Source organism: Balaenoptera acutorostrata, unplaced genomic scaffold, assembly GCF_949987535.1.
Source record: "Balaenoptera acutorostrata unplaced genomic scaffold, mBalAcu1.1 scaffold_339, whole genome shotgun sequence".
Lineage (NCBI taxonomy): Eukaryota > Metazoa > Chordata > Mammalia > Artiodactyla > Balaenopteridae > Balaenoptera > Balaenoptera acutorostrata.
The window spans coordinates 21,240-309,597 of record NW_026645565.1 but is presented as its reverse complement, the minus strand read 5'-3'; the positions used below and the strand labels follow the sequence as shown (position 1 = coordinate 309,597).

Genomic DNA, 288,358 nt, shown 5'->3' with positions numbered 1-288,358 from the left:
CTCCATTTTAATTAATTCATGGAAATTGTGCCCAAAGCTAAATTAAAATTCTGCCTGAAACACGGGGCAGTATTTTCTTAAAGGAGACTAAGGCTCATTTTCAGGAGTGACTCATATAATATGGCATTAAATGAGCTGATACTAAATGATGACAACACAAACTTATCACAGCCTCGGGGCATGTATGGATGAATGCTGGAAGGGTAACTATTTGTACAAAATGCTTTTCACTTTAGCACAAACTTCCTGGTAAGGGCGGAGTTCCCCAGCCCACCCCACCCCCAGATAAAACTGGATACCCAGCAGCAAGGTCGGTTTCTAACATGCCTACTAGCACTTTCTTGAAATGCATAATAGCTTGCCTTACTCCCTACAACCTGATTTAAAAAAAATTCTTGAGGGGGATGGGGTGTGGATGTAGGACTAAGGGGGCTTTCTTCCAATCCCTCAAGGAAAGAAAAGCCCTATGATGGAGATTTCAATCTGAATAACACTTTGAAAACTTTTTCCGATTTCCAGATTAAAATGCCTTGAGGTCGGCTGAATCAATTTGGCTAGCATCTTTAGATCAGACTCGCATTGCCAGTCCAGAACTGAGAGGTTAATACATCTTCACTGAACCAACAAAATGAGAAACATAGCACATCACAATATACAAGCATGTGCACTTGCAAATGAACCTGAATGGCAGGTTATGTTTTTCCTTTAAGCAAAAGCCTTCTAATTCTGAGGGGTCTATCCTTCTCGTAATTCTGGGGACTAACCAGGTTTGCCGCCTGGGCTCTGCTGCGGAGCCTGCCCGCCGCTGCAGCGCCCGAGTTCTTGGTACCCGATTCCGCAGGGCGCCAACTGCAAACATCTACGCTAATGCAGGACCCGGCCAGGTCGGCCAACCATTTCCTTTCTGACATAAATCCTCCAAAATGTATTCATAGTAAAAAGAAAGAAATGACATATTGGCATGCTCTTCTCTCCTCACCTCCTGCTATCCTCTCTCTCTGGTCTCTCTCCGCCTCAATATTCTCATGCTAATTTTAGGTTTTACTAGAACTTGAGCTTTCTCAATGAATATTCAAAACAACAGCACACAGACAAAATTCAGCTCACAGACAAGTCAAAACAGGCTTTGTGTATTACAGACTTGACAAGTGGAAAAACCATTGTAAACCATCCTATCCAAGCGTTGGGACTTTGCGATGGTTTTTAAATGCCTCATTTTCAGAAGCAGACCAGTGATTCCATTTGTAAAATTCAATTAGTTTTTTTCAAAAACACGAATTCTCAGTTGACAGTATAAGTTTTAAAAGATTTGCTGTACTCACAAGTATTCCCTGCTGCTAATGTACTCCAGGGCTGGGCAGACAAAAGAAAGAGCATCCTGAGACAGGCTCCCGCGGCGGAGTCCGTGTTCACCGGACACCGGTGCTCCCCACCCCAAAACCCAAGGTGTCCAGACAGCTGCTCTGAGCCGGAGTCTGCAAGCTCCCTCCTGCTCGGGGTAGCTAGCGCTCCCTCCTCCGGGCTCGGCGAACCCGCGCAGCCGGCGGGGCGGGAGCCCCAACCTGCAGCCACACCCCCACCCCCACCCCCACCCCCACCCCCACCCGCTGCAAGCATCTGCACTTGCAAATGAACCTGAACCCACACACACACACACACACACACTTCCATTGCTCTATTGTTATGTCATTGACATAACTGATGAAAACTAGTTTCCTTCATGTCCATACACACATTGATAGGATTAGGTTCATTTTCCTTGTATTGTCATTACAATATGATGTTATTCCTCAGCTGGAACTAGATTAAAATTTTGCATTTGTATTTTTCATTTCCATGTGGAAAATGAAATCTTATTTTTGCCTGTCAGTCTAAAACCACTTTGAATCGTAAATTGGTCTCCTATGGTAAACCTTTAAGACCTCTTCTTCTTGTTGCTGTAACCTTTTCTACATGGTGGACTTTATTAGTTACATTAATTAAATAACAAATGCCCACCTTATTGAGCTGGGTATGCTTTAATCCACAGGCACAAATCAAAAGAAAGAAATGATTATACCATTAGAGTTAAAAAACAAAAAGCTTTGGTTGATTTGTTTGTAAAGAATGGTTTAAAAGGAACCTAAAGTCGTTTCTTTGTTTGAAGGCTTAAGTAATTGTACCTGCCAGGTAATTGACGAGAGGGAGGCCTCTCACTTACCACCCCCTTTTGTGTGTTTCAATTACTGGGAAGGTTAATGGTGCTGAACAGCTGAGGTATGAAGGCACCTTGCATTATCTTCCCCATCAGAAGTCCCCAGAGCCCGTTCACCTTCCCTCCTGTTTATGGGAAAAGACACAGTGTTCTCTCACAGCCCAGAGTACATGAGAACCAACTTCTCACAGCCTAGCAGATCTTTGCCAACATTTTCTGGAAAATAATTCTGCCCCTTTCAGAGCCAGCGTGCAATGTAATTTGAACTCAAATACCAACATCATTTAGAATGACTGAAATCATACCTTGATCTTGTGACTTGTATAGTCTCATTCTTCTAAATTTTAACTTTAATGATGCTTATTTATTAAGCAAGTACAGAGTATATGGGCAGAATTTTTCTTTGAATATTTTATATTGAATGAATTGAAATAATTGGGATGTTAAAGGACTAGGGAATGATAATGAACATGTATGCACTGAAGCATTTACTCTGTACTAGGTAGGTTCTCGTCTGTATCATATCCCTTTAAGACCCCTCCTCTCTGAATATCGTCCTCCATGTTGACTCCATCAGGATTCACTTACCTAGAAACAATAGGTAACCTGTGACCAGGGCAGATGTTCAGGGAAAGGAAAGGAAATTACGGCTCCACCAAACCTCTCTTGCACAAGTACAGATGTGTTTGTATTTAGCCTGAGACAAAAACTTTGTTCCTTTTCCTTCATTATTGTTCCTAACATGCAACAAAGGCAATCGTAGGAAAGGCAGTGTGGCCCTAAATTCCCCCTCAGCTGATCTTTAAGAACTTCAGACATTTTCCAAAGAAGATTTTGATCTAGGGAAGGACATCAAGCTCCAAATTAAGGTGGACTATGTGGGAAAAAGGTCACTGGGATAGGGTTGCCAGGTAAAATACACCATGCCCAGATAAATTTGAATTTCATATAAATATATAGTTTGGGAGACATACAATCAACAAACATAAATCTGGCAACCTAACATTGCACTGCACCGTATAGATGGCAGATGATTTTAAAAAGGAGGGTCATGGGGATATAAGAAAAGAATGTGAAACTCAAGAGTTTTTTCTAGGGTAAGGGTCAACAAATTGGCATGAGGTCCAAATCTGCTTTGTTCCTGTCTAAACAATGTTTCATTGAAACACTGCCACACCCATTCATTAAGTACAGTCCAAGGCTGCTTTCACTCTGCAGTGGCAGCGTTCAGTAGTTGCAGGCCCACAGAGCCTAAATATTTACTATCTGGCCCTTTAACCAAATAATAAAAAATAAAAAGTCCCAGTTAAACTGCTAAAATTACAATTGTCATTCTAAATACTCACTATTTCCCCTCTCTGAGGAAAGGCTTCTTTCCATAGGCATGCCTGATATTATAAAGCTGAAAATATGTAGGCTTTTAAATAAGTCATATTATTCTACTCAATGGATTTAAACATAAGGCAATATTGTCACTTCAAGAAAAATAAAAAGAGCTTTGAGAATTTTTTCCATATGTCCACATTTGTGTTTCACAACTCCAGACCACCTAATGCAAACTTTCATTTCTCAGCAAAATGAAGCGGAGAATATTACAAAAGACTCAGCGATGTCAAATCCAGCCACCAGTTAGATCTTCCAATTTTCAGTACAACATTTCCTGCCAGATGTGGCTCAATGTGCCTTAAAGAAGCAATTGTTTAATTCTCATGTGGAGAACTATTGTTCTGGAAGAATGAGGGCATTATAGGATTAATCTCCAAGTGGTAAGAAGAAAAGCTAGGTTTACAAACTCTGTATGACTCTGTATGTGCCAGTGAGTAGCTGGAAGTAAGCGTTCTACTGGAAGATAGGATTTCGTTCCTCAGGAAACCAACACACTCCTGGGACCCTGGGTTGAAGCCATTTGATGGGTGGATAGCATGAGAAAGGTCTGGCAACCAAAGTCACCCCATGCTGCTGATGCAGACACCTGGCAGAGACAAGATAAAGTTCACACAGTCACTTGAGGCTTTAAAACCTAGTATGCAAACGAAAAGTAGCGAAGAAAATTCTATTTCTAATCTACCAGTGAAAGATGTGCATTTCATTTTCAGATTATGAAAGTATCGAAGGAGAAAGGCTGTGCTGTCATGAGTGACAGTGCCTCGGCCGCCAGGACTCCAATCAGAGGCTCAGTGATAAGTGAGAGTGAGCCCAGACTACTGCCAACGCCATGGCCAAAGACCGAAGAACACACGGGAAGGGGTTTCCTAATTGTGTATGGTAAATAACCCTGCATACAAATCCTCCAAGCCACGATCTGGGTAGTGTATTAGAGCAAAGAAGTAACAAAGAAAACAGGCAGGTTGACATTGAGGAGAGAGGACCAAATCAGTTTCAATAGACTTGAGGCTCTGTGGGCCTAGGGAAGGAGAGGGTATTCTTTCCATTCTTCTACTCTTTTATTTCTTTATACATATCAAACAAATTTTATATCCTAAATCTATTTCAATATATACATTTATTTTGGTCTAATTCTGTAGTTTATTATTTCTGATGATTCTTCCTCTTGCATTTTATGTTTTTATTTTTATTGTGAGCATATGTTTCCTGGAAATGGATCTGTAAGAGCCTAGATGACTATGTTCAACAGGAAGACAAGACATGGAGAGAAAGTGCCAGAAGTAGAGGGAGGGGTAACTGAAAGTCCTGATGGAAGAATGCCAGTGTAGCTAGGTGGTGGTTGTAGTTTAGGGTCAGTTAAAGGAGGGACTAGGAACAGTAAGTGAAGGGAAGGGACCTTTCAAAGAATAAATGTATGCGCGTATGTGTGTGTGTGTGTGTGTGTGTGTGTGTGTGTGATGTGAGGGAAGATTCGAAAATCTTTACCCAGAAAAGCAAGATCATCAGGTAAGTGGTCTTTAGAAAGATTATTCTGGCAGCAGGATAGCAAATGGATCAGAAGGAGGTGAGGTAGAGACAGGAAAATCATGAAGACAACAATAGTAAATGCCAGAGATTTAGAGGGTTTGAATAAGTCAGTGATGGGATGACTGAAGAAAAGGGGACATGAGAAAATTCAAGAGATGGGGCTAAACCTAACCTTTCACAGTCAAACAGTAATGCTCTCTTTCCAAGGATCCACACCAAAGTTTTCATACCCATTCTAAGTGAGATGACATTCCAAAGCATACAAAACATGTTTGACTTGGACACTAACACTCATTTCACTATCATAAATGTCAAACAACCCCTACTGATGGTCAGATACTATATGTCTTAGAAGACTTCATAAAAAACAGCCAGATAACAAGCAGTGTATGTTTCAGGAGCATATTGTCTTGATCTGGGGAGTCCTTTTCAGCTAGTGGAAAAATATATAAAACCGAAAGAAGTCAAAGTTGCTAGTGACAATTTAATCCACATAGCTTAATCTGAAAAGCTTTATTGCTTAGAGAGATATAATATTACGGAAAGCTGAAACATATCAATGTACTGTTAGAGTTTCTAATTCTATGACATAAACTTATTTTTAAATAGTCTTCTTTTGTAATATTGTCTTAATCTTGCAGTATTAGTGATAATACTTTGAATAATGGAAATACCCAGTATAAATGCCTTTCCCTAAAATTCCTTATCTGATTATTCTACCCAAAGTCATGGACCAAAGTCACATTTCTGATTTTACACTTGAGATCAACAGGAGCAACACTAATGGCTAAAATTCACTGAGGACTTACTATGTTCCAGGCATTCTTTATATATATTAATTAATTTAATCTTCATAACAAGTCTATGAGATGGGTTATAATTATTACTTCTATTTTTGGAGACAAGGAAGCTGAGACACAGAAAGGATAAGCAAATCACCCAGGGTCACACAGCTGGCATTCATCAGTGGAAGCAGAAGCCTAATCCAAACATTCCTTTCATAACCACTCCACTCCACTGCCTATCTGAAAGTGTGACTCATTATGTTAGTACATCTTGTTGAATTTTATAGTTTTATGCTGTTTGAAGGAGTGCTGCTGGAATCATCTTCATTTCTACACCTCCACTGGGCCCTTCTATGTAATTCTGAAAATACGAACGATCTTTGTTTGAAAATAGAGGTAGTCTTGAAGTGATAGCATGTGCATTTTGTCATGCCTTTGAGCTAGCTAGTCATAAAACTTCTCAAAGATAGTAACAGGTTTTGTTGACAATAATGGCCAGCCATAAACAGACTCAGAAATTCCTCACCCTAGACCAGGGGGTCAAGTCTGCAAGCACAATGGGAGCTTCCACTTGATGTTGCAGGTTACTGGACACAGAGTCCGTGGTTCTCACTCCCAGAGGCAGCTGTGACCCAAATGAATTTAGCCTCATGGGTGTCAAGGAGACACCTGGGCACCTACACTGAAGTGCAATGGCCACCTGTGCACCTGCAGGCCCTCTGCCCTGATGTGCAGTGAGCCTTTCCCACCTGGATTAGATGCTGCTTCCAGTATCAGGTAGACACTGTGAACCAGGCTTGTGGAGAAGGCCAATTACACACTGCCCGCAGGCACCTCTGTTTCAGGCTCCTCCTGAATATGGAGCCTTGCTGAGATCAGACTTGATCAAGATCTCCCTAGATAACAGTCATCTTGCCTAATAATACCTGCCAGAAGGCCTCCTCTTTGCTGCTTGTTGGTCTTTGGTAGTTCCCCTGACACCTGGCCTTTTCAAGCTCTCCCTCAGGGCTTCCCAGCAACTTTTAGAACAGGCACCATGCTTTTTATCAAAGCCTTGGGTCAGAAGTTATGTCAGGCATTTTCCTACTGGAAGAAAACAAAACACTCAAAATCAGCCAATGGATCCTTCCATGAACAAATCAGTTGGCTAGTAGAGAGCTCAGGGATAGTCACATAAAAATGCATTTGTATTAGGCCACCTAAAAAATGATGATAAAATACACAGGGGGATTCTGCAGATAGTCTATATACTTTCAAGGTAGCATATTTAAAATATATTCATTTCTCCATTTCTTTGGTACTTACTGAGTACCATCAGCAAAGCACTGCAGGAACAAAGAAGCGTGATTCTGTTTTCAGGAAGTTTAAAATCTGATGAAGGAGGGAGACGTGTAACCAAGCATCTGTTCTATGAAGCCAGTAAGAGCCTGAAAGCTAGTGCTTTTCATAATAGATGTTAAACTAATTACCTAAATGGATTGTGCATTTTGCTTTCTTGTCAAAGTGATGCAGTCAAAGCACCTGGTCAAGGATCAAGTTGCAATCACTTCCTGGCTCCACCACTGGTCATGAGGGCCAACCTTTCCTGTCACAGTAGCTGGATAAGAGCAGTCACAACACAGACAAAACTGTGGAAGTCAGATCTGGGGATCTTGCTGGTTGTTTGGGGAAAGAGAATCATTCACCTTTTTACTTAGCCAACAAATATGTATTGAGAACCCACTGTCTTCCAGGACCATCCCTGGGCTCTGGGGATTAGGAAGTAGGAATAACAACAAAAAAGAAAGAGGAAGTCTCTGCTTTCTTGGAGCTTGAGTTGAGGGAATAAACAAATAAATACATGCTTAGTGCTTCAGGGTAATAAGGACCAAAGTCCAAATAGAGGAAAGCATTCTCTCTACCACTGTGATTAGGAAGGTCGACCTTGGACATGGAGCTACCAAGCAGATTCCTGCCTGAGCATCAAGCTGACACTGGGAAGACAGAGCGGAAACATGAAGACAGGCTGATCCTGATGGCACAGCCTCATCTGGATCTAACCTCGCCTGAAATGCAATGATGTGAACCAACAATTCCCCGTTGTGTTGAAGTCACTTGTCAATACCCCAGTCCTTCACACTCCCATTTCTTATTACTCCACATAGAATCAAACAACCATTGAGTCCTGAAAGTGTTCTTTGTGTGCAGTGTCACCTTTTCATTCTCACTGCCATCCTCCCACTTCAGTCCCTCTTACACCTGGGAAATGGAATAACAGTGGAAGACCTCAGGGGGATGGATCCCACAGGAAGTAGTGAAGGAGGAAGGACACCTCTTTGGCTGGCCAAATCCACGCAAGTCAACCCAGAAGTCATTCGGCATCACCTCCATCTAAGAAAATGGAAGAAGATGCTCATGAAGGCTCTGGGCATGCTGATGCTGGGGGTTGGGAAGGAGGCCTTGGGAGGGTGGGGAAGCCAGTCTCATCCCTAGGGAATTGGGATGGTGATTAAGATACAACATATGTCCTTTTCATGCTCAAATGCGCAATAGCCTGCAGGATGTATCTCCCCACTCCTGCTTCACCTTGCAGCAATATTCATGAGGAAAAGGAACTTTCCCTAGGCAAACATGCAGCCTATCTTCCAACGAATGAATCCTATCACTTAGAAGAAGAACAAGTGAAATCAGTCCATAGCGATGCAAGTCTCCCAAAGATCAGGTTGTCAGGTTTCTTAAACTAGATCAGTAGTTCATCATGACAAAAGAATAGTAAATAATTATGATCCAAAAGTTATTCTTCTAAACTGGAAAATCAATATTATGTTTGTTAACCTTGTACCATAGTTCAAAATAGGTCATTTGACTTACCTCTAATAGGGAATTGACTCTGAGATCTGTCAATTCTACTGTGTTCTATGCCAGAAAAAATATTTTTCAGAAATGTTCCTTGTCACTTTAAGAAAGCAAAGAGTAATTTGGCGTTTGCTCCCTTAAACTCTCTTATACATACCTTAACTAAACTCTAGTCAACATATCCTCTTTCAGTCCCCCAATTTTTTTAACCCCTCGCAATGACAGCATGGTTCACACCATAGAAAAGGATGTGCTCTGAAATGTCAAGGCTCACAGGTTTTCTTATCAGAACTTCCGTGAATCGAGACTTCCCTGGTGGAGTTGTGGTTAAGAGTCCGCCTGCCAATACAGGGAACACGGGTTCGATCCCTAGTCCAGGAAGATCCCACATGCCGCGGAGCAACTAAGCCCACGCACCGCAGCTACTGAAGCCCTTGCGCCTAGAGCCCATGCTCCGAAACAAGAGAAGGCACCTCAATGAGAAGTCCGCGCACCACAACAAAGAGTAACCCACGCTGGTCGCAACTAGAGAAAGCCCGTAGCCTCAGTGCCGCAATGAAGACCCAACACAGCCAAAAATTAATTAATTAAAAAAAGAAAACTTCCATGAGTTAACACAACGTTGCAGAGAAGCCTAAGAATCCCAGACACACAGCAGCTAGCCAGCTTGATGACATTACACAGCCATATTTTTCTTTTTTTTTATGTTGTATTATTATACTTTTAGTGTATAGCAATGTCCTTATTCTCAAGTTTCTAATCATCAAAGACACAGCAAACGTAAAGCTATATGACAAATCCTTAATTTTGATCATCTCCAAACATTTGAACAGATGTCTATAGAAACATATTATTGTTCTTACATCAGCCAAATCTGAGACATTAAAATACTTAACAGTTCTTAAAATATTTTCTTCCATAATAGAAGTTTATATTAAAATTACTTTCTTTGACCTGAATCAAATTACTGAATTATTTTCGCATGCTAATCAGATTCCCTTTATTATCTCTACTCGCCTTTAAATCAAAATCCTACCAGCCATTCCTTAGAACTGTATTAACAGGAACCAGGACCTGGGAAGGCCTCAGAGGCAGGTGAAGTGCTGCTGGTTCTAACGGTGGCTGCACAGCAATATCCTAGAACACAAAACACCTCCGACCCGTGAAGGCAATCGTTTCAACTGGGGTTCAACTGGGTCAGGGCAGATGGCTTTGTATTTCCTGATTGCTCACATGCTCAGAAATCCAAAGTGGAGAATATCCGTTCTGCATGGTAACAAGTAAGAAATAGCTCAACCCCACGTAACTGGATTGTCACCTAATCCAATCTGTGCCTCTCTTACAGCTATTGACAGTGGTTTTTAATTCCTTCCGCAGGTCTCTCTACCCAACCAGCCTCCCTTAAGACACACAAACATACGTACACACACATGGTTCATTCTGCCACTTCTCCCACCAATTCACCACTCCGAGGAAGAGTGTATGTAGCTTCACTTTAGCAAGCTCTTTGGCTGCCTGAGGATTTATAAATGTTAAAATAAAAACTAATTACAACCTTGACAACTGCAGGTGGCACCTGGTCTTATGTCTCAAGGCAGCAGGTCGCTCCTGCATCATCCAAGCAGCAATGTCACTGCTTGCTCCTAAGATCCAGAGAAACCCTCTGTTGGGTCTCGAACACCCCAAGTAATGAGATGCTACTGAAACGAGCATGTGGGGACCCTAGGTCTACGCCACAGCGTTAAGTGGCTTCTGAGGTTATCGAAACTGCCACTGATTCCAAACAAGGTTCACCAGCCCCTTCCTCCCACAGTGGTCCAGGGAACACGTGGCATACAAATTCCTTCTCCACAGGTGACAGCCACTAAGGCCAGAGATGGAACCACAGGTGATACAACTTAGGAACCCATCAATTTAAATATCTGATACACCATTTACCATAGCCCTAAAATGACTCTTCCGAAAGGATCATATTTGCCTGTTTAAAAAACAAACTTTTTTCAAGTTTCTCTCCATGAGTTAGCTATCACTAGCACATCCTCCATGAGTATCTTTTCCTGATGTACTACCGAGTAAAAACTTAATAAAAGCCATAGCCTAGATAAAATATATCATTTTTTCATTTGTGATTAACAGCCTTGGAGGGAGGTTTTTTTTTTTAAACTGGTCCATTAAACGGGCATATATTTAAATAAAAATTATACAGTTTCCAACTTTAAACTACTCAAAATTTCAAGTACTTTATGTTTCAATTCTATTTCAAATCAGTACACTGAAAATACCCATTACCTGGAAACTAAGGAGAATATTTTTATTTTTTATGGCGAGCCAGACTCCCTATATTATTATTGAAAAGTAAAGTTTCTAATGAACCAGAAAGGAAATTTATTGTAAAGCAACACTCAAACTAAGCACATGTATTATCACACAAGGTTATGTGTACACCTACCAGACATGTGCAATCTCTATGTCAGAGCATTATTTTCAAAAACTTAAAAACACAACACGTACAAATACAGAACAAATGCATGCCAAAGAATCATAAACTCATTAATGACTAATCCAGTAAAAGAGCATTTTGAGAAGCTAGGAATTTACAGGCATTTATAGAAGAACATTAGAATGAGATTGCTAGGTTACAAAAAAACTGATCAGTGTCCTACAGGGCAATACAACCTTTGTAGTTACCATATGTACCTGAAAAAAAAAAAAAAAAAGAAATCATCAATTTCAGCGTCTAAACTCCAGTCAAATGGTAAATGACCAAGTCAGACATGGGTGCATTCTTCTAGGTAAGTAAACAATCATGTGGGCCTATTAAACAATGTTCCTGCATAATGTCAAAAGGTCACTCTATCATACCCTCTCTTTTTTTAACTTTTTATTTTACATTGGAGTATAGTTGATTTACAATGTTGTGTTAGTTTTTACAGTATTTACAAGTTGTGTATAACTTTAATCAGCACACAGATTTTAACCTTATGCCATAGAACTCAAACTGGACAAAACAAGTATGATATTTGGAAGGAACGTATTACATATGGTTTCCTGCCTCTCAGAAATAGGTAGACATAAATAATTCAGTTTTTTAAAGTTATTCAATATGATGCAACAGAGCCTCTAGCAATCAGCACCGCAACGGGCCCCAGGTAGGCAGATTGAGTGGGGACACTTTGGAAGTTTCTCTGAAGAACTTTGTATGTTGAAGCCAAGCCTTTAAAGGCTCTGAAAAGTTAAGTGGGGAGAAGATCCAGAGGTTAATTTCATATTTGTTTTTCAGGATTAGAATTAGAATTGCAGGTAAACCCTGGATCTATTCATTCCAAACTGTCTGAACTCTTTTATACTTTTATAAGTATACTTTTATATTCAAATTCTGATTTTGATTTAAAGGGAAAAATTCAAATTCAAATTTGCTCAGTTAATTGAGATTTTTGTCAGTGAATATGTCCTTTATTTAGTACTCTTGAATGATTTGGGGTTTTTTTCCCAAATCAACTCAAAGGAGCAGACATTCTTGAGCTCCAGTCTTCTCCCCAGAACAGGCTTTCAGGCATGGGAGGGTCACTGATAATGTGTCTTTAGGGTCATTTTGTTTGTTTGTTTGCTTAAAGAGTCTCCCCCAGTTGCATAAGCTTCAGGACCCTCACAGCTCTAGCCTTGCCTGTCACTCTGGGTTGATAGTCACATGCACTTTGTAAGTTTTTTTGGAGAAAAAAATGTTGTTGTTTTCCCGAAGTTTTCAAAAATATTCTGACCTCAGTATTTCTGGGAAGTTTATTCAAATATGATTTTTTTTAAAAAAACGGTCCGTTTACCAATTTGTGGAAGACTCTTTCCAACAAGTCCAAGCTCCAGTGCTTACTAAATACCTCCCTCCATAGTCTATGCTCATTTTCCCCAACATGTTTCACCGAATCACGAATGGATTCCCCACTCACCTGCTCCCGGGGCACATCTCCTGATAGGCTCCCTCCCTACACCAAGGAACATAGTACATATGGTCTCATGCCTTTCAGAAATAGGTAGACATAAGTAATTCAATCTAAGTATCAACCAAAATACTGACATTTTCTTATTCAGATTATCTCTCTTCTTCCTCCCCAAAGATCTGAAAATTCATAAAGAAACAGTAGATTCACAGGGATAATCCTGATTAACTTGGGGGATTCGACTCACTCTAGAAAACCACTAAGCACACTATTGAGACAAAAAGAAGCCTGCACCAATTAAAACAGTAGCAGGATTTTAGTCCATATTACCCAAGGTCAAAACTTCTGTATGGACTGTATTGTCTTAGCACACATGGCATTACTTGAGATTGACTGTGCTCACATAGCAATAGAATATGTTGATGACACTTAGCAAATAATTACAAAGAATCTGTGCCCACTGAAATGACAGGAGTTCTGACAAACAATACCCTTGAGAAGAGACATTTGATAAACACACTATTAGACATTCACTTAAATCAATTCTAACGATTTTATACTTCTTAGCAGTTGTAGCATTATCTTCAGTTCCTCCAGTCTGCAATTCATGTATTTTTATACCAAATTCTTAAGGTTAATCATGTTATTGGGCTAGGATAATTTATACAACAAGTGTCTCACTATTATACTGTGTTATGTTATTTTTCTTTTAAAAGAATAATATTGTGTGATAATATCTATTAGAGGATCATATTAATAAACTTTCATGAAAGATGATACAATAACACTTCAGCACATAAGGAGCCATTGCTCCAGTGAAGAAAGGATTCAAATCTGATACAAATCTTCAAATTGAGGTGCTAATATATTTGCCTAGATCAAGCACTAGGTATTATTACATGAAGAGCACATGTTTGTCTCCCATGCTGGCCAACAAAATGGGCTTGATCTGCTCCCCCAACCAAGGGCAGAGACCTCTCATACATATGCAGGACATAACAGGGAGGAGACATTGTTGGATAAGAACAAATCCTGATTACCACTCCTAGAACAGTGATTCAAGTTGTGTGCCCCACCTGTAGTGGGCCAGAAATACATCTTTTATTCTCACAACAAGAAGGGCACTTTTGACAGGGGAAGGAAACAAAAGAAGACTTCTAGAGAAAATTACAAGTACTGAGATTTAACAAGGTGCGGATGAGTGAGTGTGTAACACTCACTAAATTGAACCCCTGGGTCTACAAATATCATCATTTACGTCAAATAATCACCATCAACAGCGGCTGAAATGTCTAACACTGGCTTCAGTCCTTTTCAGAGACTTCAGTCCTTTTTCTTTTCACTGGGGAGTAGAGTTAGGGAGGACAGCAGCTACTAGCTATAGCTGGTACTTTACTTATATGGGGAAAATAATTCAGCTGTAAATTAACTTCCAATTGTGTTGTTCCTTAATCGGGAAAGAGTGAACATTACTCCTCAAAGTGACATGCGATCCAGGAGACAGATTTACAATACTAAATATGCAATCAAAATACTGACATTTTCTTATTCAGATTATATCTCTTCTTCCTCCCCTCCCCCCCGCAAAAGATCTGAAAGTTCATAAACAAATAGTAGATGCACAGGGATAATCCTAAAACAGAGAGCTACTGCCCTCTTCCACTTGCGGCTCATGGTAGGAAGTGAGCAAACCAACCACTGTCTGCACAACAACTTCTGGAAAACAGGGCTCCAACTTGGAATCTATGTTCTAACTTTCCTCTTGCATTCCATTTAAGAGGATAACTCCATTAGAATAACACTTTCATCTTGACTAAATACAAAGAGTTCTAGAAGGCAGACCAAGTAGAGATGCACAATTTTTAAATATCTGGTCCTAGAGGATGCTGTCCATTCAACTTGTTTTATCTTCAAAAAGACAGAGAATAAGAGAAAAAAAAAAAAAAAAGCCCATGTTTTTGGCTATTTAGAAACATTACTCTCGCCCTGTGTAGACTCCTCCTGACTTAAAATTTCCCATTAATTATAAAGATTCATGTCAAAACATGGATAATTTCTGAGATGTCAAATGTTTCAACCAAGTCCTGTATGAGAGTATGTCTTATGCCAGAACCTCACCCAGGTTGACCCCCCCACCCCCACCGCGGTCTGACTAATTTACTACTGAGAACCAGTTGTAAATAGAGGAAAAATGTCACTGTATCCTTTTGGGGAGAAGATCTTTACCTTTTTAAAAATTTACATACAGTTCTCATTATTTTATCAGGGCTTAAGAATATTTCATTTTTGTTAGTTTTAAAGTCTTGTCTGAAAAGATTACTTGAGTTCTTAAAACACTTCTTAGGAATAAAAGGTTAGCGATCAAAAGACTTGAGCAAATGCTGGTGTTCGTGATTTCTTGTTGGTAGCCTAAATCCCATCCTGCTGGCAAACTCCTCTTTACAATTTCTCAAATGATGGGACAGGACTAAATGAACTCTCTACCTTGATTTATGTAGTAACAAATTTCAAATATGGGTTTGAAATACCTTGCTTGTATATACATCTACACATACAAACAAACACCTCCCAAATATTCGAGAGTTAAGGAAAAATCCAATTGGTCAAATTACCTAATCTAGACTATAATAAGATTCATTCACCATTACTTCTACTGCTACAAAGGATACTGTCAAATGAGATTAGCAAGCAATTATCAAACAGTTTGTGTACTCTCTATGAATCTTTAAGTCTGCAAAGACATTTAAATATATACTTGACACTTGAACAACTATAGTAGCCATCTTTGCGGTGATCAAGGACTCTATAGTATCTAAAATGTTCTTAGCCATGCATATTTACATAGGTACTTTTAACTTACTGAACTTTTCATCAGAGTACTAAACACATCTAAATAAAACAGAGGCTGAAAAGTGAAAACTAGCATTGACATTTGAAGAGTCAGCCAGAGACCCAGACGAACTGAGCTTAGAGATATATTCAATTCAGAAAAGGGTATCTGCCTGGATATTCAGACATGGAGCACCTCAGAGCATGTGACTCTTAAAAAAGATGCTCAGTATGAAGAACATGATACCTCTGTGGATTTCAGGGAATAAAATACAAACAGAAAATAAAGAAATATCAAAATAACTGATCTTGCAATATCCTGTAATCACAACTAAGGAGACAAGAAAGGCAGCACAGCACTCTGCTTCTCTTCTAAGGGAAGGATTTTTGAAGCCATGTTTCCTTTAAGTAAGAGTGACCTCTGGTGACTTTTTAATTGCACCTCAGTGTACTATGTTAAATTATTCTACAATTCTTGTATACTAGCAAATCATTTAGTACTACATTTTTAATTTCTTAGCAAAGTGATAAATGCTTTACTGCACGACCTAAGGATTTCATGTAAATGCCCCCATTGTCATTAATTCATGGAAATTGTGCCCAAAGCTAAATTAAAATTCTGTCTGAAACACGGGGCAGTATTTTCTTAAAGGAGACTAAGGCTCGTTTTCAGGAGTGGCTCATATAATATGGCATTAAATGAGGTGATACTAAATGATGACAACACAAACTTATCACAGCCTCGGGGCATATATGGATGAATGCTGGAAGGGTAACTATTTGTACAAAATGCTTTTCACTTTAGCACAAACTTCCTGGTAAGGGCGGAGTTCCCCAGCCCACCGCACCCCCAGATAAAACTGGATACCCAGCAGCAAGGTCGGTTTCTAACATGCCTACTAGCACTTTCTTGAAATGCATAATAGCTTGCCTTACTCCCTACAACCTGATTTTAAAAAAATTCTTGAGGGGGATGGGGTGTGGATGTAGGACTAAGGGGGCTTTCTTCCAATCCCTCAAGGAAAGAAAAGCCCTATGATGGAGATTTCAATCTGAATAACACTTTGAAAACTTTTTCCGATTTCCAGATTAAAATGCCTTGAGGTCGGCTGAATCAATTTGGCTAGCATCTTTAGATCAGACTCGCATTGCCAGTCCAGAACTGAGAGGTTAATACATCTTCACTGAACCAACAAAATGAGAAACACAGCACATCACAATATACAAGCATGTGCACTTGCAAATGAACCTGAATGGCAGGTTATGTTTTCCCTTTAAGCAAAAGCCTTCTAATTCTGAGGGGTCTATCCTTCTCGTAATTCTGGGGACTAACCAGGTTTGCCGCCTGGGCTCTGCTGCGGAGCCTGCCCGCCGCTGCAGCGCCCGAGTTCTTGGTACCCGATTCCGCAGGGCGCCAGCTGCAAACATCTACGCTAATGCAGGACCCGGCCAGGTCGGCCAACCATTTCCTTTCTGACATAAATCCTCCAAAATGTAGTCATAGTAAAAAGAAAGAAATGACATATTGGCATGCTCTTCTCTCCTCATCTCCTGCTATCCTCTATCTCTGGTCTCTCTCCGCCTCAATATTCTCATGCTAATTTTAGGTTTTACTAGAACTTGAGCTTTCTCAATGAATATTCAAAACAACAGCACACAGACAAAATTCAGCTCACAGACAAGTCAAAACAGGCTTTGTGTATTACAGACTTGACAAGTGGAAAAACCATTGTAAACCATCCTATCCAAGCGTGGGGACTTTGCGATGGTTTTTAAATGCCTCATTTTCAGAAGCAGACCAGTGATTCCATTTGTAAAATTCAATTAGTTTTTTTCAAAAACACGAATTCTCAGTTGACAGTATAAGTTTTAAAAGATTTGCTGTACTCACAAGTATTCCCTGCTGCTAATGTACTCCAGGGCTGGGCAGACAAAAGAAAGAGCATCCTGAGACAGGCTCCCGCGGCGGAGTCCGTGTTCACAGTCGCCGGCGCTCCCCACCCCAAAACCCAAGGTGTCCAGACAGCTGCTCTGAGCCGGAGTCTGCAAGCTCCCTCCCGCTCGGGGTAGCTAGCGCTCCCTCCTCCGGGCTCGGCGAACCCGCGCAGCCGGCGGGGCGGGAGCCCCAACCTGCAGCCACACCCCCACCCCCACCCCCACCCGCTGCAAGCATCTGCACTTGCAAATGAACCTGAACCCACCCACACACACACACTTCCATTGCTCTATTGTTATGTCATTGACATAACTGATGAAAACTAGTTTCCTTCATGTCCATACACACATTGATAGGATTAGGTTCATTTTCCTTGTATTGTCATTGCAATATGATGTTATTCCTCAGCTGGAACTAGATTAAAATTTTGCATTTGTATTTTTCATTTCCATGTGGAAAATGAAATCTTTTTTTTGCCTGTCAGTCTAAAACCACTTTGAATCGTAAATTGGTCTCCCATGGTAAACCTTTAAGACCTCTTTTTTTTGTTGCTGTAACCTTTTCTACATGGTGGACTTTATTAGTTACATTAATTAAATAACAAATGCCCACCTTATTGAGCTGGGTATGCTTTAATCCACAGGCACAAATCAAAAGAAAGAAATGATTATACCATTAGAGTTAAAAAACAAAAAGCTTTGGTTGATTTGTTTGTAAAGAATGGTTTAAAGGAACCTAAAGTCGTTCCTTTGTTTGAAGGCTTAAGTAATTGTACCTGCCAGGTAATTGACGAGAGGGAGGCCTCTCACTTACCACCCCCTTTTGTGTGTTTCAATTACTGGGAAGGTTAATGGTGCTGAACAGCTGAGGTATGAAGGCACCTTTCATTATCTTCCCCATCAGAAGTCCCCAGAGCCCGTTCACCTTCCCTCCTGTTTATGGGAAAAGACACAGTGTTCTCTCACAGCCCAGAGTACATGAGAACCAACTTCTCACAGCCTAGCAGATCTTTGCCAACATTTTCTGGAAAATAATTCTGCCCCTTTCAGAGCCAGCGTGCAATGTAATTTGAACTCAAATACCAACATCATTTAGAATGACTGAAATCATACCTTGATCTTGTGACTTGTATAGTCTCATTCTTCTAAATTTTAACTTTAATGATGCTTATTTATTAAGCAAGTACAGAGTATATGGGCAGAATTATTCTTTGAATATTTTATATTGAATGAATTGAAATAATTGGGATGTTAAAGGACTAGGGAATGATAATGAACATGTATGCACTGAAGCATTTACTCTGTACTAGGTAGGTTCTCTTCTGTATCATATCCCTTTAAGACCCCTCCTCTCTGAATATCGTCCTCCATGTTGACTCCATCAGGATTCACTTACCTAGAAACAATAGGTAACCTGTGACCAGGGCAGATGTTCAGGGAATGGAAAGGAAATTACGGCTCCACCAAACCTCTCTTGCACAAGTACAGATGTGCTTGTATTTAGCCTGAGACAAAAACTTTGTTCCTTTTCCTTCATTATTGTTCCTAACATGCAACAAAGGCAATCGTAGGAAAGGCAGTGTGGCCCTAAATTCCCCCTCAGCTGATCTTTAAGAACTTCAGACATTTTCCAAAGAAGATTTTGATCTAGGGAAGGACATCAAGCTCCAAATTAAGGTGGACTATGTGGGAAAAAGGTCACTGGGATAGGGTTGCCAGGTAAAATACACCATGCCCAGATAAATTTGAATTTCATATAAATATATAGTTTGGGAGACATACAATCAACAAACATAAATCTGGCAACCTAACATTGCACTGCACCGTATAGATAGATGGCAGATGATTTTAAAAAGGAGGGTCATGGGGATATAAGAAAAGAATGTGAAACTCAGAGTTTTTTCTAGGGTAAGGGTCAACAAATTGGCATGAGGTCCAAATCTGCTTTGTTCCTGTCTAAACAATGTTTCATTGAAACACTGCCACACCCATTCAATTAAGTACAGTCCAGGGCTGCTTTCACTCTGCAGTGGCAGCGTTCAGTAGTTCCAGGCCCACAGAGCCTAAATATTTACTATCTGGCCCTTTAACCAAATAATAAAAAACAAAAAGTCCCAGTTAAACTGCTAAAATTACAATTGTCATTCTAAATACTCACTATTTCCCCTCTCTGAGGAAAGGCTTCTTTCCATAGGCATGCCTGATATTATAAAGCTGAAAATATGTAGGCTTTTAAATAAGTAATATTATTCTACTCAATGGATTTAAACATAAGGCAATATTGTCACTTCAAGAAAATTAAAAAGAGCTTTGAGAATTTTTTCCATATGTCCACATTTGTGTTTCACAACTCCAGACCACCTAATGCAAACTTTCATTTCTCAGCAAAATGAAGCGGAGAATATTACAAAAGACTCAGCGATGTCAAATCCAGCCACCAGTTAGATCTTCCAATTTTCAGTACAACATTTCCTGCCAGATGTGGCTCAATGTGGCTTAAAGAAGCAATTGTTTAATTCTCAGGTGGAGAACTATTGTTCTGGAAGAATGAGGGCATTATAGGATTAATCTCCAAGTGGTAAGAAGAAAAGCTAGGTTTACAAACTCTGTATGACTCTGTATGTGCCAGTGAGTAGCTGGAAGTAAGCGTTCTACTGGAAGATAGGATTTTGTTCCTCAGGAAACCAACACACTCCTGGGACCCTGGGTGGAAGCCATTTGATGGGTGGACAGCATGAGAACGGTCTGGCAACCAAAGTCACCCCATGCTGCTGATGCAGACAGCTGGCAGAGACAAGATACAAGTTCACACAGTCACTTGAGGCTTTAAAACCTAGTCTGCCACCGAAAAGTAGAGAAGAAAATTCCATTTCTAATCTACCAGTGAAAGATGTGCATTTCATTTTCAGATTATGAAAGTATCAAAGGAGAAAGGCTGTGCTGTCATGAGTGACAGTGCCTTGGCCGCCAGGACTCCAATCAGAGGCTCAGTGATAAGTGAGAGTGAGCCCAGACTACTGCCAATGCCATGGCCAGAGACCGAAGAACACACGGGGAGGGGTTTCCTAATTGTGTATGGTAAATAACCCTGCATACAAATCCTCCAAGCCACGATCTGGGTAGTGTATTAGAGCAAAGAAGTAACAAAGAAAACAGGCAGGTTGACATTGAGGAGAGAGGACCAAATCAGTTTCAATTGACTTGAGGCTCTGTGGACCTAGGGAAGGAGAGGGTACAGAGCCCCAACAGGATAGGTGACAAGGAAGGCGTTGGAGCTCTGCTCCTCACCAGAGCTCTCTAAATCTCAGTATCCACATTTTTAAAAAAATTTATTTATGTTTATTTGTTTTATTTTTGGTTGCCTTGGGCTCGTGGGCTTTCTCTAGCTGCGGCAAGCGGGAGCTACCCTTTCTTGCGGTGCGCAGGCTTCTCATTGCGGTGGCTTCTCTTGTTGCAGAGCACGGGATCTAGGCGGGGCCTTCAGTAGTTGTAGCTTGCAGGCTTAGCTGCTCCGCAGCATGTGAGATCTTCCCAGACCAGGGCTCGAACCCGTGTCCCCTGCATTGGCAAGCGGATTCTTAACCACTGCGCCACCAGGGAAGCCCTCAGTATCCACAGTTTTAATATGAGAATAAAATCACGTGTATTTTATAAAAACACTTCCTAGAAAATGGTCACGGCTAGAAATATCATGAGACTTCAATAAATGGCTTATATTTATAATTACTAACAGAAATAAATACAAGAATCTAATAAGAATATGTTTTATAACCTAATGCATTTTGGATCACTCATTTCTATCCCAAAGATTTAATCTATACCATCGTGGTCTCTAAGCCGTAGTTTATATTATATTTGCCACGAGTTGCTGTGACCAAATGTTACTGTTTTTAGTCCTATAGTTCCTGTAGTTTCTTGTTGCAGTGTTACAAACTAATGTTTCCCAAAAGTAATTTTTGTATGAATAAATAAATAAAAGTGAGAAGCACTCCTATGAAGCCCTTATTAAATATTAAAGGATAAACAGTTCTAATTTAAAAATAAAAGAATTATAATTTTAAGTGCAAATTTGACTAATTGTGCTTTTCAAAACTACTGTCAAATATTTTTCACAACAGTAAGTCTTAAGTTATGATAAAAAAATTCCTTGTGAAATCACACCTGACAAAATGAACCCTAATAAAGTATAATATCTCCTATCTAAACACATTCTTAAATAATGATTTCAATTTAAAATAAAGAAATTATCAGATTGGGTTGGAATTTGTCAGTTGGTTCTCTCTCCATGAAGCACCGCTAAGTTTTTTAAACCTCCATCAGCGAGTGAGAACACCACCTTGGCAGAATCTTAGCAGTTATCAGAAGCAGGAGTTGTGGGAACATATTGACAAGATTAGGGGTCTGAACTCCAATGGTTTAAGGTGGATTTTCAAGATGGGAATCTGACTGGGTTTGAGCAAAACTCATGACATAATAGTTTTGCTTTTGTGCTACAAAGGCAACTCAGTAGAGAAAAGATCGTCTGTGCAACAAATAGTCCTGGAGCAATTTGATCCTTGTGTAAACAAAAAATCAATTTTCATTCATATCTCACACTTTATACAAAAGTTAGCTCAAAATGGATTGTAGACCTAATTGTAAAACCTAAAATTATACAACTTTTACAAGAAAACATAGGAGAAAATCTTTGTGACCTTGGGTTAGGCAAATATTTCTTTGATATGACACTAAAATCACAATACATAAAAGAAAAAAATCAATCAACTGGACTTCATCATGATAAAAATGTCTGCTCTTTGAAAAAAGCATTCACAGTGAAGAAAATCGAAATAGGAGCCATGGACTGGAGAAAATACTTGTAAGTAACATATTTGATAAAGAACTTGTATCTATAAAGAACATATAAAGAACTCTTAAAACCCAATAATAAGATTTGAACAAACCAAGAAGAGATTGAATTAGTGATCAAAAATATCCCAACAAAAGAGTCCAGAACCAGATGACTTCACTGGTAAATTCTACCAAACATTCAAAGAAGAATTAATACCAATCCTTTTCAAAATTTTCCAAAAAATGAAGTGGAAACACTTTGAAACTCAGTTGAGGAGGCCAGCATTACCCTGATACCAAAACCAGAAAAGGACGCCAAAAAAATAAAATCAATAAATGGCTCATATAATGACTAATAAAAATAAATACAAGAATCTAATAAGAACATGTTTTATAACCTAATCATTTTGGATCACCTATTTCTTTCCCAAAGATTTAATCCCTGATGAACAGTAAATATAGATGCAAAAATCCTCAACAAGACATTAGCAAACAAGATTCTACAGTAATTAATAGAATCACATACCTGAGCAACTGGGATTTATTCTAGGGATGCAAGGATTGTTCAATATCCACAAATCAATCAATGTGACACACTGCATTAACAAAATGAACAAAACATTCTAAAATTTGTATGGAATCACAAAAGACCCCAAATAGCCAAACCAGTCTTGAGATAGACGAACAAAGCTGGAGGCATCATGCTCCTTGATTTCAAATTATATTATAAAGCTATAGTAATCAAAACTATGATATACATTGGTATAAAAAAAAGATACATTGATTAATGGAACAAAATAGAGAGACCAGGAATAAACCCACATGTATATGGTAAATTAATTTGTAACAAAGGAGCCAAGAATATACAATGGGGAAAGGACAGTCTTTTTAATAAATGGTGCTGGGGAAACTGGACAACTACACGTAAAAGAATAAAACAAGACCAGTGTCTTCCGCCATACACAGAAATTAACACAAAATAGATGAAAGACTTGAATGGAAGCCCTGAAACCAGGTTTACATAAAACTCCCAGATGAAAACATAAAAAAAATCCTCCTTCACAAGGATCTTGGCAATGATTTTTTTGGATATGACACCTAAAGCACAAGCAACAAAATAAAAAACAAACAAGTGAGTCTATATCAAATTAAAAAGCTTCTGAGCACCAAAGGAAATAATAAACAAAATGAAAAGGCAACCTATGGAATGGGAAAAACTATTTGTGAACCACATATTTGATTAGGAGTTAATATCCAAAATTTGTAAGGAACTCATGCAACTGAATAGCAGAAAAGTCAAATAATCCAATTAAAAAATGAACAAAGAATCTGAAAAGACATTTTTCCAAAGAAGGTATTCAAATGGCCAACAGGTAGCACATAAAAGATGCTCAATATCACTAATTACTAGGAAATGGGAATCAAAACCACAAGGAGATATCACTTTACACCTGTTAGTATGGCTATCACCAAAAACAGAAGAGATAAGCATTGGCAAGAACGTGGAATAAAGGGAAACCCTCTGCACTCTTGGTGGGAAAGTAAATTGGTATAGCCATTGTGAAAAGCAGTATGAGGTTACTCAAAAAATTAAAACTGGAACTCTCATGGGATCCAGCAATTCCACTTCTGGGTTTTTAGACAAAGAAAATAAAAACAATAACTCGAAAAGATATATGCACCCCCATGTTCATTGCAGCATTATTTACTATAGCCAAGATATGGAAACAAAGTGTCCACTGATGAATGAATGTATATAAAAAAAGTATATATACACAATGAAATATTATTCAGTCATAAAAAAAGAAAGAAATCTTGACATTTGAGATAACATGGATGGACCTTGAGGGCATTATGTTAAGAAAAATATGTCGGATAGAGAAAGACAAATACCATATGATCTTACCTATATGTGGAATCTAAGGAAAACAGAAACAAACAAATAAACAAAACAATGTTATAGATTTAGAGAACAAATTCGTGGTTGCCAGAGGTGGGGGATGGTGGTATGCATGAAATAGGTAAAGGGGATCAAAAGGTACAAACTTGCAGTTATAAAATAAATAAGTCATTAGAATGTAAACTACAGCACTGAGACTATAGTTAATACTGTATAGCATATTTGAAAGTTGCTAAGAGTGTAAATCTTAAAAGTTGTCAATACAAGAAAAAACAATTTTGTAACTATGTATGGTGACGGGTGTTAACTAGAATTATTGCAATGATCATTTTGCAATATATACAAATTTTGAATCATTAGGTGTACACCTGAGACTAATATAATGTTGTGTGTCATTATACTTTAATTTTTTAAAATAATAATACAAATTTAAAAACCCACCTTTTGAAAAAGTGGCCAAAAATTTTGAATAGACACTTTACCAAAGATATATGTAACACAATTTAGCACATAAAAAGCTATTCTATAGGATAGTCATTAGGGAAATGCAAACAAAAGTCACAATGGTATTCTTCTACACACCTATTAGATGGCTAAAATTAAAAAGATTAATGACAGCAAATGTTTTATTTATAATGCCTAACCTGGAAACAACACAAATATTTATCAGTAAGGGAAAGGATAAACAAACTGTGGTAAATCCATATAGTAGAATAGTGGATAATAAAAATAAATACATTATAGATAAGTGCAAGAATGTGGATTAATTACATGATAATTATGCAGTGGAAGAAACCAGGTAAAAGACAATATATACTGTACGACTCTATTTATATAAAATTCTCTATGCAAATTAACCTGATGTCTAATGGCATCATGTCTAATGGTCAGTTGATGGGAAGAGCAAAGAGGGGTGGGAGGGCAAGTTTATAAAGGAACAATAAAAATCTTTGGGGAAGGCTTCCCTGGTGGTGCAGTGGTTGAGAATCTGCCTGCCAATGCAGGGAACATGGGTTCGAGCCCTGGTCTGGGAAGATCCCACATGCCGCGGAGCAACTGGGCCCGTGAGTCACAACTACTGAGCCTGCGCATCTGGAGCCTGTGCTCCGCAACAAGAGAGGCCACGATAATAAGAGGCCTGCGCACCGCGATGAAGAGTGGCCCCCACTTGCCGCAACTGGAGAAAGCCCTCGCACAGAAACGAAGACCCAACACAGCCAAAAATAAATAAATTTAAAAAAAAAATGCCACCTCAAAAAATGCCACTTTGGCATAAATATGGTTTTGAGCTGAAAGCAATTGAAAATCAGCAGATGCAGGAAGAAATCTTCCCTCCCCTTTTCTCCCTAAAAGCAGGGCATGAATTTTCCCTGAGACCGGGGCCCCCTCTCCCGAACCAGGAAGAAGAGAGTGACTCTTGTCACCAAAGGTGGAGAATGGGCACTGAGGTGAGTCTACATAAACAAACCTTATGAAAATACCGCTTATCTCCCATCAGTTTCCCCATTCATTTCCTACTCACTTTCCTCCAAACCCCCTTTCCTTTCTTAAAAATGGAATATAAGCTCCCAAGTCTAACTACTTCTTTGAGTTTCACTTCCTTCCTGTTGGACTCTTTCACACAGAAAATATTCATTAAAATAATTGATGTTTTTTCTTCCATTATTCTGTCGTTTGTCAGTTTACTTTGCAGGCCCCTACGAATAAACCTAAGAGGGTAGAGGAAAGAAATTTCCTCTCAGACATTAGCAATGAAGGGGAAAAAATGTTTTAGTGGTGACATGGGAATGAACTTTGGAGTTGGTCAAATCATCACAATGGTCACATCAGTCATCTATGCTGAGCAACCCTCCCTTGGCATTCTTGTCCTGCCTCTATTTCTCATGATATCTGGTAGCACTGCAGTGCCCAGGAATGTAATGAGCTCTCTCCAAGGTGCGGCCTATATGCAGATATTATTTTATAAACTATTTCCAGAATCTTGTTCAGGGTAAAACCATACAATTCATGTTCTAAGTTCGAAGGCAGCTCAGCTCACAGAGAAGACCTTTGAGAAAGCACAACATGCTTACGGGTCTCTGGCATGGTATCAATGTCAGCCTCTAGACTGTGTCAAAAGCAATTCTGCACTCCCTCGTATTGACCAAACATGGGTAAAATACCTCTTCTGGTGCTTCCTTCTCTCTGATGATATAGCTACCTGGGAGCCTGTAAGAACTCACTAATACTATGCTTTCTAAGAGCAGTTTCTGCTCTCACTCAAAATTGTATAGTTTTTCTTTAATCATGTGGATAGCTTCGAGATTAGTTTTTTGGTTTTTGGTATTTTTTACAATGGGATAACTTGATAATATATCTGAGAATACCCTTCCCAGTAATTCTAGTCTCCTTGACATCAGTAAGATACGGAAGAGAAAAACCTTTGTAAAATGGTGCTAAGGAAAAGGATCCAAAAGCCTGAAAAAAACTAAAGGGACTTTTGCCTGTTCTTTCTTAGTTATGCTAGGGTTTGATTATCAGGCCTGCCTGCGGATTATCTGAATCTCTAGGCATGTACCTTTGCATCTTTGTTTAACTTGTTATTCACTATTGGTAAAGGTATGGTGTAATTCTGAAGGGGTTGATGTTAATTGGTACCTTGATTTCTGTCAGATAGCAATACAAATAACGTCTGTTCAGTAGGGATGCAAATGATTCCTTTCTGATGGAAAATACAATTTCCAAAATTCAGAATGTTAGCTGATTTTCCCTACAGAACATTAGCTATTTTTTATCTAAAATCAGTAATCCTATTTAAGAATTCTTCCAGCTACTATAAAAGCTTCCACCCCATTTAGTTCTTTTGAATCAGCACTACCATCATGCCAGTTCTCTTATTAATGGGTTCATTAAATCTGTGCCATATACTCATTTTACATTTGCATGAGAGTCATGAGTTTAATTTATGAAAATGATACTTTGACACGGAGCAATTGTGAGTAGCACAATGTGCACCAGTCAACAAACCATGGGCACACAAAGTAAGGGCTACCTGCATGGACATACACACCAAAAAACCGGTCACTTTCAAACAGTATCTCTGCTATCTTTCCCCTGCTTTTATTTGGGTTCATAAGAGCTCAGATTTCCCAATATCTAGTAGATATGTTAAGTTTCTCTGTTAAAAATATGTAGGCTTATATTTGTTTTAAGCTCATATATTATTTTTAATCAAAATTTTGGACTCTGCCCTTTTCCATAGGATAGTTGGTGCCTAGTGATTTGAGGGTGGGTCTGATAACAGGCTCCTATCCAAAGCTGAGATTTATTCTGGAAAGTTTAAGCCTGCAGCTCCATACTGTAGGTGTCCGTACACCTACAACACTGAGGTGTCCTTACGCACCACCACCTCCCTGCCCTGCTTGTTCCCGCTGTCTGCCTGGAGAGAACCCTGGGGAGAACCTCCACCACTGCCCCACTCTTCCTTCTTTTTGGTCTTCCCCCTTACTTGGGGAGATTGCTTGTACACTTCTGCTTTTCCTTCTCCCTTCTCTTTGCCCCTCTTTTACCAAGTCTAATCATACTCCTTTGATGGGACTATTTCCCTTGCAATCAACTTCATTGCAATTGTTTTGATTAGTGGTTATTGGCACCATTCCCCTATCAAAAAGAACTAATCAAACACCTGACCTGGTGGGTGGGGATCAATTCCACTATGATGAGCAAAGGAGAGCTGAGCGGACACTGATTTCATAAATGGACTCGTGAATGTTTTAGTTATAGAGTTTTGTGTCCTTATACCATTTAGTAATTGTAGGCCTGTGAAACTGAATTTTAAATTAACAAAAACTCTGCATTGTTCAATTCAAAGGATATATTCTACTTACTATTTTGTACCAGAACAAATGTTGAACTGGCACCAAAGATGAATGACACATCCTACCAGCCCTCAACGAGGTCACAGTCCAATGGAGTTGATAGGCATGTACATATAACATGCAAGATTTCTTTTATAAATATTGCAGAGGTATAAACCTGGTGAAATTAAGGCATAATTAGGGAGAAACACATGATTTAAGAATCTAAAAAGGCTTACCGGGGGCATTACATTTTATTTTATTATTATTTTATTTTAATGAAGTCCTGTTGCATTTTATATTGAGTTCTATGATCCATTTAATGTGTATGAAAAGTGTAAGGTCTTTGTCTAGATTCTTTTTTTTTTTTTTTGCATGTAGCTGTCCAGTTGTTCCAGCACCAAAATGACACACGGAGAAACAGACAATCTCAATAGGCCTGTATCTATTAAAGGATTTGAAACTATAATTAATAACCTGCCAAAAAGAAAGCACTAGGGCCAGATTGGTTCACTGGTGAATTTTAACAAATATTTTAGGGAAAATGTATGCTTATTCTCTAAAAATGGAACTAGAATGAATACTTTCTAACTCATTCTATGAAACCAGCATTCTCCTAACACCAAAAGCATACAAAGCATTACAAAAAAAAGGGAAAAATTCAGACAAATGAATATAGTTGCAAAAATCCTGAACAAAATATTAGTCAATCAAATCCAACTATGTACGAACAGAATTATACACCATGGGCAAGTGGGATTTATTCCAGGTATACAAGGCTGGTTCAACATAAGAAAACCAACTAGTGTAATTCATCATATAAACAGGTTAAAGAAGAAAAACTATATGGTCCTATTAATAGATACAGAAAAAGCATTTGACAAATCCAGCATTCATTCATGACAAAAACGTTCAGTAAACTAGAAATAGAAGGGAACTATTGCAACTTAAGAATGAGAATTTACAAAACACCTACAGCTAATATAATATTTATTAGTGAGAAACTAGATGCTTTCTCACTAAGATTAAGAACAAGGCAAGGGGGCTTCCCTGGTGGCGCAGTGGTTGAGAATCTGCCTGCTAATGCAGGGGACACGGGCTCGAGCCCTGGTCTGGGAAGATCCCACATGCCGCGGAGCAGCCAGGCCCGTGAGCCACAACTACTGAGCCTGCGCGCCTGGAGCCTGTGCTCCACAACAAGAGAGGCAACGATAGCGAGGGGCCCACGCACCGCGATGAAGAGTGGCCCCCGCTTGCCGCAACTGGAGAAAGCCCTCGCACAGAAACGAAGACCCAACACAGCCAAAAATAAATAAATAAATAAATAAAAAAGAACAAGGCAAGGATATCGCCTCTTAACACATTTTTCAACATTGTCCTAGAATTCACAGCTAATATAATTAGACAAAAAAAGGAAATTAAAAGTATATAAATTGGAAAGGAAGAAACAAAACTGTTTTTGTAGATGACATGATCATCTATGTAGGAAATCTCACAGAATCAACAAAAAACTTTGAGAACTAATAAGCAATTATAGCAAGGTTGCAGGATACATTTTTCACATATACAAATTAATTGCTTCCCTGTACACCAGCAATGTACAACTGGGTTTTGAAATTAAAAACACAATATCATTTACATTAACACCCAAAAATGAAATACTTAGGTATAAGTCGAAGAAAATATGTGTAATATCTATATGAGGAAATACTACAAACCTGTGATGAAAGCAATCAAATAATTTAAATAAATGGAGAGATACTACATGTTCATGTATAGGATGATCAAAATTGTTAAGACGTCAGTTCTTCCCAACTTGATCTACAGATTTAATTAATCCCAATTAAAATCCCAAGTGATCTTGTGGATATTGACCAACTGATTCTAAAGTTTGTAAAAACCCAGAATGGCTGACACAGTATTGAAGGGAGAGAACGAAGTTGGAGGATTAACATTACCCAAAATCAAGACTTACTATAAAGTTAACAGTAATCAAGACAGTGTGGTATGGGCAAAAGAATAGACAAATAGATCAATGGAACTGAATAGAAAGCCCAGAAATAGACAAAGACATATACAGTCAACTGATTTTGACAAAGGAACAGAGGCAATATGATGAACAAAGATAGTCTTTTTAACAAACAATGTTGGAATAACTAGACATCCACATGCAAAAAAAAAAAAAAAAGTGAATTTAGAAACAAACCTTACACCTTTCACGAACATTAAGTGAAAATAGAGCACAGACCTAAATATAAAACACAAAGCTATAAAACTTCTGGAAGATAACATGGAAGAAAATCTTCCAACTCTACAACACTCTGGAAAAGGCAAAATTATGGAGACACTAAAAAGATTAGGGGTTGCCAGGAATTAGGGACAAGAGAGGAATGATGAACAGGTAGATTACAAGAATTTTTAGGGCAGTGAAACTATTATGTATGAGATTGTAATGGTCAATACATGTCATTATACATTTATCCAAACCTATAGAACGTACAACACAAATAGTGAACTCTAATGTAAAACTTAATTAACAACAATATATCAGTATTGGTTCATCAATTGTAAAAATGTACCACTAATGCAAGATGTTAATAATTGGGGAAAAGGGAATGGGGCGTTGGCAGAATAGAATAAATGGAATCTCTATATCTGCTTAATATTTCTGTAAACCTAACACTGCTCAAAAAAAAGTTTCTAATTAAAGAAATAGTGGCAGAGAGAGTTGTAGATTTGTAGCAAAGTGCTGATTCATGAAGGTTTTAGAGATTTAACAAAAATGCAGTAAGTGATTGCTTAGGGCTAGGAGGCTTGTGGGGATAGTAGGGTGATAGGTATGGGATTTCTTCTTGAGGTGACAAAACTGTTTTAAAATTAACCGTCGTGATCACTGCACATATCTGTGAATATACTAAACACGACTGAATTTTACACTCTAAATGGATGAGTTATAATCATATGTGAATTATATCTTAATAAATCTGGCTAAAAAATTAAATGGCCTAGATCTGTGTTATTAAATTAAATAAACAGCACTTAATAGTTTTTCTATAGCTGAAGTGTATGCTGTAAGGTTCTAACATATGACTTCTTCCCAGGAAGTCAATAATGTTTAAAAGTATACAATTTCAGAGTTAATATCAATGTTTTACAGATTTCAATGACAAGAGAATCACAGATGCAAGGGCCAAGAGCCATTAAAATAGTTTCCTTCCAGATCACAGACTAATGAATAAGATTTCCAAATGTCAATATTGATGACATGGAAAAGTATACACTATTAATTTGGAGTGAAGCTGTCAGCATTTATTTTTGAATGAAAACGATTACAAAACCCTCTTCCCCAAACACACACATACAAATGCCGAAGAGTGCATCCTCCTTCGTGAAGCTACCAACTCAGCAGCCTTCAATGAAGGGCATACAAAAGATGGAGCGCACTACAAATTTCCATTGTTGCCACCACCTCAATAACAGAGGAGTGGCTTTATCATCGGAAGTAATCGAAAGAAAGAAAGAAAAGATGGACGTCTGGTTTATGGGGACTCACGCAGTAAGCGTCACCCGAGGTGGAGGGCTTGCCACGAATAGAAATTAGGTGTTAGAAAGAGGGAACATGAGCGCAACAGAGAGGAAGACGGTTTGGAGAAGGGATGCTCAATTATTTTATTCGGTTGTTTTATTTTGTGATATATGTCTGACAAACTGATTGCACAGAATCTCATTCTCTTACTGAGTGAAACTAATTAGTGTAATTATTTTAAATTGAGGCTATCTTATAAAAAAGCTGAAGAACTCGGGGGTTTCCCTGGTGGCACAGTGGTTGACACTCTGCCTGCTAATGCAGGGGACACGGGTTCGAGCCCTGGTCTGGGAAGATCCCACATGCCGCGGAGCAACTAGGCCTGTGAGCCACAATTACTGAGCCTGCGCGTCTGGAGCCTGTGCTCCGCAACAAGAGAGGCCACGATAATGAGAGGCCCGCGCACCGCGATGAAGAGGGGCCCCCGCTCGCAGCAACTAGAGTAAGCCCTCGCACAGAAACGAAGACCCAACACAGCCAAAAATAAATAAATAAATAAAGTAAACAATGCGTTAAAAAAAAAAAAACTGTAAATGAAGTTCCATTAAATACATTCATTATATAAAAAAAAAAAAAAAAAAACACGTGGATGATTTTGGACTCTAAGCTTGGAGCATCCACCAATTATGTTTGAATTCACGAGACTGAAATAGCTATTGGCAATAGTGTAACCAAGAGAGGAGATCCCTTCTTACACCTCACACATGTACATTTCACATGAGTGCCTTTACTGTAGCTTTATGACAAAGATGTTTAACCACCTGGCAATTAAAAAAAAAAAAACACTTTGGTGCTCTAAATTCTTGTCATATTCTTCAAACTTATTGTCCTAAAAATATTTGTATAAACAACTGAATTTCAAAGGCATATTTTTAAAAGCTTTCTTATTATATATGCATATAGATCAACTTCTTAAACACTGTAAGCTGTAAGATGGAAGAATTTCTGCATCTAAGTGCATGCTTCTTTTCTTAGACATATTTGCACAATCATTGCAGGCTAAAATTGATGGTGCTCCTGAATGCAAGTTCCCTATAAGGTAAAATTCAGTTTCCTGTACTTCATTCCTATAATCTATAAATATTGAAATGAGGTAACTAGAAGGTAAGTTCATTTAAAAATTTAACTAAATTATTTTGTAGCACATTGAATATTGTTTATTAGCATATATATTTTAAGGCACTGACTTACATAGGAATGATTCCCAAGGTGAAAACATGTATGTGATGTTTTAGAGAACAAAACAAAATTATTTTTATAACATATATATATATATATAAATGCATATATTAGCCAATATCCATTTGTAAACCTTTATTCTATTCAAACTTAATACTCCACTTCCAAAAAGATATGTCCATGTAAAGTTGATAAAGTTCACCTCTTAAAATATGTCTATGTTTAAAAGAAATAAAGGTGCACTATACACCAAATTCTGTTATTTAAATTTGTATTTCATATATAAATTGGACTACACTGCATTATGTAATACTCCATAGGTACTGAATAAGTAATAAAAACTAAAAATAGTATTTATCTAGATGATATGATTGACCAGAAGGTATGTCCTGGATTATTATAAATATTTCAAGAGGAGGAGGATTATCCATAAAACCTTTTACATCTGAAGTCCTGGGTCTTATTAATGTTTTGACAACCTTTAAGTACAGAAACGCCTACAGAATCAACTGGTGAGTAAGTTCTGTCAAATGGTGAGAACAGACTATATATATATATGCTACAAAAACCTGCCTTCTAAGTATGGAACCGTAAATCTCTCCACACTGGAATCCCAGAATGGCCAAGAACAGATAGAAAACTAAGAACCACCTCCCAGGGTCTTGGGGCATGCACAGATAAACTTGAGAATGAGAAGGAATGTCCTGCCCTGGCAACATTCTAACCCCTCTTCTTGGCTGCTTCATCTGGAACCCTGATCAGAGAAAGGGAAATAATGAGGGGGAATAAACGCTAGTGGATCTGGTGACTGATGGTCAGCCATAGCAGCAGGTCCCCACTTGGCAAACGGGGGTGTCAATGGAATGCCCTGCCATCAGCAATGCACTTAGACAAATACCCAAAGTGAGTAGGGGGCGCCCGGCTTGGCCAAAGCCGGGCTGATGCCACCGAGGAGGGCCACCTAGAAGAAGGAAGCTCAGCGTGGGCGCCTTGACCCCGCTCGGGGCTCCGCGTCTCGCTCCCGCCCCCTCAGGCCCCCGCGCCTCGCTCCCGCCCCCTCAGACCCCCGAGGCTCGCTCCCGCCCCCTCAGGCCCCCGCCCCTCGCTCCCGCCCCCTCAGGCCCCCGCGCCTCGCTCCCGCCCCCTCAGGCCCCCGCGCCTCGCTCCCGCCCCCTCAGGCCCCCGAGGCTCGCTCCCGCCCCCTCAGGCCCCCGCGCCTCGCTCCCGCCCCCTCAGGCCCGCGCGCCTCGCTCCCGCCCTCTCAGGCCCCCGAGGCTCGCTCCCGCCCCCTCAGGCCCCCGCGCCTCGCTCCCGCCCCCTCAGGCCCCCGAGGCTCGCTCCGGCCCCCTCAGGCTCCCGAGGCTCGCTCCCGCCCCCTCAGGCCCCCGCGCCTCGCTCCCGCCCCCTCAGGCCCCCGTGCAACGCCGGCGCGAGCCGGCCCGGCCAGACCCCGGGGGGCAGCCTCAGAGGCGGCTGAGGGCTCGGCGGGCGTACCGCGGTGCAGGGCGCGGCGAGGCGAGTACCTTGGTGCGCTGGTAGAAGTCGTCCACGGACCGCGAGCCCATGAAGGGGAACTGCGTGTGCGTGTCGATGCCGCCGGGCAAGACCAGCTTGCCGGCGGCGTCTAGGACCCGCAGCCCGGCCGGCGCGTCCCCGGGCGGCAGCAGGTCGCGCCCCAGCGCCCGCACCACGCCGTCCTCCACCAGCACGTCGGCCACCTGCGAGGAGTCGTCGTTGACCACGCGCCCACCGCGTATCAGGAACCGCGACGGCGCCGCCATGGCGAGGGGCGCACACGCTGCGGAGCCGCCCTCCTTCCGGCGGCACGGGGCGGGCGCGCTGGCCCGGCTCCAGGTTTATCAAGGACCCGCTGCGAGGGGGTGGGGGAGGAGCGGCTCCACCCCCGGGGGGCTGGGCCTGCGCGAAAGGCTGGGGCGGGCGCAGAGGTCAGCGGGGTTCTGACCTGAAAGTTCCACCGACCTGAATCCAGGTGTACGTCCAGACCCTGGATGTACACCGAGATTTTTTCCCTTCCAGTCATTGGAAGGGAAAAATCTTGGAGGCACTTTTAAAGACGAGGGACGTTTGTTTTCCTTTCTAAGAAAAGGCACTTTGGGGAAAGAAATCCACCTCATTTCTTCCCTTTATGAAGAGTGTGTCTGTACCAAAACGCAGAGAGACAGGCAGAGAGAGAGAGGAAGGGAGGGAGACAGACAGACACCACCAGCAGCAATGAAAATACCCACGCCCCGAAGAACCACTTGATCTGGATTTCCTTTTAAATATTCTTAACTATGTGAGGAACAAAGATAAATGACATTCTCGTCGTCAAGGAGCTAAGAGCCAACAGTGACACACATACATATTTCAATGGATAACAATAAAGAAACCAGAAAATTCTACCTTCGAGAGAGGCTAAAGATACGAGTTGAGAGGAAAGGGGGAGTTTATTTCTGCCTTGAAGGAAATTAGCTATGGAAGATTCACAAAGAGGTATCTGAAGCAGGACGCAGAGGACGTGGACATGGAGAGAGGAGGGGTGGGAAGAGGGACGATGCTCTGGGTGAGGGAACAGCTGGATAAAGGCGCCAAGAAGGTGATGGCAAGTTGAGTGTGACCTCCACGTGGTCAAGCTGAGGGGATAGGGTTGGACAGCTGTGGACCACCCCCTTCCTCCCAGGTGAGAAGGATGAAGAGAAGGCAGAGGAGGAGCCGTGAGAGAGAAGGGAGCTCGGGGAGCCCTGCGTGGGGGAAGACGGCAATGCGGGATTTCAAGAGCACCGAGATCGAATGCCGCAGGAAGCGTGGGGAGCGTGGTGGACGCATGCTGCTGCATCGTCTATTCTCTTCCTCGTTCTGCCAACAGTCACTGGAGTTTCTTTAGCAGGAAATCCTCCCCGTGCATTCTCAGAACACTCGCCTGGGTGGAACTGATGGGACCTCCGGCTCTGGGACTGATCTGCTTCTCTAAGCACTTCCAATCACAGCAGGAAGTCCTCACGGCCACGGTGATGCGTTCGGGGATGACACGGGTCCCAAGAAGACTAACTGTGCTCAGTGAGAGCTGATCCTAACTTGTGTTAGGTTGAGCAGATGAGGGGCTTTCTCTTTGCTGCTGGACTTGAATCCTGGAGGGAGTAAAAGACAACAAGGGAATAGTCCTGTGAACAGAGCCAACACAGAGAACAGGAAGGAGAGATGGAGAGGAACTGGGTTCTCATGACACCGTTGGTGCTCCTGGAACCAGCCATGCCTGATGTCCCCTCTTTCAGACTCTCCAGTGTTTGCTTCAGCTGGTTTACTTTGGTTCTTTTGTCCTTTTCAACCATCAACTGACAGAGGATGGGAAGGTACTTCGAGTTTGGGGACTAGGTGGTCGGTCACATGTGACCTCGGAGATGGCATTTTTAATAGTGGAATGCAAGGTGTTATTAGTATCAAATTTCCTCAAGTCTCAGATCACACAAACCTCAAAATGATTAAAAATTAGGAAACATCAATAAAGTGCCATAGATTTGGCTGTCAAGCCAGGAATAAGAAGCCCAAGAAGGTTATGCAATTATTGTCAAAAGACCATTGTGTAAAGATGAAAAGAAGAATAATAAATATGCAACTCTGCCAAGCTACACACATAACAGCACTCTAGGAAAGTAAGATTGGGTGTCAGGGTGGTTGTGACATCCTTTCTGAAGCTCAGATGATGATTTCAAAGGTTTCTTTATCTCAGACACTTTATATCACAAAATGCCCTGTAACACAATGCAGCATAAACTCTCCACATTTAATTAACTCAAACTTGATCAGAAAAGGGGATTTGTAGAATGTCACTGAAGCAGGAGGAAATAGCTCATTGAGATTCACTGACCGCACAGAAGAGAGTGTTGGGTAAGTTTAAGGAGAAAAGCCAGCTCGCAGAAAGAAGGTGTCTTCCCCCTTTCTGGCCACCACTGTCCAGACGCTGGGCATGTCTAGATGCCGGATGTCGTCCACCAGCTTGCCAGGTGGGAGGCGAGCAAACGTGCTCAGAGGGGAAGCTTGTCCTCAGAAACCCCTCACCTCCCTTTTCTCTGCCCTACTCAGCCACCTCTGCACCCAGACACACGGGCCCTCAGTGGGCATAACAAGTAATCCCAGACACGATGATCTTGGCACTGGAGGAAGGCAGGAAGCAAGACTCCTGCTGTTTTGCCTTCTTCTTGCTGGAGAAAGAATCAGTTTGATTAACTAACATACCAAAGTGTGTCTGAGGACCCATTACTCCTTAGAGGACTCATTTTAAAGGAGGGTTACAAAGGTTGTGAAAGCTTAACCCACAGAAACATATCTACTTTGAAGTGTAGGTGAGAGCAATTCAAAAGGAAGGCCTTCCCAGCCCTGACTGATGGTCTAAAGGGACAGAAAGGCAGAGCAGAAAAGGGTGACTTCCTTCACTGAGCAGCTCAGGGTTTTGGGGAAACAAAGCCACCAGGCCCAGGTGTATTTCAGTCCTCTGAAGCCCTGGAGTCACTGAGTTTGCTTTCCCTACTCTCCTAACCCACCCCCACTCCTACTCCAGGCCCCTGTGGCTCTGAGGGGATTTCAGGGTATTGTTTCCTCTGGAGGAAAAGCTGTCCGTGGGGCAGAAAGAGCAGACAACGAGGGTGTGTGAGCCAGAGTGAGCAAGGAGAGAGGGGGCAGAGCCGGGCGTCTCCAGTGCGCCCCAGCTGGGGGCTCTGGGCAGCCCCAGTCCCCTGACCCTCGCTGGGATCAAAGTCCCTGGCAGGGTGATGAGGTTCTACCTGAATCAGCGATAGGAGAGGCAGGTAGGCAGCATGGATGGGAATTAGGCGTCTAATCCTGGCTCTGATGCAAGCTTCTGGTGTGAGTCTGGGCAACCCACTTACTCTTAGGGCCTCTCTCTCCTCAACTGAAAAATGAGGAGCTAAGTTTCAAGAGCTCGTAAGACCCAGCCTTTGCACTTTCAAAAGTCTTGTGATTCTGTGAACAGGGACAAGACGCCCATCCACGGAGTGCCTGGCATAGTCCTAGAGCTAAACTCTTCTCAGGTCTAGATAAGTGAAATGGAGACCAAGAAGGACTTGCCTTCTAGATTTGGGGCTCTTTTATTTCTGGTCCCTCCACTGAGGCAGAGGGGATGTGCTAGGAAAGGGTGCCAAGCACAGAGTGTAAATCCAGATGTAGGTCATGGGGGGACGATGCTTGGTGGGACCTTTCGGTCATGAGCAGGGACAACATCTTTCTCTCTGGCAGCCGGCAGTGGTCTCTGTAGGACCAGAGAGAGAAAGCTGGCCACTGCACAACTCCAGAGGGCACTCTTCCCTGAACCTCCCAGGCAGAAAGACGAAATAATAGCCCTGAATAACAATACCAGCATCGGGAGCTAAGGTTTATTGAGTACTTGAATCAAGTCAGTACTGGGCCAAATGCTTCACATGCCTTATTTTACTTCGTCCTCCGCAACACCTCTTTGAGCTAAATACTATTTCCCTGTTTAACAGATGAGCCTTTTGAGGTAAAATGACCTGCTCAAGGTCACCTAACAGTAAATGCTGGAGGTAAGCCTTTCATTCCGGAACCTGTAATTTACTCATTATGTGAGTCCAAACTCTAAAGCCAGGTTCAAATCCTGGCTGCATTTGGGCCTCAGGTTACGTAAATGGATGAGCGTAATCCCGGAATGAACTCCTACATCCATCACTCTTTATACCTCGAGCACTTCTGACATGGGGCTGCAAAGCTGCTTCAGATTGTTATCTAAATATTGGGGAGCTGGTCTATGTTTTTGCTCAGATAACTAATGTCATGAGGGTTTAAAAAAAGTGCTCCATCCTGTAACAAACAAATTTAGTGAGTCCAGATCTAATATACCAATACTGACCTGCCTTGGGGGAAAACTTTCAGGACATGCCACCTAGATAATCCAGGATGATCTCTTCATTTCAATAAATCCTTAAGTTTGCCACATCTGCAAAGTCCCTTTTGCCATGTAAGGTAACTTTCCCAGGTTCCAGGGACTAGAAAGATATCTGGGTATCTTCGCACCCCGTAATTCAGCCTATGACAGTGCCTCTCAGTGTCCCCCCTTGAACAAAAAGACGCTGCTTTCTCAAGGGATGGCCTAGGAGCACCAAGCTCGGCTCAAAGGTTTCTTCTGCCCTTTCTGCCAGCAGCACTAATGTATGCTTCCAGAAACTCTCTTGCCCCTTGACCTCATGCGTACTGTGCCACGGTTTCCAAGTTATTTTGAGCTTTCCTAGCAAACTATATTTCAGCAGTGAAATAATACTCAAGGAAATAGAGGAAGCGCCCCCTTGATTAGAAAAAATGTAATAAAGTAAAATTAAAAAGCTTGTACTTTGGAGCCAAATTGATCTAGATTTGAGTTCTGGTTTTATCACCTATCATCTGTGGATTCTTTGGGGGTTTTTTTTGGCTGTGTTGGGTCTTCGCTGCTGCGCACAGGCTTTCTCTAGTTGCGGCGAGTCGAGGCTACTCTTCGTTGCAGTGCACGGGCTTCTCATTGCAGTGGCTTCTCTTGTTGTGGAGCACGGGCTCTAGGTGCGTGGGCTTCAGTAGTTGCAGCATGCAGGCTCAGAAGTTGCGGCACGCAGGCCCTAGAGCACGCAGGCTTCAGTAGTTGTGGTGCGCGGGCTCAGCAGTTGTGGCTTGTGGGCTTAGTTGCTCTGCAGCATGTGGGATCTTCCTGGTCCAGGGATTGAACCCATGTCCCCTGCATTGGCAGGCGGATTCTTAATCACTGCACCACCAGGGAAGTCCACATCTGTGGATTCTTGGTTAAGTTTCTTAATGGTCCTAAGCCTCTTGGTTTTTTGTGTTTTTTTGGGGGGTTTGTTGTTTTCTTTTGTCTGTTTGTTTTGTTCGTTTTTTGAATAGTGGTAGCAACCCATTAAGGGCTGTACACTTTAAATGAGATAATTCATGTAAAGCCCATAGCATAGTGCTTGTTAGATATTATTTTTAGCAAAACCAACTGTTTCATTTCTCTATTCTAGCATTTTCTTCTTATTAATAGTTTCACTTTTTAAAATGTGAGATCCACAAGCTTATGAAATTATTTTACTGATCTTGAGAAGAACTTTTTCCAGCTTTATGGAGATGTAATTGACATATAACACTGTGTAAGTGTAAAGGGTACATGTAATAATTTGATATATGCATATATTGTGAAACGTTTACCACAATAAGGTGAGTTAACACATCCATCACCTCACATAGTTACAACTTTGTGTACGTGTGTGTGGTGAGAATATTTAAAATTTACTCTTCCAGCAACTTTCAAGTACGCAACACAGTATTGTTAACTCTAGTCACCAAGCTGTATATTAAGTCCCCAGAACTTATTCATCTTATAATTGGAAGTTTGCACCTTTTGACCACCTTCACTCATTTACAGCCCTGCCCATGACAATCACTAATCTGTTCTCTGTTTCTATGAGTCTGGTTTTGTTAGATTCCACATATGAGTGAGATCATATGTGATCATATGTGGTATTTGTCTTTCTCTGATCTATTTCACTATGAGCATAATATCCTCACCGTCCATCCACGTTGTTGCAAATGGCAGGATTTCCTTCTTTTTTTTCTGAATAATATTCCATTTGTTGACCTGAAACAAATAGACTGCCAGATATTTCTCCAGCAAAGATGGGTTTATTTGGGATCAGCAAAGCATTGCAGTTTGGGGTCTCCAGCCATGGCAAGCCACTGGGCAAAGGAAGGAACAGGCTTTAAGAGAGGGAAACAGAAGCAGGGAGGGCTACAGTAAACAAAGAGTCCATGGCTTTTCATTGGCTGAGTCCTTGCCAGGAATGAGGAGGAGTCATTATTCCTGCGGGGCTCTGCTATAGGTGCAGGAGGTGAGAGCCCCCCCTCTGGTCTCCCAGCTGTATTTGATTGAGGTTTCTGTGTATTAATTTTACACACACACACAATATATATATATATATATATATATATATATATATATATATATATATATATGCGCCACATTTTTATCCATTCATCTGTTAATGGACACTTTTATGTTTTGGCTATTGGAAACAATGCTGCAATGAACATGAGAGTGCAGAAACCACCATGTCTGAGATTTCATTTTGAGAAAGTTTTATTTTTTTAAGAGTCAAGAGTAAATCATTAAAAAAATTACTTGGACTTTGCTACACAGACCAAAGAGGGTTTGAATAAGCATTTTATATATTTAATTTCTTGACAAAAATTAAAGTAAAGCACATAGAGCAAAATCCATCTTTTCAAGTGTACAGTACTATGAATTTTGACAGAAACACGCTGTCATGTAACCACCACCACAATCAAGATAGAAGATATTTCCATCACTCAGAAAAGTTTCCGGGTGCCCCTTTGCAGTCAATCCTCTTCCCCCAGTCCTGGCCCCTGGCAACCACTGATCTACTTTCAGTCTTTTGTATTTTGTTGACTTGAGACATGGAAACAAAGTAAGTTGCTGGGTATCTTCTGGAGAGTTCCACTTCGGTTCTGCCACTTAGTAAAACTCTTCCTATGCCCTGCTGTTGATGCTGTCAAGGTCTAAAGCTGAAAAGATTCAGAGGCGGACCTTACTAGGATTTACCTCAACTTTTCCAGGAATCCTGGGAGGTCCTGAGCGTGACCACAGTTGGGGCTGAAGCAGGGACAGCAGGTGCCGTTCTGGAGCCCTCATGACACTGTTTACAGTTATGTAGACAGGACAGTGTCGAGACTGATGCCCCAGATGTTGGAGGCATCAGTGTAAAAGGAAGACCATAAGATAGAGAGAGACAGTAGTCAAGGTGCTGCCCCTTTTACCTGCACTTGTCCCACCGGGGCCCACACCCTCTGAATTAGAACCTTTCTGTCTCTGCACTGTCTGTGCCATCTCATTTTATACTTCATTTCTCTAATGTAACTGGAAGGGACTAGATTTGTATATCTTCCTTCTTTATTAAAACTTTTGTTCATCTTAAACAAATACGTCTTGGGAGAAACTTACTGTTCTGCTTGCTGTGAGAGGTCTTTAGTATTAGACAAGGCAAGCACAGTGAAAATGTGATTTCAGGTCAAGGATAATACCAACTACCCGTCTGTTGTGTAACTGTACTTAAGGGCACTAATCTGTGAGCTTCTGGAAAATGAAAACTGCATGGTATTTATTTTTGTATTCAAAAACCTATCACAGACCATGGTGACGTCTAAGAAGAGTTCACTGTGTACCTGATGTACTTCATTTCTAATCCTCAGAACAAATCTGTGGGGTAGGTCTTATCCTCTCAAACATCAGCAGAAGCTTCAGGAAGTGCCTTTCTCATTGGGATTGGAAGCAATATGACTCTTTGCTGTATTATATTTTCACATTGCAAGGATGTGGAGAAATTGAAACCCTCATACATTGCTGGTAGGAATGAAATGTACAGTTACAGTGGGAAGTGGTTTGGCAGTGCCTCAAAAGTTAAATAGAGTTACCCTATGACCCAGAAATTCTACTCCTAGGTATATACCCAAAAACTTGTACATGAATGTTTATAGTAGCATTATTCTTAATAGTCAGAAAGGAGAAATAACTCAAAAAAACATCATTTGATAAATGGGTAAACAAAGTGTGATATATCTAGTACTGTGGTTGGTTCTCAGGAAGTACTCTAAACATGGATGCTTATTTTCATTCCAAATCTAGGAAACGGTTACGAAGAATTGCTTTGTGCACTTGGCTAACATCTCTAATGGCAACTCATGAGCTAGAGAAATGGAAATTATGTTGTATGGTGAAATCTCCATCGAAAACAGCAATAATGTAAGTTCCAACCCAAGGAAAGTAATAAGAACCCAGTGAAGTTGAAATTTACACAATGCACAATAACAAAGTCTATATTTAAGGTAAGTAAAAACTAAATCTAAAAGCCAAATTATATAAGGAATTTCTATGCTCCTTGAAATCAGAGCTCAGCAGATGAGAGAAGTATAAATATTCAAGTGAAATTTGATACTGTAGTGAAATTGAGAAAAGTGTTTTTAATATTGTTTGTTACTATAATGTTTTAATAGAAATCACTTCTCTGTATGTCTTTTATTTATACTCGCTCAACGTATGTTACGAAGTCCATAGGTTGTAGCCACATCTTTCTTGGTCTGGGGCTCTATGGAAGTCCACCATTTTGGCCTTTTTATAATAAAATAAAGACGTCTGTGCCAAGATGCCACTCTGCCTTTGTTTAGTGAATCTACTTTTCATTGAGATACAGCCATAAGTTGCCCTGTAATCAAGAAAACAGGAGAATGATTACTGTAAGAAATATGCTCTTAAAGAAAGCTCTACTAATATACAAAATGCATAACACTCAGTGGAGGGGAGCTCGAAAAAAAGGTCATTTTTCTTTGAAAATGAGTCTGTAATAATCACAATTAAAATTTATTTCAACCTCTTATTTCTTTCTTTAGTTTAATCCTTACAGTAACCCTCAAGCCTGGATGTTAGCCCATTTTTCAGATGACACAACAAGGCTTACTGAGATCAAGTGATTTATTCAGTTATAAAACTCCTAAAGTAGCAGAGCCAGGAGTCAAACTGTTATGTGTCTGACTTCAGAGTCCATGCTTTCCCACCACACTCTATTATTTCTCCTTAGTAAAGCTTACATATCCCTTTTTTGGAGGATCTTAAGCTTCCTTGGGCTTTAGCCTCCCTCCAGCACGTGGGAAAATCCACTCCAATTGACATCTCAGTATCGTTACTTGAAATCACTCTGTAAATTCTTTTCAAGGCACTTCATGATCAGTAAACCATATGTGCCCTAGATTAGCATACGGCAACTTAGTCTTGTCATGTTCTAGCACTGGTTTCTAAATTTTATTAACTCTCAAAACCCTTTGTTCAAATGAAATCTTATAGGAAAGCCCAAGACATAAACAGAGTTGCTGCTGGAAGAGAGCAGGGTGAGCAGTGCATTGATAACCTGACCATCATCAACTGTAGCCACATTGATCGTTTACCGAGCACTCACCTGACACTATTTTAACTCACTAATCCTCATTAACTCTCATTTAATCCCCCCAACCACTGCTGTTATTCCCAGCTTAAGAACCCGCCCATGAGCTAGGCGTGTCTTGCTCCGCGGGGGACGGAGAAGCCTACCCCCCTTGCTGCATGGAACCGGGAAGCTGAGGGAGCCAGGCCAAGGCTGTGCAGTTGCTCAGAGACATCAGGCTTCTTTTATCCTTTCCCCAAACCCTTAAAATGAGGCTTCTCTCCCTCTGGATGTGGAGGATGCACATTTGCTACAATGGAAGAACTAAGTGGTCTAAAAATTACCAGGTTCTAGGAGACCTGTGAAGACTTTTCTCCAGATTCAGTCACTGTGGTAATTTCCTCAGGCCCCAAGCGCAGCACGATCCTGTTTCCTGGGTCTTGGAGCTCCCTTCAACTCATCACAAGCGGGCTGCTACTGCTTTCTTCCCCCCCTTTTCTTGCTCCCCTTTTGACTTTGAGCTGCTGGTTCACTTCCACGATGATCCCAGGGGAAGCGGCTGCATTCAGAAGCACCTGGGAAGCACATCTTCACGACCTTTGGAAACCATGAATCATTTCGGACTTTTCACATACAAGATCTGATTTAATTCAAGCTTCAGAGATGTTCTCTGTTTAACATTCAGACAATGACAATAGTAGCAAAGATGTAGTCCTTACAATGAGCCAGGCACTGCTCCAAGAGCTTTACATACATTAATTTAATCTTCCAACAGCCCTGTTATCCCCATTTACAGATGAAGAACTTAAGTACAGAGCGATGAAGGGACTTGCTGCAGATTGCACGATAGGAAGGAGCGGGACAGGCAATGTGGCGCCATTGTTTTCATCCACGATGTTGCCTCTAATAAATTTAAAAATATTTTACAGGTTATGATAACATGTTGAAATAAACTTAGCTGAAAAATAACTAATTGTTAACATTCATCAAATGCCTAAACATGCTTATCTAAATTTGCATCAATGCTATGATTTCTCATTCGAATATGCTAAAGCAAATTGTTACACTACTGTATTTCTAATCAACTAAGATATGCACAATTCATGTACGTGACGTGACAGAGGAGCTAATTTGATAACCTTTTGGCAAATGAGCTTCTTACTGGGACTGTAGCACTCTTTTTCTGCTTAAAATATGAATTCTGGCAACTTGGTGTTTCTTACGTATCAGGCACTGTCCTGGGGTCGATTACAGACGTCACAAATTCTTTGTTACATCTGCTATGGAGAGTGGAGTCTCTCTTTCTATGGAACCTGGGTTGGCCTTAGTGATTCGTTTGACCAACAGAATGTGGCGTAAGTGACATTTTGGGCCTTCGGGGACTAGCTCATAAGAAGTTTCTGCAGAGATGTCTATCAATTTTTAAACAAGGGCCCACTTGAGTAAAATGAGTCCGATCAAGTTGCTGTCATCTTCTGCCTGGAATTCAGCAGGGTGAGAGGGAATGGCCAAGCAGCTTGAATGGAGAGCAGCAGCAGGCAGGTCACCGCTGTCAGCATTACTGGGTCTGTGGTAGGGACTCGACAAACACCTTGTGGAGTCAATCTGCTCGTTCTTCCTTTATTCTTTTAACCTGTCGTATGCATTTATTTCCAGCTTAACGGTGGATGCCGGTGGTAAGCAGTAGTAGCAGCCAAACCCCCAACAGCTTGTTGGAAGACTGCCCTCATCAAGTGCTTATATTCTCAGTCCTAGTAAGTGACATGACCTGAGGCGGGGATCTTGCCCCGGGAGCTCGTCTGACACAGCCCCTTGGTTCCCCCTCTCTTCCTTTATACCAACACTGGAGCTCTGACAGACAGATGGATAAGACAAGACAAAGTACAGGAGGGAAGATCTAACTGATACATGATAAACCTGAGTAATATCTATTAAAATCTATATCCTGTAAACCGAGAATATACTTTTTTAAAGTGATCCTGGAATATTTTAAAATTAAGAAAAGACAATAAACTCTCCACAGTAAATATAATACCCATAACATTCTCTGATCCTGATGCCAAAACATGACAACTAATAAAAGAGTCAGAAAACAAAACCACTACCCACACCAAACTGCCATTATCTGGGGGAAAAAAAACAGCAAAGAAAAAGGGAAAAAGCCTTCTTTTATACAACTTGTCGGTTAAGGAGGAAATAAAAACTGAAACTTCAGAACACCTAGAATATAATAGTAATGACAACACTAGTTCACCTAAGTGATTCAGCTTAAGCAGTACTCAAGTCCACACCTTAAATCTCATATTAATAATTAAGAAAAAATAAAAACGATTAAACTGAATGCTAACGCAAGGAGTTAGAAAAACAAACAACAAAATAAACTAAGGAAAGCAAAAAGTAGGACATTTAAGGAAATCAATTAATTGGAAAACAGAAAAATAACAGAAGAGACGTTCAAAGCATACCACTTGGGGGAAACAAGCAAACAAAAACAACAACAAAATAGGTCAACCATTAGCCATCTTAATTAAGAAAACAAGGGAGCAAGCATAATACATAGTAAGGGGGAAAGAGCCATATGCAGAAAAGAGGAGGGTAACTTTGCTCACCTCTAGGCAAATGAACTTGAAAACATGGACAAAATGGATGGTTGATGATCCTAGCTAAGATATAAAAACTACACAGACCAATTACTGTAACAGATACTAAAAGAGCTGTCAAAGAGCTATTGCCGAACATCCACCAGCACCAGATAAATTCACTGAAATTTTAAGGAAGAGAAAATTCCAATGCTGTGCAAACTGTTCCAGAACTCAGGAAAAGGAAAAACATTTCCAATTTACCAGCATAAAATTAATAACAAAACTTATTAAAGATAGCATGCAACACACACACACACACACACACACACACACACACACTCACAGGACTAACTGCACTGATGAATACAGATGCAAATACATTAAATAAAATATGAAACATAATCTGCAAATATATTAAAAGAATAATACATATGGTCAAGTAGTTTATTTCAGGAACGCAAGGATGGTTCAAAATGACAAAATATATTAAAAGGTCAAAGGAGAAAAATCGTATGATCATCTCCATAGAAAATGAAAAGGCATGTGATAAAATTCAACATGCATTCTTGACTAATTTAGTTTAAAATAGGGATCAACGGATACTCCTTAACATGATTAAATGTATATATCTCAACCCAGTTCATTATAGCCAATATATTTTAACATTATTCTAGAAGTACTAGACAATGCAATCAAGACATAAAGAGGTAGGCAAACTGGAAGACATGACTGTATAACTGGAAAACACAAAAGAATTAACTGAAGTACTATTACAAACCATAAGAAAATGAGAGTCTGGTAGCTGGGCAGAAAATTAACATAAATAAGTCATTAGCTTTCATATATACTAAAATCAGACTAAATTATAAACAGAAAGGACTTCCTTAATAATGGTAACAAAAATAATAAAATTTCTAAGAACTCTTGAAAAACATGTACAAGATCTCTGTAAAGTAAAATGCGAAGCATCTGTGAAGGAAACAACAAAAAAGACTTGAACAAATTGGGAACCATTTTTGGATAGGGCACCACGGTTTAGGTAGAAGCTTTAACATGATAATGATGTCAAATTTCCCCAAGTTGACCTATAAAAGTAAAACTGTCCAAAAAAATAAATGTACAATGGATTTGTTTTGTGGAACACAAAGGGTTGATTCTAAAGTTCAAATGGAGAAATAAGCAAGAATATTTGAACATTTAAAAATTACTGTTATTAAAACAGTGTAGGACTGGTACAAAAAAAAAAGGCAAGTCAATTGAAGAGAATGGAATTAGAGTCTAGAAATACATCCACATAATATGAGAATCTGCAATATGATAAAAGGGCCATTTCCAACAGCAAGGAAAGGACAGATTTAATAAACAGCCTTGCAGTAACTAGGTAGTTACCTAGGAAGAAAAACTGGAGCCTTAAATTCAGGATAGATCAAATTTTTAAATGTGAAAAGTCAAATAACAGAAATACCCAACTGTACTTTTAACATTCAACCAGTAGCAGATACACTTTTTCCCTTGAAAAAAGGTGCAGAAAAAGAATGCATAGTATGTTACAATTTGTATTCCATCATATAGCATTTATACATATAGATACATTTATGTATCTATATGGTATTTCTGGAGGGTATACAAGAATTTGGTCTTGGTACCTATTTCTTTGAAAGGGAACTAGAAGATGGCTGTCAGGGATAGGAGAGAGACTTAATTTTTTTACTGTTTGAATCAAGAAGATGTATTAGTTAATTAAACAAAGAAATTAAAATATATGTCAGAAAACAAAAACAAAAAACCTATACATAATAGTATATAATTAGTAGGACCTAAACAAGGTTAATTTGGTAACCCAAATTCTGCCAGTAAAATATTGTATAGGGGTCTAAAATGTATCTGAAAATAATATAAAAAGAGAACTGATATAGTTACTGACTCTTATAAGACACATCAATTAAAGGCAAAATAATGTCCAGGTCCTTAGGGATTTTTTTACCCTTGAGAACTGGTGTAAGCTCTACTTTACTATAAGGGAGTTAAGAAAGACATCCCCTCTTTAATTTTTCTTCTAGACACACTGCATATTTCATGGCCTGAAATTGTATATGCACCAAATGAACAAAAATAAATAGAAACTTTGATTTAAAAAGTACCTCAAGGCAATACAAAAAAAAGAAGTCATTTTAATTTTTGATACATATTAAAACATTTCAGTCAGTTCTTCCTGACAGCATAACACGACAAATACACAAGACCTCAAACATGCTTTAAAATGACATTCAGCAAAGTATTTAAAATTTAATAAATAGCAATAATCATACACAAATACATTTTTCATACTCAAACATTAAGCTACTAAAACAGACAGCTAAAGAATAAATAAATGGGAATTGACAATAAAAAAATATGCGGGGTTTTGCAATTCATTTTACTTAAAAAAGGGAGGTGATCTGAATGATTTCTTAATTTGCTTTTCAACATGTAGCATGATCCTCCCCTTATGAATCAAATATATTGAAAAAATCACTTTCTTACTATAATGCAGTTTTTAAATACAACAAATAAATATGAAACTAGCAAAGCAACCTCAAGTTGTAATAAAAATGCCCCCTCACGCCCCCCCCATAAGCTATGGAAATATATAGTCATTATGATAGCAAATAATAGTATTTAAAGTCATAGTGCTTCTGCACGAAACTCATCTGAGACCTTGATATGATTTTAGTGCAAATCCCTAGGGTCCAATACAAGCATAACCCTGTATCAGGGAAAGACCTTACCAGTTGGAACTTATCTTGTACAATTTTTGTACATATTTTATAAAGTTCAAGATTTAATGCATAGTAGAATATCTTCATCCGCTTAATTCTGTCCTTAAATAGAGATAAAAAAAGAAATGATTTGGGCTTTTTACCATTTGGTTTGTACCATATTAGAGTATTAAAGTCAACATTAGAAAATTTATAAAAGAGTTTTGTTTTTGCCATTAATTTATCTAACTCTATCTAAATTTCACATCATTGCATGTTAAACATGAGAAAAAATTTTAGACAGTTTTTTTCCCTTTGACAAGCTCACATTATGAAATCTAATAATGTTTAGACAGATGTTATACAAATAAAAACAGGTGAGAATAAGGACTTTTTCTCTTTTTATATTAACAACCTTAACATCTAGTATATTAAGTTACAAGATGTATTGGCAAAAGCATAAAGGGTTCAATTAAAAGAAGGTATTATTTTGAACAAAGAAACGTTTTAACATAGGATAGATAGAAACTGACAGTCAAATGAGTTTCTGCAGCCATATCTCTACTGCGAACTACAGTACCAGGATGAAAACAATTAGAAACAAATGGAAGAACATTATTGAACAATCTGAATACATAATGTATTTTTAGCTGCTAAAATAGTAAACTCTAAAGTTTATAGAGTTACAGGTGTTTAATTTAAGCATGCAGGCTAACATATGATAGTAAGAAATCACCCTGCATCTTTTTTCTTTTTAAATTAAAACTAGTTTAATTGTAAAGTTCCAAAACAATGAATGGATATTGCTCCAACTTGTATCCAATCTCCCTGACGGGATTCTTGTACCTAACAAAGTAACAAAGCTTCATCATCACTCGTTTCATTTTTCAGCATTGCTTCTAAGCAAGAGTCTGGTATCTGGGCAGTGTGGACAATACCGCAGCGCTCACAGGGGCCATCGCGATTACTTGGTCTTACTCCAGGGTCTGCTGCACTATATGGTTGTCTGAACCTTTGCCCTTGATCGGAGGCAAGATCAAGAAGAGGTCTGGAACAGTCATTCGCGTCAAAGTCTGAAGCTCCTTCAGAAAATGGAATCAGCATTTCGACATCATCATCTTCTTCTCTTCCATTTACCCCATTATCAAGTTGTCTCAAAGGGCTCTGGTTCTGACTTACGGAGCTTGATCGCCCTAATGTAAAACGTACCCAACGTAGCCCCTGAGTCATACGACTTAGCGCACTTGTGAGCTGGTGACGCGCCGGACTCACACTTGGGGGTTCCGCACTTGTCACATCCCGTCCGGTTTCTGTGTGACCACCTCGGGTATTCTGAGTGGAGGAACTTCCACTTGCTCCCATTGTTGCTTCTACCGCTGTTGTGGGAGGGATTTTTTGAGGCAAAGGAGCTGCAACCCCGCCAGATGCTCCTACCGTATCTCTTCTCTCATTTTCTGTGTCTGTGTCGTCAGATTCCACAGAAAACAAACTTCTGTGAGTATGATTTCTTTCAGGTTCTCTGTTGGTACTCTGACTAGGGGCAACCTCATCCCCATCTGCTGAGACCAGAGCCAATGACCCTGAATGGCGTGATCTTGCAAAATTAAAAATACGATTCCAGATGTTGCTGGATCTGCCTGCCATAGGAAGTCTGATTGAAGTAAATCCAAGCTGAGACCGTACAGCTAGCCTCAGGTTTTCCAAAACAGAAGCCTGCGGAAAAAACAAAGAAAGAAAGAAAGAAAGAAAGAAAGAAAGAAAGAAAGAAAGAAAGAAAGAAAGAAAGAAAGAAAAGATCTTAAAACAGCTAACAACGAGGTATTAAGATGGAAAACACCCTTCTATTCAGCATGTGTTGTGGATGAAAGTTCTATTACTCATTTTACGGTCTATGGAGGATGAATTAAATTCTCTCATCGATACAGGTTCACCTCACTCCAGAATCTAACCTATAACTTGAACCACTGTTCACTGTGTTTAAGATTTTCTCGATACTTCATTTTATATATGAACTTTAAAATGATGTTTAATGCCAATTACAACAGCAATTTTATTTCAAAACTTCACATAGTAATCCAATCCTAGAAATGCACCAAAGATGGAAAATAAAAGTATTTGATACTTCTTTAGCTACGAAGATAGAAGAATCTCTACAATAATTCTCTAAATGACCTAAAGGAGTGTGAAAACTAGGCTGTTTGTTTTTTTGTTTTAACACAGCACAAGTTAGACTTGATTTACAAGGATGAAACCTTCCAAAACCTGTAAAAATTATATCTCACAGTTGGTTCTCAAGGATTTGTTGAATGGGTGGCTATTGAGGATATCCATAAATTGAGGATATCCATAAATATTTATTATAAATAAATACAAATTTATTTATATTGTCATAAACAAAGGAATTACTGTATTTGTAATGCAGCACAGGAAACAAAAAGCCAAAGAAATTAACTTGTTTATAGCCCTATTCAATGGTGTCTGAGACATTTGGGTTCCTTCTCAATCTTAACGATTTAAGTCTTGGGCTTCCCTGGTGGCGCAGTGGTTGAGAATCTGCCTGCTAATGCAGGGCACACGGGTTCGAGCCCTGGTTTGGGAAGATCCCACATGCCAAGGAGCAACTGGGCCCGTGAGCCACAACTACTGAGCCTGCGCATCTGGAGCTTGTGCTCCGCAACAAGAGAGGCCGCGATAGTGAGAGGCCCGCGCACCGCGATGAAGAGTGGCCCCCGCTTGCCGCAACTAGAGAAAGCCCTTGCACAGAAACGAAGACCCAACACAGCCAAAAATAAATAAATAAATAAATAAATAAATAATAAAAATAAAGGAATTCCTTTAAAAAAAAGTCTTTAAAAAAAAAGATTTATGTCTTATTTTCTACAGCTTCATGTTAAACATAAATTATAACCTTATTCTTTGAAAATTGGTGATTTTTAATTAGTGCATATGGGAGGTGACCATATTGCCCAACTGAAAGAAAAATCATCTAGATTTTCTTTTTTCTAGATGAATGACTATCGGAATTAAAAAAAAAAAAAAAAAAAAAACTACAGTATTTACAAAAACAGTCTTTAAGCTCCATCTAGTGGTTACAAAAAGGAGTAATCAAACTTGGAACAAACACAGCTTTCATCAATCTGGCATTTAGTATTTAAAATACAGTATTTCCAAGAAACAATGGTGAATTGATATACTCCCTTTCAAAAGGTGATACAGTTTCCCTCCGCCAAAATGAATGGCTCTTGCCTATCCCCCCACAGAAAAAAGGAAGGGAAGAGAATAAGAAGATGTGATAACATGTTTTCCATCTCTGTTTGTGACTGGTATTGAAGTAAATCCAAGCTGATACCGTACAGCTAGCCTCAGGTTTTCCATATAGATTTGTGATTTCCATATACACCCTTTGAACATAATCCCTGGAATATAATTCACAGAAAGCTAAGAAGCTACTATCACAGGAATATTTCATAGTCTAGCCTTAGTAAATAACAGATTGCCAATAAGAAATCTGAATATCAGCACATAAAATTTACTATATAAATGAGTAAGAGTTTTCACCAATTGGGAATGTAACTATAAACTAACTGAAACAAACAAAAAAAAGTGGCTTACATCCCTATGAACTCCATAGAGTTGGTCCTCCTCATTTGGCATTCACGTTCTAAGGCTTTGTGTGAGCACTGTCATTAAATCCAGCAATGAATACAAGGCTCTTCAGATATCCTCCACTTTTATGCAGCTGCCACCCACAATGCCTTCAGCACACTTCAAAGCCAACTTTAACAGTATAGTCTGTCAGTGAGATGAAGCTCTCTACTGGCTTCAAAGTCTGTTTAATTAAATGATTGCCAATTTAACATTAGATTCTACAAGGGGATCTCATGATTGTTTTAGGAATAATTTTATATACTTCTTCCATTTATGAAGCAGAAGAAAAGGATTCTTCAGAAAGGATCGCTATTTTGAATGAGTTGGTAATCAGAAGATTATTTTTCTTTTTAAAAACAAATAAGGAGGGCTTCCCTGGTGGCGCAGTGGTTGAGAATCTGCCTGCCAATGCAGGGGACACGGGTTCGAGCCCTGGTCTGGGAGGATCCCACATGCCGCGGAGCAACTAGGCCCGTGAGCCACAATTACTGAGCCTGCGCGTCTGGAGCCTGTGCTCCGCAACAAGAGAGGCCACGATAGTGAGAGGCCCACGCACCGCGATGAAGAGTGGCCCCCGCTTGCCACAACTAGAGAAAGCCCTCGCGCAGAAATGAAGACCCAACACAGTCATAAATAAATAAATAAACAAATACTTTAAATATTCTGAGTAACTATAACAAAGGCTGACAATTTGACTGCTTCCAGTTTTTCACTATTATGAACAATGCTGGAATCCTTATACATGTTCTCGCCACACACACATAAGCAAGTATTTCTCTAGGACAAATTTTTCTAGAAGTAGAATTGCTAGGTCAAAAGACACAATTCCACTTTAAATTTGATAGCAACACTGAGAAAAATGTTTATACCAACTCACAATTCCACCAAGTGCGTATGAAAAAGCACCTTATACCCCACAACTCTGGCAAAATGCAACATTTTATTTCTAAAGATTTGTTGCCAGTTAGGTGGATAAAAGAGATTTATCATTGTTCTAGTTTGCATTTCCTTATTTACTGAAATTGAAACACTTTTTCCTATGTTTATTAGCTATTTCTATTTCTTTTTCTGTGAATCACCTTGTTATATCCTTCGTACCTTACAATTTGTTCTTATTTAAGAGCTCTTTATATAGTATAAACGTGTATCTATTTGGGGCATGTATGTTATGCGAGATATATGTAGATCCACTCAAACCCTCATTCTCTCCAATAGTTGGTGCTGTCAGTCTTTCTTAATGGTATCTTTTACTGAGAAGTTTTTTTTTTTTTTTTAAGTATAGTTGACTTACAATAGTATATTAGTTTCAGGTGTACAACACACTGATTCGATGTTTTTACAGCTTATACACCATATAAAGTTATTATTGCATATTGGCTATATTCCCCTGTGCTGCACATTACATCCTTGTAACTTATTTATTTTATACATAGTAGTCTGTACCTCTTAATACCCCTCACCTATCTTGTCCCTCTCCTTGATCTCTGTATCTGTGAGTCTGTTTCTGTTTTGTTATATTCGTTAATGTGTTTTATTTTTCAGATTCCATATAAACTGAAAACATACAGTATTTGTCTTTCTCTGTCTGACTTATTTCACGAAGCGTAATACCCTGTAGGGCCATCCATGTTGTTGCAAATGGCAAAATTTCACTTTTTTTATAGCTGAGAAATATTCCATTATATCACATCTTCTTTATCCACTTATCTGTTGATGGATACTTAGGTTGCTTCCATGTCTTGGCTACTATAAGTAATGCTGCTATGAACACTGGGATGCATATACCTTTTCAAATTTCTTTTTTCATTTTCTTTGGATATGAAGAGTGGAACTGCTGGATCGTCTGGTAATTCTATTTTTAATTTTTTGAGGAACCTGCGTACTGCTTTCCATAGTGGCTGTGCTGAATGGGAGAAGATATTTACAAATGATATGTCCAATAAGGGGTTAATAATCCAAAATATACAAAGAACTCATACAACTCAATATTAAAAAAAACAAACATCCCAATTAAAATATGCAGAGGATCTGAACACACATTTTTCCAAAGAAGACACACAGATGCCAATAGGCACATGAAAAGATGCTCAACATTGCTAATCATCAGGGAAATACAACTCAAAACCACAATGAGATATCACCTCACATCTGTCAGAATGGTTACTATCAAAGCCATGTTGGCAAGGATGTGGAGAAAAGGGAACCTTTGTGCACTGTTGGTGGAGACGTAAACTGGTGTAGCCACTATGGAAAACAGTACAGAGATTCCTCAAAAAATGAAAAATAGAACTACCATATGATCCAGCAATTCCACACCTAGGTATTTACTGGAAGAAAAAAACACTAATTAGAAAACATATATGCACCCCAATTTTCATTGCAGCATTATTTACAACAGACAAAATATGGAAGTAATCAAAGTGTCCTTTAATATACTTTTTTTTTCACACACACACACTGTATTTTATTTTTACAAGAGATAAATAGACTGACACCAAGCATTGTACATGGATGACCACAACAAAAGCAACAATGATTGCAATTACCAAACATGAAACACACTCATACTATGTCATAATATTGACATTCAGTCCAGTAATCCTCCACTGTAACAGCTCCTTTACTTTGCAGTGAAAATTGATTTGTATATTCTTTGCCTCTGAGTCCTTGTGGGATTTTTTTTTTTTTAATTCAGACAGAAAGTCACAAAAATTATACTCATCCTCATCAGTTCACTCAGTCCCATGTAATTAATTTTTTTTCATCTTGATCTTTTGTTAGCACTTTTATGAGTTCATCAGTTTTTCATTAGAGTTCTGAAAATGCTTATTCATTCAGTTCAGCAGTACAGTCAGTTACCAGAAACCTGTACTTGTCAGTCTTTTCCATGAATTTCTTGAAGATGAAACCCTTTTATAGGAACATATTTGCAAAATCATCAGAGTACACCCAGAACTGTCTGTAAATGACAAAAGACTTAAAAATGACCACGGTTAAAGATTTGATGAAAGTTCATAATAATGCAGTTGACAAGAAAATTAGTTATTTCTGAGATATACATTTTAAAGTAATAACTAGGATTATTACTTATAACATTATACCAGAACATATAAGATTTTTAGAAATTTCATGTAATGTCTGAAACATTTATATTAACATATTTCCATACATATTTCCATACAAATACAAGATTTTTAGAAATTTCATGTAATGTCTGAAACATTTATATTAACATATTTCCATACAAATAACCCAATGAAAGTTTAGTATTAGTTGTTTTGTTTTTGTTTTTATACTGCACGTTATTAGGCATCAATTTTATACACATCAGTGTATACATGTCAATCCCAATCGCCCAATTCAGCACACCACCATCCCTACCTCACCGCAGTTTCCCCCCCTTGGTGTCCATATGTCCATTCTCTACATCTGTGTCTCAACTTCTGCCCTGCAAACTGGCTCATCTGTACCATTTTTCTAGGTTCCACATACATGCATTAATATACGATATTTGTTTTTCTCTTTCTGACTTACTTCACTCTGTATGACAGTCTCTAGATCCATCCACGTCTCAACAAATGACTCAATTTCGTTCCTTTTTATGGCTGAGTAATATTCCATTGTATATATGTACCACAACTTCTTTATCCATTTGTCTCTTGATGGGCATTTAGGTTGCTTCCATGACCTGGCTATTGTAAATAGTGCTGCAATGAACATTCGGGTGCATGTGTCTTTTTTTTTTTTTTTTTTTTAATTTACTTATTTATTTATTTTTGGATGTGTTGGGTCTTAGTTTCTGTGCAAGGGCTTTCTCCAGTTGTGGCGAGTGGGGGCCACTCTTCATCGTGGTGCGCGGGCCTCTCACTGTCGCGGCCTCTTCCAGTGCGGAGCACAGGCTCCAGATGCGCAGGCTCAGTAGCTGTGGCTCACGGGCCTAGCCGCTCCGCAGCACGTGGGATCCTCCCGGACCGGGGCACAAACCCGTGTCCCCTGCATTGGCAGGCAGACTCCCAACCACTGCGCCACCAGGGAAGCCCTCATGTGTCTTTTTGAATTACGGTTTTCTCTGGGTATATGCCCAGTAGTGGGATTGCTGGGTCATATGGTAATTCTATTTTTAGCTTTTTAAGGAACCTCCATATTGTTCTCCATAGTGGCTGTATCAATTTACATTCCCACCAACAGTGCAAGAGGGTTCCCTTTTCTCCACACCCTCTCCAGCATTTGTTGTTTGTAGATTTTCTGATGATGCCCATTCTAACAGGAGTGAGGTGATACCTCATTGTAGTTTTGATTTGCATTTCTCTAATAATTAGTGATGTTGAGCATCTTTTCATGTGCTTCGTGGCCGTCTGTATGTCTTCTTTGGAGAAATGTCTATTTAGGTCTTCTGCCCATTTTTGGATTGGGGTGTTTGTTTCTTTGATATTGAGCTGAATGAGCTGTTTATATATTTTGGAGATTAATCCTTTGTCCGTTGATTCGTTTGCAAATATTTTCTCCCATTCTGAGGGTTGTCTTTTCGTCTTGTTTATGGTTTCCTTTGCTGTGCAAAAGCTTTGAAGTTTCATTAGGTCCCACTTGTTTATTTTTGTTTTTATTTCCAATACTCTAGGAGGTGGATCAAAAAAGATCTTGCTGTGATTTATGTCAAAGAGTGTTCTTCCTATGTTTTCCTCTAAGAGTTTTATAGTGTCCAGTCTTATATTTAGGTCTCTAATCCATTTTGAGTTTATTTTTGTGTATGGTGTTAGGGAGTGTTCTAATTTCATTCTTTTACATGTAGCTGTCCAGTTTTCCCAGCACCACTTTTTTTTTTTTTTTTTAAAACATTTTTTTTTCTAAATGGTTAAGATGGTAAATTTATTTTTTATTTTTTATTTATTTATTTATTTATTTTTTTTAATAGCTACTTTATTTATTTATTTATTTATTTTTGGCTGTGTTGGGTCTTCGGTTCGTGCGAGGGCTTTCTCCGGCTACGGCAAGTGGGGGCCACTCTTCATCGCGGTGCGGGGACCGCTCTTCATCGCGGTGCAGGGACCGCTCTTCATCGCGGTGCGCGGGCCTTTCACTATCGCGGCCCCTCCCGTTGCGGGGCACAGGCTCCAGACGCGCAGGCTCAGTAGTTGTGGCTCACGGGCCCAGCTGCTCCGCGGCATGTGGGATCTTCCCAGACCAGGGCTCGAACTCGTGTCCCCTGCATTAGCAGGCAGACTCTCAACCACTGCGCCACCAGGGAAGCCCCCAGCACCACTTATTGAAGAGACTGTCTTTTCTCCATTGTCTATCTTTGCCTCCTTTGTCATAGATTAGTTGACCATAGGTGCGTGGGTTAATCTCTGGGCTTTCTATCTTGTTCCATTAATCTATGTTTCTGTTTTTGTGCCAGTACCATATTGTCTTGATTACTGTAGCTTTGTAGTATAGTCTGAAGTCAGGGAGTCTGATTCCTCCAGCTCCATTTTTTTGCCTCAAGACTGCTTTGGCTATTCGGGGTCTTTTATGTCTCCATACAAATTTTAAGATGATTTGTTCTAGCTCCGTAAAAAATGCCATTGGTAATTTGATAGGGATTGCATTGAATCTGTAGATTGCTTTGGGTAGTATACTCATTTTCACAATGTTGATTCTTCCAATCCAAGAACATGGTATATCTCTCCATCTGTTGGTATCATCTTTAATTTCTTTCATCAGTGTCTTATAGTTTTCTGCATACAGGTCTTTTGTCTCCCTAGGTAGGTTTATTCCTAGGTATTTTATTCTTTTTGTTGCAATGGTAAATGGGAGTGTTTCCATAATTTCTCTTTCAGATTTTTCATCATTAGTGTATAGGAATGCAAGAGATTTCTGTGCATTCATTTTGTAGCCTGCAACTTTACCATATTCATTAATTAGCTCTAGCAGTTTTCTGGTGGCAGTTTTAGGATTCTCTATGTATAGTATCATGTCATCCGCAAACAGTGACAGCTTTACTTCTTCTTTTCCAATTTGTATTCCTTTTATTTCTTTTTCTTCTCTGATTGCTGTGGCTAGGACTTCCAGAACTATGTTGAATAATAGTGGTGAGAGTGGACATCCTTGTCTCGTTCCTGATCTTAGAGGAAATGCTTTCAGTTTTTCACCATTGAGAATGATGTTTGCTGTGGGTTTGTCATATATGGCCTTTATTATGTTGAGGTAGGTTCCCTCTATGCCCACTTTCTGGAGAGTTTTTATCAGAAATGGGTGTTGAATTTTGTCAAAAGCTTTTTCTGCATCTATTGAGATGATCATATGGTTTTTCTTCTTCAATTTGTTAATATGGTGTATCACATTGATTGATTTGCGTATATTGAAGAATCCTTGCATCCCTGGGATAAATCCCACTTGATCGTGGTGTATGATCCTTTTAATGTGTTGTTGGATTCTGTTTGCTAGTATTTTGTTGAGGATTTTTGCATCTATATTCATCAGTGATATTGGTCTGTAATTTTCTTTTTTTGTAGTGTCTTTGTCTGGTTTTGGTATCAGGGTGCTGGTGGCCTCATAGAACGAGTTTGGGAGTGTTCCTTCCTCTGCAATTTTTTGGAAGAGTTTGAGAAGGATGGGTGTTAGCTCTTCTCTAAATGTTTGATAGAATTCACCTGTGAAGCCATCTGGTCCTGGACTTTTGTTTGTTGGAAGATTTTTAATCACAGTTTCAATTTCATTACTTGTGATTGGTCTGTTCATATTTTCTGTTTCTTCCTGGTTCAGTCTTGGAAGGTTATACCTTTCTAAAAATGTGTCCATTTCTTCCAGGTTGTCCATTTTATTGGCATAAAGTTGCTTGTAGTAGTCTCTTAGGATGCTTTGTATTTCTGCGGTGTCTGTTGTAACCTCTCCTTTTTCATTTCTGATTTTATTGATTTGAGTCCTCTCCCTCTTTTTCTTGATGAGTCTGGCTAATGGCTTATCAATTTTGTTTATCTTCTCAAAGAACCAACTTTTAGTTTTATTGATCTTTGCTATTGTTTTCTTTGTTTCTATTTCATTTATTTCTGCTCTGATCTTTATGTTTTCTTTCCTTCTGCTAACTTTGGGTTTTGTTTGTTCTTCTTTCTCTAGTTTCTTTAGGTGTAAGGTTAGATTGCTTACTTGAGATTTTCCTTCTTTCTTTAGGTAGGCTTGTATAGCTATAAACTTCCCTCTTAGAACTGCTTTTGCTGCATCCCATAGGTTTTGGGTCGTCGTGTTTTCATTGTCATTTGTCTCTAGGTATTTTTTTATTTCCTCTCTGATTTCTTCAGTAATCTCTTGGTTATTTAGTAACGTATTGTTTAGCCTCCATGGGTTTGTCTGTTTTTCGTTTTTTTCCCTGTAATTCATTTCTAATCTCATAGCGTTGTGATCTGAAAAGATGCTTGATATGATTTCAATTTTCTTAAATTTACTGAGGCTTGATTTGTGACCCAAGATGTGATCTATCCTGGAGAATGTTCCGTGCGCACTTGAGAAGAACGTGTAATCTGCTGTTTTTGGATGGAATGTCCTATATATATCAATTAAATCTAACTGGTCTATTGTGTCATTTAAAGCTTCTGTTTCCTTATTCATTTTCATTTTGGATGATCTGTCCATTGGTGTAAGTGAGGTGTTAAAGTCCCCCACTATTATTGTGTTACTGTCGATTTCCTCTTTTATAGCTGTTAGCAGTTGCCTTATGTATTGAGGTGTTCCTATGTTGGGTGCATATATATTTATAATTTTTATATCTTCTTCTTGGATTGATCCCTGGATCATTATGTAGTGTCCTTCCTTGTCTCTTGTAACATTCTTTATTTTAAAGTCTATTTTATCTGATATGAGTATAGCTACTCCAGCTTTCTTTTGATTTCCATTTGCATGGAATATCTTTTTCCATCCCCTCACTTTCAGTCTGTATGTGTCCCTAAGTCTAAAGTGGGTCTCTTGTAGACAGCATATATATGGGTCTTGTTTTTGTATCCATTCAGCCAGTCTATGTCTTTTGGTTGGGGCATTTAATCCATTCACGTTTAAGGTAATTATCGATATGTATGTTCCTATGACCATTTTCTTAATTGTTTTGGGTTTGTTTTTGTAGGTCCTTTTCTTCTCTTGTGTTTCCCACTTAGAGAAGTTCCTTTAGCATTTGTTGTAGAGCTGGTTTGGTGGGGCTGAATTCTCGTAGCTTTTGCTTGTCTGTAAAGCTTTTGATTTCTCCATCAAATCTAAGTGAGACCCTTGCCGGGTAGAGTAATCTTGGTTGTAGGTTCTTCCCTTTCATCACTTTAAGTATATCATGCCACTCCCTTCTGGCTTGTAGAGTTTCTGCTGAGAAATCAGCTGTTAACCTTATGGGAGTTCCCTTGTATGTTATTTGTTGTTTTTCCCTTGCTGCTTTCAATAATTTTTCTCTGTCTTTAATTTTTGCCACTTTGATTACTATGTGTCTCGGTGTGTTTCTCCTTGGGTTTATCCTGTATGGGACTCTCTGCGTTTCCTGGACTTGGGTGGCTATTTCCTTTCCCATGTTAGGGAAGTTTTCGACTATAATCTCTTCAAATATTTTCTCTGGTCCTTTCTCTCTCTCTTCTCCTTCTGGGACCCCTATAATGCGAATGTTGTTGCGTTTAATGTTGTCCCAGAGGACTCTTAGGCTGTCTTCATTTCTTTTCATTCTTTTTTCTTTATTCTGTTCCGCAGCAGTGAATTCCACCATTCTGTCTTCCAGGTCACTTATCCGTTCTTCTGCCTCAGTTATTCTGCTATTGATTCCTTCTAGTGTAGTTTTCATTTCAGTTATTGTATTGGTCATCTCTGTTTGTTTGTTCTTTAATTCTTCTAGGTCTTTGTTAATCATTTCTTGCATCTTCTCAATCTTTGCTTCCATTCTTATTCCGAGGTCCTGGATCATCTTCACTATCATTATTCTGAATTCTTTTTCTGGAAGGTTGCCTATCTCCACTTCATTTAGTTGTTTTTCTGGGGTTTTTTCTTGTTCCTTCATCTGGTACATAGCCCTCTGCCTTTTCATCTTGTCTATCTTTCTGTAACTGTGGTTTTTGGTCCACAGGCTGCAGGATTGTAGTTTTTCTTGCTTCTGCTGTCTGCCCTCTGGTGGTTGAGCCCCAATTCCTCTCTCTTTAAACATAAAGTGATTGGACTTAAAGCAGTGCTTAAAGTTTACTGGTACTATAATCCTTGTTCAAAATTGCTCTGTGGCATAAGCCACAATGCAGTGAATTGTTGACACCTCCAAATCCCAGGGAGGCCCCAGAGTGCTCTCTCAGGAGGAAATTGAGGTCAGGTGTATCCGATGGCCTGTGTGCTTTCTGTGCTCCTGGTGATATGTGGGGGCTTTCAGGTGAGTGCAGTGGGTAGACTCATGGACTCTTAGTCTTGGCTGGGGGAGACAGCACTGTCGGGTTTATGTTTCCACATTTGCCTCCTTTTGTGTTGCCTTTCTCCCAGGTGCATTTAGCCTGATGAGAGGGAAGGAGGAGATGTCGGTAGCTGGGCAGGTGGTTCTCCAGGAGCAAATGTCAGGGACGGTTGTGTGGGCAAGATCCCTAGGCCCCGTCCTGGCAATCTTGCTGTGCACTGAGCAGTCCAGATGAATCGGGTCCTTGAACAGAAGTCCATGAAACTTTTGGCAATCTGGGCAAAATTTGGGATCTGAGGATGGGCTCAGAAATTTCAGCAAGGATTTGGCGGTATCTTACCCTCGGGCTGTTTAAGAGCCCCTGGTTTTGAATGGCATGAAGCACCAGAGAGCCTTTGATCACATTCTATACAGCTGTCCTGTGTGTGGCCCTCCAGCAGCAAACCTTCTCTGCTGTGACCTCAGGGCAGGCCCCATTCCCCCCCGCCCCGAGGCTCCTGCCCTGTGAAACATGAGGGTGTAACGCAGGCTGCTTGTCAGTGCTTGCCTCCTGGCTTGCCTGACGCAAAGTATGGAGCATCTGTTCACCTTGTGCTGGTGCCCTTCCCAGAATCAATGGGCTCACAGCCCAGACATTTATGCTGAGTCTGGGGGCAGCTGTGCCCTGAGAAGCCATGTCTTGTCACGTGGCCCAGGGAGCACCTCCTCAACGGACCACACTTATCATATGGGCCTCCTGCTCTTGTGCCCTCTTGTTTTGTTCTGAGGCAGGTCGTTGTGATGGCCAGTACTGTGGGGTCTTGTGATCTCAGAGCAGACACTGGAGGCTGACTGACCCCACAGAGGTGGACAAGGATGTGGGCTCAGGTGATGGGTCCTTTCTTGGGTTTCTGCCTCTCCTCCCTGACTCCTGACCCTTGCTCTCAAAAGCTCACCTTTCTGTTGTAGTTGCCTCACCAGGGGTCAGTGATGGGCTTTGCCCTGCTGAACTATCCCTCGGGGTAGGTGGCCACAGCCTGGCTTGTCACACACTGGGGAAATCCTACACTGGGGAAGTCAGGATTGTGCCTTGCTGGGCTTGGAACCCAGGTAGAAAGGTAGATGGTGTGGGGCTGAGGGACTGATGCCCCAGCCCCAGGGCAGGTGACTTCTCCTGGGAGAGGCTGCCCATGGCCCCCTTTGGCCCCTCGACCCTGCAGAGGTGCTGATACACGCCCCCTGCAGGCCACAGCCTCTGTGCATAGGATCTGCCCCAGTATCACATGAGAAGCCGGGCCCAGGAGCCTCGCTCTCTCTGAGAGCAGCTGCTCATCCCACACTGAGGGGCGTCTTCTCGGACACAGGGCACATAGCTGACCTGCAACTGACATATGGACTCTTCCCTGGGCTTTACCCCTGAATTTACCTCCATTCTTGTCTCCTGTCTCACGGCCCCTGCCTTTTCCCCCAGACACCAGAGATCTCCAGGCTTGGGTGGAGTATGGCATGTTGTCAAGCTCAGTGGTGTCCACCTCACCAGCCCACTGGAATCAAGCCCCAGGGAGCCTCTGAGAGAGCAAGACCAAGGACTTTAAGAAGACTACGGTTAATGTTAAGGAGCATAGATTGTAAGATGAGGAATTTCACTAGTGTTTTTCAATCCGTAAGAAGAAGGAAATAGAAATTGCAGAATTGAAACTTGCACAGACATCAAGAAATAATAGTTTACAGGCCTCAAGAAATAATAGTTTAACAAATGCCCCAGTCACCGAATCAAGGAACTGAGCACCATCCACAGGGTGTGCAAAGGAGGTGCCTGATCCCAGGAGCAGCATGGCCACGGCTCGGCTGAGAGCGAGGCATGTGCTGGGCAAGCTTTTGTATGTAATGTTCACCAAAGGGAACCTTGGCCAGTGATACCAGGGAAAGGCTATCATGGTGAAGGCCCACTCATGTCCACCACCCTCAACTTGAATCAAAGTATTGGCTGAAGAAACAGACTTGACAGAGACTTTGGCCACCTGGCCTGGGTTCTCCCTACAAAATGTCATGTTCCTCCAAGAACAGGGCAAGGAGTCACAATTGTCCGAATCACAGACGGCATATCTTAACGGTACAGCTATTACAAATTTGCACCTTTGTTTGAAGGGAATTGTTAAGTGGTGGGTAGGGAGTGATGTGTTCCAGGGAGGATTTGGGCCCTCTGGCTTGCAGGTGACCCTCTTATCAGACAGGGCAATTCTGCCAATAACTCATCACTGCCTTCATTCCTCAGGTGGTAGGGATACAAAGGGATTAAAAGGGGTGCGGGCAGAGGACAGCCCTCACTGACAGCACAGAGCCATCACCTACTGTCTCCGCAACTCCTCTGCCCATATAGCCACCGAGGGTGCCAGCTGCTTGCGTTCACAGCAGCTGTTGATAGCACACCATCATCCGAGGAGTTCTTGAGCACCAACTTTGCACTACTCAGCAGCATAATGGAGAAATCAAGGATGGTCCATGGAAATAGCTAAGGGTCTTGTTTTAGGGCAAACGAGCTTATTCTGCAATATGTGCTTCTTAGTTAATTGGGGTTCGAATGTCCTTTCTTGTATGAAATGATGTTGATAATGTTTGAAAAATAAAAGGTTGGCCACCCCATGAGAAACTATGCTTGTATCTGAGTGGGGTTGGGGAGCAAGAGGGAGTAATGAAAATTTTGGTTGTTGAAGTAGTGACAGGGCAGGGCTAACTTGTTCAAGACTGCCTCCCTGCAGGAGGAAGGCCGGCCTTCCTCAAGACTTCATGGACACTACCCATAGCCAGGGCTTACGGCTGTCATAGCTGGTGACTCAGCCATGGGCCTACTGAGCAATACAACTGCAACCGCAGCTTGGCTCAGCCCTGACCAGCAGGAGAGAGGCTGGGCCTCCCTCAGCCTGACTGCTCGTTCCATGGAGAGGAACTGGACCTGGGTCCTGTGTGTCCCAGTGCTGGTCCTAGTTCCTGCCCACACGGGACCTGGGCTTCCCTGATTCTGCAATATAAACACCAGAGCCCAAAGTTTGGGTCCCTCTCCTGGACCCTGGATCCCTACTGGATCCCTGTGTGCTGGCCCAGAACAAAGTGTGCAGTGGTGAACCACAAACTCCCCACTATTCCTGTGACTGTGAACTGCCCCTGATAAACATGGCTCCAGCAGCCAGGGTTACATATTTTTAGGGAACTCTCTTATGGTTACAAGTGCAAAAGACTGAGAACTACTATGTAAAACTAATATTTGAAAACTTCCCTCCAGTGATATTTGAAGAACCTCTATAAAATAACTAAACAAACATAATCGCATTTTATTCCACTGTGTCCAAAGTCTAAGCTTTAAATTGTATAAAAATGAGAACGAGAAGTAGAATGCCTCCAAACATTTGGAAATTAAGATGCACACTTCTGAATAATCCATGGTTAAAGAGGAATTTCAAGGAAAAATTTTAAGATAAATAGAACTGAGTGAAAATGAAAATACAACACATAAAATGTGGAAGGGTCCAGATAAAACATTATTAAGAGGGAAACGAATGGCACTAAATGCTTATAATAGAAAAGAGGGAAGGTCTCAGATCAATAATCTAAGCTTTCACACACGGAAACGGGAAAAGAATTGCACAATAAAATCAACACATGAAGAAGGAAGCAAATAACAATACACTCTGATCAACTGGAGTCTATTCTCGGAACACAAGCTTGGTTTACTATTCAAAAATCATCAGCGTAATTTGCCATATTAATAGATTGAAGAAGAAACTCTACATGGCCACCTCAATTAATGAAGAAAAAGCATTTGATGAACTTCAACACACATTCATGTCAGAAACTCTCAGGAATAGAAGGGCTCTACTTCAACCCAGTAAAGAATATCTACAAAAAACCGACAGTGAACATCATACTTAATGGTGAGAGAATGAATGTTTTCCTCCTAAATTCAAAAGAAGGCCAGAATGTCCTCTTTCATCTCTCCTTTTCAACTTAGTACTGTAGGTACTAGCCAGTGCAGCATGGCAAGAAAAAGAAAGAAAGACACACAGATTAGAAAGGAAGAAATATTACTGTCCATACTCATGGATAGCATGACTGTCTGCATAGAAAATCCCAAGAAACTTCTAAGAAGCAATTAATAAGTGGCAATTACTTTAACAAAGTCTCAGGATACAAGATCAACACAAAAACATTAGTCATATTTCCAAATATTAACAATGAACAACTGGAAACCAAAACTAAAAACACAATGCCGGGGCTTCCCTGGTGGGACAGTGGTTGAGAATCTGCCTGCCAATGCAGGGGACACGGGTTTGAGCCCTGGTCTGGGAAGATCCCACATGCCGTGGAGCAACTAGGCCCGTGAGCCACAACTACTGAGCCTGTGCGTCTGGAGCCTGTGCTCTGCAACAAGAGACGCCGCGACAGTGAGAGGCCCGCGCACCGCGATGAAGAGTGGCCCCCACTCGCCACAACTAGAGAAAGCCCTCACACAGAAACGAAGACCCAACACAGACAAAAAGAAAAAAAGAAAAAAAAAAAAAAAACAACAACACAATGTCATACACAATGCTTCCAAAACATGAAATATTTGATTATAAATATTTTAATAGAGGATCTATATGATACAACCAAACAAGACCTAAATCAATGGAGAGACATATCGCATTCATGGATTGGAAGACTCAACATAATAAAAGGTCAACTTCCAACAGAATTTTTTTGTCAACATGGACAAGCTCATTCTAAAATGTATGAAAAGGGGAAATCGACAGCAACACAATCATAGTAGGGGACTTTAACACCCCACTTTCACCAATGGACAGATCATCCAAAATGAAAATAAATAAGGAAACACAAGCTTTAAATGATACATTAAACAATATGGACTTAATTGATATTTATAGGACATTCCACCCCAAAACAACAGAATACACATTTTTCTCAAGTGCTCATGGAACATTCTCCAGGATAGATCATATCTTGGGTCACAAATCAAGCCTTGGTAAATTTAAGAAAATTGAAATCGTATCAAGTATCTTTTCCGACCACAACGCTATGAGACTAGATATCAATTACAGGAAAAGATCTGTAAAAAATACAAACACATGGAGGCTACACAATACATTACTTAATAACGAAGTGATTACTGAAGAAATCAAAGGGGAAATCAAAAAATACCTAGAAACAAATGACAATGGAGACACGACGACCCAAAACCTATGGGACGCAGCAAAAGCAGTGCTAAGAGGGAAGTTAATAGCAATACAAGCCTACCTCAAGAAACAGGAAACATCTCGAATAAACAACCAAACCTTGCACCTAAAGCAATTAGAGAAAGAAGAACAAAAAAACCCCAAAGCCAGCAGAAGGAAAGAAATTATAAAGATCAGGTCAGAAATAAATGAAAAAGAAATGAAGGAAACAATAGCAAAAATCAATGAAACTAAAAGCTGGTTCTTTGAGAAGATAAACAAAATTGATAAACCATTAGCCAGACTCATCAAGAAAAAAAGGGAGAAGACTCAGATCAATAGAATTAGAAATGAAAAAGGAGAAGTAACCACTGACACTGCAGAAATACAAAAGATCATGAGAGATTACTACAAGCAACTCTATGCCAATAAAATGGACAACCTGGAAGAAATGGACAGATTCTTAGAAATGCACAAACTGCCGAGACTGAACCAGGAAGAAATAGAAAATATGAACAGACCAATCACAAGCACTGAAATTGAAACTGTGATTAAACACCTTCCAACAAACAAAAGCCCAGGACCAGATGGCTTCACAGGGGAATTCTATCAAACATTTAGAGAAGAGCTAACACCTATCCTTCTCAAACTCTTCCAAAATATTGCAGAGGGAGGAACACTCCCAAACTCATTCTATGAGGCCACCATCACCCTGATACCAAAACCAGACAAAGATGTCACAAAGAAAGAAAACTACAGGCCAATATCACTGATGAACATAGATGCAAAAATCCTCAACAAAATACTAGCAAACAGAATCCAACAGCACATTAAAAGGATCATACACCATGATCAAGTGGGGTTTATCCCAGGAATGCAAGGATTCTTCAATATACGCAAATCAATCAATGTGATACACCATATTAACAAATTGAAGGAGAAAAATCATATGATCATCTCAATAGATGCAGAGAAAGCTTACGACAAAATTCAACACCCATTTATGATAAAAGCCCTGCAGAAAGTAGGCATAGAGGGAACTTTCCTCAACATAATAAAGGCCATATATGACAAACCCACAGCCAACATTGTCCTCAATGGTGAAAAACTGAAACCATTTCCACTAAGATCAGGAACAAGACAAGGTTGCCCACTCTCACCACTATTATTCAACATAGTTTTGGAAGTGTTAGCCACAGCAATCAGAGAAGACAAAGAAATAAAAGGAATACAAATCGGAAAAGAAGAAGTAAAGCTGTCACTATTTGCAGATGACATGATACTATACATAGAGAATCCTAAAGATGCAACCAGAAAACTCCTAGAGCTAATCAATGAATTTGGTAAAGTAGCAGGATACAAAATTAATGCACAGAAATCTCTTGCATTTCTATACACTAATGACGAAAAATCTGAAAGTGAAATTAAGAAAACACTCCCATTTACCATTGCAACAAAAAGAATAAAATATCTAGGAATAAACCTACCTAAGGAGACAAAAGACCTGTATGCAGAAAATTATAAGACACTGATGAAAGAAATTAAAGATGATACAAATAGATGGAGAGATATACCATGTTCCTGGATTGGAAGAATCAACATTGTGAAAATGACTCTACTACCCAAAGCAATCTACAGATTCAATGCTATCCCTATCAAACTACCACTGGCATTTTTCACAGAACTAGAACAAAAAATTTCACAATTTGTATGGAAACACAAAAGACCCCGAATAGCCAAAGCAATCTTGAGAACGAAAAATGGAGCTGGGGGAATCAGGCTCCCTGACTTCAGACTATATTACAAAGCTTCAGTAATCAAAACAGTTTGGTACTGGCACAAAAACAGAAATATAGATCAATGGAACAGGATAGAAAGCCCAGAGATAAACCCACACACATATGGTCAACTTATCTTTGATAAAGGAGGCAAGCATATACAGTGGAGAAAAGACAGCCTCTTCAATAAGTGGTGCTGGGAAAATTGGACAGGAACATGTAAAAGTATGAAATTAGAACACTCCCTGACACCATGCACAAAAATAAACTCAAAATGGATTAAAGACCTAAGTGTAAGGGTAGACACTATCAAACTCTTAGAGGAAAACATAGGCAGAACACTCTATGACATACATCACAGCAAGATTCTTTTTGACCCAGCTCGCAGAGAAATGGAAATAAGAACACAAATAAAGAAATGGGACCTAATGAAACTTAAAAGCTTTTGCACAGCAAAGGAAACCATAAACAAGACCAAAAGACAACCCTCAGAATGGGAGAAAATATTTGCAAATGAAGCAACTGACAGAGGATTAATCTCCAAGATTTACAAGCAGCTCATGCAGCTCAATAACAAAAAAACGAACAACCCAATCCAAAAATGGGCAGAAGATCTAAATAGACATTTCTCCAAAGAAGATATACAGATGGCCTACAGACACATGAAAGAATGCTCAACATCATTAATCATTAGAGAAATGCAAATCAAAACTACAATGAGATATCATCTCACACTGGTCAGAATGGCCATCATCAAAAAATCTAGAAACAATAAATGCTGGAGAGGGTGTGGAGGAAAGGGAACACTCTTGCACTGTTGGTGGGAATGTAAATTGATACAGCCACTATGGAGAACAGTATGGAGGTTCCTTAAAAAACTACAAATAGAACTATCATACGACCCAGCAATCCCACTACTGGGCATATACCCTGAGAAAACCATAGGTCAAAAAGAGTCATGTACCAAAATGTTCATTGCAGCTCTATTTACAATAGCCAGGACATGGAAGCAACCTAAATGTCCATCGACAGATGAATGGATAAAGAAGATGTGGCACATATATACAATGGAATATTACTCAGCCATAAAAAGAAATGAAATGGAGGTATTTGTAATGAGGTGGATGGAGTTAGAGTCTGTCATACAGAGTGAAGTAAGTCAGAAAGAGAAAAACAAATACAGTATGCTAACACATATATACGGAATCTAAGGGAAAAAAAAAAAAAAAAAGGCCATGAAGAACCTAGTGGCAAGACGGGAATAAAGACACAGACCTACTAGAGAATGGACTTGAGGATATGAGGAGGGGGTGGGGTGAGATGTGACAGGGTAAGAGAGTGTCATGGACATATATACACTACCAAATGTAAAATAGATAACTAGTGGGAAGCAGCTGCATAGCACAGGTAGATCAGCTCGGTGCTTTGTGACCACCTAGAGGGGTGGGATGGGGAGGGTGGGAGGGAGGGAGATGCAAGAGGGAAGAGAAATGGGAACATATTGTATATGTATAACTGATTCACTTTGTTATAAAGCAGAAGCTAACACACCATTGTAAGGCAATTATACTTCAATAAAGATGTTTAAAAAAATAAAAAATAAAAAAAAATAAAATGTATGAACAAAAGGTAAAGGCAAAGGAACCAGAATAAGTAAAACAATTTTGAGAAAGCAGAATATAGTTAGAGGATATTAAGACCTACTGTAAAGCTATAAGTAAGACAGTGTGGTATTGGTGGAAGGATAGATACATAGTTCAATGAATAGGATAGAGAATACAGAAATAGACACATGCCAATACAACAAACTGTTTTTTTTTTTACATAAGTTAAAAAGCGATATAAAAAGCAAAATCTCTAGTCCTTATAATAACCCGAAAAGGAACACAAATCTCTTAAATGACTAAGCAAGACCATACAGTTAGTGGCAGCACCAGAATCAGAACACAGGTCTACCTACTCTTGCTATGACTGAGCCTCTTCCTCTCCATCTCCTAAATGTCACTCTGAGTTGAAGAGGGGAAAGAAATGGGAGGCCACCGTGATGCCACATCCCTGTGCTTTAACCAGTATGTTTCCTTTATATACTGGACCATCTAGTTCAGATTTTATTTGAAGCAAGTTTTGGCTTGCTTCAGTATGTATTTCATTTTCTATTTATCACCCTCTTTCATTCATGGCAGACAGGCTCTAGAGGTCCTGAGAATGTCTGAAACAAAGAATGCTATAAAACACCTTAGTAACTCTCGAAAATGCTAAGTGGACCCTGAATCAAAACTTCAAGTTTCAGAGAACTTACAGCCACTAACGATCTGCAAAACAAACAAACAACGCCACACCCTAGCAACTCTCAACCTTGGATCAAACTACAATATGTTGGAAGAGGTATTACTGAAAAGAGCTTGAAAGGGCAGCCTAAAAGGCAGAGGGTACAGAACATGGGCCATGTCCCTGTAAAGGGGACATGGTTCATAATATTGTGAATCAAGGGGCTGGTTCACAATACTGGTTATGATGTTCAAAACTGTCACTCAAAGAGAGGTGCATTATTATATATTTGCTTGTTGCTATTGCTTTTCTGATTAGAAGATACAGAGTCACTTTAGGTAACTTCCATTTAATTTAATATTTATTTTCATTTTATATCCAGGTCACATTTTCTACATTAAAATATAATCATGCTGACTCCCCCCACTCCCTCTACCCTCAGAGAAAAAAAGTGAAGAACTTTACACAACTTGAAAGAAAGATGGAATGCACAGAGAAGTTGCTACTGCACCCAAGTAACAAAGAACACAGAGAGATCAAACAGTAGACATGTCAGAAGTGCACAGAAGACAGCTCAGGGCTCGCAGCAGGAAGGAGGAGGAATTAAAAGACTAAAGCTTTTAAATGCTATCACTTGTGCCACAAGATTACCCTGAAAAGGCAGATAGGTCAGAAAGCAGGACCAAATAGGGGATTTTCCAAAGGCTGCTATCTAACAGAGTTTAAAATATCCATAGATTATATATATATATAAAAGATTCCATACACAGAAGAGCTTTCTCTTCCCCACCTTGCCTTTAGCATCCGGTCAACACTTTAGAAACTTAAAACCACTGTTAGCATGTCCGAATGTAGAACCGATATAGGTTTTTTCTTTCTTCAAAAATTGTATCCCAACTCTTGCCAACCAACAATTCTATTAATTATTTTCATTATGATTCCTCTGCATGGAAACCCAGTAAGGGATCATCAAGACAGGGCATCTCACTACTATCAGATCAATGCCAGTTGGGCAAAAGCTGCATGATTCTGTGTTACTCAGAGGGAGGGAGAACAGTAAGACACAGGAGTTGAAACTTATCCGCACCAAAGAGGAAAAGGAAACTCCTTTTCTAACCTATTCATTCAATAGGAAACAGCAGGTGGACAGGAAAAGTCATCTGCTTAGAGCAGACCCAGAGGCACACCATAATCTAAAAACAAGCGCTCAGGAAAGCGTCTCGGCTCGGAGAGGAAGCGTCTTTCAGACCCTATCTTGTCCCTAGTTTGGAGATCAAAGCATTGTAACTTCAGATAGTGATACTCTGGAGGGGGTGGACAGGGAAGGTCTGAGAGACCCAAATAATGAGGACACTAGGCAGCTAACTACACCACTACGTACGAATACACACATCAGTAAGAAAACTTCACCTCCAACCCTCAGCTACTTTAAACAAAGCACTGCAGTTCCAGGTTTTCGGAACAGGGGATATTTTAAAGTCTGTTAGCAGTTTAAAACATTGCAACACTGGCACAATATGTTACCTATTCTTTGTTTTTAATTACAGGGTAACACAGTAAACTCCAACACAAAGGTGGGGATGGGGGACTGCAAAAGGAATAAAGAAAACAGAACCAGTATTTCACAAGAGCATCGAGCCAGCGGTAAGTAGCAGCTAATGCTTTGCAGAGTCTCGAGGGTAGAATTCGCTCAAGGTGCTCTAAGGGATTCTCTTCAGCATTTCTTTGGGGAAGATTCGGAGCAGTTGCCAGCCAATGTCCAAAGTCTCATAGACAGTGCGGTTTTCGTAAGGACCTTACAAAAAATTGAGATTAGATGAATAAAGGCCAAGTACTTCCAACTTATCAGCGTTATTCAAAATTTATTGTTATGGGTCTAGCACTGTGAGCATGAAGTATAAAAAAGAAACACAAAGCAGTCAGGTCTCCCAGGACTGGATGTGACCAAATGTGGAAATGAGGGTCTAGACAGTAAGTACCCCTGGGAATCAGAGAAAAGGGAGAAAGCCCGCAGGCGAGACGTTGGGCGCCTGCGTGCGTGCGTGCGTGTGTGTGTGTGTTTAACAACGGGTGGGATCTAAAAACACTCCACGGAATAATGGAAACTAGACCCAGAGTTTTGTCCAGACAGTAGTGAGAAAAGCAGTTTCCAGCAACACAGGCTGACCTGAAGGAGGCTAGCACAGATACTTAGAAGGCCTTAAATGCCAATGAAGCACCTGAATAGGTCCACGTGAAAGTTTTCAAACTTGCTATTGCTATTATTATTTTTAATAGCAGCATCATTCTTATCCTGCAAATAAATCTCATTTTTTAACTAAGGAGTTAGAGTGGCTAGAGTTCTGCATTCTTTTCTCTACCAGAATAATTTTTATTTTTTTAAGATATTAAGGTTCTGCATAAATTTTTTTTTTTTTTTAGAAAACCCAACAATCATATGTTCTGGGGATTTTAATGGTACTTAAAAAATGTATCACACAAATAGAAAAGTGCACAAATCCTAAGTGTGTAGCTGATGCATTATTCCAAAATAAACACATCGTTTGTAAGTATCACTGAGGTCAAAAATAGAGTTTACCAGCATTACCAGGGGTGGCAGGGAAGAGACCAAACAAAACAGCTTGCAAGCCCTACACATGCTATGTAATAAAAACCATTATAGACTTTTTAACAGAAGGACAATCAATAAAATTAATACTAAATTTACCCCGGCAATGGCACATAGAGAGTCAGGGAGACTGGTGAAGATGCTGGCACTAACGGCCAAGGATGATGGGACAAAGGTCTGGACTAGGTCTTGGGACACAAAGAGTGGTCAGAGATCAGCAGCTTCAACATCGCCCAGGAACTTGTCAAAATACAGGCTCTCTGGCCCCACCCACACCTACCGAATCACAATCTGCACTTCAACAAGATCCCTGGTAGATTCAAAAGCATATTCAACTTTTGAGAAACACTGGCCTAAGTTTTTTTCATAGGAATGAAAAGAGAACAGGATAAGATGTTTCAAAGGAGAACAATGCAAATTAGCAAATATTTGATGACTGGAGAATAAATGAAGAGGCTTAAGAATGCCCAATTCCTGAGCTTGGGCTAACTAGGGTAATGGTCATGCCAGAGGTAGACAGAAATTGAAAAGGGAATTGCTAGGCAGGTGGTCAGTTGGGAAAAGACTTTGGTTCTCACCACGCTGAGCCAGAGAGGATGGCGGCATAAACACAGGCTTCCTAGCTGGAGATGTGGGATTAGAGCTTCCGAAAGAGGGTAAAGGCTCATACATAGCATGTTAGTCATCAGCATAGGGGGAAAAAAGCACAGAAAGAACAGGTAATTAAGCCTTTGGGAACATTAACAATTAAGAAGCAGGAAGATAAGAAATCAGGAGGATGAAAACAGAGGGACTGGGAAAGTCCTAAACCCCCAAAGCCAGAGGAGAGCATTGCAGAGAGGTTAAGAGGGAGGAGAAGTGGCAATGGAGGTAGGAGAGCAGAAGGCCGGTTGTAAGGAAGATAAAAAATAAGACAGGAGCTAAATAAATGGATAAAGAAATTGAAGGTAGAGGGGAAGGAACCAGAGGGCTAAGAACAAAGACATGGCAGGCGGCTGGAAGAACCTCTTCTCTAATCAGAAGGAAAATTGTATGGAGACCAATGTAAATTCTCTCAGACTAGGAAAGAAGTCCTCAAAACTACATATGATGCTGTTTCTATTCATAGGAAAATAGTAATCTTACCCTGAGCAATGAAGTTCCTCTCAAACTTCTGCAGAAATTCCAAGTAAAGCACATCATCTGAGGTAACGGCTTCTTCTCCAACTACGGCTTTCATGGCCTGCGCATCCTTACCAATAGCATAGCATGCATACTAAAGAGAAAAAAAGGTTTACATGAACCTTTATAAATGGTAACGGTACTCTGGGCTATATAAGTGTATTGCTGTAGCTATCTTCACAGTATTTCACATTATTTCCAAACATAATTCACATATGCAAGTATTGGAAAGACTTTATTATACAGCAGTCTCACTAAGGAAGGAGTCTTCAGGCATGCAATACATAGACATTACTAACACTCTACAAAAAATACACTCCCTCAATATATGAATGAGCTTCCATTTTGCAGAGCCTTTAAAAATCACAACTTACACAATAGGAGAAATCCATCTCTAAATTCTATTCAAAAAAAAAGATCTGGGTTATCAGTAGGTTTATTTATCATTTCTACTTTAAGGTCAAATGTATTTTTCTTTAATTATGCTTGGTATACAATCTCAGGACTATAGAAACCAAGGATTTCATAGAATATACACAGCTGTATCCCTTAGCGTTCTGGTGATTGCCTAATATGTTAAACAAAAAATTAGTTAGAATAGTCTTTCAGAAATACTCTATAATAAAGGTTACTAATAAAAACTTAATCGTCTTATGCCTTTTTTATTTAAAAACTACCTCATACAGCATTAGAGGTGGGTTTCAAGCATGTGATCTTTAATCTTTGTCATGAGCAGTTATCCTTATGAAAAAGACTCTTTGGCTCTAATGAATGTTTCTGTATTCCAGTATTCTATATTCTATATTCTATATTAAAATTCTACTTTGATGGGGGGAGAAGAAAAGTGATATGGAAGAAAGACAAGAGGTATAAGACAGCAGCATGAACTGAGAAAGTATTCATTTCTTTAAACACAATCCTGGAGAAAACATACGTACCAGCTGGTTAGATACATCGGCGTGATCCTTTCTGGTCATACCTTCTCCAGTAGCAGACTTCATTCACCGAGACAACGAGGGCAGCACATTAATAGGCGGGTAAATCTTGGGTAAAAGGGGAAGGGGGAAAATATTATATTTAAGTACAAAATTCAAGCTTTACTGGTAGTAAAGGAGGATTTTGAAACTCATTTTTATTGCTTAAATTGCATAAAACTGCTACATGTGTTTCCTAGATGATTCCTAATATCTCTTCTGGTAAGAAAAGGAAGTAAGAAACATTTTACAGGTTAAGATTTCTTTTTGAGAATCAAATCCAAAAAGTAAAATCTACAAAACAGTACAAGATTCTATTAAAAAACTGAATTTTCAACATCTGCCTACAACATCAAATCCAAATGGTCTTCTGAACTCTGACTCATAAAATCACACATAAAAAGATTAACAATAATTTCACCTAAAAGCTGATATCAGAAGCTGGCATCTACTAAAGAACCAATAAAAAATCTGTTTTTGATTATGCAGTCATAAAAAAGAATGAAATCTTGCTGTTTGCAACATCATGGATGGACCTTTAGGGCACTATGCTAAGTGAAATAAGCCAGACAGAAAAAGATAAATACCGTATCATCTCACATATATGGGACCTTAAAAAACAAACAAAAAAATGTCAAGCTCACAGATAGAGAACAAACTGGTGGCTGCCTGAGGCAGGGGATGAGTGAGCCAAATGGGTGAGGGAGGTTAAAAGGTACAAACTTCCAGTTATAAAATGAGTAAGTCATGGGGATGGGACTTTCACAGCATGGTGACTATGTACGTTAATAATACTGTATTGCATATTTAAAGGTAGCTAGAAGAGTGGCTCTTCAAAATTCTCATCACAAGAAAAAAAGTGTTGTAACTATGTGAGGTGGTGGATGTTAAGTGGACTTATTGTGGTGATCACCCTGCAACATATACAAACATCAAATCATGACATTGTACACCTGCGACCAATGTAATGTTACGTCAATTATACCTCAATTAAAAAAATTTTAACAATAAAAGACAAAGAAAAAACTCTGAAAAATCTGTTCTTGTATTAATAACAAAAGTGTGTGTGTTTAACAACGGGTGGGATCTAAAAACACTCCACGGAATAATGGAAACTAGACCCAGAGTTTTGTCCAGAGAGTAGTGAGAAAAGCAGTTTCCCAGCAACACAGGCTGACCTGAAGGAGGCTAGTACAGATACTTAGAAGGCCTTAAATGCCAATGAAGCACCTGAATAGGTCCACGTGAAAGTTTTCAAACTTGCTATTGGTATTATTATTTTTAATAGCAGCATCATTCTTATCCTGAAAATAAATCTCATTTTTTAACTAAGGAGTTAGAGTGGCTAGAGTTCTGCATTCTTTTCTCTACCAGAATTATTTTTATTATTATATATATTATTATTATATGTGACCTGGAGGGAGTCACTCACTCTTTCAGACCTTGTTACAGGGAAGAACCAAATCTGACTACACGGTGGATCTGTTTCTTTGACTTTAATCTTTGCCTTCCGCTGCTTTTGTTCACTAAAAGGATACTGTCTGTACATAATGACCTGCCTCGCGGGAACCCTGTTCCTCTGCCTGAATGTTAAACCAAAGTGCCTTTGTTCAGGGAAACATACGGACTCTGTCCACCTGTGGATGGCTGCAATTAAAAAGAAATTAACACATCCCCTCCCTGAGGCTGGCCATTCCAGGGGATATTCGCAAAACTAATGGCCCTTTTACTTTATCTCCTCATCTCCTCCCCATCTCTGTGCTATAAAAGAAACTGGCATCCAAACCCCGATAAGATGGTTATTTTGAGACTTTAGTCTGCCATCTTCTCGGTCTGCTGGCTTTCCGAATAAAGTCGTATTCTTCCCTCAATGCGTCATGTCTGATTTATTGGCCTGTCGTGCGGCAAGCACAGCAAGCTTGGACTCGGTAACAACCTTAGTTTATCCGGATGCGGGTGCTTTGTACCAGGTGAACTCTAAAGTTTTCCCTTCTCTAGGTAAGTTTACCTCAACACGTTCCAGAAGGTAAAAGAATAATCTCTCCTTCTGCTTGATTAAAGTAAGCAAACATCTACCTAAAGTGCACTTAAAATATTTGCTTTCCAGACATTTATGTAATATATTCCACCATGAAAATCTCAAGTTGTGGTCAATGTGTTGGAAAAAGTATGCACTTAATCAGTATTTCCAGTTTGGGTTTATGGCCTCTTGGTGGAAGCAAGTCAGGAGAGTCAAAAGCAGAAAGAGATAACCATCTCCGTGTGTCCCACCACCTTCTCCTACAGCAAGAGGGAACCCACCTGCCCCATGGCTGAGCACAACTACACCACACAGGAACTCACAGCGCCTGGCCCTGAAATCATCCGAAACCCAGGGCCAATGCAGATCTGTGAAACTGGGTCCTAAATGCTGCTTTTAATTGACATGCTTTTTTTATCTGTATTGTTTAGACAGCTGCAACGTAAGCATGATAGAAACATTGTTGAAATCAAGTATTTTTCAAACACATTGCTAAAGTTATAGGCTTTTACTTTTTTTTTCCCTCCTGCTTGAAATATTATTAATCTAGGATGGAACACAGCTCACCCTTCCTGTGCAGCAAAAGTACAGCTCAAGTTTCTCAATACTCTTTCTTTCCCAATCTTTCTAAATGATCAGGAAGAAAACATTTTACAAGACATCTGGGAACGTATCTTTTGCTGGCAAAGATGTTGAAAACAGAGAAAAAGTCAGAAAAAAATTACTTCCGATGACATCAAGACCGTATTTTGAAATTGTTACCGACCAGGGTTCTTGGCGTCCTTAAACAATAAAAATTGATCAAAGGCCAGACAAGAAATTCAGGCAAGGCTTTATTGGGGCCCCTGCTGCAGCAGGGGGGAGCGAGAACAAACAACAGGCTCCTTTGCTTGCGTGCTCCCTAAGCGGGGGCGAGCTTGCTGCTTATATGGCAGTGGTCCCCAAACCTTTTTGGCACCAGGGGCCGGTTTCATGGAAGACCATTTTTCCACGGACCGGCAGGGGGTGGGGTGGGGGGATGTTTCAGGCAGTAATGTGAGCGATGGGGAGCAGGAGATGAAGCTTTACTCGCTCCCCTGCCACTCACCTCCTGCTGTGCAGCCTGATTCCTACCAGGCTGCGGCCTGGGGGTTGGGGACCCCTGTTATATGGCGTGAGGGCAGGGGTGTGTCCAGGGGTCGGGCCAGAAGGGTGGCTTAGGTGGTTTGCCCACCGCTTAGGTGGTGTTGTGTGCAGGGGGCAAGTGCAGTACCCTGCTTTTGCTCTGGGATCTTCAAAAGTGGCAGTTGGGTTTTTTGGTCTCTTTGTATCTTTTGTCCAGAATTTGCCCCAACTGGGCGTGCACGTCGTTATTTTTAGTCCCATACAGTTTGTTATTTTGTTGCTCGAGGAGAGGTGTGTCGAGGTGCAAGCACTGCAACACTGCAGCAAAGGGCCCCAGGTCCCAGCAAAGGGTCCCAGGTCCCAGCCTGTCTCAAAATCAATATATGGCTGTTGAAAACAATACTAGAACACTGCAAATAAAAGGATGTTATTTGATACATGGCACAAATTTAGTTCTGACAAATGAATTGGCTTCTAAACTTCAAGAGTAACACAAAAGAAGAAAATGAAGTATGGTTAGTGTTATTAAGGAATGCCTCAAAGGAGTGCTGGGTAGTGGGCATATTCTATTAGCAGCTTCAAGGAATTAAAGTAATGAAATTAAAGGAATTAAAGTATTTAACTGTGAGTCTAGACTGTTTTAGGACTACTGGGAGAATAGCACTAACCCAGTGGCCTCCTGTATATGTTGAAAATAGTAATATGCAAATTGGGTCATTTGTACAAAATTTAGGAAGATTTCTCATTAAGAAGTTCCATTGACTTAAAGTGATACCAATATGTGTTTAGTTCAACATTAAACTACTTCAAATGGTAGGGAATTCCTTTAACCTACTGTTATGTTGAAGCCCTAACCCCCAGGACCTCAGAATGTGACTGTATTTGGAGAAAGGGTCTTTAAAGAGGTGATTAAGGTAAAAGGAGGCCATTAGGGTGGGTCCTAATCCAATCTGACTGGTGTCCTTACTAGAAGAGGACATTTGGACACAGAGAAGCACCAGGGAAGTGTGCACACGGAGGAAAGACCATGTGAGGACACAGCAAGAAGACAGTCATTTGTCAGCCAGGGAGAGAGGCCTCAGAAGAAACCAACCCTGGCAACACCTCGATCTGGGACTTCTAGCTACCAGAACTGTGAGAAAATAAATTTCTGTTGTTTAACCGTCTGAATGTGGCATTTTGTTACTGCAGCCCGAGGAAAATAATACTCTTAGCTTCTGGATTGGCCTGTGGTGGCCTTGCTGAGTGACTTGGATCGGTGAGTCCCTTACGGCTCAGCCACAAGCCGTTATACTCATGACCCTCAGGGTCTCACAAGGTTTGTATGCTGGGTGGGTGCCGTGTTCGCTACCACTCTCTAAGTCTGCCTTATTTCCAAAGGAGTTTAAGTTTCTCCTCAGACCATCACGGACCAGTCTAGTTCTGGCAAGCAGAAGGCACTCGGTGGCACTGTTGAAATTCAGGAAGTTTTCACGTTTAATTGTGTCTGCCAGTTGAATTCCCGGAAGAGTATGTGTCTGAGAAGGACCGCGATGGTACCTCCTGGCTAACTCAGACCATCCTTAACCACATTCCACACCGTCCGTGCCTAACAGACACTTGTTCACTGACTCAATTTTCAGGGCCAATTGGTCATTTCTAGGCCTTTCCATTCTTTCTAGCACAGGCTCCTTGTTTTCTCCTATAGAGAGGGCCAGTTCAGAGGCGTCCTCTATGAGTCATCGCTCTTAAGGACTCAGGGAAATTACCCTGAGTCCTTATTTTTGAAATGTGGCATCACTTATTTTTGAAATGTGACAGATTAAGCGCCTTACTAGGGAATGACCATTTCTTAGTTAATGAATGAAGGGCCTTGGTCGTGCCCTCCTCGGGAGCAGAGCCTCCAGAGCTTCAGAAGGACTTGGTGTGTTCTGTCCACCTTAGCGCAGGACCATGCTGGTATTTTCATGTAAGAAACTAAGGGTGTTAAATCAGATCATCTTATTAAAATAATAGAATATAAGATTGAAGGTAAGAAAGACTGAAGGAAAGGAAGAAAAAAAAATCAGAACCAAAAGAGATAACAGTGATAACATCGCAGGCCTGAGTCACCATCCTGAGAAAGGCTTGCTGGTGTCTAGGCACCTGAATTTTGGGAGGGCTTTCACCACTCCCAGAATTGAGAAGAGTGGCTCACTGCTGCCTAAGATGTTTATGCAAACAATGTGGTTGGTGCTGAACACTTGCTTTCCTTCTGGAATCTGGGATTTCGATATGTACCAGGGAGAGGGTGCCTACATGACCATCCCCCATAAAAGCCTGGGCTCCTAGGCTGAGGCTAAGCTCCCCTGGTTGGCAACATTTCACACATGTTGTCCTCATGGCTGGAGGACTTACGCGTGTCCTGTGTGGTTCCACTGGCAGAGGACTCGAGGGAGCTTGCCTCTGGTTCCCTCCAGACTTTGGTCCACTTGCCTTTTCCTTGTTGACTGTACTTTGTGTCCTGCTGCTGTAAGAAATCACAGCTGTGAATATAACCCTAGGCTGATTCCTATGAGTCCTTCCAGTGAATCATGGAGCCTGGGAGTGGCGTGGGGGACCCCAATACAGGAGTGATCACGGAGAACTGCCAGAGGCAAAGAACCCAGAGTGGAATGCAGCCTGGAGACATTCCCCATAGGACACAAGTCACCTCCATGAGAACTGCACAGAACAAGCTCTTAACATAGAGTCCTCCTTTCCACCTGTCACAGATGGGCCTTTCATAATAACAGGAGATCTGTTCTGCATTTCCACACTTTCAAGTAACAATCACAGGTCACAGGAAGACGCGTGACACAACATACTTATCTATTCCAAGCGCTTTATCTAGTAACAGGGCAACTCTACGAGGCTTTCTCAAGATTTGGGTCTTTCGGTGATTTCATTGCTTCTGAGAATGAGATTATTATCTTGTGCTCAATAAAACATACAAACAGATAAATGTGTTAATGTCTTTACTAACTGTTAGATTTGGGTAGACTAGTATAGGCTATGTGTGGTAGGATTAATTCTTAGATTTGCCAAAGTCCAAAAGAAGAGAACCAGGTAAGCATCAAACTTCACACTTGTCATCACAAGAAAAAGAATGTGTAACAATGTGAAGTGATGTTTGTTAACTAAACTTATTGTGGTAATCCTTTCACAATAGATACATACATCAGATCATTATGTTGTACACTTTAAACTTACACAATGTCATGTGTCAATTACGTCTCAATAAAACTGGAAAATAAATTTCACGCTAATGGTAGACATCTTGAACAAAAATTCCATTTTTAAATAATTTGTGAGGAAGAGTGAAAGCCACTGAACAACTAAACCCTTCTGAGACATTCCGTATGGATTTTTAACCTCTTTCAAGAGGCTAACTGTCCATTTTAATATTAGGGAAAAGTAGACAATCCTGCAACAGTGGAATGAAAAATTCCTCCATTCAAAATTTTCTTCTCAAATCAGAATATTTAGATTTATCCTACACTATGTTTGTAAGGGAAACATACTACCACAAGATTTTGCTCTCATTTATGCAAAAAATAGTAGCTCTCTTACAGTGTTTGTCACAATTCTGATTTCAGAGGAAGTGTTAACTTAAATAGGATTTAGCCAAATATGTTTAAAAATATGTCAAGATCGGGACTTCCCCGGTGGTCCAGTGATTAAGACTTTGCCTTCCAAAAGGGGGTGCAGGTTCAATCCCTGGTCAGGGAGCTAAGACCCCACATGCCTCAGGGCCAGAAAAGCAAAACATAAAACAGAAGCAATATTGTAACAAGTTCAATAAAGACTTTAAAAATGGTCCACATCAAAAAACTCTTTAAAAAAAATATGTCAAGATCAAACAGCTGTTTTTAAACTAATTGTGTATTTAAAGCTGTTTTGGTAGTTTTAGTGACAAAATAGAGATGCTTTTTTCTCAGCATTTTAAATTTGAGTTAGCAATACTGTTAAACCAAAATGATTAGGGTCATACGGTTCACACTGTAATTTCAAAATTAACTCTTACACAAGAGAAGTTAATCTTAGAATAGGACAAAGAAATATATACTTGAAAACTAAGTTTAAGTAAATGTGAAATAAGTCCTTTGCAACATATAATTGCCATTTCCTAAGAAAAGTAAAAGGCTGTGTGTTAGAGCAGAGGTAAGACAATTCTCCATGGGTTTCTCACATTTCTGCACATCTTACAAACAGAAGCACTGACAGCCCTTTATTCTCAGCTATCTTGCCAAGGATGTTTAGATAGAAAACAGCCTTGTAAGATAATGTCTTCTTCCAGAGGTAAGGGCAAGCATGCTTACCTCCCAAAAGATTCTGGTTCCCTGAACTCTTGTCTTATAACCCACTGTGCGTGCAGGCATCCATCTGTGCCTATCCACACAGCCCCTGCGTGACTCAGGGTCAAGGAGAACCAAGGCAAATATTCGGATGCCCATGCTGGCTGCAGTGGTTTATGAGTAACCAAGTAAGTAATAGAGTCCTTTGTTTCTGACCCATAAGTCTTCTGTCTTCTACCTGCATCCATGGAAAACAGCAGCTTAACTTGTTGCAAATAGGGCAAAATCTCAGATACTCCAAAGTTCTGCATGGAAAGATTACAGTTCATCTCTCAGAAGACTTACTATAGAATGCATATGAAAAGGTCTATGACTAAATAATCTATTTATTTCAGGTCACTATGCAAACATTTATATATTTTAACATATTGATCTGCTCAATATGTTAAAATATATATGTATGTTTGTGCTCTTTTGTTTTTTATTGATGCACGATTAGAAATTCTTCTTTGTTTCCTTTTTAAAAATGCTATGTATTGCATTGTTTTTTCATAGAAAATAACAATGAAAAAAAATGTAGTCTGTGGTCTCACTAGTCAGAAAATCCCTGGTGACATAAAAAATAAATAATAGACATAGGCACACTTGGCTAGAAAATTCAAATAGTACAGAAAAGCTTAAAGAACACAGAAGCCACTCTTTCCCCCAGCACCAACTTAACCATTTTTATGGTTTATTAAAATTGTCTGGGCTTCCCTGGTGGCGCAGTGGTTGAGAGTCTGCCTGCCGATGCAGGGGACACGGGTTCCAGCCCTGGTCTGGGAAGATCCCACATGCCGCGGAGCAACTAGGCCCGTGAGCCACAACTACTGAGCCTGCACGTCTCGAACCTGTGCTCGGCAACAAGAGAGGCCGCGATAGTGACAGGCCCGCGCACCGCGATGAAGAGTGGCCCCCGCTCGCCGCAACTGGAGAAAGCCCTCGCACAGAAACGAAGACCCAACACAGCCATAAATAAATAAATAAATAAATAAATAAATAAATTAATTAATAAAAATGAATATCTGCTTTAAAAAAAATTGTCTTTTACTTCTGCATTTACTGCTTCCCATAAATCCTTTCTTTTCAGATTTTCTGGTAGGAAACTCCACAATCTAAGACAGGGAAGGCATCAGGTTCCTGGTTTAGGCATGGCGGCCACCATCCATCTGCCATGGGATCCTTCTCATCATTAACAATGTTCTAGGGAAGCTGCAGCTTAGGTTCCAGGCACTGGGGGAAATATAAGCAAATACTTCCTCCTTCCTCTTCCCAACAGGGAAGTGTGCTGGGCCCACAAGACTCCAGTCCCTGTCACCTGGGGACACCCTCCCCTTTTCTCTTCCAAAAGGGAAAGAGAAAAAGATCTACCATGGCCATAGTTCATCTTCTGAAGAGCAGATCAGGAGCTTATTTTTGCTTTAACCATTTAGAAGCAGGATCAACTGAAGTCACTATTGTGAACTGATTACCATTCATTTTTAATTAAAATGTGATGTAATAAAAAGCATGCATCTTGTTAACTATATGTCACATTTGCTCAGCTCTAAATTTTGCTACACCATATTCTATTCATGTAATTTCAGTCTTTGAGTTTGTTTCTGCAGTAAAATTTCCACCTACATAAAATTTTACAGAATTGAAGAAACATGTTATGTGTACAGCCAGATCTTTATCATTTCGAAATGTTTATATCCATACTTCAGTATGCTTTGATGATCTTATTTTTAACCTCAGAGTACAGGTTGGACTCTTTAGATATGCAGATTAATCTATGATCTTGTGACTTCAGAGTCACAGGCAATGACGGTATCATTCACCAACCAATTGCTACTGTCAGGAAGCAGACTTTTCTTCTGCCCTATTAGGTTTAGTAATTAGGGGCCTGCAAATTAAAATGACAAAAGATAGTTTAACAGGAGAAGAAGTTTATTCATATATATGGGAGCTAACAAGAGAAGTAACTATCTCACTAAATGTTTAAAGTTAGAGGTTTATATATCTAACTTAGCAGAGAAAAGGAAAGTGGAAGAAAGGACTTCTATTCTTTTAGAAGAATAAATGAAAGATAAGTAATTTTGTGATTATTTTGTGTCTGCACGTTCAAGGGGTCTTTCCTTCTTCTATGCGAATCTCCCCAGAGAGGGGATTTGTGGTAGGTTTACTCTTGATTTCTCTCCTGGGAGTAGACCTGTCTTGAAGAGGGAATCATAGAGGCCTCATTTCTCAGAAATGTCTGCTTTTAGTCAAATAAGGAAAGCTCTTTCTGCATCTGTTGATTCCCAAATGTTTTGAGCTTAAAATAATCTCCATACCAACTCTGAGGGTCCAACTGGGTCTTTAGGCATTCCTCCCTATATGTCCTCACTTGTAATGCTGTGAGGCAGTGCCTACTCTACCTTGTACAGATAAGGAAACTGGCTCAGAAGGACTCAGTTACCTGCCCCCCGTGAACAACTAGCCAGTTTCAGAGCTGGATTATTACAAGGGACATCTGAATCCATAGCCCAGCCTCTTAGCCCTTTGAGACATGATCACTCAAGAGATCTTAGAGGGCTTCCCTGGTGGTGCAGTGGTTAAGAATCCACCTGTCAAGGCAGGGGACACGGGTTCGAGCCCTGGTCCGGGAAGATCCCACATGCCGCAGAGCAACTAAGCCCGTGGGCCACAGCTACTGAGCCTGTGGGCCACAACTACTGAAGCCCACATGCCTAGAGCCCGTGCTCCGCAACAAGAGAAGCCACTGCAATGAGAAGCCCGTGCATTGCAACGAGGAGTAGTCCCCGCTGGGTGCAACTAAAGAAAGCCCATGAGTGGCAACAAAGACCCAACACAGCCAAAAATACAATAGAACAACAACAACAAACGTTTAAAAAAAATAAGAGAGATCTTAGAGCTCATGTGATCCAACCCTCTTTATGCTATTGAATAAATTTGTTTACCTCACTGTCAATCACTAAATGGGGGGTCTTGGACAATTTTCTCAGCCCATTTGTGTCCTGGTTTTTCCATCTGTAAAATGATTACAGTATTCACTTCAGAAGCATGCTTTGAGGAACAGTGCCAGGCACATAGTAAGTGCAAAGTATCTGCTCTTATTATTATTTACTTTATAGACATCAACACATACTTATAAAATATTCCAAGACTAAGTGTACAGAGTAAAACATGTAAATCATCTCTTACCCACCTGCCCACCCTCTTCCCAGGGGTCACCATCAGTGGATGTGTTTCTAGTCCTTTACCATCATAGTCATACATATTTTTAATCTGAGCACTCATGAGCTGTCTTCATGCATTTTAACAGAAATGGAATCATATTTTGCAAATTATTCTCCAACCTCCTGTTTCCATTTAAACCACTCAAGTCTTATAGATCTTTCCATGTCAGAACATCTCAGTGTTGCTCATTCTTTTTTAACAGCTGCATGGTGTTATACTGAATGGACTTAAAATGATGTACCCTTCTGATACTGATAAGCTTCTAGGCAGTTGTGGGGCTTTTGGTTTTGTTTTTCTCATGTAGCTAGACAAGCTCTTAGTGATTAGACATGTGGAAAAGCTAAAGAGAGCATGTTGTTCCAGAAAAGTTCACATTAATATACAGCAGAGACTCTTCTCTCATGATCGGCTTCGTGTCTCTCCAGCTCTGATAGATAATATCATCTAAACAAACATTTGGGTTTTTTTTTTACCCATTTCTAGTGGGGCTGCACTTTTGGTTCCCTAACAACTTGCAGCTTCTGATCTGGGCAGAGTGAAGAACAAAAATAAAGGTGATGGTGGAGCTTGTGCCTAGGATGACACCCACTGGACTGAGATAATGAAACAGCCACTGAATGAGGCACGTTTGACCCTGGGGATGTCAGAGGTTTCTAAGGGAGCTTTTAATGGGCTAGTATCACAGGGTCACTTTTTAAAAACAGGTTCTACTTAAGTTGGACTGCATCTTTCTGCATATTTCTTTCTACCATCCTAGTTTCCTTCCAAACCAACGGGATGACAAACCATGCTACAGTAACATGAACATGTCGGTTTACATGAGGGAGTAGGGAGTTGACCCTTATCTGGGGAATTCTGAAATAGAGACTCCTGGAGGCACTATTTCTACCTGAATGTTTTGCACACTGCTAACTAATCACTTCTTAACTGCATGAGAGAGGAGTTTTTCTATGTACCATTTCAAATCAGAATCCGATGGTATTTTACCATTAGGCAACAAAAGATCATCAGTTTCCAAAATTTAGTGAAATTTACAATAATTGAAAAAAAAATTTGTGCTAGCAAAAGTATCCAAGAGAGAAGAATCCAAGCCAGGAGCAAATATACTATCAAATTATTCATGAAATAATAATGATAATGATGTTGTGTGTTTGTGGAGAGCTTCCCATAAATGACGCCCTGAGCCAAGCACTTGGCTTAGATCACCTCACTTAATTGTCTCGACAGCGTAATCACTCTCACCTAAATATGAATTCAATCAGTCTGACTGGTTGAAATGCAAGGAAGAGTTCACTGATGTTCCCTGGTTTATAAAGAAAACTGCTTGTTATTACTTCTCTTCTGGATTATTTCACAGACATTAGATCGAAGTTTCAGAAGAAAATTCCCCATTTTAGTTTAGCAGATCTTCCCATGTTTTTATCATGTCTTAGCTATAAAAATTTCAGAAATGCAAATATATAATGTAATATACTCTTTACAAATAAGTAAAAGCAAAGATTTATCTCATTCACAAAAATGCTAAAAAAGCAAGATAGCAGAATTAATGCTTTAAACTTAACACCTGACTACTACAGGCTACTACAGATGAATAAACGTCTATAGAAGACAAACTACAGGGACTCCCCTGGTGGCGCAGTGGTTAGGAGTCCGCCTGCCAATGCAGGGGACACGGGTTTGAGCCCTGATCCACGAAGATCCCATGTGCTGCAGAGCAACTAAGCCCGTGCACCACAACTACTGAGCCTGTGCTCTAGAGCCCGCAAGCTCTGCAACATGAGAAAGCCACCGCAATGAGAAGCCCGCGCACTGCAACGAAGAGTAGCCCCCGCTCGCCTCACTATAAAGAAGGACTATATGATGAACAGCATCAAATTTATAATCACTGGGCAAACCATGAGGTACGATTTGAAATATACTAGAAATGGTCAGTGTCTTTCAAAATATCCCGTCTAGTCTTCCCCATAGTGTCTAAGGGGCCACCATGGCATTGAAATATTGATTTACTGTGAATCTCAAAGACTTTTCAATCTTAAGAAGTGTCTTTCTGAAATGGAACTACCCTTTGTGGCATTCTTTTTTTAAAAAAATTAATTAATTAATTATTTTCTAAAATAGATCTTTATTGGAGTATAATTGCTTCACAATACTGTGTTAGTTTCTGTTGTACAACAAAGTGACTCTTTTAAGTCAGGGTCTCTCATCAGTTTATTCATCCAACAATATTACTTGAACCACAATTGCCAGCAGGTGCTGTGTAAGGCTCTGAAGAGGATGGGAGACAGAGGCAGAGCTTTCCTAGGAAAGCTCACATTTTCACCTCCTTTATTCTCACCTGAGAGCAGCTGACACAGAAAGAGCAGGAGAAAATGTTGATGTCTGAGTAGGTAAGAGAGAAAGGACAGAACACTCTCTTTGACCGCCTTACTATGAGCTGCCATGGGCTGGCTCTGTGGACAGAACATAAAACATGTGGCAAGATTGTGCTGGGGTAAGTGGTTTCTACATGGACTATTTCTAAGACACTGTTATGCTCTTACAATTTCTCACTTTCATTGTATAACTGTCTCTGCTCTGAGTACATTTCAGAGAAAAATCTTAGGTGAGCATTCAAGTAAAGCAATGAAAATGTACTGCAGTGTGATCAAGCGGGTATTTTAGCGATTTATAATTATGCCTCTAGCATATAAAATGCTCTACACTTCACAAGTTGGACTTGTTAGGAGGCAGATAAATTCATGAATGTGTGCAGTCTCTATTATATTTCTATCCTGGACTATTTTTCTTAAAGATTTTTATAGCTGCATAGGAGGTGATTTTAAGAAAAATACTTTGACTACTTTTTTCATGTTAAATACTCACTACAAATATTGTAGGAATATTCAAACATAGAATTCTCCTGTTCACCTCCTGTCTTGAAGAAGCTTTTACTTTGTGTTTTTGAGTGACATAAAGTCTCTTTGACTTTGTGTTTGAAAGTGACATAAGTGTGGTAGGTGTCCTGATACAAGGATGGCATTTTCGGTTCCGTGCCTGTCTCTCAAAGGTTCAATGAAGCACAGAGGAGCAGGTGACTTCCTTACTGTTTCTGTGTGGGCTCTGCCTGTCCCATCACTGAGTCTGCCTGTCATCCTCGTGCAGATGGGCAGGCAGTTTACAGGCCCCATGGGGTCTGTGTCCTGGCTTCAATGTTGGACCCATTAGGAGAGCCCTGGGGGACCACATGAGTTGCCCGCAGGGTCCTACCTGAGCTCAGGGGAGCAAAGGGGGAGATTGAGGGCAGTGAGAGCTCTCAGCACCGCTGCCCCTGGGCTCCCTCCCTGGAGGTAGTGATGAATGCCCAGACCTAAGAGCCTTCTGTCCATGTTTGCTGCACATATAAACTTAGTGAGGCAGTGATGAATTTGTGGAGAAAACAATACTTTTTTAAGTCCAAAGAACTAAATTAGAGTTCCTGACCTGTTGTGATTCCAACTTTGTATACATCTCTTAATCTCCATGAACCTCCATTTCTCTGTGCAAAAGAGAGGTAACAGTGATTGCCCTGACTACCTCCACGATGGAAGATGTATTGGTGTTTTACGTACAATGAAAAACTATACAGGAGTTCCATGGCCGATGGTTTGTAGAATGAGGCAAGCTAGAATAAAAACAGTGACAGAAGGAACAAAAACAGAAAGACGGGGTGTTCTTTTCTTTTAAACAATAATGAATTCACTGAGGAGTCTGAAAAGTTCCAGGAGCTGGGTGCTGCAGAGCCCAGCGGACACCATGGAAACCTCAGCAGGATGTCCAGTGTTTCAGTGTTGCATCACCGTTAACTAATAGGAAGCCAGTTTCCTCTCCCTAACTTTCGGAGAACTAAGGATTGTATATTTTGGAAAATAAGGTTGAAAATGAGAATAAAGAGTGAAGATGATTGGATTGTAAATTTTTTTTTTAATTTCCTAATTTCCTGCTGCCTCAACACCCAGGGGACCAGGTGCGTGGGGGTGCCCAGGCTGGTTCCTGCCGCAAGATTCCCTTTTTGCCCTCCCCGACTGTGACTTAGACATTCCAAGAGACAATGAAATCTCCTCAAGCCTTGTTTCTGCTCCACCCAGACTTGCCCAAGGTCCTCACTCTCTCTCGACTCCCCACCTGCTAGGTGGCTGCTGAATGCTGAGGTGCGCCCTGTCTTCTCCTCTAGGACCTGTGAGTATAATAAACCCTGTAATTTCTTCTGCAGAAATATTGCAGTGGCCCTTAAAGACCCTACAAGGGGGACTTACTCCCCCATTTACAATGATACTGGCAGCAAATGGAATTTTAATTCCAAATGTATGTAGTTTGGGAAAGCTAGATGATTTCCTATACAGACTATCTAGAAGGTTCTGTTGGCTCCTAGACACCCAATAAGCTATTAGAGAGTCTGCTTCCTGGACCTTGGCTCACAATAGCTCAGTTTCTCAGGCCCCATCTTTATTTTCATTCTCCCCATTTACACTGGCGCTTATGACTGTCAGCCATGGTTTATGACTAATAAAACCCTATTGTGTAAAATGCACTAGAGTGAGGACCTTGCACAACAGGTGATTTAGGCATAAGAAGCTATCCTTCTGCTATATTCTTTTAAAATACTGAATCATTTTTTAAAACATGAATTACAAGCTGTCAGGGATGTCAGTCATGTACACGCAGATATGCAACTAAAACTGTGCAGGTGTATCCCTCAGATTGTTTAGTGCTTACAATTTATTTTTGAAAGACATTTTGTGCTAAGTGAATGTAATCTAACATATAATTTTGGTATGTTTTACGAAAGGGACAATCATACTTCTCATTATTATCATTTAATACGAAAAGAGTTAGTTTGGCTTTTGCTCAATTTTGAATGTGATTTTTAAATCTCATTTTATTAATTTAGATGAACTATAGAACTATGGGGGCTTCCCTGGTGGCGCAGTGGTTGAGAATCTGCCTGCCAATGCAGGGGACACGGGTTCGAGCCCTGGTCCGGGAAGATCCCACATGCCGCGGAGCAACTGAGCCCGTGAGCCACAACTACTGAGCCTGCGCGTCTGGAGCCTGTGCTCCGCAACAAGAGAGGCCGTGATAGTGAGAGGCCCACGCACCGTGATGAAGAGTGGCCCCCGCTTGCCGCAACTAGAGAAAGCCCTTGCACAGAAATGAAGACCCAACACAGCCATAAATAAATAAATAAATAATAAATAAATAAATAAATAAAATTAAAAAAAAAAAGAACTATGGTATATCATAGTATCAGAAATTCAGAAATCCTCAATGCAGTTTAACTTTCAACCTGTTCCAAGAGGATTTAAGGGCATCATAATGTCCCAGGGCTGTAAAAATTTGCTTGTGGATGTAGTAACCATACGCTTATCTCACATACAACTTTTCAGTCTTAGAATTAATGGTTTTTGTGAATTAAAAATTATTCTGCAAAAATTAGCATAACTGTCCTTGCCTTTAAGCATCACTCTGGTGAGCTGGTATTAGGAATAATGAGAAGAAACTTGTATCAACCCTGCCCCCCACCACTGGTTAAACTACAATATGCTCTATACACCGTGAATCACTTCTTTTAAGAAAGTTATCTTATGAGATGGCAGCTGCTTATACCTGGAAATGTAGAAAATACTTCACTCACAACGTTTACGGAGACTAACTGATGAGGAAACACCCAAGGCAGAGACAAATGAGACGGAGCTGTGTGCTCAGGGATGCACGGGCTGGGATGCAGGAACCGAAACTAGCACCAAGTGGCCCCTGACCTGACGTGATTCTGCAGGGAATTGCAGCAGATACGTTTGCTGGGAAATCAGGCAACGCTCAAGGAGGAGGAGGCTGCAGATTTGTAATTTAATAACGAGGAATTTAAACTGTTGCCACAAGAGGAGGGGCATTTCTGGTAGAGCAAACCTCCATGCAGAGGCCTGGACTTGGAAGAAGGCGGCACACTCTCCGGACAAGCAGGATGCTGGGCGGAACTTGGCTGAAGTTTAGGAAACAGGATGGTGAGAAGAGTCTGGGGAGTCAGGTCAGGGCCGCTCTGTGAGGGGCCCTGAGTGTGAGAGTAAGGAAGGGAGACCGCAGTCTCCAGGCAAGGGTGTGCCCAGGGAGGCACGGGGGAGAGGGGGGAATATGCCCACCTTCTCTGGGGGAAGATGCCTCCCCCCTCCCCAGGCCACACAGGGGTGGGAGGCGAGGCTGGGGGATTTGCTTCAGAACACAGACGGGAATCTATTGTTATAGACTGTATCTGAAATGAAGAAAATTAGGAATCAGTAAGGAGTTAAAATAGAGATCATTTCATTTGGAATTAGACAAATCCTTAAAAGGTGCTACATACACATGGAAGTTCATTTATCTTCTGGTGCAGAGTCAGGTTTTGGTTTTAGTTTTGTTTGTTTTCCCTTTTTTCTAACCAGCCGCAATGAAATCAGGGCTGGGGTAGAGTTCTCAGTAGCAGTGACTGCATTCCGGAGGGAGGGGCAGTGAGCAGGGTCTCACCTCCTCGCCTGGATGCAGCTCACCGAGCTCTCAGGGAGGAGGGCGAGCTCCCTGCCGTCTTCCGCGGTCCCGAGCCCTCGTCCTTCTCCAGCCCGAGGTCAGAGAGGTGAGCGGTCCCTCCTTCCTCAAGGGCACAGCCCTGCCTTCCCCTCCTCAGGAGTGTCTCCTGGGATGAGCCCTGGGTGTGGGGCCCTGAGAGGCTGCCCCCGGCAGCTCCCTGCAGTACTAAGGGCTCCTCCCAGCGTTTGCCAGCAGCTTCCGTGCTGCTGCTTGTTAGGGCCGCTGGGCTGGGAGGACGTGACCCACAGAAATGTGTCATTTAGTGAATCCACAAAGTGGTATCACTCAGCCTGGGTTGTTAGGATCACATCCAGATGGCCCTCAGGAAACATCTGATAGAAATTGGGAAGTGTAGGTCACCTGAAATGCACCTAGAGAGAGGAGATCCTGGGGCAGGGAAGGGCTTAGGGGACGGCAGAGCCAATGATAGCCAGACACAGGATAAAATAAGGCCTGGGTGGGTCAACAGGGAGACATTAGATGAAGTCATTAAGGGAGCTCAGGGTCAGGTCTGGTTTCTAACTGTGATACTAATTTTTTATCAAATCAAATCCTGGCCATGTACTTCCTATGTGGAGTGAAGGCTGCCTTAGAAACTGGCATGTTTTTATATCTACAGTACTTCTCTCACTTCCTGAACAAGTATTGGCCTGGGAGCACGTCAGTACCCTTTATTTTTGTGGGGTGTCCAGGCATGCAGTGTTCCATTTCCAGCAGCATCGGGAGAGACTGACACCACCCTCAGCAGAGGGAGCAGAGCTGTGTTTGAGGGGAAGCATCTCCAGTTATACAAGGTCAATTGGTTCTCTGTAAAAAGTGACAGTGTCCACGTGCAGTCCTAAGGGCCCTTTTATCCATCACACGTGACAGGTTGGCAGAGTAAAGACTCTTTTCTTCCAGCAGTGACGAGAATATGTTCCTGTTTTGATTTAAGTACATAACCAGAAACAGACTAAAAAGGCATTATAGAAACTATAGAAATGAGTCAAAGATCTACAACAACCAAGCGAACGCACCATCAAAAAATGTCACATTTAAAAGGGTAGGAAACCTGTGGCATTTTTTAGTCACTTTTTAGTGCAGCTTGAGGAAAGTGGCAGCCAGATCCCCAGCCCCCTTTTGCAAACCTGAGAGAGAGCAGACTGATCTGCAATGTTCTAACCTGTCTGTGGGCTGCCTAAGGATTGGTCTTTTGACACCTAACTCAGAGTTCAGACAAACAAAAATGGCTCAGATCTCAGAATAAGGGAGCCATGGGAAGCAGCGGGTATGATTTGTAAAAACGGTTGCAAAGGTAACTATAGACTCACAGACACCAAGGACAAGAGATTACTGATTGAGGAGTACAATAGGACAGCTAAGGCCCCAAGAGTAAAGCAAGAGTGAGACTCTTAGAAAAGCAAGACATTTAAAAGCAGATGTATAAATAGGAGAACTGGGGGGAAAAAAACACACGCACTGGTCCAGAGACAACACAGGTCTGAAAAGACCCTAAGACATCACATTAGGCTGATTACAAAGGTCTTCCCCTGTGTAGAGCAAGTATAAGAAGACTGGGAGAGGTGGCTGTTTTTTAAAATGCCCAGTTTTCAACAAAAGATCACCAGGCATACAAAGAAACAGTAAAACTAGGCTCATTCAAAGGAACAAAATAAATATCCAGACACCATACCTCAAGAAACAGGTTTTGGACTTACTGGAAAAAGATTTTAGAACAACTATCTCATGTATGCTCAAAACGTTAAAGGAATACACCAACAAAGAACTAAAGGAAATCAAGAAAACAATGAAATGAAAATGAAAATGAAAGCACAACTTACCAAAACTCATGGGATGCAGGGAAAGCAGTACTTAGAGGAAAATATAATGTAAAAGCTTACATTGAAAAAGAAGAAATATATCACAAGCAGCCACCTAAACTTACACCTTAAGGGACTAGAAAAAGAAGAACAAATTAAATTGAAAGCTCAAAGAAGGAAGGAAATAATAAAGATTAGAGCAGAGATAAACAAAGAGAGACTAGAAAAACAATAGAAAAAATCCATGAAACCAAGAGTCGGTTCTCTGAAAATCAACAAAATTGACAAATCTTTAGCTAGATTGACTAAGGAAAATAAAAAAAAGAAGACTCAAATAATTGAAATCAGAAATAAAGACAAAGACATGGCTACATATTTAACAGAAATAAAAGGATTATAAGAGATTACTATGAACTGTACACTAAAAAACTGGATAATCCAGGTGAAATGGATGAATTCCTAGAAACACATAACTTACCAAAACTAAATCAAAAAGAAACAGAAAATTTGAATAGACCTAGTAAGGAGGTTTAATTGGTAACCAAAAGTTTCCTGGCAAAGAAAAGCCTTGGACCAGATGACTTCATGGATGAATTCTACCAAATATTTAGAAGACCTAAGAGGAACCAACACCAATCCTCTCAAACTCTTACAAAACTTAAAGGAGAAGGAACACTCTCTAACTCATTCTGAGGCCAGCATTTCTCTGATACCAAAGCCACATAGACACTACAAGAAAAGACAACTGTAGACCAACATGCCTTATAAACAATGATGCAAAAATCCTCAACAAAATACTGGTAAATCAAATTTAGCAGCATATTAAAAGGATTATGCACCATGACCAAGTGGGATTTATTTCTGGAATGCAAGGGTGGTTCAATATATAGAAAACCAGCAATGTCATATACAGTATTCATGAAATGAAGAGGAAAAGCACAGGATCATCTCAACTGATACAGAAAGAGCACTTGACAAAAGTCAGCACACTTACATGATAAAAGCACTCAAGAGACTAAGAATAGAAGAAACTACCTCCACATAATAAAAAGCCATATATGAAAAACCCACACTGAACATCATAATTTTTGGTGAAGGTTGAAAGCTTTTCCTCTAAGATCAGGAACAAGACAAGGATGCTAGATTTTGTCACTTCTGTTCAACATAATACTGGAAGTCCTAGCCAGAGAAATTAGGCATGAAAGACCTCCAAATTGTAAAGTAAGAAGTAAAATTATCTCTGCAGACAACATGATTTTATATGTAGAAAACCCTAAAGATCCACCCCCCCCCAAAATTGTTAGAACTAATCAGGGAACAATGTTTCAGGATACAAAATCAATACACAAATATCAGTTGCAATTCAATACACTAGTAAGGAACAATCTAAAAATAAAATTAAGAAAGCAATTCCATTTACAACATTATCAAAAAGAATAAAATACTTTGGAATAAGCTTAGGCAAGGAGGCAAAAGACTTGTACTCTGAAAACTACAAAACATTGCTAAAAGAAATTAAGGACACAAATAAATGGAAAACCATTCTGTGTTCATGGATTAGAAAACTTAATATTTTTAAGATGTCAATGTTTCACAAAGTGATCTACAAATCATTTTCAACAAGGGTACCATGTATTCAGAAAGGACAGTCTTTTCAACAATTGGTGCTGGGAAAATTGGATATTCACATGTAAAGGAATAAAATTGGACCCTTACCTTACACCATATACAAAAATGAACTCAAAATGGACCAAAGTCCTAAACATAAGACCTAAAACTATAAAACACTTAGAAGAAAACATAGTATAAAAATTTCATCACATTGGATTTGGCAATGATTTCTTGGATATGAAACCGAAAGTACAGACAACATAAGCCAAAATAGATAACAATATAACATATAGCTATAAATGCTTACATTGAAAAAGAAGAAATATCAAAACATAAGAACAGAATTTAAAACTTGGATACATCAAAGAACATTATCAACAGAGTGAAAAAGGCAACCAATGGAACAACAGAAAATATTTGCAAATCATATATATGATAAGGGGTTCATATCCAGAATATATAAAGAACTTTGTACATCTCAACAACAAAAAAATCAATCTGATTTTAAAATGCACAAAGTACTGCAATGAACATTTATCTAAAGAAGATACACAAATGCCCAATAAGCACAGAAAAAGATGTTTGTTAGGGAAATACAAATCAAAACCATAGTAAGATACTACTTCACTCCCTTTAGATTGGCTATTTTTTTTTTTTTAATGGAAAATAAGATGTGTCGGCAAGGATATATAGGAAACTTCGTGCACTGCTGGTAGGAATGTAAAACAGTGCAGCCACTTGCAAGACCGTTATGGCAGTTCTTCAAAAAATTAAAAATAGAATTACCATATGATCCAGCAATTTCACTTCTGGGTATATATCCAAAAAAGTTGAAAGAAGGGTCTCAAGGAGATATCTGTACACTCATGTTCACAGCAACATTATCCACCATAGCCAAAAGGTGGAAACAATCCAAATATCTACCAACAGATGAATGGATTAAAAAAATCTGGGATATACATACAGTGGCATATTATTCAGCCTTAAAATGAAGGAAATTCTGACACATGCCACAGAATGGATGACCCTTGAAAACATTAAGTGAAATAAGCTAGTTACAAAAGAACGAAAATTATATGATTCCACTTATATGAGGTATCTATTCAAATTTATAAAGCCAGTAAAATGGTGATTGCCAGCGCCTGGAGAAAGAAAGGAAATGGGGAGTTAGTTTTTAATGGGTAGCAAGTTTCAGTTTGGGACGATGAAAGAAGTTCTGATGGATGCACTTGGAGGGCATTGTGCTGAATGAAAGAAGTCAGACAGAGAAAGACAAACACTGTATGATATTACTTACACGTGGAATCGAAAACCTATAACAAACTAGTGAATATAACAAAAAAGAAGCAGACTCACAGATATAGAGAACAAACTAGTGGTTACCGGGGGGAGGGGGGCAAAAAAAGGGTGGGGAGTGGGAGGTACAAGCTATTGGGTGTAAGAGAGGCTGCAAGGATGCATTGTACGACACGAAGAATATAGCCAATATTTTGTAATCACTGAAAATGGAGTGTAACCTTTAACAATTGTATAAAAAATATACACAGTAAATATTAGTTGTTTTACCTCTCAAAAAAATTCTGAAGATGAGTAGTGGGGTGATAGTGACACAACAATGTGAGTGTACTTAATGCCACTTAAAATACTTAAAAGGGTAAATTATATGTTATGTATATTTTACCACAAGAAAAATTTAAACAAAGTAAAAGTGCATTTTCATTTAGGTGAAATGTTAGCAATGAGACCCAGACTGATACAATGAGAAACAGAAAGTTTCCTGCCTATGAACTCCCTGTGGTAATGGGAAACTCTACTCGTCCCAGCCACTGCTGCAGATTTCCTGGGCACTCTGGGTGGGTGCCACCACGCCCACCCTCAATTTCATGTCAGTGACACAAAGCCCATTGCGACTGTACCTTGTTTGGTGTCACGCAGTGGCAGGACAGGACAGAATTTCTCAGTTCTTACCAGGGAATATAGTCATCATCAACTTCACACAGTGAGAGTCTCAAATTGCCCACAATCTTATCTAGCTCTTGCCAGCAGGAACACCTTTTTTATCTTAAGGTAATGAACTCTGAATCATTAATACAAATCAAGAGCTGAACGAAGGAAAGTTACACACCCATGATTCAATCAAGATAAACGCCGAGAGGCCACGTGCTCCCACCCCCTGTGATTTGGATGCTTATATTACCCAGCTATGACGAGCAAGCCAGTTCTGACTGAAACTGCTTCCCACTGAAAACGGGTAGCGGAAAGTCTCCCAGGAGATTGTCTGTTAGGCAGCTTCCCCACTGTTTCTTGGGGAACACAGTGCAGTAAACAGATCATCTCAGGGGGCTGTCAAATAGACAAAACAGGAGTGAAGGTAACAAAATCAGCCCTTAGCTAACAACGTAAACTGGCATTAAGAAGAAGAAAATGGTGATTGAAAGAAAAGTGTTACTTGAAAGTAATAAAGCCAAAACCAGGAGAAAAAAGCAGAAACCAAAACCATAGTAAGTGTTAATGAGAAAATAAATTAAAATGAAATTTGAAAATGACCTAACAACTTTCTAATAGAGAGAAGTGAATCCAGTCAAGCTCTTCAGGCTCCAACCTGGAGGCAGGTAAAGTGAGGTGTGAACAATCAAGGCCACTTGCTTCTGTTCTGCAGGTGACAGCTGAGCTAAGACCCTTACCTGTGCACCTCTCCCCTACATCCTCCTTTCATCCTTCCTCCCCTTCCCTGGTTGATTCTTGGCCTAAGGTAGTTCTTGAGGACCAGGCATTGGGTTCAGATCGATTTAGGGAATAATATACATCTTGATGCATCTTGAGGGCTTCCTATGACTGAGGAAAGGACCAGTAAAGGACAAAGACTCAGGAAAAACTGATGCTCAGAGAGGTTGTGTCCAGATAAGAGGGCAGAAAAGCAAAGTCTGGCCTGGAACTGCTCTGTCTCTCATTTCCCTGAACCAAGACGCCCCAGGTCCTGAGCTGAGCAAGTCCACACCCCTTTATGAAGCAGGGAATGTGTTTTGTCCAACGCTGAACTCCTCATCGCTGGCTTCCAAACCTGGCAGGAACATCTGTGTCTATTGTACATCTCACTCCCAGTAGGGAGACAGAATTCACAAAGGCACCAAACAATCCAGCATCTTTGTTTCTATGTGGAACCTTGAGCAAAGATGGCAGATGCCTAAGAACAGAGCCACAGCCTGGGCTGGGACAACAGCAAAACCACAGCACATAGGTGTCCATTCAGGATCCTGAGGTCAGCAGTTCTCCAGGTCATTTCTGACCACTGCCCTTGGGTGCACCCTCACCTCCTAAACCCAGCCCTAAGGTGACCCAGACTTGCCTCTGCCCCACCAAGAACACGATTGCGTTGTAAAGTCTTCCTCCCTCTCATCCTCTCTTTCTTCTGTTTGCTCTGGGAATCTATCTCACTGCACGTAATTAATAATAATAATAATAATAATAATAATAATAATAATAATAATAATAAAAAAAACAGGAAAATAAAGGGCTACTTCAATCATACCTTAGAATATTCCAGAGTAACACAGAAATTGACCATTGTGTAACTCTGAGCCTCAGTTTCTTCGTCTGTAAAATGAAGACACTCATGGAGAAAGATTAAATGATATGATGCACCTGAAATGCTTAAAACCATGCCTGGCTCACAAAAAACACTCAGTAAATGTCAGACACCAACCACGGTTCTTCACCTTGACACAAAGTCCAGCCTCCCTTTCTAGATGCCACTCCTTGTAGTACTCAGGGGTGTTGTTTGCTCATTTTCTCACATTCCATTTGCCTTGGTGTCCAGAGCATTTCTTATCAATTTCTCATCAATTCCAGATTAATCTTCTTCCCTTACAAAAAGTGGGCACAACAAACAAAATGAGAAAGTGCCTCTTTTCCTTTACGATAAGCATCGTTTGACTATAGCCACCTCTGTCCTTCCAGGCCACTGTCATGTTCACGTTGAGATATACTGGAGTTCTTACTCCGGAACCTGTGAATGTGAACTTATTTGGAAATCTGGTCTTTGCAGAAGTCATCAAGTTAAGATGAGGTCATGACAGTGGACCCTAATCCAATATGACCTGGGTCCTTACAAGAAGAGAAGAGACATGCACAGAGGGAAGATGAAATAAAGACACAGAGGGAGAACACCCCATGACAGTGGAGGCAGAGATTGGAGTGATGATCTACAAGCCAAAGAACTCCAAGAATTCCTGACAACATCATAAACTAAGAGAATGACCTGGAAGAGATTCTCCCGAGACCCTTGCCCTGACCATGCCCTGCCAAGACACTGATTTTGGACTTCCAGCCTCCAGAATTATGAGAGAATAAATTTCTGTTGTTTTAAGCCCCTCATTTTCCAGTACTTTGTTACAGCAGCCCTAGGAAACTAATACAGGGAGAGATTTAATTCCTTTCAGTTTAAAGGTGCCCTGTACTGTTTGACAGGGGAGGGTTTTCAAAAGACCCTAGATATCACAGTCAGGTTCCTTTAATAAGTGATTCATGTATTTATTATTTATTTAATCTAAGGATAGAAAACTTATTGGCGATGTAATTCACTGACCATTTCACTTATTATTACTTGGGTATATATGGATGAAAAAGTGTTGCCACAGTCATTTTGCATTCCATTCTGACGATATTTTTTGGTAACTCTCAAATTTTCTTCCAATATGTAGGAGCTTTTCCTATGTCTGAATTTTCCATCAGTGGGAACTTTAGCTAATAAAGCATTTGCTGCAGCATACACAAGAGCTCCCCAGGGATCTCTTTCCACTGCTCAAGTGATTTTTCTCTTCTCTCTCTTCTAAAAAAGAAGGATACTGAATCATTAAAATGTTCAAAGCTCTGAGAGGAAGATAAGTCATTCAGGTTGAATGATTAAGAACGTTAAAAAACACAAAAGAGAAGACAGGAGTTCAAATCCAAATAAACTTCATTTGCCTAATGCACATCAAACATTATTTATTTTGAACTTCGCTCCCTTGGCCATAGCTGTAGTGTGAGGCTAAGTTCTGGTATTTCCACCACCTGTCCTTCTTCTTTCTTATGCACAGCTCCTTCTAGAAAAATGCCCTGACCTTCGACTCTTCTTCAAAACTGCTCTTCCTTAGCTCTTAACTGATCCCTCCTCAAGGACAAAGTGAAAGGTAGAGTATGCCAATAAAATAAGCAGAGGTTTTCAAGCATACCACAGGGTAATTGGGAAAATGACTGGAAGATGAGTCATGTGCTTCACGTCCGGAGCTCACCCTATAGGTATTTAGGGTGCATGGCAGACAGATGCACTCCTGTCCATGCATCCAAACCAATGTAATAAAATCTCAGAGACAGCTTATCCTTTTATTTTTATTTTATTTTATTTTTTTTTAAATTGAACTGATTGATTTTATCCTTTTTTTAAAAAAATAAATTTATCTATTTATTTTTGGCTGTGTTGGGTCTTCGTTTCTGTGCGATGGCTCTCTCCAGTTGCGGTGAGCTGGGGCCACTCTTCATCGCGGTGCGTGGGCCTTTCACCATCGCGGAGCACAGGCTCCAGACGCACAGGCTCAGTAGTTGTGGCTCACGGGCCCAGTTGCTCCGCAGCATGTGGGATCCTCCCAGACCAGGGCTCGAACCCGTGTCCCCTGCATTGGCAGGCAGATTCTCAACCACTGCGCCACCAGGGAAGCCCTAGCTTACCCTTATATATGCCAGAAGAAAGCCACCTCACCATAAAACTCTTAGAAGAGAACATAGGCAAAACAATCTCTGACGTAAATAGTACCAATGTTTTCTTAGGTCAGTGTCCCAAGGCAATAGAAATAAAAGCAAAAATAAACAAATGGGACCTAATCAAACACACAAGCTTTTGTACAGTAAAGGAAACTATAAACAAAATGAAAAGACAACATACGGACTAGGACAAAATATTTGCAAATGATGCAACCAACAAGGGCTTGATTTCCAAAATATACAAACAGCTCATACAACTCAATAACAACAACAACAACAAAACCCAATTGAAAAATGGGCAGAAAACCTAAATAGACATTTCTCCAAAGAAGACAAACAAATGGCCAACATGCACATGAAAAGATGTTCAACACTGCTAATTGTTAGAGAAATGCAAATCAAAACTACAATGAGGTACCACCTCACACCAGTCAGAATGGCCATCCTTAAAAAGTCTACAAATAACAAATTCTGGAGAGGGTATGGAGAAAAGGGAACCCTCCTACACTGTTGCTGGGAATGTAAACTGGTGCAGCCACTCTGGAAAACAGTATGGAGGTTCCTCAAAAAACTAAAAATAGAGTTGCCATATGATCCTGCAATCCCCCTCCTGGGCATATATCAAGAGAAAACTATAATTAGAAAAGACACATGCACCCCAATGTTCATTACAGCACTATTTACAATAGTCAAGACATGGAAACAACCTAAATGTCTATCGACAGATGAATGGATAAAGAAGACGTGGTACACATATGCAATGGAATACTACTCAGCCATAAAAAGCATGAAATAATGCCATTTGCAGCAACACAGATGGACCTAGAGATTATCATATTAAGTGAAGTCAGATAGAGAAAAAGAAATATCAGATGCTATCACTTCTATGTGGAATCTAAAATACAACACAAATGAATTTATCTAGGAAACAGAAACAGACTCACAGACATAGAGAACAGACTTGAAGTTGCCAAGAGTGAGGAGGGCTGGGGGAGAGATGGATTGGGAGTTTGGGATTAGCAGATGCAAACTGTTATATATAGAATGGATAGACAACAAGGTCCTACTGTATAGCACAGGGAACTATATTCAATATCCTGTGATAAAACATAATGGAAAAGAATATGAAAAAGAATGTGTATATATACATAACTGAATCACTTTGCTGCATGGCAGAAATGAACACAACATTGTAAATCAACTCTATTTCAATAAAATTAATTTTTAAAAAAGAAGAAAGTCACCCAAAAAGGTTTTTCTTAAGTTGAAATAGTACTTACTCTTATCTATATCATCTAAAAGCCTGTATTAGGAATATATTCACTGTGGAAATGACTTAGAATCTACTTACATGAAGGAAACTTAAGTCTAAATCCCAATTTGAGCTGAAAATCTCAAGTAAGTAATGAGCATATTTTTATATTTTTTATGTTTCATAAAAAGGCCATATAAATGGTTGGACTTCTAACAGTTAGTACACAGATCTTATATTTGACATAATTTAGGTCGAGTGTATAATCTGGGAAACAAGATCAGCACAAAAGCACCATGAAAGAGAAAAGACGATAACTGAAAGCATTCCAAACACCAGCACAGAGAGACTGAGCGTCGTAGAGTTCATGGTCATCCAGAAAGACACCTGAGAAATGGCACCATTTTGGAAGCTGTTCACATGGCAGAGACACGGCTTAGTGAACACTGCCTCGGTTTCCCATGAACCTCCCTATGCGCTACAGGTAATGCAAAGGGTCCAGGACGGATGATGCTGCAGGCAGTGGGCTGCCTTAGAGGATCAAGCACCACGCTCGGGGGATTCACTGCTCTTGTAATGAGATGATGCAGACCTGCTCCTTGCCTGGGGGAGGCTGGCCTCTCATCTCTCAGGACTGCTGTTTCTCTAGCACACCCTGAGAATGGCCCGGATAAAATGCAGCTAGAGCCTTCACTCTTAGCCTATCTAGAAAGAGCACACAAGCACTCAGGGTCCATGTGGATTGCACCTCCCCACATATCTTGAGGCTATTTCAGTGGGTAAGGGAACCAAATAAAAACACTATTTAGGGGAGGATGCAGAGAAATTGGAACCCTTGTGGAAATGCAAAATGGTGCAGCCACTATAAAAAACAATATGAAGGTTCCTCAAAAAAAGTAAAAATAGAATTAGCATAATAAGCTCCAGCAATTCCTCTGACGGGTATATGTCCAAAACAACTGAAATCTGGATCTTGAAGGGATATTTGTATACCCATGTTTATCACAGCATTATTCGCAATAGCCAACAGGTGCAAACAACCCAATTGCCCGTAGATGGATGAATAGATTTCTTAGTCCATTCAAGTTGATATAAAAAAATACCACAGACTGGGTGGTTTACAAACAATAGAAATTTATTGCTCACAGTTCTAGAGGCTGACAGTCTGAGGTCAGGGTGCCAGTAAGTTTGGGTGAGGGCCCTCTTCTGGGTCTCAGACTTTTTTTTTTTTTTTAAATTTAATTTAATTAATTTATTTATTTATGGCTGTGTTGGGTCTTCGTTTCTGTGCGAGGGCTTTCTCTAGTTGCGGCAATTGGGGCCACTCTTCATCACGGTGCGCGGGCCTCTCACTATCGCGGCCTGTCTTGTTGCGGAGCACAGGCTCCAGACGCGCAGGCTCAGCAATTGTGGCTTACGGGCCTAGTCGCTCCGCGGCATGTGGGATCTTCCCAGAAGGGCTCGAACCCGTGTCTCCTGCATTGGCAGGCAGACTCTCATCCACTGCGCCACCAGGGGAGCCCTGGGTCTCAGACTTTTGTTGCATTCTCTCATGTTGGAATCAGGTAGGGATCTCTCTGGAGCCTCTTTATGAGTCACTAAGCCCTTTCTTAGTGGAAGACTTAGTCACTTCCCAAAACCCCCTACCTACTAATACTATCACCTTAAGGGGTTAGGATTTCAACGTATGAATTCTGGTGGGATACAAACATTCAGACCATAGCAATTGATAAACAAAATCTGGGATATACATACAATAGAATATTATGCAGCCCTAAAAAGAAGGAAATTCTGTCCTGTGCTATAATATGGATACTCAAGGACATTATGCTACTTGAAATAAACCATCACGAAAGGACAAATACTGTATGATTTCACTAATATGAAGTATCTGAGGTAGTCAAAATCATTAAAACAGATAGTAGAGAGACGGTTGCCAAGGGCTGAGGGGATGGGGAGGGAAATTTGTGTTTAGTGGGTTTAAGTTTGCTTTACAAGATGAGAAAGATCTAGAGATCTATTCCACAACAATGTGAATATACTTAACACCACTGAACCGTACACTTAAAAATGATAAGGATGGTAAATTTAATGTTATGTTTTTTTTACCACAATTAAAAAACTATTTTGTATTTCCTTTGCTTTTTTTCCTCTAATCCTTTCAAAACCTGGTATTGAATTGAACAGCAATATACGCATGTAGTTTAAAAATACCATTCATCGTGTACTCATGGCATATCTTTACCCAGAATGAGAAATGCTATTAATAATTTATCTTGTATGCTTCCAGAAATAGTCTAATTATATTTACATGCACATATACGTATATGTTCATCTTGGAAATTTCTAATGGAAGCACAATAAATACATCCCTTTTCCTAGCTGTAAAAAAAAAATGTTTCTTAAATCTCATTATGAATAAATGCATTTGATAATCTTGTACACATGAAACTTATATAATGTTTTAAACCAACGTTACCTCAAATAAATAAACAGATCAATTAATTAAATAACCTCATTGTTTTCAAAGGAATGAATTCCATATAATACTATATTATTCCATAAAATGGAGTATCGTAATTTCTTTGTGTTCACCTATTGACAGAAAACTGGATCTTGACTGTAAACAATGCACTTAGTTTTCTTACAGGCACTTTCTGTGCACCTCTGAGTGTTCCTGTGGGACTAACTCCTAGAAGTGGAATTGTTACTTGGTGTAGACGATATATTGACAGGACTTAAAAGCATTACTCCTTTTGGGCTGTCATCTTCAGCGCTCTAAATAGCGGGTGCTTTTGAGCACTTAAGTTGATAGAAATTGTCCTCCAAGGACGTGCATAATGCTGTGATGAACATGGGTGTACAAACATCTCTTCAAGATCCCGCTTTGGGTATATGCTTTGGGCATATCCCCATCTTATGCCATTTTATGCTCCTACCAGCACTGTCTGAGAGTGCTTACTTCCCATGCCCTGAGGAAGAGGATCCCCATCCTGTATCATCACTTTATTCACCTCCAACATTAATCCTCTGTACTGTGGTAAGGTGGTTTGAGTGTGGGCCCTGCAGCCAGACAGCTAGGGTTCAAATCCTTGTTCCATCACTAACTAGTTCTGTGATTTGAGGAAAGTGAACTTGAACTTTTCATGCCTCAGTGTCCTTTTCTGTAAACTGGGCATAAGAGGGCTGTTGTGAGGATGTGTTTAATAAATATGTATAAAGCACATGAAGCAGTGTCAGGCACTCACTAAGTACTCAGTATAACACTTCTTATTGGTTTAATAGTTTTCTTTAAATTGATTCTCTTTTTAACCTTAGTTTTATGCTAAATGCTATGTAATAATATCATAGATCAGATGTATACTATCGATATCTTATTCTGAAAGACATCAAATTACATGCATACATTTAAAATGAAAAGAAAGTTTTTCTAGGACACAGTTTGAAAAGGACTGTCCTAAGCGAGAGTATTAGCAAAGGTTTTGTGGAGTTCAAGTGTGAGAGGTTACATTGTGTCACACTGATGTTGTAATTTTCATTTCTTCATACTGAATCCATACATCATACCTTAAATAGATACAAAGTGGACTAGACCAGGGGTAGGCAACCTAAACCCAGAACCAGCTGGCTGTGTGGCTTTTTAAATAAAGTTTTGTTGGAACACTGCCACACTCATTCATTTACATATTGCTTCTGGCTACTTTCACACAACAGCAGAGTTGAGCAGTCACAACAGAGACTGCATGGTCTACAAAACCAAAAATATTTATTATCTGTCCCTTTATAGAGAAAGTTGGCTGGCCCCTGGTCTAAACCAATATTTCTCTCTGTCTGAGACCCTTAAACATGCTTGAACAGCATCCAGCTTCTCAACTGCTGCCCGAGTCTTAGCCACTCTGAAAGTTTGAGGTTTGCTGATCGGAAATTCTCAACATCTCAGAGTTTTGAGACTGTGATATTAATATTAAAAAAAGTACTCAAAGCCTGTCTTCCTGTTTTGCAAAATTTTAAAATTTCATCATTGCTTTTGTCTATACAAATATATAAAATGTGGTCTGCATCAAAGGCAGAAAAGTGTTCTAACTGTTAAGTGGCATAGGACTGCAGAGTGCAGAAACCATAGGAGTTATCAAGGGCTGTGAACACAGCAGTGCTCTAAACACTCCACCTCTGCTGTGGGCCATTTTCTCAAGATCCCAATTAGTGTGGTACCAAACCACTTGAGTCTTTTATGTCAAAACAACAGACCCAGGAAATCACCCATGAATAGCCTGAAGTACATACCATATCTGTGCCTTCTGTACATTTACATTATGTGTGCAAATTGCAGAATTTGTAGACTTTGACTGTCGTTCCCTATGAGACCCACTATTAGTACAACATCCTATGAAGCTAAGCTGCCAGAACTGCAGTCACGAGGAAGAATTTCCATGAAACCCTGGTGAGATGCTCCCTGGGCTGTCCTGCCTTCCACCTTCCCAAAACTTGGCTCTGCAGCACTTCCTTTCAATGAGTCTGTTGCCGGAGCACCTTTTTTGGTAAAAATTCACTTTTTCCATCATTTACTTTTCTTGATCAAAAACAATACTTTTGCCATCTCCCAAATGAATAAAAAAGTCTACTTCTAAAGCTATTTCCCCCACAACTCTGCCATACTCTGTTCATATTACTGTTTAAGATTTACCTTTTTCATAAAATATATCCTAATTTCCATATATCTCTAATAACACCACTTCTGGAACTACTTCATTCCAGGAAAAGTAAAACTGTCATTTGTAAGATGTCTCAGGAGTTGCTATTTATCCTGCTGCATATTTAAAATTCTACTCACCACCACACCCCTCCCTCCCAACCTGATAACACCTGGCAATTCAAATGAGCAAAATCGTTACTTTTGCAAAGCAATAAAGTAGGTACAAAGGATATCGGAATAAACAAGCTGGAGTCCCTGATGCCAGAATTGATGTGAAATAAGCACGAGGTGAATAAATATGGCAAAAGAAAAGTAATACTTGAGAAATAAAAATGAAAAATCCTAGGAGTAGAAAAAGAAGGGCGTGTCGACACAATTTTAGTACAGAGTAAAAGGGATTTGAGTGAAGGTTTTCAAGTTGGGAAGGATTGTAATCGACAAATGGAAGGAAGGGCGCTCCACACCCACCGAATGCAGCTGGCCCTGGCAAGAGGCAGTTGTTACTGGATCCTGGGTTTCCAGGGACCCATCGGCTACTTTGTGGTAGCAGCTCAGGTGTCTCATTCACTTCTCTGCCTCAACCTTTTCAGCTGCTCTGAGAGTTGTCGACAGACCAAATCCAGCTTTTATCTCTATTGTCACTGAGACCTGCGATGAAGGGCAAATGCAACCACCTCTCTCTCAGGTCCAGTAGGGCATCGTCCTTGTACAACTTTGTGGGGAAGAAGTGTTAAGCCTCTTGTTACACTCAGGCTTGGCACTGAAAGCCTCCCATCACACAAGCAGCATCACACAGTTGGCTAAGTTTTAACTTAACTAACCATCTGGGTTGAGGTCTGTTTGAGAACAGCAACTTTTCCTTAACTCAATCTAACAACTCCTTATTGAGAATCTGTAATAGCCCTGGCCCTCTGAGGAGATTAATCCCTGACCTAACGGCTCTCACAGCCCAGAAGGGGGAGACATGTACAGAAAATTCAACTGTGGTCCACAATGGTAAGTGCAATCAACAAGACTGTCCATGGTACAAAGTCACTGCCTCGGGGATCAATGCGCTTGACGTAATGAGGTGAATGGTTAGGAAGGAGAGGGCCGTGTCCCTGACAAGGCCAAGTACATGGAAGAGATCGATACAGAATCATTGAAATGCTGCTCCTATTCTGCCCAAAACCACCCAGTCTCAGAGCCAAACTTGAAATCGGCAAGCCTGGAGCTGGCACAAGCCTCAGACAGCCAAGGCACACTCTGCAGACCCTTCTTTGCAACCTCTTACCTGATGTGGTAGGATGGACCCTTCTTTGCAACCTCCTCCCTGATGTGGGGCTTGGCTCTGTTGAGTCATCAACTCATTAGCAATAAATGTATTAACCTAGACCTGAAATAAACCAACATATATTTAAATGACTGAATTAGCAGGAATCTCTGTCAAGAGAATTTCTGCTCCTTCTACCAATAGAGCTTCAAACTTAGCAGAGTGTCTGCTTCCTTACATACAAACCCTCCTTATCTCTGAGTCCAGTTTTTCTTATTATGATTTGACACTGTTCTTATCCCTCTTTATTCTGAAACTACACAGTCATATGATCTTTCTATTTATACCGAGTAAACGTAATTCTTTTAAACCTGAATCCAATATTCTTTATTAATTTGATTATGCAATATTTCAAACATCCCCCCAAAACAGATATGCATGTACTGATAATCTAGATTTATTTTAACAAGGTAAATATTTTGCCATATGTGCATCAGCTCTTTCTCTTAAATAAATGAAGTGGTGCAGGTATAACAAACAGTCACCTTTCCAACCCCCATGCTTCCAGTATTTCCGTGTCTTTTTTCTGCCCTGCAAATTTGGGGTCACCCTTGTTGCTCTCTTAGAGCACTGTGAGATTGTTGTGAATCTTTCAATACAATATTAATTAGCCTTATTAATTAGTCTACTTGGTGTTCTAGGTTGGAAATGATCTAGAGAAGAACAAAGCTTCAAACGATTTGCTATGTCTATTTTATATTCATTTAAGGACCTACTGCTACCTATTTTTTCAAGGCGAAAGAAATCTATTAAATAGAATTATTTATACTAGAATTTATGTTTATTTCAAGTCATTTCTTTTCTTATTTTTCTCAAATATATTTTGCCAGTCCTTTCCTAGAAGAATGCCTTTTTCACACAAAGGGCCTGCATAGGAAGAAAAATGCACTTAAATTCTAAGTTTAATTCAATGCATTTTGAATAACAATTTCCATCTTAAATTCATAAAGGATATAACTTCTGAATTAGAGTTCTGATGAGTTTTTAATATGAAGAATAAACTCCTAATGAATGCAGAGTATAGCGATTCAGGAAATATTATAGTTCTCAAAGATAGGACTAACTTTAACCACTTGATTGTTATTCACTGATAACAATGAGAAAATACCTGGGCTCCGCCCCCCTAGGTTGGTGACTATCAGGGAGAAAGAGGGTGTCTTGCAGTCAGAGGGCACTGGAGCAAGCTTCCTGAGGCCCTGTTACAGAGAGCATCACCTGTTCAGGCTAACACGTGCGTGGGATAAGCTGCATCCTAGAGCAGGCGGCACAGTCTCCTCTGATCCAGGCAGCTGGAGGATAGTTAAGGGGCAAAACAATTTCCCCCACAGATGGGACTTGGTTCATCCCAGTCAGTGCTTCTCACAATCTAGCTTGTACTGGAATCCCCTGCTCATCTTGTTAAAATGAAGATTCTATTCAATAGGTTGGGGTGGGGGCTGAGATTCCATATTTGTATCAAGATCCCGGGTGATGCTGCTGGTCCGTAGGTTACATGTTGAGTAGCAGGACTCATAGCAATCTAGGTCCTTTAATTCATAGAGAAAAAAGGAAGGCGAGGAGTAGAAAGATAAGATGTATAAGAAGAGGAAAGCAGAGAAATAGAAAAGAAAGCAAAAGGTCATGGAGAGAGAGACAAAGAACAGGAAATTTGATAATATGGCCCTCCCAGCATCCCTCCCTTCTAAGTGCCCCCATTAGGGTGGACATCAAGTCTTTACATGGCCCCACCCCCCAATCCAGGGGCTTCGGTGCTAAGTGTAGGGTGGCCTGGGAGCCGTCCTGATCAGATCAGCTCTTCACAGGTGGTGAGATCTGAGACTCCCCTCAGCCAGAGCCAAGTAAGTCCGAGCATGTCCTCAGATTTTTGAACCAATATAGGAAAATGAATGCCAGAAGCTAATCCACAGAAGGCACAGGGCAGGGCTGCCTCTTAGTTACAGCCATTCCAGAGACCCAGCTAAATCCTCCCCTTCTCCGTGTGGTCGGATTCCCAAATTACCTAGACTGATTCAAGTTGATTTTCTAGAATTTGTAACAATACAGATAGAAGAGGGATATAGGGGAAAATGGAGAGAGAAGAGAGAAATAAGGAGAAAAGTATTTAATGAAAGGTGAAAAAATACATAAGGAAAGAATAGAAGGATAGAGGAGAAGAGGGAGAAATAGTAAGGAGATGAGAATGAAGACAAAGTATTGATAAAATAGAAGAAAAAACACCCAGGAATTGCAGGAGGAAAGGTCCCCATGGCCAATAGGGACCCAGTGGTCCCTGGGCCAGATAAGCCTCAACAGAGGACACCATTGCAGTGGACACCATTAGGCACGGTCTCCCGAGAGGAGAGGTGGGTATTGGCCTGGCTCTCATTGAGTCAGCCCATTGTTCCCAAACAACTGGAACGGGGAGGGAGAAGAGACAGAGTCAGGGCAGGCAGGTGGTCTGGAAAGGACAAGGCTTGCTAGAGGGTCCCAAGAAGACCAAATAGGTGCCCAGGAGGGTGGTGATGGAGCTGCCCCAACAGCCCTCTAGAATACTGCCAGCGCTCTAGGCTGCCCACTCACAGACCTCTCCTGCCCCCCAGGGATGCTCACAGACCCAGACTCAGAGCAGGACAGTGGTTGGCGCCCACACCTCTCCCCAGCCTGGTCCAGAGGCCCCCAGGGAGCTCAGAGCTCACATTAGCTTGCAGGTAAGAATCCTGGTTCGCAAGGGCTGCCCCACAAAATTCTTGTAATGAATCTAAGAGTCACAGTAGATTGATGTAAGTGTTGGCTGACATATTCTCAGGGAAACAGTAGAAAATAAACATTAGTGAGCTCTGTCAGTGATCACTGATCTGCTGCACTGCTCACTGCAATGCTGTTCTATGATCCTCAGCGTCCTAAGACTCTGGCCACTTCCTGATTTAGTTGGGCTGAAGTTGCAAACTCATCTTCTAAGTCCTATGGACGTTTAGCACCGAGTTAGGTCAAGCCACCTGGTTTACTAAATGACCGATATAAACCATGATTGTTCACATCGTATAGGAAATGCACCCCTTCTAAACTTGTTCAAACAGTGATACTTCTTCCACTACATTTCAAGTGAGGACATTTACTCTGCACATCAAAAGAGTTTGTATGTCCTGAGATGTAGTGCATCCCTTGGTGAGAGATGGTGATGCCTTTTCTGTCATGTAAGACACATGCCTATATTTCCATTTAAATAAAACCCTTTTGGAATGTATTTCACAGATCTGAGTATTTGTTTAATTTTTTGGGTTATTTTCACATAGAAATCCAGTTCAGCCATGGAAGCAGTCACTCATTAAGAAAAAATATTAAAGTGGAACATATCACCAGTGAAGAACATAATTTCTTTTTTTAAGAAAGTCAATTTGGATAACTAGCCTTCAGTAACTGGACCTGCAGTCCTCAAATCCTTTAGTCAAAGACTTTGTGGCCAGCCGTGTCTCAATTTTATAATTTTGAGAATTTAGAGAGGTATACATTGCATTTCACATATTAATTAATATTCCATGGCAGACATGTGGCAAAGCATATGGACAACTTGCCCAAAGTAACGTAAGTAAAGACTTTTTGTCTTATTCTCATCTCATGTCCATTTTCAGTAAGGAGTTAGGATAGACCTTTTTCTCAGAGTTTTTGGAATTTGGAAAGACTTAACATGTATTAGTGGACAAAGTTAGCACAGACAGCAGATAGACCCAGAAGAACAAGAAAAGTCACTTAAAATAATTAGGACAGGGAGAACATCCACAAAACTTTTAAGGCCAGAGAAGGAGTGCTTGATTTGGACTTTCTTATAAAAGTAGAAGGAGGCTTCCTGAGAAGAAAGCCAATACACAGTCTTTCTTGCTGGGGGTCAAGGTTACATCAGCGAGACCACAAGCTGGGGACACTGCTGTGGGTGAGAGCTACACTAGTGATGGCGGGGCAGCAGCCTCTCAGGGGGGACACCTGTGACACACCAACTGCGAGCAGGTGCTCAGATACCCCTGCAACATGACTTCATATGACTCTGGAAAACATCTTCAGATCCAATGAGAAATGTGTTTGCTAGGAAAGGATACCAAATGCAGAAAGAAAAAAAAATCAGAGATGTATAAATACACTGGGGTGGGCAGAAAGGTCTCAAAGATGTCCAGGCCCTAAAGAAAGGAACTGTGAATATGTTACTTTGCATGGCAAAAGGGACTCTGCAGATGGGATTATGGTTAGGAAGACTGTCCTGGATTACCCAAGTCGATCCAGTCTAACCACATGTGCCCTTAAAGTAGAGGACTTTCTCCAGCTAGAAGAAGAGGAAATCAGAGAGGTGCAGCAGAAGGAGAACAAGAACAAAGAGCGATTTAAAGATGAAAGGGACTTGACCCGCTGCTGCAAGAACAGGCCACACAGAAAGCATAAGGGATGTGGGAAACCTCTAGGAGCAAAGACCAGCCCCCAGCTGGCAACCTACAGGAGATCAGAGTCTCAGTCCTACACCCACAAGGAAGTGAGTGAGTGTGTATGCAGAAGCATCAGGAGGGCAGTCCTGACTGCTGCCCTCGGAAAGGCCTGCTTGCAAGGCTGGCCCATTCCCAAGACTCTAATGATAAAGGTGGCTTACTGTGCCTAATGTTTGTTCAGACACTGTGGTTCATACTCAATACCTGCCTTCCTTCTGGGAGTCTGGGATTTTGTTACATGCAAGGCAGAGGGTGCCTACATGACCAGCCCCCAGTACATGAGCTCACCTGGTTGGTAATATTCCATGTGGGTTTCTATAACTCACTGCTGGGGGATTAAGCTAGTCCCGTATGACTTCCCTGGGAGAGGACTGTAGAAACCTGGGCCTGATTTCCTCTGGGCTTCACCCCAAGCACCCTCTTCCTTTGCTCATTTTGCTCTGTGTCCTTTCACTGTGCTAAATCATAGCTGTATGACTACACTCTGGTCCTGTGAATCCTCCCAGCAAATCATGGAACCTGGGGAAGGTTCTGGGAATCTCCAGACACCTTGAAGGACAAGTCTTCCCCAGAGCCTCCAGGAAAAATGCCTTAAGCAGAGAACCCAGCCAGGTCTACTGTACTTTAGACCTACAGAACTATGACATAATAACTCTGTCTTGTATTAGGTCACTAAATCCATGAAAATGTGTTACAGCAGCGATAGGAAACTAAGTAAATGGCACCACGAATAAACATATTACTGTCACTAATGAAGAGTATAATATCTCAAGGACATTTTTTAAAATCTTAAATTCATTCTCAAGTTAACATCAGCAATTCATATCTAAAACAACCACGTGAAGAAGGGGTAGAACCTCTGGTAAGGTGTATGGTTGATTTTTAAGAGCAGCTGACATTTTGTGAGAGGTCTGGAAAGCAGCCAAACCAGCCCAATTTTTAAAGAAACTGTGAGTATAATGTCAGAATCATCAACTAGTGTCAATGCCAGTTGTGTATAGTTGGGCCCAGATTAGGAGATGAATTCACTTAACCCATGGTGGTGCACGCAGAAGATGTGAGGATGAGCCCTTTTCCTAAAGGAGCTCAAAATGTAAGAGAGGAGAAACACCTCCACTGGAGCTTCAAGGATCACTAAGTTGAGACTAAGGGCTACAGAGAAGCACAGAGCAGGGAGCTAAGGAAGGCATCCTGCCAGAACGTAGATTCCACTCATTCGTTTTAATTCAGCAAACATTTACCAACGTGCTCGGCCCCAGGCACCATGAAGTGCTGGGGACACAGGGAGGGATGCAAGCTCAGCAGGAGTGTAAGGCAGGCCACTTTACCCATGTTTATTGTGTGATAGGATGGATAGGATTGAGGGGTCCACTTCTGTCCTCACCTGCATGATCTAGGATTAATAATGCCACTATATTCTTGACCCTACTTCCCCAAGGGTGCCTGACCTTTAAAGAAATCAGCAGAGGGTGATGCTTACATATGATTCCTCTCCAACCTGCTTAACTAAAAACAAGAATTGTTAGAGTTGCTCAATCAAATGGGATTGGAGCGGGGCGAAAATATGAACCTTAATTAATACAATGAAGAATAAGTAGGCATTAACTATTAGTTAACTAATTTTGAAAAATAATATTTAAGTTTGAACAAAAGTTCTCTATGTAAGTAGATGTTTCATTAAGCTTTAACTTACTTAAGCAATATTGACCTTAACCCTGCTTTGGACTTGGTGTTCTTAGAATAAGCACAACATTAATATCTGCTTCGGATCATACACATGGCAATTACTTGTTTGGAAACCTTAGGTCAGCCAGCCCTAAAAACACTCACATAGCCCTTCCCACTTTGTTCTTTTATCTAGTATTAGACAACTAACTAGTTTTTCTTGATTCAATTTGCATCAACATTTATTGACTAACTAATAAAAGCTCCAGGGATAAGAAATTAAGTAGACCACAATCTATTAAGTTATAATAAGTTACAGAGTTCTAAGGAAATTTAAATGAGGGCAGTTTGTTACACAACGAATAGTATCATTTTGTTGCCTGTTACTTTTATAGATAAGCTATGTGCTAAGACATAACGGCTTACTTTTATAGATAAGCTATGTGCTAAGACATAACGGCTTTTTAGCTGACAATTTTCTTCTTACTCTGACAATTAAGAAAAAAAATTTTTTAAGTTATACAACATTCTTAGCCTAAATTAAATGGAAGATACACTGTGTATTTTTTATTGTGGTAAGATATACATAACAAAAAGTTTAGCATTTTAGCCACTTTTAAGTGTACAGTTCTGGACATTAACATTCACATTGTTGTGCAAACACCACCACCTTCCATCTCAAGAACTTTTTCATCTTCTCAAACTGAAACTTTGTCTCCATTAAAACACTTACAGTCCATTACTCCCTTCCCCTGGCTCTTGGCAACCATCTAAATTATATTTTTAATAAGAAGAAAAAAGTAATTTCTTCTCCACCTGATGAATCTTCAGGCCACACCCCATCAGCCAATTGCAAACCTGCTGCAGACCTTTACAACACTCTACTTTTAGAGCTTCTCATTCAGAGCAGACTGTGATTTAAAGATATGAAATGCTAAATAAAGAATAAATTACATAAATTTTAATATTCAAGAAGTTAAGCAAACAAAATTTAATTCTTCTAAAAGAAGCATGGATATGTAATCAGAAGTAGGAACTATGTCACTGATGTAAAATAGTTATGATTCCAAAGAATCCTAGGGATCTATTGTCCATAAATTACAAGGGGCCACATGGTGCCCAAGTTCCTGTTGGAGCAGGAACTCAACATATCCCTCAACAAGTCCTCCACAGAGAGACTCTCCATTACATCTATTTTTACATGTTCAGGGTCTTTCAGAAATTTCAGTTTATCAGAGGGCACAGAGAAAATGAATTTGCTTTATTTAAAAATGCTGAGGCAATATAAACTATTGTGTTTGTTATAAAACAAAAATAAAATCAGTTGTATGTGACTTATTTATTCCTTAGACTTCACACTATTTAAAGGAATAATGGGAAGACATTTTCAATATTTCCCTACATTATAAAATTGTTTTACTTATTTCATAAATTAGCCATGGACGGTGTATTCTGGAACGTCACATGTGGCTTACATTCAGTGGAAACATTTTCAAGTAACTTAGGAGGCTCTGTTTCTATACTTGATCTCACAGATGGGCAGCAACATGCAGTAACTGGCATAATTCATACTCCGACAGACTGCTTTTCAATAAAGCACATACCCAGATGCTTTCCTCTCGTCGATATTGCTTCCAGTTCCTTCCGCCATCGCTGAACATCAGGAGGTAGCTGGTCACCCAGTCGGAGCTCCCGTATCCTCCCTGGGTGGCCACAGCTGTGACCTCCATTCTTTCTCCAAGGTCAATCTGCAGCCACTGGTATTTATTTGACACAAGGGGAGACCAGCCACCAGCTCCTTTTTGTGGGAATAAAAAGAAGAAAATCAGTAAAGACAGAGAAATCTTTGAAATCTATATTAACCTGTAAGAATGGGGTCATAAATAAGATTTATGAAAATCATAGTTTCAAATTCTGCATTATGTAATGCCTCAGAATTATACAAACACACTCACATACACACACACAAACACAAAATAAAAATACAGGTTAAATGTAAATGGATGAAGCCTATATTAATTGTTTTGTTTCTTAGTTCATAACCCCTGACTCTCTGGTATTGGGGTGTCCCGCTAAGTGAAATTGCTTAATGTAATAGGTGGACAACTAAACACCATGCCATTACATCAGTGCTTGGAACTAGTGTCTTTATTGGCTTCAACGCATGACTTGTCCTTTGTTGGACATAAACAAAGGGCAAACTTTCCTTTGTTGGAAAATAACAAACTTTCCTTTGTTGGAAAATAAAGCTAGAAAACCTTAATTCTGGATTCCCAGCATGAGGAAGTACAATGTTGAATGTTGGGATAACAAAGATGGCTATGGCATAGCCCTACATTCATGGTGCTTACAGACTCATAGGAGAAGCAGACATTTCAAAGAACAATTTGAAATGCAATATGGGAGGGGTGGAGGTGAAAGTGATTTCTGTGCAGGGAGGGAGAGTTCTAAAAAGGCAGCAAGGAGGGTGAGCGAGAACCCAGAGGAAGTGAATGGGGAGGAGTTTCTCAGGTATTCAAGACAATAGACGCAGAGTGGAAATTACTGTGCTTTGTTTTCTCCAGTGCCTGTGAGACACCGAAGAATTAGGGATACCTGTGAATGTATTATTGATATATTTTGTTCTTCTAGTTTAACAGAAACATGAGTTTTGAATTTGGATTTAGATGTCATATTAAATTTTCTGAATTTAAATTATTATGCAATATAAAAATTGGGAAACAGGTTTGAAATGCATTCTGGAACTGATATTTTGCTAATTATCCATGTCTAGAAAACACAGTGTCATGTAAACAGTCCTTAACACGAAAAAACTAGCTTTAAAAAAAATTTTCCCCATTGTCCTGACATCTAATTTGAGGCTCTCATAATAAGGTCTGACACTTTAGACAATAGACAACATTTATTATCTTTTTTATTAGGGGCTATTATTAACATCCATGTCCTGTTTACAAAAGCTGTTACGACCAAGTACACGTCAGGAGGTGTGTGACATGGTTACAAGACAGCTCAAAGGAAAATGGAAGTGGAGCGCTTACCTCAGGGTGTGGAGGTGAAACTAGCAAGTGGGCACATCTGTTGCTCCACTATGTCCTCCGCTAACGGCACTACGTGTATAACCCTTAGCAAAATTTAAAGCTTACAAATTCTTTAAAACTCAAATTCTTTCTAAGATTTCCTCATTTCCTGCAATCTTTATTCCAAAATTCCAAAATGTCCTCTCAACCACAAGCACAATGTCTTTTCCTTTGATCCACATCTTAAACATGCCACAACTCTGGCTGTTCTGTAATGCATTATTAAACTTTTTATTTTGAAATAATTTCAGATTTACAAACGAGTTGCAAAGATGGGATAGGGAGTTCCTGTCTACTTTTTACTCAGTGTGTCCTAATGTTAATATCTGACATCACCATGGTATTTTGATCAAAACTAAGCTATTAACACTGGTACAATGGTAACAAAACGACAAACTTTGTTTTGATGTCTCCAGTTTTTCCACTAACTCCCTTTTTCTGTTCCAGGATCCCACATTGCATTTAGTCACCTTGTCTCCTTAGTGTCTTCCAACCTGTGATAGTTTTCAGTCTTTCTTTGTCTTTAATAACAAGATTGATCACCACCCAACACTCCCTGCTACTTCTACTGATTTGTGCAAAGGTCCCATCTAACGTTTGATGAATGATAAGTCCTTCTGGGTTCTAGCTGAGGGTTAACTAACAGTCCCAAGTAACATTACTCTGCAACTGCCTGTAATTTTATAATAATTGCCAAAAGAAGTCAGAAATTAGGTGTTGGCATTTAGCTGATCACTTTAACTTAAAGGTTCTACATTTGAAGTTTTATATGAATCAGTTTCAATCTCTGAGAAACTGATACATGTCCTGTATTCTTAGTATCAAGGTTGTAAAGAATGTACTGAAGATACTTCTTCTTTTTGCATTTCACAATCTTTCTCTGTCATCTTTAATCTCTCTTGAAGCGGGAAGTATCATCAACACGGGTACCACATGTACAGAAATGCAACAGAGTAAAAAGCGTCAGCATGCTTCCAGCATCTGCCCTGGGACCAGCCTCTCCCACAGATGCAGCCACGTCTCTGTCAACCACTCTTCACCATCTGCAGGTAATCAACCTTGAACATTTCACATTCCTTACCTGTGGTGAGAAGGTGCTACTGGTATGCAAATTAAGCTATCTGATTAAGTAGGTACTCTGATAAAGTAATGAAACTGCAGAATTCCCTGTGCTGCAAAGCAATTCATTTCAGCTGGGTAACACAGCCACGGTGTAATCCCCAGACCCCTGTAGGGTGATGATGCTGAATTACTGTGCATTTGCCCATGCACGCAGTCCACTGGGGTAGATGCCCTTTTTTCTAATGACTGGAAAAAGTGGGAAATGCACAAATGTAACCTGAGGACTGTTAGGGAGCCCCGAACAGTTTTACTGACGGGTAAGGGAGATACTGTTCTGTAATGGAAAACAAAACAAAATACACTGAAACAACATTAAAGTGGGTACGCTTGAGCACAGCCGCCCCACCAGCTCTTAGCTGCAGAGCAGTGGTTCTGAAACTGATCAGCCTGCATTATTCAATGTTGCAAATCTTCAGTAAATTCCCCCTGGGAACCAACACCCCCTGAAACAGAGCCCAGGGATTTGCAATGACTGTTTTGGAGTCACCAGTGCTGAACCCACAAGAAAGGCACTTGCCCTCCCACCCAGCTCTTCCCCTGACCACACCACAGACTGTCTTTTTCCATTGTCACCGTCCTGTCTCCTGCCTCAGCCCCTTAGTTGAATAAAGTGTCACAATTCATACAAAGGAAAACATGTCCAGAGGGTCTGACTTGCACAGAACAAGGTTCCACAGCTTAGGACACTGAACACAAAACATCCCTCCCAGCAAAGTGTGATAGGTATGCTTTAGGGCTGCAATGAGAATTCAACAAGAAGCTGTGTTAGAGCATCTAGCACAATACTTTCTCTCCCATACACGATCGCAAGACGGGAGACAGTCATGGTGAAAGAGGGGTGACATCCAGAGTGTGGGGCATTGCAGTCTTTTCATTACTGAATGGCCCGTTACCTGCCACTTTATACTAGATAAAGGAGAGAAAATGAGGAAAGCCAAAACTTGTCACAAGCATGTGATGTGTTCAGGACCCTCCCAGATGCTCTAAGTGCTACCTCACAACTCCTCCATGCACCCGGCAAGTGGGACGGGTGTTAACAGTCTCTGCTTTGCAGACAAGCAAAAAACAATCATTTTAGCTTCGGGTGAGGGTATTTTATTAAAGCTTAGCTCCCTTTTCATTCTCTACCCCTTCTAAGAACATATCCCTGCGATTTGTCAGTTATTCAGTATTGTTTGCTTATCAATACCAGACTGTCTTTTATAGTGATATACTGGCAGATATATTGGAAGGTTTCTGTCTCTAGTTATCCCTGTGTGATTGTTTCCCCCACCTTTCGTTGGCTCAGACACAGGCAGTGACTTGTGTCTTTGGGGAGAGGAAAGGCTGAACAGGAAACTCTCAGCGAGGGCCTTAATTATTCTGGTCACTGATCAAGATGAAAATGACCCCTGCCCCTGGTGGCCATGGGGCATGCACTGTCATAATGAGTGTCAGCCTTGTGCAGAGGGGGAAATTACCCAGAGGTGGAAATTACCCAGAGGTGAAAAGGAGAATAGCTCATGCCTTCTTCAAGTTGGAACAAGGTCCAGAGCAGAAAGATACCGAAGGGAGCAAAGTCAAGTGGGATCATCTGAAGTGAACAGACTAACCTATCTCCAGGGCATCTAAATGTCAAGCAAGTAAATGGCTAAATTGAAATTGTAACCAAGGGAAGTTTCCCTCCAAGATCTTCATTACATTGTCTCAAATGGGAGCTCATCAAGCTCTGTGTATTTCTTTCCTCACTTAATGCATCTTAATTCACAGAAAACTCATTCCAGATTCCAGGCGGGGCTGGGTGAGTGGGGAGAGGGTGAGATAAGCAGGAGTAACAGATATTCCCAGGAAAAAGGGGCCATAGGGCGGCAGGCCCTGGGGATGCTCCCTGACCATCCCACTCAGAGATCTCTGGGATTTATATATTGGTGTTTTTGTCACAACCCTGCCTACATTGCTGAGGGAAATTTAAGCATTTGCTCCAGCTCTGATTTCTTAAGGAGCAATTCCAACTATCTACATATACCATTTCTGGCTATCAGGATGTAAAAAATGCAGAAATCCTCCCTCTGGACCTGTCTAGGTAACCTCTGATTCCTTTTCTGCTGTGCTTCCTGCAGTCTGCTAGCAGCCTGAGCAGGAGACAACAGGTAGTTTTCCAAAAAGTGCATCCATAATGAAAAAAAATCACACAGAGCTGCCTAATTGTAAAACAGATTCCTGTACTAAATGCAGACATACCCTATAATGGTTTTGTAAACAGACAATTTAAAATTAAATAAAAAATAAGTGTATACTTGTTAATTTGTGATTCAAATTAAATGCCAGTGATATTAAAGAAAAAAAGCACAGTGTGACTGTTCACATGTGACTCCCTTAAGTTCTGTGTGCAGTGTCCTGAGGGACAACTTTCAATGCCCTTGGCAATTAACATTCATCACTGCAGCTCTTTCTGCATAAAATAAACAAAAATCCATTGCTACTGTGTGTTTTGTTTTGCTTCTCTCATAGACACTCCTGACCAAGTTTTAAAGAAACACACAGTAGAGAGGCATTCAGATCTGAACTGACCTCAGGCTCTGCAGTTCTTATGTGTTTGAAGTTCTGTATTGACAAGACTATAAGATGATTTTGCTAATTTCTCACCTTAGAAATAAAATACGAATTGCCCAGCAAGCCTATAAACCATCCGAACATGTACTAAATACCTCATGCATGACAATAAAATGTATGACCAAGTTTATTCATGCATCTCCCGTGAAATCTTCATGTTTATGAGAGATGCAGCTCTGAGATCTGGTCTAATTCTATAAAAGCATCATTGTGCATCTTTCAGAGGCCCCCTGAGTTATTCAGAACAGATATGATTCCAGATCATTCTTGAGGCCACTCAGAATAGCTGCATCTCCCTCTGATATGTAGAGAACAGTGGGGAATCCAGGATGCCCAGAAGGTCAGGAGGCCAGGCGTTCTGCTCCAAGGCCCCCACCACTTCCCAGGGACACACCGTTAACTCTTCTTAAGGCAAGAGCTCCGTTTTCTTTTTAATTAAATTCAGTGTAGGATCATGTCAGGAAATGCAAGGGTGAGATGCTTAGAAATAAAACCATGAGTACTAAACTATCCATCCATACTTGACTGCTCAGTTAGCCAGAAGCCTTTGGAAAAAAAGTCCATTGATGGTAAAACTTACATTTTCTTTAGTGATGTTATGTAGCTGACTTCATTACAATTTGTAAGCACACTATGGAAGCCTTGGATAAAAAGAGATATGTACAGACGAGCTGCTATACAAAATAGAGTAGTAAAATGAGAATGCAAAAAGGATGAGGTCTAAGCATCACAAAATGTAAATACTACTGACAAAGGTGCATTTTTTTGGGGTGTAGGCATTCATCCCCAGCAAAGTATGGCATTATTTTGTGTCGGAGAAAAGCCTGCTCCACTGGATTTCCTTGGAGGAAACGTGGCAACAAGGGAAGAGTCTACTGCAAGGATCACAGGACAGAGAGAACAGGGAACCCCTGAAATACCATCTTCCAGTCAGCCCCTAGTCCAGAAGCTCCTCATTAATGTTCAGAGCAAAGGTGGGAGTAGCTGACCACAGGGTCCCCTGAGATATTCCATTAGCCTTTGTCACTGGCTGTGGTCTTCCTGGACCAGTCTCTGTGCCACAAGTTAAACCAGAAGTTCAAGACTCCTGTGTGCTTTGATTTAACATAGGATCCATGTATCATCAGTGATCCCAGATGCCTCCTGAAAGGTTGCTAATTGAACCTCACCCCTTTGGCAGGATTGAAGGTCACCTCACTTGGTACGTCTTTCATCAGTGACTCCAAACAAAAAAAAAGGGAATATCCCTACAAGAGGTAATGCAATTGCATTGGATGAGTAAAGCAATATGTGATGGGACAAAATATATCTCCATAGGGATGCCAATAATATTTGTTAAAAGTGGAGTAAACAAAGACATCATGGTGTATGTCAAGGATACATACTGTTAAATAAATAACTTTCATGAACATTTCTGTATATTATACATGATATAAAAGTGAATTACTTTGGAAAAGAACAGAGTAGAATTTGCTAGACAACTATTTTTGAATTTGGATAGTGCTCAGAAGGGCTTCCACATACCTTTTGGGAAGTTGCCACGTACGTCATAGGCAGTACTTACTCTTGGAAAAATACTATGGCAAAATTGTGGCCACCATAAGATACTTACTGGGCAGATTATAAACACAGACATAATTTTGCAAGGATAAACTGTTGTGTTTTTCATTCCTCTCCGGTAAATCCTGTTAGCCAGTGATCATTATCCCTTGAAGCCCTAGGGAAGCCAGGGAGGGCAAAGACCAACTAAGAAAATAGGAAACAGGATGTGTGATGTCTCCCTCTTTGGCAGGAAGAAGAGATGGGAACCCAGACGATCGTGGGAAAGAGAGGAAATGGAGGAAGGGTAAAAGGTGGTGGGAGGGTGATTCAGACACCTTGCTCAGGAACGAAGTCCCAGGGGGATCAGAAAAGTGAGAGGAATAAGCAAGCTGTGGAAGGGCTTTGTCTTGGCTTCCATTTGGAATTTTGGGAGATCACCTTGTAGGGAGCTGTGCAGTCATCACTAATGGTTGCCAACTATTTCCCTTCTTCTACCTTCCAGGCACTTGGAGGATTGCGATTTCCACACCCCCTGGTGGTTGGGTGGGGCTATGTGACCAGCTCTGGCCAACAAGCTCTGAGTGGAAGTGATAGGTTACTTCTGGACTAAACTGCCAGGACAAAACCATTTGACGAACTTTTTCCCCTTGGCATGGTGAACCAGACTGCCCACAGGCCATCAAAAGGGGGCACAGAAGTGAGATGAGAGTCTGACTGGATCTGAACAGAAGGTCAACTTGGCAAAGGCAAATTAAACCTGTAACCAAGGCTGCTCAGGCTGGAAACCAAATGAGACTCATGGTCAGGCTTCAGGGAGGCAAGAAGTGACATCGCAAAGATCCCGGAAGGAACAATGACCTGTTCCCTGGGAACACGGTCTTACCAAGAGGTAAATCCGCCACAGGCTTCAGGAGCAGGTGCCAAGTAACCCTCAGCGTTAAAAGCAGACAAACTCCCTTCAGCAGACAGCAAGGAGCTGAGCCCCAACGTGAGAAGCCCCACCATCCAGCTCCATGAGGGCACCAGCCCTTCTGTAACCCAAACACTGTCTTGGAAAGAAGCAGGAACAAAGAAATCTGAGCATCCCTGGAAGATGCTCACCCATTCAAAAGAGTCCACTGAATTCAAAAGAGACTGAGGATTGCCTTATTCTGGGGGTAGTGCTATAATTTGGGCTACTTGGTAGAGAGAAATGACAACATTGCCTCCCTGAAGGTTGTTGACAACGCTGAAAAACACGTTTGGTTTGTTCTGGTTTGCCTCATCTAGCATCTTCGGTTCTATGGAGGTAACCTGGAGACTCCAGACCTTGAAAAGGACCATGGGAAAACCTGAGCAGATGAGTTCTGTGTGACAACTGTACGGCAGGGTCTGCACGAACCCTGGGATTTGGGGGCTTCTCCTCTCACATGCTACCATCATGCCGTGATTTAATAAAGTTGCATGGTCACCAAGACAGTGCTCTGTGCTTTAGTACATGGGTGTATTTTACATGGATGCTATTACATTTGGCCTGTCCACTGCACTCAATACCCACAGTTGCATCTGCAGGATCATTTGTTAAGAAAAATTGGAAAAAGAATGTGTCTTGGCCCTAATAGGTCTAAAAACTTTTAGGAAGCACAGATAAACAGAATGAAAAATCTGACATCCAGAGGCAAAAAGTCCCCAGTACATTCATATGCCTTTATAAAAATCTGGTTTGCAAGCCCTTTTATTGCCATCTGAATTGCTCGGACTAGTATTTGGGAATACTGACCAGTTCTACCAGGCACCTAGCCTGTGAATAAAAGATAGAAATACTGGAGAACTACGATTTTATGAAAAAATATGAGGGACAAGTTTATTATTATAAGATTTGCATCAAACATTTTTGATGTATTCAGTAATATTCTGATTTATATCAGGAGTTGATATACGTCTAGATATTTTAAATTATTATTCACTCTTTCCATTTTCTAACATTTCTTTGTAAAAAACAGTGAATTTTACATCATAGCTTATTTGGGATATTGCAGAGTCCAAATAATCAGACGTTCCAGGTTATAAGAAAATATTTAGTGTCTGATGCCCAGGCCTAAGCATTTTCTGCTAATCGAATCATGTGTATTTATTTCCTGCTAAAACCTGGAGTATTAACTTGTACTAGTAAATGTACTTCCTAAAGTGAGAAATAAATATCTTAACGCTGAGAATTGTTGCTAATATGCTCAGCCATCAATTGTATTGGGAGCATTAGACAAAATCTTTCCTGGCTCCACCAACACATAAGTCTGTTGTGAGGAAATATGATCAATATCTCGGTACGGGAAAGGTGAAGAATTACAAAGAGAAAAGAAAACATCCAGTCAGTTCAGCTTGTCTCCATCTACTTTCTGTTTGCAATACACAATATAGTAATCTGATATGCCATTTTTGATCAAGTTAAATTTAAAGCAGTCTCATTTGCACTGTCAGTGATGAGTGGCTTGCCGCATTAGAGGGCGTGATTTTCAGCATCTGGGCCATGAATGGAGTTGTCCCTCTTTCTGGGGATGATTGTTTATGCAAGCACTTTGGGGGAACAAAAAAGGAGAACAAAATGTGTGTACACTTCCTCCTAATCAATCTCAATCAGCTCTGGCCAGACCACTCATCTCACCACCATGCCTGCGGTGACTAAAGAGGACACGTCACGTGGCTAAAAAGAACATGTTATCCGGAGTTGGAAAGCAGCATCTGAAATGCTAAAGCCAGTTTCATGAAGGGTCACCTACAGTAACAATAATTGTAAAAACAAAAGGTTATTTTCACATGCAAGATCTAGAATGAAAGTCCAGCGTGGTTTACTCTAAGGTAGTTTTTTTACTTTTGGTTTTGGTTTTTTAACTTTTGTTTTGAATAAACTTGGGTAAACTGCATAAAGTTCCTTTAGGAGATTTTTGAGAAGAAAAAAATGAAGTCAATATTATAGCATGTTCTTATTTAGAATACACAGATTTCAGCAATCTTGATTTTATATGAGAAATATTAGGTCACTTGTAATTCTAGGAAATATCAATTTAATATTGATGGAAACAAATTCAGCTAATATGAATAGTCAAACCCAATTTGACTGTAAAGATGTAAAGCTTCAAGAACTTTACATTTTTATCTAATGGCATCAATTTTCTTGAATAGGTATATGAATACATGTACGTGTCTGTGGTTTACCCCTTAAAAAAAATCCATCAGTTCTGAAAAATTATACATTCAGGCATTTCCAGTCATTTGTGTTTCTCTGTATAAAAAGGTAAGGTGTATGACCTCAGAGGGGATACTTTGTTAAATGTATTATCTGGAACCCAATCCCAGACTTCAAAATGGGAATGCTACAGGAACCAGACTAGAAATTTCAAAAGTAAACTCCAGGAGCACTTAGTCCAATGTTGAGTGATGATACTAGCCCATTACTATCTCTACAATAACCAACACTTCCATTAGGGAGCTCACAGAAAACACTGGCAAACAGGTGGTAACATGCTCAGGAATCATGGTTTTCAAAGATGCAAAGTCTGCATCTCTCTGCTTTGGCCCACCTGTCCCTAGAAACGCCTGGATCCCTCCTAACTTCTCTGCTCATTCCTCTTCATATCCTTCATAGACTTCTTTCTTCTATTTATTGCAAAGTCTTTTCTAAGAAATATTTTACTACTTTTCATAAATTAATAGAAAACAAAATAAATACATAAACTGCATAAGTAAAAAATATGTAAAAGAGAAAACATGAAATGTGCAATAAGTTCTAGTCAATTAATTAACATTTGTTATGTGTTGAATCAGTGAAGTACTTTAAAATCATAAAATGCCTTAAAGTTTGAATTATTTGGCTTTGGGGGGTTATACAGTGGGTCAAATTTATATATATGCACACACATACAATCAAAAATTATGTATAGACTATTCTCTTACTACCTTTATGTATCAGGTAGATGAATTGATCAGCTGCTGTGTATAAAGTTCTTGGTGGAAGCTGTGATATTTGAGACATTTCTAATTCTTAATGAACATTCTAGAAGCGCAATGACTTATGGGCAAAATAAGAAACTAGGGGTGTAAGACAGACCACCTTCTTTACAACTTCCAAATACCACAACACAGACCAAGGAAATTTTAACCATACAATCAGGGAGTCTAACATGATTTTCCTCACTAGATCATACACAAAATATTCCAAAAAGCTAAAACTACTATATATGAAGAATCATCGCCCTCATTATATTCATCCACTTTTCATACTATCCACATTTTACATCATAATCATCTAAACTAAAGTGAACTAATATGTTCTCCAGCATTTACCAAGGCAAAGGAAATGTCAATAAAGACTCTGGGATGCTGGCTTTTAACAGAAAACACATATAGATAATCCTTCAGAAGGAATATTGATAAATTGTGCTGTCTAAAGCATGCTTTAGAAATGGGTCTGAAATCAGGTGGTAATATCTAGGGATATTTAGTGAAATGTACACTATATGCAATCAGAGTAGCAACAACCATTAAAAAGAAACCCTCATCAGTTGATTGCCACTCTTAAAATAATTAATTTAAATTTGCAAAGAGAGTAGTTTAAATATAAAAGATAAGCTTTGTACTTACCATTTTATAATGATGGCTTATAATATTCTGAGTTATTAGTTTTTTAATTAAATATAATGGAAATAAGTTCATCTTAAGCTTCAGGATTTTCCCTTCTAATGTTTATAAACTTCCCAGTGCCACCATATTGATAGCACTGGAGGCCTGAATCATAAAGATACTCTACACATGCAAATTAGAAACACAATACACAAGCCCCTCGGGCCTCTTTAAACTAATTAAATATGGCTTATTTAGTTTTTACAATGTTAGGGAAACCACTGGAATGTTTAGATGTTAAGCTGATATTAGAATAACCACCAGACCGAAAATGGGTAATTTGATAACTGATCTCATTGAAATCTGGTTTCAATGAGAATATATTTTTACTGGGGTGCTAAAAATGATTATGAATGATGCTTTGAGGAGTAAATATCTGGCCACAAAATGCTTTTTCCTGGGAAAAGGCCATGAAGGTGGACAATTAATGGACATGCCTTCCCATCCTGAGCTCATTGAATTTCTTCACCTGTGTTCTTACTCTTCCCTGCCAATCTATTTGATCACTTAGTAGGTTCCCAAATTTGATCCTTAAGGACACAGTAAAGTTCAAGCTAGACTTTAACTCTGATCTTAGAAATGTCAAAGAAAGGGAGGAAAACACTCAATTCCTTAGTAGTATCTCCAGAATTTACAGCAGTGCATTTACATGGGACACAGTTAATTTTAACTTTCACTTTCTGAATTCATCTTTCATTTAAAAAATCTATCCCTTAAAACAGTAGCAAAACAAAAGCAGAAATAGAGACACAGACGTAGAGAACAAATGTATGGATACCAAGGGGGAAAGGGGTGGGGTGGGAGGAATTAGGAGACTGGGATTGACATATATACATTATTGATACTATGTATAAAATAGACAACTGATGGGAACATACTGTATAGCACAGGGAGCTCTACCTAATGCACTGTGGTGACCTAAGTGGGAGGGAAGTCCAAAAGGGAGGGGATATCTGTATGGGTATGGCTGATTCATTTTGTTGTGCAGTGGAGGCTAACACAACATTGTCAAGCAACCATACTCCAATAAAAGTTAATCAAAAAAAGTAGCAAAGCATTTGAATTTGAAGTGTATGTATTCACTTATTTAATCCACTGAATTAGTATTTGTGCAATAGAAGAGGTAATTCACTCGACAACATTCAAGTAGCAAAAATGGACCTTTCCAAAAAGTAAGTCATTAACTCCCTTCCCACTAATAGGAAGGGAATCTTTATTTTCAGTAGCAGCCTTCACCCGGTCTCCTCCCAGGCCAAGTCCTGGGAATGGAGTCATTTTCCCATGACATCCTTTGGCAGCTTCACATCTTGCAAACATCAGGCTTCCCCAGTGGCTGCAGCACTGGCTCCTTCTTGTGTTGTTGTAGTTATTCATGACCAGCGCACTTGACTAGTCACCCTTCTGTCGCCGGTCCTAAAACTAAACAGGGATGATAACCCTGGAAAAAATCTAGACTCCAATAATTCCCTTCTCATAAATCTTATTGATGATCATTTGCTGGCAATCAATAGGGAAGGAAGATATCAAAACAAACCAAAAAATGGATCATAAGCAAGAAGAAAGCTAGCAGAGGAATACTAGCAGATATGATGAACCTGCTGCTTTCTTCAGCTTCATTAAACTCAATATAATTAAGTTTTGACCAATAAGAAGGAATATGAACTAAAAATGAAAATAATTCTCTCTGGGAAAGAATCAGCGTGGATTGACAAGAAGACAGCTGCAGACTCACCGTCTCTGCGATTAAGGCTTGCAAAGCCAGGGCCGTGGCTGCTGGACCGCTCTGAGGAGCTGCTGAAGGAAGCCCGGGGCAGGGCAGACGCCAGAGGAGCTTCACAGCTATCTGGGGGGAAACACCACGTGCGGGTTAGTACACTGATTAAAGCTTTCCTGTCCTCTCTTCCTCTCTTCTTCCTTCCCTTTTACTTTCCTTTCCTTCCTATTTCCCTGCCACCCTCCCTTCTCTTCTTCCTTAATTTCCTTTCTTTTTAGTTAACAGACTAGGAAAATGCTAGAGCCTGTGGCAAACACGGTACTCGTACCATGGCCAATTCAAAGCTATCAACGTGATGTCACTGACCAGGAAGTTGGAAAAAGAATCATTATATAGTATTTTCACCACGCAGACACAAGGTATGTAAATAACCTCAAGAGCACTGATAACAGCAAGATGACATAAAATAAAGTAGGAAGTGGTGAGTTTTCAGAATGTATTACTTTTGTTTTAATATGATTTAATTAATTATGTTTATGTAATTTAATTTTTAATAATGATTGTATTTTCATGCAAAATTCATGAAAAGTTAATGATTGGCTCTTGCTAGCTGCTAAAAATTGGTTCCAGCACATCACTCCTAAATGGGAAAATATTAAAAGTATTTTCTTGAAAATCAGATAGAACACTTTCACAGACACCACCGTTTCTATTGAACATTGCACTGAAAGTCCTATCAGTACGTAAGAGAAAATTTAAAAATTAAAAGCACAAAATTGGATAAAAAAGAGCAACCGTTATCGTTTCCAGATGATATGATATGGAGGTAGAAATTCTGAAAGTCATTGGCTAGCTTAACAATTCATTATACAAAAGCTGATAGTATTTCTAAACTTATCCATAGTTAGAAATTAAATTAAATAGAATAGCAAATACTAACAAAACATATAAAGTATCTAAGAATGAATCTTAACAGAATTTGCAGGACATTTATGGAGATTATTATAAAAATTGTATTGAAAGACATTAAAGAAAAACTACATAAATTCAGACGACAATGATTGCAAATAGGAAGACTACTTTTAATGTACTGGTTTTCCCTAGCTTGATCTAAAGATTCATTAGAAGTTCAATCAAAGCTCAGGAGGGTTTTTCACAGAACTTGAAGCAGTGAACCACACAGCCCAGGGGTTCTTAACGTGTGGTACAAATATGATATAGGGGGTCTGTTGAGATGAATAGAAAAAAATTACATCTTTATTTTCACTAACCTCTAGCTAAAATTTAGCATATTCTTCAGTCACAAATGTAGACAAACCAGACTATATTCACCAGTGCCCGTGCATATGTTACCAACATAAGTTACAGATATTTTAATAGCAATCGTTGTCACAGACATCTAGAAATATTGTTTATGGTCCCCTTTACTTCAAAATAACAGTATTTATTAAAGTCACCACTAGATCTTGTTTTTGAATGCGCTAATAACTAAGAAGACACTATGTTACAATTTCTAGTACATTGATATCAGCATTTCAATATAACTATTTACTTTGTAACCCTATGTATACATTTTATGCATTTACAAGCATTGCTGTGAGAAGGGGTCAGGCTTCAGCAAAGTGCCCGAAGGGTCCTTGGCACAAAGAAGAGCAAAGAAACATCCGTTGTGAGTGTGTGCACTGCAAGTACAAAGCTGTTGAGACATTACTGGGGCATTATTAGCCATTCAGAAAATTCCAGAAGATTGGGATCATCCACAATCCACAGTCAGCTGTGCTAACTCGAATGTTAACGTGACAATTTCTCAGGGGACAATTTCTCTGTCTGTTGAGCAGACCAGGCCTGCATCATTCCCCCTTTAGGTAAAGGGGTCCCAGGGATCTAAGTAACCTGCTCAAAGTCACAGAGCTGGTTGAGGGTAAGTGAAGATTATCTCCATCAACTGTTTAGCTTGGGAAGCCTGCTCCTGTCCCAGCCTCCCCCACCCCCCCCAGCACGGCTTCCTTTCTGAGTCTCCCCAGACGCTCCCCACTCAGTCCCCTCTGCTCACATCTTTCTCATCTCACCGTATTGGGGTCTCTCCTTTCTGGGTTGGAAACAGTGAGGACCAAGCGTAGATTCTGGAGCCAGACAGGGTGTGGGCATGACATTTACCAAGCTGCCTACTCTTGGGAAGTCACTGGCCCTCCCTAAGCCTCAGTTACCTCATCTGTACAATGCAGGTGTCACACAACTGAATCACACAACTGGACAAAGGGGAATCACACAATTCATAGGGTTTCTATGAGGATTAATAGTGTTTGCTTTTATTATTTTCAGTATGGTAAGACAAGTCATCACATAAGCTTCTTCAAAATATTCTATAAGGACGTTTTCCCTATAGAGAGATATAGAAGGCAGCATTCAACATTCCAAGCCATATTCTCATTTTTTATTCTTTCCTCAAAAGAAGGCATATGAATCTTAGTCTTTAAAAAAAAAAAAAAAAGAGTAAGATGTACTCGCTCTTATGAAGTCATCTTTGCCTTTGAGAAACAATTTTAAAAGTGATCATTTTCTTTATAACCCTAATTGGTTGTTCCAATTCACTTCCACACAGTCAAATTTGAGAATGCACGTGATCAAAAAACGTGACCATGTCCAATAAGGTACTTGGAAAAGAACAGCTCTGTGTTTGGACAGTGTTTTCTGTACATTCACTGTGTTTTTAACTAAATTACATTCAAGTTAGGTGAAGTCTCAGATGCCACCCAAAAATCTCCTTAACCATTGTTTTCAATCTGAAATGTCTATATTTTATCCTACGATTCCTGGAGCCAAAATTAAGACACAACTTAATTTTTTTTTTCTGGAATCATTAAAAAATATTTGATTTCCACTGAATATTATTCTTATCAATAGTCTGATACATACTATTTCTATCCAAAAAAAAAAAAAGATGAATCCTGAAATGCTTCAAAGCTACAACAATTATTCATAAATAATTGTTTTTAACAAACGAGATGGCAAAACAACTGAAAAATACAACTATTTACCACTTGGGGGAAAATGAGGTGAGTACAAGTAATAATCTTGTAAGAATTAACAAATGAAAATAGACAGATAATATTACAGTTAAATAGGCTAAAGCAAGTTTATTTCTCTTCATAATAACCCTCATATTAATAAGAAATTATTCTATGAAATAATCTCAGTTTTGAAATGCACTTATTCCTTCAAAAGTTCAAATGTACTCAGAAGCTCAAATGTTCTCAGAAAAGCTTAGGAACTCTAAAGGTAAACTGATGATCCATTGTAACGTGTCTTATAGAAAATACAAACACACCGTAATTGTTCATGATTTATGTATGATTCAGATCAGAGTGCTCGGAACATCCTTGTGTGCATGCTTCTACAATAAGTTCTTATGTATTAAATGAGCAAACATTGTCTCAGTAGTTGTACCTATTGTAACATCATTTTAATCAATAGCCTATTGTTTGTCCTGCCAACAGAACAGCTTTATACTGAAATTATTAAACAATATTTCAGCTTCTGTTTTTAAAAATTATATATATATTCTTTTCTCCAGGTAAAATCTTAGAAATTTGGAACTTCCCATAGCTGGGGAAAACATAGTTGCCTAATCCTCTCAATCGAAGTGACACTATCTGAGTGTTTTCCAGACCCTTGACCTCCTCCTAAAATTACTTAAATCTACCCCCTCCATAAATAAAAAACAGACCCAGAAAAACCTCTTTGGATTACTACAGCTCCTTGGTGATGCATGCTCTTAGTTTCTTCAGAACTTTCAAATCCAGTTTATACACAACTGTATATAAATGGCATCTTTTCAATATGCATTATGTTCTAAAGTAGACTAAAAATTCCTCAGCAAAGAAAATGTCCCTTTACTGAATTCATTGATGAGCTCTAGTAGTTATCTGGTAGCACCTTTAGGATTTTCTATGTCTAATATCATATCATCTGCAAACAGTGACAGTTTTACTTCTTTCTTTTCCAATTTAGATTCCTTTTCTTTTTCTTCTCTGTTTGCCACAGCTAGGACTTCCAAAACTATGTTGAATAAAAGTGGTGAGAGTGGACATCCTTGTCTTGCTCCTGATCTTAGAGGACATGCTTTTAGATTTTCACTGTTGAGTATGATGTTAGCTGTAGGTTAGTTGTATATGGTCTATATTATTTTGAAATATGTTCCCTCTAGGACCCTTTCTGGAGAGTCTTTAATCATAAATAGGTGTTGAATTTTGTCAAAAGTTTTTTCTGCATCTATTGAGATGATCATATGGTTTTTATTCTTTAACTTGTGGTGGTGTATCACAGCCACTGATTTGCAGATACTGAAAAATTCTTGCATCCCTTGATCATAGTGTATGATCCTTTTAATGTATTGTTGGATTTGGATTGCTAGTATTTTGTTGAGGACAGATGAATGGATAAAGAAGATGTGCTACATATATACAATGGGATATTACTCAGCCATTAAAAAGAATGAAATAATGCCATTTGCAGCACCACGGATGGACCTGGAGATTATCATACTAAGTGAAATAAGTCAGACGGAGAAAGACAAATATCTATTAAAAAATTTAAAACAATAATTCAAATAATTATTTTAATAATATAATAATAACCTTCCAAAACAGAAAGCACGAAGTCCAGAGGGCTTCCCTGGTGAATTCTACCAAACATTTAAGGAAGAAATCATGCCATGTCTCCATAATCCCTTTTAGAAGCTAGAAACAGAGGAATACTTTTTAACTTATTCTATGAGGCTAATAGTACCATAATACCAAAACCAATCACAGATATTACAAGAAATGAAACCTACAGACCAATATTTCTCATGAACACAGATGCAAAATCCTCAACAAAATATTAGCCATCAAATCCAACAATGTATAAGAAGAATTACAGGGAATTCCCTGGCAGTCCAGTGGTTAGGACTCCATGCTTCCACTGCAGGGGGCCCGGGTTCAATCCCTGGTGAGGGAACTAGGATCCCACAAGCCACACGGTGTGGCCAAAAACAAAATAATAAAGTAAAATAAAATAAAAATTTTAACAGATTTTTAAAAAATAGAAGAAGAATTACATACTGAAACAAGTGGAATTTGTCCAGGTATTCAGGGCTGGTTCAACATTCAAAAATCAGTTTATGTAATCCATCACATCCACAAGCTAACAAAGAAAAATCACATGGTGCTATCGATAGATGAAGAAAAGCATCTGACAAAATCCAACACCCATCCATGGTAAAAACTCCTGGTAAACTAGGGATAGAGTTGAACTGTCACAAATTGATAAAGAATATCTACCGAAAACTTACAGCTAACACCACACTTAATGGTGAGAAACTGGAAACTTTCCCCACTAAGATCAAGACTAGGCAAAGATTTTCCCTCTCACCACTCCTTTTCCACATCCTACTAGAAGTCTTAGTTAATGCAATTAGACAAGAAAAGGAAATAGAAGGGATACAGATTAGGAAAGAAATGTCTTTGTTATGGATGACAAGATCATCTATGCAAAAACTCCTGGAACTAATAAGTGGTTATAGCAAGGTCACAGGATACAAGGTTAAAATACAAAAGTCAATTGTTTTTCTATATACCAGCAATGATCAAGTGGAATTAGGAATCTGAAACACTATGCTATTTACATTAGCACCTAAAAAATATAAAATACTTAGGTATAAATCTAACAAAATATGCATGAGATCTATATGAGGAAAACTACAAAACTCTGAGGAATTAATCGAGGAAGAACTAAATAAATGGAGAGATACTCCATGTTCATGGACAATACTCAATATTGTCAAGATTTCAGTTTTTCCCAATTTGATCTATAGATTCAAGGCAACCTCATTCAAAATTCAAGCAAGTTATTTTGTGGATATCAACAAACTGATTCTAAAGTTTAACAAACTGATTCTAAAGTTTATGTGGTAAAGCAAAAGACCCAGAATGGCCAAAACAATATTGAAGAAGAACAGAGTGGTAGGAATGACACTACCTGATTTCAAGACTTACCATAAAGGTACAGTAATTAAGACAGTGTATTGGCAAAAGAACTAGCAAATAGATCAGTGAAACAGAACAGAGAGCCCTGAAGTAGACCTACACAAATATAATCAATTGACCTTTGACAAAGTAGCGAAGGCAATACAATAGAGCAAAGATAGTCTTTTCAATAAGTGGTAATGGAACAAATGGACTTCCATAAGCAAGAACATGAATCTAGACACAGACTTTTTACCCTTCACAGAAATTAATTCAAAATGGTTCACAGATCTAACTGTAAAGCACAAAACTATAAAACTCCTTGAAGATAACATAGGAGAAAATCTAGATGAACTTGTGTTCTGCAAAGACTTTGTAGATACAAAGCCACGATCCATGAAGAAAAGAACTGATAAGATGGACTTTATTAAAATTAAAAATTTCTGCCCTGCAAAAGACAGTCAAGAGAATGAAAACACAAGCCATAGGATGGGAGAAAATATTTGCAAAATACACATCGAACAAATGACTTTTATCCAAAATATGCATAGAACTCAAACTTACCAATAAGAAAACAAACAACTCCAATTAAAAAATGGTCCTCGTCGCAACTCTCGCTGGCCGACAGCACCAAGGCGCTGAGCGACGCCTTCAAGCTGTTCATGCCCCGCAGCACGGAGTTCATGAGCTCGGATGCGGAGCTCTGGAGCTTCCTCTGCAGCCTCAAGCACCAGTTCTCCCCGCATATCCTGCGCAGCAAGGACGTCTACGGCTACTCTTCCTGCCGGGCCCTGGTCCCCGACCTTCCGGGACCCCCTGCCGCCCGCGGCCCGACGCGCAGGCCGACCTTGAGCGCGGCGTTCAGGAGGAGGCGCCGCGGAGCCCGGGCGCCCGCCGCCCGCCGGAGGAAGCCCCCGCCGCCGCCGCCGTTGCCGCCGGCCCCCGGGGAGAGCCGCCCCGCCAAGCCCGCGGCGCCTGGGCCCTGCTTCGGGGGCCGCACCCTGGAGGAGATCTGGAGGGCGGCCACCCCGACGCTGACCACCTTCCCCACCATCCGCGTCGGCGGCGACGTGTGGGGCGAGCGCAGCCTGGCGGCGGCGCGGCGTACGGCGCATCGAATCCTGCGAGTGAACCTGGAACCCGTGGTGAGGCTCCGCCGCTTCCCGGTGCCCCGGGCGTGAGACGCGGCCCGCGTCGCCCTCCCAGCCGGCGACGGAGCTTCCGCCCGGAGGGATGGACAAGTGTCAGTCGAGTGTTTACAGATCCGGCCTGGACCCTGTCCCCTCGTGCACTTTACGGGCGAAGAAGTCACCGGCTGGCGTTCCCGGCCCCGCGCCCCGGGCTCGCGGCGGCGCCGCCGTCTGGGACTCCGGGGCAGGTGCGCCCTCCGCCGCTCCCCGGCTCGGGGCTGCGGAGGAGGAGACCGCCGGACCCGTGGGGGAGGGCCCTTTGCTTCCGTACCCCGGACTGAGACGTCTCCAGGACTGGAGGGGCAGATCCGTTTTCTCCCTTTGGACTCTACCTCACTGGTCTGGAAGTCCTCCGAAGAAGTCGTTGTTTTTTCCAAAGGAATTTGGTTTCGTGCTTGTGTAATAACGCCAGAATCTACTTGCTTTTCACCCCGCTCCTCTACCCCTACCCCCGTTTTTCTTTTCGACTGCCACCCCTCTTTCTGGACGAAAGATCGAAGCTGTTTTGTGCTGTTGCACCCGTTTGTGCTCAGGGTATTCTGAATCCCACTCGTTTCCTAATTTTAATCGGATTCCAAAGCTTTGACCAAGGATATTTTTCTAAGAGATTCAAGCTTATTATGACTGTTAATAGTGCAAGGATTTGTATGCTGTGAATTCCATGGGCTCAGTGATTGCAAACAAAGAGATGCAAACTACAACTGTTTAAACATTTTTGAGGTGTTTCTGAAGATTTTATATTGAGATTTAATGTTTATATTTGCTGAGCTCCTAAAGAAAATGGTTGAAACTCATATAAATTTCTGTTTAGGAAAAGTTGAGTTGTTAAAATTCTTTTTGATTAAATAAAAATTAAAGTGCATTGAAACCACATGGCTTGTGATAAAGAAAACGAGTTATAAAGAACTGGTGTTGGTTAAAGAGATGGATGGAATCCTATTGGAAATGATTTGGTCTCCTTGTACTGGTCTAACATACAAATCCAGGTATAGTTCAAGGATAACCTATTTTAAATTGGGAATCACATAGGAGAAATAAATGTGTGTAAACCTTGTGATTAAAATGATAAACAGAATACCCATTAGAATTCTCAGAACTATCAGTGATTTCGAGGGGATGGGGACATTTCTTGGTATCAAATAACTGGTTGAAGTTACTTTGGGCAAAATAGGTCTTTCTTTACTTTTTGTTGTTGGATAGCAAGAAATGTCCAAACTAATATCCATCACTTTTATAGACATCATGACAATTAGTTGTCTTTTTTGCTCCACGAGTTTCCTTTTTTATCTTAATTCCATTCATAATTTGTTTGCAGTTACCGGGTCTTTGTTGACAGCTGAAGACCACAGGAATCGAACAGGCGAGTCACATAGAGTACTGACCCTTCTTTTACACTTTTATGATAGCATTTATATCATACGGCCCAATGTGGAATTCTTGATTATCCAAGTGCCTTTGGTCATTGGTGGCAGCAAGACTTAATGGTTTTTAGCCGGTGGTGCCGCAGCCAGATTTTACTGCAATATCTAAAGGGTCAAGTGGTGTTTTTGTTCCACTCTTTTTCAAATTTAAGTATTCTGCTATGGAACGATTCATACTGGCTGGAACTCGACATATGAAATCCCCAATATTAAGGTTTATCTCTGCTTGGCAGCTTCGTAGGAGAATAATAAGAGTTGAAGTTTTGACTCTTGTGTTCTTAGAATTCAAATGGCATAGCTTTCTGGATTGAGTTTTTCAAGTTTAATAGTCCGTAAGTAGGAGTTTTGTGACTTTAATTCCAGTGTTCTTGTTTTGTAGAAAGAAGAAAATTATATATATATTATCTACGACTTGATGCCAGTTTCCCATTATGCCTCATATTCTTTTATTCACTACTTAATAATAACGCGTTGTTACACCTGTCACGTGAGTAAATAAAAGTGAATCATTACTTAGTTGATGGAGAGTGTTAAATTTTATTTGTGTGATAGGAAGCTTATATATATTCTTTTGGTTATTAGCTTATTGCCAGTTGTATTTCAGATACATAGGGTTTCCCCCCCCACCCCCAAATTGTTAAAATTTTTTAGCTGACTAGCCCCTGAGGAAAAAATATGTATTGGTACCACTCAATATTGTACATAGTTTTATAATAATTAAAAAATAAATTCAGTGGCCATATTAGAATGTAAGTTTAACATACAGCTTATCTAGATCGTTTCCCAGAGGATTTTGAAATTGGACTTAGCTGGGAAAGATACCTCTCCTCAGATCAAAACTGAAACAACCATTGACACTATGCATTTATTTTAACTGAGATTCTTAACATTTTTTCCTCATGCCTTGTTACTTTAGTGCACTTGAACTAGCATAAATGCTTCTTTGGATTATCTGGGCTGTCTGATTTCAGTTTGGATCTGGTTGCCCATCTTGAATTCAATATGTTATTTATCTGGTCTATTTAAAAATCATGCCATTTCTAGTTTGTGAAATAAGATGTCAAAAAATCTTTATTTCTGCCAACTGTTCTTTAGCAAAGCCTATGTTACAGCTTCTGAAACGTGAAGAATCAACTAATATAGTTGGTTAGTATATTAACAGGAAAGTGAAAGTATTTTATGGGTACATTGGGCAGAATGTGAAGAGGAACTTGGCAAGGTAGCCTTTATGATGAGGCATGCATTTCTTATTCTCTAAGTCTGTAGCTTAGCTTGTATATAGTTTTTTAAAAGAAATCTCATGATTTTATTCATTCTCTTATAAGATTATCTTATATCTCATACGGTGCAAGTAGAGGGGGAAGCTAGGAGGAAGTTGATCACCTTGCTGTGCTTTTATTTCATTTTTAACTTTTGAGTGCCTAAACGTGGTGACTGGCATCTCCGCTAACCTTTGGGGATTCCTGATGTCATTTTTTATCCTCCTTCCTGTCAACCAGCAACTTATTTTTCCTTCCAGAAACCAGGAATGTCATGATCGTTGAGGGCAAGCTCTGTTGTTGATAGTGCAAAGTGTTGCTGTTGTGGTGTGTATTTATTTTGTTGAAGTTCGAGTACCCTGTTGGACACGTGTAAGGAAGCTGGTGGCGGACACCTATTGATTTGCTACGTGCAAGTGATAGTACTATTTTTCTGAAAACTTCAATAAAGAAACATTAAAAATATTTGAATACAAATAAATCAGCAATTTTGAACTGAAAGCTTTTTGTTTTAAGGGTTGCCACAGCACTCTTTAAATTGGTGGTTTTTAGTGGACGTATATACATAATATTTACTTTATTATAATACTTTATTGGTGTGTTTGAAATATTTTCTGATAGGCTGTTATGTCTTAAGTGCAGTAGAAGGCAATTGTTTGTAATGGAACCGAATTGTTTCCTTGGACAGTTTGATGTGCATATGATTAAGATTTACAATCTGGTTGTACTTTGCTTTTTAACTTATTAACTATAAATAAATTTTAGAGAATAAAAAAAAAAAAAAAAATGGTCCTAAGCTGACTTTAACAGACACTTCACCGAAGAAGATACACAGATGAGAAAGAAGCATATGAAAAGATGCTCCACATCATCTGTCTTCAGAGAAATGCACATTAAAACAACAATGAGATACCACTACACTCCTATGAAAATGGTCAAAATCTGGAACACTAATGACACCAAATGCTGGCAAGGATGTAGAGCTCTCATTGGTGGTGGGAATGCAAAATGGTGCAGCCTTTTTGGAAGACTGTTTGGCCGGTTCTTACAAAATTAACATATTCCTACATGCAATCCAAAATCTGTTCCTTGGTATTTACCCAAAGGGGTTGAAAACTTATGTCTACACAAAAACAGGCACAAAAATGTTTATAGCAGCTTTAGTCATTAAACGCCAACACTTGGAAGCAACCAAGACACCTTTAGTAGGGAATGGGTAAACAAACTGTGGTACATCCATATAGTGGAACATTAGTAATAAAAAGAAACGATCCATCAAGCCATGAAAAGACCCAGAAGAAACCCAAATGCATATTACTAAGTGAAAGAAGCCAGTCTTTAAAGGCTACATACCATACGATTCTAGCTATATGATATTCTGGAAAAAACAGAAGTGTGAAGCCAGTAAAATGATCAGTGGTTGCCAGTGTTTAGATGGGAGAGAGGAATGAATAAGAGGAACACAAGGGATTTTAAGAGCAGTGAAACTATTCTGTATAATAATATAATGCTGGATACATGTCATTATACATTTGTCCAAACCCACAGAATGTACAACACCGAGAGTGAAACATCAACTATGGACTTGGGGTGACTATCATGTGTCAGCACAGGTTCACCAATTGTAAACTAAAAAAAGTATCAACACCACTCTGGAGAAGGATGCTGGTAATGGCAGAGGCTAAGCATGTGTGAGGGAAGGGGGTATATGGGAAATCTCTGTACTTTCTGCTCAATTTTACATAAACCTAAAACTGCTCAAAAAATAAAGTTTATTTTTAAAAAAGGGCAGGGGGGCTTTCTCTTTATCAACTACCCTGAGTATTCACTTAAAAAGAAGTGCTATGATTTAAATAACTTACTGAGAAAGAAGAGAAAGTTTCAGGGTTTTTTTTTTCCCCCAGTTATACATCCTGGAGCCCATTTATAAAACTTAGTTCTATCCCTTCATGGTTTTAAAATTGTGCAAGGGTGTGTGACTCTACCAGCCTTCAGAGGAATCAAATATCTGGAGGGAGAATGGTTGTAGTTTTTCATGGATTGCCCTGCTTCAGCACCCTAAGCAGACAAGGATTAGATCTGTTTTAAAGGTCAATTTTAATTATCCCAATTAGTATTCACTCATGACTGCTGAAAAATTATATTCGACAAAAGGAACAGATTCCCAGTGGTGGGAGTGTTTCTAAAATTATAACTTGTGCCAGTTTAATGAATCATACTGCTTCTCATACAGGAACAGCACTTTTTTTTTTTTAAAGAACCACTATTTATCTTTATTTCTTCAGCTTCTATCACAGTGCCTGGCACATGGTAAGCATTTGATAAATGTTTGCTGAATTAAATTGATCACAAGTCCGAGAGCAACTTTCTTAAATCTCCATATCTAAGTTGTATTTCAACCCTGACATATATTGAGCTTAAAACATTGAAACAGCCAAGTTCATCCTAACAGAAAAATCATGCGGTCTTAATTTCCAGGCTGGGTGTGGGGTAGGTATGTGATAGTGGGACCCAGGAAAATATAGATAGAGAAGAGGGGTTCTCACTAATAGGAAGGGACTGCCAATGAAGTATTCATTTCAGAAGGCATTCTCATTCCTGCTTAAACAGGGCATATCAGTAAAATTCAGCAATCCAACACACTCAGATATTTTTCAAAAATAATTCACAAATGGAAAGATGAGAACATGTCTGTGTTAGAAGTAACATCTCTAGATTTATCAAGATTGTATAATTTTGTGCAATGAAATTCAGGGGAGAAATAGACACAGCAGTTTTTCAGACACTGATACCCAAGGGGCAATTCCCCATCCCTGCCCCTGAAATTCTAATTTAGTGAGAGGATTTATTTGTGTACTTAAGGCAGACACATTCTGTTCTTCAGGGAAGGAAATGTACAACACTCGGGACAGGAGCTGAGAGATCTCTGCAGTGGATGAAAACCTCAACTGTGCCAGGAGAGACCCTCAACGTGGCCACCAGGAGTGTGCACTAAATTGCAGTTTTCATATGAGTAGCCCTGGTATCTGTATTATGTTCTGTGGTTATTAAACCAGAATTGGAGAGTTGGGCAGTGTAAAAGACATACTTTCAAAAATCTGAAGCCCTATCACGCTAGTGCCCAGAAAGATGCACTTGGGAAACTCAGCTGTTGACTCATATTAGTATTGATATTACTTTAAATATTTAGTTTAAAAAGACTTTCACTATCCATAGCTCATTAACTGGAAAACTTCCTTGCTTGTATATAAATCTAAAATATCCATTTAAGGGGCAAAGTCTAATATTCCACACAACTTACTCAAATTGTTGAAATAGTCACAGAGCAATGAAATATGCAGTTTTGGGGTGACGTCAGTATCATGATAGTGTGAATCGTTCCTTTTTTCTCTCTCTCCTTTGATTTACAACTATTAGGACGTCCATAACCAGAAAAAAAAAAAAAAAAAAAAGCACCTATCCACAGCATACAACGACATCCAAGAGATCCATCCACCTGTGCATCCAAAGTGGGTGGACTGGACCATGGAGTAGGTAGCAGGGATTGAGGTAAGTGGCTGCAGAGCTGGTGGCAGGAGGCTGTGACAGCACAGAAGGCGGCTGCTGTTCTGGCAGCGAGCCAGCACCACCTTTCTGGCAGAGGAGCTGGAGGATGAAGGCAGTGACTGGAAGTCTGCCCATCCACGTGTGTTACAGCTGGCAGAACCAGTTGCTCTCTCTGAGGAGAGACTGCAGTGAATGGGCAGAGGGAAAGGAAAGGTAAGTAGACAGACAAAGAGAACTGAAGTAAAATGTCTCCTGCTGTCTGCCCCTGGAGGCAAGGGGACCGACCACCCAAGGACCCCTGGGACACCGCCCCCATCCCAACTTGAGGATACCTCTACCAGGCCATGGACACCCACAAAGCCCCAAGTGCTAAGTAAGTACACACACCTCCCCCCTGCGCCCACATTCTCCCACCACGCGTTGTTTTTGTTGTTGTTGTTTTTGTTGTTGTTGTTGTTGTTTTGTTTTGTTTTAACAGTGTGGGTTCCCAATCTTAGAAGCCACTAGTTAACGCTGGTAAGAGAAACCAAAAACTTGTGCCATAGCGCCACCTTCTGGAAAGGAAGGCTCCTAACTGCCAACCTGTTGCATTCTTAGGATCAAAGTAAACAAAGTCTTACCTAAATAAAAATGGTGTTCCATTTTTTATTTAGGGAATCATGGTAATAGGGTATCGCAAAAAAAAGCAAGACAATTTTCCAGTAGCCAAACCCAAAGGTATGGAATATTGTGATCTAACTGATAAAGAGTTTTAAATAGCTGTTATGAAGAAATTCAATAGAAAACTCATAAAGGCAATGCAATGATATTAGGAATGAAAATAACAAGCAGAAGGAATACTTTACCAAAGAGATTAAAATTCTAAAAAAGAATCAGACAGATTTCTGGAGCTGAAGAACTCAATAAATGAGATAAAGAATGCATTACAATGCACTGGAAATAGAGCAAATCAAGTAGAAGAGGAATTAGCAAGCTCAAGGATAGAAATATAAAAATAATTCAGGTGGAAGAAAAGAGAGAGCTAAGATTTTTAAAAAGTGAAGCCTATGAGAAATATCTGATTCTATTGGAAAGGGAAACGTAAGAATAATGGGCATCCCAGAAGGAGAAGAGAGTGGGAAGCGGACAGAGTTTATTTAAAGAAATAATAGCTGAGAAATTCCCAAATCTGGGGAAGGGATGAATATACAAATCCACGAAGCTAACAGAATATCTTGTTATCTCATCACAGAAAGACCTCCAAAACACATTTTAATGAAGCTGTCAAAATTCAATTACAAAGAAGCAATTTTAAAGGCAGCCAGGGGGGAAAAAAAAAAAAAAAAAAAGACAGCAACCTACAGAGGTACCCCCATTAGGCTACAGTAGATTTCTCAGCAGAAACTTTGAAGGTCAGGAGAGAGATAGTGGAATGACATATTCAAAATATTGAAAGACAAAAATTTCCATCTAAGAATATGTGGCAGTTATCCTTCAGATATAAAGGAGAATTAAAGCCTTTCCCAGACAAACTAAAGCTGAGGGAGTTTACCACCACTAGACCTGCCTTATGAGAAATGTTGAAAGGAGCTCTTCAAGCTGAAACAAAAAGACAAAAGTACACAAAACTCTGATTAAGATGATAAATACTCATAATTAGAATACTGTAAATCTTTTCTAGAACAGTATATTAAATTCTTAACTATAATATAATGGTTAAAGGAAAAGAGCATTAAAAATAGCTATAGATACTACAACTTGGTAATGAAATCACAGCATAGAGATCATTGCTAACATTAAAAATATAAAAGGGGAAGAGTAAGCAGATGAAACCTTTATAGGTGAATGAAGATAAACTGGCATCAGCAGGAAAGGGGCTATTTTACCTGTAGGATGTTTTATGTAAACTTCATGGTAACCACAAGCAAAAATCTAGAGCAGAAACATAAACATAAAAAAGGGGAGAGTGAGCAAATCACCATGGAAAACCACCAACTTATAAGGGCAGACAGAAAGAGAAGAAAAAAGGAACAACAGAGAGACAAAATAAGCAGAAGGCAAAAGATAAAATGGCAATAGTAAATTCTTACATATCAATAATCACCCCTAAATGTAAGCAGATTGAACTCACCGACCAAAAGGCACATAGAGGGTGGATGGCTGAAAAAACAAGGTCCAACTCTATGCTCTCTACAGAAGACTCATTTCAGCTCTAAAGGCACATAGGCTCAAAGTGAAAGGATGGAAGATGATATTCCAAGCAAATAGAAATGAAAAGAAGGTGGATATAGCCATCCTTGTATCAGACAAAACACACTTCAAGCCAAAAAAGGTAAGAAGAGACAAAGAAGGTCAGTAAAGGGGTCACTACGTCAAGAAGATATAACAATAATAAATATGTACGTTCCCAAAACCTGATCACTGAAATATACAAGTATGTAATAATAGATATTAAGGAACAAATAGACAACAATGCAGTAACTGCAGGAATTTCAATACCCCACTATCAGCAATGGGTAGATTGTCTTGACAGAAAATCAACAAAGAAACGTTGGACTTGAACCACACCTTAGAACAAATGGATTTAATAGACACATATAGAATATTCCATCCAACAGTAGCAGAACACACATTCTTCTCAAGTGCACATAGAACATTCAGGCTGGATCATATGATAGGTCACAAAACAAATCTTAGCAAACTTAAGAAGACTGAAATCATATCAGCTATCTTCTGTGACCACAATTGGTATGAAACTAGAAGTCCACAACAAGAGGAAGATGAGAAGATCTACACACATGTGGAAAGTAAACACACGTCTAAACAACCATTGTGTCAAAGAAGAAATCAAAAAGGAAATAAAAAATATCTCAAAACAAATGAAAATGAAAACACAACATATCAAATATCATGGCATGCAGCAAAAGCAGATCTGGGTGGAAAGTTTATAGCAATAAATACATTAAGATGTTAGAAAAATCTCAAGTAAACAACCTAACTTTATACCTCAAGGAACTAGAAAAAGAAGAAAAAATTAAGCCCAAAGTTAGCAGAACTAAGGAAACAGTAAGTATCAGAATGCAAATAAATGAAATAGAAACCAGAAAAACAATAGAAAGGATCAAGGAAACTACAAAATGTTTCTTCAAAAAGATAAACAACATTGACAAACCTTTAGTTAGACTCAGGAAGAAAAAGAAGAGTCAAATAAATAAAATTAGAAATGAAAAGAGAAGACATTACAACTGATACTACAGAAATACATAGAATCATAAGAGACTACTCTGAACAATTATATGCCAATGGATTATACAACCTAAAAGAAATGGATACATTTCTAGAAACACACAACCTACCATGACTGAATCAGGAAGAAATAGAAAGTAGGAACAGACCAATAATGAGTAAAGACACTGTATCAGTAATTTAAAAATTCCCAACACAGAAAACTCCAGGACCAGAAAACTCCCCTGGATAATTCTATCAAACATTGAAAGAAGTAACACCAATCCTCCTCAAACTCTTTCAAAATATTGAGGGGGAGAAAACACTTCCAAACTTGTTCTATGAGGCCAGCATTACCTTGATACCAAAGCCAGATAAGGATACCACAAGAAAAGCAAACTATAGACCAATATCCCTGATGAACATAGGTGCAAAAATTCTCAACAAAATATTAGCAAACCAAATTCAAGAACACATTAATAGAATTATATACGATGACCAAGCAGAATTTATGCCTAGGATGAAAGGATGGGTCAACATATGCAAATCAATAAATCCAACACATCACATCAATAAAAGAAAAAATAAAAATCACATGATCTTTTCAATAGAGAAAGAAAAAGCATTTGACATAAAACAACATCCTTTCATAATAAAAACCCTTAACAGACTGGGTATAGAAGGAACATACTTCAACATAAAGGCCATGTATAACAAACACCAGGGTAACATTATACCTGATGGAGAGAAATGGGAAGTGTTTCCTCTGAGACCAGGAACAAGGCAAGGATGCCCAGTCTCACTATTCTTATTCAATAGAGTACTGGAAGTCCTAGCTAGAGCAATTATGCAAGACAAAGAAATAAAATATATCCAAATCAGAAATGAAAAAGTAAAACTGTCATTATTTGCTGATGATATGATTGAATATATAGAAAATCCCAAAGAATCAGCCAAAAAACTATTGAAATTAATCAACAATTTCAGTAAATTGGCAGGATACAAAGTCAACGTACAGAACTCAATTTCATTCCTCTACACTAATGATAAAGCATCTGAGAAAGAAATAAAGAAAACCATCCCTTTCACAATAGCATCAAAAACAATAAAATACTTAGGAATAAATTTAACCAAGGAAGTGGAAGATCTGTACAATTAGAACTGCAAAACTGCTGAAAGAAATCAAGGACACCAACAAATGGAAAGACACAAACAAAATCAAAGAAATTGAAGACACAAACAAATGTTCATGGATCCAAAGAGTTAATATTGTTAAAATATCAATAGTTCTAAAGCCATCAACAAATTGAACATAGTCCTCACCAAAATACCAAAGGCATTCTTCACAGAAATAGAAGAAACAATCCTAAAATGTGTGTGGAACCACAAAAGACCTCAAACAGCCAAAGCAATCTGGAGAGAAAAGAGCAAAGCCAGAGATACCACACTTCTGGATTTCAAGTTATACCACAAAACCATAGTAGAAAAACAGTATTGTACTTGGGGGGAAAAAAGACAAATTGACCAACGGAACAGAATAGAGAGCCCAGAATTAAACCCTGGCATATACGGTCAACTAGTGTTCAACAAGGAAGCCAAGAATACCCGGTGGAGAAAGGATAGCCTCTTCAACCAATGGTGCTGGAAAAATTGGAGAAGCATATGCAGAACACTGAAAGTAGACCCCTATCTCACACCACTCACAATAATTAACTCAAAATGGGTCAAAGACTTAAACATAAGACCTGATGCCATAAGAATCCTAAAAGAAAATGTTAGGGGAGACGTTTATTGATATTGGTCTTGGCAATAATTTGGTGGGCATGATGCCAAAATAACAAACAATAAAAGAAAATAATCAAAACATGGGACTACATCAAACTCAAGAGCTTCTGCACATCAAAAGAATAAATTAATTAACAAAATGAAAAGACACCCTACAGAATGGGAGAAAAATTTTGCAAACCATTTATCGAATAAGTGATTAATATCCAAAATATATAAGGAACTCAGTCAACTCAATAACAAAAAACAAACAATCTGGTTAAAAGATGGGAAGAAGAAGTAAATAGTCATTTCTCCGAAAAGGACATCAAAATGGCCAAGAGGCACATGAAAAGATGCTCAACATCACTAATCCTAAGTGGACTGCAAATCAAAATCACAGTGAAACATTACCTCACACCTGTGAGAATGGCTATCACCAAGAAGACAAGGACCAACAGATGCTGGTGAGGATGTGGGAATGTAAATTAGTCTAACAACTATAGAAAGCAAGATGGAAGCTCCTCAAAAAATTAAAAGTAGATCTATCATATACTCCAGGTATTCCACTTCTGGGTATACAACCAAAGAAAATGAAGATAGGATTTTGACAAGATATACGCACTCCCATGTTTATCACAGCATTACTCACAATAGCCAAGATACGGAAACAACCCAAAAGACCATCAGTGGATGAATGGGTAAAAAAATATGTGGTATACATACACCGTGGAATGTTATTCAGCCATGAGAAAGGAAGAGATCCTCCCATTTGCTACAACATTATGCTAAGAGAGTAAGTCAGATAGAGAAAGACAAGTACTGTATGATGTCACTTACATGTGAAATCTAAAAGTTAAACCTGTGAAAAACAGAATAAAACGGTGGTTACCAGGGACAGGGACAAGAGCGATGGTCTTTAAGGGTACAAACTTGTAAGAATTGGTAAATGAGCCATGAAGATCTAATGAACAGTATAATAAATAGACAGTAATACTGTACTATAATTATATAACGTGATCATGTATATTATAATTATATAATGTGATATTACTTCAGCAATCACATTAACAATATATAAATGTATCAAAGTAACATACTGTATACCTTAAACATATGCAATGTTACAAGTCAAATTTACTCAATAAAAAAGTGTGCAATTTTATATTTTTCTGTTCATACATTGTTCACGTGAATTACCAAATTACTGTAATTGCCAAAATCACATAATTTCCTTCTACAAATGTTGCTGCTATATAAGTTGCTTCATGGAGCAAGGACCTAATAAATTTTTATTTTTTTAAATTTATTTTTGGCTGTGTTGGGTCTTCGTTTCCATGCGAGGGCTTTCTCTAGTTGCGGCAAGCGGGGGCCACTCTTCATCACGGTGCACAGGCCTCTCACTATCGTGGCCTCTCTTGTTGCGGAGCACAGGCTCCAGACGCGCAGGCTCAGTAGTTGTGGCTCACAGGCTTTGTTGCTCCATGGCATGTGGGATCCTCCCAGACCAGGGCTCGAACCCGTGTCCCCTGCATTGGCAGGCAGATTCTCAACCACTGCGCCACCAGGGAAGCCCCCTAATAAATATTTTTTGAGTGAATAATTTATTTTGAAACTTTAGAGATTTTTTTTATCCTTCAATTTTCTCCACTAAAAATTGGAGGCAAAATTATGTATTTCTTTCTGTATTATATGATTGTAGAAGAGTTAAAAACTGCTGCACAAATTTTTTAAAAACCTGTGATGAACATGAAAGGGTTAGATGTTCCTTTATATTTACAGGAGTGCTTCTTCTAAAAGTCCATGTAACTTTAAAAACTTACAAAATTTAACAAAAAAATAACACCTATAGTATAATATTTGATCCATAAATACTATAACAATTGTTAAAATTTTAGGACAAGATTTAAGTTACACAAGAAATTTTTACACTATGTCTGGTAGTTTGGGCATTTTCATTGGAAAAAATTTAAAATAAAATAACCAACATATTCCAAAGATAAAGATTCACTGCTTTGTGGTAGAATGAGAAAAGAGAATACACATCATTGCAAAGAAATGTGTATTTGGTGCTTTAAATAATCAACTGGGAGTTTCAAAAAGCTTGTCTAACTAGGATAAAACGCCATTCATACGCTGTCTTGCAATTTGGAAATACTTTCCTTTTGTCCATCCATCTCTCCTCCTCCCACCCTCTCCTTCTTCCTTGTCTTCCTCCTTTCCTCTCTTCCTTCTTTTCTCCAAGATATTCAACAGGGGACAGTTGTCAAAAAGATGTTCATAGCTAAAGCCAGCAAGTACAATCAATCCATTCAAAGCACAAGTACCTGTTAATGATCCCTCCATAAAATACCGCTTTTCTCATTTTGCCGGAGGGGAAAAAAAACAAGACAGTAACTTCTTTGTAGAGTTCCAAGAATATACACAAAATATATAGGGGAACAAGGAAAATTTTATATTTTAGAATTTGGATCCAAATGACACCTAAAGTTTTAAAACAATTAATTCCTGGTAAATATTTTCAGGTTTAATCTACTGAGGTACACTATTATAATATAGCATTGCTGTTTAATGTAATGTTTACCTAAAAATTATTTAATTATTAATAGCAACAGTTCACTGAAAACTTGGGTCTCTGACCAAAAAGGTTCCATAATACAATCATTATGTTTAATTGTTCATGTTTATTCAAAAATACAGGCCACTGCTGTTACAAGAGTAGAAAACCCAATCATTTTAGGAAGTGTGTGTGTGTGTGTGCGCATGCACACACATGCGTGCACGCACATATTTAACAAGTAAATAAAAAATTAGATTACTATTGAATAAAGCAGTGCATTCTCAGGTATCTCATTAGATACATATATAAAGATAAAATAACTATTTGGACATGAAAACAAAGACTATTACAAGAGACAAAGAAGGACACTACATAATGATCAAGGAATCAATCCAAGAAGAAGATATAAAAATTGTAAATATTTATGCACCCAACATAGGAGCACCTCAATACATAAGGCAAATGCTAACAGCCATAAAAGGGGAAATCAACAGTAACACAATCATAGTAGGGGACTTTAACACCCCTCTTTCACCAATGGACAGACCATCCAAAATGAAAATAAATAAGGAAACACAAGCTTTAAATGATACACTAAACAAGATGGACTTAATTGATATTTATAGGACATTCCATCCAAAAACAACAGAATACACTTTCTTCTCAAGTGCTCATGGAACATTCTCCAGGATAGATCATATCTTGGGTTACAAATCAAGCCTCGGTAAATTTAGAGAAAATTGAAATCATATCAAGTATCTTTTCCGACCACAACGCTATGAGACTAGATATCAATTACAGGAAAAAATCTGTAAGAAATACAAACACATGGAAGCTAAACAATACACTACTTAATAACCAAGAGATCACTGAAGAAATCAAAAAATACCTAGAAACAAATGACAATGAAAACACGATCACCAAAAATCTATGGGATGCAGCAAAAGCAGTCCTAGAGGGAAGTTTATAGCAATACAATGCTACCTCAAGAAACAAGAAACACCTCAATAAAAAACCTAACCTTACATCTAAAGCAATTACAGAAAGAAAAACAAAAAAACCCCCAAAGTTAGCAGAAGGAAAGAAATCATAAAGATCAGATCAGAAATAAATGAAAAAGAAAGGAAGGAAACAATAGCAAAGATCAATAAAGCTAAAAGCTGGCTCTTTGAGAAGATAAACAAAATTGATAAACCATTAGCCAGACTCATCAAGAAAAAAAGGGAGAAGACTCAAACCAACAGAATTAGAAATGAAAAAGGAGAAGTAACAACTGACAAGGCAGAAATACAAAGGATCATGAGAGATTACTGCAAGCAACTCTATGCCAATAAAATGGACAACCTGGAAGAAATGGACAAACTCTTATTAAAGCACAACCTTCCAAGGCTGAACCAGGAAGAAATAGAAAATATAAACAAACCAAACACGAGCATTGAAATTGACACTGTGATTAAAAATCTTCCAACAAACAAAAGCCCAGGACCAGATGGCTTCACAGGGGAATTCCATCAAACATTTAGAGAAGAGCTAACACCTATCCTTCTAAAACTCTTCCAAAATATAGCAGAGGGAGGAACACTCCCAAACTCATTCTACGAGGCCACCATCATCCTGATACCAAAACCAGACAAAGATGTCACAAAGAAAGAAAACTACAGGCCAATATCACTGATGAACATAGATGCAAAAATCCTCAACAAAATACTAGCAAACAGAATCCAACAGCACATTAAAAGGATCATAAACCACGATCAAGTGAGGTTAATCCCAAGAATGAAAGGATTCTTCAATATACGCAAATCAAACAATGTGATACACCATACTAACAAATTGAAGGATAAAAACCATATAATCATCTCAATAGATGCAGAAAAAGCTTTCAACAAAATTCAACACCCATTAATGATAAAAACCCTGCAGAAAGCGGGCATAGAGGGAACCTACCTCAACATAATAAAGGTCATATATGACAAACCCACAGCCAACATCTTTCTCAATGATGAAAAACTGAAACCATTTCCACTAAGATCAGGAACAAGACAAGTTTGCCCACTCTCACCACTATTATTCAACATAGCTTTGGAAGTTACAGCCACAGCAATCAGAGAAGAAAAAGAAATAAAATGAATCCGAATCGGAAAAGAATAAGTAAAGCTGTCCCTGTTTGCAAGTAACATGATACTATACATAGAGAATCCTAAAGATGCTCCCAGAAAACTACTAGAGCTATTCAATGAATTTGGTCAAGTAACACAATACAAAATTAACGCACAGAAATCTCTGGCATTCCTATACACTAATGATGAAAAATCTGAAAGAGAAATTAAGGAAACACTCCCATTTACCATTGCAACAAAAAGAATAAAATACCTAGCAATAAACCTACCCAGGGAGACAAAAGACTTATATGCAGAAAACTATAAGACACTGTTGAAAGAAATTAAAGATGATACAAATAGATGGAGAGATATACTATGTTCTTCGATTGGAAGAATCAACATTGTGAAAATGACTATACTACCCAAAGCAGTCTACAGATTCAATGCAATCCCTATCAAACTACCACTGGCATTTTTCACAGATGTAGAACAAAAATTTTCACAATTTGTATGGAAACACAAAAGACCCCAAATAGCCAAAGCAATCTTGAGAAAGAAAAACGGAGGTGGAGGAATCAGGCTCCCTGACTTCAGACTATACTACAAAGCTACAGTAATCAAGACAGTATGGTACTGGCACAAAAACAAAAATATAGATCAATGGAACAGGATAGAAAGCCTAGAGATAAACCCAAGCACATACGGTCACCTTATTTTTGATAAAGGTGGCAAGAATATACAATGGAGAAAAGACAGCCTCTTCAATACGTGGTGCCGGGAAAACTGGACAGCTACGTGGAAAAGAATGAAATTAGAACACTCCCTAACACCATACACAAAAATAAACTCAAAATGGATTAAAGACCTAAATGTAAGGCCAGACACTATCAAACTCTTAGAGGAAAACATAGGCAGAACACTCTATGGCATAAATCACAGCAAGATCCTTTTTGACCCACCTCCTAGAAAAATGGAAATAAAACAAAAATAAACAAGTGGGACCTAATGAAACATAAAAGCTTTTGCACAGCAAAAGAAACCATAAGCAAGACGAAAAGACAACCCTCAGAATGGGAGAAAGTATTTGCAAATGAAGCAACTGACAAAGGATTAATCTCCACAATTTACAAGCAGCTCATGCAGCTCAATATCAAAAAAACAAACAACCCAATCCAAAAATCGGCAGAAGACCTAAACAGACATTTCTCCAAAGAAGATATACAGATGGCCAACAAACACATGAAAGAATGCTCAACATCATTAATCATTAGAGAAATGCAAATCAAAACTACAATGAGATATCATCTCACACCAGTCAGAATGGCCATCATAAAAAAATCTACAAACAAATTCTGGAGAGGGTGTGGAGAAAAGGGAACACTCTTGCAATGTAAATTGATACAGCCACTATGGAGAACAGTATGGAGGTTCCTTAAAAAACTAAAAACAGATCTACCATATGACCCAACAATCCCACTACTGGACATATACCCTGAGAAAACCATAATTCAAAAAGAGTCATGTACCACAATGTTCATTGCAGCTCTATTTACAATAGCCAGGACATGGAAGCAACCAAAGTGTCCATCGACAGATGAATGGATAAAGAAGATGTGGCACATATATACAATGGAATATTATTCAGCCTAAAAAAGAAACGAAATTGAGGTATTTGTAGTGAGGTGGATGGACCTAGAGTCTGTCATAGAGAGTGAAGTAAGTCAGAAAAAGAAAAACAAATACCGTATGCTAACACATTTATATGGAACCTAAAAAAAAAAAAAAAAAAAGAATGGTCATGAAGAACCTAGGGGCAAGACGGGGAAAAAAGACACAGACCTACTAGAGAATGGACTTGAGGATACGGGGAGGGGGAAGGGTAAGCTGGGACAATGTGAGAGAGTGGCGTGGACATATATACACTACCAAATGTAAAACCGATAGCTGGTGGGAAGCAGCCGCATAGCACAGGGAGATCAGCTCAGTGCTTTGTGACCACCTAGAGGAGTAGGATAGGGAGGGTGGGAGGGAGGGAGACGCAAGAGGGAAGAGATATGGGGGATATGGGGATATGGGGATATATGTATACGTATAGCTGATTCACTTTGTTATAAAGCAGAAGCTAACACACCATTGTAAAGCAATTATACTCCAAAAAAGATGATAAAAAAAATGTCCATATTTGCAAAAAAAAAAAAAAAAGATAAAATAGCTATTTGGTATTATTTTCACAAGGTACAACTAAACATTTCTTTAAAAATTTTTCTGAAGAGGGTGTTTTTTTCTCTTTCTGTACAAAACTTCCAAACTGTGCTGGTGTACAGCACTCATGTCAAATAGAAGGTGAAACATTTTAATTCCGCAGCAAGTGGAAATTAAAAATTCACAGAATTTGTTGAATTATACCAGGTATGGAAATGGCCTTCTCTTTCGTAAACCTGACTATATGTATATTATACATAAGACTACATATAAGCATTATATAAGATTATAGAACTTAAAATTAGTTTAGAAAAGATACAAATCTGTTAACCTAAAAGGAACTCCAGATTTTTATAGAAAATTCATAAGATCCAATTTCATTCTATTTAAAAATCTGAGAAATCGACAAATATTTTAATCACTTACAGGAAAATGTTTCAGTTATTTATCAGCAACAATAATTGGTGAAAGTTTCTATGTATAATAATAGTTAAGATGTTAAGGACATGAATTATATTGTGTCACCCAAATCCACCTAGTGCTGCTACTCATCATGCTTAACAGTTTTCACAGGTCTGCTTCCGCAAGCCAACAGTAGTCTATAAAAAAAATAGATTGGGTAAAAAAATCCACATGCTTAAACAGCCTCATACCCCTATTCTAAAGTACAAACAAACTTTCACTGTTTAACCAAGAATATTCTCACTATCAGATGAAAGAACAATGAATGAAAAAACATGCAATCATATTAAAACATGAAACAGAAAACAGGACTTTTTCTGAGGAGGAAAATCAGTTTCATGATTTTGAAAAGCACACAAAATATCACATTTAATTTATTTTCTACTGATTATCCTTCTATTTATAACGCAATACTTTATCTCAATTTTTAAACAATGTCCATGGTTAAATTCTACTTATGTCTCAAAGAACATTAGCAAGATTTTAGTCTCCCTCTTCATCCTCTCCACTCATGTTTTACGATGGTTTAAATAATAGTTTCTAGTAAAAAAGTTACTTTCCTTCAGAACTTATACTTGTTTCTATATTTCTTTTTGCTTCTTGTATTACAGCTCTGCTGAAGTTAAACTAGCTCTCATTCCATTATAGCAAATAAGTTTATATCATTATTTTTGGTGGTTTAAAATGTGACCATGTTTCTAGGTATTTTTTTTTTAATTATTGTTTTCCATTCATCTAACTCAGCACAATATGAGCTTTTATAAGTGAGATACATTATTGCTTTTCAGTTTTAAGAAATTTTATTTTTATGTTACTAATTCTTTTAAATGTATTGAAACTGGTTTTATGGTTAAGTAAAAATGTAAATATTCCACATGTAATTGAAAAGCCTGCATAATATTTTCTAACTGTTATATATATATCCTTAAAATCAAAGTTGGAAATAATTTATTCAAATCTCTATATCCTTATCACTTCATTTTATTCTATTTTATGCTTATTTGTCTCTTTTTCTCAGTTACTTTCTCCTCCCCTCTCTTCTTGCTTTCTGTTGAACAGACTGAAATCTACCCCCATCCCATTCCATTTTTCCTACTGGTTTGAAATGTATATGTCTTATTACTCTTCTTTAAGTGGTCATCCTTAAAATTTTACACTGCATTGTGCTTAACAATTTAACAAAGCCTAAAATTAAACAAAATAATGCAGGGACCTTAGAATGCTTTAAGTCTGGTAAGCCTTTTCCAACTATATTTTCAATTGTTCACTTAGATTTATCTTGTCTTCTTCCTTTGAATTCCATCAGCTTCATAAAGATGTTGTTGTACAAACAGCTTTATTACTGTTCAAATATGTGATTCTACCTGAGGACCTGCCATTTGTTTCTAGCTACTAGATTATAAGTACTCATAACTGCCCTCTGTAATAATTTTCTTTCTTGCTAAATATATCCATTAACACTTCTTTAGTGAAGGTTAATTGGCCTTAAATGCTCTTTGATTTTATATTTCTGTGAATGGCTTTATTTTACCTTCATTCTTCAAAGAGAAAGAGAAAGTCAATGAGTCTACAATTCTTGGTTGGTAATTATTCCCTCTCAGAACTTTAACAGTTCTTGTCTCTGATTTTGTTTGTTTATTTGTTATACTTATCTTTTATCTGCTTTTAACATCTCTTGATTCTGGTGTTCTACAGTTCCAATATAAAGTGTTGTTTTGGGTGGGAATTTATTTTCCTTTGTATCACTAGGGATTTGAGAGGTTTCGTGAATCTAAATATTGGTGACTCTCTTCAATTCTGGGCAATTCCCATAGATTATCTCTTAAGTATTTCTTTTTCCCACGTGCTCTTTCTTCTAGAACTCAGATCAGATACAAAAATCAATCGGTTTACCCTGTCCCCTAACCTGGCTTTCATATTTTCCATCTCTTCATCTCTCTGTGGTGCATGCTGCTTATTTATTTCAAATGTGTCTTCTAATTTGTTGAGCCTCTCTTCACCTGTGTCTAATCTGCTGTTTCAGCATTCACTAAATTCTTTATTTCAGTGATTACATTTTTCATTTCTCAATACTACTCTTTTTCAATTCTACTTGATCATTTTGATAGTCTCTTATTCTTTCCATTCTTCTACTCTTTTATTTCTTTATACATATGAAACAAATTTTATATCCTAAATCTCTTTCAATATATACATTTATTTTGGTCTAATTCTGTAGTTTATTATTTCTGATGATTCTTCCTCTTGCATTTTATGTTTTTATTTTTATTGTGAGCATATGTTTCCTGGAAATGGATCTGTAAGAGCCTAGATGACTATATTCAACAGGAAGACAAGACATGGAGAGAAAGTGCCAGAAGTAGAGGGAGGGGTAACTGAAAGTCCTGATGGAAGAATGCCAGTGTAGCTAGGTGGTGGTTGTAGTTTAGGGTCAGTTAAAGGAGGGACTAGGAACAGTAAGTGAAGGGAAGGGACCTTTCAAGGAATAAATGTATGCGTGTGTGTGTGTGTGTGTGTGTGTGTGTGTGTGTGTGTGATGTGAGGGAAGATTCGAAAATCTTTACCCAGAAAAGCAAGATCATCAGGTAAGTGGTCTTTAGAAAGATTATTCTGGCAGCAGGATAGCAAATGGATCAGAAGGAGGTGAGGTAGAGACAGGAAAATCATGAAGACAACAATAGTAAATGCCAGAGATTTAGAGGGTTTGAATAAGTCAGTGATGGGATGACTGAAGAAAAGGGGACATGAGAAAATTCAAGAGATGGGGCTAAACCTAACCTTTCACAATCAAACAGTAATGCTCTCTTTCCAAGGATCCACACCAAAGTTTTCATACCCATTCTAAGTGAGAGGGCATTCCAAAGCATACAAAACATGTTTGACTTGGACACTAACACTCATTTCACTATCATAAATGTCAAACAACCCATACTGATGGTCAGATACTATATGTCTTAGAAGACTTCATAAAAAACAGCCAGATAACAAGCAGTGTATGTTTCAGGAGCATATTGTCTTGATCTGGGGAGTCCTTTTCAGCTAGTGGAAAAATATATAAAACCGAAAGAAGTCAAAGTTGCTAGTGACAATTTAATCCAAATAGCTTAATCTGAAAAGCTTTATTGCTTAGAGAGATATAATATTACGGAAAGCTGAAACATATCAATGTACTGTTAGAGTTTCTAATTCTATGACATAAACTTATTTTTAAATATTCTTCTTTTGTAATATTGTCTTAATCTTGCAGTATTAGTGATAATACTTTGAATAATGGAAATACCCAGTATAAATGCCTTTCCCTAAAATTCCTTATCTGATTATTCTACCCAAAGTCATGGACCAAAGTCACATTTCTGATTTTACACTTGAGATCAACAGGAGCAATAGTAATGGCTAAAATTCACTGAGGACTTACTATGTTCCAGGCATTCTTTATATATATTAATTAATTTAATCTTCATAACAAGTCTATGAGATGGGTTATAATTATTACTTCTATTTTTGGAGACAAGGAAGCTGAGACACAGAAAGGATAAGCAAATGACCCAGGGTCACACAGCTGGCATTCATCAGTGGAAGCAGAAGCCTAATCCAAACATTCCTTTCATAACCACTCCACTCCACTGCCTATCTGAAAGTGTGACTCATTATGTTAGTACATCTTGTTGAATTTTATAGTTTTATGCTGTTTGAAGGAGTGCTGCTGGAATCATCTTCATTTCTACACCTCCACTGGGCCCTTCTATGTAATTCTGAAAATACGAACGATCTTTGTTTGAAAATAGAGGTAGTCTTGAAGTGATAGCATGTGCATTTTGTCATGCCTTTGAGCTAGCTAGTCATAAAACTTCTCAAAGATAGTAACAGGTTTTGTTGACAATAATGGCCAGCCATAAACAGACTCAGAAATTCCTCACCCTAGACCAGGGGGTCAAGTCTGCAAGCACAATGGGAGCTTCCACTTGATGTTGCAGGTTACTGGACACAGAGTCCATGGTTCTCACTCCCAGAGGCAGCTGTGACCCAAATGAATTTAGCCTCATGGGTGTCAAGGAGACACCTGGACACCTACACTGAAGTGCAATGGCCACCTGTGCACCTGCAGGCCCTCTGCCCTGATGTGCAGTGAGCCTTTCCCACCTGGATTAGATGCTGCTTCCAGTATCAGGTAGACACTGTGAACCAGGCTTGTGGAGAAGGCCAATTACACACTGCCCCCAGGCACCTCTGTTTCAGGCTCCTCCTGAATATGGAGCCTTGCTGAGATCAGACTTGATCAAGATCTCCCTAGATAACAGTCATCTTGCCTAATAATACCTGCCAGAAGGTCTCCTCTTTGCTGCTTGTTGGTCTTTGGTAGTTCCCCTGACACCTGGCCTTTTCAAGCTCTCCCTCAGGGCTTCCCAGCAACTTCTAGAACAGGCACCATGCTTTTTATCAAAGCCTTGGGTCAGAAGTTATGTCAGGCATTTTCCTACTGGAAGAAAACAAAACACTCAAAATCAGCCAATGGATCCTTCCATGAACAAATCAGTTGGCTAGTAGAGAGCTCAGGGATAGTCACATAAAAATGCATTTTTATTAGGCCACCTAAAAAATGATGATAAAATACACAGGGGGATTCTGCAGATAGTCTACATACTTTCAAGGTAGCATATTTAAAATATATTCATTTCTCCATTTCTTTGGTACTTACTGAGTACCATCAGCAAAGCACTGCAGGAACAAAGAAGCGTGATTCTGTTTTCAGGAAGTTTAAAATCTGATGAAGGAGGGAGACGTGTAACCAAGCATCTGTTCTATGAAGCCAGTAAGAGCCTGAAAGCTAGTGCTTTTCATAATAGATGTTAAACTAATTACCTAAATGTGGATTGTGCATTTTGCTTTCTTGTCAAAGTGATGCAGTCAAAGCACCTGGTCAAGGATCAAGTTGCAATCACTTCCTGGCTCCACCACTGGTCATGAGGGCCAACCTTTCCTGTCACAGTAGCTGGATAAGAGCAGTCACAACACAGACAAAACAGTGGAAGTCAGATCTGGGGATCTTGCTGGTTGTTTGGGGAAAGAGAATCATTCACCTTTTTACTTATCCAACAAATATGTATTGAGAACCCACTGTCTTCCAGGACCATCCCTGGGCTCTGGGGATTAGGAAGTAGGAATAACAACAAAAAAGAAAGAGGAAGTCTCTGCTTTCTTGGAGCTTGAGTTGAGGGAATAAACAAATAAATACATGCTTAGTGCTTCAGGGTAATAAGGACCAAAGTCCAAATAGAGGAAAGCATTCTCTCTACCACTGTGATTAGGAAGGTCGACCTTGGACATGGAGCTACCAAGCAGATTCCTGCCTGAGCATCAAGCTGACACTGGGAAGACAGAGCGGAAACATGAAGAGAGGCTGATCCTGATGGCACAGCCTCATCTGGATCTAACCTCGCCTGAAATGCAATGATGTGAACCAACAATTCCCCGTTGTGTTGAAGTCACTTGCCAATACCCCAGTCCTTCACACTCCCATTTCTTATTACCCCACATAGAATCAAACAACCATTAAGTCCTGAAAGTGTTCTTTGTGTGCAGTGTCACTTTTTCATTCTCACTGCCATCCTCCCACTTCAGTCCCTCTTACACCTGGGAAATGGAATAACAGTGGAAGACCTCAGGGGGATGGATCCCACAGGAAGTAGTGAAGGAGGAAGGACACCTCTTTGGCTGGCCAAATCCACGCAAGTCAACCCAGGAAGTCATTCGGCATCACCTCCATCTAAGAAAATGGAAGAAGATGCTCATGAAGGCTCTGGGCATGCTGATGCTGGGGGTTGGGAAGGAGGCCTTGGGAGGGTGGGGAAGCCAGTCTCATCCCTAGGGAATTGGGATGGTGATTAAGATACAACATATGTCCTTTTCATGCTCAAATGCGCAATAGCCTGCAGGATGTATCTCCCCACTCCTGCTTCACCTTGCAGCAATATTCATGAGGAAAAGGAACTCTCCCTAGGCAAACATGCAGCCTATCTTCCAACAAATGAATCCTATCACTTAGAAGAAGAACAAGTGAAATCAGTCCATAGCGATGCAAGTCTCCCAAAGATCAGGTTGTCAGGTTTCTTAAAATAGATCAGTAGTTCATCATGACAAAAGAATAGTAAATAATTATGATCCAAAATTTATTCTTCTAAACTGGAAAATCAATATTATGTTTGTTAACCTTGTACCATAGTTCAAAATAGGTCATTTGACTTACCTCTAATAGGTAATTGACTCTGAGATCTGTCAATTCTACTGTGTTCTATGCCAGAAAAAATATTTTTCAGAAATGTTCCTTGTCACTTTAAGAAAGCAAAGAGTAATTTGGCGTTTGCTCCCTTAAACTCTCTTATACATACCTTAACTAAACTCTAGTCAACATATCCTCTTTCAGTCCCCCAATTTTTTTAACCCCTCGCAATGACAGCATGGTTCACACCATAGAAAAGGATGTGCTCTGAAATGTCAAGGCTCACAGGTTTTCTTATCAGAACTTCCGTGAATCGAGACTTCCCTGGTGGAGTTGTGGTTAAGAGTCCGCCTGCCAATACAGGGAACACGGGTTCGATCCCTAGTCCAGGAAGATCCCACACGCCGCGGAGCAACTAAGCCCACGCACCGCAACTACTGAAGCCCTTGCGCCTAGAGCCCATGCTCCGAAACAAGAGAAGGCACCTCAATGAGAAGTCCGCGCACCACAACAAAGAGTAACCCACGCTGGTCGCAACTAGAGAAAGCCCGTAGCCTCAGTGCCGCAATGAAGACCCAACACAGCCAAAAATTAATTAATTAAAAAAAGAAAACTTCCATGAGTTAACACAACGTTGCAGAGAAGCCTAAGAATCCCAGACACACAGCAGCTAGCCAGCTTGATGACATTACACAGCCATATTTTTCTTTTTTTTTATGTTGTATTATTATACTTTTAGTGTATAGCAATGTCCTTATTCTCAAGTTTCTAATCATCAAAGACACAGCAAACGTAAAGCTATATGACAAATCCTTAATTTTGATCATCTCCAAACATTTGAACAGATGTCTATAGAAACATATTATTGTTCTTACATCAGCCAAATCTGAGACATTAAAATACTTAACAGTTCTTAAAATATTTTCTTCCATAATAGAAGTTTATATTAAAATTACTTTCTTTGACCTGAATCAAATTACTGAATTATTTTCGCATGCTAATCAGATTCCCTTTATTATATCTACTCGCCTTTAAATCAAAATCCTACCAGCCATTCCTTAGAACTGTATTAACAGGAACCAGGACCTGGCAAGGCCTCAGAGGCAGGTGAAGTGCTGCTGGTTCTAACGGTGGCTGCATAGCAATATCCTAGAACACAAAACACCTCCGACACGTGAAGGCAATCGTTTCAACTGGGGTTCAACTGGGTCAGGGCAGATGGCTTTGTATTTCCTGATTGCTCACATGCTCAGAAATCCAAAGTGGAGAATATCCGTTCTGCATGGTAACAAGTAAGAAATAGCTCAATCCCACGTAACTGGATCGTCACCTAATCCAATCTGTGCCTCTCTTACAGCTATTGACAGTGGTTTTTAATTCCTTCGGCAGGTCTCTCTACCCAACCAGCCTCCCTTAAGACACACAAACATACGTACACACACACGGTTCATTCTGCCACTTCTCCCACCAATTCACCACTCCGAGGAAGAGTGTATTTAGCTTCACTTTAGCAAGCTCTTTGGCTGCCTGAGGATTTATAAATGTTAAAATAAAAACTAATTACAACCTTGACAACTGCAGGTGGCACCTGGTCTTATGTCTCAAGGCAGCAGGTCGCTCCTGCATCATCCAAGCAGCAATGTCACTGCTTGCTCCTAAGCTCCAGAGAAACCCTCTGTTGGGTCTCGAACACCCCAAGTAATGAGATGCTACTGAAACGAGCATGTGGGGACCCTAGGTCTACGCCACAGCGTTAAGTGGCTTCTGAGGTTATCGAAACTGCCACTGATTCCAAACAAGGTTCACCAGCCCCTTCCTCCCACAGTGGTCCAGGGAACACGTGGCATACAAATTCCTTCTCCACAGGTGACAGCCACTAAGGCCAGAGATGGAACCACAGGTGATACAACTTAGGAACACATACATTTAAATATCTGATACACCATTTACCATAGCCCTAAAATGACTCATCCGAAAGGATCATATTTGCCAGTTTAAAAAACAAACTTTTTTCAAGTTTCTCTCCATGAGTTAGCTATAACTAGCACATCCTCCATGAGTATCTTTTCCTGATGTACTACCGAGTAAAAACTTAATAAAAGCCATAGCCTAGATAAAATATATCATTTTTTCATTTGTGATTAACAGCCTTGGAGGGAGGGTTTTTTTTTAAACTGATCCATTAAACGGGCATATATTTAAATAAAAAATTATACAGTTTCCAACTTTAAACTACTCAAAATTTCAAGTACTTTATGTTTCAATTCTATTTCAAATCACTACACTGAAAATACCCATTACCTGGAAACTAAGGAGAATATTTTTATTTTTTATGGCGAGCCAGACTCCCTATATTATTACTGAAAAGTAAAGTTTCTAATGAACCAGAAAGGAAATTTATTGTAAAGCAACACTCAAACTAAGCACATGTATTATCACACAAGGTTATGTGTACACCTACCAGACATGTGCAATCTCTATGTCAAAGCATTATTTTCAAAAAGTTAAAAACACAACACGTACAAATACAGAACAAATGCATGCCAAAGAATCATAAACTCATTAATGACTAATCCAGTAAAAGAGCATTTTGAGAAACTAGGAATTTACAGGCATTTACAGAAGAACATTAGAATGAGATTGCTAGGTTACAAAAAAACTGATCAGTGTCCTACAGGGCAATAAAACCTTTGTAGTTACCATATGTACCTGAAAAAAAAAAAAAAAAAGAAATCATCAATTTCAGCGTCTAAACTCCAATCAAATGGTAAATGACCAAGTCAGACGTGGGTGCATTCTTCTAGGTAATTAAACAGTCATGTGGGCCTATTAAACAATGTTCCTGCATAATGTCAAAAGGTCACTCTATCATACCCTCTCTTTTTTTAACTTTTTATTTTACATTGGAGTCTAGGTGATTTACAATGTTGTGTTAGTTTTTACAGTATTTACAAGTTGTGTATAACTTTAATTAGCACACAGATTTTAACCTTATGCCATAGAACTCAAACTGGACAAAACAAGTATGATATTTTGAAGGAACGTATTACATATGGTTTCCTGCCTCTCAGAAATAGGTAGACATAAATAATTCAGTTTTTTAAAGTTATTCAATATGATGCAACAGAGCCTCTAGCAATCAGCACCGCAACGGGCCCCAGGTAGGCAGATTGAGTGGGGACACTTTGGAAGTTTCTCTGAAGAACTTTGTATGTTGAAGCCAAGCCTTTAAAGGCTCTGAAAAGTTAAGTGGGGAGAAGATCCAGAGGTTAATTTCCTATTTGTTTTTCAGGATTAGAATTAGAATTGCAGGTAAACCCTGGATCTAGTCATTCCAAATTGTTTGAACTCTTTTATACTTTTATAAGTATACTTTTATATTCAAATTCTGATTTTGATTTAAAGGGAAAAATTCAAATTCAAATTTGCTCAGTTAATTGAGATTTTTGTCAGTGAATATGTCCTTTATTTAGTACTCTTGAATGATTTGGGGTTTTTTTTCCAAATCAACTCAAAGGAGCAGACATTCTTGAGCTCCAGTCTTCTCCCCAGAACAGGCTTTCAGGCATGGGAGGGTCACTGATAATGTGTCTTTAGGGTCGTTTTGTTTGTTTGTTTGCTTAAAGAGTCTCCCCCAGTTGCATAAGCTTCAGGACCCTCACAGCTCTAGCCTTGCCTGTCACTCTGTGTTGATAGTCACATGGACTTTGTAAGTTTTTTTGGAGAAAAAAATGTTGTTGTTTTCCCGAAGTTTTCAAAAATATTCTGACCTCAGTATTTCTGGGAAGTTTATTCAAATATGATTTTTTTAAAAAAAACGGTCCGTTTACCAGTTTGTTGAAGACTCTTTCCAACAAGTCCAAGCTCCAGTGCTTACTAAATACCTCCCTCCATAGTCTATGCTCATTTTCCCCAACATGTTTCACCGAATCACGAATGGATCCCCCACTCACCTGCTCCCGGGGCACATCTCCTGATAGGCTCCCTCCCTACACCAAGAAACATAGTACATATGGTCTCATGCCTTTCAGAAACAGGTAGACGTAAGTAATTCAATCTAAATATCAACCAAAATACTGACATTTTCTTATTCAGATTATCTCTCTTCTTCCTCCCCAAAGATCTGAAAATTCATAAAGAAACAGTAGATTCACAGGGATAATCCTGATTAACTTGGGGGATTCGACTCACTCTAGAAAACCACTAAGCACACTATTGAGACAAAAAGAAGCCTGCACCAATTAAAACAGTAGCAGGATTTTAGTCTATATTACCCAAGGTGAAAACTTCTTTATGGACTGTATTGTCTTAGCACACATGGCATTACTTGAGATTGACTGTGCTCACATAGCAATAGAATATGTTGATGACACTTAGCAAATAATTACAAAGAATCTGTGCCCACTGAAATGACAGGAGTTCTGACAAACAATACCCTTGAGAAGAGACATTTGAAAAACACACTAGTAGACATTCACTTAAATCAATTCTCACGATTTTATACTTCTTAGCAGTTGTAGCATTATGTTCAGTTCCTCCAGTCTGCAATTCATGTATTTTTATACCAAATTCTTAAGGTTAATCATGTTATTGGGTTAGGATAATTTATACAACAAGTGTCTCACTATTATACTGTTATGTTATTTTTCTTTTAAAAGAATAATATTGTGTGATAATATCTATTAGAGGATCATATTAATAAACTTTCATGAAAGATGATACAGTAACACTTTAGCACATAAGGAGCCATTGCTCCAGTGAAGAAAGGATTCAAATCTGATACAAATCTTCAAATTGAGGTGCTAATATATTTGCCTAGATCAAGCACTAGGTATTATTACATGAAGAGCACATGTTTGTCTCCCATGCTGGCCAACAAAATGGGCTTGATCTGCTCCCCCAACCAAGGGCAGAGACCTCTCATACATATGCAGGACATAACAGGGAGGAGACATTGTTGGATAAGAACAAATCCTGATTACCACTCCTAGAACAGTGATTCAAGTTGTGTGCCCCACCTGTAGTGGGCCAGAAATACATCTTTTATTCTCACAACAAGAAGGGCACTTTTGACAGGGGAAGGAAACAAAAGAAGACTTCTAGAGAAAATTACAAGTACTGAGATTTAACAAGGTGCGGATGAGTGAGTGTGTAACACTCACTAAATTGAACCCCTGGGTCTACAAATATCATTATTTACGTCAAATAATCACCATCAACAGCGGCTGAAATGTCTAACACTGGCTTCAGTCCTTTTCAGAGACTTCAGTCCTTTTTCTTTTCACTGGGGAGTAGAGTTAGGGAGGACAGCAGCTACTAGCTATAGCTGGTACTTTACTTATATGGGGAAAATAATTCAGCTGTAAATTAACTTCCAATTGTGTTGTTCCTTAGTCGGGAAAGAGTGAACATTACTCCTCAAAGTGACATGCGATCCAGGAGACAGATTTACAATACTAAATATGCAATCAAAATACTGACATTTTCTTATTCAGATTATATCTCTGCTTCCTCCCCGCCCCCCCAAAGATCTGAAAGTTCATAAACAAATAGTAGATGCACAGGGATAATCCTAAAACAGAGAGCTACTGCCCTCTTCCACTTGCGGCTCATGGTAGGAAGGGAGCAAACCAACCACTGTCTGCACAACAACTTCTGGAAAACAGGGCTCTAACTTGGAATCTATATTCTAACTTTCCTCTTGCATTCCATTTAAGAGGATAACTCCATTAGAATAACACTTTCATCTTGACTAAATACAAAGAGTTCTAGAAGGCAGACCAAGTAGAGATGCACAATTTTTAAATATCAGGTCCTAGAGGATGCTGTCCATTCAACTTGTTTTATCTGCAAAAAGACAGAGAATAAGAGAGAGAAAAAAAAAAAAAGCCCATGTTTTTGGCTATTTAGAAACATTACTCTCGCCCTGTGTAGACTCCTCCTGACTTAAAATTTCCCATTAATTATAAAGATTCATGTCAAAACATGGATAATTTCTGAGATGTCAAATGTTTCAACCAAGTCCTGTATGAGAGTATGTCTTATGCCAGAACCTCACCCAGGTTGACCCCCCCACCCCCACCCCGGTCTGACTAATTTACTACTGAGAACCAGTTGTAAATAGAGGAAAAATGTCACTGTATCCTTTTGGGGAGAAGATCTTTACCTTTTTAAAAATTTACATACAGTTCTCATTATTTTATCAGGGCTTAAGAATATTTCATTTTTGTTAGTTTTAAAGTCTTGTCTGAAAAGATTACTTAAGTAATCTTAAAACACTTCTTAGGAATAAAAGGTTAGCGATCAAAAGACTTGAGCAAATGCTGGTGTTCGTGATTTCTTGTTGGTAGCCTAAATCCCATCCTGCTGGCAAACTCCTCTTTAGAATTTCTCAAATGATGGGACAGGACGAAAAGAACCCTCTACCTTGATTTATGTAGTAACAAATTTCAAATATGGGTTTGAAATACCTTCCTTGTATATACATCTACACATACAAACAAACACCTCCCAAATATTCGACACTTAAGGAAAAATCCAATTGGTCAAATTACCTAATCTAGACTATAATAAGATTCATTCACCATTACTTCTACTGCTCCAAAGGATACTGTCAAATGAGATTAGCAAGCAATTATCAAACACAGTTTGTGTACCCTCTATGAATCTTTAAGTCTGCAAAGACCTTTAAATATATACTTGACACTTGAACAACTATAGTAGCCATCTTTGCGGTGATCAAGGACTCTATAGTATCTAAAGTGTTCTTAGCCATGCAAATTTACATAGGTACTTTTAACTTACTGAACTTTTAATCAGAGTACTGAACACATCTAAATAAAACAGAGGCTGAAAAGTGAAAACTAGCATTGACATTTGAAGAGTCAGCCAGAGACCCAGACGAACTGAGCTTAGAGATATATTCAATTCAGAAAGGGCTATCTGCCTGGATATTCAGACATGGAGCACCTCAGAGCATGTGACTCTTAAAAAAGATGCTCAGTATGAAGAACATGATACCTCTGTGGATTTCAGGGAATAAAATACAAACAGAAAATAAAGAAATATCAAAATAACTGATCTTGCAATATCCTGTAATCACAACTAAGGAGACAAGAAAGGCAGCACAGCACTCTGCTTCTCTTCTAAGGGAAGGATTTTTGAAGCCATGTTTCCTTTAAGTAAGAGTGACCTCTGGTGACTTTTTAATTGCACCTCAGTGTACTGTGTTAAATTATTCTACAATTCTTTTATACTAGCAAATCATTTAGTACTACATTTTTAATTTCTTAGCAAAGTGATAAATGCTTTACTGCACGACCTAAGGATTTCATGTAAATGCCCCCTTTGTAATTAATTCATGGAAATTGTGCCCAAAGCTAAATTAAAGTTCTGTCTGAAACACGAGGCAGTATTTTCTTAAAGGAGACTAAGGCTCATTTTCAGGAGTGGCTCATATAATATGGCATTAAATGAGCTGATACTAAATGATGACAACACAAACTTATCACAGCCTCGGGGCATATATGGATGAATGCTGGAAGGGTAACTATTTGTACAAAATGCTTTTCACTTTAGCACAAACTTCCTGGTAAGGGCGGAGTTCCCCAGCCCACCCCACCCCCAGATAAAACTGGATACCCAGCAGCAAGGTCGGTTTCTAACATGCCTACTAGCACTTTCTTGAAATGCATAATAGCTTGCCTTACTCCCTACCACCTGATTTAAAAAAAATTCTTGAGGGGGATGGGGTGTGGATGTAGGACTAAGGGGGCTTTCTTCCAATCCCTCAAGGAAAGAAAAGCCCTATGATGGAGATTTCAATCTGAATAACACTTTGAAAACTTTTTCCGATTTCCAGATTAAAATGCCTTGAGGTCGGCTGAATCAATTTGGCTAGCATCTTTAGATCAGATTCGCATTGCCAGTCCAGAACTGAGAGGTTAATACATCTTCACTGAACCAACAAAATGAGAAACACAGCACATCACAATATACAAGCATGTGTGTGCACTTGCAAATGAACCTGAATGGCAGGTTATGTTTTTCCTTTAAGTAAAAGCCTTCTAATTCTGAGGGGTCTATCCTTCTCGTAATTCTGGGGACTAACCAGGTTTGCCGCCTGGGCTCTGCTGCGGAGCCTGTCCGCCGCTGCAGCGCCCGAGTTCTTGGTACCCGATTCCGCAGGGCGCCAACTGCAAACATCTACGCTAATGCAGGACCCGGCCAGGTCGGCCAACGATTTCCTTTCTGACATAAATCCTCCAAAATGTATTCATAGTAAAAAGAAAGAAATGACATATTGGCATGCTCTTCTCTCCTCATCTCCTGCTATTCTCTCTCTCTGGTCTCTCTCCGCCTCAATATTCTCATGCTAATTTTAGGTTTTACTAGAACTTGAGCTTTCTCAATGAATATTCAAAACAACAGCACACAGACAAAATTCAGCTCACAGACAAGTCAAAACAGGCTTTGTGTATTACAGACTTGACAAGTGGAAAAACCATTGTAAACCATCCTATCCAAGCGTGGGGACTTTGCGATGGTTTTTAAATGCCTCATTTTCAGAAGCAGACCAGTGATTCCATTTGTAAAATTCAATTAGTTTTTTTCAAAAACACGAATTCTCAGTTGACAGTATAAGTTTTAAAAGATTTGCTGTACTCACAAGTATTCCCTGCTGCTAATGTACTCCAGGGCTGGGCAGACAAAAGAAAGAGCATCCTGAGACAGGCTCCCGCGGCGGAGTCCGTGTTCACAGTCGCCGGCGCTCCCCACCCCAAAACCCAAGGTGTCCAGACAGCTGCTCTGAGCCGGAGTCTGCAAGCTCCCTCCCGCTCGGGGTAGCTAGCGCTCCCTCCTCCGGGCTCGGCGAACCCGCGCAGCCGGCGGGGCGGGAGCCCCAACCTGCAGCCACACCCCCACCCCCACCCCCACCCCCACCCGCTGCAAGCATCTGCAATTGCAAATGAACCTGAACCCACACACACACACACACACACACACACACATCCATTGCTCTATTGTTATGTCATTGACATAACTGATGAAAACTAGTTTCCTTCATGTCCATACACACATTGATAGGATTAGGTTCATTTTCCTTGTATTGTCATTACAATATGATGTTATTCCTCAGCTGGAACTAGATTAAAATTTTGCATTTGTATTTTTCATTTCCATGTGGAAAATGAAATCTTATTTTTGCCTGTCAGTCTAAAACCACTTTGAATCGTAAATTGGTCTCCCATGGTAAACCTTTAAGACCTCTTTTTTTTGTTGCTGTAACCTTTTCTACATGGTGGACTTTATTAGTTACATTAATTAAATAACAAATGCCCACCTTATTGAGCTGGGTATGCTTTAATCCACAGGCACAAATCAAAAGAAAGAAATGATTATACCATTAGAGTTAAAAAACAAAAAGCTTTGGTTGATTTGTTTGTAAAGAATGGTTGAAAAGGAACCTAAAGTCGTTCCTTTGTTTGAAGGCTTAAGTAATTGTACCTGCCAGGTAATTGACGAGAGGGAGGCCTCTCACTTACCACCCCCTTTTGTGTGTTTCAATTACTGGGAAGGTTAATGGTGCTGAACAGCTGAGGTATGAAGGCACCTTGCATTATCTTCCCCATCAGAAGTCCCCAGAGCCCGTTCACCTTCCCTCCTGTTTATGGGAAAAGACACAGTGTTCTCTCACAGCCCAGAGTACATGAGAACCAACTTCTCACAGCCTAGCAGATCTTTGCCAACATTTTCTGGAAAATAATTCTGCCCCTTTCAGAGCCAGCGTGCAATGTAATTTGAACTCAAATACCAACATCATTTAGAATGACTGAAATCATACCTTGATCTTGTGACTTGTATAGTCTCATTCTTCTAAATTTTAACTTTAATGATGCTTATTTATTAAGCAAGTACAGAGTATATGGGCAGAATTTTTCTTTGAATATTTTATATTGAATGAATTGAAATAATTGGGATGTTAAAGGACTAGGGAATGATAATGAACATGTATGCACTGAAGCATTTACTCTGTACTAGGTAGGTTCTCTTCTGTATCATATCCCTTTAAGACCCCTCCTCTCTGAATATCGTCCTCCATGTTGACTCCATCAGGATTCACTTACCTAGAAACAATAGGTAACCTGTGACCAGGGCAGATGTTCAGGGAAAGGAAAGGAAATTACGGCTCCACCAAACCTCTCTTGCACAAGTACAGATGTGTTTGTATTTAGCCTGAGACAAAAACTTTGTTCCTTTTCCTTCATTATTGTTCCTAACATGCAACAAAGGCAATCGTAGGAAAGGCAGTGTGGCCCTAAATTCCCCCTCAGCTGATCTTTAAGAACTTCAGACATTTTCCAAAGAAGATTTTGATCTAGGGAAGGACATCAAGCTCCAAATTAAGGTGGACTATGTGGGAAAAAGGTCACTGGGATAGGGTTGCCAGGTAAAATACACCATGCCCAGATAAATTTGAATTTCATATAAATATATAGTTTGGGAGACATACAATCAACAAACATAAATCTGGCAACCTAACATTGCACTGCACCGTATAGATAGATGGCAGATGATTTTAAAAAGGAGGGTCATGGGGATATAAGAAAAGAATGTGAAACTCAGAGTTTTTTCTAGGGTAAGGGTCAACAAATTGGCATGAGGTCCAAATCTGCTTTGTTCCTGTCTAAACAATGTTTCATTGAAACACTGCCACACCCATTCATTAAGTACAGTCCAAGGCTGCTTTCACTCTGCAGTGGCAGCGTTCAGTAGTTGCAGGCCCACAGAGCCTAAATATTTACTATCCGGCCCTTTAACCAAATAATAAAAAATAAAAAGTCCCAGTTAAACTGCTAAAATTATAATTGTCATTCTAAATACTCACTATTTCCCCTCTCTGAGGAAAGGCTTCTTTCCATAGGCATGCCTGATATTATAAAGCTGAAAATATGTAGGCTTTTAAATAAGTCATATTATTCTACTCAATGGATTTAAACATAAGGCAATATTGTCACTTCAAGAAAAATAAAAAGAGCTTTGAGAATTTTTTCCATATGTCCACATTTGTGTTTCACAACTCCAGACCACCTAATGCAAACTTTCATTTCTCAGCAAAATGAAGCGGAGAATATTACAAAAGACTCAGCGATGTCAAATCCAGCCACCAGTTAGATCTTCCAATTTTCAGTACAACATTTCCTGCCAGATGTGGCTCAATGTGGCTTAAAGAAGCAATTGTTTAATTCTCATGTGGAGAACTATTGTTCTGGAAGAATGAGGGCATTATAGAGTTAATCTCCAAGTGGTAAGAAGAAAAGCTAGGTTTACAAACTCTGTATGACTCTGTATGTGCCAGTGAGTAGCTGGAAGTAAGCGTTCTACTGGAAGATAGGATTTTGTTCCTCAGGAAACCAACACACTCCTGGGACCCTGGGTGGAAGCCATTTGATGGGTGGATAGCATGAGAAAGGTCTGGCAACCAAAGTCACCCCATGCTGCTGATGCAGACAGCTGGCAGAGGCAAGATACAAGTTCACACAGTCACTTGAGGCTTTAAAACCTAGTCTGCAAACGAAAAGTAGAGAAGAAAATTCTGTTTCTAATCTACCAGTGAAAGATGTGCATTTCATTTTTCAGATTATGAAAGTATCGAAGGAGAAAGGCTGTGCTGTCATGAGTGACAGTGCCTCGGCCGCCAGGACTCCAATCAGAGGCTCAGTGATAAGTGAGAGTGAGCCCAGACTACTGCCAATGCCATGGCCAGAGACCGAAGAACACACGGGGAGGGGTTTCCTAATTGTGTATGGTAAATAACCCTGCATACAAATCCTCCAAGCCACGATCTGGGTAGTGTATTAGAGCAAAGAAGTAACAAAGAAAACAGGCAGGTTGACATTGAGCAGAGAGGACCAAATCAGTTTCAATAGACTTGAGGCTCTGTGGACCTAGGGAAGGAGAGGGTACAGAGCCCAACCGGATAGGAGACAAGGAAGGCGTTGGAGCTCTGCTCCTCACCAGAGCTCTCTAAATCTCAGTATCCCCATTTTTAAAAAAATTTATTTATGTTTATTTATTTTATTTTTGGTTGCCTTGGGCTCGTGGGCTTTCTCTAGCTGCGGCAAGCGGGAGCTACTCTTTCTTGCGGTGCGCAGGCTTCTCATTGCGGTGGCTTCTCTTGTTGCAGAGCACGGGATCTAGGCGAGGGCTTCAGTAGTTGTAGCTTGCAGGCTTAGCTGCTCCGCAGCATGTGAGGTCTTCCCAGACCAGGGCTCGAACCCGTGTCCCCTGCATTGGCAAGCAGATTCTTAACCACTGCGCCACCAGGGAAGCCCTCAGTATCCACAGTTTTAATATGAGAATAAAATCACGTGTATTTTATAAAAACACTTCCTGGAAAATGGTCACGGCTAGAAATATCATGAGACTTCAATAAATGGCTTATATTTATAATTACTAACAGAAATAAATACAAGAATCTAATAAGAATATGTTTTATAACCTAATGCATTTTGGATCACTCATTTCTATCCCAAAGATTTAATCTATACCATCGTGGTCTCTAAGCCGTAGTTTATATTATGTTTGCCACGAGTTGCTGTGACCAAATGTTACTGTTTTTAGTCCTATAGTTCCTGTAGTTTCTTGTTGCAGTGTTACAAACTAATGTTTCCCAAAAGTAATTTTTGTATGAATAAACAAATAAAAGTGAGAAGCACTCCTATGAAGCCCTTATTAAATATTAAAGGATAAACAGTTCTAATTTAAAAATAAAAGAATTATAATTTTAAGTGCAAATTTGACTAATTGTGCTTTTCAAAAGCTACTGTCAAATATTTTTCACAACAGGAAGTCTTAATTTATGATAAAAAAATTCCTTGTGAAATCACACCTGACAAAATGAACCCTAATTATGTATAATATCTCCTATCTAAACACATTCTTAAATAATTACTTCAATTTAAAATAAAGAAATGATCAAATTGGATTGGAATTTGTCAGTTGGTTATCTCTCCATGAAGCACCGCTAAGTTTTTTAAACCTCCATCAGCGAGTGAGAACACCACCTTGGCAGAATCTTAGCAGTTATCAGAAGCAGGAGTTGTGGGAACATACTGACAAGATTAGGGGTCTGAACTCCAATGGTTTAAGGTGGATTTTCAAGATGGGAATCTGACTGGGTTTGGGCAAAACTCATGACATAATAGTTTGGATTTTGTGCTACAAAGGCAACTCAGTAGAGAAAAGATCGTCTGTGCAACAAATAGTCCTGGAGCAATTTGATCCTTGTGTAAACAAAAAATAAATTTTCATTCATATCTCACACTTTATACAAAAGTTAGCTCAAAATGGATTGTAGACCTAATTGTAAAACCTAAAATTATACAACTTTTACAAGAAAACATAGGAGAAAATCTTTGTGACCTTGGGTTAGGCAAATATTTCTTTGATATGACACTAAAATCACAATACATAAAAGAAAAAAATCAATCAACTGGACTTCATCATGATAAAAATGTCTGCTCTTTGAAAAAAGCATTCACAGTTAAGAAAATCGAAATAGGAGCCATGGACTGGAGAAAATACTTGTAAGTAACATATTTGATAAAGAACTTTTATCTATAAAGAACATATAAAGAACTCTTAAAACCCAATAATAAGATTTGAACAAACCAAGAAGAGATTGAATTAGTGATCAAATATATCCCAACAAAAGAGTCCAGAACCAGATGACTTCACTGGTAAATTCTACCAAACATTCAAAGAAGAATTAATACCAATCCTTTTCAAAATTTTCCAAAAAATGAAGTGGAAACACTTTGAAACTCAGTTGAGGAGGCCAGAATTACCCTGATACCAAAACCAGAAAAGGATGCCAAAAAAATAAAATCAATAAATGGCTCATAGAATGACTAATAAAAATAAATACAAGAATCTAATAAGAACATGTTTTATAACCTAATCATTTTGGATCACCTATTTCTTTCCCAAAGATTTAATCCCTGATGAACAGTAAATATAGATGCAAAAATACTCAACAAGACATTAGATTCTTCCAAACAAGATTCTACAGTAATTAATAGAATCACATACCTGAGCAACTGGGATTTATTCTAGGGATGCAAGGATTGTTCAATAGCCACAAATCAATCAATGTGACACACTGCATTAACAAAATGAAGGATAAAAATCATATGACCATCTCAATAGACGCAGAAAAAAAGCACTTGACACAATTCAACATTCATTTAAGAAAAACTCTCAACAAAATGGGCATCGAGGGACCATACCTCAACACAATAAAGGGCTTATATAACAAGTCCACAGCTAACATCATACACCATGGTGGAAAGCTGAAAGAGTTTCCTTTGAGATCAGGATCAAGACAAGGATGCCCACACTTTTATTAACCAAGGAGGTGAAAGACCTGTACACTGAAAACTATGACATTAATGAAAGAAGTTGAAGAGGAAACAAAGAAAAAGATATTTTGTGCTCATGGGTTGGGAAAATTAATATTGTTAAAATGTCCATACTACTCAAAGCAATCTACAGGTTCAGTGCAATCCTCATCAAAATTTCAATGGTATTTTTCACATACATAGAACAAAAAATTCTAAAATTTGTATGGAATCACAAAAGACCCCAAATAGCCAAACCAGTCTTAAGATAGAAGAACAAAGCTGGAGGCATCATGCTCCCTGATTTCAAATTATATTACAAAGCTATAGTACCCAAAACTATGATATATATTGGTATAAAAAAAAGATACATTGATTAATGGAACAAAATAGAGAGACCAGGAATAAACCCACATGTATATGGTAAATTAATTTGTAACAAAGGAGCCAAGAATATACAATGGGGAAAGGACAGTCCTTTTAATAAATGGTGCTGGGGAAACTGGACAACCACACGTAAAAGAATAAAACAAGACCAGTGTCTTCCACCATACACAGAAATTAACACAAAATAGATGAAAGACTTGAATGTAAGCCCTGAAACCAGGCTTACATAAAACTCCCAGATGAAAACATAAAAAAAATCCTTTTCACAAGGATCTTGGCAATGATTTTTTTGGATATGACACCTAAAGCACAAGCAACAAAATAAAAAACAAACAAGTGAGTCTATATCAAATTAAAAAGCTTCTGAGCACCAAAGGAAATAATAAACAAAATGAAAAGGCAACCTATGGAATGGGAAAAACTATTTGTGAACCACACATTTGATTAGGAGTTAATATCCAAAATATGTAAGGAACTCATGCAACTGAATAGCAGAAAAGTCAAATAATCCAATTAAAAAATGAACAAAGAATCTGAAAAGACATTTTTCCAAAGAAGGTATTCAAATGGCCAACAGGTAGCACATAAAAGATGCTCAATATCACTAATTACTGGGAAATGGGAATCAAAACCACAAGGAGATATCACTTTACACCTGTTAGTATGGCTATCACCAAAAACATAAGAGATAAGCATTGGCAAGAATGTGGAATAAAGGGAACCCCTCTGCACTCTTGGTGGGAAAGTAAATTGGTATAGCCATTGTGAAAAGCAGTATGAGGTTACCCAAAAAATTAAAACTGGAACTCCCATGGGATCCAGCAATTCCACTTCTGGGTTTTTAGACAAAGAAAATAAAAACAATAACTCGAAAAGATAGATGCACCCCCATGTTCATTGCAGCATTATTTACTATAGCCAAGATATGGAAACAAAGTGTCCACTGATGAATGAATGTATAAAAAAAAAGTATATATACACAATGAAATATTATTCAGTCGTAAAAAAAGAAAGAAATCTTGACATTTGAGATAACATGGATGGACCTTGAGGGCATTATGTTAAGAAAAATATGTCAGATAGAGAAAGACAAATACCATATGATCTTACCTATATGTGGAATCTAAGGAAAACAGAAACAAACAAATAAACAAAACAATGTTATAGAGTTAGAGAACAAATTCGTGGTTGCCAGAGGTGGGGGATGGTGGTATGCATGAAATAGGTAAAGGGGATCAAAAGGTACAAACTTGCAGTTATAAGATAAATAAGTCATTAGAATGTAAACTACAGCACTGAGACTATAGTTAATAATACTGTATAGCATATTTGAAAGTTGCTAAGAGTGTAAATCTTAAAAGTTGTCAATACAAGAAAAAACAATTTTGTAACTATGTATGGTGACGGATGTTAACTAGAATTATTGCAATGATCATTTTGCAATATATACAAATTTTGAATCATTATGTGTACACCTGAGACTAATATAATGTTGTGTGTCATTATACTTTAATTTTTTAAAATAAAAATACAGATTAAAAAACCCACCTTTTGAAAAAGTGGCCAAAAATTTTGAATAGACACTTTACCAAAGATATATGTAACGCAATTTAGCACATAAAAAGCTATTCTATATGATAGTCATTAGGGAAATGCAAACAAAAGTGACAATGGTATTCTTCTACACACCTGTTAGATGGCTAAAATTAAAAAGATTAATGACAGCAAATATTTTATTTATAATGCCTAACCTGGAAACAACACAAATATTTATCAGTAAGGGAAAGGATAAACAAATTGTGGTAAATCCATATAGTAGAATAGTCGATAATAAAAATAAATACATTATAGATAAGTGCAAGAATGTGGATTAATTACATGATAATTATGCAGTGGAAGAAACCAGGCAAAAAACAATATATACTGTACGACTCTATTTATATAAAATTCTCTATGCAAATTAACCTGATGTCTAATGGCATCATGTCTAATGGTCAGTTGATGGGAAGAGCAAAGAGGGGTGTGGGAGGGCAAGTTTATAAAGGAACAATAAAAAAAATCTTTGGGGAGGGCTTCCCTGGTGGTGCAGTGGTTGAGAATCTGCCTGCCAATGCAGGGAACATGGGTTGGCAAATATCCTTGTTCACAATCAGTTATTCCTCGGCGCTGAGGTCAGAACTTTCCAACATTCCCATTATATCCTGTGTAAAGAGAAGGGTAAGTAATCCTTATTGTAGCTCACAACGTTCCAGGCACCATGCCTGCTGCTCTACATGTAATGCCTCATTTCATCTTCACCCTGTGGCCTAGCTTTTATTCACCACGTTTTTTTAGGTGTGAAAACTCAAAAATCATGGGTAGAAGAATCAGGATTTGAATCCCAGGCAGTCTGACTTCAAAGGCCAATTTCCTTTCAAAAAAGTGGCTATACTGGACTTCCCTGGCAGTCCAGTGGTTAGGACTCCACACTTCCACTGCAGGAGGCCCAGGTTTGATCACTGGTTGGGGAACTAAGATTCCCACATGCCATGCGGCGCAGCCAGAAAAAAATAAAAAAAATAAATAAAAGGCTATACTTCCCAACATATATATTTATTTGCAGAAAAGTTTAATCTGGGTGGTCTCGAACTACATACCCCAATTCTCAAACTGGGACAAGAGATCAACCTTTGAACCCAAAGTGAACTAAGTTTTGAAAGAAAAATAAAAATTTTTTAAATAAACATTTATTGCATAGCTACTGTACGTACCATACATGCCTTCTATCACCTTCTCACTACCTTCTTATTTGCAGAAAATATCAAACGCTTTCCACATCCCTACATAGCACAGTCGCCCGCTCTCCAGCAATGCCTTTATCTATGTTTAAATACATATATTTAAACACATGCAGAAGGAGCTTGGGATGTAGGTGTACCCCTAAAACAGCAGGCATCTAACATGTGCTAAAATATGGATAAAGAAGATGTAGCACATATATATAACGGAATATTACTCAGCCATAAAAAGAAATGAAATTGAGTTATTTGTAGTGAGGTGGATGGACCTCGAGTCTATCATACAGAGTGAAGTAAGTCAGAAAGAGAAAAACAAATACCGTATACTAACACATATATATGGAATCCAGGGGAAAAAAAAAAAAAAGCTTCTGAAGAACCTAGGGGCAGGACAGGAATAAAGACGCAGACGTAGAGAATGGACTTGAGGACACGGGGTGGGGGAAGGGTAAGCTGGGACGAAGTGAGAGAGTGGCATGGACATATATACGCTGCCAAATGTAAAATAGATAGCTAGTGGGAAGCAGCTGCATAGCACAGGCAGATCAGCTCGGTGCTTTGTGACCACCTAGAGGGTTGGGATAGGGAGGGTGGGAGGGAGACGCAAGAGGGAGAGGATATGGGGATACATGTATATGTATAGCTGATTCACTTTGTTATACAGCAGAAACTAACACACCATTGTAAAGCAATTATAGTCCAATAAAGATGTTTAAAAAAATAAAATAAAACACCCTGACTGTAAGCAGACAGGGCTCCAGTTGACACTTTCTTCCAAAACCAACAAACCAACCCCGTCACATTATGGAGCACCGTGACTGCCAACACTGCCTGGGAACCTCTGTCCAAAATGGAATTCGAGTGGCAATCACCACGTGCTGGGTGCTGATTCAAAACACTGCTTCCCACAGCAGCACCTGATCGCCTTCTGCAATTTCTCTTCGGGAAGAAGTTCTTTTGTGGCACAGGTTTTTAACGAGGGGGCTGGTTTTGCTGGTGCTTTGAGTTGCTCTGTGACAAGTCATCAAAACCGTGAAAGCACCAGCACCCCTACTTTAAACAAGAAGTGATTAGACTTGCCAACTTGGAAGTTAGGCTGAGTCAGCTCTACAAGAGCATCTCTGCAGCCACGCTCCTCGGGAAGCATTCCCCCTGGGGGTGCACCCCAGGAACACAGACCCCCTCCCCAATCCACCCCCCCCCCGCCCCGCCTGCTCCAGAACTGGAAGCACCTGTTGCAGTCACGTGACTGAGTCAGCTCTCCACAGGAGCTGGGTCTGGTCCAAGTTTCGCAGACAAGGCTACTCCAGTCTGCAGGGGAGGATTTAACAGCTACAGCCCTAGAAGACTGAGAGACTTACGTAAGGTCAACTATACCCAGCAGAGTGGACAGAAGTCAAAATGGCAAGATGTCGGGAATAGCAAGAAGGCCCCCCACCACCCAATGTTCCCTCTAGTTAAATGTTTCAAATTGCACAGCTGTCATTCCTTGGTACTTATTAAAGGTAACTTTCCTAGGAAAAGTGGCTCTTTACACCATCCATCTCTCACACATTGGTGGGAAGGGAATTTTCTGTTCTTCTCCCAGACAGCTCTTAAACAAGAGGAAAGGCACCCTCCAAACAGACAGTTCAGGGGAAAGCTCACAGCAAGAGGCAGGTGCCCCAGAGGCAGAATTTCCCCTGCTCCATAAGCAGTATCCATAACACCAGTTGACTCTTGATTACCCAGCAGTTAATGATCCAAACAGGTTGCTCTAGGCCCCTGGCCTTTTCCTGTTCCCATTGCTTGCCCATGGCAATGTCCACCATATAATCCAAATTATAAATATATAAAAAGTTGAATTTTAAAGTAATTTTTTGTCTCTTGTTTTTTTTTTGTTTTTTTTTTAAATTTATTTATTTTTGGCTGTGTTGGGTCTTTGTTTCTGTGTGAGGGCTTTCCCCAGTTGCGGCAAGCGGGGGCCACTCTTCATCGCGATGTGCGGGCCTCTCGCTATCGCGGCCTCCCTTGTTGCGGAGCACAGGCTCCAGACGCACAGGCTCCAGACGCGCAGGCTCAGTAATTGTGGCTCACGGGCCTAGTTGCTCCGCGGCATGTGGGATCATCCCAGACCAGGGCTCGAACCCGTGTCCCCTGCATTGGCAGGCAGATTCTCAACCACTGCGCCACCAGGGAAGCCCTGTCTCTTGTTTTTAAACCCCTATATAAGAGGAATAATGAGTAAGAATTTTAAAATTCTTAATTAAAATAACATTTGGAGATTATCTATAGATTTCCTGTCTACCTTCACTGGTTTCCAATTAAGACTGGTAATTAGCAGTTGGTCATATATGGAATGTGAGGTTATATGAAGAATAACAAACGTAAGTATGAAATATTAAAAATAAGTATATAAAGAGGCAAGGTAGTTCTCAGGTTAAGAGCAGTCTCCCAAGTCACACAGACTAGGGCTAAGTCCCAGCCCACCACTCTTGCCAGCTATACGATTATAGGCAAGATACCTTACCTCTCAAAACCCAGCCCCTTCACTTTGTAAAATCAGGATAAAAATGGTACTGACTATATAAAATTGTTGGGAGGAAGAAAGTACAGGCTAATGCATGTACTTAGCTATATGATTTTGTATATTTTAAGGGCTCAATCAATATTAACTTTTATTGTAATGGTATTCATAGTACCATATTCATGAAAGCAAGAGCATCTACCTTTCAAAATATTCTAAGCAAATCAAGTTTATCTTTGTTAGCATGATAATGATCAAGTAGTTCTGTAACAATGCGGTTTTCTAGAGATATATATCAAAGTAGTAGGGGCAAAATGGTATGATGTCATTTTGGATTTACTTTCAAATACTATAGCAAAAAGGGGGACTAGTAAAGCAAGTGTGGCAAACTATGACTGTTGAATCTACGGGATAGGTATATGGTTCATTACCGCAATCTCTCCATCTCTGTGAATGTTTGAAAACCTTCATAATAAAAACGTAAAAAACAATCAATTGGTCTGTCAACAGATATTTATTAAGAACACTACAGGAGCCCAACATAGAACTGGTGCCATGAGATAAACTATTGTTTTTAAAAAAAAATCAGGCAAGCAGCAACTGTACCTTTCTGGCATGTCACCAAGAAGCACAAGCTAAGTAAAGAGAAGGGCTCTGATCTGTGAATAGAGATTTCACAGCATCACAGATGGCATTTATGCACCCGACTCACTGGAGAGCCTTAGCCTTTCTTAACCACAGTTCCTCATCTGAACCAGAGAACAAATAATAAATGTGAATGACTACTTTCTCATTCCTCCCAGGAGAAAACTAGTACCCTTCCAAATGCATCAGAGAGAAACTGTTTCATTATACATGATGGATGCCTTAGGGCATTAAGGCTTAATTCTCTTGCAGACCCCAACTGGGGAAGGCTGCTGGAACCTCCACTCAGAACCCTCTTGCTCTTAGTTTTCTCACAATTCTAGAAACCTCGATGCTCTTGTTTCTCGCCTAGTGCATGTTCAAAACAGCAAATCAGAAGGTGGAGATCTCCACAGCAGAAGAGTGACATCCTGATCACACGAGAGGAATCAAACACTTTATTAAAAATACACTCAGTGAACCAAAAAAGTAGAGCAGCCCAGGCACTTTAGAGAAAAGTGGCTCTAAAAGCCTCAGGAGTCCATTTATACCTTTTATTTCTAAAAGTTAATATTTACTGAGTACTTACGATACAGAGTACTTACAAGGACTTACATGCTTGTAATGATGATCCTCCAAGTCGCCAAAAAACAATTAAATTTTACCCAGTGCACTCTACTTCACACAGAGACTAAACCTTCAGAGTTCTGCTTCTCCACAGTATGATAGTGGGCAAGTTTAATTTCATTCTATTTATACATTTTTTTAAATTTCTATGATGACTATATACTACCTATTAGGCAAAAACATCTTTTAAAGATACTTAAGTTAAGGAAAATTTCATCCTAAATGGTATTAATTTTAAACATTTTTCATTCATACTTTGAAAGAGTAAAACCTCCACACTGATTCATTTTCCAAAGTTTTCAGATAGGTATGCCTCTTATGTAGGAGTTATCATCTTTGGTGTTAAGGAACAGGTAATCAATATGGTGAGAAGCAAAGTTACAGAGAAAAAAAAAATCAAAATAATTTAAAAGACATCTACTAAACAAGAAGAATAAGAAAAGGTTTCAGGAGAGTGGAGGGATTTAAGCTTGACCTCCAAGGGGGAAGGTGTGGGTAACAGGAACAGGCCAAATGATCCAGGATCCTCAAAGAGAGAGAGCAAAATGTCTGGGCTTCGCACAACAGGCATTGTAAGTTGCTAGAAAAGGCACTAATGCTTCTTTATTCATTCACTTAACAAACACTAATAAAAACAATTACAGGCACCATGAAAACTACTGTTCTATGTAATATGAGGGACACAGAGACCCAACAAACACAGATGCTACCCTCAAGCAGCTTATTATATAAAGCATCACTACAACATGCAAACACAGGACAGAAGTCAGTAGGTGCCATAAGACAAGGCAAAGGACCTCAGGAGATGAGTGGTGAACAGCAGAGGAAATGAAGCAAGCCTTTAACAGAGGAGGTGAAATAATGAAAGCTGTATTTTCGGAAGATTACTGGAATAATGGCTACCATTGATTGGTCACTCATCAAGTTAAGCGTGATGTAACTATATTTCTCATTGAATATTCACACTAATTCTGCCACGAAGACAACAGGTCCATTCTATAGATGAGGAAACTGAACCTCAGAGATTAAAGTACTTATCCAAGGTCACACAGCACATGTCAGGGCTAAGATTCAAACAGGTCTCTATGATTCCAAACTCAAGCTATTTCTACGATGCCGTATATAAATCTTTAGCGTGAAAAGCATATTTACTTAATTCAACTATTTGACATGCAACTTTAACAGATTGTAACAGACATTTCCACTTCCAGTCTTGTAAGAATTCCTATGTGGCTAAACGCATTCATCACCTCCTGACAGCACTATTTCTTTTTTTTAATATATGGTTCAGTTACTTAAAAGGATTCATTCTTTTTTTTTTAACTTTTTATTTTATATTGGAGTATAGTTGATTAACAATGTTGTGTTAGTTTCAGGTGTACAGCAAAGTGATTCAGTTATACATATACATGTATCTATTCTTTTTCAAATTCTTTTCCCATTTAGATTGTTACATAATATTGAGCAGAGTTCCCTGAGCCATACAGTAGGTGACAGCACTCTTTGATTGTCCCCCCAATTCAATTACGCCTTTCTACTAAAGACCGCAATTACATTAATTTGACTAAGTCAGATTTTTTATTTTTCATGAAACGGAAATACATCCTAAAGGAGCCAAATAATCAAAATAGCAAATATGAGAAGATAAGCGTAATTTGTTCTACTTGAACAAACAGCTATAAGGAAAAGTTTAATCAAATATGGATTTTCCTGGGGCAGATGAGAAAGACCACTGTCATGACTTAGCTTTGTGATAGAATGAGCAAAGTGTAGGAATAGAAGAAAAGAGGAAGAGGTGAATCTACAAGGTACTTTTTATGAATGAAACACTAAGACTGAACAATACTCTGCCATGCAGAGGAATGAATACAAAATAAAAGGCTCTGCTTGCATGAAAGACTTGTGAAGTCCAGATGTACATTCATGAAACATCTAGAGAGAAAGAAAATACATAATAGTGTATTTCACTATGTCCAATCATCACGGAATGGGGGGGATAAAAACTGACCACTGGAACTTAGAGCCTTGAAAGCCCGGGAGGACTGTGATGACCGGAGAAGGAGGGAAAGGTATGAATTCCAAGCACAGAGACCATCGCAGACCTACAGCTCCACAGAATGGGAACTCTAAGTAATGACCAGAAGACTCAAAGAACTTCAGAACCAGAAGGACTCTCAGAGATCATGTGTCTGTGTTTTGTTTTGTTTTCTCAATAGACTTCACTCTTTAGAGAAGTCTGAGGTTCCCAGCAAAACTGAGTGGAAGGTACAGAGACTTCCCATTTACCCCCCGCCCCACACAGGCATACCCTCCCCATTATCCACGTCCCCCACCAGAGTGGCACATTTGTTACAACAGATCAACGAACATTGTCATATGTCTGTTGCACCGATTTGGAAAGCACAAGCCAAGGCACTGGAGTCCCCTACCCAAGGTCACATGGCCAGATGCTGTCAGAGAAAGGACCAAAATGCCTGGGTCCCAATCCTGTATCCTTTCCTGATAAACCACAATGCACTGGGTGAAGCATACATGGCCAAGTACAGATCCCCCGACATTCACTCCACAGGATGCCTGATTTCACTTGACCTGTAAATGTACTATTGTCGGCACCAAAACAATTTAACTCTCTTTCAGAAGCAGAGAGAAGTCTGCTTTTTCTCTGAGGCATCTTCTGTATTATTAGCACCAATGCCCATTGTCTAGACTCTACATGCTAATCACTAAGTCCCACAGCTTCTCTATTTTATGTAATTACTGGCATAATATTACAACCAGCCAAACAATACTCATCTGCAGAATGAAACTGTGATTTTTTTCTTCCTGGAGCCAGATCCATGAGGTGTTTTCACTGATAAAACCCATATGAGATCTCTGCCTCACGCCAAGAGATTCCCCACAGTATTTTTAAATGTTAGTAATAAATATCAATACAATGTTGATGGGTTCATTGTTTGAAACAGGGCAACTGCATATCCCAAGGATGAGCAAAGTCTGCCTTCCTTGGCAAGAGTAAAGCTCTGTGCTTTCCCAGTGACACTTCAAAGTTTGATGAAGAGAAGTTTCTCAAGGCCGGGGCCTCCCAACTTCTATGGCCCTCGTCTCTTTCACAAAGATGTGGATAGTGCTGAGTGTGCACTAGGTACTCTACATATACGTGCTGGATGGAAGGGTTTGAGAGTATAGTAATAATTACCTCCTGAAGAATCAAAACTTTTTGAAAAAGGAAAATAAACTCTGCTTATAAAGATACAAGACTAAAATACATTTCTTGTTTCTTTGGAAAATTATCAGAAGCATTTCAGTTTCTCCCTAAATACTGAAGAAAAAAAAAAAAATCTCCCCTCAAAACGCCAAAATAGACAGAGCTGGAGCTACTTTGTCAAATACAAATATATAGAGGATTGTCCCCTTCCTCCCTGAGTCCACAACACAAACTTAATAATCTCCAAGGAAATATGAATATGTTCTTTCTCCTACCAGAAAATTAACTAAATTACTCTTTCTGGTAGACAATATCACATCTGCGGGTATTGGGATCTTTAGGGTCTTCCCCCTCCAGTCTCTGAGACCATGGAGAAGATACTCTTGGATAAGTTTCCAAAATCATCATCAGGACCACTGTTTGACTATATTTTTCCATTTAGCCACTGGCATTATTTGAATAAAATATGCTCCATTTCAGATACAATGCACTTTTCAGATATATACACCTATTTAACTGCCTTACACTCCTGATTTTTCCAATATGCCTTCACAATATGCTTTGCACGTTTGGTGAGATATTTCAACTAGAAAATAAAAGGCTAACTTCTCCCCAAATTTGCTTACAGAAGCTTTGGTAACCAAATACAAAAAACTATGACATATAAAAGATATTAAAGTAAAGGTAAAAGTGACAGAGAAAGGATTTCTCAAAAAAGTAATACAGTCGTCCCTCGGTATCCACAGGATTCGTCCCGGGAGTCCCATGGATACCAAAATCTATGGATGCTCAAATATCTTACAGAAAATGGCACAGTACAATCAGCCCTTCAGGGATGCGGAACCCGCGGATACAAGCCAACTGAATATAGTAACGGAAGATTCCCTGCAACTCTAATTGATGTGGGTCACTCTGGCTTACTGCAGGGTTCTAAATCTGCAGTGTTCATGAGAACCATCTGGGGAGCTTGTGAAAATGTAGATTCCTGGGCTCCTCCTCTCATATGGGTAACGAAAGCTATTGTGGAGCTCAGGAATCTGCATTTTTAACAAGCATCTCAGGTGATCCTGACTCAGGGCCAGAGCCCAGCCGAGCTCCTACAAAGCTAACGGTAAATGGAGGTAACGCAATCTATTGGAATAAATCAGCAAAGACAGAGCCTGAGTCTCAAGTCCAGTACTGCCTCTAACCAGCCCTGTGACCATAGCTTTACCTTCCTTAGGTCTCCAATTACTCGTCTGTAATACAAGGTGCTATCTGTGAGACTGATACCTAAGATGCCTTCCTGCTGTGAAACTGTGACATGTTTAAAAAAATAAAAGAGGTAGCTTTATAAATGCGGACACTATTTATTTCCCTAGGAAACAGTGTTTGACATATTCCTAAGTAATGTTTATACAAGGATCTCTACATCAGAGGTAATAGTCTGCAGACCTTAAACATGCCAGACACCTAGTTCAATGCCAAATGTTAGACATTGAATGAAATCACACACTTACACACCCACAAACACACCCCTGGCCTTGTGGCCATGGGGCAGGAGTTGTGTCCACTAGGTGTTCAGTTGCAAAGCTTACCTGAATCTGAATTACAAGAGCAGTTAATTTGGATATTTTTACCAGACATTAAACACCACAATCTTGACATTATTAACCACATTCCAGGAGAACCAAAGCACCACTTAAGCGGCACCTTTTTAGGAAGTAATGACCAGAGGCTGCTCTTATCTCAGACTTTGCTTTAGGGGAAGTAGGCCTGACTCTACAAAGACAGAAGTTGCAGCCCAGGAGAGTCTCAACACTTAAAAATCTGTATAGTTTGTTGGAGCAGAGATGAAACATTTATCCTTCTCGTGCGACCACTTTGGTTTCCAGGGAAATGACTGTTAATGGCTGAGGCAGGCAGAGGAGAGGTACATTCACAGGTGCACACACACCACACACCAAAGTTAACTGAAAAATTTCAAAGTGCCTTTTTATGCCTTTAACTCAAAGATGAACACATTTCAAGGTGACCCAATCCTCCAGTGACAGGCAGCGTTTTAAAAGGGCCAGCGCTCTCCACTTAAACAATTTCTAGTGACACGTCTAAATCGCATCCTCCAGGGCTCTCTCCACTGTCTCGTTGACTAGTCTTTCTTTCCCAGCAGAGGTATCCCATTTCAAATGAGCGCTTGAAGTTCGCCTTCCCTCCTAACAATTAAAATCCACAGAGCTCAGATGCTTTAAAAAAAAAAAGTTTTTTTTTTAATTAGCAGGCACCATGGAAAACTTTTAATTATTTAATTATACAACAAACCCACATGATTATAGTTCTTTCTGGTTACCAAAACAGTATCAGAACAATAAAACACAGCCTCACCATTCATGTTTATAAGCAAATGGTAAAAGACTTCTAAGGTAAAATCAAAGTTCGAGTTCAGAAAAGGATGCCCAATTTAAAACCTAAAAGCGTACATGATCATTATATTGACTCTGTGGATGAATTTCATACGTAGAATACGAAGGGTTTTTTTTCCTTCTTTCTTCACTAAAATATTACTGTTAGCCATTACAGAATGAGAAGATTACACTAGAAATCTGAAAATTGGGTTCCTATAGTTAATGAAACATGCCAGGCTGTTCTGGGTAAGTTCCTTTGCAGAAACTACTCCCTGTCACAGCCATCCTTTCCAAAAACCTCCCCTGGACTATCTGTAAATTCCTCCATCACTTTCCGATCTGATTCCTTCTATATGGTCACCTGCATCCTCCTGTGATGACATACACGACAGTGTCCCTTCGTTGACTGTGAGCTTCAGGAAAGCAGAGACCAGGCTATGGTCACTCTGGTATCCCAGCCATTACCATGAGCAACAAGTAACCAGTGCCAGGAACAGCAGGAACTCTACTTTGTTTTTTTGGGGGTTTTTTTTTTTAAATGTGTATAAGTTTATAATACATAAGAATAAATTTTTTAAATGTATTCTGGTCCCCTCCCCCTCCTAAACAATTGTCCTAACCCCCCACCCTGGGAGGGTGGGAGTCATTTGAGCCAGGTCAGGAGGGGGACTCACTATGGCCCAGAGTGGGCTATGGGAGCCCAACAAGCTAGGGGGGCACTTAAGCACGGGGGGGTAGGCCAGAGTCCAATCGCAACACAGAGGGTGTCTGCACGAAGGGACGGGGTAGCCAGACGTGGGAGTCGAGACAAGCAGGAAAAGGAGGCTATCTACATGGATGGGCAGCCTGATCCAGAGAGCAATAGATAGACCTGCTGGGGGGTATCAATGTGGGCAGCAGCCTGATGCAGGCAGGCGGAGCCCAGGCTGGATGAAGGTACCCAGCTCAGAGTGTCAGAACCTGAGTAAGTCAAGAAGAATGTCTACTGGCCGTGGAGTATGTAAAGCCCAGCATGTGAAGGGTTTCAAATATGCAAAGAGAGAAAAATGGAACAAATCCGTGGCACTGTACTGGAATTGGAGGAATCAGTCTGAACTCATGGTTTTCACTATATAGAGAGATATAGATAGATGATAAGTAGACAGTTAACAGAAGTAAATGTGTGGGTGTATGTGTGTACATATTCTCTAGCTCTACCAAGTAAGGGGCTTAGGAGCAGAGACATTCCAGTCACCATGAGCATACCTACCGCCCAGATCCTGGCATCTAAATACGATTATCCACTGAAAGAAACGCTCCTTGGAGAAAGAGCTGACTCTAGTGCTGGGGCAGGGAAAGTATAAGATAAGCCTGGGACACCTTGTTAAGCCAAAAAAGAATGAAGTACTTCAAAAATAATCGTATACATTAAAAAAATAATAATAATAATGGTACACGTCAAAAAGAGAGAGAAACTAGGATGAAGGGGCTCCCCTTAGCAAAATCTAAACAATTTGAGTATTAAATAATAATAGTAACAATTACAACCCATTTGGAAAAAATAGGAAACCTCAAATATATACTAATATAAACAAACATAAATAAATTGAAAATCTGCAGAGAAACAGGGTACTTAAATAGTTTCAGAGTACCACCACATAAAATACACATGAATTACAAAGGTTAAAAAGTAAAAAAAAAAAAAAAAAAGTAACTTTACAGTGGTAAAGCCCAGGAGACAGCACCTTAATCGAATAATCAAAATGAACACCATCAATAATGAGACAAATCAATATCATGTGCTACCTAACAGGATGCAATGAGAAGAACACAGCATCATTTCTGTGAAATTCCTGCCAGAGATGAATAATCTGTATCTAACCACGAAAAAAACACTGCAAACAGAAACGGAGGAACATCCTATAAAGTAACTGGCCCGTATGCTGCAAAAGTCAATGAAACACTGAGCAATCATTTCAGCCTGAAGACTAAAAAGACACAACAGTTAAAGGCAACATATGATTGTGAAATGGATCTTTTTAAATAAAAAACATTGTTTGGACAACTGGCCAAACGTGAATGAAGTTGGTGGATTGGATGGTAATAATGTATCCATGTTAAAGGTCTCACTTTGAGGACTGCAGGGTTGTTGCAGCCTTTGAGGAAACTGCCCTTACCCACAGGAAATACTCAAGTATCCAGGGGTGGTGAGGCATCATGTCAGTCAACCGTGTTCCTCAGGTGGTTCAAAGGAAAAAGTTCTTTCTACTGCACTTACAACTTTCCTAAAAGTTTGACATTGCTTTAAAGTTAAAAAAAAAAAAAAAGTACAGCAAAAAACTTTTGTTATTCTGGTTTATAATCAATACAGGTTTCCCCTACTATCTGAAAGTAGAGGGCTTCTAGGAAACCTTTGGTAAGCCGAACTGGCACAAAGTGAAAAGTATCACCCACTTTCCGAAAGTTCTCATTATGCCATTTTGCTTTTATGGAAGACCTATGTTAGTAGGTCTAATAACTTTCTGTAAAAGCAAAAATTCTTTTGAATTTCTTTCCGTTAGTGAAAACAGGTACTAACGCAGGCATTTCAGAAGTGAAGTGGCGTAAGGTAACCAAGTGCAGTGGGATACCTGTACTCAGTGGAAGATAATAAATTCATCATGTGTAAGATCAGAATTACATAAAAATAATTATTTTCATATTATCTTTCTTCCCTAGTACCTAGAATATTACATATACACACAGAGGCAGCTATGGTGTAAAGCAAAGAATAAAGAACTTGTACTCAGATGTTCTGGATTTGAATCATTACCTATGAAGTGAAAATAACAACTCACCCCAAAGGATTACTGGGAGAATTAAAAGAGGTAACGTTTGCAAAAGTATCACATTAAACCTAAAGAAATATACATATACTAAGTATTAAAAAGAAAAAATATTGGATTCAGATATAAAATCCACACTAATTTAAAATACGGCACAAATCAATTTTACAGTTAAGAAGTCTCCAGTTAACTCCACTTGGGAAATCCCCTGCAGAAATCTAAAAAATTTTTAATTCTATTTTTACCTAATCTTCAATGCCCTTCTGTCTCACAAAAAATAAACAACAAAAGGGATTCTGGAAAGGTAATTCACGTTGTTTCTCACCTGAAATCTATAGACTCCTTAAACTGCCTTGTTTATAACTAAAGAGATTCCAGTTCTCAGGAAACTATAAAAAGAGGTCCCAAAATTAGAAATCCAAAAAAACACACCGAAAAAAGACAAAAAACAAAGACAAAAAAGTCTCCTCAAATCAACAAAACATAATTATCAAAATTTTTCTCGATCTTCCTTTCTTTCTTTCTCTCTCTCTATCTCTTTCTTTCTTTTTCTTTCTACACCTAAAGATCACATCAAGAGACACGATTGGTTTTTAAACCCAGGAAGCCAAAGTTAGCTCAAAGACTACAGTATGAGAGCTGGGGTTTTCAAAAATACAAAGAGACAAGAAAAAGAAAACCAACCAACCAACAAAAAAACACCCTGACCACTTGGAGCTCACGCGCAGGTCCCCACCCCATGACGCTCTAAGGCACGTCAGCACACCTACCTGAAGAAATCCCAGAGGAAGGCTGGCTTTAAGATGCCACCCCAGAAAGTTTCTTATTCAGTTACATCTAAGCCTAGTCTCATAATCCACCAAAGTTTGGATATTTCCATTCTCCCTCAGGATAAACTTCATCTTCCCCCAGACAAACTGCAATGGTTAAGATGTGGGTTATGCAACAAGACCTACTGTATAGCACAGGGAACTCTACTCAATATTATGTAACAACCTAAATGGGAAAAGAATTTGAAAAAGAATAGATACATGTATATATATATATATATATATATATATATATATATATATATATACACACACACACACATATATATATATAACTGAATCACTTTGCTGTACACCTGAAACTAACACAACATTGTTAACCAACTATACTCCAATATAAAATAAAAGTTAAAAAAAAAAAGATATAGGTTATGGTAATAAAACAAAAATCTTTCACATAGACACAGGCAAATCAAAGCTAAGAAAGTCACAGTAAAATTATTCACTAGCTATCGACTTGCCTTCTCTTACATCACAGATCGAGTGCCCCAGGCAGCACCAATAGACCAACTGCAGTGGGGAAGCACGTAGTGTTAGCACCAAACCATCTAGGTGTGAATTCTGGCTCTGCCACATTAGCTCTGCCTAACTGGCTTTTGGCAAGTTACTTCAAACTCTCTATACCTCAGTTTGCACATCTGTAGAACAGAGATCATAATAAAATCTTCACAGGGCTGTTGTGAAGACTAAATGAGATAATGCAAAAAGCACTCAGTATAGTACCTGGCGCAGAACTAAAGCTCTATGGTAACCACCATCATTATACCCAGCACCTAGGCATAGTGTCTAGTGTTAAATAAAGAATTATCGTGCAAGCAACCCATGCTTTGCCTAACTTTAAAGTTAAAGATTCCAGTCAAAAAAAATTTTTTTAAACTTTTCTAAGATAACTTTGCAGTGGAAAAATCACCACCACCAAAATCAGAAGCATTCTACACCAAAGTTATGCCTTAGCACAAGTGGCAGAAATGAGCTCCTTACATTTTGATTCTTATCTAAGTTCTTAAAGGGAAAATAAAAGTTACAATGCCAAGAGGGCCAGAACTCTGTTATGGCAACTCATTTAAGGTACAGTTTAGGCACAACTATCTAATTTCTTAAATAGACAAAAATAAATGGAAAGTAACTGCATATCACATTTGCACTTATTTTAATTGTAGTTTTGGCTCGATGCCCAGCTAGGGATCGGACATAGCTCTGTGAAAGCAGGGACTACCCTTGTCCGTCTTGTATCCCCAGAGCCCAGGGTAATACTACCCAGTTCACAGTCGGTACTCAATAACTATTTTTTAGATGAATAACAGTGCTTCGTAAAATACAAAATCCCATCTTGCTTCTTGGTTTGGCAACTAATCCAAAACTGATCTCGTTTATCTGTATTTTAAGCAAATAAACTGCCCTTTCTGTTTGTTCTGACTTGGATTACAAAAAATGCCCCTACGGAGCAAAACATTCCTCAGTAATCATGGTCCCTGATCATTCCAATTGTGGATATATGCCTAAAACAATCTCTTTTTACTGCAACACAGGAAATTCGTACAATTGTCCCCATCCCGTCCCACTTAAAAATCAGTTTTCAATTAGTTTTTTTCTGTTTTTCAGATATCTTTGAAAATTTCCTTTCTGTACACAAGACCTTACAGATATAAAGACAGATACAGAGCAGAGACCCTTAGAAGTCACCTAATACAACACCCCCATTTTCCAGATGCCTCCAAAGAAAATCACATTTGAAAGGAAGCCACACTGCCAACATCCTTCGTAAGCCTCTTGAGGTCTCTTTAAAGACAGAAGTAACAAAATTGAATTGTAACGTTATTCAGAAAAGAGGGAGAAGATAGAGACTGAACAGCACCTGTCCACACACAAGGGCCCAGGTGGACACCCCAGTGCTCCCAAGCAAGGAGTAGTTCTAAATCCACTCCTTCATTCAGCAGGCATGTTTGTGGGCCTTCCGTGTGCCAGACACTATCCTAACTGCCTGGGATACATCAATGAAGAAAAGAAAGATCACTGCCCCTGCTTCACCTACATTTTAGGCAAAATTTAACAGGCATCTAGCAGAATAAAGAAAAGAACATCATCGGTCCATTTTAATAGAATGCAAAGGGCCAGAAGCACTCCATAGAGCCATAAAGATCTTTAAGCCAGTGGTTCTCAAATCTGAGTGCATTTCAGAACCACTTCAAAACCACCCAGAATGCCAGGCCTCACCCCCAGAGTTTCTGACTCATTAAGAGATCAATGTGGCCTGAGAATTTGCATTTCTAATGAGCTGTCACCTAATGTTAATGCTGTAGGTCCCAGAACCACACTCTGAGAACCGCTGATCTGTTCAAATAAAGCAAGTAGCCTGGCCAAAGCCACAGGCTGGAGCTAGACCAGATTTAGTGTTCTTCTTCCTTCTGATTCCAAACTGGTCAAGCCTTCTCCATAGGAGGACACAGCTGTCACCTACCCACTTAACGGCAAACACTGCCCAAAGAAAAAGAGGTTTTTAGCTTTATGTATAAGTTGGAGAAAATCAGAAATTAATGTTTTAAGTAGAAAATATCTTAAACAGATAGGATTGATCACTAAACACTGACATAAAAATGAACATTAGAGAGTCTGTTCTTTCTTTCTCATGTCCAATGGGTCCATAAAAGAATGTTTTCCTTGAAGGTTTTATCATGAGGGTCAGATTCAGTCTCAAATGAACCTATTTATTAAAAAAAAAAAAGTCTATTAACTAGAAGTATATACATGCACTACAATATAAATTAGTGACTGTATCAGTAATAATTTTAGTTTTGTTCTAATTGTATTTTCTAAAATTTTTACAATAAACATGAATTCCTTCGTAATAAGGGAATAAAAGTTTATTTCTTTAAGAAAGTGTTTATTTTAAAAGACTTTTAATTAGAAAACTCTATAAAAGGCATCAACTAATAAACTGCATAAATTAATACTGAATGATTTTTTTTCCTAGTACATAAATATTTCAAATAATTTATTTTAGCATTTTAGGCCAAATCTCTGTCTGGATTAATGATTAATACCAATGAAGGAAAAACACCCTTGAAATATATCTGATGTTATTTAAACAAAGAGAATAAAACAAAACTATGATCATTTAAATAGCTGCATAAAAATCACATTTACTATTATTCTACATAGCAATTGATTTTCGTCTATACTGTTACTTTTCAACAAATGAATGGATGTAATTCTAATTCTTGCAAATAAAGTAAAAAAAGTTCTATGTCAACTATACCTCAATAAGAAAAAGAAAGAAAAAGGTTTGTGTTTCTTGAAAGAAAAATAAACTGCTAAGTTTTGGGGAAATAACAGTGCATCAAATGGCGAACAAAGTCACACAGCCGTACCCTGAAGATACCAAGGTGACTAAGAACTACAGCCCAACCCTATCCCCCGCCCATCATCTTTCTGGATCTTCCAATCTAGGGAACTCCTTTATTACTATACTAAAGTCCACATTCCAAAGATAGAACTAGAGTTTAAAATATAACCTGCTAAAAGGGCAGTGAGTAAAGGAGAATCAGTTTGGTGAGGAAATCACTTGCCTTTATAAAGACAAGCTCTTACCATTCGACAAAAGTTCTGGACCATCTCATGAAGCCTAGACTCCAATTAAAACAGTCACTTTTAAAGAAAAAAGTGTACCCGTATGACTTACATACAATTTATAGCTAATTTTCTCAAAACTGGCCCCTAAAAACAGAACTCTCCTTTTAATACTATTACTGTACATACTTACTTGGTACATTGTGAGTACCTAGTAAACTATTATATACTTACTACATATATATAAAATACTATTATATACTTACTACGTACTCACAATGTGCCAAACAACATCTTCTCATTTAATCTCCAAACCACTTTATGAGGTAAGTGCTACTATTAGAATCATTTTACAGATTAAGAAATTTAAGCACAGAGTGATTATTTGTCCAAAGTCACAGAGCTAAACTGAAGATCCAGGATACCGACATGCAAGCTATAATACTTAAACTGAGATCCTTAACCTTTGGCTCCATCATGGTTTTGCTATGTTTGAATTACAAATTTTTCACATTTTGGGAAATCAAAACTAAGTTTTCTTGCCAGAAATATTTTAGAACACCAATGAAATGAAATAAATGGCGAAATAATCCAAGCACTTTTAGAAGTCGCTGTACTTCTAAAAATCATACAATTTACATTAAGTTATATAGTCCAGAGACAACTTTTCCAACAGCACGATCACTCTGGGGATACGGCTGTGTTAACAATTACCTATGGAAACCCGGCATTAAACCGCACAAGATAATTCTATTAGGAGCGTGGAAGGGAGGTTTTCATCTGGTTTGTTTGGGGGTCTTTGCGGGGTTTTTGTTGTTGCTGTTCTTCGCAACCAGGTGAGCTAATGAGCTGGAAGATCAAAGTCTAATCCTTTCCTATTCCTTCAGCTTATAAATATAAGGCTTGGGAGTCAAGGCTTGCGGGGTCCACGTGCGCAAGGGCTGTGTCTCCCAGGTGCGGCCCCCCGAGCCTGCGCCTCCCGCCCTGGGGAGCACGCGCCACGGGGACCCCTGGCCAGGGTACCGGGCGGCGCGAGGCTCGAAGAGACAGGGGACTGGGAGCAACGGAGAGGGGAGGGAGCGACCGCGGACCCTTACCGAGCTCCGTGCCCCGCTGGTGCGCCGACATGGCTGGACCACCACTGCACCGCCGGCTCCCACGCGCCCGCCCGCCTTAGCTCTGCCCTTCCTGCTTCCGCGCGCGCGCCCCGCACACCCCGCCCTCTCCGCTCTAGGGGCGGAGCCACCGGCCGGGACGCGGAGGCGGGATCCCGGGTTCTTTTCTCTGCCGGGAAAATCCGCTGCGCGCGTTCCTCGGTTTTCTCCACCGGGTGCGGAACTCGCGTATTAACTCCCGCAAAACATGCTGCCAGAACTCGTGGTGAAACCCTTAAGTTGCTGACTGTACTGAATAAAAGCATTTGGAGACTTTTCACAGTAGGATTACAGAACAAGAAGGGAGAGGATCCTTCCAATTACTGCCTGAGACCAGAGCTCGAGGACCCCACACCTGAAACGGGAGCGGTGATCCCTTAGACTGGTAAGGGCGGCCAACCAGCAAACTGGGGCCCGGTGCCCTGTGACTTCTACGCTTGGCTTCCTGAAGAGAAGCAACTCTGTGGCCTGAAAAACCAGGGGGCCTAGGAGTGGGAACAACTGGGGTCTCAGCTTTGCTCTGGCAGCGATTAAGTGTGACACTGGGCCATCAACTGCCTTTCTAAGCTTCAGTGTCCTTATCTGTAAGAAAGCACCTTGACAACATCTTTTTTTATTATTATTTATTTATTTATTTTTGGCTGCATTGGGTCTTCGTTGCTGCGTGCAGGCTTTCTCTAGTTGCGGCAAGCGGGGGCTGCTGTTCGTTGCGGTGCGCTGGCTTCTCACTGCGGTGGCTTCTCTTGTTGTGGAGCACGGGCTCTAGGCGCACGGGCTTCAGTAGTTGTGGCACGTGGGCTCAGTAGTTGTGGCTCATGGGCTCTAGAGCGCAGGCTCAGTAGTTATGGCGCACGGGCTTAGTTGCTCCGCGACATGTGGGATCTTCCCTGACCAGGGCTCGAACCTGTGTACCCTGCGTTGGCAGGCGGATTCTTAACCACTGCACCACCGGGGAAGTCCCTTGACAACATCTTGGAGCTCTAAAATTCTGATTCTGTGATACTAAGAATTTTTTCAGCCTGACTTTTTTTGTGAGCAGGAGGTTAAAGTCATCTGGAGTCACTCAACACAGGCTACTAATCAACTCTGTACTCACGGTCAGAGACAGCTCCACTCTGCTTAAAGAAGGAAATCTCTTAGTTATGGCTTGTTTACCATGAGCCAGTTAATATGCTAGGTACTTTCAGAGAGATGATAGCATTCGAATCCCAGAACAATCCTGCCAAGTATGTACTGTATGTCCATTGCTCTACCTACAGACACCAAAGTTATGAACAGAGGCATCCTGGTGTAATGGAGCAGACTCCAAACGGGTCCAACTCAATACACCAGCAATTCCACCTAATGACTAGCTGGTTCCAGGAACGTTACTGCCTGTAAAATGGGGATGTTCAAAATAGATTTGAGTTGCAAAGGTGTTGTACATGTGTAAAGCATCTAGTACAACACACATCATGGCACATAGTAGGTGCTCAACAAATGGAAGCTACGAATGTTACTGTCAGCTTCACACAGCAATTATAGGCTACATAGGAAAGGTAATCCCAGTCTTTTCCCCCACACACATAGCTGCCTCTCAGCCTTGTCAGCACAAAGTTATTGTCAAACATTTTGAAAGTGTCTGCATCCCATTCATTTATATAATAGCATTTTACCTATTTCTGTCTTCACCCTGAAAGCCCCGAGCTGGCCTAGCATTCACAGCTAGACCACCGTGTTCCCCAGTAGAACATAAAACAGTTTCACAGAACACCAACATCAGGCAAGGCCATTGTGCCCCTGATAAATCAACAGAAGCAAGACCCCTTGTAATCACGTCTGAACACAAAAAATGAACATTGTCCAAACCACAGAAATGACCAAACAACCCCCTAATCCTGGCTGTTATAAGTGACTGTCGCTTCTTTACTTGTCAGTTTTAGCCTCACCCCATTCTTCTTGTATTTTAGATAAGAATTAAAATGCCCTGTCGGGGGCTTCCCTGGTGGCGCAGTGATTGAGAGTCCGCCTGCCAATGCAGGGGACACGGGTTCGAGCTCTGGTCTGGGAGGATTCCACATGCCACGGAGCAACTAGGCCCGTGAGCCACAATTACTGAGCCTGCGCATCTGGAGCCTGTGCTCCGCAACAAGAGAGGCCACGATAGTGAGAGGCCCGCGCACCGCGATGAAGAGTGGCCCCCGCTTGCCACAACTAGAGAAAGCCCTCGCACAGAAAAACGAAGACCCAACACAGCCATAAATAAATAAATAAATAAATATTTAAAAAAAAAAAAAAAAAAATGCCCTGTCGGAATTATCACCCCTTCCTGCCAACATCAATGCAGAGCAATGGCCCACTTCCTTGAACTTTCCCCAAATCACCAAACACAAGCCCAAATCCTATGTCATTTCTGACACCCTCTAACTGAGACACCTCACAGTTCCCCTGGTGAGTATTCTCCCTTATTGCAGCAAGTCAGTAAACCCAAATTTATACCTGGTGATCTTTGGCTGGAGAGGCCTGAAATCCCTAAAAGATACAAAGACAATAAATGGAATTCTATTTTTTAGAGGCAGATAACAACTCTAAGCCAGATTCCAAGCCATTCATTATGCATTCATGGATAATGTAAATGTATTAAAACAAACCCAAAAAAGCTGTGAGATCCTTAGTTGGAAAACCAGAATCAGGACAGCCTCCTCTAGCAAACATTTTTGCAATATATCTGACAAGAATTTCTCAAGGACTTTTCTAAAACTGGCCTGTTGCACAGTACTAACCTGGAATTAATCTCTACAGTTTGAACGTATGTCAAATTGGCAGCATTCAGAGACAGTAGGGATGGAATGCAAAAAGTGAGGTTTTTTTAAATGAAGAAATGTTGCTAAGTTTCACTTTGTGGACTTCCCTTTTAAATGTATTGCTTTCTGAAACTTCTGAAGTATCCATCCTTAAGGTAAGGCCTCTCAGCTCTTTGGACCACTACTACATTGGAATCTCCCAAAAGTTTTTTTCCTGAAACAGATTCTAGGCTTCACCACAGCGCTACTGAATCAGAATCTCTAGGACCTTGGAATCTGTATTCTTAACAGATTCCCTCAGATGATGTTTATGCAAGCTAAATGCCAAGAATCACCAACCTAGAGGCAGAGAAACTATGCATGCAATCTGGAGCTAAAGACCAAACTGGCTCTTACAAGAGTAAAATTGTCTTTATTGTATTCTTTTAACCCATTTTGCATGCCATTCCTTTTTGTGGATATGTTTTTAAATAAAAAGTTACCAGATAAATTACTTATCTTCCCACCCCCACTTCTCCTTCAGTGAAAATTAAAGCTCTAAGAATATATGTCATATTTATCTTGAAACCTCAAGAACATACCTGGCCTGGGAGACAGGAATAATCCAAAAGTTAAAGGCCAAAGGGCATGAACTATTGGGTTGGCCAAAATGTTCATTCAGTTTTTTCTGTAAGATGGCTCTAGTGGCACTTAGTTGTCTTTAACTTCATGCAAAACAATTCTGTGGGACTTCCCTGGTGGTGCAGTGGTTAAGAATCCGCCTGCCAATGCAGGGGACATGAGTGCGAGCCCTGGGCCGGGAAGATCCCACATGCCGTGGAACAACTAAGCCCGTGCACCACAACTACTGAGCCTGTGCTCTAGAGCCCGTGAGCCACAACTACTAAGCCTGCACTACACAACTACTGAAGCCTGCGCGCCTAGAGCCCGCACGCTGCAACGAAGAGTAACCCCCGCTCGCCGCAACTAGAGAAAGCCGGTGCACAGCAACAGACCCAATGCAGCCAAAATAAATAAATTAAAAAAAAAAACAATTTTGTTAGATTGTATGTGACAGCTGTCCTATCAGCATGCATTTAAAAAAAGACATCAAAATTGGCGAATTTTTGTATACCCATTTTAATATTGAAGATGGAAGAAAAAAGTAACATTTTCGGCATAATATGCTTTATTATTTCAAGAAAGGTAAAATGCAACTGAAATGCAAAAAAAGATTTGTGCAGTGTGTGGAGAAGGTGCTGTGACTGATGGAACGTGTCAAAAGTAGTTTGTGAATTTCTCCCTGGTGTATGCTCCACAGTCGGGTAGACCAGTTGAAGTTGATAGTGATCAAATCGAGACATTAACTGAGAACAATCAACGTTATACCATGTGGGAGATAGCTGGCATACTCAAAATATCCAAATCAAGCATTGAAAATCAATTGCATCAGCTTGGTTATGTTGATCGCTTTGATGTTTAGTTTCCACGTAAAGCAAAAAAAAACCTTCTTGACCATATTTCTGCATGCGATTCTCTACTTAAACGTAATGAAAATGTTCCATTTTTAAAACAAATTGTGACAGGCGATGAAAAGTGGATACTGTACAATTATGTGGAACGGAAGAGATTGTGGGGCAAGCGAAATGAACCACCACCAACCACACCAAAGGCTGGTCTTCATCCAAAGAAGGTGATATTGCATATATGGTGGGATTGGAAGGGAGCCCTCTATTATGAGCTGCTTCCGGAAAACCAAACAATTAATTCCAACAAGTACTGCTCCCAGTTAGACCAACTTAAAGCAGCACTCGACGAAAAGCATCTGGAATTAGTCAACAGAAAACACATAATCCTCCATCAGGATAATGCAAGACCGCATGTTTCTTTGATGATCAGGCAAAAACTGTTACAGCTTGGCTGAGAAGTTCTGATTCATCTGCCGTATTCACCAGATGTTGCATCTTCAGATTTCCATTTATTTCGGTCTTTACAAAATTCTCTTAATGGAAAAAACTCCAATTCCCTGGAAGACTGTAAAAGGCACCTGGAACAGTTCTTTGCTCAAAAAGATAAAGTTTGGGGAAGATAGAATTACAAAGTTGCCTGGAAAATGGCAGAAAGTAGTGGAACAAAAGGGTGAATACGTTGTTCAATGAAGTTCTTGGTGAAAATGAAGACTGTGTCTTTTATTTTTACTTAAAAACCAAAGGCACTTTTTGGCCAGCCCAATACTTGTGTTCGCTTGGTCATACGCCCAGGGCCTACTACAGTATTTGTTAGATGAATGATCGTATATTACTGTTTGTGCTGCTTTCTTATAGTATCCACTGTTTTAACAAGTCCAATTTTATTCGACTGTAGTCTTTATGATTTCTTAGAGCAGTCATTCACAGGTTCCTTAGGTAAAAATTCACTTAGATTATGGATTGTCAACAGTATTTCTAAATCGGATGGGGGAAAGTGTAGAAACAGGGAGGACTAGGGGAGAGTATGAATATTAGAATCAAAATATTTCAGAACTGCAGAGAGACTTCTAGAACATCTAGTTCCTACTTCATGGTGAAATAAGAAAAATAAGAATTATACTGCCTCTTTTATGAAGTTTTATTCAATTTAAAGTACAGTCCTGACACTATGCCCTTCACTACCAACTTGGATTTTAAAATGACCTTTCTTTCATGAATATTGTGCTGGTAGGTGTTTTAATAGCCTCACTTGGCAAAATTAGAGTCAGACCACTCAGTCTTGCCACCGACCCCCACCTAACCCCCCCTGCCTTTTTTATCTATTTTTACACCAAATCCCAAAGTTGGGGAATCACTGATAAATACATAACACTAGCTAATATAAAGTGCTTCGTATGAGTTAAGCCCATTCCATCAATTATTTGATCCCTCCCCACCAAATCTGTTCAAACCCAGGCAATATAACCTACAGACCACACACTTACTGTTCCAACTATTTCTTTGAAGCCAAACTCATTAGACAAGTCATTTAACCTCTGAAATAGTTTCCCATATGTATAATGGAGATACTACCTATCTCCACTGGGTTATTGGAGAGATTAAAAAGCAACAGTATTTTGGGCTTCCCTGGTGGCACAGTGGTTGAGAATCTGCCTGCCAATGCAGGGAACATGGGTTCGAGCCCTGGTCTGGGAAGATCCCACATGCCGCGGAGCAACTGGGCCCGTGAGCCACAACTACTGAGCCTGCGAGCCTGGAGCCTGTGCTCCGCAACAAGAGAGGCCACGATAATAAGAGGCCCGCGCACCGCGATGAAGAGTGGCCCCCACTTGCCGCAACTGGAGAAAGCCCTCGCCCAGAAACGAAGACCCAACACAGCCAAAAATCAATAAATTAAAAAAAAAAAAATGCCACCTCAAAAAATGCCACTTTGGCATAAATATGGTTTTGAGCTGAAAGCCATTGAAAATCAGCAGATGCAGGAAGAAATCTTCCCTCCCCTTTTCTCCCTAAAAGCAGGGCATGAATTTTCCCTGAGACCGGGGCCCCCTCGCCCGAACCAGGAAGAAGAGAGTGACTCTTGTCACCAAAGGTGGAGAATGGGCACTGAGGTGAGTCTACATAAACAAACCTTATGAAAATAGCGCTTATCTCCCATCAGTTTCCCCATTCATTTCCTACTCACTTTCCTCCAAACCCCCTTTCCTTTCTTAAAAATGGAATATAAGCCCCCAAGTCTAACTACTTCTTTGAGTTTCACTTCCTTCCTGTTGGACTCTTTCACATAGAAAATATTCATTAAAATAATTGATGTTTTTTCTTCCATTATTCTGTCGTTTGTCAGTTTACATTGCAGGCCCCTACGAATAAACCTAAGAGGGTAGAGGAAAGAAATTTCCTCTCAGACATTAGCAATGAAGGGGAAAAAATGTTTTAGTGGTGACATGGGAATGAACTTTGGAGTTGGTCAAATCATCACAATGGTCACATCAGTCATCTATGCTGAGCAACCCTCCCTTGGTATTCTTGTCCTGCCTCTATTTCTCATGATATCTGGTAGCACTGCAGTGCCCAGGAATGTAATGAGCTCTCTCCAAGGTGCGGCCTATATGCAGATATTATTTTATAAACTATTTCCAGAATCTTGTTCAAGGTAAAACCATACAATTCATGTTCTAAGTTCGAAGGCAGCTCAGCTCACAGAGAAGACCTTTGAGAAAGCACAACATGCTTACGGGTCTCTGGCATGGTATCAATGTCAGCCTCTAGACTGTGTCAAAAGCAATTCTGCACTCCCTCGTATTGACCAAACGTGGGTAAAATACCTCTTCTGGTGCTTCCTTCTCTCTGATGATGTAGCTACCTGGGAGCCTGTAAGAACTCACTAATAACTATGCTTTCTAAGAGCAGTTTCTGCTCTCACTCAAAATTGTATAGTTTTTCTTTAATCATGTGGATAGCTTCAAGATTAGTTTTTTGGATTTGGTATTTTTTACAATGGGATAACTTGATAATATATCTGAGAATACCCTTCCCAGTAATTCTAGTCTCCTTGACATCAGTAAGATACGGAAGAGAAAAACCTTTGTAAAATGGTGTTAAGGAAAATTATCCAAAAGCCTGAAAAAAACTAAAGGGACTTTTTGCCTGTTCTTTCTTAGTTATGCTAGGGTTTGATTATCAGGCCTGCCTGCGGATTATCTGAATCTCTAGGCAGGTACCTTTGCATCTTTGTTTAACTTGTTATTTACTATTGATAAAGGTATAGTGTAATTCTGAAGGGGTTGATGTTAATTGGTACCTTGATTTCTGTCAGATAGCAATACAAATAATGTCTGTTCAGTAGGGATGCAAATGATTCCTTTCTGATGGAAAATACAATTTCCAAAATTCAGAATGTTAGCTGATTTTCCCTACAGAACATTAGCTATTTTTTATCTAAAATCAGTAATCCTATTTAAGAATTCTTCCAGCTACTATAAAAGCTTCCACCCCATTTAGTTCTTTTGAATCAGCACTACCATCATGCCAGTTCTCTTATTAATGGGTTCATTAAATCTGTGACATATACTCATTTTACATTTGCATGAGAGTCATGAGTTTAATTTATGAAAATGATACTTTGACAAGGAGCAATTGTGAGTAGCACAATGTGCACCAGTCAACAAACCATGGGCACACAAAGTAAGGGCTACCTGCATGGACATACACACCAAAAAACTGGTCACTTTCAAACAGTATCTCTGCTATCTTTTCCCTGCTTTTATTTGGGTTCATAAGAGCTCAGACTTCCCAATATCTAGTAGATATGTTAAGTTTCTCTGTTAAAAATATGTAGGCTTATATTTGTTTTAAGTTCATATATTATTTTTAATCAAAATTTTGGACTCTGCCCTTTTCCATAGGATAGTTAGTGCCTAGTGATTTGAGGGTGGGTCTGATAACAGGCTCCTATCCAAAGCTGAGATTTATTCTGGAAAGTTTAAGCCTGCAGCTCCATACTGTAGGTGTCCTTACACCTACAACACTGAGGTGTCCTTACTCACCACCACCTCCCTGCCCTGCTTGTTCCCGCTGTCTGCCTGGAGAGAACCTGGGGAGAACCTCCACCACTGCCCCACTCTTCCTTCTTTTTGGTCTTCCCCCTTACTTGGGGAGATTGCTTGTACACTTCTGCTTTTCCTTCTCCCTTCCCTTTGCCCCTCTTTTACCAAGTCTAATCCTACTCCTTTGATGGGACTATTTCCCTTGCAATCAACTTCACTGCAATTGTTTTGATTAGTGGTTATTGGCACCATTCCCCTATCAAAAAGAACTAATCAAACACCTGACCTGGTGGGTGGGGATCAATTCCACTATGACGAGCAAAGGAGAGCTGAGAGGACACTGATTTCATAAATGGACTCGTGAATGTTTTAGTTATAAAGAGTTTTGTGTCCCTATACCATTTAGTAATTGTAGGCCTGTGAAACTGAATTTTAAATTAACAAAAACTCTGCATTGTTCAATTCAAAGGATAGATTCTACTTACTATTTTGTACCAGAACAAATGTTGAACTGGCACCAAAGATGAATGACACATCCTACCAGCCCTCAACGAGGTCACAGTCCAATGGAGTTGAGAGGCATGTACATATAACATGCAAGATTTCTTTTATAAATATTGCAGAGGTATAAACCAGGTGAAATTAAGGCATAATTAGGGAGAAACACATGATTTAAGAATCTAAAAAGGCTTACCGGGGGCATTACATTTTATTTTATTATTATTTTATTTTAATGAAGTCCTGTTGCATTTTATATTGAGTTCTGTGATCCATTTAATGTATATGAAAAGTGTAAGGTCTTTGTCTAGATTCATTTTTTTTTTTTTTTTTTTTTGCATGTAGCTGTCCAGTTGTTCCAGCACCAAAATGACACACGGAGAAACAGACAATCTCAATAGGCCTGTATCTATTAAAGGATTTGAAACTATAATTAATAACCTGCCAAAAAGAAAGCACTAGGGCCAGATTGTTTCACTGGTGAATTTTAACAAATATTTTAGGGAAAATGTATGCTTATTCTCTAAAAATAAAACTAGAATGAATACTTTCTAACTCATTCTATGAAACCAGCATTATCCTAACACCAAAAGCATACAAAGCATTACAAAAAAAAAAGGAAAAATTCAGACAAATGAATATAGTTGCAAAAATCCTGAACAAAATATTAGTCAATCAAATCCAACTATGTATGAACCGAATTATACACCATGGGCAAGTGGGATTTCTTCCAGGTATACAAGGCTGGTTCAACATAAGAAAACCAACTAGTGTAATTCATCACATAAACAGGTTAAAGAAGAAAAACTACATGGTCCTATTAATAGATACAGAAAAAGCATTTGACAAATCCAGCATTCATTCATGACAAAAACGTTCAGTAAACTAGAAATAGAAGGGAACTATTGCAACTTAAGAATGAGAATTTACAAAACACCTACAGCTAATATAATATTTATTAGTGAGAAACTAGATGCTTTCTCACTAAGATTAAGAACAAGGCAAGGGGGCTTCCCTGGTGGCGCAGTGGTTGAGAATCTGCCTGCTAATGCAGGGGACACGGGCTCGAGCCCTGGTCTGGGAAGATCCCACATGCCGCGGAGCAGCCAGGCCCGTGAGCCACAACTACTGAGCCTGCGCGCCTGGAGCCTGTGCTCCGCAACAAGAGAGGCAACGATAGCGAGGGGCCCGCGCACCGCGATGAAGAGTGGCCCCCGCTTGCCGCAACTGGAGAAAGCCCTCGCACAGAAACGAAGACCCGACACAGCCAAACATAAATAAATAAATAAATAAAAAGAACAAGGCAAGGATATCGCCTCTTAACACATTTTTTCAACATTGTCCTAGAATTCACAGCTAATATAATTAGACAAAAAAAGGAAATTAAAAGTATATAAATTGGAAAGGAAGAAATAAAACTGTTTTTGTAGATGACATGATCATCTATGTAGGAAATCTCACAGAATCAACAAAAAACTTTGAGAACTAATAAGCAATTATAGCAAGGTTGCAGGATACATTTTTCACGTATACAAATTAATTGCTTCCCTGTACACCAGCAATTTACAACTGGGTTTTGAAATTAAAAAACACAATATCATTTACATTAACACCCAAAAATGAAATACTTAGGTATAAGTCGAAGAAAATATGTGTAATATCTATATGAGGAAAAACTACAAACCTGTGATGAAAGAAATCCAATAATTTACATAAATGGAGAGATACTACATGTTCATGTATAGGATGATCAAAATTGTTAAGACGTCAGTTCTTCCCAACTTGATCTACAGATTTAATTAATCCCAATCAAAATCCCAAGTGATCTTGTGGATATTGACAAACTGATTCTAAAGTTTGTAAAAACCCAGAATGGCTGACACAGTATTGAAGGGAGAGAACAAAGTTGGAGGATTAACATTACCCAAAATCAAGACTTACTATAAAGTTAACAGTAATCAAGACAGTGTGGTATGGGCAAAAGAATAGACAAATAGATCAATGGAACTGAATAGAAAGCCCAGAAATAGACCAAGACATATACAGTCAACTGATTTTGACAAAGGAACAGAGGCAATATGATGAACAAAGATAGTCTTTTCAACAAACAATGTTGGAATAACTAGACATCCACATGCAAAAAAAAAAAAAAAAGTGAATTTAGAAACAAACCTTACACCTTTCACGAACATTAAGTGAAAATAGAGCACAGACCTAAGTATAAAACACAAAGCTATAAAACTTCTGGAAGATAACATGGAAGAAAATCTTCCAACTCTACAACACTCTGGAAAAGGCAAAATTATGGAGACACTAAAAAGATTAGGGGTTGCCAGGAATTAGGGACAAGAGAGGAATGATGAACAGGTAGATTACAAGAATTTTTAGGGCAGTGAGACTATTATGTATGAGATTGTAATGGTCAATACATGTCATTATACATTTATCCAAACCTATAGAACGTACAACACAAATAGTGAACTCTAATGTAAAACTTAATTAACAACAATATATCAGTATTGGTTCCTCACTTGTGAAAATGTACCACTAATGCAAGATGTTAATAATTGGGGAAAAGGGAATTGGGCGTTGGCAGGAGAATAGAATAAATGGAATCTCTATATCTGCTTAATATTTCTGTAAACCTAACACTGCTCAAAAAAAAGTTTCTAATTAAAGAAATAGTGGCAGAGAGAGTTGTAGCTTTGTAACAAAGTGCTGATTCATGAAGGTTTTAGAGATTTAACAAAAATGCAGTAAGTGATTGCTTAGGGCTAGGAGGCTTGTGGGGATAGTAGGGTGATAGGTATGGGATTTCTTCTTGAGGTGACAAAAATGTTTTAAAATTAACCGTCGTGATCACTGCACATATCTGTGAATATACTAAACACGACTGAATTTTACACTCTAAATGGATGAGTTATAATCATATGTGAATTATATCTTAATAAATTTGGCTAAAAAAATTAAATGGCCTAGATCTGTGTTATTAAATTAAATAAACAGCACTTAATAGTTTTTCTATAGCTGAAGTGTATGCTGTAAGGTTCTAACATATGACTTCTTCCCAGGAAGTCAATAAGGTTTAAAAGTATACAATTTCAGAGTTAATATCAATTTTTTACAGATTTCAATGACAAGAGAATCACAGATGCAAGGGCCAAGAGCCATTAAAATAGTTTCCTTCCAGATCACAGACTAATGAATAAGATTTCCAAATGTCAATATTGATGACATGGAAAAGTATACACTATTAATTTGGAGTGAAGCTGTCAGCATTTATTTTTGAATGAAAACGATTACAAAACCCTCTTCCCCAAACACACACATACAAATGCCGAAGAGTGCATCCTCCTTCGTGAAGCTACCAACTCAGCAGCCTTCAATGAAGGGCATACAAAAGATGGAGCGCACTACAAATTTCCATTGTTGCCACCACCTCAATAACAGAGGAGTGGCTTTATCATCGGAAGTAATCGAAAGAAAGAACAGATGGACGTCTGGTTTACGGGGACTCACACAGTAAGCGTCACCCGAGGTGGAGGGCTTGCCACGAATAGAAATTAGGTGTTAGAAAGAGGGAACATGAGCGCAACAGAGAGGAAGACGGTTTGGAGAAGGGATGCTCAATTATTTTATTCGGTTGTTTTATTTTGTGATATATGTCTGACAAACTGATTGCACAGAATCGCATTCTCTTACTGAGTGAAACTAATTAGTGTAATTATTTTAAATTGAGGCTATCTTATAAAAAAGCTGAAGAACTCGGGGGCTTCCCTGGTGGCACAGTGGTTGAGAATCTGCCTGCCAATGCAGGGAACATGGGTTCGAGCCCTGGTCTGGGAAGATCCCACATGCCGCGGAGCAACTGGGCCCGTGAGCCACAACTACTGAGCCTGCGCGCCTGGAGCCTGTGCTCCGCAACAAGAGAGGCCACGATAATAAGAGGCCCGCGCACCGCGATGAAGAGTGGCCCCCACTTGCCGCAACTGGAGAAAGCCCTCGCCCAGAAACGAAGACCCAACACAGCCAAAAATCAATAAATTAAAAAAAAAAAATGCCACCTCAAAAAATGCCACTTTGGCATAAATATGGTTTTGAGCTGAAAGCCACTGAAAATCAGCAGATGCAGGAAGAAATCTTCCCTCCCCTTTTCTCCCTAAAAGCAGGGCATGAATTTTCCCTGAGACCGGGGCCCCCTCGCCCGAACCAGGAAGAAGAGAGTGACTCTTGTCACCAAAGGTGGAGAATGGGCACTGAGGTGAGTCTACATAAACAAACCTTATGAAAATAGCGCTTATCTCCCATCAGTTTCCCCATTCATTTCCTACTCACTTTCCTCCAAACCCCCTTTCCTTTCTTAAAAATGGAATATAAGCCCCCAAGTCTAACTACTTCTTTGAGTTTCACTTCCTTCCTGTTGGACTCTTTCACATAGAAAATATTCATTAAAATAATTGATGTTTTTTCTTCCATTATTCTGTCGTTTGTCAGTTTACATTGCAGGCCCCTACGAATAAACCTAAGAGGGTAGAGGAAAGAAATTTCCTCTCAGACATTAGCAATGAAGGGGAAAAAATGTTTTAGTGGTGACATGGGAATGAACTTTGGAGTTGGTCAAATCATCACAATGGTCACATCAGTCATCTATGCTGAGCAACCCTCCCTTGGTATTCTTGTCCTGCCTCTATTTCTCATGATATCTGGTAGCACTGCAGTGCCCAGGAATGTAATGAGCTCTCTCCAAGGTGCGGCCTATATGCAGATATTATTTTATAAACTATTTCCAGAATCTTGTTCAAGGTAAAACCATACAATTCATGTTCTAAGTTCGAAGGCAGCTCAGCTCACAGAGAAGACCTTTGAGAAAGCACAACATGCTTACGGGTCTCTGGCATGGTATCAATGTCAGCCTCTAGACTGTGTCAAAAGCAATTCTGCACTCCCTCGTATTGACCAAACGTGGGTAAAATACCTCTTCTGGTGCTTCCTTCTCTCTGATGATGTAGCTACCTGGGAGCCTGTAAGAACTCACTAATAACTATGCTTTCTAAGAGCAGTTTCTGCTCTCACTCAAAATTGTATAGTTTTTCTTTAATCATGTGGATAGCTTCAAGATTAGTTTTTTGGATTTGGTATTTTTTACAATGGGATAACTTGATAATATATCTGAGAATACCCTTCCCAGTAATTCTAGTCTCCTTGACATCAGTAAGATACGGAAGAGAAAAACCTTTGTAAAATGGTGTTAAGGAAAATTATCCAAAAGCCTGAAAAAAACTAAAGGGACTTTTTGCCTGTTCTTTCTTAGTTATGCTAGGGTTTGATTATCAGGCCTGCCTGCGGATTATCTGAATCTCTAGGCAGGTACCTTTGCATCTTTGTTTAACTTGTTATTTACTATTGATAAAGGTATAGTGTAATTCTGAAGGGGTTGATGTTAATTGGTACCTTGATTTCTGTCAGATAGCAATACAAATAATGTCTGTTCAGTAGGGATGCAAATGATTCCTTTCTGATGGAAAATACAATTTCCAAAATTCAGAATGTTAGCTGATTTTCCCTACAGAACATTAGCTATTTTTTATCTAAAATCAGTAATCCTATTTAAGAATTCTTCCAGCTACTATAAAAGCTTCCACCCCATTTAGTTCTTTTGAATCAGCACTACCATCATGCCAGTTCTCTTATTAATGGGTTCATTAAATCTGTGACATATACTCATTTTACATTTGCATGAGAGTCATGAGTTTAATTTATGAAAATGATACTTTGACAAGGAGCAATTGTGAGTAGCACAATGTGCACCAGTCAACAAACCATGGGCACACAAAGTAAGGGCTACCTGCATGGACATACACACCAAAAAACTGGTCACTTTCAAACAGTATCTCTGCTATCTTTTCCCTGCTTTTATTTGGGTTCATAAGAGCTCAGACTTCCCAATATCTAGTAGATATGTTAAGTTTCTCTGTTAAAAATATGTAGGCTTATATTTGTTTTAAGTTCATATATTATTTTTAATCAAAATTTTGGACTCTGCCCTTTTCCATAGGATAGTTAGTGCCTAGTGATTTGAGGGTGGGTCTGATAACAGGCTCCTATCCAAAGCTGAGATTTATTCTGGAAAGTTTAAGCCTGCAGCTCCATACTGTAGGTGTCCTTACACCTACAACACTGAGGTGTCCTTACTCACCACCACCTCCCTGCCCTGCTTGTTCCCGCTGTCTGCCTGGAGAGAACCTGGGGAGAACCTCCACCACTGCCCCACTCTTCCTTCTTTTTGGTCTTCCCCCTTACTTGGGGAGATTGCTTGTACACTTCTGCTTTTCCTTCTCCCTTCCCTTTGCCCCTCTTTTACCAAGTCTAATCCTACTCCTTTGATGGGACTATTTCCCTTGCAATCAACTTCACTGCAATTGTTTTGATTAGTGGTTATTGGCACCATTCCCCTATCAAAAAGAACTAATCAAACACCTGACCTGGTGGGTGGGGATCAATTCCACTATGACGAGCAAAGGAGAGCTGAGAGGACACTGATTTCATAAATGGACTCGTGAATGTTTTAGTTATAAAGAGTTTTGTGTCCCTATACCATTTAGTAATTGTAGGCCTGTGAAACTGAATTTTAAATTAACAAAAACTCTGCATTGTTCAATTCAAAGGATAGATTCTACTTACTATTTTGTACCAGAACAAATGTTGAACTGGCACCAAAGATGAATGACACATCCTACCAGCCCTCAACGAGGTCACAGTCCAATGGAGTTGAGAGGCATGTACATATAACATGCAAGATTTCTTTTATAAATATTGCAGAGGTATAAACCAGGTGAAATTAAGGCATAATTAGGGAGAAACACATGATTTAAGAATCTAAAAAGGCTTACCGGGGGCATTACATTTTATTTTATTATTATTTTATTTTAATGAAGTCCTGTTGCATTTTATATTGAGTTCTGTGATCCATTTAATGTATATGAAAAGTGTAAGGTCTTTGTCTAGATTCATTTTTTTTTTTTTTTTTTTTTGCATGTAGCTGTCCAGTTGTTCCAGCACCAAAATGACACACGGAGAAACAGACAATCTCAATAGGCCTGTATCTATTAAAGGATTTGAAACTATAATTAATAACCTGCCAAAAAGAAAGCACTAGGGCCAGATTGTTTCACTGGTGAATTTTAACAAATATTTTAGGGAAAATGTATGCTTATTCTCTAAAAATAAAACTAGAATGAATACTTTCTAACTCATTCTATGAAACCAGCATTATCCTAACACCAAAAGCATACAAAGCATTACAAAAAAAAAAGGAAAAATTCAGACAAATGAATATAGTTGCAAAAATCCTGAACAAAATATTAGTCAATCAAATCCAACTATGTATGAACCGAATTATACACCATGGGCAAGTGGGATTTCTTCCAGGTATACAAGGCTGGTTCAACATAAGAAAACCAACTAGTGTAATTCATCACATAAACAGGTTAAAGAAGAAAAACTACATGGTCCTATTAATAGATACAGAAAAAGCATTTGACAAATCCAGCATTCATTCATGACAAAAACGTTCAGTAAACTAGAAATAGAAGGGAACTATTGCAACTTAAGAATGAGAATTTACAAAACACCTACAGCTAATATAATATTTATTAGTGAGAAACTAGATGCTTTCTCACTAAGATTAAGAACAAGGCAAGGGGGCTTCCCTGGTGGCGCAGTGGTTGAGAATCTGCCTGCTAATGCAGGGGACACGGGCTCGAGCCCTGGTCTGGGAAGATCCCACATGCCGCGGAGCAGCCAGGCCCGTGAGCCACAACTACTGAGCCTGCGCGCCTGGAGCCTGTGCTCCGCAACAAGAGAGGCAACGATAGCGAGGGGCCCGCGCACCGCGATGAAGAGTGGCCCCCGCTTGCCGCAACTGGAGAAAGCCCTCGCACAGAAACGAAGACCCGACACAGCCAAACATAAATAAATAAATAAATAAAAAGAACAAGGCAAGGATATCGCCTCTTAACACATTTTTTCAACATTGTCCTAGAATTCACAGCTAATATAATTAGACAAAAAAAGGAAATTAAAAGTATATAAATTGGAAAGGAAGAAATAAAACTGTTTTTGTAGATGACATGATCATCTATGTAGGAAATCTCACAGAATCAACAAAAAACTTTGAGAACTAATAAGCAATTATAGCAAGGTTGCAGGATACATTTTTCACGTATACAAATTAATTGCTTCCCTGTACACCAGCAATTTACAACTGGGTTTTGAAATTAAAAAACACAATATCATTTACATTAACACCCAAAAATGAAATACTTAGGTATAAGTCGAAGAAAATATGTGTAATATCTATATGAGGAAAAACTACAAACCTGTGATGAAAGAAATCCAATAATTTACATAAATGGAGAGATACTACATGTTCATGTATAGGATGATCAAAATTGTTAAGACGTCAGTTCTTCCCAACTTGATCTACAGATTTAATTAATCCCAATGAAAATCCTAAGTGATCTTGTGGATATTGACAAACTGATTCTAAAGTTTGTAAAAACCCAGAATGGCTGACACAGTATTGAAGGGAGAGAACGAAGTTGGAGGATTAACATTACCCAAAATCAAGACTTACTATAAAGTTAACAGTAATCAAGACAGTGTGGTATGGGCAAAAGAATAGACAAATAGATCAATGGAACTGAATAGAAAGCCCAGAAATAGACCAAGACATATACAGTCAACTGATTTTGACAAAGGAACAGAGGCAATATGATGAACAAAGATAGTCTTTTGAACAAACACTGTTGGAATAACTAGACATCCACATGCAAAAAAAAAAAAAAAAAAAGTGAATTTAGAAACAAACCTTACACCTTTCACGAACATTAAGTGAAAATAGAGCACAGACCTAAATATAAAACACAAAGCTATAAAACTTCTGGAAGATAACATGGAAGAAAATCTTCCAACTCTACAACACTCTGGAAAAGGCAAAATTATGGAGACACTAAAAAGATTAGGGGTTGCCAGGAATTAGGGACAAGAGAGGAATGATGAACAGGTAGATTACAAGAATTTTTAGGGCAGTGAAACTATTATGTATGAGATTGTAATGGTCAATACATGTCATTATACATTTATCCAAACCTATAGAACGTACAACACAAATAGTGAACTCTAATGTAAAACTTAATTAACAACAATATATCAGTATTGGTTCCTCACTTGTGAAAATGTACCACTAATGCAAGATGTTAATAATTGGGGAAAAGGGAATGGGGCGTTGGCAGAATAGAATAAATGGAATCTCTATATCTGCTTAATATTTCTGTAAACCTAACACTGCTCAAAAAAAAGTTTCTAATTAAAGAAATAGTGGCAGAGAGAGTTGTAGATTTGTAGCAAAGTGCTGATTCATGAAGGTTTTAGAGATTTAACAAAAATGCAGTAAGTGATTGCTTAGGGCTAGGAGGCTTGTGGGGATAGTAGGGTGATAGGTATGGGATTTCTTCTTGAGGTGACAAAAATGTTTTAAAATTAACCGTCGTGATCACTGCACATATCTGTGAATATACTAAACACGACTGAATTTTACACTCTAAATGGATGAGTTATAATCATATGTGAATTATATCTTAATAAATTTGGCTAAAAAAATTAAATGGCCTAGATCTGTGTTATTAAATTAAATAAACAGCACTTAATAGTTTTTCTATAGCTGAAGTGTATGCTGTAAGGTTCTAACATATGACTTCTTCCCAGGAAGTCAATAAGGTTTAAAAGTATACAATTTCAGAGTTAATATCAATTTTTTACAGATTTCAATGACAAGAGAATCACAGATGCAAGGGCCAAGAGCCATTAAAATAGTTTCCTTCCAGATCACAGACTAATGAATAAGATTTCCAAATGTCAATATTGATGACATGGAAAAGTATACACTATTAATTTGGAGTGAAGCTGTCAGCATTTATTTTTGAATGAAAACGATTACAAAACCCTCTTCCCCAAACACACACATACAAATGCCGAAGAGTGCATCCTCCTTCGTGAAGCTACCAACTCAGCAGCCTTCAATGAAGGGCATACAAAAGATGGAGCGCACTACAAATTTCCATTGTTGCCACCACCTCAATAACAGAGGAGTGGCTTTATCATCGGAAGTAATCGAAAGAAAGAACAGATGGACGTCTGGTTTACGGGGACTCACACAGTAAGCGTCACCCGAGGTGGAGGGCTTGCCACGAATAGAAATTAGGTGTTAGAAAGAGGGAACATGAGCGCAACAGAGAGGAAGACGGTTTGGAGAAGGGATGCTCAATTATTTTATTCGGTTGTTTTATTTTGTGATATATGTCTGACAAACTGATTGCACAGAATCGCATTCTCTTACTGAGTGAAACTAATTAGTGTAATTATTTTAAATTGAGGCTATCTTATAAAAAAGCTGAAGAACTCGGGGGCTTCCCTGGTGGCACAGTGGTTGAGAATCTGCCTGCCAATGCAGGGAACATGGGTTCGAGCCCTGGTCTGGGAAGATCCCACATGCCGCGGAGCAACTGGGCCCGTGAGCCACAACTACTGAGCCTGCGCGCCTGGAGCCTGTGCTCCGCAACAAGAGAGGCCACGATAATAAGAGGCCCGCGCACCGCGATGAAGAGTGGCCCCCACTTGCCGCAACTGGAGAAAGCCCTCGCCCAGAAACGAAGACCCAACACAGCCAAAAATCAATAAATTAAAAAAAAAAAATGCCACCTCAAAAAATGCCACTTTGGCATAAATATGGTTTTGAGCTGAAAGCCACTGAAAATCAGCAGATGCAGGAAGAAATCTTCCCTCCCCTTTTCTCCCTAAAAGCAGGGCATGAATTTTCCCTGAGACCGGGGCCCCCTCGCCCGAACCAGGAAGAAGAGAGTGACTCTTGTCACCAAAGGTGGAGAATGGGCACTGAGGTGAGTCTACATAAACAAACCTTATGAAAATAGCGCTTATCTCCCATCAGTTTCCCCATTCATTTCCTACTCACTTTCCTCCAAACCCCCTTTCCTTTCTTAAAAATGGAATATAAGCCCCCAAGTCTAACTACTTCTTTGAGTTTCACTTCCTTCCTGTTGGACTCTTTCACATAGAAAATATTCATTAAAATAATTGATGTTTTTTCTTCCATTATTCTGTCGTTTGTCAGTTTACATTGCAGGCCCCTACGAATAAACCTAAGAGGGTAGAGGAAAGAAATTTCCTCTCAGACATTAGCAATGAAGGGGAAAAAATGTTTTAGTGGTGACATGGGAATGAACTTTGGAGTTGGTCAAATCATCACAATGGTCACATCAGTCATCTATGCTGAGCAACCCTCCCTTGGTATTCTTGTCCTGCCTCTATTTCTCATGATATCTGGTAGCACTGCAGTGCCCAGGAATGTAATGAGCTCTCTCCAAGGTGCGGCCTATATGCAGATATTATTTTATAAACTATTTCCAGAATCTTGTTCAAGGTAAAACCATACAATTCATGTTCTAAGTTCGAAGGCAGCTCAGCTCACAGAGAAGACCTTTGAGAAAGCACAACATGCTTACGGGTCTCTGGCATGGTATCAATGTCAGCCTCTAGACTGTGTCAAAAGCAATTCTGCACTCCCTCGTATTGACCAAACGTGGGTAAAATACCTCTTCTGGTGCTTCCTTCTCTCTGATGATGTAGCTACCTGGGAGCCTGTAAGAACTCACTAATAACTATGCTTTCTAAGAGCAGTTTCTGCTCTCACTCAAAATTGTATAGTTTTTCTTTAATCATGTGGATAGCTTCAAGATTAGTTTTTTGGATTTGGTATTTTTTACAATGGGATAACTTGATAATATATCTGAGAATACCCTTCCCAGTAATTCTAGTCTCCTTGACATCAGTAAGATACGGAAGAGAAAAACCTTTGTAAAATGGTGTTAAGGAAAATTATCCAAAAGCCTGAAAAAAACTAAAGGGACTTTTTGCCTGTTCTTTCTTAGTTATGCTAGGGTTTGATTATCAGGCCTGCCTGCGGATTATCTGAATCTCTAGGCAGGTACCTTTGCATCTTTGTTTAACTTGTTATTTACTATTGATAAAGGTATAGTGTAATTCTGAAGGGGTTGATGTTAATTGGTACCTTGATTTCTGTCAGATAGCAATACAAATAATGTCTGTTCAGTAGGGATGCAAATGATTCCTTTCTGATGGAAAATACAATTTCCAAAATTCAGAATGTTAGCTGATTTTCCCTACAGAACATTAGCTATTTTTTATCTAAAATCAGTAATCCTATTTAAGAATTCTTCCAGCTACTATAAAAGCTTCCACCCCATTTAGTTCTTTTGAATCAGCACTACCATCATGCCAGTTCTCTTATTAATGGGTTCATTAAATCTGTGACATATACTCATTTTACATTTGCATGAGAGTCATGAGTTTAATTTATGAAAATGATACTTTGACAAGGAGCAATTGTGAGTAGCACAATGTGCACCAGTCAACAAACCATGGGCACACAAAGTAAGGGCTACCTGCATGGACATACACACCAAAAAACTGGTCACTTTCAAACAGTATCTCTGCTATCTTTTCCCTGCTTTTATTTGGGTTCATAAGAGCTCAGACTTCCCAATATCTAGTAGATATGTTAAGTTTCTCTGTTAAAAATATGTAGGCTTATATTTGTTTTAAGTTCATATATTATTTTTTTTTTTTTTTTTTTTTTTTTTTTTTTTTTTTAAAGAATATTTTGATGACTCCAATTTTTTTTTTTTTTTTTTATAGTTACTTTATTTATTTATTTATTTATTTTTTTGACTGTGTTGGGTCTTCGGTTCGTGCGAGGGCTTTCTCTAGTTGCGGCAAGTGGGGGCCACTCTTCATCGCGGTGCGGGGACCGCTCTTCATCGCGGTGCGCGGGCCTTTCACTATCGCGGCCCCTCCCGTTGCGGGGCACAGGCTCCAGACGCGCAGGCTCAGCAGTTGTGGCTCACGGGCCAAGTCGCTCCGCGGCATGTGGGATCTTCCCAGACCAGGGCTCGAACCCGTGTCCCCTGCATTAGCAGGCAGATTCTCAACCACTGCGCCACCAGGGAAGCCCCCATATATTATTTTTAATCAAAATTTTGGACTCTGCCCTTTTCCATAGGATAGTTAGTGCCTAGTGATTTGAGGGTGGGTCTGATAACAGGCTCCTATCCAAAGCTGAGATTTATTCTGGAAAGTTTAAGCCTGCAGCTCCATACTGTAGGTGTCCTTACACCTACAACACTGAGGTGTCCTTACTCACCACCACCTCCCTGCCCTGCTTGTTCCCGCTGTCTGCCTGGAGAGAACCTGGGGAGAACCTCCACCACTGCCCCACTCTTCCTTCTTTTTGGTCTTCCCCCTTACTTGGGGAGATTGCTTGTACACTTCTGCTTTTCCTTCTCCCTTCCCTTTGCCCCTCTTTTACCAAGTCTAATCCTACTCCTTTGATGGGACTATTTCCCTTGCAATCAACTTCACTGCAATTGTTTTGATTAGTGGTTATTGGCACCATTCCCCTATCAAAAAGAACTAATCAAACACCTGACCTGGTGGGTGGGGATCAATTCCACTATGACGAGCAAAGGAGAGCTGAGAGGACACTGATTTCATAAATGGACTCGTGAATGTTTTAGTTATAAAGAGTTTTGTGTCCCTATACCATTTAGTAATTGTAGGCCTGTGAAACTGAATTTTAAATTAACAAAAACTCTGCATTGTTCAATTCAAAGGATAGATTCTACTTACTATTTTGTACCAGAACAAATGTTGAACTGGCACCAAAGATGAATGACACATCCTACCAGCCCTCAACGAGGTCACAGTCCAATGGAGTTGAGAGGCATGTACATATAACATGCAAGATTTCTTTTATAAATATTGCAGAGGTATAAACCAGGTGAAATTAAGGCATAATTAGGGAGAAACACATGATTTAAGAATCTAAAAAGGCTTACCGGGGGCATTACATTTTATTTTATTATTATTTTATTTTAATGAAGTCCTGTTGCATTTTATATTGAGTTCTGTGATCCATTTAATGTATATGAAAAGTGTAAGGTCTTTGTCTAGATTCATTTTTTTTTTTTTTTTTTTTTGCATGTAGCTGTCCAGTTGTTCCAGCACCAAAATGACACACGGAGAAACAGACAATCTCAATAGGCCTGTATCTATTAAAGGATTTGAAACTATAATTAATAACCTGCCAAAAAGAAAGCACTAGGGCCAGATTGTTTCACTGGTGAATTTTAACAAATATTTTAGGGAAAATGTATGCTTATTCTCTAAAAATAAAACTAGAATGAATACTTTCTAACTCATTCTATGAAACCAGCATTATCCTAACACCAAAAGCATACAAAGCATTACAAAAAAAAAAGGAAAAATTCAGACAAATGAATATAGTTGCAAAAATCCTGAACAAAATATTAGTCAATCAAATCCAACTATGTATGAACCGAATTATACACCATGGGCAAGTGGGATTTCTTCCAGGTATACAAGGCTGGTTCAACATAAGAAAACCAACTAGTGTAATTCATCACATAAACAGGTTAAAGAAGAAAAACTACATGGTCCTATTAATAGATACAGAAAAAGCATTTGACAAATCCAGCATTCATTCATGACAAAAACGTTCAGTAAACTAGAAATAGAAGGGAACTATTGCAACTTAAGAATGAGAATTTACAAAACACCTACAGCTAATATAATATTTATTAGTGAGAAACTAGATGCTTTCTCACTAAGATTAAGAACAAGGCAAGGGGGCTTCCCTGGTGGCGCAGTGGTTGAGAATCTGCCTGCTAATGCAGGGGACACGGGCTCGAGCCCTGGTCTGGGAAGATCCCACATGCCGCGGAGCAGCCAGGCCCGTGAGCCACAACTACTGAGCCTGCGCGCCTGGAGCCTGTGCTCCGCAACAAGAGAGGCAACGATAGCGAGGGGCCCGCGCACCGCGATGAAGAGTGGCCCCCGCTTGCCGCAACTGGAGAAAGCCCTCGCACAGAAACGAAGACCCGACACAGCCAAACATAAATAAATAAATAAATAAAAAGAACAAGGCAAGGATATCGCCTCTTAACACATTTTTTCAACATTGTCCTAGAATTCACAGCTAATATAATTAGACAAAAAAAGGAAATTAAAAGTATATAAATTGGAAAGGAAGAAATAAAACTGTTTTTGTAGATGACATGATCATCTATGTAGGAAATCTCACAGAATCAACAAAAAACTTTGAGAACTAATAAGCAATTATAGCAAGGTTGCAGGATACATTTTTCACGTATACAAATTAATTGCTTCCCTGTACACCAGCAATTTACAACTGGGTTTTGAAATTAAAAAACACAATATCATTTACATTAACACCCAAAAATGAAATACTTAGGTATAAGTCGAAGAAAATATGTGTAATATCTATATGAGGAAAAACTACAAACCTGTGATGAAAGAAATCCAATAATTTACATAAATGGAGAGATACTACATGTTCATGTATAGGATGATCAAAATTGTTAAGACGTCAGTTCTTCCCAACTTGATCTACAGATTTAATTAATCCCAATGAAAATCCTAAGTGATCTTGTGGATATTGACAAACTGATTCTAAAGTTTGTAAAAACCCAGAATGGCTGACACAGTATTGAAGGGAGAGAACGAAGTTGGAGGATTAACATTACCCAAAATCAAGACTTACTATAAAGTTAACAGTAATCAAGACAGTGTGGTATGGGCAAAAGAATAGACAAATAGATCAATGGAACTGAATAGAAAGCCCAGAAATAGACCAAGACATATACAGTCAACTGATTTTGACAAAGGAACAGAGGCAATATGATGAACAAAGATAGTCTTTTGAACAAACACTGTTGGAATAACTAGACATCCACATGCAAAAAAAAAAAAAAAAAAAGTGAATTTAGAAACAAACCTTACACCTTTCACGAACATTAAGTGAAAATAGAGCACAGACCTAAATATAAAACACAAAGCTATAAAACTTCTGGAAGATAACATGGAAGAAAATCTTCCAACTCTACAACACTCTGGAAAAGGCAAAATTATGGAGACACTAAAAAGATTAGGGGTTGCCAGGAATTAGGGACAAGAGAGGAATGATGAACAGGTAGATTACAAGAATTTTTAGGGCAGTGAAACTATTATGTATGAGATTGTAATGGTCAATACATGTCATTATACATTTATCCAAACCTATAGAACGTACAACACAAATAGTGAACTCTAATGTAAAACTTAATTAACAACAATATATCAGTATTGGTTCCTCACTTGTGAAAATGTACCACTAATGCAAGATGTTAATAATTGGGGAAAAGGGAATGGGGCGTTGGCAGAATAGAATAAATGGAATCTCTATATCTGCTTAATATTTCTGTAAACCTAACACTGCTCAAAAAAAAGTTTCTAATTAAAGAAATAGTGGCAGAGAGAGTTGTAGATTTGTAGCAAAGTGCTGATTCATGAAGGTTTTAGAGATTTAACAAAAATGCAGTAAGTGATTGCTTAGGGCTAGGAGGCTTGTGGGGATAGTAGGGTGATAGGTATGGGATTTCTTCTTGAGGTGACAAAAATGTTTTAAAATTAACCGTCGTGATCACTGCACATATCTGTGAATATACTAAACACGACTGAATTTTACACTCTAAATGGATGAGTTATAATCATATGTGAATTATATCTTAATAAATTTGGCTAAAAAAATTAAATGGCCTAGATCTGTGTTATTAAATTAAATAAACAGCACTTAATAGTTTTTCTATAGCTGAAGTGTATGCTGTAAGGTTCTAACATATGACTTCTTCCCAGGAAGTCAATAAGGTTTAAAAGTATACAATTTCAGAGTTAATATCAATTTTTTACAGATTTCAATGACAAGAGAATCACAGATGCAAGGGCCAAGAGCCATTAAAATAGTTTCCTTCCAGATCACAGACTAATGAATAAGATTTCCAAATGTCAATATTGATGACATGGAAAAGTATACACTATTAATTTGGAGTGAAGCTGTCAGCATTTATTTTTGAATGAAAACGATTACAAAACCCTCTTCCCCAAACACACACATACAAATGCCGAAGAGTGCATCCTCCTTCGTGAAGCTACCAACTCAGCAGCCTTCAATGAAGGGCATACAAAAGATGGAGCGCACTACAAATTTCCATTGTTGCCACCACCTCAATAACAGAGGAGTGGCTTTATCATCGGAAGTAATCGAAAGAAAGAACAGATGGACGTCTGGTTTACGGGGACTCACACAGTAAGCGTCACCCGAGGTGGAGGGCTTGCCACGAATAGAAATTAGGTGTTAGAAAGAGGGAACATGAGCGCAACAGAGAGGAAGACGGTTTGGAGAAGGGATGCTCAATTATTTTATTCGGTTGTTTTATTTTGTGATATATGTCTGACAAACTGATTGCACAGAATCGCATTCTCTTACTGAGTGAAACTAATTAGTGTAATTATTTTAAATTGAGGCTATCTTATAAAAAAGCTGAAGAACTCGGGGGCTTCCCTGGTGGCACAGTGGTTGAGAATCTGCCTGCCAATGCAGGGAACATGGGTTCGAGCCCTGGTCTGGGAAGATCCCACATGCCGCGGAGCAACTGGGCCCGTGAGCCACAACTACTGAGCCTGCGCGCCTGGAGCCTGTGCTCCGCAACAAGAGAGGCCACGATAATAAGAGGCCCGCGCACCGCGATGAAGAGTGGCCCCCACTTGCCGCAACTGGAGAAAGCCCTCGCCCAGAAACGAAGACCCAACACAGCCAAAAATCAATAAATTAAAAAAAAAAAAATGCCACCTCAAAAAATGCCACTTTGGCATAAATATGGTTTTGAGCTGAAAGCCATTGAAAATCAGCAGATGCAGGAAGAAATCTTCCCTCCCCTTTTCTCCCTAAAAGCAGGGCATGAATTTTCCCTGAGACCGGGGCCCCCTCGCCCGAACCAGGAAGAAGAGAGTGACTCTTGTCACCAAAGGTGGAGAATGGGCACTGAGGTGAGTCTACATAAACAAACCTTATGAAAATAGCGCTTATCTCCCATCAGTTTCCCCATTCATTTCCTACTCACTTTCCTCCAAACCCCCTTTCCTTTCTTAAAAATGGAATATAAGCCCCCAAGTCTAACTACTTCTTTGAGTTTCACTTCCTTCCTGTTGGACTCTTTCACATAGAAAATATTCATTAAAATAATTGATGTTTTTTCTTCCATTATTCTGTCGTTTGTCAGTTTACATTGCAGGCCCCTACGAATAAACCTAAGAGGGTAGAGGAAAGAAATTTCCTCTCAGACATTAGCAATGAAGGGGAAAAAATGTTTTAGTGGTGACATGGGAATGAACTTTGGAGTTGGTCAAATCATCACAATGGTCACATCAGTCATCTATGCTGAGCAACCCTCCCTTGGTATTCTTGTCCTGCCTCTATTTCTCATGATATCTGGTAGCACTGCAGTGCCCAGGAATGTAATGAGCTCTCTCCAAGGTGCGGCCTATATGCAGATATTATTTTATAAACTATTTCCAGAATCTTGTTCAAGGTAAAACCATACAATTCATGTTCTAAGTTCGAAGGCAGCTCAGCTCACAGAGAAGACCTTTGAGAAAGCACAACATGCTTACGGGTCTCTGGCATGGTATCAATGTCAGCCTCTAGACTGTGTCAAAAGCAATTCTGCACTCCCTCGTATTGACCAAACGTGGGTAAAATACCTCTTCTGGTGCTTCCTTCTCTCTGATGATGTAGCTACCTGGGAGCCTGTAAGAACTCACTAATAACTATGCTTTCTAAGAGCAGTTTCTGCTCTCACTCAAAATTGTATAGTTTTTCTTTAATCATGTGGATAGCTTCAAGATTAGTTTTTTGGATTTGGTATTTTTTACAATGGGATAACTTGATAATATATCTGAGAATACCCTTCCCAGTAATTCTAGTCTCCTTGACATCAGTAAGATACGGAAGAGAAAAACCTTTGTAAAATGGTGTTAAGGAAAATTATCCAAAAGCCTGAAAAAAACTAAAGGGACTTTTTGCCTGTTCTTTCTTAGTTATGCTAGGGTTTGATTATCAGGCCTGCCTGCGGATTATCTGAATCTCTAGGCAGGTACCTTTGCATCTTTGTTTAACTTGTTATTTACTATTGATAAAGGTATAGTGTAATTCTGAAGGGGTTGATGTTAATTGGTACCTTGATTTCTGTCAGATAGCAATACAAATAATGTCTGTTCAGTAGGGATGCAAATGATTCCTTTCTGATGGAAAATACAATTTCCAAAATTCAGAATGTTAGCTGATTTTCCCTACAGAACATTAGCTATTTTTTATCTAAAATCAGTAATCCTATTTAAGAATTCTTCCAGCTACTATAAAAGCTTCCACCCCATTTAGTTCTTTTGAATCAGCACTACCATCATGCCAGTTCTCTTATTAATGGGTTCATTAAATCTGTGACATATACTCATTTTACATTTGCATGAGAGTCATGAGTTTAATTTATGAAAATGATACTTTGACAAGGAGCAATTGTGAGTAGCACAATGTGCACCAGTCAACAAACCATGGGCACACAAAGTAAGGGCTACCTGCATGGACATACACACCAAAAAACTGGTCACTTTCAAACAGTATCTCTGCTATCTTTTCCCTGCTTTTATTTGGGTTCATAAGAGCTCAGACTTCCCAATATCTAGTAGATATGTTAAGTTTCTCTGTTAAAAATATGTAGGCTTATATTTGTTTTAAGTTCATATATTATTTTTAATCAAAATTTTGGACTCTGCCCTTTTCCATAGGATAGTTAGTGCCTAGTGATTTGAGGGTGGGTCTGATAACAGGCTCCTATCCAAAGCTGAGATTTATTCTGGAAAGTTTAAGCCTGCAGCTCCATACTGTAGGTGTCCTTACACCTACAACACTGAGGTGTCCTTACTCACCACCACCTCCCTGCCCTGCTTGTTCCCGCTGTCTGCCTGGAGAGAACCTGGGGAGAACCTCCACCACTGCCCCACTCTTCCTTCTTTTTGGTCTTCCCCCTTACTTGGGGAGATTGCTTGTACACTTCTGCTTTTCCTTCTCCCTTCCCTTTGCCCCTCTTTTACCAAGTCTAATCCTACTCCTTTGATGGGACTATTTCCCTTGCAATCAACTTCACTGCAATTGTTTTGATTAGTGGTTATTGGCACCATTCCCCTATCAAAAAGAACTAATCAAACACCTGACCTGGTGGGTGGGGATCAATTCCACTATGACGAGCAAAGGAGAGCTGAGAGGACACTGATTTCATAAATGGACTCGTGAATGTTTTAGTTATAAAGAGTTTTGTGTCCCTATACCATTTAGTAATTGTAGGCCTGTGAAACTGAATTTTAAATTAACAAAAACTCTGCATTGTTCAATTCAAAGGATAGATTCTACTTACTATTTTGTACCAGAACAAATGTTGAACTGGCACCAAAGATGAATGACACATCCTACCAGCCCTCAACGAGGTCACAGTCCAATGGAGTTGAGAGGCATGTACATATAACATGCAAGATTTCTTTTATAAATATTGCAGAGGTATAAACCAGGTGAAATTAAGGCATAATTAGGGAGAAACACATGATTTAAGAATCTAAAAAGGCTTACCGGGGGCATTACATTTTATTTTATTATTATTTTATTTTAATGAAGTCCTGTTGCATTTTATATTGAGTTCTGTGATCCATTTAATGTATATGAAAAGTGTAAGGTCTTTGTCTAGATTCATTTTTTTTTTTTTTTTTTTTTGCATGTAGCTGTCCAGTTGTTCCAGCACCAAAATGACACACGGAGAAACAGACAATCTCAATAGGCCTGTATCTATTAAAGGATTTGAAACTATAATTAATAACCTGCCAAAAAGAAAGCACTAGGGCCAGATTGTTTCACTGGTGAATTTTAACAAATATTTTAGGGAAAATGTATGCTTATTCTCTAAAAATAAAACTAGAATGAATACTTTCTAACTCATTCTATGAAACCAGCATTATCCTAACACCAAAAGCATACAAAGCATTACAAAAAAAAAAGGAAAAATTCAGACAAATGAATATAGTTGCAAAAATCCTGAACAAAATATTAGTCAATCAAATCCAACTATGTATGAACCGAATTATACACCATGGGCAAGTGGGATTTCTTCCAGGTATACAAGGCTGGTTCAACATAAGAAAACCAACTAGTGTAATTCATCACATAAACAGGTTAAAGAAGAAAAACTACATGGTCCTATTAATAGATACAGAAAAAGCATTTGACAAATCCAGCATTCATTCATGACAAAAACGTTCAGTAAACTAGAAATAGAAGGGAACTATTGCAACTTAAGAATGAGAATTTACAAAACACCTACAGCTAATATAATATTTATTAGTGAGAAACTAGATGCTTTCTCACTAAGATTAAGAACAAGGCAAGGGGGCTTCCCTGGTGGCGCAGTGGTTGAGAATCTGCCTGCTAATGCAGGGGACACGGGCTCGAGCCCTGGTCTGGGAAGATCCCACATGCCGCGGAGCAGCCAGGCCCGTGAGCCACAACTACTGAGCCTGCGCGCCTGGAGCCTGTGCTCCGCAACAAGAGAGGCAACGATAGCGAGGGGCCCGCGCACCGCGATGAAGAGTGGCCCCCGCTTGCCGCAACTGGAGAAAGCCCTCGCACAGAAACGAAGACCCGACACAGCCAAACATAAATAAATAAATAAATAAAAAGAACAAGGCAAGGATATCGCCTCTTAACACATTTTTTCAACATTGTCCTAGAATTCACAGCTAATATAATTAGACAAAAAAAGGAAATTAAAAGTATATAAATTGGAAAGGAAGAAATAAAACTGTTTTTGTAGATGACATGATCATCTATGTAGGAAATCTCACAGAATCAACAAAAAACTTTGAGAACTAATAAGCAATTATAGCAAGGTTGCAGGATACATTTTTCACGTATACAAATTAATTGCTTCCCTGTACACCAGCAATTTACAACTGGGTTTTGAAATTAAAAAACACAATATCATTTACATTAACACCCAAAAATGAAATACTTAGGTATAAGTCGAAGAAAATATGTGTAATATCTATATGAGGAAAAACTACAAACCTGTGATGAAAGAAATCCAATAATTTACATAAATGGAGAGATACTACATGTTCATGTATAGGATGATCAAAATTGTTAAGACGTCAGTTCTTCCCAACTTGATCTACAGATTTAATTAATCCCAATCAAAATCCCAAGTGATCTTGTGGATATTGACAAACTGATTCTAAAGTTTGTAAAAACCCAGAATGGCTGACACAGTATTGAAGGGAGAGAACAAAGTTGGAGGATTAACATTACCCAAAATCAAGACTTACTATAAAGTTAACAGTAATCAAGACAGTGTGGTATGGGCAAAAGAATAGACAAATAGATCAATGGAACTGAATAGAAAGCCCAGAAATAGACCAAGACATATACAGTCAACTGATTTTGACAAAGGAACAGAGGCAATATGATGAACAAAGATAGTCTTTTCAACAAACAATGTTGGAATAACTAGACATCCACATGCAAAAAAAAAAAAAAAAGTGAATTTAGAAACAAACCTTACACCTTTCACGAACATTAAGTGAAAATAGAGCACAGACCTAAGTATAAAACACAAAGCTATAAAACTTCTGGAAGATAACATGGAAGAAAATCTTCCAACTCTACAACACTCTGGAAAAGGCAAAATTATGGAGACACTAAAAAGATTAGGGGTTGCCAGGAATTAGGGACAAGAGAGGAATGATGAACAGGTAGATTACAAGAATTTTTAGGGCAGTGAGACTATTATGTATGAGATTGTAATGGTCAATACATGTCATTATACATTTATCCAAACCTATAGAACGTACAACACAAATAGTGAACTCTAATGTAAAACTTAATTAACAACAATATATCAGTATTGGTTCCTCACTTGTGAAAATGTACCACTAATGCAAGATGTTAATAATTGGGGAAAAGGGAATTGGGCGTTGGCAGGAGAATAGAATAAATGGAATCTCTATATCTGCTTAATATTTCTGTAAACCTAACACTGCTCAAAAAAAAGTTTCTAATTAAAGAAATAGTGGCAGAGAGAGTTGTAGCTTTGTAACAAAGTGCTGATTCATGAAGGTTTTAGAGATTTAACAAAAATGCAGTAAGTGATTGCTTAGGGCTAGGAGGCTTGTGGGGATAGTAGGGTGATAGGTATGGGATTTCTTCTTGAGGTGACAAAAATGTTTTAAAATTAACCGTCGTGATCACTGCACATATCTGTGAATATACTAAACACGACTGAATTTTACACTCTAAATGGATGAGTTATAATCATATGTGAATTATATCTTAATAAATTTGGCTAAAAAAATTAAATGGCCTAGATCTGTGTTATTAAATTAAATAAACAGCACTTAATAGTTTTTCTATAGCTGAAGTGTATGCTGTAAGGTTCTAACATATGACTTCTTCCCAGGAAGTCAATAAGGTTTAAAAGTATACAATTTCAGAGTTAATATCAATTTTTTACAGATTTCAATGACAAGAGAATCACAGATGCAAGGGCCAAGAGCCATTAAAATAGTTTCCTTCCAGATCACGGACTAATGAATAAGATTTCCAAATGTCAATATTGATAGCATGGAAAAGTATACACTATTAATTTGGAGTGAAGCTGTCAGCATTTATTTTTGAATGAAAACGATTACAAAACCCTCTTCCCCAAACACACACATACAAATGCCGAAGAGTGCATCCTCCTTCGTGAAGCTACCAACTCAGCAGCATTCAATGAAGGGCATACAAAAGATGGAGCGCACTACAAATTTCCATTGTTGCCACCACCTCAATAACAGAGGAGTGGCTTTATCATCGGAAGTAATCGAAAGAAAGAAAGAACAGATGGACGTCTGGTTTATGGGGACTCACACAGTAAGCGTCACCCGAGGTGGAGGGCTTGCCACGAATAGAAATTAGGTGTTAGAAAGAGGGAACATGAGCGCAACAGAGAGGAAGACGGTTTGGAGAAGGGATGCTCAATTATTTTATTCGGTTGTTTTATTTTGTGATAATATGTCTGACAAACTGCACAGAATCGCATTCTCTTACTGAGTGAAACTAATTAGTGTAATTATTTTAAATTGAGGCTATCTTATAAAAAAGCTGAAGAACTCGGGGGCTTCCCTGGTGGCACAGTGGTTGACACTCTGCCTGCTAATGCAGGGGACACGGGTTCGAGCCCTGGTCTGGGAAGATCCCACATGCCGCGGAGCAACTAGACCTGTGAGCCACAATTACTGAGCCTGCGCGTCTGGAGCCTGTGCTCCGCAACAAGAGAGGCCACGATAATGAGAGGCCCGCGCACCGCGATGAAGAGGGGCCCCCGCTCGCAGCAACTAGAGTAAGCCTTCGCACAGAAATGAAGAACCAACACAGCCAAAAATAAATAAATTAATTAATTAATTAAAAAAAAAAAAAAAAAAGAAAATCCCAAACATGATAAATATCAATACAAAGAAAACCAAGCCTGGGCACATCATACTCAGATTACTGATGAGTAAAGATAAGGAGAAAATCTTTAAAATATCCAGAAAATAAAAGACACAACACATACAGAGGAACAAAAAAAAAAATGCTGAAGAACTAAAACCAAAAAAAATGATTTCTTTTGATTCTTTTAAAATATCCTATGAAAAGCTAGCTTTTAATAGGGACTTTAGATTGCTGTTATTTGGGGTATTTTGTACACTCTCTTCTATAGTTTCTAAATCACCTCTGTTTCATCAAGTGAAAAATCACATTTCATTGTACTTGTGCTCCATTTGTTCTCCATATAACATCTTCCCACCCTTGTTCTAGTATTATCTAAGATCTTGGGAGATTTCAATCAAAAACATGTGGATGATTTTGGACTCTAAGCTTGGAGCATCCACCAATTATGTTTGAATTCACGAGACTGAAATAGCTATTGGCAATAGTGTAACCAAGAGAGGAGATCCCTTCTTACACCTCACACATGTACATTTCACATGAGTGCCTTTACTGTAGCTTTATGACAAAGATGTTTAACCACCTGGCAATTAAAAAAAAAACACTTTGGTGCTCTAAATTCTTGTCATATTCTTCAAACTTATTGTCCTAAAAATATTTGTATAAACAACTGAATTTCAAAGGCATATTTTTAAAAGCTTTCTTATTATATATGCATATAGATCAACTTCTTAAACACTGTAAGCTGTAAGATGGAAGAATTTCTGCATCTAAGTGCATGCTTCTTTTCTTAGACATATTTGCACAATCATTGCAGGCTAAAATTGATGGTGCTCCTGAATGCAAGTTCCCTATAAGGTAAAATTCAGTTTCCTGTACTTCATTCCTATAATCTATAAATATTGAAATGAGGTAACTAGAAGGTAAGTTCATTTAAAAATTTAACTAAATTATTTTTGTAGCACATTGAATATTGTTTATTAGCATATATATTTTAAGGCACTGACTTACATAGGAATGATTCCCAGGGTGAAAACATGTATGTGATGTTTTAGAGAATAAAACAAAATTATTTTTATAACATATGTATATATATATAAATGCATATATTAGCCAATATCCATTTGTAAACCTTTATTCTATTCAAACTTAATACTCCACTTCCAAAAAGATATGTCCATGTAAAGTTGATAAAGTTCACCTCTTAAAATATGTCTATGTTTAAAAGAAATAAAGGTGCACTATACACCAAATTCTGTTATTTAAATTTGTATTTCATATATAAATTGGACTACACTGCATTATGTAATACTCCATAGGTACTGAATAAGTAATAAAAACTAAAAATAGTATTTATCTAGATGATATGATTGACCAGAAGGTATGTCCTGGATTATTATAAATATTTCAAGAGGAGGAGGATTATCCATAAAACCTTTTACATCTGAAGTCCTGGGTCTTATTAATGTTTTGACAACCTTTAAGTACAGAAACGCCTACAGAATCAACTGGTGAGTAAGTTCTTTCAAATGGTGAGAACAGACTATATATATATATGCTACAAAAACCTGCCTTCTAAGTATGGAACCGTAAATCTCTCCACACTGGAATCCCAGAATGGCCAAGAACAGATAGAAAACTAAGAACCACCTCCCAGGGTCTTGGGGCATGCACAGATAAACTTGAGAATGAGAAGGAATGTCCTGCCCGGGCAACATTCTAACCCCTCTTCTTGGCTGCTTCATCTGGAACCCTGATCAGAGAAAGGGAAATAATGAGGGGGAATAACGCTAGTGGGTCTGGTGACTGATGGTCAGCCATAGCAGCAGGTCCCCACTTGGCAAACGGGGGTGTCAATGGAATGCCCTGCCATCAGCAATGCACTTAGTGAATGACGAGTCTGTGATAACAGAAAGTGCATGTACTATAACTGAATACAACAGGTTACAAAACTTTTGTAATACAGGTACACACATTCATACACACATGCACAATACAACCTCAATTATGTAAAATAAAGCATATGAAAACCATAAAGACAATACACCAAAACGTGGGTTGTCACTGACTGGGAGATTATGGGTAATACTTTTCCTCTTTCTACTTTCCTATTATTTTTTTCCAATTGTCTATAATCGTGTATTGCTTGGATATCTAAAAAACGTATTTTAAATGTCAACATAAATTCAATGAAATTTAGCAAATTTCACGTTTTAGCAAGAGAGAAAAATGAATACTCTTCAAAACAGATAACGATCCTTCCTACAAACGACTTTGACCATTGGCCTGATGATAAAGGTTGATAATTAGTAAATAGGAGGACGCTTTGCAAATGTTGGCGTCAGCAGCCTGCCCCAGACCCCTCTCTCTGGGTCAGATGGTTCTCTTTTCTGTGAAACATTCTGGTCTATCCTAGAGGACTGGGGAACGTGGAGGGAGAGAGGTGTAAGGAGAGGAAAACGGTTAGAAATCGGCTGGGTAACGGATATAGCCTCAAAACTGCTCTGAAAGTGTTTGCAGCCTGTACCTGCACTAAACAGCCCGATCTGTTTCACACACACCAGGGCGTGGCCCACGAGGAAAAAACCCGCGCATCCGTGACATTTTAGACCTTAAGGGTATCGATACTTCCACTTTGCAAGGAGCCGTTGCTCCCACCACATCCCCAAACGCAAGCCTCAAGGAGGGTGTAGGTTTGGCTCCGGCCAAAGTGCTGCGGGCAGTTTTAACTTTACGTTCCTGTAAGGCTGCCCTGTTCATCTCCTGATCTTGGTTTCGGGAGCTCTGAAGATCCGTTTAAGGTTCTTTTCATAGACTGAGCCTCTAGGCCTTTGTGTCTAGAGAAACCCAAGCCTCCCTCACCTGGGGACCTGTGATCTGACCCTCCTACACCATCAGTAAAGATGCAGGTGCTCAAACTGCAAGAATCAGGGTCTGTGTTTAATGTCCCCGGGGCAAGCACGTCGGAGAAGGGGTGGGGACAGGCCAAGTGCGAGTGCTGGCAGACCATTCCTGCAACAGTTCTCTTGGAAACCCCTGTCCGCGTCGTACTTTTTCGGCTGGTGGGTGGAGGCAAAGACTGTGGACGCGTGGGCTCATCACCATCACCCTCCGCGCACTGGCAACTTTTGAGTGACGGCAGTAACTTCCGGGTGAATGGATTTTTCACTCGATTTGGGTTGGGGATGGATGATGGGGACAAACGTCTGGGAGTGTCGACTTAAAAGAGTCTATCGACTTTATGGAGGACTTGTGGACTTCCACACAACACCCAGTGAAAAAGAGGGGTTCGGGAGGAGGGGTGCAGAGAAACGAGGGTGCGGGAATAGGCTGCCGTAATCCGGACAAATACCCAAAGTGAGTAGGGGGCGCCCGGCTTGGTCAAAGCCGGGCTGATGCCACCGAGGAGGGCCACCTAGAAGAAGGAAGCTCAGCGTGGGCGCCTTGACCCCGCTCGGGTCTCCGCGGCTCGCTCCCGCCCCCTCAGGCCCCCGCGCCTCGCTCCCGCCCCCTCAGGCCCCCGCGCCTCGCTCCCGCCCCCTCCGGCCCCCGCGCCTCGCTCCCTCCCCCTCCGGCCCCCGCGCCTCGCTCCCGCCCCCTCCGGCCCCCGCGCCTCGCTCCCGCCCCCTCCGGCCCCCGAGGCTCGCTCCCGCCCCCTCAGACCCCCGCGCCTCGCTCCCGCCCCCTCCGGCCCCCGCGCCTCGCTCCCGCCCCCTCAGACCCCCAAGGCTCGTTCCCGCCCCCTCAGGCCCGCGCGCCTCGCTCCCGCCCCCTCAGGCCCCCGCGCCTCGTTCCCGCCCCCTCAGGCCCCCGCGCCTCGCTCCCGCCCCCTCAGACCCCCGAGGCTCGCTCCGGCCCCCTCAGGCCCCCGAGGCTCGCTCCCGCCCCCTCAGGCCCCCACGCCTCGCTCCCGCCCCCTCAGGCCCGCGCGCCTCGCTCCCGCCCCCTCAGGCCCCCGCGCGACGCCGGCGCGAGCCGGCCCGACCAGATCCCGGGGGGCAGCCTCAGAGGCGGCTGAGGGCTCGGCGGGCGTCCCGGGGTGCAGGGCGCGGCGAGGCGGGTACCTTGGTGCGCTGGTAGAAGTCGTCCACGGACCGCGAGCCCATGAAGGGGAACTGCGTGTGCGTGTCGATGCCGCCAGGCAAGACCAGCTTGCCGGCGGCGTCTAGGACCCGCAGCCCGGCCGGCGCGTCCCCGGGCGGCAGCAGGTCGCGCCCCAGCTCCCGCACCACGCCGTCCTCCACCAGCACGTCGGCTACCTGCGAGGAGTCGTCGTTGACCACGCGCCCACCGCGTATCAGGAGCCGCGACGGCGCCGCCATGGCGAGGGGCGCACACGCTGCGGAGCCGCCCTCCTTCCGGCGGCACGGGGCGGGCGCGCTGGCCCGGCTCCGGGTTTATCAAGGACCCGCTGCGAGGGGGTGGGGGAGGAGCGGCTCCACCCCCGGGGGGCTGGACCTGCGCGAAAGGCTGGGGCGGGCGCAGAGGTCAGCGGGGTTCTGACCTGAAAGTTCCGCTGACCTGAATCCAGGTGGATGTCCAGACCCTGGATGTACACCGAGATTTTTTCCCTTCCAGTCATTGGAAGGGAAAAATCTTGGAGGCACTTTTAAAGACGAGGGACGTTTGTTTTCCTTTCTAAGAAAAGGCACTTTGGGGAAAGAAATCCACCTCATTTCTTCCCTTTATGAAGAGTGTGTCTGTACCAAAACGCAGAGAGACAGGCAGAGAGAGAGAGGAAGGGAGGGAGACAGACAGACACCACCAGCAGCAATGAAAATACCCACGCCCCGAAGAACCACTTGATCTGGATTTCCTTTTAAATATTCTTAACTATGTGAGGAACAAAGATAAATGACATTCTCGTCGTCAAGGAGCTAAGAGCCAACAGTGACACACATACATATTTCAATGGATAACAATAAAGAAACCAGAAAATTCTACCTTCGAGAGAGGCTAAAGATACGCGTTGAGAGGAAAGGGGGAGTTTATTTCTGCCTTGAAGGAAATTAGCTATGGAAGATTCACAAAGAGGTATCTGAAGCAGGACGCAGAGGACGTGGACATGGAGAGAGGAGGGGTGGGAAGAGGGACGATGCTCTGGGTGAGGGAACAGCTGGATAAAGGCGCCAAGAAGGTGATGGCAAGTTGAGTGTGACCTCCACGTGGTCAAGCTGAGGGGATAGGGTTGGACAGCTGTGGACCACCCCCTTCCTCCTCGTCTACTGCTGCCCCCCAGGTGGGTGCTGCCTGGCCAAGCCTCAGCCCAGTCCTCTCCAGACTATGGGGCAGAGCCCTGCCGGATGGACGGAGGCCTACACCTGAGGCCCCCTACTTGTGGCCCAGCGTGGCAGCCCTGCGGTTCCTTTCCTGCCATGCTGACCTTGTCAAGGTCCTGTGTGGGGAGCCAGTGGCAAGCAGGCCCACTCGGCATGGGGACCCCACATCACTCAGGTGTGGGGCTAGCGATGCCATGAGGCTGAGAGAAGGCGCCTTCTCGATGGGTTCTGAGACCCCCTTGTCTTCCAGACCCCAAGGTGCTGCCAGGGGCCCGGCGTGTCCTGGGCTTCTCCCCTGTCATCGTCGACAGGCACGTCAGCCGCTTCCTGCTGACCTTCCTCACAGATGACCTGGGCGGGGGGGGGCTCTGACCAATCCCAGCCCTGCCCGCCTGGCTGCTTGCTGCCCTGGGGCTGGCTGGCTTTTCTAAGTGTTTACGTTTCACTGTTTATAACTTATGTAACAAGCACTTTACCTTCACTGTACAGAGGTGCTCAACAATATTAAACGTTTGAGTCTTATCCCTTCTCTCAGGAGTGTTTTCTAGATGATACCAACACAAGACATGACAGCATGTCTAGCTGGGGCTGACCCTGTGGGCTCTTGGCTTCCCGAGTCCAACCCAAGACCCAGGTCCTGCTCAGGCCGCCTTCTCAGACCCCTGTGGGCCTGGGCCTCACCCCTCCATGTGGGCTACCTGCCCCAGATGACCCCTGCTGTGTCCCCCAGTGCCCACGTCCAGATATCCCCCGCCACGTGTTCCCTTCCCTCCCTCCCTGGCCGCCTTCCACTGCTTCTCTCCAGAACTCCCTACCTTGAACCCCTCCTGCCATCCCCTGCCTGGGTGTTGTTGGTCCCCACACCTGCCCCTGCCCATCTTCCCTCCTTCCCTAGCCCTCAGCCCCAGGTGGCGAGGAGGGACAGGGCCCACTGGGCTGCTCTGTTACCCGAGCCCTGGGCCATGGAGGGGCGCCAGCCAAATGCCTCACGATACCTAGTACCAGCATGTGTTCATTTGATTCCTCTTAGCAGCCCCAGGAGGTGGGCTGCTGCCCCTGCTTTCCTGATGAAGAATCTTAAGACTGAAAGGAGAGATCACTCAGCCAGGAAAGGGGGGCCCAGTGCATGAGAGGCTCCACCACCATCGTCATTCCCTTCCTGTGACATGTCCCAAGGAGATACCCCCTCCCCCATCATCCCCCTTGTCTCTGTCCAGTCACCAGAGCCAACACCCAGCTCCTGGGCCCTCGAGGCCCCGCAGACTACTATCCTGGAAATGGAGCCCCTCCCCCCTGGGAGACGATGACCTGCGCTTGGCGGGTCTGCGGAGGGTTCAGTTGACACAGATGTGGTCAGAGCCTAGAAATAAGTACAAAGTCTTGTCCCTGATCCCAGGTGGAGAGGAGGTTGAGACAGAAAAAAAAGAGTCCACAAAAACTTCTAGAACTTTTAGAGATGAAAAATGTAATTGTGCCATCTGAAGTCTTGGGCTCTGGCTCCTCACACCTTCCCCCAACAGCCTGGGGTTTGGCCATACCCAGCACCTTGTCCTCCTCAGAGCTGAGCCCCTGTATTTGTCTTGGGGACATGGGCCTGTCCCCTTGACCAGGGTGTTTGTACCTATCTGTCTCACCTGCCGGCCTCAGGCGTAGGATCTTGTCATGGAAATGTCCCTCGTGGACACAAGAGGGTGAGTGTACATGTCCAAGAGGGTGCTCTGCCTTTGGCTCTGGGGGCCCTGTGAGCCAAGTCCCCAGTGCCTACTACCCTCCTGCAGGCTGTGGTTGTCTGGCACCTGTCTTTTATGTGGACCCCTGTCACCACCCTCATTACTGATGAGGAAGCTGAAGCTCAGAGCCCAGGACCACACAGCTGCCAAGAGTGCCCTCCCCACGCGCGTGCACGTGCACACACAGGCATACACACATACACGAAAAGTGTGCACATGTACACGTGCACAATGCTCAGAGACACACGTGCACCGCACTAGCCATGGGCTGCCGGGGCCTGGGCCTGGCCCCTGATGGGTTCCTCTCCCCATTGCCCCCATCCCGTCAGCTCCTCCCTCTCCAGCCTCTTTGGGGAAACAAAAGTATGTTTGTCAACCCAAGAATCATCATGAGCTTGCATTTTCCATAGGGGGTTTCTGGAGGAACCCACAGCCTGACTCCAGGAATGACGCTACCATTGGGCCCCCAGGAAGGGTTCCACTCCCAGGTTTTAGCCTCTCAGAGCATGTGGGAAGGAGACAAGATGGGAGGCAGAGGAATCAGCTTCAGGACATGGTCTCTGGCTGATTCATTCAGCCAGCTTGTGGGCTAGTTCACTCATTTGCATGCCCAGCCATTAAAGTGAGGGCCAGGGCAAGGGAGAGCCAGGCATAAGAGCTCTCCTTTCTACCCTGACGCCCGGGACAGTGCAGCTTCCCACTCGCTCCTCCACCTCTGCACTGCAGGCTGTGGGTGTGTGTCTCCAAATTCTGAGCCTTAGCTTACCCATCTGTAAAAAGGGACACAACCTTGGGACCCCTCCTTGAGCATGGTTATCCTGAGCTGGATAGCACTGCTCCAAGTACTGTTCTCTGGAAATTGCTTCATGAATTTACCACTTTGCTGGAAGGCACAACTAATGCATGTTCTCTCTGGGACAGACTCCCATTGGGTGAAAGGAGTGCAGTTGCCAGTGGTCAGCGGGGAGGACACAGGTGCCGCCCTGAGCTGAATGGGCTGAACGGATCCCCCAATGGCTGTGAAGGTTCCTCTTGATCTTGTTCAGAGTCCAGGGTTAGGGATGCTGTGAACGTGCCCACTCCCTTCCAGCCTCAGGGCTGTGAACGTGCACCGCCGCACTCCAGATCTCTTGCAGACAGATCCCCATGTAAACTGGCTCTTATTGCAGCAGAGACTGACTGGAGGCCACCTTCCCGGTTGGCCAGCCAGACCAGGGGACTAGTCCCTGCACCTGCTCTGGACTCTGAGCTCAGAAGGTGGCAGGGGTTCTCGAGGTCAGCAGACTCCTGAGGCCCAGCCCAGCATGTCCTGTCCAGTCTGCAGCCCCTCCACCCATTGTGAGCGAGCGAGATTGTGATTCCGAGGGTAATTGCTTCCTGGGCAGATGCCTGGGGTATTTTTGATGCTTGTCCTGCTCTCTGACAGACACGCTTGGGTAAAAGTGACACATGCCCGGTGAAAGTGACAGACACAACTAGGTAAAGGGCACTACTGGGTGAAGGTGACAGACGCCTGACTGTAGGTGATAGAGACATCTGGGCAAAAGTAAATGAGACCACTGTGGCCCCGCAGGCCTGTGGCAGGGAAGGCCTGGGTACTGTCCACCCCCTGAGACCTGTGAGGCCCTGTGGCAGGGTTCCATCCCCTGAGCGAGGGGCAGTGAGTGCCTGTCCCAGGTCTCAGGACCCGTCTGGTGAGCTGTGATAGTCCAGGACACCTATTCCCTTGGCTCGAGCTGGGCTACTTCTTGAGACTGCTGACTTTCTCCTTCCATCCATGACCTACCAAGGCCTTGCCCTGGAGGTCCAAAGCAGCCCCCGAGCTCAGGCTGTTCTTGGACCCTTCCGTGGATCCCTGCCTCAACGGCCCCTTCCCCGACTGTGCCTGGACTCCATGCCTGCAGCTGAAGTCTGCAACAACAGCCCAGACCAGCAGCCAGGCCCCTCTCCCATCTGCCTGCCCCTGGCTGGTCGCTGCCATGCAATGCCTCCACTCCTGGGCTGGGACTGAGGGAGGTAGAACAATGGGGCATCCATGTCTAGGCACAGTACCTCCCTGCATGAGGCCATGCCCTGCCAACCACCTTGTCAGTCAGTGACCATGACCTGGAATGAATTAAGTTCATCAGGGTGTGAAAGACACCATGGGCCACCGTCTCCCCTGCTGGCCCCCTGACCCTCTGTCCCCTGTCCCCACCTCCATAGCTCAACTGGAACTGCCCATGATCCAAGCCTCTGCACCTTTGCACATGCTATTCCCTCGGCTGGAACACTCTTCACTAACCATCCGCCCTCCACCCCCCATCTACTCAACCTGGGTCTTTGGTAAAATGCCATCTCCACCAGGAAAGTCCCCCCAAAACTCTAGTAAGAAAAGAGTAGTTCCTCATCCTGGCTACCACAGTGCTGGGATGCCTCCCATCTCCAGTCTGCCTGGGGTGGGGAAGAACTCCCATGTGTAGGGAGAGGAATGAGGGAGGGTGTGAGGAGGATGGGAGGGACGGAAGTGATGCGGGCATTTGGGAGAAGTGTGTCTGTGAAGAAGAAGGCGTGTGTGTGAAGAGTAGTGGTCCTGTGATGGAGGGAGTTAGGGCCCTAGATACTCTTGCCAGCAGTGATGTGGTTCAGGCCGGATGAGGTCACAGGACGGGGTTTGTGGAACCAGAAATGCAACTGCAATTTGCACAATGCAGGGTTTCCCTTTGGGGGGAGGGCACAGGGTCCAGGTGGGGGTGCTGACACTGTTGGAATCCGGGGTTGTTATATCCAGTTCTCGCCAGGTCAGTGCTTTGGGGACTATCTCAGAGAAGATACTGCTCACCCTGTGCCCCCAAAACCTCTGCATAAACCCCAGGCCTGACCAAGCCCTGGGTCAGGTCCCTGCTGTCTGGGCTCTGGGACCCCAGTCTTGTAGACTGGATGGGGGTTTGGGAGCACGGAGCAGGGGCCCTTCCTCATCGCTGGCCATGTGGCAGCTGGGACCTCAATTCTTATTCCACCTAGAGGCAGGACTGGTGCCCCATCTCCCCTCTGAGGACACCAAGGGCTGGGGCAGGGCCTGGGGGGCATTGTTGCCATGGGGCATCTTCCCTGGGCCACACACAGATCCAGCAGCTTAGCTTAGTTTCCCCTGAAATAAATACTTGAGAGAAAAGGAAGAAAAATGTTAAAACATTCAGCTCCTTGATTTTTATAAATAATGTGGTGAGAAAAGAGGAATTAAGTTCAATTAAAGGCAGGTGGGAGAGAAGGCACCTAAGAGGGGAGGGAAATGGGTAGGTGGGTGTGGCAGGTGTGGGAAGGAGGAATGACCCAATCCTGCAGCAAAAGTCCACCTTCTTGGTCCACTGGCCCCCATCCCATCCTGGCCTACCTTCCTCAGAGCCCCCTGACTCACCCTGTCCTCCCCCCACCCAGGTCAAGTGGGCCATGGCCTTGAAGGGTGGACAGTGGGGATGGAGAGTCAGGGAAGGAGAACGTGTAGAGTGAAACGGACCTAGAATACTCCCAGGGTTTGAGCCAGGTGGGAATAAACTGTGGTGTCCTCAGACACATGCAGGGGACATGAGAAATGAGGAGACAAGAACAAGGGTTCCTGGAGGGACAGAGGGGTCCTGTTTGGGCTTCCACTGGCACAGAGCTACTTCCTCATCTGGTGACTCTGCCAGGGGTGACCTGGGGATGACTCATCTATCCCTACCCCTATCTATCATCTATCTATCATCTATCTATCTATATCTATCTATCTATCATCTATCATCTATCTATCTATCATCTATCCATCTGTCCATCAATCTATCATCTTTTCGTCATCCATCCATCAGCCATCATCTCTCTATCTTTTACAGTAAGAAGGTTAAGCACACAGTCCCCCCAGAGCTTGCTCAACAAGCTCTGCATGACTGCCCCCTCCGCTGCACTGACCACCCCACACTCCTTCAAAGCCAGCCCCAGCTCACGTGGCCTCAGGGCTCGTGCACCACAGCCTGTCTTTTCCTGGGGCTCCCTCCCGGTCCTGGGTCCTAGAGCATCGGTCTTGAGAGCTCCCCAGCTCTCGACTTCCCTGTGTGTCCCTCTGTGGAGTCCTCCAACTTGGCACATATGTTTCCTTGTTTCTTACTCCTTAAGGGTCTCTGCCATCCCCAGGGAGGGCAGAGAAGTGTCCCCGGGTGGGGCAGCTGCATGGTAGGGCAGAGGGGGTAGTTAACAAGCAGTGGATGTGCTAGGGTCTAGGAGGACTCCCTGAGGGTTGTCACACCCCCTGGGTCTGGCTTGGCCCTGACTCGCTCTCTGGGCCTCGGTTTTCTGTCCATCCCTTGGCCACTGTGACACATGCACAAGGCTCGGAACTCGAGGAGGACTGAATCTATTGCAGATATTTACTAAGTACCTACTGTATGTCAGACACAGTGCTGGGGACATAGGCTGTGGGTGGTTGCAACCGGTGGGAGAGCCAGGTCAGGCCAAATAGAAGTGCAAGTATGAGTAGGGGTCCACCTCCTCCCCCAGCTCAGGCAGAGCTCCCTCAGCCTTCAGGGAGTTGGTGGGCAGGACCCTCCTTCTCAGGGAGCAGCCCTGGTCTTGGGCCAGACGGTGCAAGGGTAGTCAGGGCTCAGATATGGGCCCCAGGGGGACACTGTGGGCAGTGACGCTAGCCAATGGCACCAAAGGCAGAGTAAACCCAAATGGCCCACCATGACAGTGACCAGCAGTGGTGGTCAGGAGGGCCAGTGGGGAAGACCTCAGGGCACAGCCCTGACCCTAGAGGGCAGCAGCACATGCCATGGACCTGAGACAGGAATACATCTGGAGTGAGGGTCAGGGGGCCGGAACTGTAGAGACATGAGCCTGGGTGCTGGTGGGTGGGCAGGTGGGGGGCTGTCATGTGTACCTGTTGTGGGAGCAGCTGGGGCAGGGGCTGTAGGGGGCTGGGATGCACAGACCCACCCTCTGTCATGCCCTGTCCCCAATGCCCCTAGCACCCGTGGAGGCCAGCCTGGCTTGGTGACCAGGGACCCAGTCTAGCCATCTGGGGCTTAACCTCTGGCCACATCTGGGCCAGCTTCCTGTCCTGGCCAAAGGAGGAACTAGGCCATCTGTTGGCCACGTCCATGGTCCACACAGGCTGGCATCCGTCTGGTATGGCTGCCAGCCAGCCCACACCACAGGCCACAGACTGCTTCAGGCTACACCAGGCATGTAGGGCTGGGCAGCATCCACTTGTGCTGGGCCCTGGGCAGGGCTGGACCTGGGGGCATGGGCCCGGACACCATTCTGGACCCACCATGAGGGCCAGGTGGTAGGGGAGGTTCACAGCCGGGAGCCTGACCTCTGCTGCTTCCTGGCAATAACAAGACAGCCAAGGTAAGATGTGCTCATAGTGAGCGGCAGGAGGGGTGGTCCTCTGTACCACTTGCTCCCAGGGCCCAGCCACCTGCACAGCTCTGCATCTGACCCCTCTGGCTGGGGTGGCCCCAGGTTCATTGGATCCTCTGGGAACATGTGTCCACCCACTGCCTACCTGCTGGTCTTGCTTCTTCATGGACCTCATCCCATGTGTGGATCACCTTTAAAAACCTTCTTTATGGGACATTCAGACACTCAGAAGAGCAGAGAGTGGTTATGACATTTTCCTGTGTCCTCAGCTTGGGTGAGTGGAAAGATGGAGACATGGGGGTCCCTCTGGGGGCCACGATGGGAGCTACATTTTGGACCACGTGCCTAGTGAGAAGGGCCGGGGCCTCCGTGCAGCTCTGTGAGGGCCTGGAAAACACTCAGTGGGGTAAGTGACGCATCCCAGGGTGCGTGCAGGCAGAATCAGCTGACCGTGGGGCAGGGGTACCCCAGGGCCCTCCCACTGCTGGGGCCCCCTGCCCAGGCACGCACCAAGGAAGATGAGCAGCACGCCCACACCAATCTGCAGCATGAGGGAGATGGAGATGAGGACCACCAGGGGGATGAAGAAGGCGAAGCCAGGGCCCTGCTCGATGACGGCCTTCAGCTGGGAGGCGTTGGCCAACAGCAGTGCGATGTCCAGCATGCTCTCTGCCGCACTCTTCTTATTGGCATAATGGTTCATGTTGATGGGCCGGTTCCTGCCCCAGCGGGGTGCCTGCAGGGAGGGGGGTGGTCAGCCCGGACTCTGTGGCAGGGGGCTGCAGGCCTGGGCCCACCCTGGTGTCCCCCCCCTTTGAGCCTGGTCTCCTTCCCAGGGATGTGGGGGTTGATCGGATCAGCAGGTAAGGGCCCAGATGAGGGCTCGAAAGGGAAGTGCTTATTAATAGAACAAGAGGCCCAGAGAAGGCTGTGCAGCCCCTGCAAGACCCACCCTACGAATCAAGTCCTGGAAGAGAAAGGAAACAAAACACAACCTTAGCACACACTCTGGTTTTAGATGGGAACATGCCGCCAATTGTCTGCCTGCCATGGGCGGGGCCGTCTGGGAGCCTTCCCTGCGTGCCCCTGCCTGCCCTCCTTTCCAGGAGGTGATTGGTGCCAGGGCGGGAAATGACGTGACGGCAGCTGGATCCCAGATTCCTGCATACTCGCCCAGATCTGAAACAAGTCTTCCTGGGATGGCCGATCCACCCAGGCCATCTCCCAGCTGTGCAGTCACACAGCAGGTGCTCAATAGATGCCTCTGCATTCTACAATGCAACTGAGCTTAGCTTCTTCCTTAATTTTTATTAAAAAAAATTTTAAAACCACTTTACTGCGGTGTGATTGACACAGAAAAAGCTGTACATAATAAATGTGAACAACTTGAAGAGTTTGGAGCTAAATGTGTACCGTGACACCATCACCACATCCAGGCCACCACACATCCAGAGTCTTCTCCTGACCCTTTATTATTAGTATTTGTGATAATACTAATATCACCCTTAGAGTGCTGTACTGGTCACGACATGCTGCACAGTCGACCTCCAGGGCTCATTCTGCCTTCACGTTCACGTTGATAAAACAGGAACACAAGTTCTGATACCTCTTCCCTCACTTCTGCCTGAGAACATCCCCAGTCCTCAAGGCCAGGGCCCCTGTCACTCCCAAGTGCCCTCCATGCCCCAAGGCCCCACCCAGAGCTGACTCCCCCTGTTGGATAGGCTCTTCTCTCCTGGGGCAGGAGTGGGGAGGGTAGTTAGGCAGGAGAAGGCCTGCCTCCGAGGCTGGAGTCCAGGCCACAAAGACCCCTCCCAGGACTGGAGTTTACCTCTTGGGGCGGCTGTTTCACTTGAAGCCAGCTCTAAGCTGCCAGGCCTCCTCTTTGTATCCAGCCCATCTGCCCTCCTCAAGCTGCCCCTGGCCAGGCCCCTCCCCAACCTCCCAGGACAAACCTGTACCCCTCAGCCCTGGCCACTTGTCCACAGGAATCCCTGAGCCACTAGGCCTCCTGGGGCCATTCAGATCTTGTTTCTAGAGTCATGAAAGATGCAGGGATGGGAGGTGGGGGTTCTGGGGAGGGCAAGCCTCTACTTTCTGCAGCTGGAGATATTTCACCATGGAAATTACAGAACTACAGAAGGGCGGGGTCTTCATTTTTACATTATGTCTTTTAAATTTAATCTAGAATAACATGCCCAGGAGGGAGGATGGGAAAGTAGGTGGCTCTGCTATGTCCTGCTTTCCCTCAGTGTCAGTTGTTCTTAAGTAGCAAATCCACTTGGTTTAAAATTCTAGACCCAAGAGCCCCCAGGGAAAGCCTCCTCCGCTGGACCCAGGGCCCTGGCCTACTCTTTGGGAAATTCCATGTGCAGCCTGGGGTCTCCTCTTTCTTTCTTCAAGTCTCCCCTTTGCCTCTCCATGCCAGGCCTACAGCTGCACTCACATCTGGGTGGGCCACACCCCCAGACCAAGAACACCCAAGGCACACCACTCCTCCCCAGGGTCTGTGCCCCACCCCCCTCAAAAGCACCAGGCTGTCTCCCAGCTCTGCTCTTGCAAAGCGGCCCAGCTGGCCATGCTTCGCCATGTGTGTGCTCCTCTGGGTGCGGGCATCCTGGAGACACTGGCCCGCTGGCCATGTGCCCCTATGTTTCATAAACCAGAAGTGCCAAAATGTCTTCCACACACACGTAATTACCTAATACACATCTCAAGCACAATACATATATGTGTGTAAGCATACACAAACATGTAGACACAGTACACATGCACAAACACACATGAGCACACATGCACACACACGTATACATACATGTACACACACATATACAATACATACGTATATATGCATTAACAAACACACATACACACACATATATACACATCCAGGCTAACTGTGGAGGCTTCTGAGGAGGAGGGAGAATTCTTTTTTATTCTGAGCTCTCTTGAACTGTTTAAATATTTTATGCCCATGCAGCCACGTGCACATTCAAATACAGAATGACACCATCAGCAGCAGTGCCCCCAGAACAGGGCGCCTGTGCCCCGCTCTTCTCCACCTTGGGTGCCCAGGGCACAGTCCATCATCTTACTCACCCTTTAGCTAGGTGCTTTCCTCCAGGGAGTTCCCCCCTGTCCTCACACTCCACTTACCAAGGGTAAACTGAGGCTATATGGGGAGGAACCCTGCCCAAAGCCAATGGCAAGTGAGGGTTGCACTGGGATTTGAACCCAGGTCCCAGGGCTCAGAAGCCCTGAGAGCTGACACCACAGTCCCCTTGGGCCCTGCAGTGGGGGTCTGGGGTCTGGGTCACCTGTGAGCCTGAGTGCTCAGAAGTCCCCAGCCCCTGGCTCTAGCTGAGTGACCTCAGGATAGCCAGCCCCCTCTGGGGTTCAGTCTCCCATGTGTGCAACAGGGCCACGGAGCAAACATGCCGGGAGGTTCTGGGGGGTCTGGCCACTGTCTCAGGGCCCCAGTTAGCAAGCAAGGGCCCCAGGCCATGTGCCCCTCCTGATACAGGGCACTTCCTGCCCATATGGCCATCTGCTTCCTGTTCAACCTGTGCAGTGATAAGGAGCGCTGGCCAGAGGCTGCAGGCCAGGGGGCTGGTGGGGGGAGCTCTGGTCAAGCCCCAGTTCACTATAGCCTGGCAGTGTAGCCTTGACAACATGCTCCCCCTCACTGGGCTTTAGCTTCCCCATTTGTACACCCCAGGCCACAGTCTGGGAAGCTCTACAACCCAAGTGCCCCCACTAACACTGAGAAAGAGCACTGTTCTCCCATTCCACAGAGTGGGAGACTAAGGCTCAGGGGGGCTCACCCAGGGCCACTGTGAGGGAGGGGCAGATCAGAATTGGAACCAGCCTATCCACCTCAGAGCTTAGGGCCACCCAGGACATGGCACAGCTTCATGTCCACCCTGGTCAGGGGGCCCAGGAGGTTTGTGCGGTAGGGGCTTGGGTGGGGAGGAGGCTGCAGGGCTGATCCGCTTCTCCCATGCCTGACCTTGGTGTCCTAGACCTTCTGCGGAGGGAGGGGCTTTGAGCTGTGGAGGGAGCTCTGGGCCCTAGAGGTGACTGCTGCACAGGTGAATCCCAGGGAGGCTGCTATCTTGAGAAGGTCAAGGGCTGGGGGGGCGGTCAGAGCCCACCTCTCACAGGTGCGGAGCTCTATGGGCCTGGACAGGCCACCTGCCCACCCAGCTGCCAGGAGCCATGCTGGGACCCTCTCACCGAGACCCCTGCCCATGACCTGGGCAGTGCAGGGAACAAATACCCAGTTTAACGTGTCCCTAGGGCCAAGAGGACTTCCCTGAAACCTCAAAGGCATCCCAGAAGCTGAGTAAGCTCGGGGCTGCCAGACTTTTTCCCCTAAAAGCCAGGAAGGAGCCTGTGGGGAGGGAGCTGGCTTTGGCAGTGGTGCCCACAGGGCTGGCTCCTTGAGCCCACTTTCTGTGGACAGAGGGTCTCATCCCAACCATTGGTAGGCAGCTCGCAGGGACCCAGGCCACCTGGCCCAGGGGCACACTGCTGGGCAACCTCAGCTTGGACAGGGAGGGGAGTTGGGACAGAAGCAGGAGTCAAAGCAGATCTGTGGTACTCAGAGAACCCAGTTTCAGCACAATGCATCCTGCAGTCCACCCTGGGCTTGGATGGGCTGCCCATGGCCTCCGGCTGGGCCCAGGAGGTCTGGCCCACCCCCAGCCTCCTGCCTGTACACTCTCTGCTCCCCTGGGAGACAAGGGCAGGCCAGGGCCGTGGCCCACTGAACCCCTGCAGGACCCCTCAGGGTTTTGCTTATGGACTTCCTCTAATCCTGCCTGCCCCAATTCTGCCACTGACTCCAAACCCCATGTACAAGTATGGAACAAGGAGCCCACATGGGAATTCCTGCCCACGCTCCCAGAGCCCAATTTCACATCTGTAGAACCAAGCTCCCAACAAATCTATGAGGCTCATCAGCTACCCTGGGAGGAGCTGGGGTGCAGGCCTTCCATCAGCACCTATCTTTTATCATCCCCATATCCTGCCACACCACGGACCAACAGAGTGACTGGTCTGTGCCTCGGTTTCCTCATCTATAAAATGGGCACATAAGGGGGAGTGAATGAAGGGCTCAGAGGCCCAGTGGCTGGTCAGAGCACAGCTGGTGCAGGGCAGGACTGGATGTTCCTCTTCCTCGCCACCCAGGCCTCACCACTTTGAAAGGTTACCTCCCAAACGAACTGTACCAATTTGTAATTAATTCCATTTAAAAAATCCATAACAAGGAAGAGAAAGTACTAGTCCCAGAAAATGCATGAGCTGAGTGAGACCCAGGGTGCACTGGAGGTCCAGCTCCAGATGCTGGGCTATCGCAGCCACTCCTGCATAAGGCCCCTCCCCTTGGGCTCAGTGGGCAACAGTGGATGTGCGGGCTCTGGTGTCCTTGCTTCTGGTTGGGACCTGAGAACTGACTGAGTAGGATCTGTTGGGGCCTGGGGTGTCCCTTGTCTGACCCACCAGTGCGGGGCATAAGCTGTTATTGTGGCCACTGCCTGGACTCAGCATGAAGGCACCTGCTTCAGGTCACACTGGCTTACTCCTGCACTGTCCTCATACCGTCAGCACCCAGCCAGCCCCGAGATGTCTCTTGCTCCATGTCTGAGCTCATGGCAGGAAGTTTCCTAGGGCGGGGGGCGGGGGGGTTTCCCTGCTGCAGCTGGGCTGGGTTGGGCAGTCCCGCTTCCTGTGGACTCAGCAATGGCCAGCAGTAACCCCGCAGCCACGTCAGGGCTGCCTTTTGGAACATGGCCAAGACCCCACCAGCCTCGGGATCTGCCAGGAGAGCAGAAATGAGAAAAAGAGCAAACTTGGGACTTCCCTGGCGGTCCAGTGGTTAAAACTCCACGCTTCCAATGCAGGGGGCATGGGTTCGATCCTTGGTCGGGGAACTAAGATCCCATATGTCGTGCAGCATGGCCAAAAAAAAAGTTTAAGAGAAAAGGAGCAAACTTCCCCCAGGAGCTGAGGCTGTGCACGCCCCCCTCCCTCCCAGGACTTGGCTTCCAAGCCCAACTGTGGCCCCAGGAGCCTCACTGCACCCTGTCCTGCCACCTCCCTGCTGTGTCCTCAGCTGGCTGTGGTCCCAGAGTCTGCTGCAGGGTCCAACGCAGCTGCCCCTTGAGATAAATCCCTGGGCATGACACAGTCAAGGGCCACATTTATTTTCACAATAAAATTGCTGTTTACTACTCCTTCTGCTGCCAGCCAAAAGTGAGCTGACTTAGTGAAGACTCCAACTCACTCCTGCGGGGCACCTGAGCAGACCGGCCTTGCATGGAGGCCATGGGGATATGGGGCACGTGGAGGGGGACATCTGCAGAGCTCCCCCACCACCCTGGCCCGACAGGGCTCATCTGCCCATGGATTACACATACAACTCTTCCCTGAGCCCAGCCACCCTGGGAGGTGAGTGATCCTGCCCACTTCACAGAGGAGGAAACTGAGGTTCAGAGAGGGTCTGCACTTGCCCAAGGCCCCATGGCAGGGCGTCTCGAGACCGATGGGGGCTCTGGGCCTGGGCCTCCCACTCAGTCCTCTTGCAGCCAAGGACATAGTGGTGACCCAGCCCACACACCCTGCTGTCTGGGGCTCTTGCTTAAGTGGGGACACATCTGAAGATCCTGGGGTTTGCCCCTCCTCCCAGCAAGCCTTTCTACCCCTCCTCAAGCAGGAGCTTAGGGCTCAGATTCAGGCAGGGACTGCCGGGAGAAAAGGCTGTGGAAAAGCCAGGTGAGGTGCAGGGGGAGAATCTTCTGCTAAACCCTGCTCCAGGTCCTCCTCCTGACCTGCTGCCATGTCCAAACCATTTGTGGTAGAGGACAGACTGGGGGCCATGGGGTGCCCACAGTACTGGCTGAATCCAGCTGGGCGCTCGCCCGCTGTATGATGTGGCTGGTTTCCTTCTCCGTTCAGTGAGGTGTTTGGATTTGATTCCTCAGTGCTCTGCCCATGGTGGGGGCCTAGTATCTAGGGTCTGTATGGGCTGCCCTGGGAGCTTGTCCTGACCTTAGCCCTGAAGTCCTGCAGCCCACAGTTCAGACCGACAGGTATCCCTTTTGTGCAGGTGTGGGCAGGGCCTGCCCAGTCGCAGCACCGCTGAGGGCCCAATGCATCCCAATGGGACATCAGTTCTGCCCACACACAGCCGTCTCGTGAAGGAGGAACTGCTGTTGGCCCACTTCATAGCTAAGGAAACTGAGGCTCACAGAGGTGGCTACTGCCTCAGGCCTAGTTCACAAAGACACCATGAGTGGGGACACAGCAGTGCCTGGGGGTCTGATCAGGCCTGGGCATGGTGGCCATTACAAGTAGCAGTTACTGTTATTCTCACATAACCCACAGCTAACTATTCATGAGCAGCTGGAAATCCAGATATTTTAAGTTGGTATTATTCATACAAAAGCACTAGCCTCTCTGCCCTAGGGGCAGTGCTGGCTCCTGGAGGGGCCAGGGAGAAGGCAGCCAGGAGAGAGGGCTCTGAGGTTGCAGGGGAGGCCCCAGGTGCGGGGGTGGGGCAGATGAAGAGAGGCGGGAGGAGAGGGCTTTGTTCCTGCCTGTTTGCTGAGTGAGAGGGTTTCGGTGGGTGTCATAGGGGTCTCTCATGTGGGCCACGTGGCAGCTCTGTGCTGAGGTTCATTATTCCCTCTGTCCAAAAGGCGGAAGCGAGGGAAGATCGTGGTGGAATAATTGGGCACTTAAACCTGGGTTTGTAACTGCTCTGTACTGACCACCAGGGACTCAGGCAGGCACTTCACCTTCCCAGGGTAGACCTGGGGGGGGCTTGGTCAGCCCTGGGCAGGGTCTCATTCTCCAGGCGTGCCTGTCCTCAGGGAGGGACTTCCCCTGTCTGCTTTGTCGTTTTCATTTGCCTGTGCTGTGTCTGTTTACCAGATTGTTCCCAGGACAGACTGAAAGGGGCAGTGCCTACCGTGTGTCCTGACATCTACCTGGTTTCAAATTCTAATGCTGGAGAGACCAGTATGACTGTCCAAGGCCGGTTCCCAGCTGCTGCCCGTGAGGCTTGGGTCCAAGGGGAAGTGACAATTGGGTAATGTCCCAGGAGAGGGGGTGGGCTGGGGAGGGACAGGGCCAGCCGCTATGCTCCGGCAGAGAGACACATGTGCTAGACGGGCTGTATGTGCAGCCAACATACATGTGCAGACACACACATGCAGCATGATGCTGAGTTCACCTGCCCCTTCCGAGCTGTGTGACTGGGGATACATTTACTGTCTGTAAAATGGGGATGCTGTGAAGATGAATTGACCCAGCCCAGGTGAAGCCCAGACCAGCTCCCGGCATTGAGGGTGATGGCGGCCTTGACCTAAGCCCCCTCCTCATGCTGCTGCCTTGAGCAGGTGCTGAAACCCTGCTGGCCAGTGACAGCCCAGGGCCGCATCACCAGAGTCTGGTGGCTCTTAGGGCGGTGGCTTCATGCTCTGGGTGATACAGAGATGAGGATGCCTGACCGGCCTCACTCATCAGGAGGGATGGGGGTCTCATGGCTAGAAGGGCCTGGGCCCCACTTCACCCAACACACCACCAGGAGGGGGATGAACATTGCCTGTGCCCCCGAATTACTGTGGGGAGATCATGACTGTGTCACCTGGGATCTGGGAAGATGTGCATTCGGATAGACCTCATGAATGGGAACCTTCGAAAGTGGCTGAATCCCTGGCCCTTTTCCATTCCTGAGAGGCAAGGAGGCAGAGATGGCATTTCCATTTTACAGAGAGAGAGAGACCAAGGTTGGAAACATGGTGTGGCATGTCTGAGGTGCCCCAGGCACCTGCGGAGTGAAGCAGGCCTGTGCTCAGCACTGCCCTGGGAGGCTGGCTTTGCAGCTACAGCTCCTGCCTCTGCCAGGGCCCAGGCTGGCCTACACATGCCCACCAGCAGGGAGTGCGGGAGGAGGAGGCCAGCCTGGGGCAATGGGCACTCCCTGGGAGCTGGTGGCCCGCCTGCCCGCCACCCACCTGAGGGGAACCATCTCATGGCAGTGGGGTGGGCCTAGGATTCTGCATTCCTGTCAGGCACTTCCAGGCTCCACTGCTCCCACTAGTTCAGGGCACAGAGCCGGGAGGCAGGGCAGGGCTGCCACCCCATTTCCAGAAGGACAGAGGAAGGAGGCCAGGCCTGTGAGGAGGTTCTGTGTCATCACCCCCATTTTAAAGACGGGGGTGGGGAGGCACTGGCCAAGGTCATGCAGACATGCCTGGGTCAAGCATGGTAGTGGACTAGGTAGCATGAGATGGGCACCCAGGCAGGCATATGCACCACCTCACTTGATCCTCTAGTGAGACGTGACATGCCCAAGGTCACACAGTAAGGCCCTCAACCCCAAAACAAAGTGAGTTCCCCCCATGAGGTTGTCGCTGAGTTATGCTCATCATGTTCTGGACTGTCATGTAGCTATCGACAGAGCTAGTGAGAGGCAGGTCAGCTGGCTTGGAGGTGCCCACCCAGTACTGTGGAGAGAGAACAGTGAGATGCAGCTTCCTCTGTGGAGCCCTGATCCACCCATCCGTCCTGCCTGTCTGTGCATTGGTCTCTCCCCAGTCCCCGAGGGGCTGACTCCACTTGCCGTCTATGGGTATCTATGCCCAGCAAAGTCCTTGTCCCCAGGAGCAGGGCAAAGGTGGCAGGAACAGTGGTCATCCCTACTATTGGTTCTTCCCTTCTCTCTTAGTCACAGGCTCCTGATTTTTAGCTCAGCAAATGGCTTCCCAGAATAGGGGTCTCTCCTGCATTTCTTAGCCTCTCCTGCATCGAAGTGTGGCCGTGTGGCTACATTCTGGCAATGGAAGGGTTGTGCAACATTAGGGAAGAGACCTTAAACAGAGGACGTATGCCATTCTTTATTACTTCTGCCTTCTCATTGGCTGGAATGTGGCTGTAATGGCTGGAGCTCCAGCAGCTATATTGGAACATGAGACTTTGGGCATGGGAGTCTCACACAGCAGAACCAAAGACAGAAGGAGCCTGTGTCCCCAATGCTTGGATCACAGGCCTTCCCTAGGCTGCCCACCTCAATACTTCTTAAATGTGAAAAAAAAAAAAAAACCACTGTCTTGTTTTAGGGTACTGTAATTTTGTTTTTTTCCTGATACATCTGATCTCAGTCCTAGTTTTTATATGTTATATTTTTCATTGATAAATAGGTTTTTTTTTCTTTAAACACAGGACATATAACAGATTAAAACACTCATCCCTCCCCACAATCCTATTTTGAAAAAGTAAATCAGATTATATCACTGACCAGCTTAAGTCCCTCTGAAGTCTTCTGATGAAAATCCTCACTCCTGGAAACTGTACAACTGAAACCCCTACATCCTCCCCTCTCCTCACCCTCCCCATTGCCCTTCTGTTTGTTCCTTGGACTCATCTCTACTTCAGGGCTTTTGCACTCCCCATATTCCCTACCTGAAGATCCTACCCCCAGGTCTCCATGTGGCCTGCTTCTTCATAACCTCTGATTGTAGACCACCTGTCTGCAGTAGCCCCTGGCCTCCCTTACCCCGTGCACTGGGTCAGCTCCTGAAAGCACCATGCTTGCTGTTTGTGTGTTGACTGCCCCCTCCCTCGCAACCACAGACGCAAAACCCCAGGGACTGCTGACCCTCAGTCCACACCTGGTGGCTGCCCGGGGCATGCCCTGGCCATGTGGGCTTTGTCCAGTCTCCAGGAGTTCCTCAGCCTAGCCGGCTCGGCCAAGCCCATGCTTTGCAAACCACTAATGATGGAGCGCCATGTTCTTGGCTCTGACATTGACCGCTGACTCAGACCACGAAACCACTGGGCCACAGGTGAACGTGGGAGTGAGGACAGGTGTCTGGAGCTCTGCTGGGGTAGGTGGCTTGTGGTTTGGCAAAGAGGTGTCTGCTGGCAGGTCAGGTCTAGTCTAAGTACCCCCCTTCCTTTCCCGAAGGTTGATTGCTAGCCTTGGCCTGTCCAGGGAGCCAGCTGGGCAGAAGGCCCAAACTCAGGCCATGAGGAGGTCCTGTGGACAGGCGATGGCTCCTCCATAGTAAACTGGGTCTGAAAGCTCCACACAGGTGTTCAGAGAAAAGTTGCTGAGGGACTGGTGGGGCCCGCACATACCCAGCCTGAAGCCCCCCACCTTCCTGCCTTTCCTGGCCCAGGGTCAGTCTCCTCATTATCCAAGTCTGGGGACTGCCTCCTCCAGGAAACCTCCAGATGCCCCTGAGGACATGCTTTCTGCATCCCCAGGTCTTTCCCACCACCTTTCACGACCCCCAGCCCCACTGAGGCTCTGGAGGCTCAGGCTGGGGGCTGTCTCCTTTAGCACCCACAGCTTCCCACAGGTTGTGGACAAGTGGAGACACTGCCACTGAGAAGCCAAGGATAGAACTAGCAGGCGTTGCTAAGGGACCCTGGTCTGGGGCTTTGGTGTGCACTATCTCACTATGAACCCATTCTGCACGTGGGGAAACTGAGGCTCTAAGAGCTGAGATTTTAACCCAGGTCCCCTGAGTCCACCCCACCTACCCCAGATGGGTGTTGGGAGCTGCCGCGAGGCTGGGGTGAGTCCCGCAGGAGCACTCAGCCATCTCAGGCCCTTTCCTCTCTACCCTGGAGAAGCGTGGCCCACCTCAGATCGCAGGCTGACCCATGGCTTCGCTTTCCTTAGGGAGACCCCTGCAAATGCCCTAGGAGCCACAGCAGGGGGGGGGGGCTTCGAGCACAGGCGTAGATCTCTCCTGCTCTGAGGTGGGGAGGGGACAGTGGTCGGCCCCTGTGCCTGCCGGACGTCAGGCAGTGCCATCCAAAGGGGTGTCCTTGTTCTGATCCTGCTTAGGCCAGCATCAGAACTGCTGAGAGACATTCCTTGCTGCCCACCCCCTGCATTTCTACCCAGGTCCCAGGGAGGCTGGTGTGGCTGCTTTGGGGACCCCACTCTGAGCCCCAAGGTGGGAATTTGAGTCAAGTGGATTTGACTGAGGGGTGCAGAGGGGAAGAGACCCCGCTTCTCAGCACCTGCCATGGCACCTCTGCACAGATGCACTCACTAATTGCCCCTCAGCACAGGGCATGTGTCTTCTGCTGTGGAAAAATTGACTGCTCAGGGTAGCATGTTAGAAATGACTACACTGCAAAGGCACCATTTTTAGTTATTTTACTTGCATAAGTCCGTGAAGAAAAGAGTCCTAAAGAGGGATCCTGTATAGGTTCCAGGGTCAGCCGACACAGTTTCCATGCTGGCTGGGTTCCCGATGACCAGGTGATGTCCTGTCATCGGTCATTTCTCACAGTTGATGAGCAGATTTGGTCCAACAGATAGCAAGGCCACCTTCATCCTGGTAAAGCCTATGTCATCCAAAAGCAGGAGTTCCCAGAGGACCTTGTTTGCTAAGAACAACTGTAGGGCAACGAGGTGAGGGAGCAAGATGGTTTTACTTTAACTTGCCTTTTACCCTCTGGCCGCTGCTCGCCTGCTGTAATGCCTGGGCTGTGCTTCTCGGTCTGAAAATGTTGGTCCCCACAGCCTCTTCTTTCAAGTTTCTCTTGAATCCTGTTTGGTTGGCTAACCCCTGGTTCTTTCCTTGCTTTCAGCTAAGGCTGATCAGAAGAATTTGGAAGCTGAGATATTCCATTTCAATTCCACAACTGCTACCTCCCATCTAAGGGAGAGGGTGTGGAGGTTTGAGGGGTGAATTGGCCTGCCCAAGGAAAGGACCCTTGTCCCTTTAGGAGCAGGTAGGAAGCAGGTGTGTCCTCCTGGTCTGACATGGAGTGGGATGGGAGCTGGCTGACCCTAGGGCCTGGTTCTGGGGCCACAACTGCTTGGGGGCCGAACCACCAGACCACTGGGGCCTCCAGCTGCATATTCAAGGCAGGTCCAAGAGCCAGGCCCTGCATGTGACCCACTGGCCTCTCCATGGGGCCAGCTGCCTGTCCAGCCCATGGATGTTGTCTGCACTGTGCAGATGCTAAAAACTCCGGGGAGTCTCCCCAAAACGTCCATCTCCTGTTGCTGGCTCTTAAGGTGTCCAGGCTGGCAGGCCTGTTGCTGGGCAGAGGCTGGGCAGAGTACAACCAGCTCTCATTAAAGACATCTCATAAGTTGATGGAAACCCATCCAGCACAAAGGGGCATTTATTGGGCTGGATGGTGTGTCTCCATCTGAATGCAGGGAGGAGAGAAGTAGCCTTTCACAGAGTGCCAGCAGGGCTGGGCTCTCCTGCTCTGAGGGTGTCAATTTTCCAGCTCTTTCTCCAAGCTGTGCAACCTGTCCCTTTTTATGTGAGTTACTCACCCTGTCCTGGGCAGGGGACTCGCTGATCCCTCTCCTGCTAAAACTGTTAGAGAGAGAGGGAAAAAGGGGGAGAGGGAGCAAGCGAGGAGAGAGAGAGACTAGAGACATGAAAACACAGGTTGAGTTTCCATAGGGATGCTCTGCCTCAATGGTTCTCCATGATGGGAGTGACGTGCATTTATGTCTTACCTGACACCCTCTCAGTAAGATGATATCAGACGGTGTTATGCCCCAGGAAGTGACTGTTGTGATTTTGAAAATGGCTGTCATTCCCAACTTGCACAGCTTTGCTTGTGCTACTCCTTCTGCCTGTAATGTTCCTCCAAAAATGTACAATTAAGCAACAATTAAGTCTTATTTGACACCTATACATAATTTTAAAAAATGTAATGTGCTAAAGCCAATGCTAGTAATGTTCTGGAGAGGTTAAGAAGTAGCTCAGTTACTAGTAATAGAGGTCTAAAATTCAAAGACTTAACTAATACTGGATTTATTTTACTCTCACATTGAAACAAGCCTGGAGACAGGAAATCTAAGGCTGGCATGGCTCCTCCACAGTATTATTATTATTATTATTATTTTCTGCTGTAACGTGCTTATTATGTGCCAAAAAAAACACTACACCACAGCTTACTCCAGACATCTGTAGGAGAGTTCAGTCTTGCCTGCATATAATACAATGAGATACAGACTTCACACACAGTTTCACAAAACCCACAGAGCAGCTGGGGTATGCAACAGGGCAATGTCAGCTCAGCAGTAGGGAGTGGGGGGGATCTTTCTTTTCTGCCTTGCATAGTGTGGAGCTTCCATCCTCAAAATAGCCTCATGGCCCAAGATGGCTGCTGGAGATCCAACCATCACAACAGAAAGCAGGCATGGGGGCAAAAAGGGCTCATTTCCAGTTATCCCCTCTTAAGGAGCTTTCCAGATGACTCACTCAGTAATTCTGCTTACATCTCATTAGCTACCCATAGATACAGGGTGGGATGGGCAAATTGCCCCCCACACTCCAGAATCAAATCAGGTCTCATTTCCTGAGGGACATGCAGTGGGTAATCTGTGGTGTCTTCTACAGGCCGGCACACCTGTAAGTACAGCTGGTGGAGAGGTACATTGGCTGATTCCTTCTGGAAGGCAAACTTTTAAATACATATCAAGAAGGAGTAAAATATTCATCCCCTCCTGTGGGTCTCAAGTCTGTGATTTTATCTTTGGGAAGCAAAGGGAAAAACACAATGCACATACATGAATATATTCATGGTCACACATTCACTAAACGACAATTCCGAAATACAGACCTCCTTGGAGATATTGCAGCTTTGGTTCCAGACCACTGCAATAAAATGAACAATTCAATGAGTGAGTCACACAAATTTTTTGGTTCCCCAGAGCAAATTAAAGCTATGTTTATACTATACTGTAGTCTATTAAGTGTGCAATAACATTATGTCTAAAAAAACAATGTGCATACCTTAATTTTAAAATACTTTATTGCTAAAAAATGCTAACTATCATCTGATGCAGGGTTGCCACAAACCTTCAATTTGTGAAAAATGCAGTATCTACAAAGTGCAATAAAGCAAAGCACTGTAAAACAAGTTATGCCTGTAACTTAAATTTCCAGCAGGTAAAACACATGAGAATGCTGTTATATTCACTTGGTGGGATATTCTGTCATCACTGTAAATGTTACTCGTGAAGGACATATAGTAACAAAAAGAGTGTTTACAATGTAACTTCAGAGAAAAGACAGGATATCAAAATGTGCATTGTGATTATCACTAGTTACGGTGCATTTGCAGGAGGCAGGGAACAGAGAGACAGGGTGGCCTTAAGGGCAAGGTTTTCTTTTTAAACTTCCCAAAACCTTGTTTTACACATACACACACATGCACACATTCTTTATATAAAATAATAAAAACATTTAAATAAACAATAAAAATTTATATAAATAATATAATATAATTAAATAATAAAATATAATATATTATATAAATAATGAATATATTGAATAAAATATATAATTAGTTAATATAATATTATGTCCATTTCAGAAAATTTAGACAATGAAGGTAAGAGAAAAAAAGGAAAATGATTCTATCATGCAGGAATAACAGCTTTTCCTAGTTTGATGTTGTATCATCAGTCACAGCCATCGTGAATACTAGGAGGTGCAGGAGGGTGAGGGTGTACGTCTTGCTTTTGCACCTGTGGGTTGGATGGGGCTCAGCCTCAGCTTCAGGTGTGGTCCAGGTGTGCTCCGCATGTCTCCCATTCTCCTGGGACATGCTTCTCGGCATGCTCCTCTCCTGTTGGGAGTCCGGAGCTCCCAGATTGGCAAGAAGAGCATGGAAGTCCTCTGAAGGTTTAGGATTGGAATCGGCTACTGATGCTGCTGCCAGAGCAAGCCATTTGGCCAAGCCCAAGATCAACATGGTGGGAAAGTGTCCTCCACTCACATTTGAAGGGGAGGTGTGTGGATACATGCCCATTTATAATCCAAATTACCCCAGACGTATAGCCTTTCATACCTTTTCTATGCTTTTTTATAAAGACATGTTCTTTACACAACAGAATCATTCTACTTATGTTATTTTGTTGCTTAATTATGTTACAAACACAACTTTCTGTGTCATAAAAATTCTTCTGCGACATATGACTGCATACAATTCTATTTTAATGTCATATTACACCTTATTCAACTTTATGGAATTTATGTCCCCCCCACCTTTTTCTTCTGCTTCTAAAATCAATACTGCAATGATCATCCTCTCCTGGTACCTAAATCTTTGCACATACCCATGAGTTTTTTAAAGAATAAATTTCTAAAGCAGATTTAGGGAGTGAGATAGCTGGCCTCAAGATGCGCACAAGGGACTTCTCTGGTAGCACAGTGGTTAAGAATCTGCCTGCCAATGCAAGGGGCATGTGTTCGAGCCCTGGTCCAGGAAGATCCCACATGCTGCAGAGCAACTAAGCCCGTGTGTCACAACTACTGAGCCTGCGCTCTAGAGCTTACGAGCCACAACTACTGAAGCCCACGCTCCTAGAGCCTGTGCTCCACAATAAGAGAAGCCCCCACAACGAGAAGCCCGTGCACCGCAACGAAGAGTAGCCCCCTCTCCCCGCAACAAGAGAAAGCCAGTGTGCAAAAATGAAGACCCAATGCAGCCAAAAATTAAAAAAAAAAAAAAGATGGCCACAATAATCCTTGCTTTCATTTTCACACTCTTCTGTAGTCTCTTCTTACAGTAAATCAGAGCTAGTGTATATGGCCAATAAATTACAGCAGAGGTGATGGTGTGTGACTTCTATGGCTTGGTCATAGAAGGCACTGTGGCTTCTGTCTTCCTCTCCTGGATCACTCTCTCTGCGGGAGCCAGCTGCCATATTGTGAGGATGCTCAAGCAGCACTGAGGAGAGCCCAGTGTGGGGAGGAGCTGAAGCCTCCAAGCAATGGCCACCGGTACCAGCTGGCCATGAGGGAGTGAATCACCTTGGAAGTACATCCCCAGCTCCACTCAAATCTTCAGGTGAGACTATAGCCCCAGCTGACATCTGACTGCAGCCTCATAAGAGACCCTGAGCCAGAGCCACTGTGCAGAGACACTTCTGAATTTTTGACCCACAGAAACTATTAGAGACAGTAAATGATTATTTTTTAAAGCCACTTATTTGTTTTAAAGTGATAGATGACTAATAGTGTGAGTATTTTGGTCGAGAGGCCAAACTCTGCTGTGGTATCAGATAAACCCCAGCATTTTGGTGGCTAATACAGAGTGGTTTATTTCTCACTCTCACACACCTGATGTGGGTAAGGGGGCTCTCCTGCTTTTCAACCAAGTAGTGCCCAGGGACCCAGCATATTTCAATCTAGTAGCAGGTCACTTCCTCTCACACATGAGAATTAGTCATGTGATCACACCCAGATGTATGGGACCAAGAAAATAATTTGACAAACTCTGAGCATTGTCTCTGCCAGTGAATCAAAAGAAATATAAAGGGCTACCACATATTTTAAAAAATAGGCTCAGAGCTAAAGACCTATATGTTGAAACCATGATTCACAATGAACAACAAACCCTGAATGTACACAAATTTCCACAGTTGCTACATGAGAAGCATCTGCAAACACAGTGACTGACTCTTCCACACAACAATTTGGCAATATATATCAAGGGCCTTTAGAATATTTATATCCTCTGACCCAAATAATTTTGCTGCTGGGAATCTATTCTAAAGAGACATTGTTTAATATGATAAAAGCATTATGAATAATTCACCATAGCATTATATGAAGTAATGAAAAATTGTAGGCAACTTAAATGCATGCCAGGGAAAGGATGATTTGTGGCCCCTCCGTGATAGAATATCATGTGACCATTACAAGAGATGCTTACAGTGCAGCTTGTTATGGCTGACACTACACTGTTATGGGGAGAGGTTGCAAAATTAAGTGATTTCAATGATACAAACACACTTCCTTAGAAAAAACCCACTGAAATGTTAACCATGGTTTTCCCTGGGTGGTGGGATGAGGTCTTCCTCCTAATCACCTTTGCTGACTTACCAAGCTTTCTCCAGTGGGCATGTGACACCTTGTAAGCCCGCTGGCTTCTTTCTTCATCCATAACAAAAATGGCATGACAAAAATGCCTTTTTTTTTAGAGGACTTGCCTCTGTCAGTTACAGTTCTGTGTGTATACTTCCTACATTATTTTATAACCAGACAAAAGAGTTAAAAGAAACAACTTAAAAAGTATTGCTGGTCTTTTTGATCCCTAGTCAAAGGCACGTCTATTGGCTTCACTGTCCCCTCTCAGGTGACAGCTTCCCAGCATTCCCTAAGCTTCCCCAGGAGTGGATGCAGGAGAAGGCACAGGCCAGGTAGGATCAGGGATGCTTCAGAGTACCAGGGTCCTGGTTCTGCATCCCCAGAGATGGGGTGGGGATAACCCTGGGCTCCTGGGCACCACCCACTCAGGCCAAAGCGAGAGCCCAGCCTAAGGCTGGGGACATCTCCCACCTCACTGGCCCCAGAGGCTGATGGCCCCCATGATGCTCATATTCCCCTATGATGTCCGTGTCCTCCATGATGCCCACAGCCCCTGTGATGCCCATGTCCTCCCATTATGTCCATGACACCCCATGATGTCCTTGGCCCCCTTGGTGCCCATAGCTCCCATAATATCTATGGCCCACATGATGCCCATTGTCCCAAATGCCTATGGCTCCTATGATATCCATGACCCCCACAGGCCCCATGGTGCCCATGGTCCCCATTATGCCCGTGACCCCCTGTGATGTACATGTCCCCAGTGATGCTCATGGCCCCTGTGATGTTCATGACCTCCATGATGCCCATAGCCCCCCAGTGATACCGAGGGACCCCCCCCGCCCCCCACCAAAGGTGGCCTCTGCTCCCAGCCCACCACCCACTGAGTGCACTGTCCATCACACACTCCTTAGGGAACGCCCTGTGTCAGCTGGGGTGGCCAGAGGTGTGCGGGTGGCTCCTGGATGCAGAAGTTAGTCACCAGGGTGTGGACTGGGGAGGGCAGAGGGAACCCGAGGGACACTCTCGTCCCAAGGCTGGCCTCTGCCCTCTGGCCGTGCAGCCTCAGGCCTTGGTCTTACTTCTCTGAACTTTGCAGGGAGAGCCCGTGTTCGAGCTACCTCTCCAGCCAGGGCTAGACAGGGTGAGATATGCTTTAGATGTTAGCAGTGAATTATAACTCACATACACCGAAAAAGCACTCATCTTGGAGGTCCAGACTGATGTGTTTTGAGAACTGTTTAGATGGACCATCACGAATATCAAGTCTTAGAACATTGCTGTCCCCAAGAAAGTTTCCTCTGGCCCCTGTGCAGTCAAGCCCTCTCCCCCCACTGCAGAAGCCACCACTGTTCTAATTCACTTTGCCTGTTCTGGAACCACAAATAAACGGATTCATTTATTATATGTCTGGCTTCTTTCACTCACAAAATATTTCTGAGGTTCACCAGTGCTATTTGTGTATCAGCAGCCCATTCCTCGATAAGCAGAAGTTTTCCATTTTATGTAGTCCAGTTTATTAGATTTTATTCAGATAAATTCAGATAAAATAATAATTTTATATTATTTTACCAGTTATTTGTTTTGGCATCCTGTACTGGAGGCCTCTTATTCTCCCAAGGTCAGTGTACCAGTTCATTGCCTCTGAGCTCCAAATACCCTTGGACGTTTCTCCTTCCTGGTGAGCAAAATGTCAGGCTCCCCCAGTTCAGGGCACTGGAGGGGTGGAAGGGGGAGGAGGCTCTGATGCCTGGGGGTCTGAGGTGTGGGGGTCAGGACATTTGGTGCCCAGCCATGCACCCCAAATGACATTCCCTTGTGACCTCGCAGCCCCACCCTGGTGATTACCTTTCCAAGGCCTCTAGATTCCGCTTTCCCGCTCTCAGCCCCCACCTGCATCCTGATGCCCTGAGCTTGCTAGGTACCTGGCCACCAGGCACAGCGCCTGCGCCATGGTGGCTGCAGACCAGCCTGGCCCACACAAACCAGCAGATTTCCCTGACATCTAGTGGGCTCAGGCATGCCTTCTCCATTGAGGCCTAGCTCCTTCCAAGCTGACCTCCGCGAGTGCCCTCCCTCAGCCCTGGGTTCTCTGGAGCTTTCTTTTATGTCTCATCAGTGCTTACTAACTGGGCCTATTAGACATCCTGTTCGGGTCACTGTGTGGTCCCTACCCTCTGACTGGACACAGATTGACACAGTCACAGAGATACTCTCCAAGAAGGTCTGTGACCAATGAGATACAAGAGATCTACCAATATAGATATAGGTAGGTAATCTTTTTTCTTACCACTTAATCATTTCTAAGTGTGCAGTTCAGTAGTGTTAAGTGTATTCACATTGCTGTACAAAAGATCTCTAGAGCTTTTTCATCATTCCAAACAGAAACTTTCCCCATTAAACACTAACTCTCCATTCCCTTTCCCCCAGCCCCTGGCACCCCACATTCTACTTTTTGATTTTATAATTTGATGACTGTAGATGCTTCATACACATGGAATTGTACAGTATCTGTCCTTTTTATGACTGGCTTATTTCACTTAGCATAATGTCCTCAAGGTTCAACCATGCTACATCATGTATCAGAATTTCCTTCCTTTTTTTTTTTTTTTTAATGTCTGAAACATTTATATTAACATATTTCCATACATATTTCCATACAAATACAAATATAAGATTTTTAGAAATTTCATGTAATGTCTGAAACATTTATATTAACATATTTCAAATACAAATACACTACTCAGATTCTCACCAACTCCATAAATACACAAATAAACCTCACGCCAGGAATTCATGGAAACACATTCCCAATAGACTCCCAAATAATGATATACATAAAACCACCCACTGCCCATGAGGTCCTACAATCCCTGGAAGATCTACAAATAGGCATATACAACATGACACTTCCAGATACACATAAACACCCACAACTCCCCAATTGCCAAAAACAAGGATGTAACTTCTTAATATCCTTAAATACAGACACTGAACTCCAACAAGCCACAAACGCACATATATGTAATTCACACTACAAACACACCCACACAGTACTTTCACAACCCCAGAATACAAACATAAACTACCTTAAGCCCCATACGCACCTGCAGTGGTGTGTCATCAAGCAAAGCCTTAATAACCTGAATCAGCACTCCCTAAAGAAATGTGGAGATATATACCATATAATTAATTTTAAAGATATAATGGATGTGTGCACATAATTTACAAATAACTGAAAATGTACACTATTCTTCACTGTAAATTCTATATACTGAATTGATTCTTACCTAATCCTTTCGTTGATTTTTGCTGAACTCTTGCATCACCAGCCAAACTACGCTTGCAATTCCGTCATGATCGGAGAGTATCAGACTACGAATACATGTTTATTGTTAGATTCAGCAAACTTACTCCTCTCATTGACAAAAGAGTACCGTTTGAACATAAGTGTTGTTTGGTATTTTTATGTTAAAAAGTTACTAGTAAAGCTATGAGGATGTTCGCTAGATCTTCACTCATTTTCCAATCACCTGAGCTACACCTTTGGAACCAGATGAGGGTTTTCAACTCGCAAGAACGTCCCTCTAGCTTTTGTACTCTTCAGAACGCGCAGCCTAGAACGGCACCTGGGCACCTGTTTAATAGCTCACACACACTATTCCCCCCCCACCGTAGGCCCCGCAATCACTGAACCCTTCATGCAGCCGGCTCCCCAGTGGTGCCAATAACCCTGGGGTAAACCCCTCACGGGACTCGAGCTCTATGGGGGCGTGAATCCACATTGTGGGGAGTCTCCTTACACGGACAAGGGCACAAACAACCCACAGGGTGAACAACAGTGCAGAGCGGTGACACCGGAAGGGTGAAAAGTCCCCGTACCCCTTACCTCAGGGTTCCTGGAATTGACTCCAGAGGCGGCCATGACAGGCCCCACCCCCGCCGGACAGCCGTTGGGGCCCCAACCTCCGCGCTCGCGCATGCGCTCCTGTCTTCCGGAGCCAAGCCAACTGCCCCAACAGACGCCAGGAGCTGTTGGAGGACGGCGGTGCACGTGCCTGAGAGCCCCGCCCCAGTGGGCGTGCGCAGGCGTGCAGGCGCGGGGCACGCGGGGATCTGTTCCAGGAAGTCTCTGCAGGAGAGGAGAGAAATGCAGGGTCGGGCACGCTACGCAGCATCTCTGGCGACGCTCCTCGCCGGGAACCTTCGTGACAGTGTCTTCTTAAAACCAGCTCTTGTGAGATGTGCACTCGTGATTTTTCTATTGCACACGTGAAACCCATGCACTTAGCTACAAAGAGTTCTGGAGAGCTCCGCTCTAAGCACAGTAGCCTCAAATTGGGGCAAGTGCTTTCATGCCCTTTGGACTGCAGTTCCTTGGTTCTTGTTTATGCCTTTCAAAAAACAGTAGGTCCTTTTTCCTTGCAAGCCTGAAGTTTCCGCTAAAGAACAATTCTAGCAAAGAATTCAGACCTGGGAAACACTCTTAAGATACTGTCTCCTGACTCCGTTCCTAGAGTCTTTCCAAACGCATTTACTCTACTAGAATATTTTTTCTCAGTGTATTTAATACATGGAGGTTTTTCAATAAATGTTGATTCACAGGTGTTTCCTTTGTATGGTTTTTTTTTTTAATAACTTTGAAAGAGAGTGGCCAATCTGGGCCAATTTCAACACAGCAGGTAGTATGGGAACAATTTTCCTTTCCCTCCCTCCTTTTTTGTAATATCTTGCAGACTTTCAGTTGGCATTAAAAACAACAACAACAACAAAAATAGTAGCACGATCAACTTACTGACCTGACTTTGTAATACTTCCCAAAGAAACTTCAATCATCAGATCCTCTTTCTGGTCAATTGCAAGATTAGAGCATTTCTCACTCAACAGGATGCCTCTGAAGACCCCTCACGTCTAACAGCAATAAGCGCCTCCAAGTGCACAGACTTGAAAACTCCACAAGACACAAACATGGTATCTCTTCGTTTCCTTAACGTTTCGTGATTGAGTGGAAGATGAAATGTCTTCTGAGGCTTGTGATGCATGTCCAGAATTATTTTTTCTCAGTAGTCAATGCCTGCCCGCAGCCTCTGTGCAGGACTAGTCAGAGATCATGATCCAAAGGACTTTTAGATACTCCCTTCTGTGACTGGTCTTCCCAAATTACATTTGGGCTAATTTGATTATCTCTGTCTCTGGGGTGTAGGATTTTGAAGTATTACAAAAGTGATTGCAGAATTGGGACTGGCTAATTTTTGCACAGTGCAATTTTTGTATCAGTGGCCTTGAGAAGAGTCCTTCAAATACTGTATCAGAATTATGAGTGAGAATCTTGTAAATAATTGGTTGAATGACTGAACAAAGGGAGGAAGCAACAAGGAAGCCTGCCTTTCTCGAGTGCCTGGGTACAATATTTTGCCTCACCGTCCCTCTAGTATGAAGTTATTGGTTGAAAATCATATGAGTTTTCCCTCATTGTAAAAGCTCCAGTACTGAGCGATATTCCCAAACTGTTTATTTTTTTTCAGTCCCCGACAGGAGTTTCTTTAGATATAAAGTTCACCATGCTGTTGCTTGAAATATTCTCACCTTATCTTCTCATCTTCTTCTGAGTCAGTTTTTCCTGACAAGAGGCAAGGAACTTCTTAAGCACCAACAGGAGTCTTTTTCACACTGTGGAACAGTCCTTCTAAACCTCTGTTTCCTTCCCCAACACCCCACAATCAGTTGGAGTTCTACTGCAGCTACAGCAGTGAGAGAATCTCGTCTCGCAAGAGATTTGGTTGCCATCCTCTGAGGTTTTCAGCCTTCATCTCCCTTGACAAGTTTCCTAACAGTCCTCTCTTCTCACAACACAAAACACGAATACTCTTTCATATCCTTTTGATAGTGGTAAACTGACTGACATGGATTCTCAATATGAAAATAATAATCAGACAAGTTTTGTAAAAGGAATGCTACCATCATTCCCATGCAGATGGGGCCATATGCAACGATGAGCCTAGATTGTAAAGAGCAAGTGTATGTAATGCAGACAGGAAATTAACAAACTTGTAAGCAGGGCTTGCAGGCTAGGATTTAGATGGAAGTGGGCTTGTCTGAATGGGGATTGGACACTGGTGGATAAACTCTTGGCATTGTGTCAAGGTGCACATCCATCTCATGGGTAGTGGACTTTTAACACCTAGAAAAACCAGGGCTCTAGGATGTTTAGTCCCTTTAACATAAGGAAAGAGAAGAAGATTTTCTGCCTTCTTGTTCCTTACTTCTGTCCTTACCCCAACTAAGCCAAGATGTTCAGTGCTATATGATGGCTCTTCCAAATCCATTTCATCCAAAGAGCCTGCAGATTTTCTGTATGTTTACAATTGTGTTTTCTGTTGGAGCCAAGATGCACACTTGAGTCTCGTCACTCCAAGTTCTCTTTCTCATAAGGATGAGTAACTGATAATAGCTTAGTATGTTCTAATTTTTTGGTAGTGTTGCCAGATAAAATACAGATTTTGAGTTAAACATAAATTTCAGATAAACAGGGAAAGAATTTGCAGTAAAACTATGTCCAAAATGTTGCATGGGACAAAGTTGTACTAAAAATGAATTCATTGTTTATGTGAAATTCAAAAGTCAAATTCATTTAGGCATTTGATACTTTTCTTTACTAGATCGAGCCACCCTATTCTTTCAGGTGCTTTGAAATTTAAGAGACTAGAAAGTCTTGTTCTAGGAATCTAGTGCAGAAACAGAGGAGCCACGATACCCGTAGAAAGACAATCATTGAAAATCTCCTCAGATATATTGGAACATATATGAATTTTCATCTAGAAAAAAAATGAAGGCATTTTAAAAACTGAAAACAGATTGCCTTCGTTTTTAGTTGCATGACGTATCTCTGGGAAGATTTTAGTGAAAGAGATAACACTGGTTTCCTCCGGGAAAGAGGATTGGGTTGACAGGGGAAAGAGGTGGGAGGAGGACTCGCCACTGCATATTCCATTTTGCACAATTTAATTTTGAACCATGAGAAGGTGTTGCTCGCTTAAAATATTATACTAAAATCATTTAAAAGGTAAAAAACTAAATCTTTTACAACCATGGAATACTATGAGAAAGACATTTAGTGAATTCTGGTCTTGGACATGGGGGCTGCATGACGGTTTTTTGATGGACGGGGGCTTTCCAGCACAAAGGATCATTAGTAAGGCTGGTCCTGCTGGATGTTGCTTGGAGCACAAGGACCACTCCCTTAGGAGTGATGTACATACAGCAGTCAAAGACACTGGATCTGCTGAGACAATCCTAATTTCAAATACTCAGTTCCATGTGGCCATAAATACCCAAGTGTTTATCAGACTAACCGTTCTGAATTTTGTTCAGAAAGTCTAGTCTCTGTTGAAGTAAGTCAAGAGCCAGGTAGGAAGCAGAGTGTGTTGAGGGACACAAAACTAGGTTGATGGAAAAAGAAGTGAAAGGAAGGGACCGTCAAGTCCAACCTCGGTGCCGTGAATCAAAAAAACAGTCTATAAACTGCGTAAAGAGGCACACGCCAATTGTGTTGCCACTGTGTGAGGTGGAAGGAACTTCCGGTTCTTGCCTACCTGCCAGAGGCCTCGTGGAATGTCTCGCCACCCCCCCCCCTACCCAGACCCACGTGCCCTCTGCCCCTCCCGCACTGCAGAACGTTTCAGCCGCATTCTACTGTTATGACTCAAACCGGCCCCTCCTTCAGTTGGACCCTGAGCGTCTGTTGAAGCAGGTCACTCTCTGGGTCCTGGTCTTGACTTTTCTCATTGAGGCTACCAGGCAGCAGTAGTCCGTGCCCAAGCCTGCAGGACGGCTTCAGAAGGAGGTAAGCCTATAGGCTGGGGGTGTGTTCTCAGAGACCCTGCCATCCCTCACATCCTTCGGGTTCACACGTGACACTTCACGGTGGGCACACAGTTGGACTGAAGTAGAGGGAGAAGAGAGCACTGGACACACGAGGACATTTCACCTGGGGAGACTGGGGAGCCTGAAGAAACCTGAGACTGCACTGGGGAGGAGGGGTCATTGGAGGTGGATCAAGAGGAATTGCCCTGGCTATGGAGAAAGGATGGCAGCAGGCAGGTTGATTCTTTCTAGAAGGGAGACAAGCCACTTTGAAACGTGTGTGTAAGGATGTGTGTGATGTCCTGGTGGTGACACAGGGAGGGTCATGAGGAAAGCCTAGACGTGTCTTGGGTTCCTGAGGCACCTGAAGCTTGCCTCACCATATCTTTCTAAGGGATTGGAACAGGAGCATACTGTATCTAAGGGGGCCGTGGGGAGAGATGGTCTTGGTGAGAAAACTATTCAGTGGGGCTGTTTGTGGCCACACCTGCAGTGAAGTGTCCTCTCCGAGAGCTAGGCAGGAGGTTACTCTAACTGCCGCAGCCCACACCTCGTCCACTCCTCCCAGCCCAGAGCTCACTTCTCAGTTCAGGCAACTGTTGCTTTGGATTCAACAGGGGATGGGCAACCGTGTAACTTCAGCCAAGAGAGGGCTCAGGTTCCTGAGTTGCTCTGAATTGTTCTTCCTTTTGTGGAATCGCAGTACTTCAGACCTACTTCATCTCGTCCAGTATCTCATGGCGGACCCTCAGGCTGCCTTGAGAGGAAGAGTTTGTTCATATTTCCTGTCACTCCTTCATGGACAGGAGACAGATGTGGAGTGGGGTTGTTTCGGGTGGAATGTCAGTGAAGGCTGCTTCCTCTTTTAAAGGGGGAAGGAGTGTAGCCCAGGGGCAGGAAGACGATCTTCTGTGTTATTATTAAACGTCCTATGACACCTGTTCTGGTTAATTAGGTGCACCGTGGTGTGTACCTTGTTCTCGTGAACAGGGATGTGATCCAGACAACTTGATCGCCATGGCAACTGGCTTCTGCCTGCTTCTCAGATTGACTTTCCGTTATTGGGAGCTGGAGGGGGAAGGACCACAGGCGGTCTGTACTCCCATGACCAATGTAACATGACAATTCCCTGGCCCTTGTTTAATCCTCTGCAGCCACCACTGGCTGTGAAATGACAGACTCTAAGGGACACGCGCCTACTTCTCACACACCACTCCCCCCACCCCCGCCTCCTAGGAACAGAACTCCTGAGTGATGACAGTGACTCTGGGCACTGGGGAGGGGGTGGCAGGACCTGGCCCATGTTACGTGTCTGCTGTGGGTTGTTCTGAGATGCAGGTGCATTCTGGGCCAGTGTTATGGGTTTGTATCAGGATTCCATTAGAGAGATATTTTCCAGCATTTTGTTTCGTTTTGTGAGGCTAGGAAAGAAAGAGGGGATTTCTACTGAGCATCAGGAAAAGGAGGACTGAGGAGGAGGTGGGGCCCTAATATTTTACACAATACCTGTCCACAAAGGGCTTTTGGGTGCCTAGAACTTACCTTGGAGAAGGTCCCTAGCTGCTAGTACGCCGGCTGAGGGGCATTTCTCACAGAGCGGATGTCCACACAGTTCCAGATCTTGGGAGACAGCCTGTGAGGCTTAGGTGCCAGGGGGTGCCTTAGGGAGGCTCTCCAAGTCAGTGCTTGCTGAGGCGATTTCTTCTCGGCAGACAGGGGTCAGGGACCTTGGTGGATGGGCACGGGGTCACCAGTGGAATAATACTCAAGTGGAGGTCAGGGCATGAAAATCACTTGAAGACATTTGCACGCTGCACAGTTTCCCTTGTCCAAGTGTCCCTCACCTGTGGAGATTTACACTCTGATGCCACAGAAAGCCTCAGTCCCACTTGCCCATTCTCCTCCTCCATTCACTCCTTTCCTTTGCCTCAACAGCATGTCCAGTGCTGGGAACGGATGTGACCATGAACCCCGGTGCCTCCTTGTCTACTTTCACGGCAGTGCCCTTCCCTCCACCCATTCCTGGCGCCCAGCACCGGCCACCCTGGCAGCAGCACCTGCCACGTCCCATCACCCCAGCATTCCCTCCTGGCAGCAGCCTGCTGCTGCCAGCTTTCCCCAGGACGCCTATGGTGGCTAATGGTGGCCTTGGCCCTAGTGCCCCTGGGGCTTGCAACCTCACTGTCGAAGTCAGGTCACAAGGGAGGACAGTGGAGGCCCCCCAGACTCAGACCTCTGTCGTTACTCAGGCCCCCCTCAACTGGAGCGCTCCAGGGGCCCTCAGCAGGAGTGCTGCATGTCCTGCACCCGAATTCATAGCAACCCCTGTGATGGGGACCGTTGTGACTGCTTCAGCTGTTGGAGTTAGGCAGGCTGGCAAGGGAGGCTGGACCCCAGGCTTTCCTCCTCAAGCTCCACCACCAGCTGCCCAGCTGGCCCCTATCATTCGCCCCGTGAACTCTGGGCCATGGCCACATGACACTTCCAGGGAGGGCCGCCTGGCCACCAACCAGTCCAACGCCTCGCAGGATGGCTCCTCTAACCCCCAGAGAGAGTACAGTAACTTCCGACGTTGGCAGCACATCAAACCCCTGGCCCGGAGACACTTTCACCTGAGTCCTGATGCAGAAGCTTTTTCCTGCTTTCTCATGTGAGTGAACGCTCAGCGGGTCCTGAGCTTATGGGAGCTTTTAGATAAAGAGGAACTGGGGATGGACTCGCACGTTAGGTTTCTAGGGATACTGGAAGGAAGGTGTGAGGGCGATGTCCATGCTATGAGAAGGCACACTGTCGGTCACATGGGTGGGCCTGCCAGTCCGTGACATCAGGACTGAAATGTGCCCCATCTCAACTGGCCCCACCACCCTGTGAGTCTGGCCAGCTTGCTCTTCCATGATTCTCATGGTAATACGGACTGCAGACTTGCAGTCAGAGAGGGTCGTGGTGTAAGGTGAGGAGCCAAGGAGTGGATGCCGCCCTCTCCTGTGGTGCCGTGTCCTTCATACAGGACGTGAGTGCACATGGCCAGGGGAGGGCACTTCAGAGGAGGGGGAGGAGCGCGGGGCCCAGGAGAGCGCTTTATGCATGCCTCCACTTCGTTGTGGAGAATTCCACTAGGAACAGGGTGATGGTAGAGCTCTCCTAAGGCCGTGGGCTCTCTCCCACTAGAGTTGTGAGCCTGGCAGGCATTTCCATCCTAAACCTCCGGTCCCTCGTAAAAAGGGGACAATTACACTTCACTCAGAGAACTGTGCAGAAGACGCCTTGGGCTAATCTATGAAGTGTTACCAGATTGCTTGGCACATGCCACGCCTCATTGATGATGGTGATTTTTATTATGAAAATGCAGCCTTGAGGAGGAAGAGAGCTCCCCAAGGCACAATGTCCCGGCTCTAGCCTGGGAGTGGATGGTCATCCTTGAGTGAGTGTGAGGCGGTGACAGCAGTGGCCGGGAAGGCTTGTCTTTGCCCTCCCAGACGCCCGCCTCTCACCCTCCTGTTGCTCAGTCATTCTGGGTTGAGTGATGTGTGGTCCACATGGGCGGGTGGGGTCAGGCAGGTGGGGGCTGGGCTGGGCCCGGAGACTGACCCCGAGGGCTTACAGCCCAGTGCTTCGATCCGTGGCCCGCCTGAATCCCAACATGCCGCTGGAGGAGGGACTGTGGAGGGCCGTGCAGGAATGGCGGTGCAGAAGCAACCTTGACCGGATGATCTACTACGAGAGGGCGGAAAAGTGAGTCAGCGTCCTGGGCCCAGGGGCTGCGTGGAGGGTGAGGCGAGTGGGTGAGGGCAGGGTCTGGCCGTGGGGGTGCTCATCAGAGAGGACAGAGGAGAAGGGCTGTCACCCAGCACAGGGTCCCCGCAGCCCAGGGGCCCTACACTCCCCCAGAAACCCATCCCTCACCTTGAGAGTTTGAGACTTCTGTCCTTCCTCCACCAGGAGCTCTGCCCTCCCCTGATTTTGACCTACCCTTGCCTTGACATGAAGGTCTCAGGACGGGGCAGGGTGAAGCTGTGAGTCCAGTAGGGGTCCAACTCCGGCCATATGGGCTGGGCCGGGGAAAGAGCTCCACCCGCCAGCCTGCTGCTTCCTTAGTGGTGGGTGGCTGGCGGCCACTAACATAGATTTGGGACCACCTCTCCTCATGAAAAGTGCCCTGAGTGGGTACCCTGGCATCCCTGAAGAGGCTGGGGAAGCCAGCTGTCGTCGGCCCAAGGGTCTCCGGCCCTTCCAGTGTTTGCTCCGTGGTAATCCCCTTGGTTTAAGAAACAAAAGCAAACAAACGAGCGCCTCTCAGAGGAAGGGAAGGCCTCTCCTCTAAGCTCAGCATCCACATCGTCCAGCCTCTCCTGGGCCCTGTCTCCAGGTCTATGTTCCAGGACTCTCAGTCCTAGCCCAGGGTCCTGGATTCGGGCAAGGACCCCTGTGGGGAACACATGCCTGTTCCAGCCTCTGGCTGTCAGCCCTTCATGTGGTTCTGGATGGAGACGGGGGCATGAGGAGGGTGCCCCCTGGGTCAGCCATGTGTCCCGTTGACCTGGTTCAATTCAGCGACCTGGGTCTATGCTGTTGAATGCCCTCCAGTGCTGGTGAGGCAGGAAGGGTCCCAGATCTTGTTATCGCTTCCAGGAGCAGCTCTCTGCTGCGGACAGCACCTCACAGGGCCTTGACGGCCCCAAGGCACGTCCTCTCCCACTGCCTCAGTCTTGGCTGCCTTTGTTGGGCTCCAGAGCCCAGGCCTTTTTCTCAGGGTGGCCTGTGCCTCCGTCACCCCCCAGGTTCATGGAATTTGCGGCCCAGGAGGAGATGCACATTCAGCATTTGCAGTGCATGCAGTGCGCGCAGGACCTGGCTCCTCCAGCCCCACCGAAGCTGGAACCTCGGGGGCCCCCAGCCCCGAAAGTGGGCCTTCAGCCAGGCACCCAGGTTCCCACTGGAGCTGAAGGCACAGGTAACAGGGGCCTTGGGTTGGCCAACGTCCCCATGTGGATCCTTTTCTTTCAAAACAGGGGCATTGGTCTTTCAACGAAAAGAGCCACCGAGGCGGGGGGTGGGGGGGTGGGGTCTCAGCTGCCCTTTGTCACTACGGGGTATTGACTTGGTCAGTTTTGTAACTCCTCTCACACCTCCCTGTCAAAGGACCCCACACGAAGTCTGCCTAAGAAGTAGGCTTGATGGGGAGACCCCTAGAAAATTGGAGGTTCCCCACTTCCTTACTTGTGACTCTCTTAGATGACCCCCTAACCTCCCTTCTCCAACTGTGCATGAGGCTTCAGATGGTCCTGACCCCTCCCACAACCACATCAACATCCCCCAAACAATGCCCTCACCAACGTGCGCTCGGGTCAGGAGGTGGACCGGGAGTCCCTCACCTTCCTTCCCTTCCTCCTGCTCTGCCTCAGCCTGTGCTCCCAGGATGTCCGGACCCAGGGCCCAGCCCTCGCACCCGAAGCCACACAGATCCCAGCGGACCCCGGAGCCCAAGGCGCCCAAGGTGATTCCCCCTGAGACTGTGAGGGAGTATGTGGAGAGGATGGAGGCGCTGGTGGGACCCGTCCACTCAGCCAGCGGCAAGTCACATGCAGAATGTGGAAAGGACGGAAATGAGCTGAAGCAGGAAGAGGACGACACCTACTTGGACCCGTGTCTCTTGAGCTACACTGACGAGCTGCGTTCCCGGGAACACTCTGTCACCAAGGTAGGCTGGGCCTGGAGCCTGGGGTCTACAAGATGCCAGGGCATGGAACTCTCAGCACCCAAGATCTGGGTTCTGCTCAGGCCGATGGGATTTAAGCTCAGCTCCTTGTTCCTGAGCCTGGTGTTAGGGGAGGTTTACGCAGGTGTCTGTGTGTATATGTCTGTGTCTGTGTGTATGCCTTTGTGTGTCTGTGTATGTGCATCTGTATATGTGCTCTTTTGTGTGTGACTGTGTATGTGCATGTTTGTGTGTGTGTGTGTGTGTGTGTGTGTGTGCGTGCTGACCATCCCCGCCTTGTGGAAGAGAGTGGGGGTGGGTCTCTGCTTTTCACTTTCCCTCCTGGTCTTCTTGTGTCACAGGCCACTCCTGGCCAAGGATGCTCACAGCCTCTTCTTTCTGTCCGAGGTGGAGGCAGTCATTCATCCTCGATTCCCGGCAGAATTGTTTTCCCCGGACCCACAGCTGGATGTCTTGGCCCTTGCTGAGGAGCTGAAGCAGGAGGAAGGACTCACCCCTGAAGAAGTGAGCCAGGGGAGGGAGAGGGACACTTAGGGAGCCAGGGGACTCCAGGGGAGGGGGGACCCCAGGTGACCCAGGGGACAGGGGAAACCAGGTGGCCCAGGGGAGCCAGAGGAGGGAGGGATCGCAGGTAGAACAGGGGCGACAAGGGACACCCAGGAAGACGGAGGGACCCCAGTGAGCAGGGGAGAGGTAGGGCCCCAGAACAGTAGGCCCACATGGCTCTGTCCGTCCCTTCCCTGCCTCGGAGGCCTGGCATGGGGAAGGGCCCTCTCTGGGGTGGGTGCAGCGCAGGGTGATAGGAAGGAGAGGATGGGGTGCCGGGAGCGGAGGGAAGGACACACAGCTGGGAATAAGGTGCAGGAGGATGGCAGGAATGCCACCGTGTCTGTATTTGGAGTCTAGTCCTGGGGTCACCCGTCCCCTCCTCCCCCCCAGGGCCATTGTCCCACTGCCCAGTGCTCCTCCTCTCACACGTGCGCGTGGAGCCGTCACTGTCCTCCTCCCTCCTACCAGCTGGTGCAGAAACAACTCCGGGACTTGAAAGAGGAGGAAGGTGGGCCGGCAGCCCCGAGCCACAGTGCACGCGGAATGGGCTCAAGTCCATCTGAGTCCCACGCCGGCCAAGGTGCCCAGAGGCACGACCAAGACCGCCATCGAGGGGTCAGTGATGAAGCCTGCCCACCAGAGATTGATTTTGAGGCTCTTCATAGGCCCATCCGAGCAGACACTGGCCCATTCGGGCCCAAAGTCTTTGTTCCCTCTCGAGGACGTCAGGAGGTCTCTCCATTCCGGGCCGGACGGCCCTCCCCTCCCCAGGGTCAAAGGCGCACTGGCCCTCTACTGGGACCCAGGGATGCGTCTCTTCTCAGAGAGGCGTCTCCTGTTCCGGAGGCCCGAGGGCCCAGGGACGCGTCCAGTGAGCACGAGGAGGCGCTCCACAGCCTGGCCTCCCTCTTGGCCTCTCCGCAGAGCCTGCCGCCTTGCCGGCTGTCCCAGAGTCCTGCCCCTGCCTCAGGCCTGGCCTCCCCTGGAGGTTGGGGGGCCAGGAGTGCTCCCCAGGCCCCCTCCCCTCAGAGAAGAGGCCCCAGCCCAGCTCCACCAGCCGCTCCCAAGTCGAGGAAGCGGGTTCTGTGTGGGCGCCCAGCCGCTGCTGAGAAGCTGCCCATCCCCGGGGCTGGCCACGGGGTCTCTGCGAGGCCAGCCTTTGCTCTGGGGCTGGTTCGCCCCTCACAGCCGAGAAAGAGAAAGCGTGACCCGTTTGTCACAGGGAAGAGGAGGAAGAAGCAGAGGAAGCACTGCAGCCAGTAGGGAACAGCCGGGCCGGCCCTCCAGGGCGAGCCCCCCAGGGCGGCCCCCAGGGGAGCCTAGGGGCTCCTCCTCACCCCAGAGCTGATCCTGGGATTGTGGGGGATTAGGGAGGTGGGGGAGGTGGGTGTGGGCAGGACCTTTGGAGTGATGTATGAAAATTGTGAATAAAGATAGTTTTGGTGGGAAATGCTCTCAGGCCACTGTCATCTTCTTCGTGTGGAGCTGCTCCACAGAGAGCGATCCTGAGAGGAAGGAAGGGTGAGGGAGGTCACAGGAGCTATGGATCTACAGGTGGCCAAACCTTTCCTCCACATAGACAAGGACTCCTCAGGCTGCCCCTGGGAACGCACAGCTCTCACTTTCCCCAGGGACCCCCTCATCATCCCCTTCTCTAAAGCCTGCTTGGCTAGGGGCCTTCTGGGGCATCTGTAGCATCTTCTGCATCCCTGAACCGTCTGTGGAGGGAGAGCTGCTTTTGTGCCTCTCAGCCCTCTGGACACTAACCAGTTTCTAGGACGGAGCCTGGAGACGGCCCTTGTCTTTATGGAGCTTCTCTCTGCTTCCCTGAAGTGGCCAGGCGATGGCGCTGGGGTGACCCTCCGCTCATCCAGGGTTTCCTGTGTGGGTGGCCTGACCAGACAGGAAAAGTCTTGGCCATGGGGACAGGACTGTCTGCCTTGTCATAGCGGGAGCGTTCTCTAGTCCCACTGGGATTATTGCAATGTGGAGAGTGGTTGAGGCAGCTACCTCTTAATCCCAGTGAGGATGCAACAAGGGGAATGGGCGCGGGGAAATTCATGGGGCACCTGTTACAGGTGTGTCTAAGGGAAACGACAGTTGGGCCCCTTTGTGGAACTTGTGGGATTTCTGTGCAGCAGCATCTCTTTCAACTGAGGGAGGAGGACCCATCTGGCTGTGGCTGTGGGGACTGGCCTTAGGGGCCTAGGGGTGTGCAAAGACACCCCAGAACTACTGTCCATTCCCTTTCCACCCATGGCTGGACATGTGTGTGTATTGGTATCAACACTGATTTGTATTCCCATAGAAAACAGTTCATCCTGACAAACTATGACCGTGTTTCACAAGAACAGCTTACTCACAGGGGCAGCAGGGGTGGGGGAGAGGTGTCTGCGGCCCCAGATCTGGGTGGGAGCTCGGATCCATGCTGAGGAGTGTGGAGGCCTCAGTCACCGTCCTGTGGGTGCCGGCAGAGACTTCGAATCATCAGAGCAGGGGAAATGACCCGCTCATAAGGGTGAGACGAGCAAACAATGAGGGTAGGGAGCAGACCCCTGCTATCTCCCCGAACTGCCCCCCCTCCCAGTCTGCTTAGCTTCCGTCACAGCCTGTGCTGGCCCACCTCTGAAGCCCCTTCCTCCTAAAGCACTCAGATGCTCTGATCTTTTGTAGACCTGTCCCGGGCCTCACCCCCCCTTCCCTGCTGGCCAAAGGCTCTTCTCCAGGTTCTGAGTTCTGATTCCTTCCCCAGGACCCAGGCAGGGGTTAGGACAACAGGGACTCCCTGAACATGACCCCTACACCATCAGCATGCAAAACTGGGGCCGCAGGCTTCCGCAGGTGGCATGGCTCTCTGCTGGGCCCTGCAAAGAGCTTGGAGAAGAAAGGGGCTCATGTCTCTCCACCTCCACTAATCTGTAGGTCAGCCTCACAGGTCCTCCTCTGTCCAGGTGGGCAGCACATATGTGCTCCCAGCCCTCCTTGACCCTTTGTAAAAGAAAGTTTTTGCAGCTCAGTAGTCTATTAGTCAAGGTGTCTCCGGGCTTCTTCCTTTTGAAGCCCTACAGGAGAATCTGTTTCCTTTCCCTTTCTGTCTTCTAGAGTCTGCCTGCATTCCTTGGAATTAGTCCTTTCTTCCATCTTCAAAGTGCATCACTTTAATCTCTGCTTCCCTCATCACATGGTCTCTCCAACTCTGACTCTTCCTGTGTCCCTCCTATACAAATATTTGTGTTTATATATAGCCCACCCAGAACATTTATGATAATCTCTTCATCTCAAGATTTTTTACTTGGTCACAGCTGCAAAGTCCTTTTTTCCATACAAGGTGACATTCACATATTGTCATAGGAGGGGTTAAACACGGACCTTTTTGGGGAACCGTAATTTACCCTATTAGAAGAAATCCACAAGAATACTTACCATCAGAATCCACATGAATAACAGACTATGACCAAGTGGAATTTATTCCAGGGCTGCAAGCCTGGTTCAATGGTAAAAAATCATCAATGTAATCTACCATATTGAGTCTAAAGGAACACATACTGTCACACCAATTAATACAGAAAAGGCATTTAACGAAATTCAACACCCATTCATATTAAAAATGCTCAGAAAACTAGGAATAGAAGGTCACTACCTCAACCTAATAAAGAACATCTACAAAAAACCTACTTCTAACATCACATGAAATGGTGAAAGAATGAATGTTTTTCCCTGAGTTCAAAAACAAGATTAGAATGTCCACTCTCATCTCTTAGTTTTCAATGTAGTACTTTAGATTCCAGTTAGTGTAGTACAGCAAGAAAAGGAAAAAAGAGGCATACATATTAGAAAAGAAGAAATATAATTGTCATTATTTACAGATGACATAATTGTCTACATAGAAAACTCCAAGGAATGTATAAGAAAACTCATAATAAATTATCATAAATTGCTGTAGCAGGATCTCAGAATATAAGATCTATACGTAAACATTAATACACAACATTGATCATATTTCCATATACTAGTAACAAACTGAACAATTGAAAACCAAAATTTAAAACATAGTAAATAGGTTCCAGTTCAAGGTGGCAACATAGGAAGATCCTGAACCCACCTCCTCCCACAAACGCACCAAATCTACAGCTACATATGGAAAACTTTCCTCTGAAAAAAACTAAAAGATGGTGGAGCAACCCCTTCACATCAGGAAAACCAGAGGGAAACCACATCAAAACAGGTAGGAAAGGCTGAGACACAATTTTTCCATAAATCCCATCCCTGGTGTGGAGACACACAATCAGGAAGGAGCTCAAAACCTGGAGCTTCTCCCTGAGAGGTGAAGGGTTTGGACCCCACTTTGGGCACTCCAACTTTCAAGGCTGGCACCTGAGAGATAGACCCCCAGAACATCTGACTTTGAAGACCAACAAGGCACATCCCATGAGACCCACAGGGCTGTGGTGGACTGAGGAACAGCTCTTAAAGGGCCTGTGCACAGACTCACCTGCCCCAGGGCCAAGTGCAGAAGCAGCCCTTTGAAAAGCACTCTGACTTTTTGTGAAAGAGACTCACTTCCCAATTTTAAAGCATTAATCTGAGGAACAGGGGCCTGCTGCAATACTCCCCAGGGACAGAGGCTGGCGGGTGCTCTCTCTCTGCCTTGATAAAGCTGAAAGGTGCCATCTTTCCCCCCCTTTTTCCTTTCCTGCAGGTGACAACTTTGTGCTCCAGCCAGCTGGCTCCTTCTTCCCTGCTCTTCCTCTGTCTTGCTATATATATATATTTTTTTTTTTTCTTCTTCTTTTTCTTTTTTTCTTTTCCCTTTTCCCCTTTATTCAGATGGTGTCATCTTTGCACTCTTCCCACCGCCTCACTCCAGCCAGTAAGCATCATCTTCACACTTTCCTTCTGATGTGCTCCAGAGAGCCAGAATCTCCAAGACGGGAGATCCCACTTTTGCGGCCTCCACTCAGGGGATGCTCCTTGATCACCTGGCTCTGGAGGCCAGGAGGGATCTCTTTTCTGCATCCCATGGAACTGTAACAATTGGAGAGACAGTTCTTGGCAGGATACCACCCCCAGGATGTACCACTACACATCAGACTGAGACACAGTCCCAGCCTTTACATGAAAAAGGCCTATTTGCTAGTAGGGACAAGACTTAAGAGCAGGCTTCAGGTTCAGCACACATCTAGAGGCTACGGATGTGCTCTCAAGGAAGGTAGGCTGGGGGTACCATCTTTCCACCCTCACTCTGCCGTACTACAGTTCACTGGTATCTCCCAGAATGGAGCTTGTACACTTATCTGAAGCCCTGTTTTCTTGTGACTGCTCCCCAGGGAATATCTTCAGATTGCTTGCTTCTTGGGCCCAGCAAGGCTTACACTTGCAGTCTCACAGGACTGAATATATTTGCATTCTTTAAAAGCTGTTACCAAATTGTCTGGCTTCCTATCAACCTGAATCTAGGTGCTGACTGAGATCCTCCAGTTTGGGATGCTCACTGGTCTTGGCACACCCTCAACTGCTGGGAGGGTGTGCCAAGTCTATTAAAAATAAACTGCTTAGACAATCACAAAGGTTTGAGAGGCAACCAAGAGTAGACAGCGTTAAATGACAAGGTTCATCTGTCATACAGCTCTTCAAGACTGGGAGATGTGACTATTTCACTTAATGCGTAGAAACCAACACAGAGAGTCAAGCAAAATGAAGAAAGAGAGGACTATACTCCAAAAAAAAGAACAAGATAAAACCTCAGGAAAAAATCTTAATGAAATGAACATAAGTAATTTACTTGATAAAGAGTTCAAAGTTACGGTCATAAAAGTGCTCACTGAACTCATAAGGAAAATGGATGAAAACAGTGAGAACTTCAACAAAGAAATAGAAGATATAAGAAAGTTCCCAATAGAAGTCACAGAACTGGAGAACGCAATAACTGAACTTAGAAATACAGTAGATGAAGCACAAGAAAGAATAGGTGAACTCAAAGACAGGTCAGAGGAACTCACCCAATCAGAGAATAAGGAAGAAAAAAGAATGAAAATAATTAATATAGCTTCAGGGATTGATGGCACGTCCAATGGAATAACATGCACCTTATAGGAACTCCAGAAGGAGAAGAGAAAACGGGGCAGAAAACATTGGTAGAAATAATATCTGAAAACTTTTCCTAACCTGGGGAAAGAAACAGACATCCAGATACAGGAAGCCCAGAGAGCTCCAAAGCAGATCAACCTAAAGAGACCCATACCAAGAAATATTAAAATTAAAATGTCAAAGTTAACGATAACAAGGGAATCTTAAAATCACCAAGAGAAATACAACTTGTTACATACAAAAGAACTTCCATAAGACTATCATCAGATTTTTTAGCAGATATGTTACAACTCAGAAGGGAGTGGCACAATATATTCAAAGTGCTGAAAGAAAAATCTTTCCAACCAAGAATACTTCACCCAGCAAATACTTCACCCAGTTATATTCAGAACTGAAGGAGAGAGAAAAGAGTTTTCCAGATGACTAAACGTTAAAGGAGTTCATCACCACTAACTCAGCCTTACAAGAATTGTTAAAAGAACTTCTTTAAGCTGAAAAGAAAGGGCGCTAATTAGTAACAAGAAAACACATGAAAGTATAAATCTCACCAGTAAAGGTAAGTGTGTATAGTAAAGGTAGTGGATTAATGAATTATAAAGCTGTATGAAGGTTAAAAGACAAAACTCGTAAAAAGCCTTAGAATTAAAATAATTAGTTAAGGGATATACAACATAAAAACATGTAAAATATGTCATCAAAAACATAAAATGTGAGGAGGGAGGAGTAAAATCTTTGACCTATAGAATGCATTCAAACTTAAGTTGTTATCAACTTAATATAGACTGTTAAAAATATAAGTTGTTATATGTGAGCTTCATGGTAACCACCAAGCAAAAACCTAGAGTAGATGCACAAAAGATAACAAGAAAGGAATCTAAACATACAACTAAAGAAAGTCATTAAGCCGCTAAGGAAGAGAGCAAGAGAAGAAAGGAACAGAGAAATCACAAAATAGCCAGGAAACAATTAACAAGATGGCAATAAATACATACTTATCAATAATTATTTTAAATGTAAATGGACTAAAGGCTTCAATCAAAAGACATAGGGTGGCTGAATGGATTCAAAAAGAAGACCCATCTATATGTGGCCTATAAGAAACTCACTTCAGAGCTAAAGACACACGCAGACTGAAATTGAAGGGATGGAAAAAGATATTCCATGCAAATGGAAACCAAAAGAAAGCTGGGGTAGCTATCTATAATTATATCAGAAAAAATAGACTTTAAAACAAAGACTGTAACAAGAGACAAAGAAGGACATTACATATGGATAAAAGGGTCAATCCAATAAGAGTATATAACATTTGTAAATATTTATGCATCCAACATAGGAGCACCTAAATAAATAAAGCAAATATGAATAGGCCTCAAAGGAAAAATAGCAATACCATAATAGTACGGGACTTGAGTATCGTACTTACATCAACAGATATATCATCCACACAGAAAATCAATAAAGGGCTTCCCTGGTGGTGCAGTGGTTGAGAATCCGCCTGCCAACGCAGGGGACACGGGTTCGAGCCCTGGTCTGGGAAGATCCCACATGCCACGGAGCAACTGGGCCCATGAGCCACAACTACTGAGCCTGTGCATCTGGAGCCTGTGCTCCGCAACAAGAGAGGCCGCGATAGTGAGAGGCCCACGCACCGCGATGAAGAGTGGCCCCCGCTTGCCACAGCTAGAGAAAGCCCTCGCACAGAAATGAAGACCCAACACAGCCAAAAATAAAATAAATAAATTTATAAAAAAAAAAAAAAAAAAAAAAAAAAAAGAAAATCAATAAAGAAAGATTGGCTTTAAATGACATGTTAGATCAGATGGATTTAACATATATATATAACATTCCATCCAAAAGCAACAGAATATACATTCTTCTCAAGTACACATGGAACATTCTCCAGGATAGATCATATGTAAAGCTAAAACCAAATCTTAACAAATTGAAGAAGATTTAAATTATATCAAGCTCCTTTTCTGACTACAATGGTATGAAACTAGAAATTGATTACAAAAAGAAAACTGGAAAATTCACAAACATGTGGAGAGTAAACAACAAATTCCACAATACAGTAAAATGGTCATATAACATGATCCAGTGAGATTTATTCCTAGGATGCAAGGATGGTTCAGTATCTGCAAATCAATCAATGTGATATGCCACATTAACAACTTGAAGAATGAAAATCATATGCTCCTCTCAATAGATGCAGAAAGACTTTTGAGAAAACTCAACATCAATTTATTATAAAAACTCTCAATGAAGTGGGTATAGAGGGAGCATACCTCAACATAATAAAGACCATATATGACAAGCCCACAAATAACATCATATTCAACAGTGAAAAGCTGAAAGCTTTTCCTCTAAGATCAGAAACAAGACAAAGACGACCACTAAAGTCCTAGCCAGGGCAATTATGCAAGGAAAAGAAATAAAAGGCATCCAAACTGGGAAGAAAGAAGTAAAACTGTTACTATTTGCAGATGACATGACACAATATATAGAAAACCCTAAAGACTCCATCGAAAAACTGTCAGAACTAATAAATGAATTTAGTAAATTTGCAGGATATAAAATCATTATACAGAAGTATGTCACATTTCTACACACTAATAACAAACTAACCAAAAGAGAAGTTAAGAAAACAATCCCATTTACAATTGTATCATAAAGAATAAAATAAGAATAAATTTAACCAAGGAAGTGAAAGACCTGTACACTGAAACTATAAGACATTGATGAAATAAATTGAAGAAGACGCAAAGATACCCCATGCTCATGTATTGGAAGAATTGATATTATTAAAATGTCCATACTCCCCAAACAATCTACAGATTCAATAAAACTCAATCAAAATTCCAGTGACATTTTTCACAGAAACAGAACAAACAATTCTAAAATTTGTATGGAACTACAAAAGGCCCTGAAAATCTTGAGAAAGAAGAAGAAAGCTGGAAAATGCATGCCCCCTGATTTCAAACTATATTACAAAGCTATAGTAATCAAAACAGTATAGTATTGGTATAAAGGGAGACACATATCAATGAAAAAGATAGAGAGCCCAGAAATAAACCCATTCATATATGGTCAATGAATTTACAACAAAGGAGCCAAGAGTATACAATAGATAAAGGACAGTCTCTTCAATAAATGGTGTTAGGAAAACTGGACAGCCTCATACAAAAAATGAAACTGGGCCAGTATCTTACACCATACACAAATTCAACTCAAAATGGATTAAAGACTTGAATGTAAGACCTGAAACCATAAAAACTCCTAGAATAAAACATAGGCAGGGGCTTCCCTGGTGGCGCAGTGGTTGAGAACCCTCCTGCCAATGCAGAGGACACGGGTTCGAGCCCTGGTCTGGGAAGATCCCACATGCCGCAGAGCGGCTGGGCCCGTGAGCCACAATTACTGAGCCTGCGCGTCTGGAACCTGTGCTCCACAACAAGAGAGGCCGCAATAGTGAGAGGCCTGCGCACTGTGATGAAGAGTGGCCCCCGCTTGCCACAACTAGAGAAAGCCCTCGCACAGAAACGAAGACCCAACACAGCCATAAATAAATAAAAATTAAAAAAAAAAAAAACATAGGCAGTAAGCTCCTTAACATCAATCTTGTCAATGATTTTTTTTTTTTTCTTTCTGGGATTTGACACCAAAAGCAAAGGCAACTAAAGCAAAAATAAACAAGTGGAAGTACATCAAACTAAATAGCTTCTGCACAGCAAAGGAAACCATCAATAGAGTGAAAAGGCAACCTAGTGAATAGGAGAAAATATTTGCAAATCATCTATCCAATAAGGGGTTAATATCCAAAGCATGTAAAGAATTCATACAACTCAAAAACAAACAAAAAAATTCCAATTAAAAAATAGGCAGAGGATCTGAAAAGACATTGTCCAGAGACGATATACAATTGGCTAACAGGTACACAAAAAGATGCTCAACATCATTAGTCATCAAGAAATTGCAAATCAAAACCACAATGAGGTATCACCTTATACCTGTTAGAATGGCTATTATCAAAAGCAAAGAAATAATAAGTGTTAGCAAGGATAGGGAGAAAAGGGAAACTTTGTGCACTGCTTGTGGGAATGTAAATTTGTGTAGCCATTATGGAAAACAGCATGGAGTTTCCTCAAAAATTAAAAATAGAACTACCATATAATTCAGCAATTCCACTTCTGGATATTTAGCCAAAGAAAATAAAAACGCTAACTTGAAAAGATATATGCAACCCTATGTTCATTGCAGCATTATTTACAATAGTCGAACTATGGAAACAACCAAAATGTCCAGTGATGAATAAATGGATAAAGAAAATGTGAGATATATATATATATGTGTGTGTGTGTGTGTGTGTGTGTGTGTGTGTGTGTGTGTGTGTGTGTGTATGTGTGTGTGTGTATATATATATATATATATATATATATATATATATATATATATATGGAATATTATTCAGTCATAAAGAAGAATAAAATCTTGCCACTTGTGACAGCATGGATAGACCTTGAGGGTGTTATGCTAAGCAAAATAAGTCACACACAGAAAAACAAATACTGTATGATCTCACATATATGGAATAATGAAAAACAAACAAAACAGACTCACAGATACAGGGAACAGTTTGGTGGTTGCTGGAAGTGGGGCGTGAGGAAGGTGGGCAAAAAGGCTGAAGGTAGTCAAAACATACAAACTTCCAGTTATAAAATAAATATTATAAATCATGTGGATGTAATGTAAAACACGGCAACTCTAGTTAAAAATACTGTACTGCATATTTGAAAGTTTCTAAGAGAATAGATCTTAAAAGTTCTTATCACAAGAAAAAAATTGTAACAATATATGATGGTGGATGTTAACTAGACTTATTGTGGTCGTAATTTTGCAACATATAGAAATATTGAATCATTATGTTGTCCACTTGAAACTAATATAATGTTGTATGTCAGTTATACCTCAGTTTCAGAAAAATAAAAAGTGCTACAAGTAAATATAAATAAATAAATGTATACAATAACTGCCTTCAAAATGAGATGTTTAATATAAATGTTTAAAAAATGTAGATCTGTATAATGAAACCTACAAAACTCTGATGAAAACAATTAAACAAGTGGTAAAAAGAAAAGTACAGAGGCATATTATTTTCATGGATTGGAAGACTCAATATGGTAAAATATTAATTCTTCCCAAATTGATCTGTAGGTTTAAATGCAATTCCTATCAACTCCCAACAGGTTTTTTTTGGTCACAATAGACAAGCTTATTCTAAAACTTATATCAAAAGTTAAAGGAAGAAAGATGGCAGCAAAATGATGGTCTAGGAAGTTTCAAACTCTCGTTTCCCTACAGAAACATTCAAAACAAAAACCGATCAGAAGCTTCTAAACCAACTCTGTAAGAGCTCTGGAAAATCATCAAAGGTTTCCACAACCAAGCAAATGCCCAATTGGAGAAAATCATCGCCAAAGAGATAGGAAAGTTTTGTGGCCATTTACCTACTCTTGTTCCACTCCTCCCAACATAACAGTGGTCTTAGTCTTGAGCCAGCAGCAGCCTGGTTTCCAGTTCTCCAATTCCAACTGGTTGGAGCAGAGTAGACCTTATTTACAAAGTATTGTGTACCACTATTCCAACCTGTCAGGGGGAAAACTGAAAGCCTGAAAGCCTGAAGCAAGATGCTCTTGTCTGTTTTGCATAACACAGAACACAGAAAAATGGCAGGTGCTACTTGTAAAGCTACAAGGCAACTGTAAATGAACAGATGCCTGGGTCAAGAGATTCTGGGTGGAGAAATATAATAGACCATTTAAAGCCCAAGGTAGAAGCTGGAAGTGAGACTATTTGGGAAATTAGGACTTTCAAAGCAGCCTGTATGCAGGGGAATGTAGAAAGCCACATGCAGGGCCAGGCATGACATGCTCAGAAAAGTCCTGAGAAGACCTCAAGCTTTCACCTCAGGCTAATCCCTAGGCTCAGAGCAAGCCTAGCTAAGTGGTGAACAAGGACCCCAGCACAGAGCCAATTTGCCGTAATTGGTGGTTTCTGTTCCCTCTTTTTACATGTTTTTATTTATTATTTCAGCTCCTAGACTTCAAGGAAATCTCCATCAGAAAAAAAGCTGGGGGGCTGGAGTCAAGGTGGCAGAGTAGGAGGATGCAGAGTTGGCGTCTCCTCACAACTAGGACACCTACCAGGTGTTGGTGGGGGACCTCGGACACCTAAGAGGACTGGAGGAACCCCTGAGTGACCCAGTAGGACATGGGGGGAGGGAAGGGGAAGGAGAAGTGGAGGCCAGATGGGACTGGCGCCCCTGAGGGGCAGCTGGAGGAGGGGAGGGATTCCCATGCACAGAGGGGCCCATTCACAACGAGGGGAACAACAGGGACAGGGAGAGACCCTCAGGGGATTGGAGGACCAGAAGGAAATGCGGCCTGCATTTCCCCCCACCCAGTGGGCCTCGGGGAGCCTGCAGATCCCAGGCCTGATGCTCCACACGACAAGGCCCCTTCTGGTCGCACTGAGCCTAGGCCCAGCACACCGCCCCCCCCCCCCCCCCCCCCACCCAGGGCCTTTTCCTTTCCCATGTTAGGGAAGTTTTCAACTATAATCTCTGCAATATTTTCTCAGACCCTTTCCTTTTCTCTTCTTCTTCTGGGACCAGTATAATTAGAATGTTGGTACGTTTAGTGTTGTCCCAGATGTCTCTGAGATTGTCTTCAATTCTTTTCATCCTTTTTTCTTTATTCTGCTCCTCAGGAGTTATTTCCACCATTTTGTCTTCCAGATCACTTATTCGTTCTTCTG

General features: G+C 41.6%; 4 protein-coding genes and 1 long non-coding RNA gene across 15 annotated transcripts in view; 1 reads left to right on the top strand and 4 right to left on the bottom strand.

Moving 5' to 3' along the window:
• LOC130706622 (dihydropyrimidinase-like) overlaps positions 1-34,590 on the bottom strand; it is a 48,526-nt gene extending 13,936 nt beyond the window's left edge. For 2 of the 4 annotated variants that reach the window (XM_057539317.1, XM_057539315.1), the window contains exon 1: positions 34,278-34,590. In XM_057539317.1, the coding sequence (XP_057395300.1) occupies positions 34,278-34,535 (258 nt within the window). In that variant the 5' untranslated portion in view covers positions 34,536-34,590. Of the gene's footprint in view, positions 1-18,186; positions 18,820-32,873; positions 33,716-34,277 lie in introns of those variants that run through there. The other 2 variants (XM_057539318.1, XM_057539316.1) reach the window with 2 other exon arrangements.
• A 14,794-nt stretch (positions 34,591-49,384) lies between these two features.
• Positions 49,385-50,760, bottom strand: LOC130706621 (low-density lipoprotein receptor-related protein 12-like). The gene has a single exon (XM_057539314.1). It carries the CDS (start codon positions 50,692-50,694, stop codon positions 49,897-49,899), a length of 798 nt encoding a protein of 265 aa, XP_057395297.1. The 5' UTR covers positions 50,695-50,760; the 3' UTR covers positions 49,385-49,896.
• Positions 50,761-72,528: 21,768 nt separating this feature from the next.
• On the bottom strand, positions 72,529-244,304 carry LOC130706619 (contactin-associated protein-like 3). 8 transcript variants are annotated; one of them, XM_057539304.1, is made up of 8 exons: positions 243,959-244,302; positions 235,128-235,322; positions 130,537-130,647; positions 117,420-117,613; positions 81,544-81,655; positions 76,008-76,112; positions 75,034-75,163; positions 72,529-73,095 (listed from the first exon to the last, which is right to left on the bottom strand). In XM_057539304.1, exons 1-6 carry the CDS (start codon positions 244,149-244,151, stop codon positions 76,096-76,098), a joined length of 822 nt encoding a protein of 273 aa, XP_057395287.1. In that variant the 5' UTR covers positions 244,152-244,302; the 3' UTR covers positions 72,529-73,095; positions 75,034-75,163; positions 76,008-76,095. The 8 variants fall into 8 exon arrangements, with proteins under 8 accessions (XP_057395287.1, XP_057395293.1, XP_057395288.1 ...); XM_057539310.1 differs by lacking the exon at positions 235,128-235,322 and having other exon boundaries at positions 243,959-244,304; XM_057539305.1 differs by lacking the exon at positions 81,544-81,655 and having other exon boundaries at positions 243,959-244,288.
• Positions 244,305-255,615: 11,311 nt separating this feature from the next.
• On the bottom strand, positions 255,616-264,669 carry LOC130706618 (uncharacterized). The gene is made up of 5 exons (XR_009006805.1): positions 264,621-264,669; positions 264,438-264,488; positions 258,074-258,108; positions 256,962-257,081; positions 255,616-256,075 (listed from the first exon to the last, which is right to left on the bottom strand). It is a non-coding gene; the product is annotated as an uncharacterized LOC130706618 (long non-coding RNA).
• Positions 264,670-271,157: 6,488 nt separating this feature from the next.
• Positions 271,158-276,721, top strand: LOC130706620 (NUT family member 2G-like). Its single transcript, XM_057539313.1, has 6 exons — positions 271,158-271,843; positions 272,797-272,925; positions 273,972-274,092; positions 274,646-274,891; positions 275,297-275,413; positions 275,927-276,721. The coding sequence occupies exons 1-6, from the start codon at positions 271,158-271,160 to the stop codon at positions 276,719-276,721; spliced, it is 2,094 nt and encodes a 697-aa protein (XP_057395296.1).
• Positions 276,722-288,358: the final 11,637 nt, after the last annotated feature.

What these genes read in the sequence shown, in the direction of transcription:
- LOC130706621 (XM_057539314.1), bottom strand. Translation starts at nt 50,694, where the DNA reads ATGGCAGGCAGATCCAGCAACATCTGGAATCGTATTTTTAATTTTGCA.
- LOC130706620 (XM_057539313.1), top strand. Translation starts at nt 271,158, where the DNA reads ATGAACCCCGGTGCCTCCTTGTCTACTTTCACGGCAGTGCCCTTCCCT. An exon ending in CTCGGGGGCCCCCAGCCCCG is followed by an intron (nt 274,093 to 274,645) that starts AAAGTGGGCCTT and finishes TCGCACCCGAAG; the next exon opens with CCACACAGATCCCAGCGGAC. An exon ending in GGGAACACTCTGTCACCAAG is followed by an intron (nt 274,892 to 275,296) that starts GTAGGCTGGGCC and finishes TTTCTGTCCGAG; the next exon opens with GTGGAGGCAGTCATTCATCC.
- LOC130706619 (XM_057539304.1), bottom strand. Translation starts at nt 244,151, where the DNA reads ATGAACCATTATGCCAATAAGAAGAGTGCGGCAGAGAGCATGCTGGAC. An exon ending in ACTTCTACCAGCGCACCAAG is followed by an intron (nt 130,648 to 235,127) that starts GTACCCGCCTCG and finishes GTTTCCCCCCAG; the next exon opens with ATAGCTGTGAAGCTCCTCTG. An exon ending in GACGAGAGGAAAGCATCTGG is followed by an intron (nt 81,656 to 117,419) that starts GTATGTGCTTTA and finishes GATTTCTTACAG; the next exon opens with CAGCAGGACACAAAGTACAG.